General features: G+C 44.9%; 6 protein-coding genes and 1 long non-coding RNA gene across 22 annotated transcripts; 3 read left to right on the top strand and 4 right to left on the bottom strand.

Moving 5' to 3' along the window:
• Nucleotides 1–3604: 3604 nt before the first annotated feature.
• ATP2A3 (ATPase sarcoplasmic/endoplasmic reticulum Ca2+ transporting 3) lies at nt 3605–57571 on the bottom strand. 3 transcript variants are annotated; one of them, XM_053995470.1, is made up of 22 exons: nt 57396–57571; nt 37655–37672; nt 37148–37230; nt 35879–35983; nt 35025–35163; nt 32297–32377; nt 31830–31915; nt 30834–31298; nt 23915–24003; nt 21263–21365; nt 20917–21048; nt 19991–20116; nt 18678–18896; nt 17893–18228; nt 17584–17804; nt 16733–16935; nt 16547–16632; nt 15996–16129; nt 15457–15574; nt 14722–14839; nt 12719–12791; nt 3605–8351 (listed from the first exon to the last, which is right to left on the bottom strand). In XM_053995470.1, exons 1-22 carry the CDS (start codon nt 57511–57513, stop codon nt 8306–8308), a joined length of 3099 nt encoding a protein of 1032 aa, XP_053851445.1. In that variant the 5' UTR covers nt 57514–57571; the 3' UTR covers nt 3605–8305. The 3 variants fall into 3 exon arrangements, with proteins under 3 accessions (XP_053851445.1, XP_053851447.1, XP_053851446.1); XM_053995472.1 differs by having other exon boundaries at nt 57430–57570; XM_053995471.1 differs by lacking the exon at nt 12719–12791.
• Nucleotides 57572–84508: 26937 nt separating this feature from the next.
• On the bottom strand, nt 84509–141192 carry ZZEF1 (zinc finger ZZ-type and EF-hand domain containing 1). The gene is made up of 55 exons (XM_053995334.1): nt 140857–141192; nt 136618–136762; nt 135429–135623; nt 134368–134539; nt 132709–132908; nt 131480–131690; nt 129881–129997; nt 129491–129669; nt 128344–128442; nt 127172–127263; nt 126026–126174; nt 125354–125465; nt 124064–124279; nt 123471–123571; nt 122975–123144; nt 122078–122211; nt 121705–121775; nt 121145–121259; nt 120372–120531; nt 119314–119435; nt 119118–119228; nt 118301–118467; nt 117657–117738; nt 116851–117052; nt 115354–115502; nt 114747–114987; nt 113138–113217; nt 112171–112264; nt 111095–111611; nt 110299–110463; nt 109533–109652; nt 108475–108636; nt 107701–107830; nt 107313–107451; nt 106258–106423; nt 105528–105790; nt 104369–104541; nt 103669–103816; nt 102975–103114; nt 102270–102547; nt 101051–101225; nt 100387–100519; nt 99186–99382; nt 98501–98620; nt 97424–97612; nt 97243–97343; nt 96606–96741; nt 95279–95638; nt 93264–93407; nt 92235–92403; nt 90272–90370; nt 89356–89521; nt 88561–88711; nt 88019–88090; nt 84509–87539 (listed from the first exon to the last, which is right to left on the bottom strand). The coding sequence occupies exons 1-55, from the start codon at nt 141190–141192 to the stop codon at nt 87465–87467; spliced, it is 8910 nt and encodes a 2969-aa protein (XP_053851309.1). The 3' UTR covers nt 84509–87464.
• A 1003-nt stretch (nt 141193–142195) lies between these two features.
• Nucleotides 142196–148219, top strand: LOC128817105 (neuferricin). Its single transcript, XM_053995261.1, has 4 exons — nt 142196–142418; nt 142743–142883; nt 143430–143616; nt 145345–148219. Exons 1-4 carry the CDS (start codon nt 142196–142198, stop codon nt 145559–145561), a joined length of 768 nt encoding a protein of 255 aa, XP_053851236.1. The 3' UTR covers nt 145562–148219.
• ANKFY1 (ankyrin repeat and FYVE domain containing 1) lies at nt 147808–179867 on the bottom strand. Of its 3 annotated transcripts, XM_053995259.1 has the most exons (25): nt 179848–179867; nt 175017–175209; nt 173401–173519; nt 170923–171058; nt 169335–169458; nt 168004–168153; nt 167346–167511; nt 165111–165315; nt 164301–164369; nt 163366–163565; nt 162857–162954; nt 162246–162471; nt 161339–161437; nt 160817–160970; nt 159744–159912; nt 158459–158577; nt 157959–158115; nt 156812–157012; nt 155399–155575; nt 154841–154988; nt 154486–154576; nt 153978–154102; nt 153584–153730; nt 153006–153096; nt 147808–152046 (listed from the first exon to the last, which is right to left on the bottom strand). In XM_053995259.1, the coding sequence occupies exons 1-25, from the start codon at nt 179855–179857 to the stop codon at nt 151914–151916; spliced, it is 3507 nt and encodes a 1168-aa protein (XP_053851234.1). In that variant the 5' UTR covers nt 179858–179867; the 3' UTR covers nt 147808–151913. The 3 variants fall into 3 exon arrangements, 2 of the variants coding, with proteins under 2 accessions (XP_053851234.1, XP_053851235.1); XM_053995260.1 differs by lacking the exons at nt 173401–173519; nt 175017–175209; nt 179848–179867 and adding an exon at nt 173055–173095; XR_008440109.1 differs by lacking the exons at nt 147808–152046; nt 153006–153096; nt 153584–153730; nt 153978–154102; nt 154486–154576 and having other exon boundaries at nt 154951–154988; nt 155085–155575.
• Nucleotides 179868–183478: 3611 nt separating this feature from the next.
• Nucleotides 183479–209103, bottom strand: UBE2G1 (ubiquitin conjugating enzyme E2 G1). 3 transcript variants are annotated; one of them, XM_053995495.1, is made up of 6 exons: nt 208836–209103; nt 194091–194193; nt 191322–191419; nt 190081–190259; nt 186769–186892; nt 183479–184691 (listed from the first exon to the last, which is right to left on the bottom strand). In XM_053995495.1, exons 1-5 carry the CDS (start codon nt 208879–208881, stop codon nt 186806–186808), a joined length of 513 nt encoding a protein of 170 aa, XP_053851470.1. In that variant the 5' UTR covers nt 208882–209103; the 3' UTR covers nt 183479–184691; nt 186769–186805. The 3 variants fall into 3 exon arrangements, with proteins under 3 accessions (XP_053851470.1, XP_053851468.1, XP_053851469.1); XM_053995493.1 differs by lacking the exon at nt 208836–209103 and adding an exon at nt 207629–207817; XM_053995494.1 differs by lacking the exons at nt 186769–186892; nt 208836–209103 and adding an exon at nt 207629–207851.
• Nucleotides 207386–242386, top strand: SPNS3 (SPNS lysolipid transporter 3, sphingosine-1-phosphate (putative)). Of its 10 annotated transcripts, none has more exons than XM_053995486.1 (13): nt 207461–207571; nt 218759–218914; nt 220100–220154; nt 226654–226719; nt 227198–227334; nt 227877–228028; nt 228899–228965; nt 229725–229915; nt 231788–231940; nt 235026–235215; nt 237765–237830; nt 239020–239118; nt 241719–242386. In XM_053995486.1, exons 5-13 carry the CDS (start codon nt 227215–227217, stop codon nt 241884–241886), a joined length of 1206 nt encoding a protein of 401 aa, XP_053851461.1. In that variant the 5' UTR covers nt 207461–207571; nt 218759–218914; nt 220100–220154; nt 226654–226719; nt 227198–227214; the 3' UTR covers nt 241887–242386. The 10 variants fall into 10 exon arrangements, with proteins under 10 accessions (XP_053851459.1, XP_053851458.1, XP_053851460.1 ...); XM_053995487.1 differs by having other exon boundaries at nt 207461–207624; XM_053995488.1 differs by having other exon boundaries at nt 207469–207542.
• Nucleotides 242387–249054: 6668 nt separating this feature from the next.
• LOC128817424 (uncharacterized) lies at nt 249055–251100 on the top strand. The gene is made up of 3 exons (XR_008440189.1): nt 249055–250097; nt 250223–250339; nt 251031–251100. It is a non-coding gene; the product is annotated as an uncharacterized LOC128817424 (long non-coding RNA).
• Nucleotides 251101–255473: the final 4373 nt, after the last annotated feature.

Genomic DNA, 255473 nt, shown 5'->3' with positions numbered 1-255473 from the left:
TTTAGGGAAGGCTGCTCACCCTTGCCAAGGCCATGGGGATAATGAAAATAGGACAGCTAAATTTAACAGCAAAATGACTTGTAAAAGAGTCACTTCTAACCTCCTCTCTGGTACTTGGAGTCAATAAAATGGCTATAGCATGGATTTAGCTAAAATTCTTTCCATTGGGAGATAATAGGCATCTGCCATTTTATAATCTCTTGGAGCCATGTTGCAGCTGGAGAGTGGGGCCAGAACTCGTCTGGAGTGATGTGGAGAGCAGAAAACCCCAGCCTGGAGCACCAACAGAGCCTGATTCTTTTCCTGGGCTGATACCAGCACCCAGCTTGGGCACCCACTTGGCCACAGCATCCAAATGCTTGAAAAAACCACAGCCTAAGCACTTGTGGGCTCACACCTCTCCCACACCCACGCCATCCCTGGGATTGCCACTCCTTAGATTACTTTATCACAGGGAATTTAGTAGGTTTGCACAGGGATTGCTCACCTGTGTGGCCCTGCAGTGGTGCCAAGATGGTGCCAACACACCTTCCTGCCTCTGCAGGTGGTTATCAAGGGACAGTGCCCTGCTTGGGCTGTTCGGTTGTTGACTGACCTGCCCAGACAGGGCAGCCACTGGCCAGAGATGCTGAGATCATGGGGCTGTGATGCTTCCAGCTGTGGTGCAGGCACTGGGCTGTCCTGAAGCCAGGTTGGGATGTGTTTGCTGTGATAATAAATGCATTACTCTAACACCCAAATGAAAAATAAAGATAGAATTAAGAGGAAGAGGGTTTTATCAGCCTGCTGTGTAAGGTGCAGCCTGGGGAGTGTCCCATGACCCTCTGCACCAATTCCCACACATAGCTGGGACCTTGGGGATGGTTTTATCTGAGGTTCCCACAGACACCAACTGGCATGGTGCTGTCAATACACTCACAGCCATCTCCTCTGAATAATTTTTGTATCTCTTGGCTGCTTCCAAGCAGAGCAGGAAGGAGGTGTTGGGGGTTCTCTGCCTGGACGAGGAGCAGGGGCTGCTGGAGGAGGAGCGGCAGCTTGAGTTCATCTGCAGCAGGTCCTGGGCACTGAGGATGGGTTTGCCCAGGGCACAGAAAGTGCTGAACTGGACTTGACCTGAGCAGCATGAAAACAAAGGACCAAGTGGGACAACACAGGGACACAGCAAGTAGAACTGGAAGTGTTCGAGGCCAGGTTGGATGAGACCTTGAGCAACCTGGTCTAGTGGAAGGTGTCCCTGACTATGGGAGGGGGTTTGAACAAGATGATCTTTAAGGCCCCTTCCAACCCAAACCATTCTGTGATTCTATGACTCTAAAACCAAGCTGAAATAAGAAAAATGAGCTGATCTAGCTCCACTGCTCACGGGAGGGGAAAATGGAAGCAGAAAGAGCAAATGAGGCTCTAAAGCCCCTGTGTTAGTGTCTGAGATTGCAAAGACCTGGGGCCAGATTTCCCAAACACTTTCCTGGGTCAGCTGGCATTGACAGGTCCCCAGCACCAGGCTTTGGCCTCATCCAACATCTCCAGCTCCAGCTGGGCCAGATGCCGAGGGCATTGAGGGCTGGTGACCCTGCAAGGGTACCCCTGGCAGTGTTGTGCAGGGTTAGCAGAGGAGTCCATCCATGGCTGTGAAAGGAACTCCTTCTCCCTGCCCATGAAACACACTCAGCCTGTGCTTGGGGCTGAGAGAAAAATGAAAAATCTGGTATTTTTAAGGGAGACATTTGGAAATGCAAGTGCATCCTTGCTTTGAGCTGGGACAGGAACCCACAAAGAGGGTTCTGACAACCTCTGCATGAGCCTCAAGCTTTCCCAGCCAGGGAAGCACCACAGTGGAAGGCATAAAAGCTACCAGGTATTTCCAGGCTCTCAGACATTGACAGGGGGGAAAGAAAATAGAAAAATAATAGATGAAGCTCATTACACAACCCAGATTCATGCTTGGCAGCGTCTAGCACGGAGCTCTGAATTTCAGCACAAAACTGGGCAGCACGCTGCAGATCCATGGATGGGGAGGAGTAACACAGAGGCAAGATTTAAAATATGATGGTGGGTGCAGAGGGGACCTGCTGTGGTCGAGGTTGCCAAGAAGAGTCCCTGAGAGCTGGTGGCTTTTCCCAGTAATTTTGGCTTGCCCTCACCAGTTGCAGGAGGTGCTTACACTACACCACTGGCAATGGGAAGGGGAGGGTGGAAAAAAATTGGCAGATGAGAGCAAGCAAGGTCCTACAAAACAGCATGTTCAGTTTTCTTTCCAATTTTAACTTGTCCTTGACCTCTCTTCGCTCCTTCCCAGCAGGGCTGGCTCGGCTCTGTACTTGTCCCGTGCTGCAACGCCCCGGCACAAGATGTTTTTGGTGGTATTCACCCCTCAGAAGTGGCATTTGCACCCCCAGTTGCTGTGACAGCACATCTCCCTGGAAATACTTCAGTTTAGCTGATGCCAAAGCAAACATGAACCTGAGGTGCTGAGGGTACCAAAAGGTGTCAGTGGCCCTGTGGCCATTGTGGCCTCCAGAAATGTGGATGCACATCCAGTGTGGAGGCTGGACCTATGCCATGGGATACAGGGACCCCTGGGATTTTTTTGGTAGGATAACGCCTGTTTTCTGAATCGTGCCTTCAAAAGACAAGCATAGTCCCAGGTGATGGTACCCAGGGGTCCAGGGACTGACACAACATCAGGTGGGGAATTTGGGGTGGTTATGCCTTCAGCGCTGTGTCCTGAGACAGCATTTCTGGTATGGGGGACTGGCTTGAGGGTCACCTCCAGCCATGACAGTGGTGCTCCTCTTGCTCTGACATCAGTCTGCACCTGCAAAGAGGAGGCCAAGCAATGGCCCTTTCCCAAAAACAACATGTGCCAGGGTATGTCCCTCTTTGTAACCCCCTGTGGGTTATAAAGCTTTTGGCTTACCTTGTGCTCCACCTTTGTCCTGCTCACAGCATTGGGGAGGAACATGTGGGGCCACATCCCAGTAAAAAAGCACCAAGGCTAGATGTTGCCATGAACACAGGTTTGCTCCAAAACAGGACCTGCATCTGGATCAGGATTTTCTGCTTCAAACATCACCATGGGCAGGGCTTCGGTGATGCAGAGATGGAAATGCACGGCCCCAAGCCCTATGCCATCCCTCCAGAGGAGGCCAAGTTATTTAATTAGTATTTATTTCATAAATTATTTCTTGTAGAGGTTATGGCAGGGCTTATTTAAACCTCCCCTCCCAGCTGGGGGAGATAAGGTGATGACTATTCTGGATACAGTCAAAATTAGCACTGTTATTTGTATTCTTGTGCCCCAAGAGTGAATGTAAAAATTCCCAACAGTCGTATTATGCCACTCTGCTCATTTTGCCTTTGTCATCCCATGCCAGGCACAAGCTCAGCTCCATTTCTAGTTTGGCTCCTCTGAAAACCCACAAGAAATCCTGATCTGGTGAGCACAACTCCTTTTACGGCTGAAGAATGCCCTCAGGCACTCCCGTATGGCTCCATGGGCTCCCAAATGTCCCCCAAATCAGCCACAAATTGGACAAGAAAAGAAAAAAAAAAAAAAAAGGTAAAACAACAACAGTGAAATAGACAAAAAAAACCCCAGTCATCCAGTAAAATTGCTTTTATTTCTGTAATTTTCTAAGTATAAAACAAATCAGCCCAATATTGTGTGAACAGAGTGGATTGTATGGATGTGACCACAAGGAGCCTTCCCACGTCTTCCCAGCACACCTGGCTATTTACAGTCAGACAAAGGACACGGTTTAGGAAGCAGTAATTTAGTGGAAAAATATCTCTCATATAATAAAATAGGAAACCTCATTTCTTGCAGTTCTATCCCTCAGATAACACCCTCCCACCCCCCCAAGATATAACAATTTACGTTTTACTATGAAGCACAATCTCAGAGATTTCTACATTTGCTGTTCAGGCATCTCATATAAAAAAATCAGCATATTCCCAGACTGAAGCCACTGAGGGCACCTGCTGGCAGTTCAGTGGTTGCCCTCCTCTTGGTCCCAAGTGCCCATCACTCCAGGCACACACAGATTTTGGCTCATTTAATGCCCCACTCACACCAAAAGCTGAATGGCACCACAAGAACAGGTCCAGGGAGCACAATTTACCCTGTGTCTCCTCTGCAGCCCTGCAAATCCTAACCCCAGCTGTGCCACACAAAATCTGTATGGGGTAAAGCCCTCTCCTTGGTTGGTACTCCCAGGCTGTCTCACCTGACAGAAAATGCCACTGCAGAAGTGGGAGGAAAAAGAGCCCAGATGGGACTGAATCGCTGGCATCATTTATACAAAGTGATGGCCATGCCAGGTATGGTGCAAAAATCACAGTAAGTCTTAGGAGTTGGTAGTGGGGACTTGGGTGTGTTTGAGTTTCAGGAGTGATGCAATGCCAAGGTCACTGAACATCATGAACATCTCCCAGCCAGGGCCCCTGCACAGCTCAAATCATTATTTGTTGAGTTTTGGTGGAGCAGGACCCTGACTGGGAAGCAGTATTATCAACCTGATGTACGAAAGAAGGACCAAAAATTAATGCTGAGTTTTCCTCTTGCTCCTCCTTCTGCCATCCACACCATGAGCAGAAACTCCAACTCAATCCCAGATCTGATGCTCCTACAAGAACGAATTCCCCCAGCCCCTCCCCAGAGCCTGTCCCTCCTACTGCCCTCCCCAGTGCCTGGTGGTGCCATCCAGCCTTGGCTGAGCAGAGCATCACCAGAAACACACCCACACAGAATGTTCACAGTGCCAAAACCCCAAACACACAAACACAAACCTCATCCAGACCTGGGCCACACGACACAAATAAAATGCAGGATGCAGCACTTTGCTCTTTTTCCTTTTCCAACATGGGATCCCCATGGGGTCACCACCACAGGGGGAAAAGCTCATCCAGCAATGGCACAACGCCCCAAAACAGTACAAAAGACTTTCCACAGCTGATCCCCCTGGTGCTTGCCTCAGGAACACAGGACCTTTCCCTCCCACCTTGGCTGTACCCCAGCATGGTGCTTTGCCCCTGAGGAAGGAATATAAAGTGCTCATGGATAATCATAATCCCATGCTGCCATCCAGCCCTGCATCTTGTGGAGGATCTGTCACAGCAGCCCACCAATGCTAAAGGTCTTGCTGGAAAGACCTGAGTTTTATTTATAGACTTAGAATATGCCAGGCAGCACCATCAAAATAAAACTAAAAAGGAAATAATTTCTAACCTCTGTTGCCAAGAAAAGCAAGGATCCCAGAGGTTTTCCCCTAAGCTGCTTTTTAAAAAAAGCTTTAGGGCAAAACAGCCACCCAGTGTCCATCTCCCTTGTATTGCACAGTCAGATGCCTTGGTAAGACACAAGAGCCTATCCCAAAGTGATGGTCTTGGCTCTGGGATCTCCAAGTTTACATAAGAACATGTTCCAGCCTGTAAAAGCTCCCAGCATGCTGCTGCTGGCACACATGCAATAAATAACTACTCTGTGATTTATCCTGACCTTTCACTGAAGAATAAAGGAAAAAATACTTACATCTATGGATATTTTTCTACTTCATTAAGATGTTTGAAGTATAAGCCTTTGTAATAAAAAATATGAAGTGAAACCTGTACTCCAAGTAATTAAAGGATGTGTGGAGAGACAAGAGACATGGTCAACTATTCAGAAGGGGAAATGGGGACGTGTCAAAATGGTCCCTCCTAGCAAGAGGGCCACCTGCTCCAGGCAGCTCTAGTGCAGATTACCTGGGCTATTTTCTAGATAGACCTGAAACTCACAATAGAAATAAAATGCAATTTGCTGCTGCTGGAAAGAACAAGCTGGGACAAAGCTCTGGTTTCTTGCCCATGATGGCTCAGGCTTTGGTAACTCAAAATTGTGACTCAATGATTGCATGAACAGACTGACACTGCCTGGGCTTTTACACAAGAAACTTCTCCATACCACACACATTTGGGTTAAATTCATAATCCTCCACCAGACATTAAGTCCAGGGAAAACAGTGTAACTCAGGTGGTGGATGGACCAAGCAGGTTCCTGTAGGCACAAGGGACCAGGGAGATGCCATTGGGCAGCTGCAGGCCCTGCTGGACTCTCTGAACAGGGCTGGGATGCTCTGAATCCAGTCCAGCCTCTGAATCCAGCCCAGCTTCTCCCAAACTTGTTGTTAGCCTCAGAGAAACAGAGAAGAGAGAAGCTCCTTCCTCTGATGACATTGAGCTGGAACTGGACTAAATTCCCACTGGTTGTTTTTCTGCACAGAGCAGTGGAGATGGACTCAATCATCTTGGATATCTTTCCCAACTTAAACAATTCTTTAGTTCTGTGACCTGTACTAAAATAAGGTGAAATCCTCCCTTTTGAGGAAGGGCAAATCACATGTCTACAGCATTAGTCTTACTGAAGCCTTTTTTGAAGGCTTATACAGTACCTGGGTCATGTCCTGGTCCTCTACACCAGGGTGGGTCTCATCCATGGTGAAAATCTTTGAAGAGGAATTGGTTATCCCGTGGGATCAACTGATTAAATCATTTAGACAGAACACATTTGAAAAATAAAACTTCTTCAAGACAAAGTATAGTAAGATTTTAAAAAATCAGCAACAATCTTCTAACCACAGAGTATCTATAAAGATCTTTTTAAAGAGCTCCATATTAAAATTCCTTGAATACATTATATATTAAATACAGTAACAACATTTCATGCAAGGTTTTCTGTACAATAAATCAGCTCAGTAGTATAACAATTCTGTACATTCCCATTGGTCTGGGGGCTCTGCTCATCTTCAATGCTGGTGATGGAGAAAAGAAAGGAGGGATGATATTTGGCACCTACTGTATGGAAGGAGAGATGCTCTTGCCCAGATGATATAGAAAAACACTTTTAAGAGGCAAAAAGTAGAAGAGAAAACCCAACAACAAAGGAGCAAATGCTATCCCAGACCCTGGCTCTAGTGCTGTTGCTGGAATGTAAGAGAAAGGAAAGATACAGGCTCTGGCTAACTAAATATCATCAGGATGGATCCTAGGAGACCGTGAGGAAAACAGGAGGGAGGATTTGGAGAGCTGGAGAAGAAACCAACCAGTATCAGCTTCTCAGCTGATGCAGCTCAACGGAGAAAGATAAATTTAATGGATCCCAAAATCCGCTCCTGGTCTACAAATCCTCACTGAAGACTGCCTTATTCCTGCTGTGGAAAAAATCCCCAGAGGGCAAGATAAAGTTGGTGCCTCACAAAAAGGGATGCCACAACAAACACCACTCATGGAGAAAGACCATGTTATGTAAAGCATACATTCATTCCCATCGTGATCCCTTGGCAGGGATGCCCTGGGCAAGTCAGTGATGTTCTCCAAAGCAGAGCACATCAAGTCATGGATGTGCTCCTAAACACTTAATCTCTACTACTCCTAGGGAAATAGTTAAAAATTCACTGAGAAAAGGAAGTGTGACCAGGAAGGAGTGGTGGACATGAGGAATGCAAGGTGGGCATCCCCTTGGTTTTCTTCACATGGCTGCCCCTACAAGGAGAAGGACTGCCTTATATAGTGCAGATGGGATCTAGCAAGATGCCAGATGGAGAACAGACAAGGCTTCATCGTGCTTTGGTGCTGGATGAGCCTGAGAAGGTGCTGGGCTTTCTATAATGCAGGGATCAAACAGGACAGCGTGATAAATAGGGAGAACTTCGCCTTCCACCACATGCACCTGACCTCGATGTATAAACACATGTCCATGAGATTCACACCAATGTTGGACACACTCTGAAGCTACGCCCAGCTGCTGCAGCCACTGGAGCAGAGCACAGCAGCAGCAACACTATGGACGTCATCAAGGCTCAACAACCCCAACACACAGCCCCCTCTCCTCTCTCCGTGCCCTCACTCACTGCCAAGCCCTTCCCAGCCCCTGAAGCTGCCTTGTGCGTTCCATCCCACTGGGGGATGTGGCCTCAAATCCCAACTTCCTGCCTTAATCTCTCATGAAGGCCACCTTGCCTGTGCTCACTCAGTCAGGGTGAAAATTGGAAAGAGGGTCTCAAATTTGGCAAGAACAAATCCCAAGGAACCACATTACAATGATTCAGATCCACACAGCTCCATCCCCAAACTCTACGCCAGCTGTCCAGTAATTGCACTCATATGTACAGGAAAAAGAAAGCTACAGAACAAAACGAAAATCAGTATTTTTTCTTTTCGACGATTCACCCGCATTTGTCTGATAGTCGGACACATGCATGTCCTGCTGGCTTTAGCGATGGTCACGCATGCAAGACTTCAGTCCGAGTTACAGCTTAGGGATCCTCTAGTTCAGAGTCGCCCTCGCGTTGTTCATTTCTTGTCCTCCTCTCCTGAAACGAAGGGCAAAAAAGAGAAATAAAAGTATTGGTGAGGGTTCAAAAGCAAACCAGCTCCATGTTTTTGTTACCAAGAGTGGTTGCTCCTGGGTTGATCCCAGAAGGAGCCTGGGATCGTGTCTGCACAGAGCTGGCCTGACTGCGGCTGTGGCAGCTCAGGCTGTGTGAGGAGGAGGAGGAAGATGCTGATCCCTGAATGAGGAAGGTCTCTGCAAGAGTTAGGAAAAGGGATGAGTTTTCAGAATTCACAGCATGACTGGATTGGAAGAGACCTTCAAGATCATCAAGTCCAACCCATGCCCCAACACCTCAACTAAACCCTGGCACCCAGTGCCACATTCAGTCTTTTTGTAAACACACCCAGGGATGGTGACTCCACCACCTGGGCAGGCCATTCCAGAACTTTATCACTCTTTCCATGAAAAACTTTTTCCTTATATCCAACCTGAGGTGGAGCCATGAGGGAAGGCAAATAGGCAGGATCCGTCCTTACTGCTCCTAATGAGGCATGATGCAGGGAAAAGCAGTGGCTCAGAGAGGAGGAAGCTCACTGCATCCTCCCACCCACCCCAGAGCCCCAGCCCTGCTGCAGCCAGAGACACGGATTCTGCTCCATGGGCTGAAAACACACACACTACCCATGTACCCATAAATACCTTCAAAACAATGAGCAAGGACCAACCTACTCATCACAGCCACTGTCCCAGGGCTGCCCTCCTACCTTCTCCCTCCCTCCAGATGCACAGGGTTGGACAGGGAAGATAACAGGCAACACATAGGCTGTAGGAAAGTGATGGCATCCAGCTTGAACTCCATATAAGCAGCCTCAAAATCCCTGCCAGAATTTGACCTACAGCAACTAGATCCCCAATTTTCAAGAAGTTGACAGGAGTGTCCCTGATCCCTGAGGCAGCAGCTGCCCTCCAGCCTGAGGTAGCTTGGTTTATCCAAAACACATCTTTTTCCTTAAAAAAAAACCCACCAGAAGCAGCACTTGCTAAGGAGAGTTAGAAAAATCCCTTATCGTGAATCTTTTGACTGTATTTCTCTATCTTTCATCACTGCACACATCACGAAACACATCTCGCTGGGGACTGCTGTTCCTGTGCTCTTGATAAATAAGGGTCCTGCCCGGGGTTACCCGCGAGGCTCCGCGCCTGCTGCCAACCCTGGTGCCGACAGCTTTCAGGGGAATTAATAAATAACAGGCAAGACAGAGGCAAAAGGCTTTTTTGCAACTTCTGCCAAATTTTTTTTCCAGTGTTGGCTGCAGAGCCCAGCCCTTGTGTCCTGGGATAAAATGGTTTGCTGTGATGGCAGCATTCCTCTGGATGACACTGCAGGCTTTGGTGTAAGGCAGGGATGCTGGTAACTGCACTGTACTAAATATCATTGCAATAATCAAATTAATGTCCTCCCCACTGCAGCAGCCTCTCTTCCCTCTCCTCCAGCAGCTGAACAGAACCCACCAGGTGACACACCAGTGGTAATTTGCCAACCATGGCACTTCCCCTAAACACATCACCCCGTGGTTGTGCAAACAGGGAGGAGGATGCCATAGCACGTGGCAGGCAGGGACAGGAAGGGGACATGGCTGCAGTGTTTAACCACAGTGGGTGCTCTTCAAAAAGTTGCTCTCAGGTCTCTAAAGTAACACAGTCCTGGCATGGAGTGAGTCAGGTGTTTCCAAGAGCCCTGCAACCAGCCAAGGGTCCAGCTGCCACATATGCAGATCCCTGCATGTCACTGTCCGTCTGTTCTTCCCTCACACTGGTGAGAGGAACAGGGGGGATGTAGGACCTGTTTGCAGGGATGATGAGATGGTCACAGTCCCTCTGGATGCTGCCCCACACCAGGGGTGTCACAGCCCTTCAGCACTTGCAAACCAGCAACTGAACAATGTGAGCTCAGCTCCTCCAAGGTCTGCTCCCCCTCGGACAGCTGAGGCTTTTGGGGAGGTTTTTCCTTACTGCTTTTGACTTTCCTTAACAGGCTCCTGTAAAAGGTGCTGCTGGAGGGATGCAGGCTCCCACTGCCAACTCAGCTCACCTCCTTCACCAAGGGAAACGCTGCAGCCCTTGTAGCTCTGAAAACTGCACATCTCCCCCATCACACCAGGGCACCCTGAGCTTCAGCCAAGACCCCGGGCCCCAGGAGAAAACCAAAAGGGAAATTGTCCCCCCATCCCTTTGCAATACCAGGGCAGCAACACTGGCAGCTTCCCTCTGCTCTTCCATTTCTAAAGCACAATACACGGACACGTATGAAAAACAGGAGAGAGGGGGAAACAAAAACAAAAAGCGAGGCAGAACTGTAAAATCCCGTGTGGATATTCCAGCACTGGAAGGTGCAGCACTGCTCTCCTGCAGAGCATCCCACAGCTCAAGGGAATACTTGGCCCACGGGGACACATTCCTCTGCCAGCACCCAGCCAAGGTAGCTCCACGCACAGATTACCCTACAAGGGCAGGCCACGGCCGCAGGCGCTCGCTCCCCGCTCTGCCGTGCCAGGGAGAGGGATGCCTGCCTCCTCTGCAGGGAACACGGGCAGCTGCAGCAGCTCCTGTGCTCCTGGGGGACTTTCAGGAGCTTCCCTCGTACCCAGGTGCAGGTGCATGGGGTAAAATGAGGATGAACAACTCCTTTTTGCTATATGCTGGAGGGTTTTTTCTGATGGGACATGGAGATTTTGGTCCCTGCGAATTTCGGGCTGTCTCAGATGGAGAGCTCCATCTGTCCCTGGCAGGGAGTGTGATGCACTTGTCACTGCACTGCCACCTCTGCCAGCCACTCTCCTCTGGGAGGATGCTGAAGCCTAAAGCTGATGCCAGCTTTGCAGAGAAGGGGCCAAAGCTCCCTTGGTGGTGGAGATGCTCACCCCAGGGAGCAACCTCACATGGACATCAGCTGCAGTGGCAGGAGACTGCAGGGCACTGTGCTGCCCATGGGAGAGGGAACAGGAACAAGGTGGGGTGGCCACCATCTTGCACCTCCTGCAAAATGACCCCGGGGGCTGCTGTCCTCACTGGGCACAAGGACAAACAGCTGCCTAAATGCTAATCTGCCACAAAAGACACCAAGTCAATTCCTGTGCATCCAAACTCCTGATTTTCAGTGTCCCTGCTGCTGTCAGGGCAGGCATGTAGTTGTGTTGCAGAAAACACCTGCTTTGTGATCTTGCCCCTGCTTTTACCACAGCACAGGTGAGAGATGGTGATGCTCAGCACCCAGACAGGGCCTGCTGCTCAACGTGCTGAGAACAAGCACAGCAGCAACTCCAACACCTGTGAGGGGTTTGCTTTGAGATGGTGGACATGAGGAGGTGCAGGGACAGTGCAGGAGGGGAGCAGGGTGGCCTCAGCAGTAGGCTGATGGTGCACAGAGGAACATGAGCACTGGGGTTATCTCAGTGTCCTCCCTATATTTGATACTTCTTGAGAACCACTTAGAAAAGAGACAGAGACTTTTGCAAGGCCTTGGCACAGATGCCTGGAAACCTTCCTCCTGCATGCCACAGGATTCTGAGAGAACAAACACTTGAATGCACAGAGCATGGAAAATATTAAAGATATTACAGCAAGAGATACCTGAGGGTGGTGAGCCCTTGTGAGCCTGCCCACATGTGACAGACCCCTGAGAGCATCTCGATGTTCCTAACCAGAACATCTGCAGCTCACACAAAGCCAACCTCAGCCATGCACATTTTCTTGCTCTCACATTCACATCACCTCCCAAAACTGAGACAGCAGAAACCTCAGAGGGGCCAGAGAGGAATGAAGACAGCCAGATATGTAAAGGATGTGAGATGAAAGGCTGGATGTGAGCAGAGTGATGGGGAGAGGAATGTAAAGCACTGAGACCACAGTGAGAACTGAAGAGTCTCAGCTTTCTGCCACTTCAAGGACAAGGAAAATCCAGCGTAATGGAAACACAACTTATCCTAAATTTCATCAAAGGAGAAACTTTTCCATGCAATTCCTGAATCAGCAGAACTCGCAGCTATACATTTGCATTCCTCAGATGCACACCCTTGGCCATCCCTTGGAAGGTCCCATGCTGGAGATCATTCCCAAGCACTGTCTTGCAGAGACCAACTGCTAGCCTGGCCCCTGGCCAAAACTGCCATCAGACAGCTACTTCACAGGCTTGTTAGGCCTTATTTTGAAGCAAAACACAGACACCACTGTGGGAAAGGAGATCCTGTCTGGGTAGAGTCTCTAGGCTCTATTATTGTATCTCTATTCTATATCTAAGCCATGTTCACCCAGACACATTCCAAGCAGGTGTCCACCACACACAGTCAAGACTGCAGGAAGCACAGGGATACAGCATTCAGGGATGAGACACGTAAGGAAGCCAACCCTTGCTCTGGAGTCTTGCAGGTATTCAACTGGTGCTTCCCGCTCCACTTGGGTCTTTCTGTCCTGAGAATGCCTGGTAAAAAAATCACAAGACCACACATAAAAGTGGCTTTTGGAGGTTTTTTCTTTGCTTTTCAAAGGCCAGAGGAATCAGGAAGATGAAGAGTTTCAATTACTTCTTTCAAGTCTGATGATTTAAGCGTGGTGATTTTGCCACAGAGCCGAGACAGAAGAGCTTCATGGGAAACCCTGGATCCATGAGACAGAGCAACCCGTGAGCATCAGCAGCATCATGACTGTGGGGATGAGGGAAGCTCAGAGGACCTGAAACATTGGGAGTATGCCATGGGAGGAGAAAACTGAGCTGCTGTGTTGCTGTGATGGCACTTGAGAGGATGGTGTGCCTACCAGAAACCTTGCTGTGCTTGGAGCTGTGCAGGCAGAGCCAAAGAAAAGTGCTTCCTCCAACAGTGCTGAGATTTTATAGAGAAATACAAAGTGTGGGAGAAAGACAGACTCAGCCCCAGACCACAGATGGTGAAGTGAAGACCGAGGGCATGCATGGGATGCAACATTAACCAGCTCTCCTACACCCCAGCCCAGTGCCACGCTGTAGAATTGTTGCTACAGGCTTATAATTGTGGGATAAAATAGACCTGGGTGTCTGATGAGAGATGAAACAATTCAATAAAAACAGGCTAGAAACAATTTCTATCTGGTTTGTAAAAACAGGAGCCCTGCACCTCTGTTTCTCTGAGCAATTGCTGAGTTTCTGCATCAGCTCAACACAGGAAGAAAGGCTGACATGAGCACCACCTGCACACCAGGACACACTGATGGGGAGGGAGATCTGTTTGTGATCATTTCCTGCCTGCAATACTTTCCCATCCCATATTTCCAGGTACTTGCAAAGCCCTGCTCCATGAAAACCAAACACAGCTGTTACAATGCCCCAGAGCCTTCCTTGACAAGCTGGCCGGACCTGCCTTCAACCCTGGAAAGGTAAGAGTGGCTTTGCAGAGATTTTTGGGTCGTTATTATAGGGTGAAGGGAAAAAGGAGTTTGCTATGACACAGGTGGCCTAAGGGGTGAAAAGATGGTTTGAGCAAGGTGATGGTGTGGAAGGAAATCCAGTCCTCACACTCAGATTGTCCATCAGCCCACAGAGCTTCTCTGCCCTTCTTCTCCCTGCTATCACTGTCAGGGCAAGCTCACCCCAAAAAATGAATAAATCCTGTTTTCTGGAGAGGGGCCACCCCTGTGGCAGGCACAGCACTGCTCGGCAGCCCTGGGCCTGCAGCCACTGCTGGGAAAACCCGTGGGCTTAACTCAGTGCTGAGATATCCCCCACAGCAACATCTTTTGCAAGAAATGAAAGAAAAGATGATATCATCTCTTTGGAGGGCTGCCCAAAGGCATGCTGTGATTTACAGCATGGAGCCCAGGAGCACACGGGAACTGCTGCTCCAGTGTCACAGGAGCTGCTTCTCCTCCGCTTGTGCCAAGGGCTGCATCCTGAGAGGGGCTGGCCAAGGGCAGCCCTGTTAAAACCAGTTTATAAGGTGTTCAGCTCTCAATTGATCTCAGCATAGAGGCTGCCAACACAAAATAAGGATGCACAGAGAGGGGTGGAAATCTGAGAGGAAAAAAGAAAGGGTTCCTGTTACAAATCAGTGTTTGATTTGTTTTGCTTCATAAGCAAAGGGATCCAGTTCCTGGAGGTTCGAGAGGAGTTGAATTAATAACCTGTGGCAGATTTATCTAATGCTCCAACTCCAAAGGGAGCATTTCAAGCAGATGTAACTACCAGCTGCTCTGCCAGGCGTGGCACCAGGAAGGAAGGGAGCAGGAGAAGCCCCTTTGCACAACAAAAGTGGGTGAACATGCAGGTGCAGACATCACACAAGCAGAGGAGGAGAGCGAGGGGTCCACAAAGCCACCAGGAGCCCCAAGCAAGGTGCCACGGAGCCACCCTAACCCAGGGGGGTGCAGACCATGCTCACCATCCAGGTGGTTGCGGGAAAGGTACTTGAGTCCTTCGTCCAGCAGGATCACAGGCAGGGAGATCTTCATCACAACCACCCACTGCGGCCAGCTCAGGGGGGTCACCTGGAAGATGAGCTGCAGGGTGGAAAGGATGTCACTAGGGAAGTAGGTGGGATATTTTGTTGTTTTAAGGATCACATTGTTGTATGGCAATGGTTGAAAGAGGGTCATCCCTGGTATAAAGAGGGACAGCCCAAACAGGAGGATTTCTTCAAGGTCTGTCATGATCCAAGGAGGGTCTTGGCCAAGATGAGTAAAAAATTATGGTCTTCACCTCTCCTGCTGATGGGGAAAGTGAGGCACAAGGTGGGACTGTGTGTTTATGTGGTCACAGGTGCTTAGCAGGTAACAAGGGACAATGCAACGTCCTGGCTACAGAAACATACTTCATCTTAAGCACATTTGGGCATCAACCAAGGCATCCCCAACCTTGCAAAGAAAGGAGACAATTCCTAAAGGACTGAACCACCTTCTGGAGATATCTAGAGCCTTTGCATTGCCCATAGGGAGAACTTTTGACTCTTGGCTCATGGGGAAGAATGACTCCTATTTTCCATGCTGGGTTGAGCCATGGGACCTGGCCCTGAGGGCACCTTCTGGGAACAGCCATTCCAGAAGTTTCCCAACCCAAAGATTGCTCCAAGGATGTCCTTGTCCATAGAAGGCACAGGGAGGTCACAGAGGGCACTCACAGGCATGGGCTTGACATAGAGGATGAGGAAGTGCAGAGCCATGGACATGATGATGGCCCCCAGCAGCCAGATGTTGAGCCACGGTGGCATCCGCAGCAGCGACTGGTTCTCAGAGACACTGTGAAAGTGAGGGGACAATGTTAGCCCCAGAAACCTCCCCGCATCTGCCCATGCTGGGAATTCCATTTCCCTCTAACATGCAAGGCCATATGCTATATCCTTCCTTTGCCAGGCTGTTCATCTTCAGGCTTTGCTGCAAACTGGATGTGGATGTGGATACAACCAGCAATGCATGGATTAGGGCTGATCATTAATGACCAAATCACTAATGAAAGCAGATCCAGTTCTTCCTTCACTGCTCTCAGCCACAGCACACTGCCTTGGAGGAGTTTCTCTTTGGAAAACCCTGTGGTCCCCTGTGAGGATGCTCTGAACGGCTCTGCTGAGCCAAAGCAAAGCCCTCAGCCCACCCACAGACACTCAAAGAGACAAAATCAGTCACACACAGAGCAAAGAGAGCAGCCCTGTGGCCAGCACACCTGTTCAGAGCATTGCACATTTCGATTGTCACCAGCACAGACAGAGCCATCGTCGTTGGGTATCGCGACTCAAAGATCTCACAGTCAATTCCTTCGAAGATGGGGTTGTCCTCGGTGCACCTCATGAAGTTCCTCTGTCAGCACAGGAAACTGCTGGTAAATACATGGCAGAGCAGCAGGAAAGGCAGGAGAGAGGAGGAAGAATCGACTGGTTGGGGGGCACGGGATGAAATGGGTTGCTGTTAAATAATCCACATTTCAGAGCAACCAATAAACTGCCTACAGTGACCCAGCTTCTCTTGGGGTTGGGCCTTAGGTATGGCTGGACAGTGGCTTGGAGGGTCTCAGGTGCAGTTAGGAAGGAGTTTGAGCACACATGTGTCTCCATCAGAGATGCAAATTGAGCAGAACTTATAAAAGTGAGAAACTCCACTAGGAATCTGAGACTGCTACAACCAACACAGAGGAAAGATGGATGAAAGACCCCAACACGTGAATGCACAGCCTCACCCATCTGCTCCAGCTGTCAGCCTGTTCCCCTCCTGACTCACCAGCTGATGGAAGGAGACCTGCGGTCCCTCAGCGTCGTACAGGAACCACCAGGTCGCTGCGCCCACTGTGGCCAGGCCCACGTACACTGCGGCCAAGAGAGACACCCTTACCCCAGCACCCAGAGAGGGACCCCGCCAGGACACCCCAGGCACACCCTAAGAGTGCCCACCCACCCCAGCACTCACCTCCAACGGCCAGGTAGCGGAAGAAGAGCCAGCCACTGATGAGGGGCTCCTTGGGGTTGCGGGGCTGCTTGTCCATGATGTCCAGGTCGGGGGGGTTGAAGCCCAGCGCGGTGGCCGGCAGCCCGTCTGTCACCAGGTTCACCCACAGCAGCTGCACAGGGATGAGGGCCTCGGGCAAGCCCAGGATGGCTGTCAGGAAGATACTGCAGGGAAAAAACAGGAGATAGGAAATTAGACAAGCTCTGGGCAGCCAAGGTTCTGTGTCATGCAAGGAGCAGAGAGCATCTTGATCCAAAGCCCCGAACTGAATATCCACCCAAGTCCTGCAGACAAACCCACAGCCTCTGATAAGGAACCCGAAGCCTAGCACTGAATTTTGCAGCTAAAATTTGTTTCTGTTGCTATTAAAATTTGTTTTGCAGTTGCAACCCAACTATTGATGTCCACAAAGGTTCCCATTCCCATTCCCAGCACAAACACCCATGTTGAAATGCAAGGGCAAAGGATGCTCAAGTGATCCCAAGGTTGTGCTAATGTTGCTGAGGACTGGGAGGAATGGGCATGGGCAGGGATAGCTGTGACTGGGTGCCAGCAGCCTATGCACAAATATCTGCACCCAGACCAGGCACTCACATGAGCTTATGGGTAATACTTTGACAGAACAGGTCCTGCAGGATGGCAGGATTGTAAAACTACCAAAAAAAAAAAAAAAAATCTCCTTGCCCTTGAGGAATGAAACGTGGTGCCTGGGATTACCAGTTTGGGCACTACATGCTGCTGACTGCTGGTCACCTGTCCCAGGGGATGTGTCCCCCCACTGCAGCATGGTGCCTGGTGTGGGAGGCTCTCACCAAACAACCTCCCCGACGTTGGAGGAGATGAGATAGCGGATGAACTGCTTCATGTTGCTGTAGATGGCTCTGCCCTCCTCCACGGCTGACACGATGGTGGAGAAGTTGTCGTCGGAGAGCACCATCTCAGCTGCTGACTTGGCAACGGCCGTGCCTGACCCCATGGCAATGCCAATCTCTGCCTTCTTCAGGGCCGGAGCGTCATTGACGCCATCACCTGTCTGCACAAAGCCGTGGTTAGGTGTGCGAGGGATTGAGCAGGGTGGGGAGGAGGGGACAGGGGGTGGCAGGGTGTCCCCGAGGGCTCACCATGGCCGTGATCTCATTGAAGGACTGGAGGTACTCGACGATGCGGGACTTGTGCGCCGGCTCCACGCGGGCGAAGCACCGGGCCTCGCGGCACGCCTGGCGCTGCGCCTCAGGGGGCAGCTCATCGAACTCCCGGCCTGTGTAGGCCTTGCCAGACACGTCCTCGGTCTCGGAGAAGATGCTGATCCGGCGGCAGATGGCCACTGCCGTGCCCTTGTTGTCACCAGTGATCATGATGACGCGGATGCCGGCCTTGCGGCACATCTCGATGGAGGAGGTGACCTCTTTGCGGGGAGGGTCCAGCATCCCCACACAGCCCACAAAGGTCAGGTTGTTCTGGGCAGGAGGAACACACCCCAGACCCACATTAACCCCTTGGGACGCATCCACTTCCCCCCTGCTGCTGTGACCACCCTGGGCTTCACAGGGATTTCCCCTGGGAAGAAACTTCCAAGAGGTTTCCTACCAACTGCCCCATGGATGCACTCTACAGACCCAATCCAATGGGATGTTCCCATCCCCTCTGCTCCTCCTCACACGCTTTTTCTTTCCTCCCCTCCTCCCCATCCCTCACAATGGTCTCCAAGGCCCTCTCAGCAGTCAATCCACAGGAAAACGTGCTCAGTGAGATGGGGCTTGTTATCCTTCAGATCGGCCCCTGAGTTTTGCAGAGGAGACGAGCCACAGAGAACCCAGAGGGCAAATACTGCTGGGACAGCTGGGAGTATGTGGGGAAACCCTGGGAACGAGGCAGACAGCTGCTGGCCAAAGGTGCGGTGCCGTACCTCGTAGTGCACGAAGGCGGCGGAGTCGTGCAGCTGCATGCTCTCCCTGCGGACGGGCGAGTCGTGGGTGGCCAGGGCCAGGCAGCGCAGGGTGTCGATGCCCATGCCCCAGTCCCGGATCCTGCCCAGGATCTTGTCCCGCACCGTGGCGGTGAGCGGCACCTTGGCAGTGCCCACGCGGACGTGGGTGCAGCGCTCGATGACGCTTTCCGGGGCACCCTGCGGAGGAGAGGAGGGCTCAGAGGCTGGAGTGAAGCTGGAGGATCGCAGGAAGCGCCAGAGCGAGGGAAGGCGCCAAGCTTGGGCAAAGGCAGAGGAAATCTCCCCAAAATTCCAGCGCGCATCCCGGCCCTGTGGCTCAGGGCACTAGATGGCAGCCTCCAACCGAGCACACCGGGATCGCACCCCGGAGCACGAACCCACGCCAGGTCACCAAGAACAGGATCTGCTGGAGAGCCAGCTGACTCCTGAAAAACCTACATATCCTCTCGAAATACTCCTGCCCCACAGATCCCTGCTCTGACCTGCAAGGGATGAGGGCTGTAAATCTGTGAGGGAAAAAATGTGGGATACTCAGCAGATGCTTGTGATGCCTTTGCAATTCAGGAAAACATGTCCTTCAGCATCCCAGCCTCTCACCTCAGCCCTTCTGACCTTACAAATGACCCTGATATTACTCCTTAATATAAAACTTGCAATCCTTCTATTGCACCTCTTAAAAAGCTCAGCCAGGGCCACAGATCAGAGGCTTCAGAGGGTCCCAGCCTGACCTGGAGGGCAGAGTTCACCTACCCAGATAATCTCCCAGTGGGAACAACAATATCTAAATCTTCTCAGAGTCAGCGGGGAGAAATTCCACTGCATGTCTTCTCTTGGGAAGAAAATGCCCTATGAAACACTATTTTATTTCTGGCTACAGTGGAAAACTGGACATCATCCTTTGGGCATTACTGGCATCCGGAGGGTCCAAGCCTTTAATAAAGGCAAGTGCCCAAATTCTGCATGAGGTCAGCTCTCCCTTGCCCCAGCACCAGCACATTCAGCACCTTTTCCCCCCTCTAAAGCATCTCACCCCCTTTCTTCCCTAATCAATATGGCAAAGACTCCCCCTGACCCCACCAGCCTACCTGCTGGATCCTGGATCCCCAGGCAGCTCAGACTTTCCTCCAGAACTGCAGGGAATGATCTGCAGTTCCTCTCACATTGCCCAGAGTGTGAGAGGAACTGCAGAGCATCACCACCACCCTGTGCAGCAAGGGCCAGGTGCTGCTGGCTGTGAGGGGGAGGTGGGCCCTGCAGCTGCCCACCCCTACCTTGACAAACATCCTGCTGCCAGCAGAGTTGTTGCCAGGCCCGGTGGGAGTGCAGTACACAGACATGGACTTGCGGTCCCGGGAGAACTCCAGGGTGCACTCCTTCCTCATCAGTTGCTTGATCACCTGCAGGAACAGCACTGGGCTGAGCAGGGCATGCCAGGGACACTGGTGCTCTCTGCCTTGGCTGACAACCCTGCTGAGCCCCGGGGTGGGAGGAGAAAGGCAGCCACAAGAGCCAGGAAGGATGGGACAGGGCTAAAGCTTACAAGATTTCCTTATCAGAAAAGAGTCAGGAGATTTATTACAACCTGCATAGATCTATCTGGGGAAAAATGCTGGAACAGAAAGCCCTTTGAGCAAGGAAAGACATTGTAAGATCTAAAGCAGAGGAAATACAGACCCAAAATAAAGTATGTTTTCACCCAGGAGGACAGGGAGACACTGGAGTAGGGGAATAGCTAGCTAAAGATATTTTCATGTCAAAAATAAATGTTTCCAAGGAGCAAATGTCACTGGGGCAGGCAAATCTCTGGGGAATAGGGTTTGGCTCATGCTGGAGGGTGACTGTTCAGTGCAAACTGGGCACCTAAAGATAACTCCAAACTTCCTCATCTGCAGCCAGAGCTGAGGCTATCATTTAGAGGGTCTCTCCTGCGTGAGCAGGAACTGGACTGAGTTGGAGCCTCAGGAATCACCTGCTCCAAGGTTCAGTGTTGGTTGGTCCTCAAGGCCCTGGCATCAACCCCCCAGGGCCACTGTTCCAAAAACAGCTCACCATGAGATCCCGGAAATTGCATCCTTGTGCCAAATCAGTCCCTTAGATTATTGCAAGTGTTTATTTGCCCAAATATCAGACATCCTAAACCCCTCCTCTCCCTCCCGTCCCCCAGTGCTATAGCTCACAGGGGCTCCTCCTCACTCACTGAGTTGCAGGCGTTGGCTCTCTCCACCTTGGAGAGTTTGCTGAGGTCTGTGTTGAAGACATTCATCTTCTCCACCAGGCACGTCAGGGCTGTTTCAGTGGCTTCCCCCACCTTCTCATAGACTTTTTTGGACTAGAGGGCAGGAAAAGAAGAGCTTAAGCTTTAGAGCACATCCTCTACATGCTGCTGCTGCCCCCAAGGATGCTGTCAGCCACCACACCAGAGCATCCCCTTGGGATGAGCTGAAGCCAGGGAAGGGGATCCCAAGGGACAAACTCTACTGGCTTTGCCCTGAAGCACAGCAAGAGCATCTCCCCACCCTGTCCTGGCCCTGGTGCCCCCACACCTCATTGTAGTCCAGCGAGGAGTCATTGCAGAGGGCACAGATGGTGGCCAGCTCCACCAGCCCGTCGTACTGCCCGCACTGCACCGGCTGCTCGTCCTTCAGGCTGCGGGCAGAAAACAACCCCATCAGCCTCACACCAGCTCACACCTTCAAATACACTTAGCTTGTCCTAAACATCCCTTCTAGGGGGATAGATAGCCTACATATCACTCTTGCAAAAGTGGAAGCAAAAGCCCAGTTAAAGCACCAGTGCTGGCAATAAATCCTTGGGTTCACATTTTGTACTTTATTAAATGGGGCAGCACCAAATTGCAAATAAAATATCACAGGAGGCAAATAAATTCTGGAAGTGGTCCAGAATAGGGGGCTGCAGAGGAGTTCAAAGGAGCAAGCAGGGGCTACTCACAGGCTGATGATGAAGGTGATGGACCAGAAAAGGGGCAAAGAAATTCATGTTAACATCCACCCCCTCAGGGGTTTCCATTTGCTTTGAATCCAGAGGAGCTGTGGAACCAACAGCAAGTCCCTTCTCCTCCCTGTGATGCTGTTTCACACTCCAGAGGGAACCCAAGGGAGCATTTAGGAGCAGCAGAGAGCTTTAACAGCTGCACTGCTGTGACTGCTTCCAAGCAAGTGCTGAACTGTGATCTTTGCTTCCTAAATAGCAGCTCTTTGCTATGGAAAGGAGCAGCCCTGAACACTCCAGGCAAGCCAGATGCTTCTCCTCGCCTGGTGGTAGGAATGGTAGCAGTGCTTTTAAAGGAAATAAAAAAATTATCCTGGTTCCAGCAGAGGTAACTGCAGGTTAGAGCTGTGTAAACCCAGCCGGTCATCTGCTGGCTGGAAAAATAATTTGTCAGGCATTTACTAGGATCAGCTTATTCCACTGTTGGTTCCCAATGGAAAGAACATTTCGGAGCCCTTGTTACAGCTCGGGAGCGGAAAACACAGAGCAGCCAAGAAAATCTGAAAAATCTGTTTGCTGAGGGAGACGAAGCCGCACTGGGCTGTGAGCGGGAAGGGAGATCCACTGCTCCTGCCCAGAGATGCTGCCTGGCCCTGGGCTCACAGGAAGGGACAGTGGGTGGAGGAGGGAGCTGCAGACACAGCAAGCATGGCTTTTGCAGCATGGGATCCCCTGGATATTGCTGGGAAGGGATGGGAGGTTACAGCCCCATCGTCAGCAGTCCCTGCAGGGTCAGACCCATGTGCTGGGAAAAACATCAGCAAAGGTGCTGCTGGCTGGGTGCTGTGTGAGCAAACCCAGGGTCCTGCAGGAAATATCCCCCTGCCAAGGCCAGCTTAAAGCAAACAAGCCCTTCAGTGCCACCAGCCCTGGGGGAAAGAGGGTTCTCTTGGCAAGCCCACACATCCCTCTTAATACACAATACAGGGACAGGGCTAAAGCAAAACTCAAGAGCAACAAGAGCTCTTAACTCAAGAGCTAAAACTCAAGAGCAACACAAATTGTTGCAGACCAACAGAGTGGCCCTGAATGCAGCCCCCAGAGGACAGGGGACTGAGCTTCTGAGGTTGGCAGGCAGAAGTTCAGCCCCCGGGTCCTCATCAATTTTAACTGAAATGCACTGATTGACACCAGCTTATGACTTGGCTCAGTTTCTAATGGAGATTCCTAGCCAAGGATCAAATTGGCTCTATAAATATTCATGAAATTAAGTCTGTGGCTGAGATGAATTACAGCTGCTCCACGGATGAGCAGAAGGGACCAGGCTGACAAATGTGTCTGGGATCACTGAGCAAAGCAAAGGGGAGCAGAGAGTGCTCCCACCACCAGCTGAGCTTCTCATGTGCCTTCGTCCCAGAATCTGCCACACTGGGGGACACCACCTCCTTCCAAAAGAACAGGAATAAACAAAAACAACAGCAGAAAACCCCATGTGTGTGATAACACTTCAGAGAAAAGCCCCCAGTTTCCACTCCTTGCCCTCAGCTGCAGCTCTGCAAAGCCCATGACTGCCCTGAGACACGCCCTGCCATCAGCAGGATCGTGCCCTGGGCACACCAGCCATGGGAGCCATCCCTGCTGTGGGCACAGGGCTCAGGGAGCATTTTCCTTGTGGGGTTTGAGCCATTTGCAAGTTCCCTTGAGCATTGCTGGTGGCTCCCAGACAAGCTGCCTGCCCTGCATCCTGCAGGGGTAACAGTCGCTAGTCAACAGCAAAACTGTGCAGGCTCCAGAAACATGGAGAGTCATCTTCTGCTGCAAAAAGCCTTGTTCATCACCACTCCCACATTTGTCATCTTTTCTGGTTCACAGGTGGCCTTGTTTTATTGGGATTGCTAACCAAGGGAGAGCCAAGTGTGTGGAAGCCCCTCTGCTGAGCAGTGGGAAGGCAGAGCCAGGGTGACCAGCACCCAAATCAAGTGGGACAGGAGCTGGATGTGAGGGACAGGGAAACAACTGCCCTGCTCCCCATGAGCAGCACAGTACAGTCAATCACCCAACACTCACAAGCCCAGTGGGTATCCCCATAGAGAGGACTGCAAATCACCATGGAAACCCCTCCTTTCTCCCCAGCTCATGGGGACCCCCAGCCGTGGCCATGGACCTCACCCACCCATCTTCCCCCAGCTCTGCTGCCAGCCCAGGGCCACCCTGTGTCCCTGGGAAGGGGAGGGGACCTCACTCACATCTGTCCCTCGGGGGCGTAGGTGGAGCCGGTGATGCTGAACTCGTGGAGGCTGCACTGGGTGCCCTCCACCTTCTCCATGATGAACATCTGCCAGGGGGAGAGGTGGAAACAGAGCATTAGGCAGCGAATTTTTGGTACAACCCTCGTGCACGGCCTGGAAACCCACCAGCTGGTACTGTCCCAGTTATTGCTGGCACCAGGCTCAGGCCCATCCCTGGTCAGCCACTACTCCTGGCTGTCCCCAAATCCTTCCAGCTCTCCTCTGCCTTTTCCATGTTTGCCTCCTCCAGCTCTTTCTTTCCCTAGGAGACGAGAGATGCTGAGCTTGTTCCTAAGAAGGTAACTGTGTTTTTCTTGGAGCAGAGAAGGAGCTGGGTCAAGGCTTCCACTCCTGCCCTGGAAAGCCTCTGCAGGGCAGGATCCAAGCAGGGGTGGCTGTCCCTGCCACCCCTTCCCAGCCAGCTCTCAGCCACCAGCCTTGTGCCTTACTGGGATCACAGCTCAGCTCAGTAATAAAACCCCAGTGAGCCATAGAAGTCCCCCACACTCTATTTTTAGTGATTTTTTGCCTTTCAAAATCCTTCCAGTTTCTCTTTTGCTGCTATAATGAGACAGATCCCCCAAACTCTGAAATAAAATTAAAATTCCCCTCTCCCCAAGCTCTCCCAGTCCCCCCTTGTCCCCTCCCAGCACAGCCCACCTTTGAGGGCAGCATCCCTGGGAACAAGAGCAGGGCCTGACCCCAGCCAAGGAGAGAGCTCAGAGATGCTTGTTTCTGCTTCTCGTTATTTATGACCCACACTGAAGCCAAAAAGCAACATAATAAAAAAGTAAATAAGTAAGTAAATAAATAAAACTGTTTGGCAAATGCATTTCCCTGGCTGCAGGGAGAAGCCAGGATTTAATTTGGATGCAGAGAAGTGCTGCTCTCCTCAGCTCCACGAACTTGCTGAGTGCCCCCAGAAAGCAGGTGCAGGGAAAACTGTTCCACTCCAACCTGTCTCAAAATAATTGTTTTTTCTCTATTTATTTTCCTCTGGTTATTTGTGTTGTTCCCCAGGAGAGGGAAGCAACAGATGCTGGAGGAATTAGCAGGCATCACTCAGCACCAGAGATGCAACAGCTCCACTTACCACCCACTTCTCTGCCTTCCACGTTTCCTCTGGCAACAAACAGAGGTTAGCTTGCTATTATTATTAATTATTGCCAATAATACAAGGACACCTCATCAATGAAGCCATGTTGCCAGGTGTAAGCCTCCCCCACACAGGAGGTGTCCCCAGGTATGAGCTTAGGACCAAGCCAAGCAATAAAGGGCAGGTTCAGGGGAGCACAGTCCCAGCACGTTCAGCACCAGGACACCCCAGTGGGTTTTCTCACCTCCCTGTTTTACAGGATTAGGTAAATCAAAGGAGCAGGTTCGAAGCATACATCTCCAGTGTGAGTAACTCTGAGCCCAAAACAACCTCACCATGGCCTCCCAGCTATTTGCAGATATCCATTAGCCCTATCCTGGGCTAATGCCGATGCCTCAGGTTTGAGCTTTTCTATTTTTCAGATTCTGTGCTGCTTTATTGTGTAGTTCTGAGCTTCATATGAGGGGATGGTGAGCTCTCTTCACAGAGCAGGGAGACAAAACAATTCCTGCTCCAGCTGGGGACCAAGGACAAATGATCCAGATCTCAGGCCCAAGAGCACAAACAACGTGGGCTGAAGAGCGAAAAACAAGCAGGATGGGACTGCATGGCCTGGTGCTGTAGTTGGACAATTAACTCCAATATGCAAATTGAGCAGAACTTATAAAAGTGAGAGACCCCATGACCATTTATCCATTTTGTGACCATTTTGGTTCATGTTGGGTGTAGTCCTGGCTGGGCTCTTGTGCTGCCCAGCGTGGATCCATTGAGGCCTTTTAATAAATAAACTTTATTCTTTAACTCTGTCTAGTCTCTGTTCTAGCAGCCTTCACAAGAAATCAGTGCACTCAGCTCCTTTCCCAGGGCCCACCATGAAGGCCCATCAGCATCCCTGAAATGTTCTGAAGAAAATAATGAGCCAAAGTGCTGCAGAAGAGGTGTCCCAGGTCCCCTGGAGGCACTGGGCTCCTCTGGCAGTTGGGTGTAAACCCAATAAAGAAAACAAATCCTATTTCCTTTGGTAACACCCCCCCCAGAGATGAGAGACCCAGAACCTGAGGTAAGGCACCCAGTCCAAGACAACATCAAAAGGAACATTCAAAGGCTCAACAAACCCATCAGGAACATTCAGGAACCCATCAAGGAACATTCAAACCCATCATCTTTTTTTGAGACATCCAACGCTATCAGCCTTCAAGAGAGCCAAAATCTCCTGGCCTCTTCAGAAAATGGACTCCTGAAACACCAACCAGACTTATTTATTAAAGAGCTGAAAGCACCCACCCCAGCCACTGATGGCTTTGCCTGATATGGGCCTGTTTGTTTTCAAATGCCCATGGCTACAAAACAATTATTACTTTCACAATAGTGTCTTTCTTATTAAAAAAGGGAAAAGGGAAATAAAAAAACCCACAACATTCCAAGTTCTTTATTTTTCCATGCCTTTTTAAAAAAGGTGCTATGTAACCCACAGCAACCAGAGGTTATATCAAATTTCCTGCTGCTCCCAGCTTGCGTGACTGGCCAGGCACGGGGGCAGCCAGGCCACTGCAGAGGTGTTTGCAGGGTTACAGTGTGATCAGAGGATCACAGAATGATTTGGGGTGAAAGGGACATTAAAGCTCATCTCATCCCACCCTCCTGCCACAGGCAGGGACACCTTCCACTGTCCCAGGCTGCTACAAGCCCCATCCAACCTGACCCTGGACACTGCCAGGGATCCAGGGGCAGCCACAGCTGCTCTGGGCATCCTGTGCCAGGGCCTCACCACCCTGCCAGGGAAGAATTCCTTTCTCAAATCTAATCTAAATCTCTCCTCCTTCAGCTTAAAGCCATTTCCCCTTGTCCTGTCACTCCAGGTCCTTGTCCAAAGTCCCTCTCCAGCTCTCCTGGAGCCCCTTTAGACACTGGACAGGCTCTGGGGTCCCCCTGGAGCCTTCTCTTCTCCAGGCTGAGCAGCCCAGCTCTCTCAGCCTGTTGATGTTTTGTCAGATTTCCAGGCTAAGAAGTGGGCAGGTTTGTGGGCAGTGGAAACAGTCCAGAGGAAATAGCTGCTTCTTAAGCAGTTAAGAGCAGAACTAAAGTTTCCATCACAAAAATAATATAAATAATATTAGGAGGAATAGAAGGAGGTGGAAATGCTGCAGCTCAGCTGGGGCCTGCTGACAAGTCAGGCTCACAGAGGGGCTGCCCAGCCTCTTGTACTGCCCAAAGAGCAGCAGCTCCAGCCAGGGAACACAGCCAGCAGCACCCCAGGGCTTCCCCCTGCCCTCAACCTTTTAAAGCCATGCCAGTGATTTGGGGTTTTAGTGCAGCAGAGAGGCTGGAAGGAAGATGTAACTACATGCTCAAAAAGAGTGCACCCTTCTCCCAGAGGGTTCCAGCATCACTCTTCCTCTCCTGTCCCGTGGATTCTGCCCAGCCTGGTGCTGTATCACACAGCTGGATGCTGCTGGTGGGTATTTCTAGGAAGCAAAGGGCATTTGTGGATGCACCATCCCCAGAGCAGCACATGGCAGCAGCTGTGGGCTTGTGGGGGAGACAGGTGTGAAGGATTTATCTGCACTACTCTGTATTTTCTGTAGTGTCTTTAAAAGAGCTACTCATTGAGACAAGGCAGGATTGTTGTCTGGGATTGTAAGAGCTGTAACCATCAGTCACTATTCCATCAACCAAGCCACGGATCAGCAACATTTTCCTCCTGCACTGGAAGCAGCCTCAGCCAACAGGCACCCACTGGCAACTGGCACAGCCCCTGGGGACGCCCAGCCAGGTCCCCCAGTAATTAGTGACAGGTTTAGACAGACCACAGTGCTGAGCCAAGGCACAGTGCCCTGGAGATTGCACAGCAAACAGTGCCCACACAGCTCCTGGGCAGCTGCACCAGGGATGGGAGTTTGCATGTCCAGACTCTGCTACAAGCTTTGTGGAAAATAAACCCCTTTCTGCTCCTGCTCCCCAGAACACCAGCAGCCATCTCAGACAGCCAAAGATCACTAATCACCTCCTTCCAGACATGGGGTACCAGTATCATTCCCCCCATCCCCAAGCCCACATCCCCACTTTGGGTCCTGATTTTCAAATGCCACCTTCCTGTAAAATTAAGGTAGCATGCATAAAGGCTGCTGCACGTTTTAGGAGAGTGATTTAAACATGTGAGAGCAGAGAGAGCTGTGATGCTTCTATGTCCCTTCTCCTCCTGCCAGGCTCCCACTGCTCCCAGCTCCATGGTTATTTAATGGTTGGGAGGAGGCTGTTCCTGGCTCCTCCCTGCCCTGGGCTGGGGGAGATGGTGATCTCAGAGACCCCAGCTGTGACACAAACCACGTAAGTGGGTTTGTGGCTTTGTCACTGTAACCTTGGGTGGACTTGAGGTGAGAGCAAAACCACCAAAGTCTCGGCCATCCTGGCAGGACAGGATCACAAAGTCCCCAGGAAGTCCCCAGCACAAAGCCCCTCATTTTGGTTGGCTTTGGGGGACACAGATTCACCCCTGCTGACCACTGGGTGTGTCCTGGCTCAGACAGCACCCTGGCCACGAGACCCCAGCACTGGAAGGGACCCAGAGACATGGCACAGCTCTCGAAACCCAGCTGAGGGTTTGCCACCAGAGCTGAAGCCTCCCCAGAGTCACTGCAGAGCTCACAGAGCTGATGCCAGCAGCGAGACAGTGAGCAGGCCCCCCTCAGCAGCACGCCCTGCAGCCCAGCAGCTGCCCTCACCCTGTTAATGGGCAACTTAATGAAATCACACTCAATTAATACATTTTCCCAGGTTATTGATAGGGTTTTCTGGCTGCTCAGCCCCATGGCAGAGCTGGCTGTTTGGCACAGGAGTGTGTCCCGGACACGCCAACGGCTGCCCAGCACAAATATTTACCCACCTGCCACTCACAGGGCCCAGCAGGCAGCCCTGTCCTGCCCACGTCAGCACGGGAATCCCTGTCCATTAAACATTAACAGCCCTGCCTCTGTGTGCTGGGGCCAGCCCTTCTCCCAGAACTGTGCCCTGGGAGCCAGGATCCAGCCAAGTGAATAAACAGACATTGGAACAGGATTTTGGGGAGATGGGCTGGAGCAGACTTTGACTTTTTAATTGCCTTTTTTTTTTTTTTTTTTTTTTGCAAAGTTGCTGGGCTCATTCTGCAAATGACAATTGATGCCAAAACCCTTGTATGCCATTGCCCCACTCTGTCCCTCTCCCTGCCTCAGTACCACCATCCTGATTCTCCTGACTGTGCCACACTACAGGGGATGGTGGCACTTCCTCCCAAGCTCAAAGAGCAGACCCTCTGGTAGGAAGTGGTTTGGGTCACTCCTCCTTCTCCTCCTGCAGTGGGCAGAGCTCAGGAGACCCTCAGCACTGGGGTCACCCTGCCCTTGCTTTGCTGCATCACTGACTCTGAAAATGGGGCTGGTGGGAACCCCCTCCTCGTGCAAGACATGGGCAGTTTGGTCCCTACTTTGTTCCAGCCCTGTCTTGTTCTGTGTCATTCACAGGGCAGAAATACCAGACATTTCCACTCATCTGCAGTTTGTGCTGAGCTAACCAGTGGCCAAAGCCTGTGGCTAGTTTGCAACACTGTCACAGCTTCCCACCACACTATCTGCGTGTCAGAGAGGAGGGATGTTGGCCAGGTCCTTTTTTTCCCACAGCAACACATTTTCCAAGGTTCTCCTATAAAAACGACACGCCAAAGGCATGTAAAAAGCTTTCCTGACACTCATGGATTAATGGGAAAACTGAGAAGTACTCAGATGGTACAGGCTTTCCTAACAAGTCACCTCTCCACACGGCCAGTTATGGGGGAGCAAAACTCTCTGGTAGATGAGGAGCCTTCAAACTCTTCACCAAACCACGCCAGGGCTCACTCCATCAGAAATGGTTTTCATAGGTCCAGGATTTGTAATTTTGCATGGTCCAGAATTTCTCACTGGTTAGGTTAAAAACAAGGGGGAAAGAGCAAGAGGGCAGAGGAGGCTGATTGCATCAGCATCTGCAGGAGCTCTGTCTCAGCGCCACATCCCAGCAGGAAGAAACATTCCCTGGAAAGTGACCCCTGAAATGAGACTGCAACACAGCACCTCCACAATGGTGTGCTGGTAAAAGTGAGTTTTCTAATTACACCCAAGCCAAGAGAAGCCCTGATCCTCACTGACCCTGGCCAGGGGAACCTCAGGGCTTCCTGTAAGCCAAGCCCTCTTCCCTGCTCAGTCCCACATTGCTACCATGACACAGCTCTGGTGAGGATACAGAGCCCATCACCACAGGATGGGGTGCTCTTAAGTGTGGGAAATGGATTTGTAGAGAGTTCTCAGGGACTGACAGGAGGCTCACACAGTGTGCATCTGTATGCAAACCTTGAGATGAGAAATGCTGGCTTAGAAATGCCATGGAATAGGCCAGATATTGTTGAGAGAGAAATGGAACTAGAAAGAAGTTTCAAAGGATGGCCTTGCAAAAAAGACTGGATACTTTAGAGAAATAGAACTATGAAAAATGCATTGTAGTAGTTTTAGATTATTAGCTTTAAGGCATCTACAGCATGGTGTGGCAAAAAGCTGACAGGCCCAGAAATGCTTGTAATTAGGAAATAATTGGCTTCTGATTGTGATGGCATGAATTATAACATCTGTATTGCCTTGCCCTTCTCACGAGACTGAAAATGGAATAGAAGTTTTTAAAAGGCCTCTCAGTTGCCCCATCTCTGGGCCAGAAAAGGGCTTGGTCTGACACTGAAGCATCTCCCCTGCACCTCGTGGCCCCGAGCCCCGCTCTCACCCGGCACACGGACATCTGGTTGGTGGTGAGGGTGCCGGTCTTGTCGGAGCAGATGACGGAGGTGCAGCCCAGGGTCTCCACCGAGGGCAGGCTCCTGACGATGGCGTTTTTCCTGGCCATGCGGCGCGTGCCCAGCGCCAGGCAGGTGGTGATGACGGCCGGGAGGCCCTCGGGGATGGCGGCCACCGCCAGCGCCACTGAAATCTTGAAATAGTAAATGGCCCCCCGAAACCAGGAGCCGCCGTGCACGGGGTCGCTGAAGTGGCTGATGTTGATGACCCAGACGGCGATGCACACCAGGAAGATCACTTTGGAGAGCTGCTGGCTGAACTCATCCAGCTTCTGCTGCAAGGGTGTCTTCTCAGGCTCGGTCTCCACCATCTGGTTTCGGATCTTCCCGATCTCGGTGTACACCCCTGTGGCAATAACGATCCCTACGGCCTTCCCAGCTGCAATGTTGGTGCCCTGGGCGGGGAGGAAAGGAGAGGAGTGGATATGTGGGCATGAAACCTTTTGGTTTGAGCAGGTAAAAGGGTTGCTCTTTGTGAAAGGAAAACATGAGATCTTGGTTAAGGGGAAAATGGGACATCTTGGGTTTTTATATAAACCCGCCCTAAGGAGCAGGAGAGCCCTTCCTGAGAGTTGTAACCCCTCGAGGACTTGATTTCTGCCTGAGAAGAACATGAGAAAGGAAGAAACCCAAATTTGCAATAGCTCCAGGCTCAACCACAAACCTCTTCCCCATCCATAATGCATCCTACTTGACAGAAAAAAAAAGTGCTCTGAGATTGCCCAAGGTACTTAAAGGCCTTATGTGCCACAGCCCAAATGGAATCCAAATGAAGCAGGTTCTTATTTTTATGGATTTGGGGCTCTTTTTATGGATTCAGGTCTTATGCATGCACTCCCTTTCTCTGCTCAGAGATCTCCCACATTCACCAGCCTCTGCACTTTGGAAAACCACAGGAGAGGTGGAGAAAGGTGTAAGGGACTTACAGAGAAAAGCATGTTCTTCTTGTCCTGGTTGACAGCCCGGGGATCAGGGATGGGGTCAGCATGTTTGATCACCGACACAGACTCCCCTGCCAAGACAAGAGGGGAGAGATGGACCACCCTTGTTCCCTCTCCAGCCTCAGCTCATCCCTGTTCCAAGCCTGTATCACACACCCCACAGCTACTAGAGCAGCACTTTGCCACCAAACTACCCAAACATCCACCACGGGGATGCCCAACCCCACAAGTCATACAGGAAAGCCCCAGGCTTTGGGCTCTGCAGGAAGGAAACCCAAGCACCAGACACATCTCACCTATGCTGTGACTCTGAGGACCTGGGAAGGCCCAAGCATCATCTAAATCTTGCTCTCCCACCCCAGCAAAGCACTTATCCCAGCAGCAGTTCCAGAATTGGCCTCCAGGAAGACAGCAGAAGGAAGCTGCCTCTGCTCCACGAGGCCCACGCGCACCTGTGAGGATGGACTGGTCGACGCGTAGAGTGGTGGAGCGGATCTCGATGATCCGGATGTCTGCTGGCACCTTGTCACCAACTGCAAGAACAAGAGCACAGCAGCTCTGTCAGGTGGCACTGGCAGCACCCAACACCCCGGGAATGGGGACAGCAAACCCTCAATTGAGACCAACCATGTGCAGGTGCACAGCACCACCCAGCCTGGAGCAATGAGGGCTGCAGCCCCTGGCAAAGGGTCCTGCACTGGGATACCTCATTTCTGCATTTACAGCTTTGTTAAAGCTTAATTTTGTCAGTCTGTAATTTACAAGTCTGTCCCAGCCAAACCCTGGTGGTGCCCTGCCTGCTGTGCTGCATCCCCTTCCCCACCATGTCCCTGTCTCTCCTCTTCCCTGCAAACTCCCCCTGCACCCCCATCTTGCCTCTTTCCTGCAAAAAAAAAACCCAGAACATCCCCATGTTGAAGCAATCTGAGCTTCCTAATACCAGTCTTAACCCTGCTTCAGGTTTCTCTGAGCTGACTGGAAGCTGTTAACAGTGGAAAATCTTCTGTGTCCAAGACAAACAACCATCCCTGGCTCTCCTGGCATGGCACAGTGGGCACAGATGAAAGCTGCCCCATCTATTGCCACCCAACACCACCCTCCAAGGCACTTATGCTTCCTTAAAAAAAAACATTTTAAGCTGCTTTTCCCGCTGGGTTTCTTCCCCCTGGCTCTTCCTCCTGCTCCCTTATCGGCTGGACACAGCCAGGCTCCGACGCTTTGGAAATACTGAGGCCGAGGGAGCCCTGGCTCCCAGCCCCTCCCATCCCTTACACAACACTGCTGGCTTGGCTGCTATCGATGCTCTCAAATCCCAGACTTTAACGAGGGCTTCCTCCCGGGGCTCGTAAACCCCCCCCGAGCAGCAGGAGGGGGCTGGCACCACTCCACCACCCAGCCAGTTCTTCCAACTGCAGATCCCAACGCTCCAGGAACATCAGCCAGACACCCCCTGCTCCCTGTCACACCTGTCTGGGGGACACTGAGATGGGGGTGCCAGCACAGACCTCCCCAAAACATCATGCACAGACTCAGACTCTGCCTCTGTTCAAGGGGGCTGGAGCATCTGAGAGGAAGCAAAGAGCTCCTCTTCCCCTGGGAAAGGCAGGAGCACTTGCAAACATGAGCTAAACCTGCAGAGGAAGACTCCTGCAACATCCAGGGACAGAGAGAGTTCTGGTGCCACAGAGGTGGCACTTGCTCCAGGGTGCACAGTGCCTTCTTATCCCACGGCACAGAACAGACCTGGCCTGGCCATTAGCCACGTACTGAACGTGTGCTGATCCCCCCAGCACCACAAGCCTCCCCTGAGAAAGAGAGGAAAACAGGAGGCCACTGCCTGGCCGTGGCCACTGGCCCTGCCTGAGCACCACAGAAGTCACAGCAACTGATGGAGCTCCCAAAGAGATGCTCTGCCTGTGCTTCTTGGGAAAGGCAAAAGCTGCCTGCACCAGGACTCACCTCCATGGCCTTGTCACAAAAGGGCAAAACTCAGCTGGGTTTGAGCAATCTGCCAAACTCCAACCACCCCCTCCTTGTCTCAGCATAACAGGTTTCCTGCTCCCTGCTGCCAAATTCATTGCATTTGCACATGCAAACAGCAGCCAGCCCCTCCTGCCTGTGTTGTCACACGTCCAGGCCATCACCTGGGTGTCCACGGCAGGTTCAAAGCTTTTCCTCCTGGTGTGCTTCCCCATCAGGCACCTGACAGCACCCTCACCACTTTCCATAACCTCCTAAACCCACAATTTGCTAATAATTTGCAAAAGCCCTCCAGAGAGCCCAGCTCTTTCCATTCCAGTTGCAATGCTGATTGTGCCATTAAAAAGTAAGACTGGGCTGCTGATGGGCAGGCAGTATGCATTTGATTTGGGGAAAGATGGCAGAATTTTATTAATAATTCATTTATTTAATTAAAGGCCAGGTCAGCAGCTGGACTACATTGTCAGACCTGGCTTGGGAGTGCTGCCAGCTCATCCAGCTGAGGATCTGGCCGGCTTGATCTTCCCTCCATTATTTTTTTATTCATCTTCCAGCTGAAGCCCAACTAGGAGACATAAATAACAGCAAGCTGGCTGGGCACGGGAGAGATTGCAGCATGTTTCCACCAGCAGGGCCACGAGGAGGAAAGGAGAGGATTAGTTTTGTGGCTCTTGGGGTTTACGACATCATTTTAGGAACAAACAAAACAGAATAATCGGAATGAATCCTCCTCAGCTCTGCTGGGGCAGGCAGCAGACCCCCAGGCAAGCTCTGCTGAATGCACAGCTCCAACAGAAGGGCTGGGGAGTACAACCCACCCAGAGGAAAAAGCACCCTGCAGCTCGTCCCCTTTGCCTGTCACCCTCCCAAGGAACCTCCCCACACAGGTGCCTGCAGCAGCACCCAGCACTGGCCCTTCACCCACGCCTTGTCCAGGGATGTGCGTGGGAGAGCTGCTTCCAGAAACACGGAATCTTGGCGGAAAATTAAGAGTTCTCCTAGTTCTTCCAGAAAAAGGGGAAGCCCTCCTGAGATACAAAACCTGCATCAGAAATGGATATTTTTTCTCTTTTCTGCTGTTCTCTACTGCCTGATGCAAAGGCAAAGCTTTGGCAGGCTGAAGAGCCTCAGCTTTGGGGTCCCCTCTGGCCAGTACCACCTCCCCATCCGACCCCACGCCCTGGGGGGGTGGCACCCTACCTGCCACCTCCACGATGTCCCCAGGGACGATGTCGCGGGCGCGGATCCGCTGCACCCCGCTGCGGTCGGCACGGATCACCTTCCCCATCTCAGGCTCGTACTCCTTCAAGGCCTCGATGGCACTCTCAGCATTCCTCTCCTGCAAGCAGAGAGGAGCAGAGCTGTTGGTGTTAGAGCTGGTGCCAGCAGGCTCCTTACCCATCCTCTGCAAAGACAGGAAACCCCAAACCCCATCCCTGGCTTTGGAATCCATTTACACCATGGATGGGACAAGCACCTTCAGCCTCTGCAGAATGATTCCTGCTGATCCTGGACCTTTTGGGGTTGATCATCTCATTCGTGGTTTGAGAAGCAGTGTATCCCAACCAACTGTATTTTTCCCCATGCAGCAACCTCACCTCAGATCAAGCTGCAGATAAATAAATGGCCTTATAATGAATAGGTAGAAAAGAGGAACATCACTGGCTGAAGTGTTTGCTCATCCCCCAGGAGGGACACAGTGAGGTGAGGGGCAGCAGCCACTGTGGCTTTCTGGTGGACAGAGCAAAGACCTTCCCTTGGAAAAATGCGTTTGGTCCTGGGCAGGAGACAAACAGTTTTTTTGCCTGGATAAGTGCAAGATAAGCTCCAACCTACAAGAACTGCCGAAGAAAGACTGAAAGAACGAGCCAAGAGGCAGCCAGCAACTGAGCATGTGTGCAGGGGCATGGGGAAGCATGGCCAACATTGAACCTTGAACCTTTGGAAATTGAACCTTTGGAAAATTAATTTCCAGGGGCATGAAGCAGCCAGACCTTTAGATGAAGGATCTGAGCCACGTGGAGCAGAGACCCCGAGGGCAGGCTGTGCCTTACCTGCCACACACCCACCACAGCGTTGGCAATCAGGATCATGATGATGACAATGGGCTCCACAAACGCCGTCGTGGTCTCCTCTCCTTCTTCAAACCAGGCCAGGATCTGGTGGCAAGAGAAAAGAAGGAGCACAGTGTGGTTCAAACAAGAGCAGCAACATTTTAAGAAGGATGATGGAAAGAAGAGCCAAACAAGGTGGTTATTTGCTGCAGAGGAAACAACCTGGAGGTGGCCAGACCCACACGGCTTGGTCAGAGTGGAATTGCCATATCCCACTGCTGGAGCCTCCACTCCTCTGCTGGGATAAGCTGAAGCATTGAACAAGTGGGGCTGGAGCAAGCAGCCATGCAATGCCTGAATGAGTGTCTGCACCAGGAAAGCCTCTCTCTGTGTTTAGTGCTCCCATGGGGAGCCCATGGCCATGAGCTGATGAATGGAGAGACCAGGCAGCACTGCAGCCCCTCCTGGGCAGAAGGTCAGTGATGCAACACAAATAATCAGTGCAGTAAGAGCAGCTCTGCAGAGCAGGGACTGACCTTGTGGCTCCTACCACCCTGAGCCCCCCTCTCCATCCCACAAAGGCCTCATACCATAGTACAAATGAAGCACACACACAAATATTTCCACTCCATTTAACTGCTCATCAACCTGCACTGTGTCAACACAGCAACACCTCTCTGCTCTGTCACAGAGGCACTGGCACAAGGACCTGCCCTCTGGCACAGGGCTTCACAGCTGCTTTACCTGCATTCACTTCACTGCATGTTGTTTTGGGAATGTATTAAACCCCACAAGGGACCAGCCTTCCCCCTTATCTACCCATGGGTCACATCCTAAAGGAAGAGACAGGAGTCTCAGCTTTGCCATCCTGCTGCCAAATATACAAAAAAAAAAAAAAAATCCCAGTTGTTCTCTAGCACCTTGGTGGGAAACATCTTCTCATGCAGAAATGCTCCCAAAGTAGATTGTGGGCAAAACTGAACTGACAGTTCAGTGCTGTGCACAGCAAACCAGGCTCAAATCATCAGCCTGGAACAGAAGGCAGCCAAGGGAGCAATTTGATATCACTTTTGGTGCTTTTTGATCAGCATTACTGAAAAATCCTCCAGCCCCATCTTTAGGCAGATGCAGTGATATTGCCACTAAGCCCTAGGAACTCTGCTGCTGCATCTCCTTCATGCCACAGGCACCTGCCCTCCATTCCTCCTTGGATGTCACCTGAGGCTGTGTGTGCCCCAGAAGGTGCCACCCCAAGCTCTGGGTACTCACAAAGGACAGAAAAGCTGCCATCAAAAGGATGCGGACGAGTAGGTCTTCAAACTGCTCCAGTACCAGCTCCCAGAGGGACTTTCCTGGTGGGAAAACATGAAGCCAAGCACAATCAGTGCTCAAAAAAATCCCCAGAAGACAGGTACTCCACCGAGGCCCTAAGAACACAGAACCACATCCCTGCTTGCTTCAGGGCTGTGGTGTGATGAGGGCATGGGCAGTGGTGAGGACACGCAGCGTTGCAGTGGGGCTTCTCTCTAAAATGCAATGCTTCCATTTCTGGCACTGCCCTGCTTTTACTGGGCCTATTTTTAACTACCAAAACCAAATCCTCTGTGTTTTTATTCACAGAGGTAGCCTCATCACCACAGGGAAGTTCTACTGTCGGCCCAGCTTTCTCTGGGATAAAAACCAAGATTAAAAGACCCCAAAGATTCCCTCTTCCCTGTCCCCAGCACACTCCACCCAGACTCAAGGCATGTACTGCCACCCCAGCCCACGACTTACCTTCTTCTGCAGGGAGCTCTGTGGGTTTTCATCAACAGCCCAAGGAGCACAATACAGCAACAAATGATAAAAATAGAAAGATCATTAGTGATTTGGACCCAGACTAGCAATCCCTTCCCTCATGCCCAGCAGTTCACTCAGTACCCCAGAATGCAAATTCTTCTGCACAAATTCCCACGTCAAGGCAGCTTGTCCTCAAACTTCTCAGTCCAACACCAAGTAAGCAGCACTGGAAACATCATTTCCCTGCTGCAAGTGGCTCCAGCAGCATTTATTCCTACACTCAGCCTGCCTAAAAAAATATTCTTCAGGAGCTGCCCTCTCCAAATCCAAGACACAGAAGTCCAACCATCCCATAAAATGCCCTGCCAGAAACCCAATACAGCCCCACTGGGGACTGTAACTTTCAGACCATATTTCCTATTTAATCTGTTGTACTTTACAGCTTGCAACGCTCTAGGAAACAAATCCAAAGGCGATGCTCAGCTGCTCCAAGCTGTCCTCCTGAACCCACCCCAGTGGGTGCAGAGCCTCCATCCACACTGCTCCCAGCCAAACACAAGCCCAGACCCCTGCAGAACCTGAGAGAAACCCAGGGGCTCCCAAGCACCCATCACAGTTTGCCCAAGATTCCCACATGCCCCAGAGGTGATCGTGACTTTCGTATGCAGTGATGGGTCCCACAACCACTGGACAATATGATGCTCTAAGATTTTAGCTTTTGTATTTTCCATATATTTGTAATCCTGCAGTTCTTCAGTGTATAACTCTAAACTCCATACACAGTGTTAGCTACAGCTTTCCAATTTTGGTCAGACACAACAATTCCTCTCTGGGCCTGGCAATCAAGGACACCTCACTGCCTCAGGCCCCGAGAGATGTGAACAAAAGTGAGCTGGGGGAAGCAAACTTGGGGTAAATGACTTCATTACCTGAAGCTGAAATTGGAAGATTAACCCCCAATATGCAAATGCACCAAACCTACAAAAATATGAAAACCTGTGACCCACTGTCCATTTTGGGAGTAGCCCTTGGAGGGCTTCATCTGCCCTAAATGTACCTGAAGACCCTTCAATAAATATAAATAAACTGATTTTTATTATCTTAATTTTGTCTGGCCTCTGTTTTTAGGTAGTCTCAAAAAGGTATCAATACTCAAACCCTGGTACCCTCCAAGGGAATCCTCTTGCTCCTGGGCCACAAAGGGTGTGCTGGCCCTGCTGTGGGCAAGGTTGGGCCCAAGACTGTAAGGTCCTCACCCAGGGAGGGCTCAGGAGTGACCCCCCTGATTTTGGTGGCTCATGGGGTTTTGTCTCCATTTGCCCCCATTAGAATCCCAGAGTGGTTTGGGTTGGAAGGGACCTTAAAGCTCATCTCATGCCACCCCTGCCATGGGCTGGGACACCTTCCACTATCCCAGGTTGCTCCAAGCCCCATCCAGCCTGGTCTTGGACACTTGCAGAGATGGGGCAGCCAACAGCTTTTCAGGGTAACGTGTGCCAGGCCCTCCTCATCCTCACAGGGAAGAATTCCTTCCCAATGTCCCATCTAACCATACTCTCTGGCAGTGGGAAGCCATTCCCCTTGTCCTGCCACTCCATCCCTTTCCCAAAGCCCCTCTCCAGCTCTCTTGTAGCCCTTTTAGGCACTGGAAGGGGCTCTGAGGTCTCCCCACATCTCTCAGTGTACTTCTGCACCCCATGGGGGTGACAAGAAACAGGGGGCAGCTCTGGGTTAATGGTTAGACTCAATGAACTCAGAGGTCTTTTCCACCCTTAACAATTCTATGATAAAACAAGATGTTTCTCCAACTCCTTGTGTTTCTGGGAGGGAATAAGGGACCAGATGAGTCCAAGAGGAATCAGCCCCAGGCAGACACTGCTGCCCCACCACTGTGGCTGTCTCCAAACACCCCCAGCGTGGAGCCCTAAGTGAAAGCAGGAAGTGAAACCTGCTCATCTGTTTTCCATCACCTATTTTCATTCAGAGGAATTAAAAAAAAAACCCAAACCAAACCTACCTTCACTAAACCAACCAGTGAACACAAGAAGCCTTAATGTGTTCATGCTTCAAACTGTAGCAGGTCCTCAGTCCTCACAGACACACCCACTATGAGCTCTTTTAAACCCACATTCCCCCTGGGTCAGGCTGCTCTGATCCCCTGTCACTGTGAGACACAGACCAGTACACAATGCCTATAATTATTTTTATAGCAAAGAAAAAAATTAATCTTGGAGCACCTTTAGTGTTTCACCTCACTCTACAGAGCGTGTCAGAGCTCTTGTCCTCTCACAGCTAGCTCCTCTCCACCCCCAGCTTCCTCTCCCCAGCCCAGAGAGCCTCCAAAATTAAAAGTAGAAGAGATCTGCTGCTGCTATTTCCATCCAGACTCCACTTCAAAGGGTGCAAGCATGCAAGGTGAGAGGGCTGAGGGCAGGCAGGTGCCCTGGGGGAGGCAGCTGGGGGTCCCACAGGTCTTGGCTCAGCCGGGGTACCCCGGGGTGACTTTCCACCTGAGCAGCCACCTGAAACACCACAGGGCTCTCAGTGCTTCTCCCACAGTGTGTTTGCATGAAGACCGGCAGCAACACCGTTCACAGAGCCGGGGCTTTGCATGAGATCTTGATTAAAGCACGAAAAGGGGTTTCTGTGAACTCAGGAAACACGTGCACTGGGGCAGGCAGCTGAAACACTGCGGTGCCACAGTGACACTGCCATCGCTGTCACCAAACCTCAAACACAGCAACAGTGCTGCAGGCACCTCCCAAACCCCCAAGTTTGAGTACAGTGATAACCAGGCAGCTCTCTGTTGTCAGTGACTCCTTCCACCACTCTTCAAGTGGCAGCTCAGCACCGAACACCCAGAGAAAAAGGGCAGGAAATCACAATAAGCCCACAGTTTTGGGTGTGAACTGATAAAACCACACTGGAAAACAGGAATGTTTGGGGCTGGAGCTTCTTCCTGACACATCCAAAGTCCCAGTAGAAATAAGAGGGTTTGCTACCCCCCAAACCCCAAGTTCTGTGTCAGTCAGCCCCGTGGCTGTGCTGCCATGCCCCATCCTGCTGGGAAACCCACCACAGGCAGGGAACCAGCAAAATCCCAAATCTGTCATTCCCTTGGGACAACATGGTGAGTGCAAACAGGCTGAAATGGAAACTCCTGGCTGGCACCTGAATAGCCCCTTTCTTTGAATGGTGGCTCAGCACAGAAATCCAGCCCTGGGCACAAGCTCCCTGACACAGCCAGAACACAAATGCAGTGACACCATCGAGAGTGGAAAGTGGTAATGGTGGCTCAGAGAATCCCAAAATGGGTCACCCACATGCACCACAAGTATCCAGCTTCCCCAGCTGAGCAGTCCCATCACAGGACCTGCAGCCTGTGGACACATCTGTGGCTCCTCTGCTCCTGCTCTTCTGCATGGCAGCTTTGGAGAGCAGAGCCAAGAAAGGGGTGCTATCCCAAGGGATAGCTTGGGAGCCAAGAAAGGGGAGCTATCCCATATCCCAAGGGGTGGTGGGAGCCTGGATGTCACAGGGCCATTCCCACCAGCAAAAGAGCACTGTCCCCTCTGGGTTAAGGCACCCCCAGCCCCACCACCTCAGAAGGCTTTGCCTTGCAGGGACACATCCACAGCTCCAGGGACTGCTGGGCATTTACAACTTGCCCTGAGCTTGTCACATCATGACATCTCTCCTCGCTGTGCCATCACATCATGTGGTGACGTTTGGCCCATACCAGGCAGCAGAATATCCAGACAAGATGCTCTAAGGGCGTGCAAGGAGCCCGGCCACCCTGGGCAGACGTGGGGCTGGCGTCGGGCTATTTTAGCAGGAGCTGAATCTCCAGCTCCTGCCAACTCAAACAGGGCTGGCAGCCCACGGGCTGGCGCCTGCAGCATGGCAGGGCACGGGAATCAGGTGATGAAAAGGTAAATAAACACCGGTGCCACCCAGGAGCACAAGCACAGGCGGCTGCCCCGGGGCTCTGTGACAGCCCCCGTGTCCCCGGGGGACCGGCCCCGCTCTCCCAGCCAAAGCAAACACAGACTAGGACAGGGTGGCACTGAGGGAGCTTCAGGGAAATGTTTGAGTTTCTCCTGCTGTAACAGGAGCAAAAATCCCTGGAGCACATCCCTACAGCACCTGGTTTCTCCATCCTGCCCTGAGGTGCTGCATCCCACTCTGCTTTGGGGGAAAGCGAGGAAGAAGGTGACAATCTCAGAGGCCAGGACGTGGCAAAGCAACCCCCGGTGCACATTTGAGACCAGGATGCAATCCGTAACAGCAAACATCCTGCAGGGTGAACACTGAAATTCCATTTTTCCTCACCATTTCAGGAGCTTCCTTGGATAAAATCAGATTTCCCTCATGGGAAACACTTCTGCCCCCAAATGATGTGGGAAGAGCATGATGCCCTCTGGGAGAATAATGATGAGCACCACATCCAGGCCCAGCTTTCTGTTCTAAATAACTTAATTCAAGCTATATTTCTATGTTGTAATCACTTTTTTTTTTCCTGCCTTTAATATCTTTTCCCTTATGCAGGGAAGGGGAAATAGATGCACAAAATAAAGGATGCATCCAATTCCTTTGGATTTTGCTGACAGGCAGTAAAATAGTAGTGACAAGGGCAAGAAAACCTTAAAGTAACCCCAGTTGGGAGAGCAGCTCCTGTCCTGTGACATAAAGCAGGAGCCCAGGCAGGGCTGCTCTGGGATCCTTCCACCATCCCACAAGACAGCAGGCAGGATAAACTGTTATTTTAACTGGCTGCCTTTCCCAGGGCCGGCTGCATGGGAAGGATCCCATCCTGCAGGGATGTCTGCTCTGCCTCATCCCCACTGACAGCCAGCACTGCACACCTCCACTCCCCAGAACTGCTGGACTGCACGGCAGGACAGGCTTTGCCAGGGTGTTTTAACACACACTCAGCCCATAAATCCCACCCGAGGATGGAGAGTGGGGCTGCTGCTCATCCTCGAGGTGAGAAGTGGGAAAAGCAGCGTTTGGGAGCTGTGTGCCTGGGTGTTTCAGCGTTATCTGGGATGCAAACAATCAAAGCCTAATGGTGCTAATGCTCCCAGAGGACAAAACGCAGTGATCCAAGTGCCAAGACTTCAGCTCGGCTTCCCTTTCTGCACAGCTCCCGAGCACCGCAGCAGCCCTGAGCCGGCCCTGCACTCCCGCCTTGCCCATGTGCCAGGGCAGGGGATGGCTCTGCTCGGGCACAGTGGCACCCTCAGGGTGCAGCTAAAGGGACCGTGCCTGCTTCAGCTTCTGCCCGGCCTCTGCACCCACATCCCCACATGCTACTGCACCAACGTGGGGCAAACACCCCCCAAAGCTCGCTTAGCCTCTCACCAGAAAAGCCCCAAACGTTAAACCCCATCAGCCAAGCAGCCAAGCGAGACCCAGCAGGGCGAGGGGCTGTCCCGGGGCACGCCCTTGGCACGGGGGTCACTGAGCCCACCCACCCACGCATGGAAACCACAGCCCACAGCTGCAGTGAGAGCGTGTGAGCCCCCAGGCCTGCAGCAGGCAGCAATTCCAGCTGTGCTGAGCATCTGCCACCCAAGGAGCACAGGAAATAACCCTGCATTAAAAACCACCTCAGGGGTGCAGGCACAGCACTGGGGGCACAGAATCACAGAATGGTTTGGGTTGGAAGGGACCTTAAAGATCATCCTGTTCCAACCCCCTGCTTTGGGCAGGGACACCTTCCACTATCCCAGGTTGCTCCAAGCCCTGTCCAAGCTGGCTTGAACACTTCCAGGGATGGGGGGTCATCCATCCCCATCCCTGAGGGATGCCACAGCCAAGCCAAGCTCTGCTTTGTACCATGGCCTGGTACAATCCCAGAGGATTCAGCCCTTCCCCTGTCCTTCACCACCCCCAAGGAGCTGGTCCCAAAGCCACATGTGGTTTCCTCCTGTGCTTTCCCCTGCAGAGCAAAGGCAGTGGTGGCTCTGGGTGTGCCGTGGGTGGGGAGGCCCTCCAGCCCCAGCACCTTATTTGCCTATCGCCTCACAGCTGCTTTTTCCGGTGTGCCAAGAGAGGTCAGCTTACACCAGCGACAGCCACTCGTTCAGGGCTGCTTCAAAAGGCATCAGAAAGATAAAATAAACAAGATACAACCCCCCACTCCCATGGCAAACACCACTGGTTTGCTGTTTCTGTAATTCCCCAATGTTCATCCCTGCTCCAGCCGTGCCCTGCACTTTGCAAAAGCCCAGAACCCTTCTGGCTGGGGGATCCACTGCCCCAAAAATAAGCAAATTCAGGCCAGCTAGGGATGGCAGCAGCTGGGGGTGGGTGAGTAGCACATGAGGATGGATAGCACAGGTTTAAGGGCCAGAAACATCCTTGCTGTTTTCCAGGCAATGCTTTAGGGTAAAATGATCCAACCGCTTTCCTCACTTGCACCTGGATGCTGTCAATGGCTGGCAAAAAATTCAGCCCCAAAAATTTCTGGTTTGGGTCACAAGGCTTCCTGGGGCAGAGAGAGCTCCAGACCAGCTGCTCATCCCACCCTCAAACTCACAGGTTCTGAACCCAGCCCAGCACCATCAATCCCTCCTGGACAGTGATGGGGTCCCAGTGGAGAACTGGGGGTACCAGGCACCCACTGCTCAGTCGGAGGGGGAAAGCTGAAAGGCTCATTTGTTCCTTTTTTGGCCAGCTGAGCTGATCTCAGCAGGTCAGGGACTAGGAAATGCAGTTATCCTGAATGTGCCCCCCAAGAGCAGCAAAGTACCAGCAAACCCAGCCCAGTGCTATCTCCTTCTCCCCAGAAAATCAGAAGTGACATTCCTGTGCTGAAGGAGAAGCCACCACCACCATGCCCCACTGTCCAGGGAGAGGGAAACAGGAACGGAGGAGGGAGCGTGGCATCTGAACAACAGTCCAAGAAGCAGTGTGAAATAAATAAGGAAAGCCTCACCCATCCCACTTTAAACTTCCCTTCCTTTATTCTTGGAAATGGCTCATCCCCAAGATGTTGGGCACAAGCTTCCCCTCACTGCAGTTCAGGGGGTCCTGGCACAGGGCCTTAAACCCTGAGCATCCTCATCCCATGCCACAGTGAAAAACAAATTGGTTCCCTGCCAATATCCCACCTATCCCAGAAGATTTTGCCCATTTTGCTCTGAAAAATGAAGCTGCCACTTGGGCTTGCCGCTCCAGTGCCCACGTGGCGTTTGCAAGAATGAAGTCTTGGAGACATTTAAAGGAAAAACCTTAGGGAAATGGGACTTGAAGCAATGTCCCCTCACCCCTGTCCCCATCAGCACCGCAGCAGATCCCGGGATCGCTCTGGGAGTGGGAGGGAGTGGGAAGGAGGAAACCCATGGCTCCAGCCAGGGATGGATTATTTGAGCAAACTAAAAGCAGTGTTTTGTTCCCTCCTGCACCAACGCAGTGGAAAGAATTTCCAGCTCCGGCTCCCGGGTGGAAAAGCTAAAAATCTGCATTTAAATAGTAACGGTTTTGGAAAAAGAAGAAAACAAACCAAAAACCCCACAACCACTACAGGAGCTTGAAGAAAATAAAGCTAAAAGTTCCATGAATTTTTTTAGTTTTGGGGTCGTGTTGGGTATTTTTTGCTTCTTCCTACCTCTGCTTCAAGCAGACCCTTTCAATAACTGCAGGGAAAGGCAAGGAAGTGACTCTGGCTCATCTGGGAACCTTCTGCCAAAACTACCACAACCCCAAACAAAGGACATGCTGCAACTTCAATATATTCTCTTCTTCCACCCTAGAAATATCTTTTTATTTCCTCCTTTATCACCCTAAACCTAATTTTTCAGTTAAGTGTTAATTAAATTGGGAATTTTTGTCCAGTAATGTTGTCTCATTATTCTGGGCTCTGCTGCAGCCCTTGGCTGCTCCCCACGTCCCTGAGATGCTCAGCTGCCACCCAGAGCATCAGACCCAGCACAGTGAGCAGAAAGCCCCAGCCAGGCCAGGGGCAGTGCAGTGGGGGATCTGTGTCCCCTCCAGGCACACTGGACAAACCTTGGCCACTTGCAATGACTCCAACACCCAGTGAGAAAACTTAATAACATTTTCCTGGCAGTGCTGGGAAGCAGTTTAGGAAAGCAAGCACAGGGAGCTGCAGAGGTGGCAGTGCCAGGAGCCCAGTGATGCCCTCGCTGCCAGGTCAGCTCAGAGAGTGCCCAGCCCCAGGAAGATTCAAACACCCCAGGGGAGGAACCAAAATTGGGCTGAGCCTTTCAGATGAATTCTGCAGGAATTGGGAAACAAAAAGGTGGAACTGTGTTTGGGATTTTTTTTTCTAAAAATCTCAATGGATTTAAGAAAAATCTTATTTTTCCAAAAAATATTTGAACTGAAAAGAATCCAGGTAAGAAAATGAGACTAGGATGCGTTTTTCCAAAGGGATGCATTTGATTCTGGAGGAGAGATGCTGCTCAGAACACAGCAAATACTGCTGTGCTCAGTGGGGGAACAGCAAAACTGCCTCCCCAAGGACCAATATCCCTTTACACTGAGACAAGCAAGTTCCATGAGGCTGTAAGCAACCATTAAGGATATCACATTTGCATGTCCTGGAAAATAAACCAATAAATAATAAGTAAGAAACAGAAATAATAAATTACATTACAAATGTAACTAAAGTTACTGAAACAGAGCCCCAAACCTGCAGTGTCAATTAAAAAAAAAAAAAAAAAAAAAAAAAAAAACCAACAAGAAGAACTACAGGATATTGCTTTTAAATCCAAACTGCATCTTTTCCCCTTCCCTGCCAAGATGAGGAACCTGCTCACCCTGACCCCTCCAAAAGCTGATGTTTGTTTTAATTGCTATCTTTTAATCCATATGTTTTAATCAATCCTGCTGCTGCCTGCAGCCAAGCCCCAGGGCACAAACTGTGCATTTATGGATCATGAACACCCAGACTGTGAACACTGGGCTGGAAATGTTCCCTGCCCCAAGCTCGAGGCTGAATGAATTCAACTCCATCCTCAGTGTGCTGTGGTCTGGAGGGAGTTGAGTTGGAGTATTTTTTCCATTTGTTTGTTTTCTGGAGGAAATGTTTCTGTCATGGCAAACCTGTGGGGAATATTGAAGTTTGAACACGGCATCCCAACCCATCTCCCATGATAAATAAAACCAGGATGATAAAATACATCCAGTGCATCTGCAGGGTGATGTATCCCTTAATCCACATGGGTGCTAATGAGCTGCTTTTAACTCAAACTGAGATTATCAATCATTAATTTATTTTGCAGAACTCCTTGCCCCAGATGACCTGCCTCCACCCCTCCCTTTGCTTTTTCTGGTATCTGTTCTCAGAGAACAGTCTATTTTCAGCAATCCTCTTGGATGGGTTTTCATGGAAAATGAAGTCTATCCAGCCCTCAGTTTGGATTATATCACAAGAAAAAAATTTCTGTAGGATAGAAAGGATCTGTTTTTCTGGATGGGAAAAAGGGGCAAGTTGGACAATTCATGCTTTTCATGGATGAGCTCTCTGAGGATCACACATTTCTGTGTAGTTGAAGGAGTTCCTTTCCTGGAATGAGATACTTGGAGATCCCTGGAAATATGAGTCCCTTCTAGGGTTTTTTCATAGTCACCTTCCAAATATACATAGTATCTGTGTGTGTGACTATAAAGTTGAAATATGATACATATATCTATATATACATGATACCAACATATATTCGTGCATAAGGAAAAAATATCATATATATCTATATATAGATACATAGATATATATACAGGGAAATCTAAATATATTTGTGTGGAAAAGGAAAGAATAATTTGAATTAGGTTTTATAAACAGAAGAGGAACCCCAGAACGTGCCTGAGCCAGCACTGCAGAGCAGCCCCTCCTCCTGGGTCACTGCAGGAACTCCCTCCGGAGGGGAGCAGAGAAGATCTCTGGCTCTCAAAGCGTGGAAAAGCCCAGAAAAACTGCAAAACCCCAAAGGACACCCCAAAGACGAGCCGAGGGGAACCCTCTGTGACGGACCAGGAGCAGAGCTCCATCACTTCCCCTCTCCCGCCCTGCGCTGCTGAGCCAGCCTTTTTCATTTTTACTTTTCCACTCACTCCCCACAGATTCCTTAATTTAGCCCTTCTGTTGACTTGGGAGGTTGCAGAATGGAAAAAGGAAAGTGCAAGCAGGCAGGTGAGGGGAGGGTTATCCCGACCTCGGCTGCCCGGCTCCCGGGAGCAGGCGGTTCCTGCTGGGCAAGCTCCAGCTGAGCTGGATCCCCGCGGATTCGGGCACTGCCGGAGCCCGGGCTCACCGCTCAGCCCAGCCCAGCTCAGCTCAGCCCAGCCCAGCCCAGCCCAGCCCAGCCCAGCTCAGCTCAGCCCAGCCCAGCCCAGCTCAGCCCAGCTCAGCCCAGCTCAGCTCAGCCCAGCTCAGCCCAGCTCAGCTCAGCCCAGCCCAGCCCAGCTCAGCTCAGCCCAGCCCAGCCCAGCTCAGCTCAGCCCAGCCCAGCCCAGCTCAGCTCAGCCCAGCCCAGCCCAGCTCAGCCCAGCCCAGCCCAGCCCAGCCCAGCCCAGCTCAGCCCAGCCCAGCTCAGCCCAGCCCAGCCCAGCTCAGCTCAGCCCAGCCCAGCCCAGCTCAGCTCAGCCCAGCCCAGCCCAGCTCAGCCCAGCCCAGCCCAGCCCAGCCCAGCTCAGCTCAGCCCAGCCCAGCCCAGCTCAGCTCAGCCCAGCCCAGCTCAGCTCAGCCCAGCTCAGCTCAGCCCAGCTCAGCCCAGCCCAGCTCAGCCCTTCCTCGAGCATCTCTGAGCTTTCACTCCCCGTGGCGAAACAGAAGAGGAGAGAATCTCCCCCACCCACAAAGCCTTCCCAAAAAAACAACTGAATTTTATCACCGACCGGTGCAAGGAAAACTGTTTCCAAACCAGAAGCAGAAATATCTTTAAAATAATAATACTATTAATACTACTGCTAATAATAATGATAAATTTTAAGTGATAATTTTAGAAAACCCACCCTGCATAATAAAGCACATATCTAACACAAAAAACCTTGCGTTTGCTTTGAGGACAGCTCTGCAAGCGCTCCAGGGGGTTTCTCCAGAAAGACAAGGAAAAAACAAAACAAAACAAAACAAGCAGAAAAAAAAAAAAAAAAAAAAAAAAAAAAAAAAGGAAAAAATGCGTTTTGGCCATTCATCACCCCAGCAGGACACGGAGCAGCTGTGGGGACTGGCCCCAGCACAGGGGCCACCTTTTCCAGGCAGCCCCAGCAGAGCCGCTGGCTCTGGGGACCCGCGGCTGAGCGGAGCGCTTTGAGGGACGGAGAGGAGCCAGCGCAGCCCTCGGGCCGGGTTCACTCACATCCCCTCCCCCGCCGCTTTAAAACACTCGGAGTGCCTCAACAGCAGGAAACACCCGAAGCAAAAATACCGCGGGCAGGAACCCAGGGGCACAGGGGACACGCAAGAGCAAGGAGCGGATTTCCTCCCCAAAACATCGCACCCCTGACAGGGACCGTGACCCTGCCGCGGGCTGGCCCTGCCACTCGTCCTCGAGTGCCGTCACCCTTCTGCGGGGACCTGCCAGCTCCCGAGAGGGACAAACAGCTTTTTATTGCCTCTGGCTTGTTTTCCCTCCATAAAGGGGTTTTTTGTTCAAAGGTGTCCCGTAGTTACTTGCAAATGTTACTGTGGGTGGGACATTTATATATATATATATATATATGTGTGTGTGTGTGTGTGTACATGTATATATGCATATATATATGTATATATATATAAATTAAAATACTGTCTACATATTACACATATACACATATATTTACTATACATATACTATATATATGATATATATAAGCTATCAGTGGGTGAATAAGTTATATTAGTTGGTTATCAAATGAGACATACATCTATAATCTCAAATGGGAAATTATATACATATATAAAATCTCAAATGGGACATATATATGTATAGATATCAAAATCTCAGATTGGACATATGTTGCTCTCAAATGGAGCACATGTAATCTCAAATGGGACATACATATACAATCTCAAATGAAGAACATGTAAATAGAATCTCAAATGGGATATATAAGTGTATATTTAATCTCAAGTGGGTTCATGTAGGACCAGAGGGTACCAAGCCAGGACCTGCATCAGCACATCCCACAGATTTCTGAGCATTTAAATGTTAGGAGGATTCTGATGATCAGAGCAGTGACACTTAGGTTTAGGACCACTATAGATCTAGATTTTAACAAGAGGTATAACATTTCAGCTTTCAGCCATCACAGGTCACAAACTGATGCCACCACATGTCCTGAATGTCCAGGGATGTGTTGGACCAGGCAGCACACGGACAGATGGGATCACCACCAAACCACAGCCTGGCCACAGACTCACCACCTCTGCGGGTGAGAAAGAGAAAAGGTTTTTATAGAGTGATAACGAGCAGCCAAACCTCAAAAACCGGGAGCAGCAAACCAGCAAATGCTCGTTACAAACACGAGGTTAATCGCTGGCAAGGATTAATTCAACATCTCTCTGGACTCAGATGTGACCCTGCTTGCACGAGATGACTGGCTCGACTCACCCACCCAGCGTGGAGAGGACCATCAGCATTAATCCTGAGGGGAATTAGGAGCCTCCTGTGCAGCTCTTCCTCACAGGCAGCGCTGGGATGAGGGGGGAGCAGGCAGCCCTGCCTGCCAGGGGTTAACCGCCCACGGAGGAGCCTCCGGTGCACGCTCACGTCATGGAAACACTGGAGTAACCACAATTTTCTCTGCTGCTTGCTCCGGTTTTTTCAACATTTCTACACTTCCAGCCCAGATCTCTGCTACCTGTTTTCCAGCAAGGTAACTGGTACCAACAGCAGCTCCACTGAGCACTGGGGGATTTTTTTTTTAAATATAGGTTATTGATAAACTTTCTACTTCCAGTGCTACCAACACTGAAGAAAAAAAAAAAAAAAAAAAAAAAAAAAAAAAAAAAAAAGAGTAACAATAACACCCCCAAAAAATTATCCTATGCAGAATAATAAATGGGCTGTGGGGTTGGTGCTTTCTGAGTTTTCTGCATGTTAATCTTGCACTGGGTTGGACTGAACCAGACAGCTCTCTCCTGCTGCCACCCAGAGTGGGCAGAGGCCCCTTCTCCTCCATCCATCCCTCCCACCTATCCCAGTGCCCTCAGCACCAGCTGTTTCTCCTGCCCAAGGTGCTCCAGCTGAGCAGGAGGAGCTGCCTGCATTGCCTTCACCCCATCTGAGATGCCATGGGAAGTCATCCATGTGTGCTACGTGAGAACCAGGGGAAGGGGAAGGGAAAAAAAGGAGGGTGAAAAGCGAAAAAATGAAAGAAATATAAAAAAGTAAGCAGAAAACCCCAACATTCTTCTGATAATCATGTATTTTGACCTTGTAACTGAGACCATGAGTGCCAGCAGTGCCAGAAAACATCACCATGCTCAGCTCCTGGTCCACATCCCAGTGCCTCCCCTCTGGAACACTTTTCCAGCCCATTACTGCACTAACCCACATCCCAGCAGGCAGCCCAGCAGAAAACAGCCTCATGTCTGCTTCCCACTGCTCGTGACCAGCAGAGAGAAGCAAGGGACTGGGCAGGGAGCACTGCCTAAGTGCCCTGATGGGCTTCTCCCATCGAAAATAGTGAGTAGGAATTCAAGAGCACCCATGTGCAATGTCAGCACCCACATGTCCAGCATTACCTGCCCAAAGAGGTTTGTTATTCTGCTTTTAATGCCCTATTCCTCCATGGAATACAGCCCAGGTGTTGCTCTTAACTTCTCAGTCCTTCTTTCAACAGCCCTGAAAACATTAACAGGGATGGATCATCCACTGGCCCCCAGGTGAACTTGATGGACCAAGAGAAGGGTTTTGAGGCTGGTCCAGCCTCAGCAATGCCTCACAGGGAGGAGCCCCTTCCCCAGGAGTGGGGCAGCACCAGCTGGTTAAAAGGCACAGGATGCAAACCCTCAACATCTGGCTCTTAGCTTACAAAAAATAACCCTAAAAAAAAACCCCAACAATATTTTGGAGGGATCTCAGCATCCCAACTGACTCTGCAAGCACTGTGTGTGGGAGAAAAATCAAAGCTGGCTCCTCCAGAGGTTTGAGCATACAAAACAGCATCAAACCACTTCATTTTTCAGGACTATGAAAACAGAAGCACCTCAGGGCTGCCAGCAGCCCTGTGAGGCTCCTGATGCCCTTTGCTGGCCAGTTCAGATCCCTGATGCAAATCACAGGACAGCCCTGGGAACGCTGCTCTCCGGGGAGCTTTTGTGCATAGAGGATCAACCATGGCCTTGAGTGCTGCACAGGGCAGCTGCCACCACCAGAAACAACAACCACCTGCTTTAAGTCACTTGAAGTGTCCCTTCCTCAGCCCTGAGCCTTGCTCAGCCCTGCTTTGTGAGAGCATTTGCACCCCTGGCCCGTGTTCAGGGATGTACCATGGGGTCCGTGCCAGAGGCATCACCTGGGCTGTGGCTGTGCCAGGACAGAGCCAACCCACAGCCAGGAGCTTCCTGTTCTCACACCAACCCTTCTGCAGGAGCAGATCAAACGCAGAGTGAAAAGGCAGCAGCTTGGATGCTTCTCAAAAATTAAAATTCTCCTTGGGAGAAAGAAAGCAACAGCAACAGCAGGCATGGAGTGAGGCTTTTTACTCAAGAAAAATGGGTTTGAGAGAAGCTTTAGAAAGGGAAACTCGCTTGCAACATAATTATCAGTAGGATTTTTCAGGGATTTACCCTGGGGGGAGATGACCACAGAAATGGAACACTTCAAATCAGATCTGGAGGTAAGAGAAGGCTTAAAACATGCAGAAAGACCAGTGGTGCTGAAATGGCAAAGAGCGGAGGTGTGACTTTATGGTGATGGCAAGTATGGCTCTAGGATGGCCATACACTCTTGGCTGGAGTAGAGACTTCAAAAGAGCCACCTGAATTACTGGGGAAAAGGATTATCCTGGGAGAAGGGGGGGATCCTGCTGCTAAAGGTGTTTTTGGAGGACATGTTCCAGCCCCTTCCTGGAAGCAGCACATCCCAAGCCAGCATCTGGGCATCCACAGTGCATCCAGCTCCTCTTAAATCAGTGTTTTGTAGCACCAGCTCTACCACCCCCAGCTTTAAAACCAGCAATGAATTAAAAATATTCATGAAATAACACTTGTGCCACAAGGCAGACCAACCCCAGGGGTAAACATGAGACCTGCAGGCACAATCCCTTCTCCCACAGCAGAGTTTCTGTGTCTTCCTGCCCTGCAAATCTTCCTTCCCTGGTTCCTGCAGCATTTAGACAGCAGATGTCAGTTTTTCTGAACATTGCTCTTGATTCACAGTTTTTTTTAAAGGTAGGTGTGAATGCAGGTAACCTCAGAGGATGGCACGGAGATGAAAATCTCAAGTTTCCCTGTCAATTATGAAAACTTTGTGTAGTCTCTCCCCAAATTTGAAGGCACTCGCAAGGTTTGAATGCCTCAGCATGTCTCCTCAGGGAAAGGATTTGGAGGAGGAGAAAAAAAAAACCCCACAACCCGTAGCATGTTTATGAATCAGACTGTTCAGCGTGTGTTTTGGGGGTGGAAAAGGTGGGCGATGCACAGAGGAACAGAGCGCAGAGTTTGATGACTCAGAAAATGCTGCTTTTCCTCTTCTTGCTGCCACCTCAAATACTTCAGCGTGAAATAGAAATTTTATTTCTTTTCGTTTTTTTTTTTCTTTTTATTATTGTCAGGAGAGAGCTGGAGCATAACCTTGGCTCGTTAGCAACCGCCAGCAGCTAATTCAACGTCAGGCCCCGCACCGCAGGCGGAGTGCGCGCAGACACACGCGTGTGCCGACGGATGCACACACACATCCTGGGGAAAGGATGCAAATAAATCAGAGATCGGTGGTGTTTCTAGCAAAACAGGGGCTCAGATGTGAGGATGAGCCTTGGTGGGTTTGAGGAGAGGAGGAGCGCAGCTCAGGCTGGATTTGGGCTTGGGGATGTCTCCTCCTCCTGCCCAGGCAGGCTGGGCATGCACATGGGAGAATATACACAAAGATTTGGGGATCCTGAGTGAGGCTTGCAGAGACACAGGGAGGTGTGGTGGAAAAAACAAGCAGATTTTCTGGTGGGCTTTGAGTTGAAGCTGGTTTGAGTAACACTTAGACACAGCTACATTGCACCTTCAGCAAGGCATGGGATGTACAGAGCACAGGGTACCCGTGGGGTCACCCCCGGAGCAGGGCGGGTGAAGAACAGGATGGGTGAGCCCCCAAGGAGGGCGGATGGGCAGGATGGTCCTGCCCAGCTGAGTTTCCAACCACAGCAGGGCTTCTGCTTCAGAGTCAGAGGAGATGAGACACCAGATGAGATAAACACCCCTATGCTGAAGCCTCGAGTTTGACTCTGCTGACATTCACAGCCCATTTAGGTTACCGATGGAGCAAATAAAATTATGCATACACATTAATGGCAGCAATATCCTGCCTGAAATGTACGCTCATTTACACTCAGAAATCCATTTAGAAGAGATAAATCAGAGCTATATTTAAAACAGAAAAATCACTTGTCTGTCCACAAAGCAACTCCTGTTTACATCTGTCATTCCTTGGCAAAAATCAAATCATTTCAAGGGAAATCGTGCCCCTGGTTTTACATTCAGGAAGGGTGCATGCCTGTACCCTCCTGCTCAGTCTGTTATAAAATAACAGATGTGCATTTGGTTATTTTTGTTTGTTTGCGGCTTTTTTTAAAGTTTTGTGGTCTAAAAGCAACCTGTGGAGCTTGGGATGGGAAGAGGTATAGGGAACCACCTGCCAGGCACATGTGAGACATCCAAAGCATTTATTAATTAAAATTGACTTGGGAGATTCAGAATTGCCATGGTGAGACCTAAATGTTCTGCGGCTTCTCCAGTTTCCTTGGCAAATGAAAGGCCATGCTGACAGCACTGATGACAGAGCTGAAACGAGAACACAAGCTCTTCCTAATGGAGAAATATCTTCTTCCACTCCAGTAATCTGTACTGCACTGCTTGGCTCCCCAGCCACGAGCTGGAGATACCAAATAATCAGTATTGGTCTCTGCTTCCTTCTGAAAATGTGTTTGTGAGCACTGGATCTGAAAAAAAACAATTTTAAGCTCCAAAAGAATACCGCCCCCCAAAAATAAAATTATTTTGTATCAGTCACACCAATGATGGCTGCTTCTCACTTAACGTCAGAGCTCATTGCAGCTCATATTTTTTTTAAATGCAATAAAAAAGCAGCAGCCAGCAGCTCTATGAAGCATGTCAGGAGGCAGTTTTTCAGAAAGATGATGTATTTTAGATTGTGATTCACGACCACACTGCCAGTTTAGAGTTCAAGATTAGAAGGAAATGAATGAATGTGAGACAGGAGGGTGCGAAAATGAAAGTAGCTGGAGCTGAAGGCCTGCTCTGCACTTCAAGCCACACAAGATTTTTCTTCCCCTTCTGTGCAAGCTCAAACGAGTCACCAAACTGCCCCACACTTCTGCTGCTAGAGCTGAATTTAAACCTAAATTGAAATGCAATTTAATACAGCCCATCTCCAAGCCCAGCTAGTTGTCCCAAGCTGCTCCCAGACAGGACACTCAAGGGTATCCCAGCAGAGCCAAGAGGTTGGTGCCTGCTGCCACAACACAGCCAGCAAGTTCTCACCATGCTGGAAAGAAACCCCACTTTTTGCTTAAAATCAAGGTTTTAAACCAAGCAAACCGCACAGGTCCCTATCTGCATGGTTTTAAGCTGTTCTAAACTGTCTATGTCTCATTTGCACCATGAAAAAAATATAAATACTGCTCAGAAATTGCAAAAGTTCAGAATTCTTAAAAACCTTTGACCACATTTCACTGAGGGTTGCACTGCCCACATCACTGCTCTCAACATTCAGGCACATCACTGCGAGCTGTGCAGTACAGGAGCTGCAGAGCTGTGCTTGGAAGGTGAAAGACACAGGACACCCCAAAGTCAGCAGCTCTTGTGAACCAACAGCCTGTGAGAAACCCAATGCTGGAGGGCATGAGAAACAAAACTGCCAAGCGAGGAGAGTACAGAGACACTGCTTGCAAGAGGAGGAAGCAAAAAGAAAAAAAATTGAAGGCAAACTAATTGCCACCACTAACCCTTGGCTCTGCACCTACGTCACAGCTTTGAGCTCCCTTTTTCAAGGCAGAGCCCGGTGGCACTGAGCAGCCAACGTGCCTGACTCAGTGATGATGATTCACTTGGGCAAACAGAGGGACAAAGCCACCAGGAGCCCCACAGTGGTGATGCCCATCGGTGACACCCTGCTGCACAGCACACACACCCCTCTGCCACATGCTCCTGTGGGGCCAGGGCATGGCACAGAAACTGGCTGCAATTATACCCTGAAATCAGACCAGCCACCTGTTTGATAAGGATGTATTTTGCCTTCAGCCCCCAAAGCAGAGGGGCTCCTCCCAGTTAACCAGACAGGTCCCCAGCTGCCCTTCTCCAAAATCAAGCCTAACAGGAGCAGATGTGATGCTCCATTGCTTGCAGCTGGTGCAGGTGCTCCATGGCAAGAGCTCCCAAGTGCAGCCCTGACCATGCTGGCTCAGGGAACAGAGCTGAAGCTGCCTGGCACAGGGAGCACTGGTGGGATGGGGGGCCCTGAGCACAGCTCAGCACAGGACAGCTGCCCACAGGGCTGGAGGAGTCACAGCCCTCTGATCCCACCTAACACAGCCCTCCCAACAAACAGAAATGCAGACAGCAATCTTGCCAGCATCTACTCAGGCTTTCCTTAGAATCATCCGTGAGGATCAAGCAAAAAGCAGATGCAACAAGCTCCAACCCAGGAGAGAGTTTACACACGGATCTCCTTGCAGAAGTTTGAGAAGGGACTCACTGCTCCAAAGCACTGGAGCAAACCACCCTAACCTCTCTTGGCTCCTATGCAGATGTAACCACCTCGGTCACAGCTTGAACAAAGCCACCCTAAAATCACCTGCATAGGTCCAGACACCCCAGCCAGCCCCTCCTGGGCACACTGAACGCTTTCAAAACCCACGTTTACAAATTCCCCTTCTCAGTCCCGTGAAGATGCCCAGCTGCTCGCAGAGGGTCCCCCGGGTCAGTGTGACACCGGCAGGGCCGGGACACGGACCGTGCCCTCCCCACCGCTCCCTGTCCCACAGCAGCACCCGCAGCCAGGGTGCTGGGAGGGGTGAGCGAGACCCAACCCCACCAGGACACCTCTCACGGCTCTTTTGGGGCTTCCCTCTGTCAGCCGCAGGCAATGAGACCTTCCCCTCTTTCCTTCCTGGTAACAAGATATCGCTGTCCCTCCCCGCTCTCTGTCACTCCGCCAGCGGAATTAACACCCCGTTAATTGCCGACGTTCCTGGCCGCTCGAACCCTCAGTAATTAGCCTTTAATTAAAGCCGATAAATATTGCCCTAATCAACAGGTGTCCCGCGGCACATCCCCCCCGATCCTCCGCACAGCCGGGCCGGGAGGATGCTCCGGGGGGATCCATGGCAGCACCCCTTCGGTACCGGCGGGGAGGATCCCGGTCCACATCTCCATCCCGGCGGGGAGGGTCCGGGTCCACATCCCGATCCCGCTAGGGAGGATCCCGGTCCACATGCCGGTCCCGGTCCCGGTCCCGATAGGGAGGATGCCAGCCGGGATGCCGGTGTCCCGTTAGCGCTGCCCCATCCCACCCCCGCCCCGCATCCCACGGCGATCCCGCGGCGCCGCACTGACCATTGGGGCCGTACTTCTCCCGGTTGCGACGGACCTGCTCCGGGCTGAGCCCGCAGCTCTCGCTGACCCCAAAGCGGCGGAGCACGTCGAGCACGGGGATGCTGTGCGCCGCCTCCATGCCCCGGCCCGGGGGTGCTGGCCGGGGGCGCAGGAGGCACACGGGGCGCCGCTCGCACGGCGATGCCTCGGCACCTCTCCGCCCGCCCGGCGCCGGGCCCGCCCCGGCACCGCCCCGGCACCGGCCCGGCACCGCCCCGCGCCGCTCCCCGCCTCCCCCGGGGCCCAGCGCCGCCCCTCGGCAGCGCCGGCACCGCGGGACCCCCGGGCTGCGGCACCGGCCCCGCGCCCGCCGGGGGCAGGGGTCGGAAGGGACATTACAGCTCATCTCGTCCCACCCCTGCCGTGGCAGGGACACCTCCCGCTGTCCCAGGCTGCTCCAAGCCCTGTCCAGCCTGGCCTTGGGCACTGCCAGGGATCCAGGGGCAGCCACAGCTGCTCTGGGCATCCTGTGCCAGGGCCTGCCCACCCTGCCAGGGAACAATTTCCTCCTCATGTCTAATCTAAATCTTTCCTCCTTCAGCTTAAAGCCATTTCCCCTTGTCCTGTCACTCCAGGTCTTTGTCCAAAGTCCCTCTCCAGCTCTCCTGGAGCCCCTTTAGACACTGGACAGGCTCTGGGGTCTCCCTGGAGCCTTCTCTTCTCCAGGCTGAGCAGCCCAGCTCTCTCAGCCTGTTGATGTTTTGTCAGATTTCCAGGCTGAGAAGTAGGCAGGTTTGTGGGCAGTGGAAACAGTCCAGAGGAAATAGCTGTTTCTTAAGCAGTTAAGAGGAGAGGTAAAATTTCCATCACAAAAAAAGAATATTAAAAATATCAGGAGGAATAGAAGGAGGTGGGAATGCTGCATGGGTGCAGCTCAGCTGTGGGGTCTAAGGGGACTGCCTAAGAGTGATGCTCTCTGGGTCCCCTCCAGCACTCTACTTCCAGATGGAAACTGAGCATTCCCCAACCCTGCTCCTACTCTTCTGGAAGCACAGCAGTTCCATGTCCACTGACTTTGGTGGGATCAGGATTATCACTGTATGATAGCAGCAGGAGCCCTGGGATTACAAATCCCTGCCTGACACTTGTGGAAACCACTGACGCTGCTCCCATCAATGCACAGTATGCAGAGAGAGGCAGTTGTGCTGGGCTGCCTTTGTCTTTGGAAATGTGAGATGTAAATTGTCACTGCAGGGAGACAGAGGAAGGATCCAAGGGACCTCCTGTGTGGTACACCCTGAGCACCAGCCTCACTGTGCTTGTCCCAGACATCCTGGGACACCCCACACTTCACACTCCTCAGTGCTCCTTGTCCCCACACAGAAGGAAGAGCATCCATGTTTGAGGAATGGGCTTGTCCTGGAGGCTCTTATGTTTTTGCAAGGATTTTTCAACCTCACTCCCCTGTTTAGCCAGGTTCCCTGTCCCTGTCCTGCCCAGCTCCAGATGGGCCAGAGCTCCAGTTACACCACACAAGGGCTTTACATCCCTCTTTGTGACAGGCTGCTTAAATGACTTCTTCAGCAGCAAAATGACTGTTTTTAGCAGCTCCCCCAGGCATCAGAGACCACCAGCAGCACCATGACAGCTACCCTGATCTGGAAAAGGAGGCTTGCCCCAAAATCCACGGTACAATCCAGCTAAGGGTCACCACCACCACCACACCTGTGGGATTTTCGATGTAGTGCACCTGGCCCGGCTCCCTCGCTCCAGCAGCTCTTCCATGACCCGGCTCAAACCTGCTCCCAGTGACTCTCCCCATGTGAACACCAACTTCTGACTTTTCAGGTACTTCCAGTTTTCCCACTGTTGCTGGAAGAAGCCTGTAGCTGATGGTGACTGGCAGTGCTCTGAGAGGGTGACAAACCCAACTTCTACAGAAACATACCCAAGGCAGAACCAGAGACAGTGGCCACTGCAAGGAAGTGACAGCAGATATCTCAGGGAGGAGCTCTGGCTTATTTATTTCTATGTAAATTCATTTATAGAAAATGCCTTGCAGCTTCCACTGGAGTGAAGGTCCTGAAGCAATGCAGGTTCCATTTCCAAGTTTGATAAATGCATTTTTTTTGGTTCACTGCAGCTGAGGCATGGGAGGCAGAGGGTGCTCCAGAGCTCAGCCCAGCATGTCACAGATCCTCCTGCAAGGAGCACAGCTCCCAGCCCTGTGGGCTGGCCTTGCTTCAAGCTCTGTCATTGCATTCCTCTGCCTCTCATGAGTGTTTTGGGAGGAAAAGTGCTGTTTCTGCTGCTGAGCCTCCCAGGCAATAGTGCTGCCCTTGGCCAGTCTGCCCCAGAGCTCCCTGGCTTGTGAGGCTGAGTGGTTCACAGAATCCCAGGATGGATCAGGCTGGAAAAGACCACAGTAACTCATCTGGTCCAACCTTCCTGCTCCAGCAGGGTCATCCCAGAGCACATGGCACAGTGTGTGTCCAGAGGGTTCTGGAATATCTCCAGTGAGGGAGACTCCACACCCTCTCTGGGCAGATAGTTCAGTGCTTGGTCAATGTAAATGAAAGAAGTTCTTCCTCATGTTGAGGTAGAACTTCCTGGACATCAATTTCTGCCCATTATCTCTTGTACTGTTTCTGGGCACTGCTGGGAAGAGCCTGGTCCATTTTCTTGACATCTCCCCTTCAGATACTGACAGACATGGATGAGGCCCCCTCTCAGTCATCTCTTCTTGAGGCTGAATGGGCTCAGTTCTCTCAGCCTGTCCTCATTGGAGAGATTTCCACCCGGTTCCTGGGAAGAACTGATGTGATGTGAAAACATTAACACATAACGTGCTCTTGACCAGGGGCACAAAGGACCTGATGCAGTAGATCACCCCCAAAACGTGGGGGCTGCTCTCAAAGCAGTGACTCTGGCAGGGGTGGGATGGGACTGCTCGTCCCCCAGCCTGCAGCCCGTGTGGGTGCTCCTGACAGGTAGCTGCCCTGGCCTTGTTAGCCTATTTCAGGGCAAACATGCTGCCCTGAGAGCAAAGCCTTTGGAAAGAGGGTTCTTGGTGTCCTGCAGGGCGTGATTTAGATGAGGCCCTACACCACAAACTGCATCACCTGCACGCCAGAGGGTGAAGGTCTGGTTTAATGCTCATTGTGCAGACCAAGAACAGGGACAAGACACAGCTCAAGCTATGTGAATGTGCATGTACCACCTGGAGACCCTCACTGATCTCCCTAACATCTCCTGACCCTTTTGTGATATTCTCCCAGCCCAGCAGTGTCCCACCTCACACCTGAGTCCAGCCCAGGTGCAGGCTGTTGTTCCTGCTTCTCCCCGTTTCATGGGATGATGCCAGTCCTTGTCCTGGAAAAGAGCACAAAGATGATGTCCCAGCTGCAAAGGTGAAAGTTTGACAAGGTTGGGAGCGACTGAGATGAGAGTTACAAAGGGAACATCTGGCAGCCCTGCTAACAAGGCAGCACCATCCACCCCGCCTATAATTAAGCAATCCATGAAAACCATTAGCGACAGGAAGCTGTAAATTAGTCCGTGAGGGGGAAACGGACTGAAAACACTCAATACTGCAAGGGAAGGGTCCACAGACATCCCGGGCTGTGGAGGGAGCTGGGCTCCATCCCTGGCAGCCCCCTCGAGTGTGGGGGATTCCCTTCTGTACTGGGCTTGCCCTGAAACAAAGGGCAAACCTCCTTGTTTATCTTGGCTTCCCCCACAGTAAAAACTTTTGGAGGTAAACACGCTTAAGAGAGCCATAAAAAGAAGAAAATAATGTATTTAACACCTCCCAGGCTACTGAGGAGGTTTTTTTGTGGGCTTTTTTTTTTTTCCGTGGCTGTGGTGTGGGAGGAAGAGCAGGACCCAGCCAGGGCTGACAGCGCTGTACAAGACATGGAAGTCTACAGGCAGTTTTGATTTTAATCTTGCTTCTCCACAAGGAAATCAGGAGTAACTCTCCCCGAAGGCGTGGATTTGCGCTGCTCCGCTCCCTGGCTGGGGGTGAGGGCGCTGGGATGGCTGGAGCCGCCTGTGTGCTGGGGAGCAGCCCCAGGCTCGGGCAATGACAGAAAATACAGGGCTTTTAGCGGACTCTTCCATCCTCGCTGCTTCTACACCAGCGTGGTTTAGCGTCCACATCTCCCCAGCTCTCTCAGGTCGAGCTCATCCCGGTGCAGAGGGCGTTAGGAGCGGGTGGCAGCTGCAGGAGCCAGCCCTTGGATGCGCCCTACACACCTTTCCAGGGATGTCACTGCCACCCCCCGAGGTCACCACAGCTGCACATCCGCGGTGGTGGCTCCCAGGAGAGCAGCTGAGAGCCCGAGGAGAGCAAATTCAGGGCTCACCACCCCAAACCCAGCAGCTGATGCGGCACCAGGAGGTGCGAATCTCTTCTCTCAGCAGCTCTCACCTTCCTCGGTCAGCCCGGGTGAGGTGCTGCTGCCCCAGGTCCTGCTCCCACACCCTCCCTGGCCCCAGGGCTGTCACACACAGGGATATTAATTAATTAATTGGAGGCGACAGTGCCACTGCCATTTGCCATTCTGCTCCAGGCTTCCTCTCACTGCATACCCCAGTTCACAGACAGCAAATCCCCATCCACAAGGGAGAGTCAGGAACAGCTTTTTTTTTTTTTTTTCCTGCAGCAGCTCAGATATTTGCTTTTCCTATGGAGAAAAAAAAGATAATACTCCTTGAAATAACAGTTTGAGGCTTTTCTAAATGTTACATGCCAGCCGACCTTTCAGAGGCAGGCTTAGGGGTTTATTTCTAATCCCCTGGCCAGGACTTGCAGCAGCTTGGGTCAATCCTGCTCCCTGAGGACTCAAACATCAATCCTCACCACCACGATGCTCAGGGCTGGAGCTCTGGTGTTCCCACCCTTCCTGGAAATATATTCCCTTGGCTGTGCATCCTGTGCTGCCCTGTGCACCTTGAGGTGGTGTGGGGGTGTGGTTACCAGCAGGATTTGGCTTCTTGGAGCACCAGTGCAGCCACTGAAGGTGGCAGGGAAGCACCAGGCCTGCCATGCATGCCAGCAGGGTGCAGGGGATGGTGTGGATTTGCAGCACAGGGTGCAGCAGTGCCAGCTCTGCAGAGCCCACCTCAGGCCATGCACGACAGGGAGGGGTATCCTGGGAACACCTGGCCAGCACAGGGTGTCACATCTAGGGACAATGAGGAGGAACAGTCTGTCTGGGCGTGGATTTTCTGTGGGAGGCCGTGGCTGCACAGGGCAGTCACCCTGTTTTCCAGCTCTGATCCCACTGCAGATGGCTCTGAAAATTAGGATTCACTGAAGTGCCAGACTTTTACAACAGCAGCTTTTAAGCACATGTTCTTAGCTTATCTTCCATGGCCCTGTCCACAATTAAGCTGGAAGTGAGGCTTTCCCAAGTGCAATGCCCCATCTGGGGCATGTCTGGAATGGCTGCCCAAACTAGACTTGAGCTCCTGTGGCGTTTCCAAACTCGCTGGCATTTTCCCCCAGCAGCACACTTAGGAGCCTCTGTTTATGAATCCAGGCTGGTATTGGCCTATTATTTTATTTTTTTTAAAAACTGTATTCCAATTCCTTTCAAAGGCAGGAAAATACATTAATATCCATTAAAGAGGGAACACCACAACACTCGCTCTGACACTCAAATGGGTTTTTCCCTGATGCAAAATGCCTCCTGGAAAAAAACGTGCCTTTGTGGTGTGTCATTCCTGGGATTTTACTGGAGTTTAGGAAACAGAGAAAACAACACACCAGGAGGCTCCCAGGCAGCACCAGGGGTCCCTCACATACCTGGGGCTGGGTTCATGGCTGAGGTGGTTAATTCAGCCCTCTCCCTGTGGGCGGAATTTCACTCCATGTTTCCTTCCAGCAAAAGCAGAAGCCAGAAATGGAAAAAGGTCTGGTTTTCAGCAAGCAGAAGGAATAATTCCTGCTCTCCATGGAGATGTGATGTTCACCAAGGGGAGGGTGAGGGCTGGAGACTTGCTTGGCCTTGGACCAGCATCACCAGGGTTTGCCTCTCTCTTTCATATCCTCAGCACTCTCCCCTCCCCTGCCAAGCAGGAATTGCAGGATATCACAGCCAGGATATCCCTGGCCCCCTCTGACTGCTCCTGTCCGTTGGCCAGGGACAAACATCACAATGGCTTTGAAGCCAAAAATGCCCAGGGGATGTGGGGATGTAACCAGGGGAGCAAACCAACCTCACCCCTCCTCACCCATGGAGGTGCCAGGAGGGAGCTCACCCCAGCATGGAGCTGTGGAATCCAAGGGGATCAGCACCTGACACACTGCATGGGATAATGGGCTGGGTTTTTACCACATTATTTCTTTTTAATACTGAAGAGAGGGAAAAGGAGAAACAGGGGGGTTCTGATGGCGTGAGTCCTTCCTGCAGTTTCCCAGGGGATTGGCTGCCCACATCGAGCCACGCTGAGGACAGGAGAGGAGCTTGTCCCATGGCCTGCACTCATCTCCTGCTCCCCTGCAGGTCACCAGGGTCACCCTGCTGAGACCTGGGGCTGCCCTGATCTCAGCCAGCGGCTGACCCGCACAGTGTAAGAATAATAACAAAGGAAAATTTTAAAATATTTAATTAAAAAAAAAAAAAACTTTAAAACATTTTAAAAGAAAAATGAAAACAACAAGATTTTAAAAATAACAGTTTAAAAAGTAATTTGAAATAAAAGAAAAATATATTAAAAATAAAAATTAAAAGCCACTGCAGGGCCAGGCCCCATGCACCAGCCAGCATGGGAGAAAGGGAGTCAGGATGTCCCAGCTTCACCTCTGCAGCTGCAGAGATCCCACCAGGGCTGTCACACCCTGACAGTGAGGAGGGAACCCTGGATATGTCACTAGGATGGAAAATAAACTCTGTGCACAGTCTGGAGCCAAGCTGGGCGATGAGCATCCTGTCTTCCTCCAGGCTCTTTGCTGCCTCTGAACCATCAGAAATGTGTCCAAACGGGTCATTAGTGCCATGTGTGCAGCAGTGGGGCTCAGGGAAGTGACCTTCAGCCAGGCTGGGAGCCCCAGCCCTGCTATTTTTAACGGAGCAGCAGGCAGGCAGCAGCGCCTTTCCTTCCTCTTTTCCTTAGTGAGTGCTGAACAAAGGCAAGCCAGATAAACCTGCAGCAGCCCTCAGCTTCGAGGCAGGGAAGCCCTCGAGAGACAAAAAAGGCAACCCAGCACATTTCTGTGCTGTGTTAGGATGGATGGTTCGGGCGGAGAATTGGGGAAACACGGCAGTGACTGTACGGATGCGTTTGTAGCCAAAAAAATGCAACTGGGCGGAAAAGGGACTGGTTTGACTGAGAAATCAAGCCGGAAAAAGCAGGGAGAAATAAAAGGCAGCAGCATTTTTTTTCCCCCCAAAAGTCCCAGGATCTTGTTCCAGCACTTCTTAAGGAAAAAAAAAGGGAATTCTTCCCTTTAAAGATTTCACTCTATATAAGAAGGGGAGGGATCCCAAATGATAAAAATCATAGGACTGTTTGGGGTGAAGGGACCAAAACAAAGGGTTTTTTTTTTTTAATGTAGCTCCCTTTACCGAAAGTTTTACTGTATTTTTCATCTTGAAAAGAGAAGCCAAGTCACCACCACCCCAATTTACACCCACATCAAGAAAATTTCTCAACCATCTGAAAATTTTCCATGAATTATCTAACACACTGCTACAGCTCCAGGGTACCTTATTGTTCTGGGTGCATTGATCCCCCAAAACACAGGGGCCATATCCCTGCACCATTCCCCAGAAAACACAAAGGTGTTTTGCATCAAAACTTTGGAGAATGAGCTGTCAGTCAGTGTAGTGGCTGTATTTACAGCTTCAGAGGGAGTCTGTGTTTTGCAGGTAGTCTGCAAAAGAAACAATATGTGGAGGGAGGTATGTAAGTATGGGGCTATTTATAGCTTGCAAATATATCGAGCGCTACCTACACGCAACACAGAAGACACTCTTTGCCAAACACCTCACATGCTGCTGTCAGCTTCTCCATCTCTCTTCCCTGAAAAAAAAAAAAAATCTCCTATATTAATCAGAGAGCAAATATATAGCCTGACAGGAACTGCTTTTGGCTCCACAAGGAAAAAAAATGTGTGTGATTGCTCAGTTTCGGTTTGGATTCTGAGCCTGGAATCGCTGTGGACTGCTGTTCACACCAAGGCTTTTGTGGGAGATTTAAAGCTTTTTTTTCCACATTTTTTCCTTCTAGATTGAGGAATTGGTGGTGGTTTCCCAGCTCCAAGCATCGCTCATGAGCATCCCTCCAAATCAAGTTGCTTTAGTTGTTCTTGCTGGGCTTGGGCCAAGCAGGTTCAAGCTGTGCCTGTGGCCAGAAACCAGGGACCAAGTAGGCAAAAATAAAGAAACCAACCCAGAAAAACCAACCTTTTGAAATCCTCCTCTTTACATTGCTCCGGGCACTGAGGCTTTGGGGGAAAACACATTCCCAAGATCAGAGAATCATGGAATGGTTTGGGTTAGAAGGGACCTTAAAGACCATCTATTTCCAATCCCCGTGCCACAGGCAGGGACACCTTCCACTATCCCAGGTTGCTCCAAACCCCATCAAACCTGTCCATGGACACTTCCAGGGATGGGGCAGCCGCAGCTGCTCTAGGGGGGAATGCCCCATCTCACCCTTCTGAAACCAAGGACCACTTACTTGCTTTTATTTATTTTGTGTGTTCTTTTATAAAGGCACAGCTCACCTTGCTCTCCCCACCTGCGTGCAGAGGCTCCATCCCAGCAGGCTCCTCCTATCCCCAGGTTTTCCCAAAGCAGTGTTCTCACTTGCACACCATTCCCTGCCATGGCAGGTGGCTCCAAGGGGCCCCTGAGGTGTGCATGGGTGAAAGGGAAGAGCTGGCAGCCAAGGAGAGGATGTGCCCACCTTCCCCTGGGTGATCAAGGGGCTGAAAAGCAAATTCACTGCTGAACTATGCCCCCAGTGCTCAGCTTGTGGGGCAGGGATGAGGGGAGCCCTGGGAAGGATGGGATGGGATGGGATGGAGCCAGGCTTTGCTCACCACCCCCAGCACCAGCGTGCCAGGGCTGCCCTCGGCATGGCGTCGCTGCGGTCGGGACGCCGGGAACAACCTTCCCACAAAAATTGAAGCCAGGAATCTGGAAATAAAAATATCACAGATGATTTCAGGCTTGCTGAAAGCATGATTGACTGTCTAATTCCCCTCCACACACACACACACTCTCCTTTCCTCACGACCAGGGTGACTCAGCCCTGGCATGGACACGGAGGCTTCTCGGCTCCTGCCCTTATGAAAATGTCCCCTCTCGGAAACGCCGCTCGGGGCCGAGCGGGCACTGCCAGTGCACACAGAGCCAGCCAGGGCTTTCTGCCACGCTCAGCAGAAACACCCACTGCCAACAGCACCTTCTCCATCGCCCTGGCATGCCCCTGCTCCCACTCAACCCCAAATCACCACGGGACTGAGGCTGCTGAGCGCCTCCACTGCTGGGCACGGGTCGTGGTGCGTTGGGAAAGCCAAACACAACAGCATTTGGAAAGTCACTAGTGCCATGGGATGGCCTCTAATTCCAGTGGTGGTTGTGGAAAATGCTGCCCATAAACCCATGGCTGTGCTGGGCTCAGCAGGTCCAGGCACGTGGAGGAAAATAAACCCCACGGCTCAAGGGAAACAGATGAGCCCCTTGGGATAACTCATCTCCCAAAGATGAGTTATTCCTGGACAAAGCTGTGAAGAGGAATGGTAGGAAAAGCAGTGCAGTGGGTATGACCTGGATTGTTCCTGCATTGGGGAATGAGAAAAGACACTGTCAAAGGAAAACAGGCTCCTTTAGGGCTGGCTTTTTATAGGGCTGCCTGCTCAAGGGCCATCAGGCCCGGCATGGTTTTGGTCTACATGGATTATTTTTAGTATGTGCAAGTCTTCACCATGCACTACGTACGAGCAGCCCTACTAGAGGCAGGGAAATCCTCCCTTGGCTGGCCCAGCTTCCCTTCCTGGCAGCAGGGATCAGTCAGCAATTTTCAGGCTCACCTTATGCCAGTGGTGCTGCAGCGGCCGAGTGTGACCCCAGCGATTAAACACAGCTCTCCTCATCCCAGCCTCCTCTCTCTCTGCTTCATTCACCCCTCCCAGCTGGTTTTTGCTGTTTCTGTCCCTTTATCCTCAGCCCCCAGTGCAGGATCCTCACGGCACCGGCAGCCCCACAGCACTTCAGGGCACTCCGGCCCCTGTGTGGGGACAAGTGGTTCCATGTGAGCTGGCATGTGCTCTGCCTGCCTCTTCTCCTGGAGTCTCTCACACCAATCTTGGCTTTCATGCTATTTTTACACTCCAAGTTTCAAGCTGTAGACATGCAGCAAGTGCTCTCCAAATGTAAACCCCAGGATGCATATATTTAGAATCTAGCATTTCTTTAAAAACAAGGTTTGGCTGAGTTTTTGTTTAAGGTCTAAATTCACAGCTCTGGAGGAAGGACCACGCAGGGCATCTCCTGGTACTGGTGGGATGCAATGTAGGACTTGGCTTCCTTCCTCTCCCCCTGTGAAATTACACGTGCCTGTTTTCCAGCTTCCCTGTGAAACCAGAAGATCTCTCCCCTCAGTCAACCTGATCACATAAGCTCATGAGTCCCCAAATGCACTTTAAGTATAATACAAAGAGCCAAACTGACATTTAAAACACAAGAATCCCCAGGTGCATAAAGACTAAGAGGGTTTACAAGTCACCCAGCTGCATCTCTCTGAAGATGGGGCAGAGCTGAGCCCTTGTCTCCTACATCAGAAACAGCCTGGGATAAAAAAGATTTCTTAAAAAATCAAATCAAATAAGAAAAATCACAAGAACATTCGCTGCTGGAACTGGTGATGGGGAGGGCGGGATGTCTGGAAGGAGCCTGTGCACACAACATGTGCCAAGGAAAGGGACGAGATGTGACAGCTCTGCACCCGTGCTCAGAGAGATGCAAAGAGCATCCCCCTGTGTGGGGCCACCCCAGGCTCCTGGCCAGGCACTGTGGAGCCCACCACAAGCCCCCTGAGTGCTGCCCTGGGGAAGCACAAAGCAGAGAGCTCAGAGAATGTGATTTGGAGCCAGTGTGGAGGCGGCTCTCTGCAGATGGCATCAACAGCAGCTCCAGTGCCAGCTCCACCGTGTGTCATCGGCTCTGCTCAGCCTGGAGTGATGCAAATAGAGCAAACAATGTCATTGTTGCTAGGATTTTTGGGCTCAGACTGCCTGGCCAGGCTGAGAGCCCACAGCAGGGATGGGGAAGGATGGCCACCAGGAGTGGTGTGATTTCAGCTGAAGAGGAAAGTGGGTAACTTTTCCAAAGGTTGAGTCCTTTCAGTGCACAAATGAATTTTTTTAATGGCTCAGATTATCAATAACACTTTTGGCTCCTGTAGGTCTCCAGGACATCAAAGTGTCCCCTGAGGGGCTTGGGATGGTGCAAGAGTCCCCTCAAGTGACCCAGTGCCCTGGGTTTGCTCAGCCCTGGGCTCTGAACTCATGGAAACATCTCAACCTCAATGCAAAAAAACTGACCAGAAACTGGCATTTATAAAACACCAGACATTTGCCTCTGAAACTCTCCCCCAGTGCCACATTGAGCACAATTCCAGGGCAGCAATGAGAGGTGAAGCCCAGTTAAACCCTTCTACACCTTCCCACTGCATCCCACCACGTGGCCAAGTCATGGCACAAGGCAGACGTTCCAGGAGCAGTGACTCCATCTCAGCTTCTCTGCTCTGGCAGCAGCAAGGACATGGGACAGTGGCTTTGCCATCTTCTGCCCATGGGGCTGGCCCAGTGGTGCCTCTTGTCCCTGTTTTTCATGGGGAGTTGTGGGCAATACATTCACTCCACTCAAAACCAAGATTTTTTTCTTTTGAAAGCTCTGTGCCCAATGCATTTGTGTGCCCAGGAAGGACAGTGGAGCTGGAGAAGAGTCTGGAGCACAAGTCTGATGAGGAGCAGTTGAAGGAGAAAAGGAGGCTCAGGGAGGACCTCCTCACTCCCCACAGCTCCCTGACAGGAGGGTGCAGCCAGGTGAGGCCAGGCTCTGCTCCCAGGGAACAGGGACAGGACAAGAGAAAACAACCTGTAGTTGTGCCTGGGGAGGTTTAAGTTGGGTATTAGGGAAAATATCTTCACCCAAAGGGTTGTCCAGCCCTGGCACAGCTGCCCAGGGCAGTGGTGGAGTCACCAGCCCTGGAGGGGTTTAAAAGCCTTGGAGATGTGGCACTTGGAGAGATGGGTCAGTAGTGGCCTTGGAAGTGCTGGGGGAACAGTTGGACTCTGTGATTTCAGAGAGCTTTTCCAACCTACATAAATCCAGGAATCTATGATTCTATGACCTCCTGCTCCAGAACCCCTCAGGGAGGCACGCAGCTCCCAAGGCTGATGCACCCTCCTTACTCAGCTCATGCTGCCTGCAGCAGAGTCCTGCTGCAGGGACATGCCAGGAAAATCCATTTCCACCCCATTAAAATCCACCCCATTAAAATCCACCCCATTAAAATCCATTTCCACCCCATGCTGACCTTCTGTGCAGCCAGAGGCTGCTTCAGCTGGGACCTTCCAACCCTCTGGTTCCACCAGCAGCAGCAGGACACAGGGTGTCCCTGGCACAGGGCCGAGGGACAGGGATGGGGAAGGAGAGGGGAACAGCCTCACACAGGAAAGCCTGGGGTGCTCCATCATCCAAACATCTGACATCCAGCCTCAGCCTGAGCAGCTCCTCCTCCCTGCAAGCACACAGCCCTGACCTATTTCCAGGGAACGCGAGCGCCCTTTAAAACAAATCCCTGACAAATGAAGGCAAGAAACCATTTCCTCCCTATTTCCTTCCATTAGAAATGAAACACTGCCATTAATCACCAATAAAAAAATAAAACTCCTAAATGATCTGCTAGTGACTGGTTGAGTCAGGTCCCTCTCCTCAAGCTCACCACAGACCCAATCCCAGGCACAACTGGAATCATTCTGGCTGTGCTGAGCCAAACCATTTCTCTCTCCCATATTCACTGCATTAAAAAACAATAGAGGATACAGAGCTGCTGCTGGGTTTGCTGATGCTCAGCCCTATGTGCACCCCCATTTTATTACTCCAGTTATTTTCTTTTTTACTCTGATTATTTTTTTCCCTCCCTCCAGGAAAAGCTTGTGTGCAAGAACCCTTTAGGAAAAAATCACACCCTGCACTGGGTACAAGTTATTCCTGGGGAGATTCCAGTTGGACACAAGACGTAAATTTTTCACAGTGAGAACAATCAGCCATTGGAATAATTTCCCCAGGGAAGTGGTGGTTTCCCCAACGTTGGACTCTCAAGATTTGGCTGGATGTGGTGCTGGGCCATCTCGTCTAGACTGTGCTTTTGCCAAGAAAGGTTGGACCAGATGATCCTTAAGGTTCCTTCCAGCCTGGGATTCTAGGATTCTCTAAAATATCTGGGTCTCTTAGCAAGAGCTGTTTTGCAAACCCTCCAGCCCCGGTGACTGATCCCACTGCTCCAAAGGTAAATCCCAGGAGGCAGCAGGCAGCAAACACCTGGTGGCTGTGGCAGCACCCACAGCCCCAGGGAAGCAGCCAGTCCCTGGAACACTGTGTCCCACCCAAGCTCTGCCAGGAGCAGCCTGCTGGTAGATGGAGCAATTATCCCCAGCACGGAGGAGGGCAGACAGTTGGCAGAGGGGAATTCTTCCTGCATTTCCAGGCTTGGTTTGTGAAGATAACTTCGGGTTGATCTGCTTTTTTGGAGCCAGATTGGAATCCTCCTTATGCACCATGGGCAGGGCTGTTTACTAATTGCTGTTGGCAAAGCACAGCCCACCACAAACCTCAGTGGCTGTGCTGGATGTAGCTCCCAGCCCTGGCTCAGGGGAGGGTGCAGCACCCTGCTCTGACATAATCACTGGGGCAGAGGGGTTTTCTATGCCCCACATTTGGCAGATCCCCGAATACTTGTGCACAGCGTGTAAAGAGCTCCCTTTCCTCAGGCAGATTGGCTCTCACAGTGATGCTGTGGATGCTGAGCACATGGAGGTGTCCTTATTTCTGTGCCTGGTCAGTGATGCTGCATTCCCCTGGGAATGATACAGTCATGGAATGATCTGGGTTGGAATGCACCTTAAAGATCAGCTCATTCCAGCTCTCCTTTCCAAGTGCAGGACACCTTCCACTGTCCCAGGCTGCTCCAAGTCCCATGCAGTCTGCCCTTGGACACTTCCGGGGCAGCCACAGCTTCCCTGGGCACCCTGTGCTGGGGCTTCAGCACACTCACAGGGAAGAATTTATTCCTAATATCCAGTCTAAATCTCTCCTCTTCCAGTTTGAATTCATTCACCCTTATCACCTCCAACTTGCCTTTCTGGGGTGAGTGTGGACCCAGCCCTGGGGTGCTTGTGCCACAGCACTTTTGTCACCTGCAGGGTCCCAGCCAGGATGGTTACATGGCTGCAGGATGGGGATGTGCTGCCCCACCTCCTGCTGCACCCTCCAATCCCCCATAGCCACACTAGGACTGTTCCTAGCAGAGAGCCTCACAGGAAAGCATTAAACAAACCCCATGGCTATCCCCACCACGGCTGGGGGACTCAGGTGCTGCCCCTCAGCTCCCAGCCCGAGCCAGAGCTCCTCCATCCCAGCATGGAGTGAGACACTTCCTGCTCCACGCTTATCTCCGTGGCCAGGCAGCTTGAGGAAGCCCAACACCCTCGTGCTGCTGCTTGGTGGCTGCTGGCCAAGGGTGCTGGCCACTTGTGTTCCACAGGAGCACGGCAGGGCTGGTCCCTCCCGCCCCGCAGAGTTCAGCTGCCAGCAGCCGAGGGTGGCAGCGTGTCCTGCAACCAGCACAGACTGAAAATAAACATTTCTGACCTGATTTGACTCTTACATCACTCAACCCCTCGTGGACACATTCTTGCCATAAATCCCAGCCCTGTGAATGGGATGGGATACTTGAAGTCCCAGGATAGAGCGATGCACCCCAAGGTGCTGCTGCAAAACCTTCAGCAACCAACCATCAGCTGCAAATCAGCTCAAGCCCCTCAGCAAACCTTGGCTGACAACTCATGAATGGAACAGCAGGGAATTTACTAAATAAATTGTGCTGGGAGTAATTGATCTTCATTAAAATACCCTCACACAGGCAAAGCATCCCTCCAAGGGGCTGGAGGAACCTCAGGGTGAGGTGCCCGGTGCCTTCAGTGTTTTGCACCCTGCAAGAGCATGAAGAAATGCCAAAAACATGCAGAACCTCGATAAGGTCAGCGGGGAGGAAATGTAGCTGAAATCCTTGAGTTTCATAAGGGGCCGTGACAATGGGCTGGAGAGCTGCCAACTTTCCTTTCATGCACCGAGTGACAAGTGTGCTTGGAAACTTCAGGCTCTCTGCAAAGAAAAGGGCTGGAAGGAAAAGAAATGTTGGAGGAGAGAGTTTTGGAATGGTTTTGCTGTAAGATGGTGAGAAAGGTCCCTTCTAGCACGGCCAAGCTGAGGCAGCCTTTGCTGATGCCCAGCCCAGGACGGAGCAAAGGAAATAAATATGAAATTCAAGAGCAGAGGAAAACCACAATGTTTCTAAATAAATATTTAGGCTTTTCTGTAAACTCCCTGCTGCAATTGCTTCCATCACATCACTTTTTGCATTTCAAAGTTGAGATTTTCAATGCAAATACTGCTGAGCAGCCAAGCAGGGCCTCTGGTATGTTCCAGGGCATGGTAGGGGTAAGAGCACCCTCTGCTCTGCTGGGACCTGCCACAGGTTTGGCTTCTGGGGAAATCCTCAGTCCAGCTGGAGGGTTGGATGGAGGTGAAAATCCTCTGAGGAATTTGCTCAAGGAAGTGTTCAGATGAAGCTGTGTCCCATCCCTAGTGGAGATGGGGAGCTGTGAGGGCTACAGAGGTGATCACACCACTACAAAAGGCAGAAAAAGTAGCATATTTGGGAGCTGAGCTCTGCAGTGGGTTTGTGCCCTAACTGGGGCTGCAGAGACCCAGCTTCAAAGCCCCAGTGAAGCATTTGGGCCCTGGGGGGATGCACAGATCACAAAATCCTCCCTGAGCTCCCCCACTGGGGACCCTGGGTGTCCCCAAAGGTGAGCACAGCCAGGAATGGCCATGGGGCCACCCCTCCCCACCACTCCCAGCAGGGTTAGGGAGTCCTTCCCAGGGCAGCAAATAGCATCCCCAGCCAGAGCAATTGACATCTGCACAGGTCACCAGCTTTGCAAAGCGTTCAAGATTTGCATTTCATTAAAATTGAGTGTTAGGAAAATCAAGGCAGCCAGTTCCTTACTGCAGCTGGGCCAGGGCGAGGTCCAGTGGTGGGACCTGTGTGAGGGAAAGAGCAGGGATAGGGAGGACAAAACCCCCACATTTTGTCTAGAAGGGGCTGGAGAAGGGCTGGGACCTGGGGATGCTGAACGTGGCCAAAGCAAACACCCCGGACACCTCACAGAGAGAGTTGGGAATTGTCACCTCCGCTCTGACACAGAATTTGTATATGGAAAAAACATGCCAGGCCCATGACACCAGAGCTGCTCCATCTGGATAAATAGTTAACTGAGTAGTCAAAATAGCCAGTGCTATAAAACAGCTGCTGGGACAGGAGACAGCAGCAGAAGCACTGCTGGAAAAACGGGATGGGAGGAAGGAAGTGATTGAGTGAGAGGATGTGCCAAAGGAGAACAGGGAGCAGGCAGCACCATGGAGCCCTGGGTGAGCCAAGAGCCTCCAGCACTGCCAAGGCACAGCAGTGACCCCCACCAGCCTCCCCCAGGCTTTGCTGAGCCTCTTCCCTGGAGCATCCCAAAAAAACAGTGCTGGAGAGGGTGCCCATTCTCCCGGCCCAAGCACTGGTACCCAGCTCATGCCTGGGTGTCTCACAGCAGTCAAGGGGGGCACAGCAGAAAGTCTGGACCAGGGGTCCTGCAAACCTGCTCACAAGGAGAGCTGAAAGCAGGAGAATGAATGCAGAGAGCTGAATGCAGGGTGGGAGGTGATTCTGGACCTGCTGGAAACAGAGGAAGATCTCACACAGGAAACGCTGCACATCCCACCCTGGGCAGGATGTCACACATCACAGGGCATGGGTGCCCTGCAAAGGGCTTTAAAGGAGGCACTGGCCCTTTTGCATCCTGGCTGACTAGGCAGAGCCTAGTCCTGTTGACACACCTGAACCACCTGACACACCTGAACCAGCTCCCTACACCTGCAAGCCTGGCCTAATTTCCTCCACCGCTGCACAGGGCATGGTGGCACAAAAAGGGAAGGTTTCCAGCAGAAAGCTCATGGATACTGAGGTGTTTGTCCCACAGTCCACCCTCTGCACCCCATGCAATCCCCCCAGCCCTGGGTGAGGGATGACCTGGGAGCCAGGGATGCCATCAGGAGCAGTTTCCCCATGGCTGGGACAGAGGACACCCCTGGCCAGTGCTCCCAGCTGTGCTCATTGCTCACTGTGCCATGGGCCCAGCACCTCAACATCAGCTGTTCCCAGCACATCCCCAGGGGAGGCTCGTGCTGCTGGGGAGGGGCTGGAGCTCACCCCCAGAGCCCTGCAGCAAAGCTCCTGATGGGAATAACTCTGCAGGGTGAAAGGGATGGAACCTCTCCAGGATGCATCACAGCAGGCTCTGACAGCAGCAGCAGAGTGGCTGGGGTTGGGGTTGGGGTTGGGGGGGGGGTTGACTCTGCAGGAGTCAAAGGAGATTTTGGGAAGGAAAGGGATGACAAGCACTGTGGCTCTGGAGCCACTGCCCTGGGGATACGTGTGGTGGCACCAACTTTGGGAAGCAAAGTGCTTGTGTCCACCTTGCTGCAACCCACAGAAGACCTATGGGGACAGCAGTGCTTCAATGAGTCCTTAATCCCAAAGGAAAACCCCAAGAGAAGGCTGGATGTGGCCATGATATGGTGCCACATGATTGATGAAGAGCAACTCCTGAGCCCGCAGCCTTCCCAGGACCTCTCCCATCCCTCCCCTCTTGCCTGTTTCTCCCACCATGGGCAGGGATGTGAACCATCCCCTCCAGGGCAGGGAGAACACCTGGAGCCATTCACACACCTGGAGGGATGTTACAGGGGAAAACACACCTGTGTTCACCCAGCCAGAGATGGGTTGGCAAAGGGAGAAGATTTTCTTTTCAAATGCTATTTGCACGATCTCAAGGTGTGACCTGCAGCACTCTGTGTTAATTATCTCTAATTGCTTTACTCAATCCCAGCAGTGCCTCTGCTGGGAGCAGCAGATGCTCCGGGTGGGTTTGAGCACGGCAATAGGAAGTGGCAGATGGCTCCAGTCCCCAGAACCAGGCAGTACAGGATGGATTAAAAAATTATTATAAGATTTATTAACCCTTCAAGAATTATTATTCTATGATACAGCTGGAGAAACAGGGACGAGGACTCGCTCTGAAATTTCCCAGCTGGTAAAGGCCCAAAATGTCAATGTTCCCAGGAAAAATTAGGGAATAAACCCAGTTGTTCTTCTTTGGCCAAAACATCATATTTCTGCAAAGTCACTTTGTTTTCTTTGTGATTTGTCAAAGCTGGTAACAGAGTGCAAAATAAAACAAATTATTTCCAAACAAGAGTAACTTTACAATAAAAAAAATGTAAATATTTGTACTGACAGAGTGAAAAGAGCTGCTCCAACACTTTCAAGATCTTCCCTAACCCCAATTTCCCCACCCAGCATGTTTTGCTTTAGTTTTTACAAGGAATCAACAGTTGGAGAAAGCTTTTGGATTTTCCAGTGGAAAAGAGCTGGAGGGACACTCTTCCTACAAGTTCCGCCAATTAGCGCCTGGCTCCCCAGCCCGTGGCTGCTGTGAATTTTCCACTGCTGGAAATCTTAAATATCAAAACTGGATGTTTTCCTCCAAGACAAATGGGACCGTGCACAGGGCAGCTGACACCACCCGCTGCTCCCTGCAGCCCTCAGGCTCACAGGAACGTCCAGCTGCGCGTGACCCATTTCTCCTGGAAAAGCCCATTTTCCACCCAACAGCAGCTTGGTTTTGTCTGGCTGTGGGACAGTGAGCAGGGGGAGAGCCAGGACATCTCTGAAATCCTCCATCTGTTCTCCTGCCCTTCCTGCCTGTGCACGCCAGCTCTGCTCCGTCCCTCCCGGAGCAGCTGCCCAGATGTGCCTGTGCTCCAGATGTGCAGCAGCATTGCAAACCTGCAGCAGCGCGTCCCCACAGAGCTGGAATTTGGGGCATGACTCATGTTATAGCTGGAATTCCAGGCAAGACCTGGCAGCTGGAACACTGTGGCAGGGTCAGAACGTGCACGGGGAGTGCCCAGCACAGGGGCAGATGAGGTGCAAGGCCACAGCGGTGTTGCCAAACCCAGTCTTGTTTTATTAAGAGCATTGAAGGCCATTTTTTCCCCTTTTAAAACTATAACCCACGCACCACACACCAAATACCTCCCATTAATCAGAAATACAATTTCCAACACATTAAATATTTAGAAGCCATGCCAAAGCAGCAGGACAATAAAGAGCAATAACATTCAGGGGAAGTAAAGAGGTCTCATTTAATTGTTCTGTTGCACAAAGGCAGGGCCAAATCCTGGGAACTGCCCCTTGCCCCAGCCTCTCCTTTTCACCAGCACCATCAGGTGTCTGTGCCCAGCTGGAGTTGTGCATCCCGAGATGTCTCCCTGCTCTTTGCCAGCATCACTTTGGGTGCCAGGAGGAAGCGTTGGGGCTCTGCCCCAGGGGGTTAAGAAGCCTTGCAGCCCGGGGCTGGCTGGCTCTGCCTGGCTCTGGAGCGTTCCCGGAGGTGTCCCAGGATCCTGCTGATCCTGGTGAGTCAGCAGCAGCGAGTGTTACTCAGCCATGGCGAGGACCAGAGAGGGAGGCAAAGATCTTGTGGTGTTAGAGATGGGATCAAACCTCAGCTACATCTGGAAGGGGAAGAAATGAAACGTGGGAAGACAAAAGCAGGATTCATGTGGTCAACTCACCCTGAAAAGGTCACAATGAACGCTCTTTGCTCACAGAATTGCCCTTGAAACCCATCGCCATCCAAACCTGGTGCAGCAAAAACACCTTGCAAATGAAGGCCAACTTCCCCTGGGTAGTCTCCATCTCTGGGTGTTTTCTTCTGGGAACACAACAACCACAACTCATGAATGTGGAATATTTTCCTTTTTCTAGTGTCTCTAAAAGGCAGTGCAAACCCTTGGGAAGGCTCCTGGTGCCAGGGAAAGCAAATTCCTTTGGGGGAAAAGCCTTTCTCCCCACTGTGCTGAACCCAGGGTCTCAGGCACTCGGGCACTTTCCAGCTGCCCAAGTGGACACATGAGGTTGATATCCCAAAAGCACTGATTTGGGGGAGTTTTATGCATGAGGAGAGAAGAATTCAATGAGAAAACCTCATTATGTATCTGCAAAATCTCTGCTGAGGGGCCATGGGGACATCACCATTCCTGACCCTTTCCAAGGAAACTGCTCCACCTGGGGACCTGGCTGCAAACACCATCCCCAGCCCTGCTCCACACAGTAATTTTAAGGGTAATAACCAGAAAACAAATCCATACCAAGGGGCTGAGCAGGCTGCTTTGAGCCCAGTGCCTGCAGAAAACTGATCCCAGGGGAGCAAAGAGTTTCCTTAATCAGCAAGGGTGAGGAGGGCACAGGACCAGGGCAGGGCTTTTCTCAGGATTTTTATTTAAGTGGCAGAGAAATCTGACCGCAACAGAAAGGAGCTGGAAAAACAAACAGGTGTGTCCGGCAGCAAAGGGGCCGTAGCTATAGCAATGGGACAGGCCCTGTTGACAAAAGGCTGCACAAAGGACCTTCTTGAGAGATTAAAAATGGTTTATGAGCTGGCAGGGTTTCCAGGGAAGGCGCCGGGGCTGGATCACTGCCGTGGAAAAATCAGAACGGGGCACATGCACTGAGCACAAATCTGCCTCCTGCAGCATCCCCCGGGGCCAGAGCCAGGCTGGGGTTTCTCAGCAGCTCATGGAAATGTGTGGCTGTGCACAGGGCTGCTCCATCGCTCCCAGCAGCACTGCAGGGTCCCAGCTCTGCAGCAGGCACGCCAAAGGGATGGTTTATTATGGTTTATTTTGGGCATCACCCAGCTCTGCTTGTCAGATGCTGCTTTTCCTGCTACCCTCTGCAGCTGCAGCCTGGGGCTGCTGCTCTCCGGCCTGTAGAGGTGCCCAAGGTTTGGGTGGGGAGCACAGATGCCCTGCCCAGTGCTTTAGCTGGACACCACCCTCAAGCCTCCCTTGCTCCCATCCCAGGCACCTGCAGTGGGAGAGGTGAAATGCTGCTGCTGGGTTCTGCAGCTGTTGCAAGAGCCCTGGTGGCAGCACCTAAAGCAAAACCATAAACAACAGCAGGTCAGCCCAACACCCATCACACGGTGTCCAGAGGTGCAGCACGCTTAAACAGCCCCAGGCTCCTGTCTTGCCTTGTTTCTTCTGCAGCCCCTGCAGAAAGTGAGGCTCTGGTGCAGCAAAAACCTCCTGGGAGATCCAGCAGCCAGAAGAGACATGTCTGAGGCAGGAGTTTGGCTGTGCCACCAAAGAGGAGCTCAGAGGGTCAAACTGCAGAGCCAGGCTTTGGAGCCAGGAGCTGTTGGGGGTGACTGGTGGGACACCACGAGCAGCTTTTGCCCGGAGAGATTCACACTCAGGTTGAGTTCTGACACAGACAGGGGGTCCTGAATGGCCAAGTGGAACAACTGCTCACTGGCTGGGGCTGAGCTGCAATTTAATTTTTTCTGGCTTAATTTATCTGAAGCTTTCCAAAGGACTAGTTTGTAATTAAAGCCAAGGATCAATTGCACTGACAACTTTGTGACCTCATGTACAGCCACTCCACTCCACAGCAAAGAGGAAAAGTCTTAAAAGGAAAAAGTCAGAGATTGCCTTGGGCAGATGATGGACCACTGGCACTGCCCATGGTGGCATCGTTGCTGTGCCCATCAGGGTTATAAAGGGCTGATGGGTCACTTGTGTGCCACGAGCCACATTCTGAGGAGGCAACAAGCTGCCACAAACCAGGGAGGCCAGGGCTGCCACAGAGAGCTGGTCCCGGGGTAAGGTGAGGGATAGGGTGCTGCTTTCTGGGGGAAATCTGGAACTCCCCCAGGGAATGCAAACTCCTCTTTCGCAGGAGCCCAGGAATGAAAGACGTGTTGCAAAAGGCAGAGCCGTCCCCGCAGTGTCGCACACGGGGATTGCGGCTCGGAGAAGCCTCAGAGCTGCTTTCAGCCAGGGAAGTTGGTGCATCTACGGCTACCCCGGCCTGCAGAGCCCGGCAGGACCCCGCAGAGCCCGGCAGGACCCCGCAGAACCCGGCAGGACCCTGCAGAGCCCGGCAGGACCCCGCAGAGCCCGGCAGGACCCCGCAGAGCCCGGCAGGACCCCGCAGAGCCCGGCAGGATCCCGCTCCCAGCGGGCAGCGCCGGCAGCCGCTGCGGGCCGGGCAGCCCCGGTCAGTGCGCGGCTGTCCCTGTACAGAACAGGCGCTCCCAGCCCCGGTCCCGGTCTGTGTGCGGCTGTCCCTGTACAGAACAGGCGCTCCCGGTCCCGGTCCCGGTCTGTGTGCGGCTGTCCCTGTACGGACCAGGCGCTCCCAGCCCCGGTCCCGGTCTGTGTGCGGCTGTCCCCGAACAGAACAGGCGCTCCCGGCCCCGGTCCCGGTCTGTGTGCGGCTGTCCCTGTACAGAACAGGCGCTCCCGGTCCCGGTCTGTGCGCGGCTGTCCCTGTACAGAACAGCGCTCCCAGTCCCGGTCCCGGTCTGTGTGCGGCTGTCCCTGTACAGAACAGGCGCTCCCGGCCCCGGTCCCGGTCTGTGTGCGGCTGTCCCTGTACAGAACAGGCGCTCCCGGCCCCGGTCCCGGTCTGTGTGCGGCTGTCCCTGTACAGAACAGGCGCTCCCAGCCCCGGTCCCGGTCTGTGTGCGGCTGTCCCTGTACAGAACAGGCGCTCCCGGTCCCGGTCTGTGTGCGGCTGTCCCTGTACAGAACAGGCGCTCCCGGCCCCGGTCCCGGTCTGTGTGCGGCTGTCCCTGTACAGAACAGGCGCTCCCGGCCCCGGTCCCGGTCTGTGTGCGGCTGTCCCTGTACAGAACAGGCGCTCCCGGCCCCGGTCCCGGTCTGTGTGCGGCTGTCCCCGTACGGACCAGGCGCTCCCGGCCCCGCACGGCACACGCTGTTCCCAGCTGGCGAAGCTCCGCGCTCGGCTGCCTGGCGAGGGCTCGGGGTGCGCTTGAGGCATCGAGATGGGAGGAAACGCGATTTTAGTGCAGGAAAAAGTCTCCAAGCGCAGCAGCCACTCAGCCTGGAGAGCGCCGGCACCACGGCTGTCCTGAACCTTCGCTGCACCCCATAAAGGGACATCGAGCGTTGGAAAAAAGCAGGGGAAAAACCCCAAGGATCTGGAGGGATCTTTCTTGTGCCCGTCTAACGCTGGTTTTGGCTGTGAGGAAGCCTCGTGGAGCAGAGAATTGCTATAGTGCAGGGCAAGCACAAGCACAGGGGACAGGCACTGGACATCAGGCCTCGCTCCTCATCGTGGATATTCCCCCCAATTCTATTAATTAAAGACAAGCTATTACTGCCCAGCAGCAGCTCTGCTGGCACTAAGCATTGTTAGTGCAAAAGTGAGGAGAGACTTGCTTTACTGTCAGAGAGGCTTTGAGTTTCTGGTAAATAAAGCAACTCTTTTCAGCTCCCCAGGTCCTGCCCCACAGGATTGCCTTCCTAAGGAGCAGGCAGGAGCCGGAGCAGCGAGCACGGAGCACACCCTCCCAGATGCCATCACCTCTGAAGGGGCCGAGCCATCTTCTGCAGAAAAATAAGGTGGCAAAAGATCAAACACATCACGGTGTATTTTGAAACTGAGAATTGAGTGGGGGGAAAAAATGATGCTGTTTAAAATCCAGTACTGTATCCAACACTGACCCCACACAGGATGAAATTTTCCTTTTAAATATTAAGTCACAGTAGGAAGGAACAAAACCAAAAACCAAAACAAGTAAACAAGCAACCTCCCTCTTCACCCCCACCACAAGAAAAAAACATTGGTGGGGAGAAAAGAGCCCAACCTGCTGCTCAGGGGAATAAAAATCCCAAGGTGGGAGTGGGGAGATTTCTGGGAAACCATTGACATTTTTGATGAATGAGCTTTCTGTGGGTGGTTGATGTAGAGGAGAAGGGTAAGAAACACAGACATGATTTATTCTTGAGCAAAATGATGAGACTAAAGGTCTCCTGACTCAACACTTCTCCTGACTCAAGAATTCATCTTTTTGTTTTCTGCCTTTGCAGATTCTGCTGGATGCCAGGGAAAGCCACGCGATTTGCGCACTTCCCATCAACAGCACGGTCTGTTTAGGCTCCAAGGCAACAAACCCAATTTAAAGCCTACCTTTAAAAGCTGAACTAGATGTGCCTAAGATTACACCTTAATTCCATATTTAACTTGATCCAAGATAAGCACAGTGATGAACTGAAGCCCCAGTAAATGTCTACCTACATACGCACATTGAAGCGTTATCATAGATGACTTATTGGAGAGGAAAATCTGCACAGGACACTTTTGCTGATTAGAAAGTATAAAATCCTAAGTGGGAGCATTTCCTGTGATTCCTTAGGTGTTTTGTTGGTTCTTAGTGGTTGAGGAAGTTAAAACCTGTGGGTGTCTGAAAGGTGGTGAGGTCAGAAGTCCAGCCCACAACACAAAGGTGTGTAAAAGATGAGAGAATCATGGAATAGGATTGGAAAGGACCTTAAAGCCAATCCCATCCCACGCCCTGCCATGGCAGGGCCACCTTCCACTATCCCAGGGTGCTCCAAGCCCTGTCCAACCTGGCCTTGGACACTTGCAGGGATGGGGCAGCCACCACTGCTCTGGGCAGCCTGAGCCAGTGTAAGGGGAATGACTCATTATACAGAGCTAAAAAGAATTTAGTGTGGCCTTACCAACACCTACTGGATGTGATGATCCACCTGGGAGGAGATGCCAACAAAGTGTTTTGGAAATGAGCCTGTAAGAGAAGCTACCACTGACATTTGCGGGCATTTCAATTCACATTTCCTTAGGTTTCACAAAACTGACTTTTCCCATGCAACGCAAGTTTAAATATTTGTTATTTGCACTGCAAATGTTAAGAAAAAAACCCTCCAAAATGCAATAAGATTTATGCAGTAAGATTATGGAAAGTCAGACAGTAAAGTGGGGAATGGAAAGAAGAAACCAGCTGAAAAAAAATTCATTGCTGTTGTCAGAAAAGGATTAGAAGGAAAAAGTCCCCAGCCAACTGCTCAGCGCTTGTGAGGAAAGACCCCATCTTTGACACAGACCAGTTATCTCTTCTCCCATGCTCCCTAAATCCAAATATTGATTCTTTTTATATTCAAGGAATGGGAAATTCTAAATGCTAAGTACCACTACAAAACTGCCCAAGATTCCCATCTATTTATCAGGAATGCTTGTGGATGTTTCCAGCTGGAGGAAAAAAAGAGTTTGGATTTTTTTTCCCAAGTGTTTATTCCTGCATACCCATGTGTGAGGCCCACTGCTGTGTGGGCTGGAGCTGGGTACCAGGTTTTTATTATTTATTCTTTCTTAGGTAAAAATCAGGAAAGATTTTACTGCAGAATAGACCTGATTACATTAGCCCTGACCGTCATGGAAAGAATGAGCTTTAATCTCACTTCCTTCACCTCTTATTCACAGTGGATTTCTCTCTTATTCACTTGAATCAGGGTTGACTACTTTGCTTTAAAAGCAGAGGTGAGGTAGTTCAGCTCCCCCCTACAAAACCCTGGATTTTCCCTCTTTTTCCAGGCTATGTTACCAACAGCTATTCTTTGTTCCAGTTATTATCCAGCCTGGCCTCCTGGTCCAGTGCTGAAAACCAACCTCTTTACATATACTAATAGGTTTTCCAACATTCTAGAGCTTTCCCTAAAGGCCAGCTCATGCTTTTCAAGGCTCCCGTGGTTGTGGTTTTGTCCCCTGGAATCAGGAATTATGCTTGTCCTGGTGCTTCCCCAGCAGACTCAACATAATTCACTTCAGGGGGATTCACCATTGAAAAGGGGAAGGAGTAAATCAGATTATTGTGAGTTTTTCTGCCCCAGATTTTATAGCAGGGTATTCCAGGGAGTTGCAGTCATTCCAGGTTTAAAATTGTATAAACAGGCAGGTGTTTGTGAAGGTACAAAACCCACTGGAAACACCAGACCTGAGCTGGGCTGTGAAAACAGAGAGATTGGCCCAGTTCTGTTTTAAACACAGCTCAGCCTTCTCCTAAAAGCAGATTTTTTAAAAGTCACCCACCTCTAAGCTAACTTGCAGCCTACTTTTGATCTCTTGGAAGAAAAACAGTCCTAATGAAGCTGACCTGAAAAGCAGATCCAAAGTGCTATGGATGTGCCCTCTGTGACATTCCAATGCCTGGCTTCATGCTACATTTCAGAGCAATTACACTGAGTTTTTTCAGGTTTATCAGCTGAAATCTCAAAGCTCAGGGAACAGTCCTCGCTCTCCCACACCCTCACAATCCTATTATTTATTTGTGTTTAATAAAATTTCCTAATTAGACCATTCTCCAAGGAAACAACTTGCAGCTTTAGGCAAATACAGGAAGATGTTGACTTGACACAGCCCTTTCCTCGAGCCAAACCCAAGGCAAACAACCTTTTCAATTAAACCCACTGGAGCAGGTAGGCACAAGCACCTCTGCTGATAAACATCACTAATTAGAATCAACACCTATTAATACAAATCTCAGCTTTGCAGGAGACATCTGAGGCCTCCAGATGTGTGTTTCAGGTCTCAAAGTAAATATACACAGGCACTGAAACCAATGGATATCCACGGGAAAACTGAATTTTTAGGGTAAGGCCACTGGAATGTAAACAGCAGGGCTGGAATTTAAGAGATGACTCCAGAAGTCTGGTTCCTGCATAGCTTGATGCAATATCAGATATTTGCCAACCACATGAGGACAAGCAGGTTTGCTTACAGGCATGGAAAATGAGGATTCCTAAGAAAAACCCTGGATCTCACTACAAACTCCAACATTAAACATTCAGTGAGGAGAGGAGAAAAATAAACAAAAAACAGACACCGTGTTGTACTTTTTTTGATTTTATAGAATTTTTACAATATATTTCTCTTCATTTGCATATTTTACCCACATCTGTAGCTTTCTTTTTACATGTTGAACTGAACTGGAATAAATCTAAAGGTCTGATATATTTTAAACAACTGATAAAAATTGCAAAGTAGTAAACCCGTAAGAAAAGAAATTATAAAACTCTCGTTTTTAAGTGTTTAATGAAAGCAAGTCAAATGTATCATTAGGAACAATATGATTTGTTTTAAACACATCATAGGTGATTCAGGCAGGACAATTTTTTTAGTCTTTCTTATATTAGGCACATTTTTTTCAGCATACCTGTTTTCCAGACAGTTTTATACAATTCAATAGCATCATTCACATCCACTTGGAACTTCTGCATAATTTTCAAAATGTGATTGATCATGAATATTCATTATTGGTATTCTATTCCTCTTTCTTTAGAGCTACCAGAAGGAAAAAAAATAATCAGTGTTTCTTGTCTGTTAAAAAATCCATAATTAATGATTTGAGTTATAAGGCAGCAACAGATTCAGTGTCAACTCAGGTCACAGTCCTTCAGTTCCATCTAGTGGGTAGAAATTATATTTAGTGGACACTGTTCCTAGACAGTCCTTCAGGGCAAGACTGACTCACGGGGCCAGTCACTGCTGGTAGAGTAAGTCGAGTGGTAATGCCTAGCAAGGAATTCTGGCCACTCCTGTGTCATCCTTGCAGCCTCATGTCTTCATCCAGGAAGCAAAAAGGACAGTCCAACAGAAAAAAACATGACTGTGACAGAGCTGTGACAGGTTCTATGAATGGTTTATTTACAGTCTTCATCCCTGATGTGAGAAAAGAAAAATCCTTCTTTGACTGACGGGGCAGATGTCAGCAGCTGCAGAGCTCAGCACAGCAGCCCAGTGCAGATCCATGATTCCTCAGCCATGGATGCCCACGGAGGCAGTGAAGAGGAAGTCCTCCTGCTCCAGAGAAGCAATTTCCAAGGGCTCACCTGCCCCATCCACATGACTCCCTAACATCAGCTTAGGAACATCTCCTTTTGGTGGAGCAACTCCCCGTGCCCAGGATCTGTTCCAGCAAGGACAAGTTGTGAAGCAGCTGGTTCCCCAGGGATCTCTGACAGCCCTGCAGGGAGGCTGCAAACTCAAACACCTTGTGTGGGAACAGAATGATCTGTGCATTAAAGGTACACCACAATCTTGATAATTCCCTTCCCATCCTGATGTCTTTAAGGAAATCAACTCATGATGCTCAAGGAGGGCTTTCAGAGCAGCATCTCTGCTTCCTTTCAGTCTTTCACAAATACTACACTTTTTCTGAATCCTGGCATTCTCATTTGCTAAGAGAGCCACTCCACTCCTGAAAGCATGGTGCTTCTTGGTCTTCAGTTTTAAGTCTTTCAAGCAGAATAATCCCATTCTGATTCAAGCACTCGCTGTGCACTCACTTGGCCGAAGAGAAGTCAAAACAAAACTCTACAGCACAAGAGGCCATAAAAGAAATCCAAGGGATGTATTACTGCATGTTTCCCTCTCAGAGGGAGATTGGGCCACCCTTAAACTCCAGCCCCAGCTGAGAAGACCATCAGTTCAGAGCACACTCCCCAGAGCAGGGCCCCTGTGCACTGGTGGTATTTGGGCACCACTCACATTTTGGACAAGCAGGGTCAATAAATACATTTCCTTCTGACAGAGCCACTGCTTTATACAACTTGCATTCAATTACTATTAGAGCTTTTGGCTGCCTTTTTTTTCCTTTCTCCAGTGTTGGGGTGAAGAAGCAAAGAAGAAATTATTTAGAAGTAATCTGAATTTATAATTGACAACACCAGCTCTAAAAACTGTGCAATTGTGCACAAAATACACCCCCAAATCTTTCTGTATTCTTTTTAACTCTTTGGAAAGGGAATAACCAATACAGGTGTGCAGGAAGAAAGCCAATTTATTGCAGCATAGAAGGTCTGCAATTCATTCCATGTGCATTAAGAGAAATGTGGTTATTGCTCTGTAAGATAAGAGTGGATTGATCATTAACCCCACCCTGAGTGCTGGGAGTCTGGGTTCCCAACATTGCCAAGGACCTCCTAAGCCAATAATACCAAAGTAACTGAAGGAAAAAAATTTCTTCTCATAATTTCTTGTAAAGATGTGATTTTTCAGAAACAGGTTAAGTTCTTCAAGTCTTCATATCACCACTGCCTTGTGACTGAAGGCCAGCCTTTGCTCTCTGCACTATAATAATGGACTATTTGGAATAATACATTGGAGATAAAGCAAGGAAAGAACAGGTGACCCAAAAAACAGGAGAAACATAAAGCTCTTGCACGAGGATGCTGTGAAACTGGAATCCTTCAACTGCTTTGCAAATCACCCACAATTTGTTTTACAGCCTGTAGTTTAGTAAGAATTGAAATCCTTTTCCTTGGGAAGTAGCCTTCCAAGCAAAAATGACAGGATTCAAGCATGGACCATTGCTGCAGCAGCCACCAGATTGTGGTTTGCCTGTTTCACTCTGAAGATGTACAACAGATGCTGCTGATGGCATCACCCCAAGTTCAGCACTATTTTTTGAAGCTGACACATTTCATAGATCAAGTTTCCTCAGGAGCAGATGATACAAACATGGGGGCCCTTCCATTCTCATACTTCAGCTACCTTCTTTACTTTGCTTCCTCTGAATAAAAAACAATATTGTTCTGTTTACTCTAACATGCTACAATATGTGCATACATAACTGTAGGCGACGCATGAGTTACTTCAGGATGTGCTTTTTCGTTGAAGTGCGCTGTTACTTTTACAAATTCTACATCAAGGTGGAAGGAAGGAAGGCTGCAGAGTGCTCATACACTGAAGCTGAAGGAACTCCTCCTGAATGGAGTTAAGATGTTTGTTCCCATGTCCTATGGACAAACTACTCTATCCCATGCACTCCGGCCTGAGCCAGTATTAAACATTCCAGAAACTTGTTGATTTGTTTGGATAATTAATGGCAAGGCTGATAGCAGCAATGTTTTTCAGGGCCTAGAAGAGAAAAGGAAAAACAAAGTCACACCAAATATTCTCCTCAAGGCCAAAGTGTAAAGAAATCATATGAAACTAAACAGAAAGAGCAACCTAGAATCATGGACTGGTTTGGGTTGGGAGGGACCTTAAAGGTAATTTCATTCCACCCCCTGCCATGGCAGGGACACCTTCCACTATCCCAGGGTGCTCCAAGCCCTGTCCAACCTGGCCTTGGACACTTGCAGGGATGGGGCAGCCACAGCTGCTTTGGGAAGCCTGTGCCAGGGCCTCACCACCCTCATAGAAGAATTTATTCCCAATATCAGAGAAAAGCATTTGTGCAGAGTTCACTCACAACTTTCAGAGGCCTATCAAGGTACTGTAATAGCCAAGTATATTAATATCTCTTTTATAAACTCCACTGGGCAATGAGAAATCATCCAGTGTCTGCCACAAAGATCCCAGACCCACCCAGCCCTGGGGCTGTGCAATCCTACCTGTGCTGTGCAGCGATGAAGATGATCTTCAGTATTTAAGGCAAGCAAATACTCCTGTAGAGATCCAAGCTCCTGTGGCCAGAAAACATGCAATGAACACCAATGTTTCTACCAAAGGTGATATTCTACTAATTGACATTAAAATGCTGATCATTAGAGTCTCCAAGAACTGCACACCAGACTCTCCCAAACTAGAGCACAGTTTGTGATCAAAGAAATGAGCTCATGACACTATTAATATTTAAAGTTCAAAACGACCTCTATGAAAACCACATGAAAATACCTTTAAATTAATTATTAAATCAGAATTGCTCTCAGAATAAACAGTGGCTTTAGGGCCTTAACAGCCACGACTATCACTTAAAGCCCAAGGTAACAGAATTCCCCTCTAATTAGAACTTGCTGCCACACTCCATGAGTGAAAGTTGTTAATGTTTCTGTAGCTCTGAGGGATAAAGGAAAACTGCATTTAGTGTAACACTGAATTCTCTGTCATTCCCAGCACTGAGGAAAGGAGGGATAGAAACAGAGGAACTGCTTACAGTAACTCTGTTTTCTGTCACGAAGAAGAGTTCTGCCAGTGCACGATGGAGAGGAAGGAGAATACCAGGCTTGGCTGAGTCGTGACATGAGTTGTTTTCCATGTGGGTGAAGAGCTGCCAAAGTGGCTTCAATAAGGTGAGGTCACAGTCCCTGAGAAAAAAAGTAATTTAAATGAAATTGTGATGCAATAGTGTGCAGCCACCATGCCCATTTCTGGGATTGGGAGGGGGAACCAAACCAAATCAAATTTAAGAGAACAAAACAATAAATTTGTGACAGTTAACAATTAAAAAAACCCACTTTGCTAAATGCCCTTGCATCTAGAAATACTCATGCCATACACACATAGGCTTAAAGACACATATCCCTTCTAAAATCCAATTACAGGCTTAGTGGTACAACTAAAAATAATAATTTAGAACTTATTTACTTTACAGAGAATCAGATAATCACTTCAGGTTATTATTTCATCCTTACCTTAATTCTGCAGTATAACTAATACAAAGAGAATAAATTTCTAGAAGATTACTTGAAATCTACCTTTGTTCTGTTTTCTGATGATTTTTGTTTTCTTTAAAATGACATTTGGATTCATTAGACTTCTTTAAAGGCCAGCAAAGAAGAGAGAGCAAAACATTCCTGCTATCAAAGCACTGTAAATTGCATCTGACAGTCAAATTAAGAAAACCTGCTTCAAATCACAGGGGTTTTTTTGCTTCAAAATAGTATCAGTTTAGTGCCTTTTTGTTGCCTTGCCCTTTGCCCAGGTGCAGGATGTGGAGCAGTGCACTCACCCCTGGCTGCTGCACTGCACTATCTTCAGGAGCAGGTGGATGGCCTTGAGGCGCTGGTGACCCGTCTGGCGACACGCCACCCCCACCTGCCACTCCCAGATCCTGGCCAGAGGAAGGTGAGGAATTACCCTTTCCTCAGACAGCATCTGCTTTAGAATTTCAAACCCTGGGAAAAAAAGAAAATTCAAACAGCTGTTCAGTTCTGTAGGGACACATTCTGTTCGTATAGTCAGTTTTCTCCATGCACCAAATACTGCAAGCCAGAAATACTGAATTAAAATACCAAACAAAAATCTGAGATAACCCTAGATTACATCCTGATGTGGTAACTCTTTTCTGAGGCAAAATGTATATAAAAATTAGAAAGAACCATATCCAAAATTAATTTTTTGCCCAAACAAGGCAAACAAAAAAGGGCCCTCCCTATTATATGACATGCAGTAGAGTTTTGTTGATAGCAGATAATCCACCAGCCTCAATTTCATTAAAAATATTTAAACTCTGAAATAAACTAACAAAACCTCTTATGCTAAAAATTAGACCCTGAATCATCCTATTTTAATGGATAACCACTTTTGAAAAATGCAATTACCATTATTTCTGTTTCCAATTACAGCATCCTGGAGTGTTTACTAAATACTCTGTGTACTTACTATCATATAATGAGATTTTGGATGCAAATTACATTATTATAATTGTAATCTCCAAGTCTCTGTGAAGATTATGTGTTTCTACACCAAAGTCACAGGAAGTAAGAGACATCATTTGAGTTTCAACTTTAACAAAACTGATCACGTTATTTCTAAGACACTGAATGCAAATTGTAAGTCAAGGAACAGGGACAACCACAGGTCTCTCAAAGCTCAGCAAAATTACTAAAAAAGGCCCTTTTCAATACATTCTGAGCATCTCTTACCTGTCTGAAACCTTCCCAGATGACCTGCTGTCACTGTAAACTTATAGCCCCACTCAGTGTTGCTCATGTCAGAAGTGAATCGGTAGTAGAGCGTGTCTCCTGTGTGCAGGGAAGGAAGAAAGCCCACATTACTATCTTCTGAGTTAGCTTTGCCATCTCAAATACAATTTAAATGAAAAGTCTGAAATTAATTAATCCTAGATGTCTTTGTTCAAGAGAGGTGGTCTTTTATTTTTTGGTAACTATGAAACACAAAGAACAGGTGACAAAGAGGAGGCTGAAGCAAAACCCACAATAGTTTTCCCTGTCTAAAGATACTGGATAGGAAGGACAATGTCTTTTACATTTTTGACAACTAAATAGAAGAAATTAAAGAAACTCCATATTCTGCACACATAACTTCACTTTTCCAACTGTGTGACTAGATCAGTTATGGTTTATGAAACAAGAGCCCCTATACAGGCAGCCAAGTTCTTTATAACAACACCTGAATTCACTGGACAAAAGGTTCAAAATATATGAAATTAAAATTTTTACATGTCAGAAAATTAAATTGAACATTTTTACTCCAAGGAAGAGAACTGTTAAACTTAATCACTTTAAATAGAAGGACTATCAAAACATTTGACCACTTTACAATCAGGCAAAAAACATTCAAAAGGTTTTTGCCATTGTGGCATCTACACCTTCAGAGATAAATCCTTGTAGTTGGCTGTAACACTACACAAAACATCTATTTACCTGCTGTGCTCTATAATACCAGAGCTGTTAAAATAACTTTCTGCCCTATGAAAAAGTCTGTTGCCCTGGGACAAGCAGGCCAGATTTCATTGGGAAGCAGAATTTTTGAAGTTTCATGAACAAGAAAATTTTTGAAAATATTTTTTAAGATTTAAAATGAAATATCTATAAAAAAATTTCCCTTTTTATCATGAAATGGAGAGAGTGTTCTCTCCTACTCATAGGAGAAAGCCCTTCAATCAAATGAAAAGCCCAGAAGCCTTCAAATGTCTGGTTTCAGCTAAAACCTGCTGGAACCAAGAACCTTAATCCAGACAGCCTTGGTTGGAAATGAATTTCCACAAGGTGAAAGTCAAGTTTCACAGCCAAGGCTGCTCTAAACAATGAGCTTCAAAGCTCAGCTCCTTGGCAAACCTTGGCAACTATTAGGGATGAAAAAGAAGACAGATAGAATTTCAAAAAAAACTAAAATATTTCTACAGAACACACATCTGCTCTTACCAAGTACTTTGCAACCCAAAAGCAGCACCTTGTAACCCAAACTGCTTTGCTAAGAAAGTTCCTAAGTCTCTTTACAGGTGCTGTCAGTCCTTGAAGTCAAGAGCTTCCTGCAGTGCCCCAGTGCTCAGTGAATTAAACCAGTTTAAAATCAGAAGCAGGGGACTGTGCAGTCCTTGAGCACTCTGGCATTTGCTCCTCGCTGTGCTCTTACAAATGTGCTGTGAGATTCCAGAGAGCAGCTGGCAGTCAAACCCTGGGTTCTTTCCAGCTGTGCTCTGTGGCACCAGCTGGAGCCAAGGTGCTGGCACTGGCTCTCTTTGCTCAGAGCAGCAGCAGAGCACGGAGACAGAGATAAGCATATCTTTTATTTTTTTAAACAAAAAACATGCTTCCTGTGGAAAGTAAGACAAGGCATAAACAATGTAAGTGAATACCGTGCAGAACAAGGACTGTGTTGGAACAGAATCAAGATCAAATTTGTTTCCAGTAGCTGAGTGCATGCTTTGACTGAGCGGTGGAAAGAAAAGGTCACAGCACAACAACAGATAAGCCACTTTGCAGAAACAAATGCAAGAGCAGCACGTCAGAGCAAACAGAGTGGGACAAGGAAAGGACTGGCTTTTTCCCTGCACATCTCAGGAACATGCACATTTAACTCATCAGGAGTTTCTCTGAGGAGTCCCAGCCATATCCTATATACCCTTGAATCAGTCATACTCACCTGGAAGCTCGAAGTCAGTCCATTTCTGTGGAGACCCACTGAAGCTGTGCCGGTCCTGCTGGAAGTCACTGCTGCTGGACATGAGCAGCTCATCACAGCCCTCCTCTGTGTTGCACTGGGAGTCAAACTTGATGGAGAGGTAGATAGCACCAGGAATGTGAACTTTATCCTGAGAAATAAACACAGCAGCTTTGTGTCCTGTCACACTGTACTGCCCACAACCCACTTAACTTTCACTATACAAACAAGGGAGATATAAAAAATATTACAGCATCTCTGTGAGTTTTTTACTTTGATATTTTTACCCTCAGTTAATTTAACAAATGTAAAGCATGGCCTATTGTTCACATTAGCTGTTAAGCATGTCAAATGAATTGTCAGCAATGCTTTCCTTTTTCAAAAGCAGTAATTGTTGCCGATATTGATCTCACTGCCAGAACCTAAGGGGTTATATGCATTTTAGAAATAAAAATCAGAAGAGTCAAGCAGCAGGGAAATTAAAAATCCCAAGACCCAGAGGCAATAATTACTTACCAAACTATATCAGAAAAATGCTATCAAACAGTATCAAGAGAAGAAAATCAGAAACTGTTTGTGTCAGGGAAAGAGTCTAAAATGAGAAATACAAGAAAAAAGACACCACTCCTACTTTCATCTAAGGGAGGAACAGGCCAACTGAAACAAATCTTTGGAAGGAAGGGTAGAAACATTTCTTCATTAAGGCTTTGAAACCATTAACAAATCTGATCTGCCTCAAATACATGCACAGTAAAACCAAGTAAGTTATGCACTTTTCATATGATTGAATTAGAATTACATTCAAGTGCCCAACTGAACACATTGCTTTGCAGGGCAAGGCCTGAGCTATCTGACATCAGCCTTTTCCAAGCAAGACTGAACAGACTTCACAGGTGCTTCAAGCACAGAAGTCAGTCCCACAGATACCCACGTGGAACTCTGAGAGGCTTCTGCTCCAAGCCCTGGGTGATTCCTGCTTCAAGTCATGCCTCTAATCTATGCCTGCCCTACCTCGAAGTTGGTGTTGTTGTTGTAAGGGTGCTGAGATTCCCGCATCTGCACGGCCATCCCTGGCTCCTCCATGAACTGACAGGCTGTCAGGGCCATGGTTCCCAGCATGCTCTCCTTGCACCCATGCAGCACTTTCTGCAGAATCTGGGGAGAGAAATGTCATGGAAATATAATCTGCTGTCAAAAGAACATTTACAACTGTACATTCTGATGGCTGACATGAGTCATGTGTAGCCACACAGTATTTTGGAAGAGGGACTCAAGGAAGCAGCAAGAAACAAGATAAATTCAGAAATTATGCCTGCAAGTGTCATCTCCATAAGCACAAAAGATTTCACTCTGTCTTCTGTTCTAGACCTTTCATTCTTTATTTGATAAAAACATGACAGATATTGGCCATGTCTCTTCACACAACTGCTAGAATCAAGGCTAATCCATAAAGTAATTAACAAGAAACTAAAGCTGTAATCAAGTGAGATAAACAACTTTGTTAACATACTAAACAGGCTCCTTTACCTTCTATACACACAGGTACTGATTTGAATAGAATATGTCATATATTTCAGCCTTCAAAAAAAAAATACAACTCTGCATAAGAAATGATAAAGTATCAATTAGATGGCTGAAATTTTGAAAGCAGCAGATACAAGTTCAGTACATTTAAAACTACCTAAAAATGTCCTTTAATCAATAAGGACACACTAAAAATAATTCAGAACCACCTGAGTCTCCTTTTTTCTTATTTTTGTAACAGTGCATAAAAGCCCTGAATCCAGGAATTATGTTACTTGAGCTCTTTCAGGTCATCAGAGCAACTCATTAAGGCCATGTCTTCACCTGTCATCTCCTAACTCCTCCTATAAAATGTAATACACCAGCTCAGGCCAGCAGGTTCATCTCCAGATCTGCCAAAAACTGATTTCTTGGGAAAAGGGGTTTAAAAAGCAAAGGCAGCATGTAGCAGTTCCCTGAATGCCCTCTTTGCCTTGCACTTGCAGAACAGTCTAAGACAAAGGCTAGGTTTTTGCATTTAATATGCCTTAATAGATTTTATTCTATCAGTTCATCCTGCCCTTTTCTGAACCCATTAAAATACGCTGGGGCAACAATTTCCATGACTTACTGTGTCAAGAGCCTGTTCTTTTGGTTTGTTTTGGACCTGCCACTTATTACCTTAATCTGACACTCCTTTGTTTTCTTACTGGGAGGGCCAGTGAATAATACTTGCTCTTAACTTTTGCATGCTATTTACTGCTTTAAATCTACAGAGAAAAAGGAACAGACTTTTCCATTACTCCTTCTCCCTCGATGTCCCACAGGGGAAAGATCCAGAATGAAGAAAACCAGTTGGTTCCTCATACTGAAGTTATTCTGTGGCTGTAATAATCCCTGCCATTCTTTTCTAGGCCTCATCCAGTGGTACTGCATTTATTTTAATTTTTTTTATGAGATGAGGGAGTCACTGCAGTCCAAAAGAGTGCATAGTATTGGTTCAGTGGCATATCAATGCCTTCTGCTTTATTTTTCATTCCCTTTTTGAAGATTCCCAGCACCTGATTTGCTTTGACTGCTGTGCAGCCTTGAGCTGACACTTTCATTACAACATTCTATTGTAGTTCCAAGATCACTTCCACCACCAGCTCATCAATGGAGTAGCAGGTATTACAATATACACATTGAGATCTAAGAACAAGCAGCTTTTAAAAGGCACTGCCTATTTTACCAGTTTCTCTAGATTACCAGCTATATTGTCTATTTTCAAACCAGACTGCCTATTTTACCAGTTTCTCTTTCATAACTGAAAGAGCTCTCTCTACACAGTTAGTTTTTTCATTTTCTGTTAACAAGACCAGCACATCAAGACACTGACAGATTCCAACCATTTTTTCAGAACTAATTTAAATTTTGGAGTTTCAATTTAGTTGAAAAAAGGAACTGCAAGTATTTCTGTTACTCAGAGTCTCATGGCATGTGGGCACAGGTTTTGTTCACATGTCTAAGTGAAATCCACTTACTTTTTCCCATAGCTGCTTCTCCTCTAGCTGCATCAGCATGTCCAGGATGTATGTCATATGGGCTGGGCCACTGAGATCTAGGATTTCCTCATTTATTGCCACATCATCAGGCCACTCAGCTAACAAGGATGCCAGCACATGCCTGGCATACAGAACTGCAATTGCCTCATTGACACGATACAGGTAGTCCCTGACAGCCTTTTTACTCCTGGAGTCCAGCTCCTTGTGCAGGAGAATGGAGCTCTTGGTGCGTCGCTGCTTGGCATAGCTGAGCTGCAGGTCACTCTCTGTGTTGGTGATGAGTTTCTGGGCAACAGGATTGGTTTCTTCTGTTGCTTTATCACAGAGTACAGGCTTTGACTGCAAGAAGAGAAATGCAAGTTGGAAAACAGGCTGTCAATAATTTACTGCCTTATGTTTGGATATGTGACCAGTCAAACTGCAAGCTGAATTTACAAATGAATTTGTCAAAAACCTCACAAAAGTGAGATCTCTCACACAGCTACAGACTTCCTGAGAAACATCGTTTATGTCTACACACCTCACTATACACTGATGCATTTGTGGAAACAGCAGTTAGAACTCTTAACCAGAAGTGTCAACTGAAGCTCACCTACAGAGGTAAAGCTACCAAGTACCCTGAAATGGTGCAAATTGGGAGGGACTTTTGGAGATCACTTGATCCAAATTTGACTTAAGGCTGAGATAACTTCAAAATCAGGGCTTTGTCCAGTTAGGTTTGGACAATTTCCAGGCGTGGGTATTTCACAGCCTCTGTATAAGCTGTTGAAAGGCCTATTTTCTTTCTTATAATTATGTGAAACTGCTTCAGAAAGCTCCTTCCCCTTTCCTATGCAACTGTTAAACAACTGTGCTGGTGACACCACACAGCCAGGAGTGAGCCCTCAAAATAAAGCAGAGCTGTGGGACCCTGTTATTGAATGCCAAACCCAAAGCTTGCAAGTGCAGTGTCTACAAGGTAGATTCATTGCTTCCTTGTTCTGCTGAACTTACTGTAAGGTAACAATGATATGCTAAAGCAGTAGCGTGGCATAAGCTTACAGCAATGAGATACAATCTCTCTTGTGTCAGGGGAGGAAATTACAGCCTGCAATCACAATTTGTTCTCCTGATCTGGGAATCAAGTTCTTTCACTTCCTTAAGGAAGGAATAACAAGGAAGAAATACTTGCTTCTTGTATCTGCTCATTCATTTTGACATAAAACATTGATAACAGATTATTTCATATGTATAAAAAAAAATTCTCAGGCTTGAATGCCAAAATTCATTATTTTCCAACTGTTCCTTTTTGTAGAGGTGTCCATACCAAACAGGGTAAGATGATCATATCTGTATCCACTGCCTTGGAGCTCTGCTCCTCCAGCCTCAGGCGTTTGCTGGGCTGCCACTTCTGAGCCAGCGTCCGGATCCTCTCATCCGTTGTGATCACATCCCCATCAAACCTTCACAGAGGCAAAAGAAAATCAAAAATACACAAGTGTGTTTCCAAAGTAATGCAAACTCCATTAGGGCAATTAAATGCAAATTAAATTGTCCCACCTTCTGTTTTGGAAAGATTAAACTCTGCCTATTTTTATCATGTTAACTGTTCCCCTGTTTTAACAAGCCAAAGGATTTAAATGTTCCAAAAGCACTCATTTCTGTGAGAACATGGTGTCTCTCTGAGATGCTGTGAGTACCAGAAGCCACATGTGAGCTCTTGACTCTTCCTCAGTTCACAGAATTCAGAGCTTAATATGGGAGCTACCACATAGAAAAGAGCATGTGATGTGTTTCAGAAGATGGTGACTTTCTTCCATAAATACTACTTAGGAGGAGTTTATTTCTTTACTTTTTCACACATGAAAACCAAATCTTATCCTTGTAAGAATTTCTATCCAGCACTGAGAGGATTTTAGATTTTCACCCACCACTTTCTCTGCTGGACCCAGAATTTCACATACCTCTTTTGAACTTCCAAGAAAAAAGATTCTGTTCTTTTCATCTGCAGCTCATACATGGCTCGAAGAATGTGGAGAGGTGCATTAAGTGCATCGTGGGTCATCTGAGCAAGGAGCAAAAAGAAATTTAAAAATCCCCAAAAACACATTAGAGGGGGAAAAGAAAGTAACCTAATTTAAATACCAGGAAGCATATTTTGGTGGCTTCATCCAGGCCCTCCAGAGGATCAAGTTTGTTCTGCTCTAATTCAACAGGACCAACAACAGGCTGCTCCACATCTTGATCTTGTTCCCTGTCTTCCAGTTCAGTATCCTCCTGTTCAGCCAGGGAACTGATATCTTGCTTTGAGGAATACAGCATTATTGACAAAATCTACGCAGAAAAAAGAATATGGTGTGGCAGCTGTAGGTATTATTAGTTTATTTGCAATCAGCATCTTAGAGGAACATTATCAGACCGGGACAGTGCTTAACACATGCTATTTTACAACGAAGCACACCTAAAAATAAAAAGACAACCCCAAAACACAAAATGAAACCATTTCCCACTTCATTAATGAGTTACACCTTCCACGCTGCTGCAAAGACAACTTCAGTGATTGGCTGAAAGTGCAAAGAAGTTGAGAAAGTAATTATTTAACCATTTCAGTGCACCAAAGATTTGAAGATTCCAAGACAAGAACAGAGCAAAGGTGGCCATCACCAGAATGCCAGTGATGCCCCTACACACCCTTGTCCTTTGGAAACAGCCCATCATAGTCCTAAAAATGAATTAACACAACTCCTGCCTATGATAAAAGATAACTAACATCTGAACCACACTTATCTTCCAGCAATTAATAACCACTGTGAAAGAATATGCCCATGTATGCATTGATCTCCCCACCTGCACTGCAGCAAAACCTTGTGCAAGTCATGCTTTTTTTTGAGATTATTTTCTGAATCAATGAATGGAATTTTCCAGAACACTCTAAATAAAATCCATAAAAGAATCTGAGTAGGTGAGTAATGTCTCATTCTGCAATTTTTTTTTCCAAATAAAATCAGATTAGTGAAAATCAGCTCCTGCTTTAAAGAATTTAGTCTATTATCCACAGGATTATGATGGGCAGAAGGAGGCAGATTCAGGAATATAGGTAAGTGAACATTTTTTCATAGACTAATAACAGATAATCTTGAGTCCCCAGGAGGGCAGTGTACTGCCATAACCTTTCATGCCACTGTGTGAAGCCTGACTTTTTACAAATGTCACTTTTCTTACCTCTAGGTCTCGGAGAAGCCAAGTCTTACTGAAGCCAGTTCCTTTGCTACACTTCTTCACTAGAAGTTTGAGTAAACCAGACTGAAGAAAGGCAGACTGGATCTCCTTAAAGCCATGAATCTGCACACACAGACACACACACACATAAATAACTAAAAAAGGAGCAATGCATCACAGTGATTGTGAGGTCTTGTCACACAGCCTTGGGTGAATTTCCTGCCCAGATGAACTACACTGGGAATCCTTTCCTCTAATTTCCTTAAAATAAAAATCTCCACTTCAAATCCCTTAAGGGTATCATTTATGACGTGCACAGAGCAGTAACTGAGATTCTGTTTTGATCTGACACTCAAAAAAAAAAAAAAAAATTCCTCTTCAAAGACTTCAGGAGTGAGAAAAGTGAGCTTCAATCCATAAAATGTTATCTCTAGGAATTTCTTCCTGAGCTCTCCTGAATGGCTGATCCCCACAGAGGAGAAGCAAAACAACTTCCAACTCAGACTCACAAAAGCTATTTAAAGCCCAGCAGCATTTCCAATCCCCTACAGACTGGGAAGAAAGGGATCCAGCTGTGAAAGAAATGCCCTTGTGGTAATTCCCCAGTGTGCTCAGTCAATACCCAAATTCCTGCAGCACAGGGTAAAACATGAATTTTTATTTCTCTATCATATTTTGTGTCAGGTACCTTCAGAGTTCTGTAAAGCCCCTTCAGAGCCAGTGACAAGACCCAAGTTGTTTCCACTGCCTCAGCATAGCTACTGTCCATGCTGGTCTGCAGGAGGTGGGTGGAGATGAGGACAAAGTGCTGCAGGTACTGTCTCAGCTGGGTGTGGGAATCACTGCCTTCTTGCCCACATTTCTGAACCAACTGATAGTCTTTCACTACAAGAGAGAAAAAACACAATTCACTTGGTTCACATCAAAATGTTGTAGAGTCATCTCTTAGTAGACATGAGGAGGTTCAGACATGAGACATCCTTACATCAATCATGTTGTAATAAAGGTCTTATACAAAAATTATCTCAGATTCCCTGAACAGTCAAGAAAGTATTTCATTTTTCAGTACAAGTTAAAAATCCCCAGGTCACTTTTGGCAACAGCACATATTTGCACTTTAGCAGTACAGCATGCAAAGTAGCTCATGTTGTATTTTACAATTAAAATGGGGAAAATTCTGACCTGCAATTGATATGATGAAATAAATACTGCTGATCTTACTGTTTAAAATGTCAACAGTTAAACAAAAAGAAAAGCTTTTATATTCAAATCTTCCTTGAATATCAAAAAGTGGTTTAGTCTGTTGATTTTTCCAAATGTCTTTTACATAACTTCAGTAGTCAAATCTTAGGACAACTGTTGTTTTATTAACTTCACTATATTAGGTCATATAAAGAGAAAAGCCCTTGCTCCTAAAAACCCATTTGTTATATATAGTAAATGTTTCACTTGGTCTCAAATTTTAGGGATATCCAAACTGTTTTTAAATTAGCAATTGTTCTAAAACATTAAGCACAGGCTCGTAAAGAGTAAGACAAGCACTACACAAATCTTGAAACAACAAATCTTGAAACAGAAACAACTGTTTCATCTTCATCAAAAGCCTATTTCTGAGATTTCCCAATTAATGGAAAGGTCTCAACAGCTTTCTAAATCCTTTTCTGAATAAAGATAATTGAAGTAATTACTGCAGAAGCTTCACAATTTGGCAGTGACCTGCAAGCAGAATTTGGAAACCTACGAGCAGAAAGTCAGGCAACTTACTAATAATGGAATTCAAAGTCTGCAGACCTGCACAGTGGTCTAGTTAACATTTGCTTTTGGGTATCTGTAACAAACTGTAAGGAAATACTCTGTGATTCTCTGATAAAACAAAAATGTCACAGAACCTGTTTTTCTCTTTCGGGTTTTGATGTCTACAACCACTGCCCTGTTTTTCTCAGTGAAGTGCTTCAGGATGATCACATTATGAGGCTCATTAGCATTGTCCATGTACACAGAACGAGTGCCCATACACAGCACCTGAAATGGCAGCAGAACTTCAGTTAGGATTTGGAATACTTATTTACAAATATACAGCCATGTCTTATATTGGTTACGTTTGCTTACTCTTGTTATTGTATTTTTTAGCTGAACCACTGCTTGATGCCTGGTATTTGCTGGTCTTTAGAAAATGGAAGTTCAAGTCTATGAAAGAAATGTCTACAACAACCAACTTAATGTTACATAGGCAATGTATCAGGTATGAACATCAAGATGGAGAATGGATTGTTTTGCTTGTACAAAAGTCCTTTAGATACTGAAACAAATGAAACTGGTTTGCTTGTAGCAGTTATAAGCAGGATCCAAAGAAATGCCAGGCAAAACCAGCTCATTATTCTTCATCAGATCAACATTAATTGTGCACAAGTAGAAAGATGTGAACTCTAACATACAACAGGTTTTGAGAGTTTATAAAGGTTGTCTCCCATTGATGGAATCTGTAGTATTTAGAAAGAGATACCTAAAAGCTTTAATCAGTTCTGTTTCCTATAGGACTGACAGGCCACTTACCTCAGGAAAGCCAACCAGCACCAACAAAGTGAAGATGTTGGTGTGCTTTAGCTGGAAGGGCAGCTGCTTAATGCAGTGGTCAGTGAAAGCAGCAATCACATCGTGCCACTGCGCAGAGGAGTTCAGGGAGCGAAGGATGTCTGCCATGGAGCTTGCCCAGTCCAGCCCCACACGGCTGCAAAGCAAGAGCAGGCTGCATCAGGAGGGCTCACTGCAGACTCACCTGAAGCCATTCCTCCTCAAGACAGCATATCACTGGTAATCTGTCACAGCTGCAGCTTTCAAATTACTGCAGAACTGTTTTTCCAAATACTTAAAGCTTTCATGCTGGCTGACAAATGAATTCTGCTTTGTTTTCCATAAAGCATAAATGTTATTCTGTTTTCTGAGAGTGTCTACAGTCCCAAATCAAAGTGTGCTTGAACATTGCTACTGTTAACTCTGAATTTTAGTTTAGAACTCAGAAGTTTCTGTTTGCATGGCAGCAAGAGGTTTATTTCCCATGTATGTGACCACCTGCTCACTCTCTGGATCACACAGGGACTGGTCTCTTACACTAAAGTTAGTTTTTGAGAAAATCCTTTCCCTCACCTTATGCTCTGGATATTCTACCTTTAAATTTCATAAGCTTTTCTATTTGTTTATGAACCCTCCCTGTAAAATACAGCTACAATAAAAAATAAGTCACATTTAACAGGCATGACATGAATCTCAGAATGCTTGAGAACTTTCTCAGGATCTTCAAAATCTGTCCCTCCCTGCTGTTTCCAGTGCAATTTTACTGTAAAAAAACCTCTCTCTCAAATACTCTTACATAGAAGGGCCAGATCCAGAACTCAGCACTGGTGATAGTGATGTGACACACCCTCCTCCTTCCCCAAGTTACACAAGAGATTTGTAACAATGTAAGAGAATGCATGTCACACAAAAAGTAAAGGACTGTATTTTTGGTTTTCCTCAGTTTCCAAGCCTCACTTCCTCCTCCATGATATGGTGTGTAGGTAAACACAGGAAATTAGGCCACTCTTCAGCAGCCAGCCTTCTTGTGGAACGAAATTAGGATTCCCACTGCAACAAAGGCTGCAGATGCTAAGCCCCTTCTATGACCAGAGTACAGTTTTAATTACCTTTCTATTAAAAAGCCTCTATGCACAAGGCATACATGAAAGAAAATTACTGTTCAGCAGAGTTTAACTAATTAGGTTAAGGTAAGAAGCACCTGTCTAAACACACAGCTCCCAGACTGAACAGAAGATGAGTTGTCTTCCATCCTTCTGGCACTGTAGACCCATCTCCTGGTACAAACAAATTATGTTTGGCTGAAAGGATTTTAGTCACAGCAGCATCCACTTCTGCAGGCATAAGCCTGAGGATTAACTGGCCCAGGAGTCCCAAGGTTAAATGATAAGTTTCATTCAGGTGGCCAGCATTTGAGATTACAACATGAAACATCAGTGGAAGTATTTGCTCCAGGTTGATCAGAGACATTGTGAAGCCCTGCAGAGAGAGAAAAATCTCAGTGAAGCAGGGAAAGAAAACAAAATTTTAGTCAAAGTCAGCACATGCAAAAAGCTTCTGTTCTGAAGGTCTTTCAAATGGGACAGAAGGAATGAGAAACTACATTCCTGCTTTTGTTATTGGCCTGTTAGTGTGACCTGACATGTGAAGCTAAACTGAAGATTTAAACTCTGCTAAACAGTTAAGACTCTATTTCACAGATACATTAAAATCCCCTTCCCTCTCCCCCCACCCAGGAACAAGCTCTTATATTCCTTAGTGATATCAATGTCTGAAGACATTCTAATTCACATTTCATAACATGTAAACAACATGGGCCCATATCCCACATTTAATTCCTATGAATTTTATTCATGTTATTTGTGCACATAGGAAAAAAACCCAGATGGAAGTAAAAAGAACTAACTGATTTGAAAGGTGGCAACATAGCTGCCAGCAACCCCAAAATCCTCTTCTGAGAGCATTCAGCAAAAACTTGTTCCTGGCTAGGTATTAAAACCTTCTCTGTTGGTTTTTGGGTTGAATCCTCTGAGACGGAGTCACCTGCTTTGTAAATACAAACAAAATAAGGAAATCCCCTAAATGACATTAAAAATAAATAAGTGATAGCTTAATTTTTATAATCCAAATCTAAAAATAAATAGAAATTATAAAAAAGAATTATTACATTTCAAAAATAAAGTCTTTATAAAAAAGTGTATGGAAACAGAAGGTAAAGAAATTTATACCATCTAGTAAAACATATATAGGACAGTGCTAGACAGATCCATTTAACTTTCAAAATTCTTACAGTCCCAGTCTTTAACAGGATAAGACATTTATTTTCTGGTTCCAAGTGCATCAGAATACACTAGTGTTGTGTTAGACCAACAGGGACTGTTACCTCCATACATGGATAAATACTTGTGGAAATCTACTCTGATTTCCAGACTCCTTTAAACAGACTGCAAGACACTTTTTTGAAGCAATGTCTGGCAGGTTTTCACAAAGCAGACACAGACATTTGAAAATATGCAAAACTGGATTAGGAATAAAAAGGACAGCTGTTTGCAGATGAGTAGATAGTTCTGTGACAGGGAAAATGAGACATTATTTTTTACCTGTTGCAGGAACATTCCCATCCACAGACAAGTCTGACTCTTGTCTCACAACAGCTTCCTTTGCAGAGACAGCTTTGATTTCAATTTCTTGTTTTCCTGCTTTATCTTCTGCAGGAGACTGGATTTCCTTGTGAGTATCTCCTTTCCCCTAAAAATAAAACAGAAGTACTAAAAGATTAAAACAAAATGTAATACCTGCAGGAACATGCATGGAAAGAATTCAGTCATCTGCACTTGACAAACATTTTTCTTTGAGTATCAAAACCTTCTGCTGAAGAATTTCTTGATGTATACACATCTTAAGCTTCCATACAATTAAATTATGTTATTTTATTTTGCTCATATCTCCCTGCATAAAATTATTACACTATAATAGTTTTAAACACTGTATAAAATTGTAGGAAACTCACACTAGTACTCAACACTGCTAACAACCAGGGGAAATGACAGCTCTTTCACAAAGAACAAGACATGCCCCTCTCCTGCAACACTTTTGTGAAAATCAGTTCAGAACAAGAAGCTTTTGATCAGCCAGACCTAATGAAAAAAACAACTCCTTTCCCCCCCAGTTTCTACCTACAAATGAAATCATTACTATCCCTTATCTCAGTCCCACATTCAGAATAGGGTGTTTAATGAAGATGTTTAATATCAGATCACATGTCTGGTGCCAGGGGTTCTGGAGATAACAGGTACTTACACTACGATGCACCAAAGAGCCTGTGCTGCGTTTCTCATCTCTTCCCTTCCCTGCTCTGTCACCAGGATGACTTTTTGGAGCACTGTCTGTGGGAGGACTGCCTGAAACAGTGTCATTCTCTGAGATGGACTCATCTTCTGGTAACATGCAGAGGAGAGCTAAATTTTTCAGTCCTGGGAGCAAAAAAGTTATGGAAGTTATTTAGCTGTTGAGTGGCAAGACAGACAAAAAGCAGAACTGAAACACTATAAAAGAGAACTGCAAACTTCTTACACAATTCTTTTGAACATTAAATTCATCAAAAACATGTTTTCTATCAAGCTTATAAATTATGTAGTTCCATTAAATACTAGTGATGGACAGATGGTGACATCTTTATCTTTTACCTCAAAGATGTCACTGGGGTAGAGGTTTTAATTGAAGAAAACAGTAGAGTGTAAATTATGAAGAGCAAATGACATTTGTCTTATTTTTCAATCTTTTGACTACCTGCACAATAGAATTGTATAACAAGATTGTAAACAGGTTGTAAACAGATTAATTAATGAGTAAGTATTTGGGGGTGGTGGTGGTATTTCAGTTGTATTAGAGCTGCTCACAAAAACTACCAGCAAACTTATTTGAATTTTAGTCTAAAATTTTTGACATGTTCAAAATGGGTCCCTATTGTATAACCCTATTTTCTGTAGTAGGTCTTTGTTCACAGAAACCCCCATTTCCAGACAAATGAACACCACTGCCAGAAATTTATACCACAAACACAGCTAAAAATCTCTTCCCATGAGATGCAGAACAAAAAAGTTTTTCCACCAAGTTACTTGCTGTCCTTCAGCTGTCAGTGATACATTAGTGAAAGAACATGAAGCTATATTGACTGATCCCTTTACAACAGCTAAGATGGAAAAAAAAACAACCAGAGACTTGCCAAGCTGTGTCCAATGTTTATGTAAGCATAAAATTAGTTTTCTCAAGCACTCTATTTTCCATGTTCCAACGACCCTGAACGACACTTGTTCTACATTTACTTTCTACATAAACAGTTATTCTCAGTCAAGTACACAGTAGCTTCCCCTTTCCTTTGGAAACTTTCAAGTCAGTAACCACAGACATTTCTGACACTTGTAGAAAGCATTGTTCAGAGCAGGAGGAGCTGACTCACCTTTTCCGTGCTGTGCTTTCATCAGGCAGTCCCCAATGAGCTGAATGCACTGATGCTGCAGAACTCTGGCATGACTGAGGACCTGGGGATCCAGTTTCTCTCCTTCTACTTCCTCCCCGTTTGCCAGATCTGCACTGTAGAGGGTCAAGGCAGCAAAGAGCAGCCAGGAGTAGTTGTGGACATAGGGCTGGATGAGGCGCTGGCGGTCACTGATGCGGATGGTCACCATGGGATACACCGTGATGCTGTGGGTGGGCAGGTGGCTGAAGGACAAGGGACATCGTTTAGGAATGCAGCTTTTGGTTTTTTGCTAACCTACATAATCAGTCAACACAAAATGCCTTCACAGGGAACCACTTAAAGCCCAACACATTCCAGAGGTTCAAACTGTGGACCTGGTTTTTATGACCTCTGCTGTCAAGCACTGAAAACTGTTGTTTTCCACAGTAGGGAGTGTTTCTCCTATCCTGTCATACAGGACTGGTAACTCCTTCTGCAGCTTTCCTAGCCACATCCAGAAAACAATTGCTGCCAAGTGACTTCAGAGGTTGAGGCAGGTTTCCAGACATTTTTGCCAAACTGGTCCTGTCTTTGTTTCCCCAAAGCACACCAAGGAGATGTTCTGATGTCAGACACAGCTTTATAGGAAGTACCATGACTGATTGTATTTAGCTACTAAATACTGTCTTTCTGCCACATGGGGGAAAGTAAAATCACATTTTTAATATACCTGTCAGAGTATTTCTTTGCATGATAGCATCCATAGCAAAGGTCAAAGTCATCACAAACATTGCAGTTCATTCTCCGACCTATGATAACTCCTTGGCAGTGATCACAGGCATATTCCATATTCACCATTTCATGGTCATCCTCATGCCCTTCAGGTTTAACTCCACCTGTAAAGAAAGACTTCCCTGTAAATCTTTCTTCTACAGGACCTTTCCTAATTTCAAGTTCACATTCATACTAGGGAAAGAACAGTTAAACATTTCCAAAGAACCAAGAAGAAAAGTGTTTGACTTTATTTTGTGTATAATAGTCCTGGGTTGCAAGATATGGCTGGGGGTGTGGATTCTATTGCCATCTGTTAGAGGTGGGGCAGTTATCTTCTGTTCATTAGGCAGTTCATCTCTCCCACAGCCAATCCTCCCTCCAGAAGATCTCTTCTGTTCATGAGTGTCCCTGCATGGCTGAGAAAATTCCAGCATCCCATGGGGAGAGGCTCCACCCAGGGGAGCAGCCAAGCATTCCTACCTGGATCCAATCTGCCCTTGGAACAGCACAGCAGCCTTTGCCCACTGCATTCCCAGAGGAGCAGCTTTCTTCCCCACTGCATTCCCAGAGGGAGCCCAGGCCCATCCACAGCAGCCCTGGAGCTTCAGAGGAAAACTCCAGCCTTGTCCAGGATCCTGCTCCAGCAGAAGCACAGCTGGCACTGCAGGAGGGCTGAGCCCCCATGGAATGGCACTGCTGCCACCACTCTGACCCACAGCCTGCCAGGGCCTGCTCTCACTCTGGCAGTGTTGTTTTGTATTACTGCATTTTTCTATTTTTATTTTCTTCCCTAATAAAGAACTGTTATTCCTACTCACATATCTTTGCCCAAGAGCCCCTTAATTTCAAAAATTGTAATAATTCAGAGGGAGGGGATTTACATTTTCTATTTCAAGGAAGGCTCCTGCCTTCCTTAGCAAACACGTGTCTTTTCAAACCAAGACAATAATTTACGAGCTACTGTTTTGGCTTCAAATACAGGGTTTTGAGGGGTTATTTAATGGTTCTTACCAAGGAAACAAGTTTTACACAGATCCATGTCATTGCACTGCAGACAGCGGTAGCGATGCCACGGCGCGATCTCATCACAGCCATCACAGGAAATGTCTACGTTTAACAGGTCACAGTAACGAGCAACAAACATGTGCATCTACAGCAATAAACCAACACAATTTACTTGAGTATTATTTTCTGACTTTGAGAAAGCTTCAGACAGGAGGCAGAACATTTCCCTTGCCAAAAATGAATGGCGCTATTTTAATAATTTCGGACTCTTGAAAGTCTACAGAGATCCAACTAATAGAAATGAATTATAAACCAGACTTCTTTCTGCCCTTTAGGCTTTTAAAGATCTCTTATTTACCCTTTCTGCAGGTAAATAAACAAAACATGAGGTCACCTTTCTCTGCTTCTCTGGGTCAGCTTGAGCTATCTTTTCATACCAGGTCTCAAACATTACATCCTGACATTCATCCATCCATTCACAATTTTGCTTGTAGTCTGCAATTTCATCTTCTTCACTCCACTGACTAAAAGAAAAGCAAGCTTAAAATTAAGTTTGAATGCTATCAGGCTTCCCTTTAATAAAGCTTTACTTTTTAATGAAGAACAATATGCTGTAAGATGCTAATAAAAACAGAATTGTGAGAATCCCATTCACTTTTCTAATAAATGACCATACAGACACCTGCTTCTTGCTTCTGTGACATGTTCTTAAATACATATGGGGACCATAATGCAAAAATCAGGAAAATCTACTCTTACTAAACAGCTTTTGGAATGCTGGCAAATCAGATGTTTTAAATTTTTAAAGTTTTTTTGACCTTCACATTTGCTCATGTGCAAGTACAACTACTATAAAATTGCCATATGAAGGTGTTAAAAACATTTGACATTCATCAAGGCAAAACACAGTATTATATACCTCCTGCTACACTGCTAAACAAGCAAAGTGTTCCAGTAGTAATCAGGTTAAACTTAAAATTCCAATAGTTTTTGTACCAGCAAAAAAAATTGCAATACTTCAGATAAGCCCTTGGATACTGATCAGAATTATGCCAAACTTGTTTATAGCACCCTTACTGCTTGGTCCAGCTCGAAGTTCAGGAACCTTTGTGGGTCAAATGGAATCAGCATTTAGCAGCATGTGAAAGCTGCATTCCTCCTGACTCACCAAATGACACTGTCATGGGTACTGATGTTCTCCTGTGATGTTGTCATGAGAAGATGTGGCAGCTGGATCTCAACAAAGAAGGAAAGATCACTGGGCTCCCAGCTCATATCCAAGAGGTGCAGGAGAGCTGTCTGCACACAGGATAAGGCAGGAAGCAACGACCTAAATAAAAACAAAAGCCATTAAAACGTGACAGCTCTAAAGCTGACCTAAAGTTGAAAGATCTAGAGTTGAAACTGTGTGTGGAGAGGAAGGGTAGAAAAACCCCTGCACACTGCTTTTCAGGCTTTACTATGCATTAAAGTAACTCTGTGGCAGGAACTCAGGTTTATCAAAGGATTCAACTTAGACAATTTAGCAAGTACAGACTATGGAATTTGAAAGAAAGACAGTTTTCCTTCTGGATTCAGTTAAGATCAAGCTAATGGTGTTGCCTGAGCATTAGTAAGAGGATTTGTCTCTTCTCTACAGTACAGCATTTTCTTGGTATTTGCAGGAATTTATTCTGTTTGAAACCTTTTTGACATTTTCACCTGAAACTGAACAAAGGACTTGAAAGTTATTGTCAGAGAGACTGACATTATAGCCACAGAATTCTCATTTCTCTTGGACAACTGGCTATAAATCCTCCAAATTCTAACCAGAATGTTGCCAAAAAAAGAGTTTTAACATGAAAGCATGGCTGCAGAATTGCCATGTTTCTTGTGGCACTACCCTTGCCCAAGTATTCCATGATAAATTTGCTGTTTCTAGTATTTTACTACTGCACTTCAGAGACACACTGCAGAATTGTAACTACAAAATGCAGTAAGTCAAGTTTTTAACACTAATAAGTTTTTGTGCTTTTCTTTATTCCTTTAATAATAAAAAGCCAACTTGGCATTTTTGATCACAAGATCAAGGCTCTTAATTTAGTTCTGTAAATAATGGAAAGTACAGACAAAATTAATTAAGATATTAAATGGCAAATAAAAAATTACAAGGGAGGAGTTGTGGAGGAATGCAAAACAAACAAATAAAAAAAAAATCACATAAATAAAGCAAGCAATGTACTGTACCTGTCATTAATTGTACTAAATCCTTTCACAGAATTTACCAGGAACAGAACAAGCTGATAGTAAGACTCTCGAATCTCTTTGTGTAGCTCAGCACCACAGCCTTCCAAGTTTCCAAAGTAGCTGCAAATTAAAGAGTCATTTTAGTAGCCTAGAATTCACTGTGATGTTTCAGGTAGCATGATTTGTGCAAATTTTACAAACAGGCTCTTTTTGACTCCTCTTCACAAGTGTGAAGGGTGTTAGTTTTATTTAAAAATGCAGTCTAGAATTTTCAAACAAAATGAAAGAATCCTTTACCAGGAATCAGAAAGAGAAAAGGCAAAGAGAATATTCTCACAGCATTAAGAAGAGAAAATTCCTTTAAATTAAAAAGTTGCTTTATGAAAATTTAATCAAGATCTTAAAGGAAAACAGTGCATTGCAAGATGACCACAGAAAGCTCCTGACAAGTGAGAAGCCAAGAAACAGAGTTGTGACAGCACTGGCCAGACATAACATAGAAATCAGAGCTAAACATATTCATGATATTCATGGCATGAACAGCTGTGCAACTAAGTCCCACTTGAAAATAATTTTTTTTTTTTTTTTAATGAAGAACACCAGATATGCCTACTAGCCTGAAAACTAACCTCAAGTCATTCATATTTTTATTATCCACATCCACGAAAAAGCAGAACTTTCTACTCTTGTCAATATACATGCTGGAGGAACACAAGAACTAAGACAGCAAATCACATGGCTGAGATTTGCCTAAATAATTACTTACTTTGTAAAATCTTTCTGACAGGCTAGAAGTTCTAGGAGAAAAAGTACACAGGGTGGGTGAAAGCAGTGTGGCTGCCCAAGCGAGTCCAGGCACTGGCGGATGGTCTTGAGCACTTCCATAATACTCTGCCCTTGGGATTTTCTCAAAGCAAGAACCTTTAAAACACTGAAAGCAAAAAATATCAGTGAAAACTTCAAAACACTGTGCTTAAAGCAACACAAATAAAAGTATAATTCAAGAAGTGTTTGACTGGTTACAAACTGCTTTGTATCTGAATTTCCAGCTGTATTTCAGTGTATTAGTTGGAGTGAGTGATAAAGCTTCGAACAGAATTCAGCTCTTCCTGCACCATTCCATGTTCTAGAGTTCAACACAGACAAGCTGAGAATTGGAAATCTCTCTTTTGATTTATATTTTCAGAATACCAGGTAATTTAATGAGAGATGCAACTTATCTCTATTTGGTACCAAGGATTGGAAATAGTGATACACCATGGCTTTACTTTTGTAGATAAAAAGCAAAATGCCTCTACAAACACATCTGAGGAAGCAAGACAATAGATGCCAAGTGACTGTTTTTTACATTCTGTTCTATGTGACAGAAGCAAATGAAATGAAATAGTGCTCTCTGAGTCCTTACATTCTTGTGAATAACTGAGGCTTGATACATAAGTCTGACAACTCTAAACAAAATATTCTGCCATATTATCTTGCTGCTAAAATATTTTATTCTACCTGAAGAGGTGTGAAGACAAGCTTCTGTATATTATAACTGACAACATTTTCAATTTGCTTACCTTTCATGTGAAAGTGATTGATCCTTAATAAAGTCTAATATGCTCTTCAAAATAGGATATTTTTCCTTCACAGTAGGCAGAGCTCTTGGCTCTTCCATTGACCTGAAGGACAGCAGCCTCAGTCTTCCACGGCCCAGCTGGGACTTCCGGGTAGGAGTGGAAGGAGGGGATGACACATCTTCTTGCTGTGAAGCTGTATTCTCAACAGGCTTACTGTGAAATGCAGCTGCAGCTTCTGCTTGGTGGAGGTCTGGAATTTGTTTAACTTTCAGATCAGACTGTGATGCTTGACTACCTTCTTTTGAAACAGGGTGAATTCCTGCACTGGACGACACCGATGGTGCTGCCTGGAAGTCCATGTCCACAGCTGATCCTTGTCTTTGGCTTTGATCACTCATATACTGCTGGGGATCATCCATGTCTTGGGCTTCCACACTGTCTGAGGCAGAATCTTTTGTCTCTGCTCTTATGGGCAAAAAATTCAGCAACAAAAGACTCTTCTGCACACAGAGTTTTGCTGCAGAATAAAAATTGGAAGACTTAAAATCACGACAATAGAACAACAAATTTGCTGTCTTAGGCTTAAGAAGAAAGTGATTTATCTTATTTCTTCTCAGTCAAGACAGCTAAAAATACTGGTTTTTCTTGTTATATTGATCATGATGCTACCGGTTGCTTAAGTTCAGATTTCCAAATGCTAAATCTGAATAATCACACTGAACCATATGAAGTACAGAATAGTCAGTAAGAACACATTTTGTTCTAATAACAATCAGCTGCTGCTCTAACATCACTTAAATGTGGTAAGAAGTACCTACAAAAACAGATGAACTTAAGTTCAGAACCAGGTGACCTGAGTGAAAGGTCACTCCCTGCAGAACTTTATTACTGTTTTCTGCAAAGAACAGCAGAACATAATCCCAGATAATTAATCCAATGTACACTAGGCTATCTCTTAAGGTATGAAAAACTAACCCCAGTTGCTAACTTACCTTTCACAGCAAAAATAATGCCTTCAGGTTTACAATGCTTTCCTAAGCTACCTGGAATGCTCAAACATACAAGGCAACACTCACCGAGAGTTTCTGGGTTCACCTCACTTGCTTCTGTGTTCTGCTTCTCCTCAGCATCATTTCCCCTCCCCATCAGGAATTTCTGCTTCATTTCCAACTGCAGACAGGATGTTAATATAGTTAAAATATGATTCTCTCTGTACCTCCATACAGCAAGGCAGGATGAAGACTATAATGACTGAAAGGAATTTAATGTCAGGAATAGATGACTGTAGTTACTATTCCCAACTGCAGAGCAAAGCACCCAGGAGCCTAAAGGAGCAGCACCTGAACTGTCAGAGCAGTAACAGCCTCACCCCGAGCTGCTTGAGCTTTGTAGGCTGAGGCCATTCCCTGTCTTGTGATTTGATGTGCACCAATCCTCCAAGGAAAAGAAGGTTTCTCATTTACCCTCAGCACTCAGGAAAATGTAGACATCTAGTTGTGAGATAAAGTTCTCCAAAAATATGTTACCCCCTAGCAAATTCTGTCAGATGCAAACATCACCTGTCATGCAATGGGTAAAGGCAATTAATCATCTTAACATGCATCTGCATCCATTGTAACTCCAGTACATCAACCTGCCAGGAATTCTTAGGCAGAAAAGAGGAGGGAGAAAGTCACAAGACAATGGAATGATGTTTTAAGACACACTTCTTTCTATGATATACCTCAAAAGAAGTCCAACTGCAGTGTAAGAATCTAATTTACAACATAAGTTCTTGCTAAAATATAACACAAATTCAATTGATTTTCAGTCAGATTCAGTCCTAACTACTCATGATGATACATCTGGGGCTGAAGGAAGGAGAGGAGTGTAAGGATGCAATTAAACATTCAAGTCCAAAGTTTCAAAGTTAACCTATGTTCTAAGTGAATACAGTTGATGGAGAATAACTGAAGGAAAAACTGTTCCACCCTGCTCCTTAACATTGCACTGTAAAGTACTGAAGTAAATGACATTAATAGAGATCCTCCTGAGTGTTCTTACCATCCATATTCTAATGGAATCAGCCAGGGAATATACTTGTGCAAACTCATCACTCAAAGGCACCTTGCCTCCACTGTTGACTGGAAATGAGAGAAAGAAGAGAGTTCTGTTTATTTACAGCTCCATTTCATACAACTGCTTAACTAAAATTATGCTACAGCCCTCCCTTCATCTCTTAGTCAATACTTGGAATTATACCTGTAATAAAAATAGAGAATAAACCTGCCAACTTTCATATGTCATAAATATACAAACTGCACCTTGACTGATTTATTTACAAAGTTAATTTAATGAGTATCTTTCTCATCTCTTCCCAAAATTGCTGCCTGAAGCCATGGAAAATAAAATCCTCCCCTATGCATGCAATAACACTGATGCAGACTTATCAGAATAATCAACAAATATGTAGTAGTAACTTAAAGCTCTGTAGATGTATTTGTTTTCTCTACTGTTTTACACTATGAATTTTTAGAAAGGACTTTCAAGACCAATTTGCAAAAATTAAAAACCTGACAAATCAGTTTCTATTCAAACTGCCCTGACAATGACTATGGAGAAAAAGATATTCTTATTCAGTCTTCCCTCTTTCATTCTCCCTTTCTAATTTTTGTCCTGTATTCTTTTCAGCATCTCTTCTCCAAACTTCCCATACTGCAGGTGAACACAGGTCCTGAAACACTGAAATTACTCTGCCCCAGCAGGACCAGCAGATGAAGATACTGACAGAACAGTGGGATGGATTTCTCAAACACTCATTAATATTTGCCCAGTTCTCAATGTCACTCAGAAAATTAGCTCAATTATCAGACATAGACAAAATGACTAAAGGCAGCAACCACATTAGTCATCATATCAGCCTTTGTGTCAGTCATTTTTCACTCATAACTTCACAGCTCAAAAAATAGCTCAATCATTCTAACAAAAATGTAAAATGTTTAGTGTCAAAATTATGACAAAAAGTGAAAACCTAAAATGAAATCCTTCAAAACCAAGTAACATCTTATTCTCCAATACTTCAAATATATCAATGAACTTAATGGAAAGATGCTGTAAGTCAAAAAGTTGTTCATTTTACCTATTGAAAAATACATAAATTATAATACAATGGCCAGTAAGTTAAAAGCAAAATATTATCTTCTATTGGAAAAAAAAAATTCTGAGGATGGCAGGGCTGATTTCCACAGAATGGTATTTTTGGAGACAATTCACACCTCCTCCAACCCCAACAGTTAATAACAGAAGTTGCTGCTGGCTTTTTAGAAAAGGTACAATGTAGAAAATGATCCGAGAACCTCTAATAACTGGAGCCACACTGTTCTGAAGTAAAGCCCCAGAGGACATTTCTATCCTCTTTAGGTATAGCTTTACAGAATAAGAGCTTCTGATTATTATTATTATTTTACCAGTGCCATGAAGACAAAAATGTATGTTAATAAAAAATAAACACTCTAGAGAGAAAGCTTACCTAATCTGCCTAAATGATACCTTTCTACAGAACATCATCTTTAAATTGCCCCACTAAACTGATTTTTAAATGTTATAAACTAAGAGAGCCTTTTACAAACTGTAAGTCTTCATTATTAAGATAATCTAATAATATTAGAGTTACCATATTTTTGAAGCTTCTCAAATAAATCTGGAGTGAGATACACCAAAGCAGCAAATGTTGAGTTCACAGCTTGATCAACAGTAGGACCAGCAACTATATCTGTCTTTGGGGTCTGTTTTTTACATGCCTGTATAAGTCCTTTGAAAAGTTCAGATTTTTGCCCACTGAAGTCCTGGGCAGGATCTGATTTTGCAAAGTCGATAAGAAAGTTACGGCAGACGTCGTGGGGAGAGCTCCGAGCCTGCAGAGAAGGGGACAACACATCAATACTGGCTGAGAGAAAACAAAGGGCTGCAAAGTCAACTTGCAGTTTATCCACTGCAGCTGAGCAAACTGATCAATAAAAGACATCCCTGCACAAGATGGGGAGTGAATTAGATGATCTTTGAAGGTCTCTCCAAACCATTTGATGATTCCATGAAAATGGAAACTAATAAAGGGCACAGAACAACAGTTTCTTTCCTCCTTGGTATTTGAATCCAACAGCACAAATATTTAGTTTAGCACAGCAGCATGAGCTTAAGGGCGTTCCAACTCCATAAAGCCAATGAAGCTGTGTGATCCACAGGGACTCCATGCCAAGGGAACACAAGCAGTGGGTGAGTACCTCATTTTTGTCTTGGTGCTTGGTGTTGTTTTGCCTGGCTCCCGGGAGTGCCTCAGGACACAGCTGATGCCTGAAGACAGGTTTCCACAGAGGAGAATTGAGAACCGAGGTTACTTTCAAAGGAGGCAAGTCTGCTTCACTACCTAATTCTGCAAGAAATTCAGAACAGATCTTTCAGTTACTAAGTAATTTTCTTCATTTTTACAGATTACTGAAAATAATAAACATTAAACAGCCAGTAGGGAAAAAAACTGACAACAAACTCACAACAAAACGTTAATGCAAATAGACTGAACAAGTAATTTAGCAATGTTCTCTATTTTTCTAACATGGTACAGAAAACTGATGTACCCTTTCATTAATGGCAGCATCAATATCTTACTTTATAGTGACAACGTTACAATATGGAAGGACTTTAAATCAAACATTTTCACTGTATTATAATTACAGCAATTTTCTGATTTAAAAGAGTTTAAAAGCTTTCTCTCCTACTAAGCACCTAATTTGTTATATGCAAGCATGCTTATATTAAAAAAGGAAGAAAATATTCTCAAGCACTTCAATTAGTTCCCTGAATTCACATGTAAATAGCTGTCTAATTTTCCAAGGTAAATATGGACCACTTGATTGGAGGAAGAACTCTTAGCCTTATTTAATTTCTCCTAAGTGGTGGATGGATTCAGATTTAGGAAGCTAGAGAGAAGTGTTCTTGCTTACAAATTAATATTTTTTTTGTTTATTAAAATTTAATGTACTTATCTTCAAGGTCAAAATCCTAACTGTACTTAACTAATGTAATTAACCAAACTTAATTTGTGACTTCAAATTTCATTCAACACAAAACGCTCATGTGAAACTTAGAATCCTTTGTGTCCTAAGCTCTGTAATTTTTTCAGTTTGTTGGCTCCATATTCACACTCCCAATGTGGGCTGGATGACAGCACCAGGGAACAATCTTAAATGGAAAAAAAAAAAAAGAATATACTACTTCATAAATGTAATTTAGCTTAGTAGGATTACTTCCACGTGTCCATGTCTTCCATGGACTTGGAACACAGCAAGTCTTCCATGGATTTGGAACACAGCAAGTCTTCCATGGATTTGGAACACAGCAAGTCTTCCATGGACTTGCAACACAGCAAGTCTTCCATGGATTTGGAACAGAGCAAGTCTTCCATGGATTTGGAACACAGCAAGTCTTCCATGGACTTGCAACACAGCAAGTCTTCCATGGATTTGGAACACAGCAAGTCTTCCATGGACTTGCAACACAGCAAGTCTTCCATGGATTTGGAACAGAGCAAGTCTTCCATGGATTTGGAACACAGCAAGTCTTCCATGGACTTGCAACACAGCAAGTCTTCCATGGACTTGCAACACAGCAAGTCTTCCACGTTCACATGAGGGAAATACACAAGGAACTCCATTTCCACAGGGGTTTCTCAACACCAAGCCCTTGCTCCTCTCTGCAGGGATGGAGCTGTGGGAGGCACTCACCTCGCAGGGATTTGAGGGCCATGCTCCGGGAAGCCAAGCGCCCCATCAGCCGGGAGACAAGCAGCTGTAAATCCAAGCCCCAAGACACGGCAACGTCTGGGAGGCCGTAAGCAGTGACGGAAAACTTGTAGCCCCACTCATTATTGCTGCTGTCAGAGTGAAAGAGAAACTGCAGCCGTGGGCCAGCCTTAAAGGTCACTTTCTACAGAGCAACAAAACAGTCATTTTGCCAAATGTACATGACAGGAAAACGTTTCAGGGTAATGAATTCCCTTCAGCAACTCTGGGGTTTCAGTATTATGTTCTGGCCATAATAGAGCTAATTTCCCCCACCATCTCAATGAGAAACCCACAGTGCTAAGCAGGTAAAATTTCTATTCAAGAGCTTAATGAGCAATTTTATATATGATTGAGCTTTAAAAGTCAAGAGCCACAAAAACAGAAGAGCAGCATCCCATTTGAGGACAGAGCACAGCCTCAGGAAGGGCCAAAACTTGTTTTATGATATAAAAACTTGCAAGGGCAGAGCAAGTTTTACCCGTGTATTATTGGCAGTTAAACATGATTATTCCTTTTCACTTTAACTGACTGCTCTTTTGGTAACAGGAGCAAAGAGGGATTCTTTACTCATTCACTGCTTTTATTTCCAGCATTGCAGACTTTCTTCCCCATCTCCTGTCCCCCACCTAAGAAACACACCCATGCACAAAATCACACATCCTTTTATATAACAGGTTTCCACAGGAATCATAAGGACTTCCTAAGACTGGATAAATAATTTGGTTCATAATTTTAAAGGTGCTCACCTTAGGCCATTTCTCAGTGCCAACCTTTGTATCGTAACGAGTTTTTGCCCCTCTGGCATCAGTAAACTCCAGGTAATCATACCTGTGAAAATTGCAATTCATTACTTCCAAATTTACTTTTTAAGTTTTGAGGGAGAATGGTTTTGTTTCTGGATTTTCACAAGTGCTGTATCTAACTGCACACTGTCACTTCTTTCTGAACCACACCTTCATGTAACTGCTAAGGAGTTTATTTCATATTTCAATGCAGAAGTCCCAGCAAACACAGATCTGCCATCCTGCAGGACTCTGGAACTGGTAATGGATGCCATATCTAACATCTGGCAAATGCTTTAACTAAGCAGTAGCCTGATGCGTTACCAAGAGAAAGAGGGCAAAATAAATACCACAAGCACAAACTGTGGTGGTCACAGCATTATTATCAAACAGATCAAGGCCAAAGGAAGCAAAATTCATATGAACAGTATGTCTGTAAATTTGCCAGGAGAGGTAGCTTTCAGCACAAGGTCATTCAAAAATATACATTGTGTACTGCTCTGGACAATGAAAAAATTGAAATGGCATGTGTGGAGTGCACATTGAAACATGAATTGTCCCCTCTGCAAACAGACACTGGAATTTAACACAGCACAAGATTAAATTACCTTCTTTCAGTTTCACATTTTTCATCAAATTCCACCTCAAAGTAAGTTGCCCCATGACACAGGAAGACTGAGACCTCGTGGCAATTATTTTCATAGTTATGAGGTGATTCCATTGTCCAGGTTCTCAATACTACAGGCTGCTCCTGCTGCCAGCTTTCCATGTCTGTCTGTACAACAAAAATGCATTCTTAGATACAAAGGTAAGAAAAAAAAATAAATGACCACACTAGATTTTTGTGTCTGTACTTTCAAGTTGCCAGATGTGCACACAAATGGCATTTAAAAGGCTACAGCATTGATTTACACAGAAATTAGCTCTGAAGACATCCTTGGTAATCATAATAAGGAAGCACTTCTAAAACAAAACCCAGCCAGTCCACTGGAGGAGGAGACTCGGGAGGAGACTGTCTCACCCACAGGTGAGTACAAGTCTCCAGTCATGACAAAGAAACACTGGATGACTAATGCAGATTTCAACATCTATGCTACAGACACACAGATTTTATTTACATCACCACAAGCAGTGAAGCTAAAAATGTTAAGCATATACTATTTTTGTTTTCCTCTTCACCCACAGAATCCCCTCTTTCCTATCCACCTTCCAGGCTGCTCATTCCAGTTGCACTTTCTGACCACTTTTCCTTATCAGCAGATATGTTTGTCATTCTTCATTCAACATTTCATTACACATCCTACACTTTTAGAAGCTTCTTAGCTCTTTTCCAATGCTCACCAATAGAATCACCTCAGTTTTCTGTCTTCCTTGCAATTTTGCTTTTGTTTCAGAATGTTTAATAGTGCCCATGTCCTTAATTACCTTATGAGGTTCACTACAAAGGCTTTTCAGTGGTTCTATCAAAGTGCTGAATCCCTGTAGCAGAGTACAGTACGGAATGTCTAAAGTGCAAAAATCCAACAAGAAGATGACCTAGGAGCAAAGACAGGTGTCAGGAAAATGCCAGATCCACACCCATGCCTCCCAGGAACAGGATAAAATCCCATAGGTCACTTACCAGCTGACGAGTTGCCATAGCAAAGACAGAGCTACTTATTTTTTCAACTATTGTTTTGCCACTATATTGAGATAAGAGTGACTGCAAAATTGTTCTGATATTTGTCAGGAATTGGCCCACATCTAAAGAGAAAAAAAAAATAATCTTTTGTAGCTACCTTAAGGATTTGCTCCCACAATTCACTTTATCAAATATTAGGTGCATGGTGATGAGCACAAGGACAAATACAGCAGGAAAGGATCTGCTGCCCCAAGGCTGCAACACCCAACACTTCAGAGAAGTTTTCTGTGATATTTCTATTGTGGAAACAAGTCATGCTTATCAACAATATCACTGAAAAAATAAGGGATGAGTAATTCTCCAAGATTGTTTCAACAAGCTCCATGCATCCAGTAGTCTCAATACACTGCTAAGAAATGCAGCTGAAGTAAAAAGTGAGAGTAGGAATTTTTACCTACAGCCTTACTCCATTTTTAAATGTAATACAGGAACACAGCAAATTTATTTATAAACAAATAACATAAATATTGTGTAATTTTACATAAAATTACACCTTTGTTAAGTATTTGGCCCAATTAACTCAACACTGAGCTGCTGCATTATAAAAATGTAACAATCCCCCCCACAAAAAAAAACCCAACAAAACCCCTTAGATGTACCCAGTTTCTTAACCAACTTCTTGCTATCACAAACATCCAAGAATGCACATATCACCATGCAGGAGTTTACCAAAATATGAGATGCTGTTAAATTAAAATGTTAAATGAAAGCCTGTAACTATTTGTTGTTTGGAGGTTTTTTTTCAGTATTTGGCCCCCAAAACTTACTGAAATGCTTTCTGAAGATTCTCCCAACGTAAGATTATCAGTACAGCTAAAACTCCAGGTTGCTAAATATGCCTACTAATTATTTCCTAGAGAGATTAAAAATGCTATGACAGTTATGAGTATGCTTCAGGCAACCTTTGGTGATCCCTAATTATACTGCAATTTACAAAATCACATTTTAAAGTCCTGTATTGCCCCATATTTAATTCTGTATGCAATCCCAGCACTTACAATTTTTAAGTATTTCTACTGCAAGATCCTTGGCTGAATTATCAGTGCCTTTAAGCTGCAGATAGCACCAGGAAAGGAGGCTGCCCTGAACAGACCAGAATAAGGAAGACAAGACTGTGCCACTCTCTTGCTGTGCAACATCCAGCATCATCATTTCACACTGAAAAATAAGGAACATCCATGAATGTAATGGAGCCTCCTCTGCTGCAGCATGACACACAGTATGCACCAAGTAAGCTGGGATGGACACCAATCATCCCACTCACCCCAGAAAAAGATGAAATGCAAATGACAAGCAGCATGTAACACCCTGTAGCAAGTGATGGGCTTTGTTTTGATATATCACAACTTTAAATAGAAACAACTATATATGAGTCACTTGACGTTCTCAGCACAGTTTTTCTGCATATGTAAATAACTCTCCTTCATTTCCACCTCCCTTAGTGACATGCTCAATCCTAGCCTCTCAAAATGGAATGATTCCTTCAGTATCCCAGTGTCTCTCCATAGAGTCTTTTCAATGCTATGGAAAAACACCACATCTTACATATTTCATATTGGAAAAATATAATTCATTTCCTACTCTACTATTATGAAATGTCAGTGCTTAAAGGAAAACACTCAACTGACTGGAAAAGCTAATCCTACTGACTTGCACAGCCATGAACAGTGGCATCCAGGACAGGGAAGCTGTTCCTTAGTATCCATGGAAGCAGCTTGTGTTTGAGTGCCTCCAAAACTCATGACACAGAAGCAGGAGCAAAGACAGTTACCTCTCTTGCTGCCACAAGCAGAAGGGTGTCCATGACTGATAATACTTCACTTATGTCAAAATTTGCAGAAACTCCTTTCTCTGGTAATAATAAGAGTCCACCTGGATCTTGATCACTAGAAAACAAAAATACTCTTACTAACCAACAACAAGGAGTTCCAAACAGTTCCAAACCAGAAATCTAGCATTTTTTGTGTCAAATCTGTAGAGATCCTTCTGTGTAATTACAGTGTAAATCAAAAGTTTGTGTTTTGATGACTCCAGACTAATTAAATCAATCCCAACCATCAGCACTGACGATTACTTTAAAAACTGGAAGACAGCCTAGGAGATGCCTAAGAGCAATATACTGGGATTTGAGCACCAATCTTGCCCAGTGTTTTATAGAGCTATTCAGTTAGTAAATATATTGGGTAGTAGCATGTCCTTTCTAAACAACATTAGTTGATTACTTCACAGGATTATTGTTCAGGAGAGTAACATTTCTAAAAAGGACTAAATACAAACTTATTAACAAATGTGGGGTCTCACACAAATATGCTCAATTTCAGGACCCCTTACCTGAAGTGGGTACACAACGATCTGAAGGCAAGATGTACAGATTGCTTATGTTCTTGCTCTGTGATGTTTTTCTAGAAAAGGAAAAATATTTATATTTATGATACATTCTGTTTTCGTCCTCTGTGACAAAGAATTCTAATTTCTGTGTTCTATTATTCATTTTTGTAAGAAAGGCAGGGTTAGCTCCTCTTTCTTTGGATAAGCTGCAGAGAGAAAAGGGGAAGGGTAAAAAGAGGCAAAGACAAAAAAAAAAAAAGGTTTTTACTTGAATGGGACAAAGTATGTATTATTTGAGAATAACAAGTCAGATTTGTCCTCTTTTCTGCATAAAGAAAGCAGGCACTAAACAAACAATTTCTCATTCAATGTTTACCATCATGGTGAAGAGCTGGTGTCGCCTGGTCTGTCTATCTGGGAAAAAAACTGCTGCTCCACTGAGTAAGGTGTTCTTAACTTCCTCTTTCAGCATTTTCATTGGCTTGAAGTTACTGTCCCCCATATCCACTACTGCTCATACAAAAAGGAAACAAAATTACAAGTTCTAATTAATACCTCATCTAATATATTAGAGGCATAACTGAATTAAATGTTAGTCTACACAGCTTCAAGCCCTTGCAATCCCATTATACACACAGAAAAGGAGGGGAAACTTTTTAACTTACAGCAAGAAAGATTTATATTAAGAAAGAATGTATCTCTTCACCAAGTAAATGAATTCTAGGAAGATTATAACTTGACACTCATCAAAGCTAATACAATTTTCAAGATGTGACAGATTCTATATAAAGTGTTTTCCCTCTAGCTCGCTTCTACAGGAGACTCTTCAAATTACACTTGAATAGAGAGGGTGACACCCTACTCCAGTGAAATCTAATGTGTAATTCCCCTTCTCTTCACTGGCTCTAGAATCTTCTCTGTGTTCCTGTAAACCTCACAGTCCACTCATGAGCTCATTTGTACTGATATGCAATATCAGAAATAAATAAACCCCAGTAATGTCATAGTCAAAGGGTCACATTCCCTGGTGGTACAAGCAGGTGACACATTCAAAAGGAATTTTCTATTGCAGCTGTTTCCAGACCATGTTGTCAGAAAGTCTACAAAACCATTTCTTTGGGCCAAGGAAAAGTTTCTAGTGACAGACTAATTAGCACACACACTGACCTGAAGGAGAAACAAAGGAACAGGACCTGACTTGGCCTCTAGGAATGAGTATCTTTTCCCAAAATTTAATAGACAAAACAGTCAATATATATTGAATAAAAATTACCTTCACACAAATGTCTATAAAGTTCTTCTGCAGCTTCTGTGTGACCAGTTGTTTTGCTCTGAGGAGTTTCTTGAGGTTTAGCAGTTTTATTATCTCCAGTAAGTACAGAGAAGCAGCTCTGGAGAAGCTGCAACAGCAGTGTTTGAGCAAAGATACATTCTTCCCTTGGGCTGTAAGATACATAACAAATAGAAGCAAAAATTAGAAAAGCAGCTCCTTTGCACCAAATAAGTATTGCTATGAAAGTTCAGATAGATAAAAACCACTGAGTGGAGAGACATAGCCAAAGGAAGTGTAGCTACCAGCTCATCTGATCTACAGCTTGAGCTTCTACATAACTTCATAGTTAGAAGTCCATATGGCAGCAGCAGGGAAATGTTATTTATGTAAATGATGTAGTTTAGGAAGAACGAACTGCAGTAACTAAACAAAGCATATTTTATTTATACACACGCACTGATTAGTGCTTCAGCAGACACTAAAAGAAGAAACTTACTTTCGGTGGAGTTTATTGTAAAAATTCCAGAACAGCTGCAAATCAAGGCCTGTGAAATCTAAAAATGACTTGTATTTTAATCCACTCTCCTTCTGCTGAACCTTAAAAAGGCAAAGAAAATGCAGGATTGGAAAGTTTTATCTATACAGAAACACTTATAAAACATAAATCTCTGAGCACTGGGCTTAAAGGAAAGCACAGCCATCTTTCCTATAAATTTGCAGCTAACGTGAATTCCAGTTTAAGTTTTTTCATGGACAATCTGGTGCCTAAATGTGACAGTTCATGCTGAAACCTTCTTATTCACAGAAACCTCCCCTTCTTCTGGATTTCTAGGATCCCATCCCTTTTCTCCACCACCAGAACACTTTATAACCTCTACCTCTCCATCTAATTTAATTGGAAGTAATAAACCTTCAGCAAACATACACAGAATTCTATTTTTCATAAATAAATTTTTCCACAACATGCTTTTTAACCTTGGTTCAGAATACCCCAACTTTTCTTTGCCCATTCACAACTGTTGTTTGCACAGCCTTATTCCTTTTAGCCTGGCAAACAGAAGCTTAAAAAACCTTAAGAAGTAAAAATACCAGGTCCTGTGCCAGCTGCTGGATGAAGTGAAGTGTCTTCAGGAGCAGAGTTGTGCCACAAACTGTGTCCTCCTCAGTCTTCCTGCACTGCAGGCAGCTCATGGTCCTGCAGGGCTCGTCCCGCAGGGGCCGCAGGTAGCCCAGAACACTCAGCCCTTGGACCCCGAGCCGTTCTGCTGAGTCTTGTCTTGTGCACAAGAACTTTATCATCAAGTACTAGATGGATATAAAAATAGCACAAGATTTGGGTTTAAAAGCTGGTACAAATTGGGCTTTTAAAAGGCATGAGTGCACGTTGGTGAGGACTGAGGGGGGAAGCCTTAGTCCTTTGTCTATCACTTCCAGAGGATTAAAATACTGAGCCTCAGATTCAGGCTAAGTTTGATCTCTCCCTGCTTCCAAAAAGTCACAGGGATGGTTCTATGACCTCTACAAGTTCCTGCTAAGTTTGTTAATTCATTATCAGCTCATTCATTGTGCACACACTGCTCCTCACTGCCACAGCTGCAGTATTCTTGCAGGTTAAAGAATTATTAGCTGTTTTCAAAAGCAAGCAGAAGATCAGTATGTAATATTTAGAACATACTTTGATCAGTCTGCTCTCAGTGAGGTGCAGAGCACAAACCTGAAGGAACAGCAAGTCCTGCCATCCACATGCACTGGTTACCCTGCAGCAGCAATGACTTAGCAAGCAGCAACAGAGTCAGAAAAAATCCCAATTGACACAACAATGCCACCAATTATCTTAATTCCCACAGTGCAGGACTGGGGAACTACAACAGCTGATTCCAGAACCATGATCTGAAATGTAACATTCCCTCCAAATGCACCAAGCACTTAAAATCAAAACCATCTTTTGCCATTCTCGAAATGAAAGTCTCCATTCCCCAGGGACAGCAGCCTAACTGATGGAAATGCTTCGTAATTGTTTGCCCACTGAAACAAGGACTGAAGAACCGGGCTCTGAAAGAATAAATGCTATGACTCCACAGGAGTTAAATGGTCTAGATACTAGAATAAAGCAACAATCTTATTAAAACCAGTAATTTGCACATTATCACATAACTTAGCATTAGTACCACTTAACTACAGATATATATCTATGTGCATACAGAGAAAAAGAATAAAATTCAGAGGACAAAAGTTGAATTATTCATTTAACTAGAAGCCTATTAAATTTTTTCTCCATTCAGTAGAGTTCTCCCTCACAAAACAGAATTTATTTCAGTTGACATAGAAAAGAGCCCCTGTTTGTTGTGACTGGGCCAAGGGGTTTTTGTGGGTTCTTACTTTGGAAACTCTGCATTGCTGCATTTTGACATCAACTTCATCCCATTCTTCTTCTACTTCAAACCAGCCAATAGGATCATCATCTCCTAAATCATCACATGAGCAACTGCTTCTGTGTATAAAAGAATGTAACACACTTTGTAAAGAAAACGTTTAGAGACATTGCAAAGCTGTTGATACTCTACCAAAATACTTAGAGCATGTTACAGCTATAAAGATGAAGAAAGACAGCAGAAAGTTTCACAAACCCAAAACTCAATCACATGCAAGGTTAAAAACAAAAAAAAACAAACAAACAACAAAAAAAAAAAAAAATCAAGAAAATCCTTTTTGTCTTAGCCCCTTAAGTCCCCTTACTCCTAAGCAACAGTTCTGAAAACTGATTTAATAGAACTTAATTTTAAAATTTCTGTTATCATTGATCTGCACCGCAAGTAGAAGGTTTGTTTTGCTATATCCCTTTTATAATAGGCCTTTAAAACAAGTGGTATATATAATATATACATATTTTGTTCAACACATCAAACTGAGGCTCATTAAAATCAAACAACAATTAAATGATGCACCATTTTTAAGTCACTTGGAACAACATGCAGTAGTTCGAGCGGCATTACAAAACGATCAAATACAACATTCTTTTTCCATGTATGCATTGCAAAAATCCATTTATACCTGGTTTTTAAAAACTGTTTGAATTCCCTCAGCTTCCATTTGTCGTAGCTCTCAAACCTTTTGAAGTGCTCCTCAGCATGGAACTTTTCTGAGGCACCATTGTATGCAAACACCAGCCCGCACTGCGCTCCAATGGCACCTCGCCGGACCTGAAGGGCAAAGCCACACAATGCAGTAAGGAAAATAAAGAACTTATGACAAGCAACCAAATCCTGACAATCCTGGTCTCTGGAATTGCATAGGAAGATGAAACACATTTAGAGAAATGTTATGAAAACTTCTGTAACACACTGAATTGAGGTCATGTACATGGTTATTATTTAGCCTATTTATCACCCTGCCACCACCCTTACATTAACTACAATTCCACATATTAATTAGATATACTTCCACATATTAATTCCCATTTTGTTTTCCTTTTACATTAAAAAAATAAACAAAACTAAAATTATGTTTCCCTATTAATATCACTACACTGCAAAACAACACAGCTGCCTCTCCAGCTCCAGTTAAAATTTTCTTGCCAGAAGTCCATGTTTAAGACATAGAAATATGCATTGTTGCTCTGGGAATGAAATAATACTATTGCTTTGCCTTAAGTAAATAAGTCAATTCAGCTGCAGAAACCTCACTGAAGTTTTGTCATGGCCATGAGATTTAATCACAAGACCTTCCTTTGAAACCAGGTAACAGTCACACCAAATTCAAATTACACTGGTGTCTCTAACCAGAATTTGAAATACCTTCATTTACTCTGAACTCACATGCTTTGTATATTGATATACACCTGCTATTCACAGAGTCAAAAAGTTATTTTAAACATAAGATAAAAGACCTAGCATATAAATCCACACACTTCAGAGAGAAACCATAAACCAAAGAGTCTCTGACTTGAGATAGATATTACAAGATATAGATAAAATCAATATAAAATACATGTCTTTACTACATGTTTTTGGCTCCCTGGAACAATTTAAGACCTCCTTTTCCTGAAGTTCCCTCATGTACACTGAAGGAAAATTCTAAAATAGCAGTATTTCATAATGAATTTAAATTTCAGTTCATATTAAAAATATCCAAATTCAATTCCACCAATAGGGGAAAAAAGTAAGTCTTCTACTTCAAAAGCTCACAGCAATTACATACCTTTAATCTAATTTGTGTCACTTGAAATGAAGATTCAGTTCCAGTAGAAAGAATGATACTTGCTCTGGTTTTCCCAGTTTCAGTAAGAAAACCTAAAGCAGCAGTGGAACAGAATGAGTCTGAATGAGTGCTAGTGCAAGGTGTTTGAAAGAGAATACTGGGATTGTGGGCTAAGGGGGGAAACAAAACCACAAAGCTTTTCCAGTGAAATGCCCATTAGCAAATGTTTCCAAATAAAAGGGACTACTTAAAAGATCGTATTTTACACAGAACTCTCCAGGCAGTATCTCTCAGGGCACTGCAACATCTGCAGCAGTTTCAAGAATATTTCCTTATTAAAGCTTATTAGTAATTCTCCAATATTACTTTGGCTCACGGCTCTATTCACTGAACTCAGTGAACAGTCCCCCAAACTGTGACCCACAAAACAACAGTAGACAAGCCATAAAATCACTAAAGAATAAACTCAAATTATGCACATGAACTAACAGAGGTGTAAAACAAGCATTTAGAAAGTGCCTGATTTTCTGTTACAATGGCTTTCATTTACCAGTAGCACTGCACAAGACAATAACCTATTAAAAAAAAAAAAGATTAGGTGGCATTTCACTTAAAAAGGAGATCAAGAAACACAAATCACTTTGTTTAGGTTGTATTCAATACATAAAAGCATTGCATTAACAGAGGCTTTAAGAGAGAATTAATAGGTACATGCAGTGAGAATTTCATTGATTTCTACAAACTCTCTCCCATCAATATTTGGGAAAGTAACAGAGATTCATGACTTCAACCCACAAAGTGTGCTCTAGGAGAATATTCCCTGTGGCAGCTCACTGCTGACTTCCACGTAGAATATTAATAACTCTCTCCAAAATCCAATCTTTTTGTTTGGTTGGCTTGTTTTGACAATAAACTGGATTATGAGAATTCCATAGTGCTGCAAAATTGAATTGATATATTGTTTTCGTTTGGGTTTTTGTTTGTTAGTTTACCTATTTTTAATTACAGAACTTCCATAGCATAAAACCATAAAGATATATATATATATATATATATATATATATAGTAAATATGAAACTCCAACACAGCATTGTTAACAATTAAGTTTGGTGGAATCATCTAAATTAAATTTTATGATTCTAATGTTATGGATTTTAAGTCCAGGCTCTTACCATCCCCAGTCCATGGTTCTACAAGGAGGTTTTCAGGCCCTGATTTATCTTCTTTTCCCTTTACATCACATGCTTGCAGAGTGAGTCGTAAAGGCTTTCCTAAGTCAAAAAACCAACAGGGTTATCAAATTCATTTTAAATGGTAAAATATATTTTCCATAGTTCTTCATTCAGAAAAAAAAATGGGAAAAAAATTACAATACTATGAGATTTTTACCACTGTCAGACTCAAAAAGGGGAGGAAAACTGGAATATGAGAGATACATTAATCTAAGGTAGTTGGAGTTTTGGATATAGACAGAAGGACAAAGAAATTCATGACAATTAATGTTCTTTCAACTGTTGTCACACTTTGGAATTCACAATCCATGAAATACCACTTGTCTTACAAAAGGCTTTAGCTACTCTGGGGAAAACGAATCAATTTTCAAAATTTTTGAAAGTAAACATTGATAATTATAAAATAATCCATGTATTCTTTGGCACAAGACAAGAAATACTGAAAAAACATATTAAAAGGCAAATAAAGGGCAGAATTCTTCATGAGAGACCAATGAGAATCTCAGAAGCTGATACCTGAGAAAACACAGATTTATCAAACAAGTACAGCAAATACAGCAAAATCAGCACCTGATGCCAGACCATGAACAGCTCTACACTCATGACATACGCAGATTATAAAAACTTAATTTTAATTCATCTTACAAAAGTGGAAAAAAGAAAGAGCCATAAAGGGATGCTAATGGCATTACATTTAAAATGCATCTTAAATTTGTACATGCCTGCAGGAGAGAGCATTCACAGAGGCTCACTCACTCAAACAAATGTCTTACTGGAAGAAGAGAAATACTTCCTGCCAATTGCCTTTTAAGCAACACAAACACCATCTATGACCATGATGATACAGGGGCCATGATCTAGAAAGTTCATGTTTTCTCTCTTGAGAAGATTCTACTTGGTTTAACTCTTTAATCACAAGAAGCTGATCAACCACCAACTTTTTGGGCAGTTCAGCTGCTAGGTTGTGATTTCAATAAGTTTTTAATTAAGAAGATTTGGGTAATTTTAAAACCCACCAAGGGGAACAACTCAAAGCTGTATATTTTCTTAAGCCTGCAGAGTAAAGGATCCAGGATTGTTCCATTACCATATTTATAGAGCAGGTTCTGTCTGACTGCTGCCATGGAAGAGATAAGGGAGGAAGCCTTGTAAGGAGTGTCCAGATGATCAGTGATGGCACAAAGGGAACTCAGCACTTTGGCAACACTCCCCCGGGCTAAGGCAAAGGCCAGGAGTGTCAGCTCCACCTCTGGAGTAGTACAACAACTGTGAGGGAAAACACAACAATGTGAAAAGAAAATCTGGGACATTCTGGTTTTCAATAAAGACAAGCTGCCACAGAATCTCTCAGGTGCCTGTTTCTTGATGTATTTGTATTTTCTAGATACTTAAAAAAGAGCATGTGAGCAAAGATGTAAAAATTTGATTTGTAGACTCTTCCAAACCACTTCCCACTGCACCAACCACACAAGCTCACCTTGTTATTCTGATAAGGAAGCTATCTACTTCTTCCAGAACATTTGGTGATAAGAAGCTTGAAAAATCTGTGGAGCCTGGTGTTAGGGATAGAGGTGGCATGTGCTGCAGTGCTTTCCTAGGAAAAAGTGAAACATAGTGTCAGGAAACCAGGCAGAATTGGAAAAAAGAGCCTCCTAATGTGAATTAGAGGCTTGAATCTTTATGCTTTGAGTGGGCAGGTCTCTACAAATTGCTTCTGAGTGCACAAAATCTATTTACACAGAGATTCTCTTCAAAAGGGAACAACAGCATTGCATTCTAGGCAGGGAAAGTTCAATGACTGCTGGGTAATCTTGAATCTAGTCTCAATCTCAGATTTAATGAGACAAACACATCAAGTAGTTTTACATTAAATCTGTGACAGCATTAGAAATAGCTTAGTGTCCAAGCACTGCTTTATTTTAAATTGGTCTAGAATTGAGCAAGAGCCTGTGAATAAAGTGAAAATTGATTTGAAATTCCCTCAGAAGAATAAGAAAAACTAAGAGAGATACTTGTTAGCTCAAATCAGATTTTTCTGAATTCCCAAAGATATTGTGATAATCCCTGAGACCGAATTCTCAAGCGGTTTCACCAACATTATTCTATCCAATACTGAAGTTTTCAGTATTACAGTTATTCCTCCCAATTCTAAAGTTTGGGGTTTTTGCTTTATAATTCTAAACAATGAATCTCATTCCTGAAAGCATGATTTTATCAGGATTTCTCCATTATAATTTGTCAGTGCTTTATTAGCTCAGTGTTCATGTTATATTTCTAAAAAATATCTAAACTTCACCAAAACTGAAGGCCCTCAGTTTCAGCAAAGCCTGCAACTATGGGCCTAAGGCGTGAGCACGTATGGAGTTATCTAAACTTTGAAGAGATTTCACAGATGACATAAATTAAAAGATAGGCTTAGTGGACTTTAGCCTACAGGATTCATTAACCTAATGACAGCCCTGCTCTTCAGTGTGGTGACATCGTGCTCTGTACAAGCTCATGTGGGTGTGGAGAGGTTTTATTAGGATTCCAATCCTTCAAGTCATCCAGCAGAAGTGTTTGGCAATCTAACAAGGAAACGTTACACAGAAAATGGTCAACCACCACAAGCAAACATTTGCATGGAGATGGTGCATATACTCAACTATATCTCCATAAAATGCATGACAAGGCATTACCTAAGTAGAAATCTGCTGAAAATTAAGCTAAATTAGGCTTCAGTCCTAAGGGGAAGATGTTGATTTTATTGATTATTAATACTAGACAAGAAAAATTACTTAATTTTAGGCTGCTCAAAGTCATTACAAGTAAATGGATCAGTGAAAAATCTTTTTTTCAGTGTCCACTAAGTCATGGTTTAACAACTAGATGAAACAGCCAGGAGAATCACACTTGTTCTAGTATGTGCAAAACATCAAAAATCTGACCAATGAGACAGAAAAAGATGTTTAAACACCTTAATGGAGGGAATGTAAACCAGTCACATACAACAGATTGCTTCCTAAAGCCAGAAGTATTTTTTTTTTTTTAAATAAGAAGTAGATAAAATCACACCCTGTGTAAGTTTGGTACTTACTGAGTATTCTGTAAAATGGTGTGAACAAATGCTGGGTTGGTTTCCATGGAAGCTGTCACCAGAGAGGTCAGCAGGGACCAGTACCAGATGGCCGAGGCGTCGCACACAGACACTCCCACCTTCTTCACTCGCTGGTAGCCCACGGCCCGCAGCCCGTGGATCCTGGTGTCACATCCATCACTAAGGCAACGCTTGATGTTTATCTGTACATCTGTCAAAACACAAGTTAGAATTTTTTTCCCATTTCTTCTGCTAGATTAGAGTTAGAAGAATCCAGCTATTCCAAATATTAAATTAGTGCGGGACCTCTTGGAAAAGTAATGGCAGATACGGAACAGCACAACCACACACACTGTGCACCCTCTGGTCTGGAAAATTTAGCCTTGGCATTCCATTACAGATGCTATGGCTAGAAACTGGAAAAAATTATAATAAAATATCCTCAAAGTGGAAAATGGATTGTAGATTATTTCACCAGTACCTTCCTACCTACATACATAGGAAGTGTCTTGGAAGCAAGTGGTTGTGGAGATAACAGGGAGAAGGAGCAAAGCCCAAAGGCAAAGTTTAAAGTTACATAAAAATTTTCACACAAGTTCTTGACCATTTTGCACAGATGGCATTGTCCTGATTACTTTTGAGGAAAAACATCCTTGCTGCCCACTTCTGTGGCAGTGAAAGCTCCTCTCAGGGAAAAGCATCTTTTGGGACTGAAGGGACAAAATTCCTGAAGCTGCAGAAATCATCTTAGGAAGGAGCAGCTTTTCTTGATTGATTCCAATATAGCACCCACAGAGCTAGCAGAATCAAAAATAACACTATTTAAAAGCAAAAAACCTGCCTTACACTGGACCAACCTCAGTTTCAGTACCAAAAAGGAGCAGATTTTTTGCTAGATACTATCAGCCAACATATGCTTTCACTCTGCAAGCAAGGATATTTTAAAACAGCCCCATGTCTTCACATTGAAAGGCTAAAACTGCATCTTTAGAGTCATTTTTCTCTTCAACCCTTAACCCACGTTGCAGAGGCCACAAGAAAGGCTCAGAAGACTCTCTTACAGGCTAGAAATTGAACTAGAATTAAAACAATTCCTCTGACCCAAGGACACGGCCCGAAGTGTCACCCCTAGTGACTGACACCTCAACACATCTCTCCATGATCTACCCAACCTTTCACTTTCCACAAAGCAGCAAAGCAGTATCCCAATGGTATCTTTATTGACTCACACATCTGACTAATGTTAGCGTTTTCCAACAGTGTTACGTAGCCAGTGATATTGCTTGGAATGTGAACATCTCGGACCTCCTGGAGACTGCTGGCATTCCTTCCCACTGCCACTGTGACTTGCTGTGGCATGTAACTCTGGTCATTAGCTGCCACTGCAATGGACAGGTGTCTCAAAACCACATCTGGTTTCATCTTTAAACTGCAAGGCAAAGAAGAGAAAACGGTTCTTGCGAAGAGAAGGTAAGTCAAGCACCGTGCTTTTATTATTATATACCATAATATTATACGTGTATATATAATAGGTATTATATTGTTATTAACTTTCCTCATTATTATTATATGTTTTCCTCCTTATTACTCATTTCCTCCTCTACAAACACAAATACATCATCTGAAATTTACCTAATGCTTCACAGGTGTTCTTAACCTCACCATGGTGAACAAGTTAAAAATTTTTGATTTAGAAAACAGTTGCCTCTGAGAGACTGTAGAATTTTATATTTATATTTTAAACTGAGAATTCACTCCTCAGGAATAAAAATGCAATGTTAATAATGACTAAAATGAGATGTTTTTTCCTTTGAAACATACTTAGATCTACCACTGAAAAAAAACTACTGAACATTTCTGTTTCATTGAGCATTTCTGTTTCATGGAACATCCTGGACAGTGACAAAGTGTTTCTATTCAAGTACCAACCACTGCATCTGTATTACAGCTTGGAAAGCTTCACTATACAACAAGGCTTTTTGCTGCATTGTTGCAGCTTTTTGTCACCACAGCAGATACAGGCTTTTTACAGGTAACCTTTTATTTGGCAGTCAGGCTTTTAAATTTTATGCAGAGATTAATGACTTCTGCTTTTATCTGTATTCACCTGTCATTAATTTCAGCTGTTTTCAATTACATCTGTATTGGGTTTGTGTGACAAGGTTTTAGCAGTGGGAGGCTACAGGGTGTGAGATGCTGCTGGAGGCTGGACCTTTGTCCCCATGGGGAGAGCAGTGTGCACTGGAAGAGGTTTGCTGGCAGGATTTGTGATCCTGTGGGGGACCCATGCTGCAGCAGCCTCTTCCTGAAGAACTGGTCTCCATAGGGGCTATTCACTTAACATCTGGACTTGATGATCCTTGGGGGTCCCTTCCAACTCAGTATTCTGTGGTTCTGTAACTGCATCCCACTGGAAGGACCCACACTGGAGCACTTTGCAGGAGCACCATGGAAGGGACCCTACACTGGTGCAGGGAAGCATGTGAGGAGTTCTGTCCCTGAGGAGGAAGGAGTGGCAGAGCCAGCATGTGATGAACTGAGTGCAGCCCACACTCCCCATCCCCCCGTGCCTCTGGAGGGGAGGAGATAATTTCTCTTCCGTTTTTTTCTAAGCCTGGGAAGAAAGGGGGGGGAAGATTTGGTTTTGTTTCTCCTAACCCCACCCTGATTTAAAAAACTGAACTAAATTCCCTGAATCAAGTCTGTTTTGTCTGTGATGGCAGCTGGTGAGAGAGCTCTCCCTGCCCTTGACCCAAGAGCCTTTTGTTACATTTTCTCTCCCCTGCCCACTGAGGAGGGGAGTCATGGAGCAGCCTTGGAGGTACCTGGCATCCAGCCAGGATCAATGCTGTCAGCCTGAGGACTCAGAGCCCCAGCCCCAAGCTCACCGGATCCAGTGGGATCGAGCACTCCCGTCCGACTGCCAGAAGGAGGACGTTTCTCCGTTCGTCATCTTGTCGATATCGGCGGAATTGGAGGAGGTTTCGATGTGGGTGTAGCACTTTGTGACAGACTTCAGCTTGTCTGACTCCTGATTACCATTCAGATCACTGGGGTATTCTGCAAAAAAAACACTCAATGTTTTTCTTTGGCCTGTTTGGAGCATTGTTATGCCTTTGTAAGAACTATCTCACACAAATTAACTTCTTGGCACAGAACACAGCCCCTGAAGGACTGTTTCTAACAGAAACTAGAAGAGAGCAAAGTTTCATTTCAGATGAAATTGCAATAATCTCCATCTACCACTCTCAGTATGAAAACACCTCCATTCCCTGGAGTTCAATAGCCTTTATCTACCCCTTTCATTACTGGCCTCAACAGTGCTTTATTATTTTTGTGCCCAAATACAAACAGATGAAAGGCAAAAGTAAATTACAATGAAGAAAACTTCAATTCATGTATTTTAGGGAAAGGACAAAGCACTCTCTTTCCCATGTAACTTGATCTATTTCAATAGAAGTGCAGAAATCTGAAAATATCTAGTCAAGCTGTAAAGAAAAGGAGCCCTCCCTGTAGGGACCAGGCCAGTCCAATCAGAGATACAGTATAAGATTCATCACCTCCAGTCCAAAATAATAGTGTCTTTTAATGCTGAACAGTTAACTTCACAAAACATCCACCTTCACATGGAAACTAAGTTTCTAGCAACTAGTAAAGATACTTGACTGAATACAGAATATCACAAATGAGTAACCATCAATTCTGAAACAGGCCCAGAGAAAGATAAGAACATTCCAGAGTGTTACTCATATTGCTGAGTAGTTCAGAAATTAATTTATGTGCTTCAAAAAAACAAGAAAAATCCACAGAAGCATGCAGATCAACTTCATAAAACATGAAGCCTGTTAGAGGTGACATAGTAAAGAAAGCTTTTCATTTTATCTGTAGTCTCTTTTTCAAAGCCATGGTCACACCATCATCCTGAAAGAGAAGGGAGGACATTGCACACCTCTCTCTTTGAGGAGAAGTCGATCCAAAGAGTCCTTCAGCACGGAGGAGCGCATGGTGCAGATGTTGTTGAAGTACTCCAGCACTGGGTAAGGGATGGCAGTGCTGGAGATGCGGTTCCGGTGCAAGAATCTCAGGATCATCGAGGCGTGAAGGCCCAGGCGCTCTTTCGACTCAGAAAATATATCAATAAACCCTGGAAGGAGACATCATTTCCTTAGGCACCACAATGTAAGAAGGATGTAGAACTATATTAGAGTATGGAGCTCAAGTCTTCAATCTCTACAGCAGGGAAAAGTGCAGGAAAATGTTTTTGCCAGTGACTTGAAATGCCTGAAGGAGTTCAAAACAATTACCAAAAAATCTTATGTTTATTTTGCTTCCCCAAACCCTTACCTTCAAAATCTAAGTGAAGCAGCTGCTACTTGGTTAACAATCACTCACCCTGAGCTACACTGAGCTCTTCTCTTTGGAATTGTGGATTATTCCTAATGCTTTCCACCAACTTGGTGAGAAATGTGAGCTCCTGAGCAGTGGTACCTGAAACCCAGTGCATATACATGCATAGAACAGTACTCTCTAAGTCATCTCCTCTGAATTCTCTGCAGCAAATTCTAGTGTTTCTTGTCTGATCCTTTAAGGCAAATCCCCTTTAGCCACTTATCATCAAATGCTTGGAAGGAAAGCCAGTAACTGACACTTACCCCAGAAATCAAATTCTGTAAACTGACACTTTCTGAACTATAAACCATAAAACCTGAATTATGTTTTATCAGGATTTCAAATGCTGAATAACAATATAATAATAACAATAAAATATGTGACTCATCCCCTGGAACAGATTCCATGGAGGATTTATTCCTCCAGTTACCAAGTACAAGACTGCATCAGCTGGGCACTCACCAAAATTCTGCAAGGTACATTTTCTGTCTGTGAGATAAACCAAACAGGGGTAAGACACTCCTCAGTCACACAGAGAAGGAAACAGTGGTTATTTGTGAAAGGAAGTTCTGCATGCAATTCTGGGAAATGTTTAATTTACAACAACTCCACTTGCTTGACACTAAAGAACCAAGAACCTTCTGGAGAATGGCTTTGATAAGATTAGGACAAGCAATGCTATTGAAGCAGCTTCTCTTCTACGGGGCAGGGCTTGGGAAACCTTTTCTTCCAACACTCTGCTCTCATACCTGGCACCAGTGAACAAGCTTGCAGTTGCCTGATTACATGGCTCAGCTCCCCCTGAAGATTTGCTCCACTAGAATTCTTGAGAGCCTCCAGCATATTCTCCACATCTACAGTGCCATCTCCTTCAGCATCAAATTGTGCAAAGGCCTGAAGGGTAACAAAAAAAAATTATTTCAGCCTATTTCCTTAAAGCAAGGCATTTCATAGAAACCATAGCAACAAATGTTGTAACACTTTTACAACAAAATCAAAAGAATTCATTCCCCAAAGTATTGAATTCACGGTAACAGGAAGCAGGCTGGCTGGAAATCTGCAGTGTTTAGCAAGTTTGAAGGTATTTGCACTGCCTTCCCATAAAAGTCAGTGGAGTCATGCTTAGGTGGAGACAGCCCATCATATCCACCAGTGAATCAGCAGGATCCATCCATGGCTAGCTGGGACTGTAAGGAAGGAGCTTAGCAAAAAGCTCCTCAGCTGAAGGGTGGTTTGGTTCCAAAAGCCACACCTTTGATTACTCATCACTGCTGCATCCCTCTCTCACTGCATCCACTCAAATTCCTTCAGGGTTTACATATTGTCTTTATTTAAGAAATTGTCCTAAGAACAGTAATATTTTTTTATTTGATTTTTCCTTCCATAAACTGTCTTCCTACACCAAAAATCAGTTTAATATAGTTTTTCTAAGTATTTTTGAAAACAGTAAAGAGAGTTAGAAAAGGATTGGGATTTTTTTTTATTGAAGAGAATGACTGGCAGCTTTATTAACTTTGACCTTAATAAAATTTTTAATATAAAAAGTTGTGTTGAGCATGTACAAAAAGTAACTCACACAGCATTTCACAACTTTGAAGTAACAAATGTACAAGGTATTGTTATTCAGTTGAGCCTATAAATCAGAACTAAGCTCATAAATGTAATTTACTTTAACTAGCTATTTCAGAGAACTCATGATTCAGTGACACACTACTATTAAAAATCTGGCCATATTTTCACAATCAGATTTAATTTTGAAACAAATTTCTGTGTAATTGCTAAAAATGGAACTTGTTCCAAAAGAGAAATGCAGTATTTCAGGAGCATCCATCTTTTTCATATAAATTGGGAATGAAATTACGAAAGATATTTCTTTACAAGCAAGACTTGAGTCTCACTGCCCTGAACTTTTATTCCAAGCTGAGCCACACAAGCCAAGCAAATCTGGTCTCTGAGAAGAGATGATCTCACAGGTGTCTGAGGCAGGGGATCACTGCTGCTCAGGAGGAAGCTCCTGCTTCACTCTCTGGGTTTGTTACCTGATTACCAGACTTGATGTACCATTAAGAGTGCTATCCTAGAGAGTAGTAACCTGAAATAATTAGCTCAAAATAACCTGCCAATTAACCATGACATAATTACACCAGCAAAATGAGAGCAAAGTCCTCAGAAGACAACAGAATTGAAACCCAGTCTTTTAGCTGACTAAAGTTCTCATGGCACTTCTGTGGCACAGAGCTGGATTTGAGCTTGGGAACTTTACAGTGTCTTATTACACAGACAGCTGAACCCGAGCTAATAATGATCACCTTTAAAAAATTATTTTGAGCAGCAAAGCTGGTGCTGAGCATCCAGCAGGCACCAGGGCCAGTCTAGCCCAGGCACTGGGCAGATCCCAAAACAAAAACCCAACACCTTTGATTGAGGACAACAAGCCAGAGGGAATTAATTCTAACAGACATAACTCAGTTGCCAAAACAATTCAGTGTACAGTTTCACACCATTCTCACCATTTTTCCTCATACCTGAAGTGAAAATGCACAATTACTAAATGACAAATCGAACAAGTTTTGTGATGTTACTGGTGACAATAAAACACAAGGCATCAAGACTGAATCTGCTGACAACTACTTTAAACAAAATTTTTATAGTCTCACATAAGGAGGGATTACTACATATATACTTTTTCTGACACCTTAATGTAGTATTTTGTTATTTTATTTTTAAACTCTTCCTCTGATCTCAGGAGATTACCAAACCTAGAACTCTAAAATTATTTTTTGACTGCTCAGTATAAATTAAACTCTGTATTTGACAAAAACCATACATAATTTCCACTGCTGTCCTGTGTAATGGGGGAAAAAATGAGTGTCAACCTGTACTCAAAGAATTTTTGAGCTGTGTGCAGGACTGGGACATGATACAATTCAACAGCAGCCTTACACAACCCAGCTCATCCTACTCCTAAATAAATGCAGTAACTCCACACAGTTCAAGCCTGACCATGAAGAAGCATGTGAGAAACATCGTTCATAGGAAATGATGGGTGAGAGGGTTGCTTGGAAATATGGCACATGGAAAAATCAGCCCCTCATCTCACAGCTCAGGAGGTGGATGGCACAACAAGGTATCTGAAAGGTGACCTGGGAGAACTTCCTATTTCACCCTCTGCTCTCAGTAGAACTGCAGCATAATTGTTGCCAGCCAAATCTGGATACATGACATGACAACTGCTGAAGCAGTACTAAAAAGGATTCAGAGGTTCAGTTTACATAGAAAACAGATTTTGCATTTAAACATTGTTCATAAAACATCTGAAGTCTGTGCTCAAAGCCCTGCACTGAGACAGAGAAACTGAAAGGGCAGATCAAACCTGGGCTGTGCCAGACAGGACTCCACAGACATTAAAAAGTGAAACCCATTGACCTGCCACCCCTAAACTGGCTTCTCCTCAGTGTAAAAGGAAAGCTCAAACACCACAGCTCATGGGTTAGTGCCAGAAATGATGACATCAAGTTCCACAGAACTCTCAACATCTCGACTTTGCAGGGCAGACCAGATGTGACCACACATCCGCGCCACGCGAAATCCTGTGACAAGCTTTCTCCCCCCTCCCTGGAGCAGGAAATGAAACCAAAACAAATAGATTCCTCATGCAGAGGAGGACATGAAATACAGACAATCCTCAAAATATTTCTGCAGCCCACAAAGCTCAGCCGTTTGTGCCAACAGGAAGAACCCCAATGGACTCATTTCACCCTTGGCTGCTGTTACAAATGAAGATGTGCTCGTTACTGGCTCTTCTTGTGAAGGAACTGGAAGTGGAGGCAGCATTTCACCAAGCTACTTAAACCAGTCTGGTAAAAACACATCTATCTGGGCATGAAAATGAATCTCCTTCCAGTTTCCAGGAGCCTTGTTCACCTGTCAGCACTGATTTGAGGTGTGTGTGTGTGATTTAACAGTTTACACAGTTGTTCTGCTACTCGGGAGCAAAACAAAGACAGCAGGAAGTGACTGCTGAGCCTCAGGAACCGCTTGCACTAAGGAATTCAGACACAGCCACTTTCTCGAGTGAGTGTGGAATTCCCAACAGGGTGTTCTGCTGCATTTTGGATTTCTACAGAGCAAAGCTAAAGCTTAAGTGTTCTAGACATTAAATTCTCCATATCCTTTCCCACAGAAGGGGAAAACTGGAAATCCCAGCAGAAAGGAAATTACTCTCTTTAAACCATTAAAAGCTGCCCATACCACCTTCTGGCTGTGGAGGGGGATCTCTGTTACACTACTTCCTTACAAGTTTTCCAAAAGTCCTACTCTGCAATAAAAGAAATGCTTGACAATTTCACTGCTGGTTTTAAAAAGCTACAATAAAATCCAGCGTGGTAAACTTTGACTTGCTGATAACACTAGTAAGTATCAAGAGGAATTACTCAGGCAGGATTTCCTACCTGTGTTCTCACCACACCTGTGCTCTCAGCTGCACCAGCAGCAGCAACAGCAGAAATACTGCTGTAAACACCCATTTTCTTCTTAAGTGGCTGCTGAGCATGATCACTGATAACTGACTTTTTTTTATTTTTTTAAGGGATATCTGGAGCTGACAGGCTGTGTATCAACAGCAGCAGCCGCTGTTCCAACCCTGCAGAACCCTCTGGCCCGGTCTCTCCCCACGTACCAGGACGCCTGTCCGGGCTCTCCAGGGTCGTGTGGATGGCCACGGACCCGCCAGTACCCACAGCGAGGGCTCGGGGACACCGACCCCCAGCAGCACCGCGGAGCTTCCCCCGCCTCCCTTCCCCCGGCCCGGACAGGGCACCCCATCCCTGGCAGTGTCCAAGGCCAGGCTGGACGGCGCTCTGAGCAACCCGGTCTGCTGGAAGGTGTCCCTGCCCGTGGCAGGGGCTGCGACGAGATGGTCTCCACGGTTCCTCCCCGCCCGAGCTATTCCACGATCGTTGCGGACGGCGCTTCCCGCCGGCTCTCACCTCCTCGCTCTCCCCGCGGGACCCGGCCGCCAGCCGGGACACGCTCTCCAGCACCTCGCAGAACTGCTCCAGGCTCACGGCCTCGTCGCCGCGGCTCAGCCGCTCCTCCAGCCATCGCACCAGCGCGCTGTGGTGCCGCGACACGAGCGGCTCGGGCAGGGCCGCCTCCCGCAGCCGCGCCGTGGCCTCCCGCAGCCGGGCCTGCTCCAGCAGCACCTCGGCCGGCGGCAGCGCCGGCGCGGCCGCGCCGGGTTGGGGCGCGCCGGTCGCCCCCTCCATGCCCTCTTCGGCGCCCTCCTCCTCCTCCTCGCTGCTGTGGCTCGCCGCCGTCCCCATGAGCCGCTCGGGAGCCGCTCGGGAGCCCCTCGCAGCCGCCGCCGGTGCCGCCGCTCCCGCCGGTCCCCGCCCGGCCCGGCCCGGCCCGCCTTAGTCAGCAACTTCCCGCCCGCCGCACCTGTCAGCGCGGGGCCGCCACACCGCCGCAAAGCGCCGCGCCGCCGCAAAGCGCTGCCGCAAAGCGCCGCGCCGCCGCAAAGCGGCTCCGGGGGCGGCTCCGGGGGCGGAGCCGGGGGCGGAGCCGGGGCGGAGCCGGGACGGAGCGGGGGCGGGGCCGGGGGCGGAGCCGGGCGCAGCGGGGGCGGCTCGCCCGTGGGGAGTCCCTGGGCACCTGGGCCGGGCTCGTGTGGAGAAGACTGAGGCGGGGATCTTAATTAAGGGGTGCCAGCAGGGCGATGCCAGACTCTCTTCCGTGGTGCCCAGTGACGGGATAAAGAGTAATGGCCCTGGACAAAAACACGACAAATTTCACCTCAACACGAGAAAAACTCCTTGGCGTGAGCGTGGCAGAGCACTGGGACAGACTTGTCCAGGGAGGGTGTGGAGTCTCCCTCTCTGGAGAAATGCCAAACTCACCTGGACCTTGCTGTGTCACCTGCTGCAGGTGACCCTGCCTTGGCAGGGTTACACTGGCTGATCTCCAGAGGGCCCTAACAGCAAGAGGTTCTGTGAATGTCCTTATGAACAACGCCATTAGGAGGAGGGTGCTGAGGCGCTGGCACAGGGTGCCCAGAGAAGCGGTGGCCGCCCCATCGCTGGCAGTGTTGGAGGCCGGGTTGGCCGGGGCTTGCAGCAGCCCGGGGCAGTGGAAGCCGTCGCTCCCCAGCAGGGCTGGGAGATGTTTTTTACGCTCCATGACTGCGGGGCCGCGCTCCGCTGCCACGCTGCCGTAAAGCGCGCCCTCGGCCCGGCCGTCCCGCGCACGCGGCGCCAGACGTGGTTGGCCTCCGCGCTGCCGTGCGGCGAGGAAGCCGTCGTGCAAGCGGCGCGGTGTCGCGGCGCGATGTGGCGGGGCGCGGCCGCGGCGCTGCTGGGCCTGGCCGCCGCCTGCCTCCTGCGCCGCGGGTTCGAGCCCCGCGCCCGCCTGCTCAGCGCCGCCGAGCTGCGCCGCTACCGGGGGGCGCCGGGCGAGCCCGGGCTCTACCTCGCCCTGCTGGGACGGGTCTTCGATGTGGAGCGGGGCCGCAAGCACTATGGGCCCGGCGGCGCGTACAGCGGGTTCGCAGGTACCGCCGGCGGAGCGGGGAGGGGGGGCTGGGTGAGGGTCTGGCGCGGCCTGGCGGGGGCGGGGGTCAGCCCCGGGGGTGGGTGTGTGTGTCACCGCCTGTCACCGCCTGTCACCCCCTGTCACCGCTGGCCGGGGAACGCACTCCGTGCCTGGGCCGTTCATTCCCCCGGGCTGGGAGGAGGGAGAGCGCAGCCCCTGTTCGGGGAACACTCTCCGTGGCTGGGGTCGCACCCCTGGCCGGGGGGTTCACCCCTGGCTGAGGAATTCACGCTGTGGCTGGGGGGTCTCACCCTGCCGGGGTCTCGCCCCCGCTGCCCCGCAGGCAGAGATGCCACCAGAGCGTTTGCCAGCGGCGACTTCACCGCGGCGGGGCTGGTGGACACCGTGTCGGGGCTGTCACCCGCGGAGCTGCTCTCCATCCACAGCTGGCTGAGCTTCTACAGCGACAACTACGAGCCCGTGGGTAGGTGTGGGTGGCTGTGGGTGTGGGTGGGGGCTCACACAGCGGGTGGGTGTGCACGTCCCGACCCCTGCGAGGGACCAGCTGGAGCTGCAGCCCAGCCAGGTCTCCGGGGTCTGCTCCCCTCCAAGGGAAAGCTGAGTCGTGGTCCTGCTTGGATTGTCTCTGCCGAGCACAAAGCATGGAGCCAGCCTGAAATCACCAGGATTCAGGAGAATGTAGGGGCAGCAGCACAGGGAAACTGTTTTGGGGAATGGCTTCTGGGTTGTGCAGCTGAAACTGGCTTTGGTTTTCAGCTCTGTAATGAGTCTGGGCCTAAGCTTATCCTGCATGGATTTATTAATACGGGTAAATTGCTGTGTGATCCAAGGGTTGAAGGGATGTAAGCTCAGTTGGGTTCTAAAATTGGGCCATGGTGACATCTCCTTTTATTTTTGTCTTTAAATAGCAAATTAAAAATAAAACCCCAGCAGAACTATGTATTTTCCTTGCCTGGAAACAGGTCTGTGGTCTGGAAACACTGTGGTCTTAATTGATCTCCTCTCCCAGGGAAGCTGGTGGGCAGATTCTATGATGAAAATGGGGCACCGACAGAAGCCCTGAGGGAGGTGGAGGCTGCCATTGAGGAAGCTCTCAAACTGCAAGCACAAAGTGATCAGAAGAAGCAGCAGTTCCCACCCTGCAACTCTGAATGGAGCTCTGCTAAAGGCACACGGTTCTGGTGCTCCAGACAGAGGTAAGCTTGTCCCCTCTGGAGCAGAGGCTTTTTTTGGGTACCCTGTGCTTTGTTCCTGCCTCTCCTGGCAGGAGGGGTGTGGGAAGATGTCCTGCAGCCACCACACTCCATGGGCAGCTGAGCTCTGGGACCTGGCACAGGCTGTGTGTGCAGTGGTGCTGCCAGGGCTGGAATAAGCCAGGCATGGCCTCTGTCCCTGCCTGAATTCCCAGGGTTGTTCAGGTGGGAAAAGCCCTGTGAGACCACTGAGTCCAACCATTCCCCCAGCACTAACCTGTGCCCCCAGGTGTCACATCCACACAGCTTTTAAATCCCTGCAGGGATGGGGCCTCCACCACTGCCCTGGGCAGCTGTGCCAATACCTGGCCACCCTTTCCATAAAGAAATTTTCCAACCTCAACACCCTTTCCATAAAGAAAGTATCCAACCTAAACATCCCCTGGCACAGCTTGAGGCTGTTTCTTCTTACCCCGGCCCTGTTCCCTGTTAGCAGAGCCTGACCTTCACCTGGCTGCACCCTCCTGTCAGGGAGTTGTAGAGAGTGAGAAGGTCCCCCCTGAGCCCCCCTTTCTCCAGGCTGAGCCTCTTCTGTCACCCTGGAATCAAAGAATTTACCACACATGCATGTGATCTCCTGTTCTCAGCAAAACAGGACAGAAATCCCGGTAGGACTGGGATTCAAACAGGTTCTGTCACCTATCAGGAATACAAGCATTAACCTGTGCTTTTCAGACAGTTTCACAGCCTGACACCACAACATTTTCACTTAAACTGCATAAAAATGAGGTGAAGCTTTGAATAATCATTTCCTACTTTCCTGTTAGTAGCTATCTCTCAGCTTAGGGACTACTTTGTCTGAAGATGAAATCATTTCACAGGCCACACTGCAAAATGCTTGGGCTTCATGTCAGCCCAGCAGCAGCACTGTGTGCCCCAGGGCTCTGCTTCTGTGTGTGCCTGAGCTTGGGGACAGCCTTGGGACCAGGTGTGTTGTGGCAGTGACTTGTGTAAGAGGCTTAAAAGCTGCAGTGGTTGGGGAACAGGCAGGACTTGGCCCATAGAGAGACACTTAGACATAAAGAGACATGATGAGTTAGCTGGGGAAGTACTTCTTCTTCTGCCCCAGTTCTCCAAATCACTGTTTAGTCAAGGCTCAGAAGGCCTACAAGAACCTGCTCTATTGGAAGGTGGCCCTGCCTATGGCAGGGGCTGGACTGGATGATCTTTAAAGTCCCTTCCAACCCAAGCCACTGTGATTCTGTGGAGATGTGTGGTCACCTGTGAACATTTAGGTACCTCCAGAAAAGGCATTTTGCTGTGCTCCAGAAAGCTGTGCTCCCTCTAGCAATGGAAGCATGGAATACAGGAGTTGGTCACTCTGAGGAGGGTAGAGCCTGCAGCAGCAGTGATGAAACCAGCTCCAGGCTACAGGTTTCTGCAGCACAGTCAATAAAAAGATAAAGGCTGTGGGATGGTGGCTGTTTAAACAAAGCCTGGATGTGGCACTGGGTGCCAGGCTTTAGTTGAGGTGCTGGGGCTGGGTTGGACTCGATGATCTTTAAGGTCTCTTCCAACCCAGTCAGTCTGTGAATTCTGTGGAAGCAAAGCCTGTCTCACTGTTAGTTCTAGTTTCCCCAGATGGTCTCAGTTTTTTTCCTAAGTATTCTCTATTGACTGGAAGCAATAGGTGGGTTTGAATTGTAATTGACTTTCACTTTCCGTTCCTAGCGGGGGAGTGCAGCGAGCCTGGGCCGGGGTCCCGCGGAAGCTGCACCGCCCCGGCTCGCAGGGCACGCAGTGCGTGTGTGTCAGGAGCTCCGGGCCGCCCTGGGGCCAGCCTGGCTCCTCCCAGCACAGCGACAGAGGCGACCTGGATCACCCTCAGCTGCAGCAGTACGAGGGCTGCCATCCCCTGGCCGAGCAGTGTGTCCTCCTCACGGGCTGACTGCAGTGAACCCTTGCACTGTGGCTGGGCAGCTCCAGCTCCATCCCTCCCACCTGCCCATGCAAAGGCAGCAGTAACAATCTCATGTTATTTGTGATGCTTTGTAACATGTGGAGATGGAGGAAACGCTTCAGCAACATTAGTGGCTAAAAAATCAAGTAACAGGATGCTTTCTTTATTTCTATGGGAAGCATTTCTGCACCTGGGAACAAATTGTTAGATGCACAGCCTGAATTGTATTTTAGAACTGCTTCTTGTGCAGTCAGGAACTGGATGTTTGTGTGCACAGTGGTGGGACAGTGTGCTGTGGTTTAAGGCATGAGGTCAGTGAGCACAGGAACTGCTGCAGCATCACTGCCCACAGTCCATGCAGTCCTCAGGCCCTGCTGCAGGCAATGCTGATGCTCCTTCCCAGGCACCTGACTCACTCCCAAGAGTTTAAAGGTAGCAGGGAGAACCCTGAATTTCTTCTGCAATTAAGGTCCACAGTATCAGGAACTTGCACAGTTTAGTTACACACAAGCTTTATCAAATTCTTGGAGTAGAGAAGGCAAAGGCCAGAGCTGTATTTCCTCACTCAGTGTTTGCATTAGATACTGTACCCAGATATTGAAGGCACCTGTGAGGATTGTTGTTTGATATTAACCTCACTGTCCTGGTCTGTGATTCACCACTTTCAAACTGTTCTGATCAGGAAAGAGTAGTTTTAAATAGCTTTCTTTTTGTGACTTGGGTGGCAACAGAACCATCCTACTGTAATCTGCCTCCTGTTTCCATTCTGGTACAAGACTTCCTCCCATCTGGTCTGTGCCTATCAGACTATAACCTGAGCTGGATGTGCCCTTACAAGACCCAGCACTCTAAAAATCCATATTTAGTGTGTCACAGCTGGCAGAATTCAGCAGTGTGACTCCCAGAAATGCAGAGCAGGTCATTACCCTCTCTGGGTGGGTCTAAAAGGGAGGAAGGAATACCTGCACTACAAACCTCAAGCTCCTGGGAAGCAGTTGCTGGTTTTAATGGAATCTGCTGTTAAAATCAGTTTTGGTGGAGCAGAACTTTGAGAGAGACACCCAGTTTAGGGTCCAGTGGTGGCACAGGTCCCTGCTGAGTTGTGGTCAGTTCTTAAGGCAGCTGCCACCTATGTATAAGCAGCTGGAAAGCGTTTATAAACTGATTTTTAGCTATCACCACCTCTAAAGAGAGGCCCAAAATCTAAGTGATGAGTTAGTTAATTAGCAAGTTTACAGGAGGCACCATTCACTCCCTTGCAGCAGGACACATTACAGCACTTCTCACTGATAACAGCTCAGAGGATGCTACAGCTGCCAGGGATGGAGCCACACAAATTTAAACATGCACATGCTTGTAACAGTGGTGGGGCATGGGGGTTGTGGTTTTATTTTGGGGGTTTTTAACCTACCATCATCCTGAAGAGAAGCTCTTGCAGGCATTGCCCTGCTGTGCCAGCTCATGTCACTCGGGGGAGCAGGATGTGTGGCAGAACCAAACCTCAGCCCTGGGCTTGAGCCATCTCTGGGGGTGGAATGAGCAACTCATTTCACACAGTGCTGAGGATCAAGCTTTGTAAAAGGTGCAGGAAAGAGCTGCAAAGCAGCACTTCACTGCCTCCACAACTTTGTCCTTTGCCACATTTAAAAAGACACCACCACTTTAAAAAGAAATTGCATTTAAAGTAGTGAAACCATCCCCCCAAATGATTGGCAGGTGCCTTTAAAAGAGCTTTTTAAAGCTATTTAAAAGTTGCAGCAAATTCCAGACTATTAAATGCTGTAAGTAGTTTGTGAGGGCAAACCAATCCCAGTGAAGGTGGACCAGCTTGACCTTCTAAGCAAGTTTCATCTTGCTGTAACACTCAATTGCTATGCAAAAAGTGCTGAGGGGATGGTTTTGATTGCAAGAGCTACACAAAAATCAAATAAACTGCTGCAAAAAGGCAGGGCAGGAAGGTGTTAGTTCAAGTTAAAGTTGGTTGAAAACCAGTTCACAGCTTATTCCAGTTTAGGGTTTGGAAACACTAGGGAGGGTTTGCCTTGCACTAGGAATAAACAATCTATTAAGGCAAACAAGGAGACACTCTTCACTGACCTGAAGTGCTGTCATGTTTGTAACTCCAACTGAGCAGCTCAGCTGGATTCTCCCATGGTGGAAAAGGGTGGGAAAAAAACAGTGATAGTTACAGAGGGCTCAAGTTACCACAGACAGTGCTCTAATAAAGCTCACCATTCATCTGTACTTCAGAAAGTTTTATTAATAAAAGACTAATGCATCACAATCTCACCCAGAAGTCTTGGCTGGGTTTGCTATTGCACTGAAGTTTTCCTTCTGAAGTGAAGCTGCAGCAGCTCTCTGCTCTCCCAGGGGACTGAGCTGCCTCCAGTACACAGCTGAGTGCACCCAGTGTTAGGAACTTGAACTGATGAACTCCATGAAGCAGCTCTGGCCCGTGGGGAGCTCGATTTGTTTCACAAGACTGATTATAGGTAAGTCTAGTATAAGGCATTCAAGATGACTGCGTGGTACAAACTAGAACACCAGACCTTGACAGCCAAAACAACATGTAGCAGTTCCACAACATGAAAATGAATACCTGGACTAATTTCAGAACAAAGAATAAAGTTGTTGTGCCCAATTGAATGTTGTATCCGTGGTTTGCTTCGTGGTTTGTAAAGATAGGCTTGTAGAGGGGCAGCTGTGTCTACAGGAGCAGCAGATACTTCCTTAGCAAGGTTTCACCTCACAATGCATCATCTAATTCTGCATTTTATTACAAGTAGAATCATTACACAACAAAGTAATGCATATTGGAAAAATACATTTTTACAACAACTCCAGACAAATATTGCAGATAAAATGCTATTGTTCTAAGACTTCCTTTTCTATTTCACAGAGGGTATTAGAAGGTTCAGTTATTTCTGTCACTCATACAAGCTTTGATTTTTCTAGAGACGAGTTTGCTGCAGTACTGCCTCTGCTGGTTACAGAAAAAAGAGGACTTGCTATTAACATTTGATCTACAAAACCATCCAGCCTTGGCCTCCCATACTGTTACAGGTTAGTTTATAAGCATTACATGAGCAGCTGGACAAGCTGTTATCTCCAGCACGGGAAGTCATTAAGGCATCTGTCAGCTTTTAGCCAGCAACTTACTCTGCTCTGTTAGTGCCTTCAGCAGCAACATTCTCACTCCACTCAGTGGTGTGAAACAGTGACTGCACCTTTTACAGACAAAAAGTTTCAGCCAGACCGTGGTTTGTGCTTGTGTAAGAGTGCTGGACCATGGTATTTGCTTGTGTAAGAGTGCTGCATGACTGCAATCAGAAGGAATCCAGTCTCAGAACAAAAAGCTACAGCATGAACCATCCGACTTCCCACACAACCCTGCTGAAGTGCCCGAAGCCTCGTGTGACAGCAGCACTTCCAGGGACACAAACTGATTTTCTATCTAACCTTTTGTTCAATGCTTGGCAGACTTGAGTTAATACACACCACTAAAAGCAGGGGTAAGAGGGGTGGGGGGTCTGGTAACAACTGTATTATGCTACAAATAGGGAAGAGCAGTTGTTTAGAGTTAGAAATGTGTTGACCACCACTACATAACCAAGTGCCTCATTCACATTTGTACCTTGTAGTGGAGCATTGCCAGCAAAACTCCCCAAAAAAAATCTCAGTGGTCTGAGAGCTCAGACCAACACTAGGCAGAGTGGGTGAGGGATTGAGCCCCACGAGTTGTCCGGTGGGGTCAATCCTCAGCTGAACTAGAAAAGAACTAATGTGGGTTTTGGTTCAAGTTGTGAGCTTTCCCTCTTTAGCTCTGGCAGAAAGCTGTCTAGAGTTGGCTGGAAGGAAACTATCTCAAAGGCACTTTAAAAAGATCAAATTTGCTGAATTTAGTTGCTTTAAATTAAATGAACATCTCAGGCTGTATATTTAACAATAACCTTAGCCTTCCTTTCAGACTTCAGTAAGCCTGGGACAGTTCTGGCTGTAAACAGCAAACCAGGAGCACTACAGGTGGTTTCCCAGATCTTTCCCACAGTTTTACAGTTATAATCAATACCCTATTTTTTAAAATAGCAGTTACCCAGCCTTAATTTGCCATTCAGTTAAGCTGAATTTTCACCAGATCCACATTTTCCATCATTAAAAAGCTTGCTTCCCTGTTTTCTTGCCCTTACATGAGAGAAGCCACTGAAAAAGTGATGTTTAAATGCTTTGGCAATCACATGCTGTGCAGTTTTCCAATTAGGCTGAAGCCTACAGGCTGTGGCCTTGGAAAACCCCTCCTCTGCACTGTCTTGCAGGATTCTGAGCACACTCTTACCCCTCCACATCACTTCAGCTACAAACCAAGAAGGAAAACAACGTTATCATGGGATTACACTCAATACTTCTTTCACCAAATGCACTTTCTCTCCATCATTCTTTCACTGCTAGAGATCTGCAACCAGTGATACCTTGAAAGATCAGAAATACAATGTTTTCCATCACCTCTTTCACTCAAAAAACCCCAAACAGTAGATCGTAGTTAACTGACACCAACAATTACTGTAGCTAACATTAACTGACACCACTATTTTCCCTCATTCACCTACAATATTATGCCAGAGGTGCACCATTTGCATTAGTAACTGTTAGAGAACAGCTTGTGTTACCCAGGGCATTCTGTTGGAACATGTCAGCAGCAGACATCAAAGAGTGAGGCATTTGTACTGTCATCCATTGTTCTTCCCGAGTGGTACAGGGGTGATTCCAGTTACAATATAGGCATATTGGAAGATCAAAGTGCAGATCAAGTGAGACTTGATGTGAAATTAATCATACAAATATCAGCAGTTACACCCTCTCCTATCCTCTCCTTGTACAAGCTTGAGAAAAACTGAGCAAGTTTCCTGTAACAGGAGCAGCCTTTTTCATCATCTCATCTTACTCTTTAAGAGCAACAAGTCAAACTCCAAACAGGGCAACACATCATCACCTGTCCATACTGTTCACTGGAGATAACAGTCATTTAAAAATGCACACCAACTCATGGAATAAAGATGAGGAATGCTGAATTGAGTCTACACTAGCTTTATCTCTTGAAATAAAAACAGCCTTAATGTGGCATGTAGTTTTGCTTAAGTACCCATTTTTTCTAACTGAAGCCTTTGCCTACCAAATCACAAGCTGGTCTACCAGTCAAGTACTTTCCTGTTTACCTAGACAATGTGGTGGTAGGTTTCCACAGATTCAGCATGTTTAAGAGAGTACAACCAGCCTAGGTTAAAATACTGCAGCTTACTCCTAATAGGAAGCCTCCACATACACTCCCACTCACCAGCAATCCTGCTGACAATGGACCCAGGTTTAGTGTCTAGAGGTGCAGCACATTCTACACTTGGTAGGGTTACTGACTCTCCCACAGCACTTTCCAGGCCCCTTAAGCCCCAGGAAAGTGTTTCTCTCCCTCCTGGGATTCCTAATGCACTTCAGCATTTATTGCTGTACTGTGAGCTAGACTTCACCGGTTTTAGTGTTTCTCCTTTAGCACATGCTCAGGCCTTTCAGCAAACTCATGGTCATTTATACAAGTGCCATGGACTGGAAGGACCAACATAAATATGAAAGTGCAACAAAGACTGACAGTTCCAGCAGGTATGATGAGCAAGAGCATTTTCCTAAAACAATCTTGCACTTCTCTTGAACATGCTAAAGCTAACGAGTCATTTGCTGAGGAGGTATCAAGATGTGGATCTGCAATTCTGACTGCTTTGCATCAGATGTTGTAAAGCTTTCTGTTGTAAGGCCACAAATCTTAAGCTATACTTAGAACTACCCCTGGGTCTGAAGAGTTTCTTGAACAGTGGTTGCAACAGCTCAGTTTAGCTTCACAAAAAGTCTTCTCTAGAGAAGGGGAACGTTTATCTTTAAGACAAAGCAAAGAAGGATACCTGGTTACCCTGAAACTTAATACCATCTCTACTAAGCAGCCTGAAAGCCACAGGACTTAATATATTGAGTTGCACCATGTTGAGGACAGACCTGTTTTATGCCGATTCAATCAGTATAAATTTCAGCTTCCATACCCAACTGCAACTAGAAGAGGGTCTAAATTCTTTTGTCCCTTGGTTTCAACAATCCATTCTGATTCCTAGTGAAGTCTATCGCCGCCCGATACATTTACAGTCATACAAAATCATTTATACCAGAGTATATCATAACAGGGTCCTTAATTAGTTCAGTCTATTGCAGAAGACATGTGTAAGCCTCCTCTTCCCTATCCAGAGGGCTTGTAAGCAGAGCTGCTGTCAGGAGCACTGACTGGGAATCCCTTTACTTCCACAGCATACTAGGAGACTCCTCCCAGAGTCAGGACATCAAAGCAGATGTTGCAAACTCGAACTGGCTTGTTCAGATCAAATTTTATGATAGGAATCTCCTTTGTTGAGCACTTATGGCAGAGCAGGCGTCCACAGTGTCGGCTGTTGATAGAAGAGAGGTGGGAGAAAAGTGAATTCCCTCCTAGTGAACACCAGGATGTTACTGCTTGACATTCTTTATCAATGACAGCATCATTAAATACACAATAGCAGTTGAAAAGCTGTGATTATCTTCTGGTATTTCTCATGGAGTAATTGACTAATGCCAACAGCACGTGCTGGTGCTGGCTCTACTGTGGGTCACATGGTACTGCTTCAACTGATGCACGTGTAGTTTCTCTAGCACACTGAGCTAAGAAAAATCTTAGGTTAACACCCTTCCAACCCAGCATGTTTTGTACAAGTTCAGACTATTTTAAAAAGGGAACTCCTATCTACACAAGTACAGCTCATGTTCATCTTCAGCCATTTCCACACTGCAAACAGGATCCCAAACCCAAGCTGTCAACGCCTGTCCAAATCTGCCACCTTTTTTGGAGGAGATCATCCTATCACTGTGGTGGCTCCCTCCTGTCTTTCCTGTGTTAAGCCAGAGCCCCAGTGGCTGTTCTCTCTGAACCTCATGCCTCCACAGGAGGCTCTCCCTGACCCAACTTCTATGCAGGAAATAATCAAATCCTGCTAAACCACTGCCACATTTACCATTGAACTTCTATTAACTCACTCTTAATAAAATATATTGTTGCTCCTCTGTGGAGTGAAATGCATCACACACTTTCTCTGACAACTGGGTATTTAAATCTTGTTTCACTACTGGAACATAATTTCTCATTTACAGAAATTTCTCATTTCTCATTACAATATTAAATGCACAAGCTGCTTAAAACATTATTTCAGTCAGACTACGTATTTCTGATCTAAGACAGGATGGAATGTTTCAGCTGGATTAGTGGTTATACACCTATGTTAACATGGAGGTTTCCTAAGCTACCAGAAGGAGCAAGCCTACATTTGGGGAGGAATCCATTTCCTTGTAAGCACAGCAAGGGGGCTCATATTACCAGTGATGCTTTCTTGTTGTGACTCCAAATTTGGCAGCACATTCATAGCAGTTGGAGCCATCACACCAGGGAGGTTCTTTTGTCAGCATATCTGTTAAGAGATAGAAATGTGAAGGCAAAATGGGCTCAGACACCTTCTAAGTACACTAAACCTAAAGGCTTTTTCCTGTTCTAGGCTGCATTCCAGTATAATGGCTTTAACTACTCTTGCAGGAGCTGGAGTCCCATTTGTAGATAATCTATAGTTGCTTCCCATCACATTGTCCACAGCAACTGTACAGCACCAGTTAAAAAGCAGTGTCTGTGTTTTAAGCTACAGTGGACTACACAACCAGCCAAGGGTTTCCATGTGTATCCTTCCAGAAAAAGTAGTATTTAACAGTCTGCACTGTACAACTTTTCAGCTAATCACCAGAAAAACTAGTATTTCTACTCTGTACTGTTAGTAGTATAAAAATCACAAGTTCTACCTCTCTGGAATTACTGTCATCTAAGTCAAAATTCCAGAGTTTTTGCCTTCGAAGTATCCTGGAAGAATAAGCCAGAAATATTTTCCCACCATAGCAAGTGGTACTTACCCAGCAATCTAAAGAGAAGCTGTTTTGTAGCAACTTGATAGTTGAAGATATTGACTCCTTGGTTATTGTTAACTCCCAGCCGAGCCCCAGCTCTCACTATTGCACGACACAAGTTAGCATTTCCCTTCATGTAAGCCAAGAGGAGCACTGAAAAATAAAAGCCAGACAGATCATGTAAGCCAAGAGGAGCACTGAAAAATAAAAGCCAGCTAACAGAGTGGTAGATTGTGATACATTCAATCCAGACAGGATCTTTAGTTTTTAAGTTTCCATGTATTGTGTGCCTCCTACTGTATTTAACATACTACTGCCAACTATTCCAGCTGTAAAAGTGGCATACCACAAATACAACTCAAGTGACTTTCAAGTTTAATAGTTGTTGAGTCTCACCTACCTGTGTTTCCTTCAGCATCAGGTTTGTCTAGAGGGTATTCTGGCATACACTCCAAGAAGAGGTCACAGATGGCTGCTGCATTATCTTTCCCATATTGTCCCAAAATATGCATTGGTGACTGGCCTCTGGGGAAAAGAGTTATTCTGATCAAAGTCTGCTTGCTACTGCAGCTACTCATCCAACTCTCATTGATTTCAAGTTTGGTTCAGACTTGAAAAATGCTACATCTCAGTAACTCAGTAAGTCACATACAACTCCCTACTTAACTTTCCTTCCTTGGTGTATACATATAATTTGCACAGAATTTATACATAGCATCATCTGCACACTTCCAAATTCATGTATAAATAATATAATACTAGCCAAATATATATTTTTAAGCAGCATATCAGCACATATTTTAAAATACAAAGTGATTCTTTTAGTCTGTTACCTGATATTATTATAATACAAATAATTACCTGATATTAAAGGCTTTAATTACCTGATATTTTTACAATATAATTACCTGATATTAAAGGCTTCTGCATCTACATTGCACTCTGTGAGGAGGACCCGGATGTTGTTCAGACGGCCGTGCATCACTGCCAGATGCAGAGCTGAACAGTAAAAGAAAACCAAAGAAAAACTGAAAAAGAAGGTTCAAGACACTGAGTACCAGCCATAATTACAGCCTAATAACTAAATGAAACACCTCCTTCCACCTTCCCAAGCCCCCTTCTCAAACAACTGCTTTGATTTCCTGGACTTTCATTCTTTCACCTTTGCAATGCAAGCCCACACAGTGAGCTCTCCACCACTAGGAGACATCGTTAACAGACCTACTGAACTGTTTTGCATTTATTTGTATAACTTAAGTTTACCATTATTTCCATTTTCATCTACAGCTGCAAAGTCTACTCCATTCTCCAGAAGGACTGAACAAATGGTGGGCAGGTCTTGCTGGGCTGCTAAGTGAAGAGCAGTCTGACGGTGCTTGGTCAGTTCATTCACCTGGGCACCTGCAAGAAGCTGTCAGGATGCAAGAAGGAATATGTTCAAAGATGGTTTCAGGGCTATTTTAGCCAACAGTTTATTTCTGTGAATGAAGCACACAACACTACTTACTGTACAGAAATACTTCTAGGCCTCCAGAGTGTATACAATAGTATCATTGCTGAGTTGCTACAACTTGTGTTTGTGTTCAAATGTGCAGAAAGGGCAAGGAAAGATTCTTTAAAAAGAACCAAACCTAGTGACTGCTGCAAATCCAGCATGCTCATGTGAAGGCTACTGCGGCAGCTCAGCTAACAGTACAAGCTAAGGGGACTTTCTGTTTCAGGAAAGTGGTGTCACTTTGATGTGTGGATCACAGGTAGGCACCGTGCAGTAAGCAGAGTGCACATTTTTAAGCAGAGGAATGGTGACTCCCCAGCACACACCAGATTGCGCACGATGATCTCGGAGCCAGCCTGCACTGCCAGGTGCAGAGGGGTCAGTTTGGAGGCGTCCTGGACCCGCGAGTTGACGTTGGCCTGCACGCTGATCAGGAACAGCACGCTCTCGATGTCCGAGTTCTGAACAGCCACGTGGAGGAAATTCCGACCTTTATTATCAACCTGTGGCAGAAAGGGCACGTCCAGTTAGTTTGTTACTCCTGTAGAACAAGGTGGTTTATGTAGCAGGACATGTTTTCACTAAGAGACACTTGCTCCCTCTGCTTGAACTGTAGAATCTTGTTCCTTTCACTGGTTGACATGAGACTTACCTGTGATAGATGTGACTATCGAGTAACTGAACTGAGAAATTACCTGCTGCAACCTGCTGCTCAGTCCAGTCTGCCTCACACTGCTTTATTTCTATTTTATAACCTTGTCCTTTCTTGACTGCACACTGGATAGTATTTTTAGACAGACAAAAAGTTAACAGCTGTTGTGGTTAAGTATTGAGCAGCAGTTAATGATAAACTGAGTTAAATGAAACAAGCTTGAGTCTATCTGGCAATTAATCCAGGAGAAGGAAGCAACATGGGATCCTGCCACAATTGTGTAAAGTGTATTGACAGAACCATAGATTGGTTTGGGTTGGAAGGGACCTTCCAAGGTGATCCAGTCCACTCTCTGCCATGGACAGGGACACCTCCCACTACCCCAGGTTACTCCAAGCCCCGTCCAACCTGGCCTTGGACACTTGCAGGGATGGGGCAGCCACAGCTGCTCTGGGCAACCTGAGAACTCATTTTTTTGGCTTAATACCAAGTACATGTTGTTCAACTTTGCCTTGCAGCTGATGTTAAAGCATATTTAAACTGGCTGTATTTGTAACCATGTTTTAGATATAATACAAGAGCTCACTAAGCAGTCAAATATTTGACTAGTAATTAAACTTACACAGGATAGGAAGAATCTCCTGAACAGCTGCCTAAAGTGTCACACCAGAAGCCTGAAGATACAGCTGGAGGTTTTATAGTTCAGCAGGGCAGCACAGCATCTATCATTCAGTTATTTTATGTCAGGTTTTCTGTTGTGAATAGCTTTAGGAGAGCTGGGTAATAGATTATTTCTGTACTAGTCCAGCATAAAACAAGAGTGGAGTTAGAATTTTCTCCTTATACACATACATGCCTGTTTCTCAGTTTAGTATTGACAAGACACTAACCCTTAATGTTCTTACTCACACATATCACATACACATCCTACAGTTTCCTAATAAATCCTGCTTAAGAGAACTGGCATCTGGCAAATGGATTGCACGTAAAGCCACAAAAGAATAAAACAGAACTGGCTTGTGGAACAGCTGTTACCACAAACTAGTGCAGTAACAAATCCAGCATGGTTTGAACTCTCCCAGCTTACCTGTTCTGCAGCTCCTGGTTCCCTCTTCAAAATTGCTTCAGCTGCTTTATTGTTTTTATATGTCATAGCACAAGCAAAGGGAGTCATTCCTTGCCTGTCACGTACATTCAGCTTAATATCTGGATGTGAAATCATCAGCTGAATGATAACATTATGTTGGTTGCTAATGGCAACATGGATTGGAGTTCTTCCTTCTGCATCCTAGAAGGAAACCAGAAAGTTTGTTATATATAGACTCAGTAGTACATAAATCCTTCTCTAAATCTGGAGGGTCAAGGAAACTTAGTAGTTTAGTCCTGTGACCTACCCAGCATCCTTCAGCAAGGACACCAAACAGCTGCAGGGCAAGCTCAAACCCACAGTGTAAGAAAAGCAAATTGAGATTTGTTTCTCCCAACAGCCTGACTTCAATCCTGTGCAATACAGCCTTTTAAATAGCTCACCATAACATCTCCCATTTAGTCAGTCATTCTGGGGGGCAAAGATTAGCATTCAAATTTAATAGCAAAGTCAGCTGAGGTGTTTAAACATTTGTTTGCATCAAGCAGCAGTTTACAGCCAAGGCTGCTTTGTGACTGTGCTCTGTGATTCATTTTAATGTCACTTTCAACAGCATCAGGACCGAAAAATGTTATCCATTCATTTCTTTTGTTGTTATTTATAACGCTTCTGTTTAAGGATTACTGTGTAATCAAAAATGAAGTGCAACTCATACTTACATCACCTCAGTTTACTCAATAACAGAAGACATTTCCCAAACCTACTAACAAAGCAGAGTATACTGGAGTTTTACACTGTAGCTGGTTAATAATTAATTGGAGCTGTGCTCCTGCCTTTAATTCACACTAGGGACAGGATACACTGTATCCCACTGTTACCTGAGAAAACTAACATTGCAGTAAGTTTTCTGTATCATTTTCCTTCAGCATAGCTTCCTGAATTAACCACCATAAGGGCAGAGAAGCACCAGGTGTGGAAAAAGGGACAGGAGAGAAAGCAGAGCTGCATCCAGTCATTGCACTGACTCATCTCTAAGGGCAAGATTTTCTTTTCTCTATCATGCAAAATACACAGGTGAAAGTTTGTTTTCAGTATGTTGGAGGAAAAGATTTTACTTTTAAAAACTGTGCATGATTTGTCCACATACCTGAGCATTGACATTGGCACCAAACTCCAGAAGGCACTGGATCACCTCCTCCAGACCCCAGCAGGCTGCCAAGTGTAGGGGAGTCTGTCCATCATGGGCTTCCTCTTCTCCTTCTCCATTCGGGCCTGGCTTTCTGGGACTATTCACATCACACCCACTACAACAAACACAGTGCAGTCAATTTATTATGTTTAATCCAGATTTAAACTTCAATAAAGGTCACAGAAAAGATTATAAGAGCTGACACAGCAACTGCTGACACATTCTACAAAATCACAAGTTCCTGGTTTTGGTTTGACTCTTGTCATCAAGAACATGATGCTATTATAGGTAACAGAATGTGTCTTTAGGATTGGTCAGAATTCCCTAAGTGTCACCCATCCAGCAAAAGCCTAAGGAAGCACATAGTTGTTACTGACTTAAGATAGCACTCAATTAATTTATGCCAGGGACAGCCCTACCTGCATGTTAGAAGGTTTGTATTTTGGAAGGGGTCTGACCTGCGGATAAGGAAGCAAGCAATCTGTTCACTGTTCTCATCAATAGCTCTGTGGAGAAGGGTTTGAGAGCAGCCACTTGGTCCTGACCCCCAACACGTTGCATCACAGCCATGCCTAACCTGGAAAGAGAAGCCAAATGACACAATGAAGGTTTTTTTTTCCAACAGGCTCCTACTATAGCCCCTGACCAATGTTTCTGGAACGTCATCCCCTCGAGGTAAAACTTGAGATGCCTTCCTTGTCTATTCTTGTGACAGTCCCTGAATTTCAGGAAGCTACTCTAAAGTCTTCCAGATCAATACATTATAAGTTTACTGTATAATCCTTAATTAGGTGGTATTTATTAACAATTCAAATATTTGTCCATATACTTTGATAGACAGATCTAAAGCAGGTTGGAGTAGTTACCTCACTTTCAGCAATGACAAGCACCTACAGTAAATCAAGCAGCATCAGCAGACGTTGCCTTTGAAGGTCTGGCCCATTTACCTGCTTTCTTAGACATTCAGCTGAACAGAGAGAGTTTTTCCCAGGAACTGTATTGCTAATATTTGTATTCTTTAACTAAAGAACTACATACTTGAGCAATGTGGCACTTAAGACTTGTTCTACTCCACTTGACAAACTATTGACAAGGTTTAAAGATGTGTAGTTAAGAGTGTTGACTCCATAAAAAAGAGTGTTGACCAGAACAGTCAAGAACATTTACAAAACATATTTCTCATGTCACTAGCAGAGTTTTTAAATAGCTGTCTCTAGCAGACAATTGGACAAAGCTTTCAAGTAACTTCCTTATGAAAAAGACACAAGGAGGTCTACTTATGTCTTGTAGGAAATCTCCTGCTGTATCACCCATGCCTGAAAGTAAACAGTCTTTAAAGTAAATGTAAGCCTTTAAAGGCCTTCTTGGCTCAGTTTTAAGATGCAATAAAAAGCAGCACATACACTAAATGAGTATTCAGTTTTATTCAGAAAGCTGATCATTACACAAGTTGTGTATGCTACAGACTGATCTAAGCAGATCCTTACTTCTTCCAAATCAAGAATCCAGACAGTAGAATATATATTTTTATTTAAGTGGCTACAAGACATTTGGTTATGCAGACTATAGTATTTATAAGATTCCTGCAGTAAAGAGGAATTTCTGGTGAAGAAATGACCTCCAGAAATTAGTAATATTGGACTAGTCTGTTCTCTTCATGCATTGAGTTTGCTTTTGCTGATGAAGCCTTTTGCTGCTAGCAAGATGAATGGAACTGAGACTAAAGCCAACTGACAGTTTTACCAGAGTTGATGCAATGTCTTCCAGGTTGTTTTCCAAGGCGAGCCATAAGGGAGGATTTCCCTTCTCATCCGGCACAGACATGTCCGCTCCCCTGGTACAAATGGCATCCACCACGAGTGGGAGCTGGTTTTGGATGGCCAGCTGTAGGGCTGTCTGTCCATCCTGGGTCCTGCAGCAGGGACACTTCCAAGTGTTACAGACGCATTATAAAGTTCAGTGACAGCACTTTATTGGCAAAGCCAAAAATTAACCCCTATGTATTTTTGCTGTGGTAAGACCATCACAAACACACCACGTATTTCATCACAGCTTTCTAGTCTATCCTTCTTCTCCCCTTCCCCTTTAACCAAATGATTGATTTCTACAGTTGGAAAAACAAATTTGTGTTCTTAGCTCAGAAACATTCAATTCCTTCAGTGCAGCCATTATTTGAACAGAGTTCCTTCTGAGCCAGCCTGCTGCCACAGAAGCAAACAACTTTGTCTCCAACGTGGCAACAATTCAAGCAACAGTCAAATACCAACTGTTAAAAACTTGAAGTTAGAATAGAACAGCAGCATTAGGCAGTTTGTACTCATGACATTCATTACAGTACAGCTTTGCCAAATTTAACAGATAGCCTGTCAGTCACGTAAGCAGACAAATGTTCTGTTAAGTCTAATGTAAGTTGTCTAGGAGATACTGAGGAGGCAAGATTATCAGACTCCTGTTGCTGCATCTGTATCTAATTATTTTAGATGGTAGCAAACATGCAGTTCTAACAAGCTGGCAAATGGATGAGACAATAGAAGTTCAGTGTGTCTAGGACTTTAGTCTACTAGAGAGGAAGCTGTTTTACCTAGAATTAAGTGGCACCTCCTTCTGCAGCCTCAAGAGGAGGTACTAATGAATGGAGCCATACCTAGGTTCAAGTTAACAAATGTAATCCCTCAGCCATAACTAGTGCCACAAACCAGTGCCAAACACAGGTGTAAACCACAATCTGAAACAAATCTCAAGCTGTTAGACAAAGGCAATCACCACCTGCTCCTAGATACATATACAGGTGAGAGTTGTATCAGTTAGGATCTTACCTGACATTTATATCTGCCTGATGTTCCAGCAGGAAGAGGGCACTCTTACTGTCCTGTCTCTGGATTGCCATGTGTAGGAGAGTCTGTCCGTCTGACATGGTATCATTGATGGATGCCCCAGATCCAAGCAGCTGAGCTGCTATTGTGTGCATGCCTGAACAGATCAAGCTCATTAGTATTTTACCTTCAGTTCTATAAACAGACACACTGAGACTAATAGAACAAAGTTAACGTGCACAGACAATATGATTATTAGTTTTCATCTGATATGAAAACTACCAGGGAGTTCACAGAGGAAGAATTCCACTAAAGTGCAAGTACAGTTCTGGGCAGAAGCTGTAGGACTAGAAATCTTTCACTAAGTCATATGTGAACACTAATTTTAAAATATGAAGAACCATCTAAAGCTCTCCTTGACAACTCCTCCCCAGCAGCACAAGCCAGAACATGAACACACACCAGCTGTTTTATCTTTAAGAAAATCTTGTTCACATCATAGCTTCCCATCCTGAAGGCACATACCTGTCCAAAGAGCCAATCCCAGCACAGTCTGGTCTCTCGAGTCTTTTAGACTAAAGTCAGGAATAATTTGCAAGTTGTTGGTAGCGTGAAGAGCATTAGCTACAAGAAAGCATAAGGAATTAGGGAATTCTTGTACTTGACCTGCAGTCACACACTGAAAGCTGCAGCAGCAATGTCACATTTTGTGCTAGGCTGGTCCTTTAGCAGTCAGTTTGTAAGATCTGAGCAAAGTACCTTCAGCTTCCCTGATGTGACACCGCCTAGGATTCACACCATATTGCCCCTACTGACTGGTCTTAATATATATACCAAGAAAAAAATCAATTTTCTAGCTAAGAGGCTTAACCTGTTTTTATATACCTGGGATGGGCAATATTTACCCCAGTTTACCAACTTCCTTCTAAATCCCACTTATGGTAGAAGAAGAAAATTGACCCTGCTTCACCTGTCAAATTCCCTTCCTGCTGCTAGAAAGAAGCTGACTAGTAGCATTTAATGAACTCATCTGCACTCAAGTCTCAACTCTACTATAATACCAGCATTGCTCTGTATGAAGTCCTCTTACTAAGGAGTTGAGGGAGGCAGAAGTCTCACCACAGAAAAATGCCTTTATCCAAAATTGACTCCAGCATTCGCCTGAACAAAATGCTTTGAAGCTATCTCAGTTGTAACAGAACCCAAGACTAACTGTTCAAGTCCATTATCTACAGTGGAGAATTTACAAACAGACAAAATAATTTTCTTGTTTTAACAAGATTTGAGTTTAAGACTAGTTAGCCAGTCTTGTTAATTGCTATACTTAAACACTGTTTACAGGAAGATATGCTTTCTTAGTAGTTTGTCAAAACAGCTTGGATGCCATCCTGACATAGCAATTCACTGCAGCATCAACAGTCTGGACACCTACCTTTTTGTTCTAGGATGACTGACACCACATCTGGGTGATTGTAAGCAATAGCCATGTGAAGGGGAGTTTGCAGATGAACGTTCTCTGCTGATGGTGGAGCAGGTGCATCCTTCTGCCCAAGCACTGCTTCTGCTGTCTGGATGTTGGGATTGGCTCCTTGCTGCAGCAATTCTGCTGTCAGGTTTGCTAGGCCATGCCTGCAGGCTGTGTGCAGTGGGGTTTCTCCCTTTAATAAACAAGGTGCTGGGTTAACAGCTTGGGACATGAAGAGAAGCAGCTTTTAAACTATTAAAACTACAAGAGCTAGTGTGAAGAGTTTCACTCCTAGTAGCTGAAGCTCCTTAGGAGTTCCAAACTACTTAAGTTAGCTTTTACTAAGGATTTTATTACACCAGGCACTGAGCTAAGTGCTAAAAGAATGTTAGCAACTGGTGATTCTGCAAAAACAGTGCCACAAGAATGCAAGTGGTCACTAGTAAATACCTGAATATATGCAAAGGTTCACAAAGTGCTCCAACTCGCTTTAAGCTATGCTTTAGCTATAAGAGATCTCTGCTATTTTATTTTTGAAGAGAAGCAAGGAAACTTTCAGACTAAGTTTCTGCTTTTACCCATTTGTTTTGGTGGTTGACTTTTGCTCCATGAGTTGCTAGGAAGAGAGAAGCTGCCTCATTTCCTGCACCAGCTGCTCTCTGAAGCAAGCAGTTTCCTAAAGAAAAACCAAGAACGCTGTTATTCCAACCACACTCTGATACTAACAAGTGTGCTAACACCTTCCCCACTACCTTACATTACACTTTGAAGTCAGCAGGAAAACCCTTGGTACTAAGATTACTAGTAGCCCCCTTCCAACTGTCACATGCACTCCATTTAGTGATTACACATCTTGAAATTGTAAAAAGGGTATTAGAACCTGGCACTGAGTCCAGATTTTCTGTCATTTCCTGAAAGTCCATTTCAGCTTGTCAATGCACCAGCTCTGGGTAAAGCAACTACCACCTAGCATTCATTATGGAGCAATTGCTGCTGAAACCTCATGCAGCTCTTCCAAGTGCAGTCAGCATTAAGCAATTAACACACAAGCCTTCTGCCTACAATGAAATACAAACCTCTGGTTTACCTGTTACTGTGTCTGGAGCATCTGTATTGCTGCCTCGCTGGATCAACCTTGCTGCAAAACTGTTCTCATCAAATGAGGTTCCATTCACAACAGGGGCATCCTCAAAAGGGTTCACAGACTGATCAGACGATACAGTGATGTACTGGACTGCAAGCCACAGAGCTGTGCTTCCTTCATGATCCTTCAGCTCCAAGTCTAGTCTAAAAATAAAAATTAGTGTCCCCCAATTTATACCTTAAAAAGTGGGTCCCCAACTCAGCTGAAGTTCCAAGTGTCTGAACAGCTGTACTAGTTCATCTCATACATCTCTGATAACTTTTGCTTGCCAAGAAGCCTACTGTAGCTCCACTTACTTCAGAGAATTTGTGAATACTCTGCAACAAGCACAGCACCTTTTAGTGACTACTAGATTCAAACTCATTGCTCCTAGGGAAGTGTAGAATCCCTGGTAGATTTGGACTCCCACTAAGTGTAACAAAGAGGCAAATTCCCTTGAGTAAGCCATGTATAAGAACTGCAAATTCAGCTGCAATGAAACTGAGGCAAATGAAGTCTTCTGCTTCACCACCCTAAGAAGTCACCTCTAGTCAGAACCCAAACTGAACTCAAGAATGTATTGAGATATTTCGAGAGTGTTATTACTCCTTTTAGCTCCACTACAAATCAACCTTCACCTCTGGAATTATTTCAGCCTCTTTGAAAAATACACAGATGCAGTTCGCTGCTTCTTTACAGCAGGGCAAAAACTTACATGGCTTCTGATATGGTTTTAGCATCTTCACTTATGCAAAGCCTTTACACTTTACACTTTTGCATCCCAAGTCATTACTAATCTTATTATAAGGCAAAAAGGCACAGAAGAGTTGTTAAGCCAGTTTTCACATCTTCACTGTACAAGGTAACCTTAGTGCATTTTACATTCATGTGAGACTTACTGCTTGCACTGCAGGAGCTGACTGAACACGGGCTCATTCCTGACCACAATGGACACATGTAACGGGGTCCTGTAATTGGAGCAAAGAACAGTTACAGCAGGAATAAGTGAGACACTTCAGACTTTGGCCCCAGTCACCAACATGCCCCTAGAGAACTACAGGCTTTCATTTGTGCTTAAAGGAGAAGGGCACAAGCACTTCTTAAAAGAAAGAGAAATATAAACTTTTAGTGAACATGACTCCAATTAATTTGGTAGTAAGGAACTCATTAATGTAAGAAGTAACTTTAAAGGAAGAACCACAATAGCTTCACCTGTCAGAACTGTGCAGCTGATACATTCCATGTCTTCTATATTATTTTATGAACTTGCTTGCCAGCCTAACCTAGCCTGTGAGAAAGCTTACAGGCCCTACACTTCAGATAAACACACAGCAAAAACTGGCATTTTTGGAGAACATTTTGGTTTCCCTGACAGCTTCAGGTATACTATTTGTCATCTTAGTTAGCTTTTACCATTCAGTGATTCAATAAAGGCAATTTAACTGCTTGCCATGTGTTCTAACACTACCAACTCACCCCAGCTTTCTGTAGCTGGGCTATGTTTAATTGGCCATGACAGGGTACCATTCAGCCTGCACAGCTTTCTACTTCAAGTGCTACCAACAGGTCTCAAATTGGTTAAATGAATTCCTGCTTCCAGCATCAGCTGTACTTTGCTGAAAGACCTCAACAAGTTCTTAGGAGGTTGCATCTGATCACCACAGCATTGTCTGTTACACTGGGAGCACTTTACTTCCCTCAGTATTTACCTGCCTTTGTTGTCTTGCATGTTTGGATTGGCTCCTGCCTGCAGGAGGGACTGTGCAATCTGTGCCATCTCTGCCATGACATCTGGCGAGTGCTTCTTGGGGCTGTAGGATGCCACGAGGTGCAGAGGAGTCTCCTGCTCTCCCAGTGTAGCAGCATTCACACGGGCACCATTTTTAATGAGAAAGTTTGCAGCAAATTTATCTCCTTTTGTGAAACAAAACAAGGTTATTAATGGATATATGTAGCCTATATATTTTATACTCCAGAAGATGGGTACACATGACTTCACTCTGTACCATACATTCATTCCAACACAAGTATCTGCTCCTAGAATGCCTCAGCAACAGGCAACTTCAACAATGCTTCACAGCAGAGTCAGGATTAAAATATTTCGCAACAAGCCCTTGGAAAAAGTGTTTTGCCCACAGGTTACCTGTGACTCAAGTTCTCACACCAGCTTATTGTTATAGAGATACTGACTTTGCTCATTCCTCTATCAAGATAAATCCATTGTTGCTTTAATAAAACATTGGACAAACTGTGATACTAAACATACAAGTATTTTTTGAACAAAAGGTACTATTGCAAGGCACTAGTCAAAAGTTTCCAGTTCAAGTCAGTCTGTTGAGTCTTACTACATAAACAGGTAATAACACTGCCTTTGCTCTTGGAAATTCAGGCCTTTGTATATATACAGGGTAAGGACTTTAGCAGTGCAGACCCACCATGCACAGCATTCCCAAGAACTTCTTGAGAGCTTCTCAGGAGTCCAAACCTAGACCCACTTCAACAGATGAAACCTTGAACTTGAAATAACAATGCAAAGAATAACTTCAGGAAAATACTAGCTGCCCTTCTAGCTTCAGAGGCTACTTTGCAGAGACACATCCACATTTTGCTTGGCCTGAATGCAAGACTGGAGAACAAAGAACAGTGTTTCAATCTATATTGCTGGATTATATCTGCCAACAAAAACAGAAGTCCCATTTTCTGATTTCCATATCAGACACTCCCCCACTTTTCAGTGATCATAAGTAGTAAGGATAATGTGGCAAATGCAGACAATTAGCTTTAGCTCCATTTCCAGAACATGTGATTGTTAACTGGGATTAATTCACTGAAGCTGTGGTTACTGAAAAGCAAGCGTTCATTCTTAGAGCTCTAGCTCAGACTGAAAGCAGACATTAGAACTAGAGACAAATGCCAGTATTAAGAATGTAGAGCAGCCTGCTGAAAATCCAGTGTTTTATAGGGCTGCAGCCATCACTCACTGACCTATGCCTACAATGTCTCCTACTCCTGCAGCTGAAGTCTCACTCACAGGATCAGACGCCAGTATTACCCTGTTTAGACATGCAGGAGATTAATTCAAATTTTGTGAGCTTAAAATACAGCTCCCAACTTCTTCCTTTACTTCTAGGGGTCCAAGACAGTTTGGTGCTAGAAATAAACTTTCTGGAACAGAGCTGCCAAAGACATTGCAGAAATAACGAGCAGCACAAGGTGTTTGCTGCAGATTTTTACCACACTTTGACCACAGGCCAAGATGCTGCTGATCCAAAGGCTTCAGAGTACTGTGGCCATGGCAACCAGAACCTCCTGTGCTCCAATTCTCTAAGATGCATTTTCCACTCTAAGGTGGAGAACAGCTCAATATAATCATGTAGTTGTACCAGACTCCAGTCTGATAACTGCACTGGAGCTTTGAAAATATTTAGGCTGGACAGAGGTACCTCCACTTGCTACTCATCTTTCAGTCAGATTTTCCTCTTCTGAAACTGCTGTGCAGTAGAGAAGACCCTTACTGTTAACCATATCTCAAAGAAGCATATGCTGCATTCAACCCAAGTCTAGGAAAAGACTTCATCTTTGTGACCCTTATGTTGTGCTGCTCAATTCAACTATTTGTGAGAAAGAATACTGTCAAACTAGAATATTCCCAGTGTCTCCCTGTATTTCTTCTTTTAGCAGGCAATGTAATACTAGACTGCACCTGGATATCACACAGCATAAGTTTCCCCAGCCAGCAGATTGGCTCTCAGATCTCAAATGGTCTGATTGCTTTTATGTCTAAAAAACAACCAAGAAAAAGAAAACAGGACAAAGTTCATACTTCACTACAATTTTCTAACTGCAACATCAGCTACAACATGACACAGTAACAGACCTTGAAATATGTATTCCACACTGGGAACAACTGGAAGTTAACAAAGCTTCATATCCCATCTACTTACCTCTCTGGATAGCTTTATGGAGCAGACTCCAGCCTCTCTTGTCTGCCCTGTCTACGTCAGCCTTGTAGTTGACCAGTGTAGTTGCAATACTCTCCAATCTTTGGGCCAGGGCTAGATCCAGAGCAAGATCTCCATTGTGATCCAATTCATTGAGCTTCCCAGGAAGCTACAACACAAACACAGCCAACTGACATTAAAAGTATTTGAATAATTATTCCCTCCCCTTTGTTGGGGGACAATTTATTTGCTATTTGTTTGGAGTTCTAATCCAAGCAGAACAGCCACCTGTTACTACAGTTTTCAACAGAAAAGCTGTTCAAGGAAATTATTTTTACTGAACTATCATGAAGCAGGAAAGTTGTCTATTATAACCACCCAGCTTTAAATGGGCATAGCAATATCAGGTAATGGATTTTATTAGATATATTCTGTTGCATGCAAGATGTTTTAAGCATTATGAATCACTTCTAAATTATGTCCTCATGTAGCTACTGCTAGATTCATCTCCATTACAGACACAGAAGTAGCTGTGGCAATGCTAAACATGCAAATAAGAATTAGTGACAAAAATCACTAACAAGGTTCAGACTGGTACTTAGGAACTAATTATTTGAAACATCAAATTCTAGATAGAAGATAGAAGTCAGTCTCACTATACCTGAGAATCCATTTCAATAAGATACAAAAAGACTACATCTTCTCTCTCAACTTTAATGGCCTTATGCAAGGGATATTCTGTCTTTGACTTGAACATTTTATACAATAGCTGAGCACTCATGCTGCTGAAGTCTTCTTTACGCAAGTCATCCTAGGAGCAATTAAAAAAGAGAAGGGTCAGCAACACTCCTGTTTTATTTATGGACAAAGCATTGCACAATGTAATTCTGAAGTTCACAAAACAAGCTCAGTTAAAAGTTCAATTTTGGTAACATTTTGGCAAGAACAATCCCAGATAGTCTTTTAAGATTAGGAAGAAACAATCAGGAAGTTTTAAATCTTTCATTTTAGTTTCAAGATGAGTTAGTGAAATTTTTATGCCTTTTTGTCTACAGACATGGAAAAGTAGCATTTTAATGCTACTATGGTGGATTAACATCTAGTCTTTAAAATAATCCTCTACTAACTTCATCTTAACACTGACAAAAAGTCCTACAACTACTGAAGACTGATTTATAAAATTATGAATAAAAGTAAACAGAAGCTTAGAAATATAAAGATCTTAGGTCTGAGCTAGTGCTCATTTGACTAAACAGAAGCAACTTCATTTCCAGGCAGAGGTAAGCATCAAAAGTTAGGAATCAAGAAGAAAGTCAAGATTTAAAACTGCTGACCCACAGGTTCACATATAATAATCTTTTTTATGTATTAACATATCAAAACACTTCCCTCTGCCTTAGAATTAGCCAAGGAATGAAACCTCCACATTTAAAGTATGCATTTTAGATTTAGAATAACCTAAAGCCCCCCTCAAGTCTACTGTTGACGAGTCTTATTTTAAAGGCTAACTCGCTACTCAGTTAATCAAACATTCTTCAAAATAAGAGATCAGAGCAAGTGAAACTTCCAAGTTGGTTGCAAGACTGGCTGCCTCCCTCTCCATTACAGAAGATAAACTGCCCTGGCTTCCATGAACTATTTTTAGAAGTAAAAGCAGGCCTGGGATTTGTGGTCTGTATAGACAGAGACCAACTATAGATGAACATCTAAACACTTTGGAGGTCAGATTTGATAAACAACCCTCTTGTTTATTAGGAGACAGTCCCTTCTATCTTGCTCATGTTTAGGAAACTAAGACACTTTGTACAGTGAAGTATTTCCAATGAACAGAACAAGTTTTTGGGTAGAAGTGACTCCCCCCACCAAGACATTCTCAAGACAATTGACCAACTAACAGAGGTTAGCCAGTGTGGTAAGGTAAGCAAAATTCTACCACTGAGTTTCTATAATGTGCAAACATTTCTCATCTTGCTTCCTTGTGCCAGGACTCACCCAGTGGCTAGCAATGATCTCAGCACAGTAGTTGAGGAGCGTGCTGGCACTGAGCTCCTCGGCAGTCTGATAGAAACGGATGCAGTTCCTGACATTAACGAGTGACATCACTCCTTTTTCACATCTGTCAAAACAGAAAAGCCAGTAGTCAGTAATCAAAAAGCCTTACTTAATTACTCTTCCATGCTGTAACAGAGTCCTAACACACTTTTTCATAGATGCTGGTAGAATATGGCATGGACTTGCTTTACTAAAGGCTGAACTGCATAAACATACCTCCATCAGCAGCCCTAGAAGACACCTCCCCTAAGAGCAGACTTCTATCAGAATCCACCTAGCCAAGGTCCCACGATAACCCCACACTGCAGGAGTCTGCAACTAGAGATCCATCCCAGTTCTCCCAAGGGCACAAAGTGCAGTTCATTCACTGCTATGAAGTAGGGAAGATGTACTACAGTGATCACAAGTAGGGGCTCTTGAGGTTGGATAGTAGGAAAAATGTCCCCACTGATAGGGTAGTCAGGCACTGGCACAGGCTGCCTAGGGCAGGGGTGGAGTCACCATCCCTGCAGGGATTTAACAGATGTGTAGATGTGGCACCTGGGGATATGGTTAATGATGGACTTGGTAGTGCTGGGCTGTTGGCCACTCTACCTTAGTGGTCTTCTCCAGCCTAAACAATGCCATTATTCAGTGATTCTATACCTACAAAAGCATCTCATAATTATGAATGGCATCCTACACATGGACCTGTCACTGGACTACTGTTACCAGACAATTGCTAAGTTCACAGTACAACATTAGGGCAGCTTTCAGGCTGGTACAAGGCTTGAAGCAGTTTTAGCCTTGGCCTTACAGATTTCAACTTCTCTGGTCAGAACACTTGACAGCAATTTAGTTGCTTCACATGGAAGTAATACAAACCACAGCTTATGAATGTCATGTACTGCTACAGACATCCCTTGGGCACAGGATTGTTCTATCAAAGGGTACTTTGACTAAATTGAAGGCTTTGAAGTTGTACAAAACTTGATGAGATTTCAATTTGTACATTCAGGCTTCTCACTAACTCTAAATGGTTTAGAAGACTCTAAAGAGTTCAAGATAACAATCTAACCCCTAGTGCCAGTGTAATCATAGTCTCAGAATGGGAAAGCATCGTACTGTTACATTAACCTTATGTCTGAAGAAAGGTTGCACAAGATACACAGAAGTTACAAACATTTCACCTGTGCCACTTTAACACTGCAAACTAATTGCCATGGATTCTTCCTAGCATTCTCTAACAATTCCCTTCTCACAACTCTCCTGAACCTGATACCATCCTATTGATCTCCTCTCAACACCAGATTAGGGTTATTAGTTTGGTTGGGAGAAGAACTGAAGAGTAAACATAAAACCTATGAGAAGTCTCCTACAGTTTAAGTCTAGAGCAATGCTTCATTTCCCCTGATAAACTAAATGACATGCTGTATTATTAAAAGCTCAAGACTTGGAAAAAGCATAATTTTATCCTATTGCCAGCAGCTATCATCTTATTTCTGCTCAAACAAGGTTTAAGAGTTCAAGTATATTTACCAAGACTCACCTTTCCCTAAGCAGCTGGAGCTGAAATTTATTAGCTAATTTCATGAGCTCTGTCAAGAAGATATCATCTTCTCTTAGCTCAAGTTCATCTGTGTAGATCCACCGCAGCATTGCCATGGTTACCTCTGGGTCAGCATCTGGTACGGGGAGCAACAGCATTAATAAAATACTTAAAAACAATCACCTATCCTAGTAGTTGCTATTCCTTTGACTTCTTAAAGTCACAGCTATCATAAAAAGAAATAGTTTTGTTTTGAAACTGTACTTTGTTCAAAATGTCAAAATTGGTAAAATTGGTGAGAAGTTGAAAGGAGTAACAGTGCTGGCACCAAGAAGGAAAACCTTCTTACACTGTGACACTGTGCAGAATGCAGGGAGCCCTGTAACATCTATCTGCTCCACCAATGTTGCATATTTAGGGGCCCTTATAAAGTCCTTGGTCCCTCACATATGGCCTAATGCACATCCACACCTGACAAGAACAAAGCCCCTTTTTAATTAACAGCCATATGTTATGAACTGCTGCATTCCAACAAAGGTACTTAAACCCTGTTACACTCAGGTAATAATTACAAAGCACTTCAAACTGCTGGTAGCCATTTCTAGGGGAAGTGCAAAAAAAGCCAGTTTAAGAAGCTGGTTAGATTTCAGGTCTTTACAAGACTGATCACAAACTGATGTTTTTACACAGTGGGAAAAACAGAAAATCACACCATGGGACACTACACAAGCCCAGTGGCCAAGGATCATTGTCACTCACTCACAATTAAAATGACAATCCATCTTACAAGGATGTGGATAAGAAAAACTTCAGAAGATCAGATCAACTACAATAGAAATACCATTCATTTAAAAAATTAACCTTAGTCCATTGAGCTGTTTTGTTCTTTTAAAAAACATTTTGAATTAAAAACCTTAAAGACACCAAAATACCCATTCTAAAACATCTCCTTTAGATGGAGGGTTGGCCCAGATTATCTGCAGAGTAGTAGAAGTACTTGGCATGCAGACTGCCTCTAAGGAATCACAAGGTTTTAGGAAGACAAGTATTTTTTGCCAAACTCAAAGCAATCAGAAAACCTACTTGAGATGTACTATCAGCTCTGCCTTGGCAGAGGTAAGAGAGCATTTTCTCCCTCTCAATAACAGAACATGTGTTCATCTCTTTCTACTCTTTTAAAGGTTAGAAAATTCTACAGATTACAAGAACTCTAAAAGCACTCAATCTCAAATGCTGCCTGCATTCTGAAGATAAGATTCAGGCAATCCTAGCTTGCAAATTCTTAAGAGAACCCCTTAAGAAAACAATCTGCAGGGAACAGCTTGTATCTTGCTCCAGCTACTTCATAAGCTAATCCTTGTGTCATTTATCAATTTTTTTAAAAAATCAATAATGCAATTTTACAGTGGAAAGTATCATTTACTAGCATGTATTTAAGCAGTGTTTGCATTGTTAAACATGTAAGACTGCAGTTACATTTGAGATTCTCAGACTAGCTTAGATGTGGAGATAAAAATGCTTTGGACTGCCACTTGCAACAACACTACAATTAACATAAGAGCATTTTAGTAATAATTTTTGTTAGCACAGCACGCAGTTTCAAAAGTCCTTGGCATCTGTTTTCTTGTGGCTGCAGAAAGATCCACCAATCGTGTTGCAAGGAAGCCCATGCTGTCCCATAAAACCAGCTTGCTGTGACTTGCTACTTTCCAGATTGTCTGCACTTGGAATTCACTATAAGATTAAGTGCAGAATGTGAAGCCAATGCTTAATATTCAACATGCCAGTCAGCAAGCCTGCTTAACTTCATACCTGGTTTTATTGCTCATAAATTAATTCTATAAGGTTCTCCTACACTGTTAAGTACAGAAAAGCCTTTTGAGAGGTTCAAGCTGCAGAAGCACTGCCCAGTGTAAGTACATGCAAGAAACAGCTACAACAGAACAAAACACTCATGTAGAAGATGGTCTTTTAGAAAACTTCTCTTCCTCACCTGTTTTACAAAGGTATTAAAGTGCCAAAGCAAACAATTTCAATAATACATCAGTGCTTGCATTCACTTCCCACACACACTATGTTAACAAGCAGCAAGGTATTTCCATGACACGCTTCAGAGAAATTATGCACACTACCTCAAAAAGCCCTGTCCTTCCTCAAAAAGGAAGAAGTCAAGCTCCTCCATATAGATTTGTTTTTCATTATGTTTAGTTGACTCTAGAAAAGACAAACAGGCCACCAATCTCAACCCCTGTTTGTTAAAGAGAAAGAAGGCAGGTTATTGATTTAACTACCACTAGCACCCAGTTCACAAGCTCACTACCACTCTTCAGAGAGAGAGCTCAGTCATCAACAGATTAAGCACCACTTTTAGTGGACAGCAGGAGACTGAGAGGCATTTAAGTAACCTTCTCCCAACAGGCCCTTTCACAAGTCACCCTAAAGACAACTGAGGCATCACATTACTCAGCAGTGACTGACCTGACAGATCCAGCTCCTCTGTTGAGGCAAGGTTGGCAAGACTCCACGTATCGCTGCGTGCCGCCAAGACAAATTTGTGAGCACGGATGTGCTTGTCCCCAACCTTTATCTTCAGGTCACTGAGAGGAGAAAAAAGCACAAACATGTATTACGCAGACTTCTCCTGCACGTAGGTATGTCTAGATTCAGCATCTCCACAGTATCTATGTCCGGGTATCCACATTCAGGTTCAAGTTGTTTGAGACATTAAAACACAATTGGTTCAGTAGAACATGTTGTCAAATGACAGTTGTATTTTTCTAGGGAGAAATGCAATGAATCATTCATATTTCAAGTGCGTGGTTGGGTTTGTTTTTTTAAACCATTTCAGAATAAACAGCAAGAGAATTATTGTAGAAGTTAGGAAAAGCCAACAATCTTGAAGTTAAATATTTATGTCACAGTGTCCATACTAATACTGTCAGCTGAGCACCAATGCTTTGAGGCAAGACCAGCAAGAGAACAATGCTGCTTGACAGTAGTCTGAGTGCAAGGCAGAATCCCCAGTTCCCAGGAGACCGGCTGTCAAGAACACCCATTTCATCCTGACCCTTTATACCAGCTTATCCATTTGCCCTGCTCATTCTGAAATCCCATGTCTTGCAAATGTTCTGTGTAGGTGTGCTTTCCAGACTATTTTCCAAATCAAAGCACTGCTATAAACTACAGCACAACACAGAGATGTTACTTAAGGAAACCTGCAATGGGACCTGCTACCTTTTTCATTCTGTGATATGAAGGCCCTTTTAGACAACTATTCAATGCCTTTAAGGCTAAGAAGCTGAACAGAAATAAAGTGCTCCACTTCTTCTGACATATACTACCTGACAAATCTTTTACCCACCAGGCTACAGTAAGTTCTTGCAAGCACAGAGCCTTTTCTCAGGGAGACTCATGAAGAGATGCTGGTGCAAGGAAATTTTAACTAAAATAGATTTTCCCTTACATGACTAAACTCCTTTACTATGCTGGCATTGCTTTCAGTAACAGCAATTAAATTGATAAATATCATAGTAGTCTCAGAACTTAATCAGCTTAGGGATCTAGAATATGGAAGGGATCCTTAGTGTGCCTATGGAAAAGAAACTATTAACCATAATTCTGTGCTGAGATTCAAAAATGCAGTGTATCACTAAGTTACATATATCATCAATACAACCAGACAAGCAAAATTATTCAGGCATCCTCACACACAACAGGAATACAGAACTGCAAATGTTTTAGGACTAAGCCTTTCAAGAAAGGAACAGTTTTTCCAGACACATTGTGCAATTAATCTATCAACTAAGCATGGTTCAGTTCAAAACTTCTCTTCAAAGTGAGCTTTGCTGCTGACAGTGATCGTGGTTAGCGTTCTCTGAACTTGTCTGAGAGACAAACTTCTGCTTAGAGCTCTCAATTCAAGAACTGGATTCAGTATGCCACAACCTTAGCATGCTCTTCCATCTACAACTGCAACTCGGGACTCTATTCATAACTGGCAGCAAAGAATTTTCCTTGTCTAAGACCAGGACTTAGTGCAGTCAATAAAACCAAAGGTTCCTGTAATTCCCCTTTCCCAGAGGGGAATTCCTTACCTGTACTGCTCCTGCTGGTAGAGTTCAGCTACAATGGCGAGAAGCCGACTGATGAAGGTGTCGCTGGCATTGTCCTGGTTGGCCTCGACAGCCAGAAGGTTGCACCTCCTTTCTGTATCAACAAGTTTCTTCTGCAGCTTCACATACTCCTGGCGGAGGAGCATCAGGTGCTTTTCCAGCTTGGCCACCTCCTCTGCAAGGCACACAGTGTTACTACAAGCTTGAGATATGCACACCTCTGTTTGACATCTGAAGGTAACTTCACCCTCAGACTGCGCACGTTGTTTAACTACAACACTCCAAAGAGACTCTCTCCACTTCCAAATACCTGAGCATCTCACCCCCCAGTATTAAACCTTCTATTTCGTATCATCTTCATGAACACATTGAAAAATCATAACACAGTGATAAAAGAAACTTAGAAAGTTAGTTCTGAATTCTGTTTGGTCAGGAATGCTGCGAAGTTCCGAAAGCTATGGGAGTCCATTTCTGTGGGAATTATGGTGGGCAGAGGACTAAGTCTTTGGTTCTTACCCTTTTTTTTTCAGCCTAGTTAAGATGCTGTTTGACTTTTCAGCTGATGCTTAAACCACAAGTGAGCATTAGAACAGATGCTAAAGCACTGTATCTACCTCAGAGTATTTAACTGACCTGTTTAGAACTCCTCAACCTGTCAGCTAAGAAACTCCCCAAAAATGACCAGAGTGGAAAACAGATTGTCCCCAGAATCTACATGCTAAAGGCCAGTCAAAAGTATATAAAACTACTTCCTGCTGGCACACTCCTCCATTGGAGGCACTCCACTGGTAAGGCATCACAAACAGAGTCAAGTCCATATTGGCTATTTCAGTTCAGGATCAGCAAAGCAACAGCACATGGGAATCTGATCCTTGAACAGGTATTTCCATCCTATTGCAGAAGCCACTTTTCCAAGACACTTAACTGGTCACTCCACAACATGCTGGGGTAAATCAACCCAGGCCACCTCTATGAAAAACCTCTACACTTCACTGCTAGAAGGAAACACCTGTACAGGTATTTAAAACCAATCTAACTTAGGAGTGCTTATTTAGGGATTAGTTGCAAAAACTGTATGTTTGCTATGAATCACAGTGCTTCATTATCTTCCCCCTATCATTAAGTTGATTTTTCAAGTAAGGCCAAATCCCAAACCAGTCCAAAAATAAGAGGGGGCAGGGAGGATACATTCGGACGCTAACCAGTGATTTTAGGTGGGAAAGTTCCTACAAGATTACTCCCTACTAGCCAGGAATTCATATTTCAATGACTTTTCCAAAATATTTACTAAACATGACTAGCACAAACAATGAGAAACTGAGCTCTGTTGATCAGTGTTTTCTTCCTGCTCCTGTAGAGAAGTTCAACAGTGCAGCTGACCTTAGCCTTGCTCTGACACAGGTCTCCAGGACAGAGCATCAGTCTCTGGCTCTGCTGCAGACAGAACACCTTGTTTAGCCTGTCCTCTACAGACCCTGCAGCAAATGCTTCTTCATAACTCTCTTAACAACTATTGAAATGGATAAACAAAAGACAACATATCCCATTTTATTTTTCAGTTAATACTACATAAACAGGCTTGGCAGGTACTTCCTTCAAAGCCTTTTCATTAGCTTCATCCTTCAAAATTTCAGAGATACCATCTCCTTTGGGATAACTTTCTCTTTGTACTGAAACATACTCTGATTTCAGAACTGAGCCATCAGCACCACACCGAGCCTCAAGGAGGGTTTGAAATCCTGCTGTGGTCAGTCTTCCTATGTGAAGATGAATGCAGTTTTGGTGTTCCCAGAACTAGAAGGACATGTCCCTTAAGCAATTACTCCTTCCTCACTTCTCCACAACGATAGTGTTGGGGCACAAAGCAAGTCCTACCGTTAGAGCAGGGAGGGCAGGAGTCTGACAGGAGCCCAGAGTAAAAGACACTGAGAACTGCACCAAAACTTAGTGTATGAACAGCACCACTGTTTACCCAGTAAGATTTTTAGATGGCATACAAATTCAAATGCTAGGAATAAGAAGCTGCCAAGTGAAGCTCATTGCATGTACCACCTTACAGAAATACTGCACCTTCCAGTCAAACCATGGGAGTGCAAAGGTGGGAATAAAGAATCCATACCATGCTAAATACTGTCAGTCAGCTCACTAGCTCCAAATTAGCCTGAAATCACTAGGATACAATGCAGAACTACCTTAAACCCTCAAACAGCAGTAGCTGAAACTTTGTGCAGGACCAACAATCCAGCTTGTTACTGCTGATTTCAGGGCAATCCCAGACAATCCCTACTAGCAGTGAAAGGACCTCAAAGAACCAAAGCTTTGAGAACTCTTGTTTTCAGTCTGACACCACATGCTTCTTGCAAACTCAGTGAGAAGGGCTGATAGGTATTTGCTTACTGTACCAATTACAAGAATTCTAAAATAAAGAGTTTCTCTTATTCTACATGACAACCTGCACACATGTGTAGTAGCTACACTTGAGGACAGTATTTAATATTACAGCACATTTCAAATGCACATTCAAGAGTGTTCTAAATGTCTAGTTAATCAACATTTACAGCACAAGAGCAAAGGCTCAGTCTTCCTATAAATTGCTCGCTTAAAGAGTGAACAAATAAAAAGCACAATTACTGCAGGCACACACACTTAATGATGGTCCTTGCCTCAAGACACTGAAAGGACAGGCTTAGTCAGATACCAGTAAGCCTCTAGCTAAACAGCAATCCCAATGCCTCAGTGAGGACGATGCCTCTTCTTCTGAGCTAAAAAAGAGCAGCTTTGGTTAACAGCTTTCTGGCAGACTGATCAGCAACTCATGAACTGGCAGAAGTTTATGTTCCATATTAAAGACTTTGAAGAGGATTTCAGGAAAGGCTACTGTCATTTTTTAATAGGAGAATGCACAGAAGTTCTAAGGAGCAAATAGATAGCTGAATCAAGTAGGGAGGCGAAAGGCAATGAGGAGACAGCACATATCAAAAATTAGAGAGAGGCTCTAGTGGAACCCATCACACAGCCCATTCCACCCATCAAAAGCACTCCCAGAAGCCATACAGACAAACTTTGTTTCTTTACAAAGTGGACCTGAATGAAGTATTTTAGAAAACCAAATTATTTCCTTACCCCCTCCACTGCTCCACACTCTGACCTTTATCTCCCCAAGAATGTACAAGTCACTGCTTTCTTATTCCTCCTCACTTTTGCATACTTTTGATCTCTACCACCCCAAAGCTCTACAGCTGCTGCTTCTTTACACTCAAACATTAATCCAACAATTCTTACCCATGCCTGCATGTAAACCTCTGGTATTAGCAGTACAGAACCCAGAAATTACAAACTAAAATGTTCAATCTGCAGGTAGCAATTGCAACAAAACTGATGCAGGATTATTCTAGACAGAGGCAACACTTCTTTATGAGAAAAAGCACTTGGCTTCTGAGCTAATAACCACAATTTGACAAGTTCCCTTCCTTAACAGGCTTTCACTTTTCAGCTGACTCAACGGTAGCTCTTAACTAGAAAAGTGTGCCTGCAGGTAGGTACCTCGTTTGCAGGGACAAAATGAGCCCCTCTTCCAACACAACCTAAGGAATGAGATGGGTGACAGCTCCAGCTTGTTATTCCAGTTCACACAGGATCATTCATTGGCCATGGGCTTTTTTCAGCCAAAAGATCAGAGAATTACTTAAGGCAGGGAAGAATCTCTGAGAAGTACAGATTATCTGAAATAGGGCATGCTTGTATCAGCTGCAGGTTAATTCTGCAAAGGAGGATTCTGAGCCAGAGCCTCACACCCTTGAGAGTCTCTTTGGGGAAAGTTTCACTACTTGAAGCCAACTTGGACATCTAAAGCCCTCCAGAACTGGGTCACCAAGGCTTAAAAGCAAGCACAAGAGGCTGGTCAGCTAAATATGAAGCAGTGGTATTTCAGCACACAATAAGTTAGGCATTCCTCTAAGGACATATCAAACCAGCTTGACTACAGCATCCTCTCAGCTGATGCATGCCAGTCCAGCAGCATCTGCTCCATCTTGGTCAATATTCTACAAGTGTTCTAGAACTTCACCACTGTCCAAGAGCTGCACTTCAAGAGTTGAAGGCTCTGCTTTCATGTCTCTAACTTCATTTCCTTTGTAACTTGGAGCATTTTAGCTCCGTTTGCACACTCCGTTTCCTCCAAGAAAAAGAGGAAGCTTGTCTTGCAGAAACGAGTAGAACTGTAAAAATCCAAGCGGTTTTTTTTTTTTTTTTTCAAATCCCGGAAGGTTAAATTAATTTGAATGGTGCGAGTGCCAGTCTTCAAGCAAAACAGCAGCACTCCAGGAGCACCGCAAACCTCACCTGAGCCTGACAAAAGGACTCCGGCACAAGCGACCGGGAGGCTGCAGCACAGGCAGCCCGCCCTGCACCGGGGAAAGCCGCCGCCCGCGGCGCCTCGGGCCGGGCACGGCGGGATGAGCCCGGACGGCCCCGGGATGAGCCCCCTGCAGCCCCGCCTGACCCACCGCCTGCGGGCTGGGGTCGGCGGGACGTCCTGGCCGGCTCCCAGCGCCCACAGCCACCCCAAGCGCCCTCCTGGGAGGCAAAGCCGCCCGCGCCAAGCCGGCCCCGCCCGGGGCTGTCCGCCCGCGGCCCCCGCCATCTCCCGCTCACCTGGGGGGCGGCCCGCCCCACCCGCCGCGGGCGGGGCCGAGCCCGTCCCGCACAGGAGAGCGGCGGGAGCCTCACGCTGCAGTGCCCCGGGAGCGGCGGAGCCCCCGGCCACCGCGGTCCCCGGCCCCGCCCGGCCCCTCACCCGGGCTCCCCCCCTCACCTTCCGCCATGTTGGCTCCGGCGCCGCAGCTCTCGCGAGAGCCGCCGCCCGCCCCAGCGCCAGAGCACGGCCGTCTCGCGAGAGCAGCGCAACAGCGCCGCCACTGGCCGCGCCTCTGGGACGGACCGGGTCGCTCCGCGTTATCCCGCCTATCTCCCAATTATCCCGCCTATCCGAGTTATCCCGCCTATCTCCGAGTTATCCCGCCTTCTCCCGCGTTATCCCGCCTATCCGAGTTATCCCGCCTATCCGAGTTATCCCGCCTTCTCCCGCGTTATCCCGCCTATTCGAGTTATCCCGCCTTCTCCCGCGTTATCCCGCCTTCTCCCGCGTTATCCCGCCTATCTCCGAGTTATCCCGCCTTCTCCCGCGTTATCCCGCCCTCTCCCGCGTTATCCCGCCTTACCCTGCCTTCTCTCGAGTTAGCCCGCCTTCCCCGAGCTGTCCCGCCTTCTCCCGCTCTCTCGCCGCCCTTCCGCCGGCAGCGGCAGCCGGTTTGCGGCACGGCAGCCCCGGCGGGAGGCGGTGTCCGGCCGGCTGGAGCCGCCCCGGCATGCGCTCCCCAAGTGCAGGAGGCGCCCGGTGATCCCGGCCGGAGCGCTGGGCTGGCGGGGAACAGCGAGGCAGCGACTGGCACGGCTGGGGAACACTGGAAAAAACCGGCCAGCAGCGGGAGAAACGCAGCCGTGCATCGCCTCCGTTCACCTGCCCCAGGAGCGCCGAAGCGAGCCCGGGAAGCGCGTTCTGCCCGGCCGGTGCCCGCGCGGCTGCAGGAGCCACAGCCAGGCTCGGGCGTGCGGGCTCCTCCCCACTTCAGTTCCTGCTTTTCTTCCAGAGCCAGCAGTCCCGGGCACTGAATGCATGTCCCCTGCACACTGGATTGGTGCCCGGTGGGTGAATGGTTGCAAGCAGACAGGCAGTGACCGAGTACCAATAACGGGATCATTTTCCCAGCCACGTGTACAACATAGCTCGGCTGTTGCTGTTGTTCATCATCGCTCCTGCTCAGATACAACTGAAATGCCAAATACTCCATGCTAGTCCAACAGCAAAGTTGTTGCTTGCTTTGAGGAGCAGCTTTCAGTTAAACGTTTGAAGACTTTATGCACAGTATTGTTTTACAGACACAATTTTTTTCTGGGCGCCAGCATGAAGTGACCTTTGAAAAGTTGCTCTACATCATATTTATTTTGGTGTTGGATAAAGCAGCAAATCCAGAGCTGGGCCCAGGAGGGCCACAGACTGTAGTTTTCTAGACATACCATGAAACAACCTGTCTCATTTTGCACAGCTTGATGACAGCTGTGTATAGCAAATTACCCCACTGCTCATGGTGCTACTATTGATCCTCTTGAGGAACTGTGAGGAAGCAAGTTGTTGCTCCCTGATCAGATTTAGTTTAATTTCACAGTAACAACAGGGATCAGATTTCAAACCACTGCTATGTTTTGCATCAAGGGAATTGTAATCTCATCTGGGGATTTGCCTGGGCAGGAAGCTGTAGTATGACAGTGTCTCTAAACCCCAACCAGCTTCTGATTTGGTTTAGATTCACTCATGCTGCTTCTGAAGGGACTCGTGTTGCTGATCTGTGTGCAGTGATGGCACTGCACCAAGAGCAGTGCACCAGATGGTACAGACACAGTGGAGTCCACCCTACGTCGGCCTACCAAAGCCCAAAATACATTTCTAATCAGTTCAGAATTCATGTGCTCCGCTTATTGATCATTTAGTTCCAGTAAGTGTTTTAAGGCATTGCAGCAGAAGGAATTTTAGAGTGATAGTTGACAGTACTTCTGAGTTTTAGGGATCTTCTCTGGTGCAGCATGGAGAAATAGGAAAAGGGAATTAAGATGGCCACACTAGTTAGACATTCATTAGTATTTGATGCTTTCTCTTTTCCCCCAGTGATGCAGTGATACCTGGCATGCAGGGCAAATGCCCTGTGTTGGGGCAAAAATCAGCTCAAACCCTCAGCCAGGATAACAAACCCCTGGAGAACCTACAGTGATAACTGAGCAGCCTGCAGGAACCAAACCAGATACAAAGTCTTGCTACAAGAAAAACTGAGGAATGCTGGTTCACTTCCTTGTTCACCAAGAATCCTCATACATGTCAATCCTGCAGCTCCTCAGTGGTGTTCCCATCTGGTTTTATCACTAACAGCTTTCCACCAGTGCCCCTTTGAGTGTGGGGCAGGAACAAAGAGCCAACTGTGATCACAGAAGAATGAAATAGGCCATTTCCTTGCCTGCCAGAGGCTTCCTACAACCTGGACACTTGGCACCAGACCCTGAGCTGCCTCTTTCAGTCAGTCACTGGGCATTAGCCATACCTGCAGCTTGTAGATCTTAGCAGTATCCCACAGTAATGCTCCTCCCTGGGTTGTATCTGGGTCAGGTGGGATCACAAACCATCTGGGTAAGCCAAATATATATTTGAAATGAGCAGTGCTGTGGAATTCACAGTTCTTCCATACCATTGAAGCAAGACAAACATTTCCAGGCCTACCCCCTAAAGAACAAACAAGCAGCAATTCTGGAGAGCATAGACATAAAGCTTTGAACCATTTTGTGGATTTACAGGTGAGTCTGTGGTGAACTGTGAGTGGTACTTTGGAAGACAAAACAGAGACCTTGCTGAAAGCAGCAAATACCTGGAATTGCCTCAGTTCTAGATACATTGTGGAAATTGAAAAGGGTCAGCCTGTAGGGGAGTTAAGTCCAGTGGTAGGTTTAATAAGATCAGCTGGTTTTTTTCCAGACTTTTTTTTTAATGGAGAGAATGACACCATGCCACTGAAATTCTGCACAGTCCCAACTTTAAGTGGAAAAGGGTAGTCAGCTGGTGGGAAAGAAACCTGTTCTGAAGACCTTTCAGACAAGTGCTCCAACAGGAACACAAATCAGCTGTGGTGTCTGGGGGATTAAGTACTACACCTGCCTGGCTGCAGTAGCAGCCTAGCCACCTAAAAGCAAATTTAACTAATGATTTCACAACAAAAATAATTTCCAAATATGTAAATATAGATATCAAACATACCTGTTTATCTAAAGCACCCATAGGAGGAAGTAGTACCTTTCCCTGTAAGTCTTCTTACACTAAATGCCTTTTTGTCCCCAAGGGCTGCCTTGCCTCTAACAACTGTCACCTCCTTCCACCCCAGCCCCCCTCACAACACCTGCAATATGTGCCTTTCACCATATGCATGTTGCACAGCAACATAAAAGCAACATTAAATGAAGTCCAGCCAGTAAATTAAGACTGAAGGCTTCTTAAAAGCTGACTCTGACACTGGAACTCCTGATTTATAAGTGGGTTATGCTGTGCTGTGGAAAGAAAATAAGTTGAGTAGTTTCAAGGTCTTCTATAAAGTTTCTTTAGTCAAAGGCTTGACAACTGATGTGAGCAGATACTCTGAGATTAGTATTTGCTCACTAGATGGCCAAAGATGGTTACAATAAGGATAAAGGTGTGTGTCTGCTCTTTCTTTACTCAAGATGAAGCACAGCATGTCCAATTGCTCAAGTGTTTGCTAGTGTTGTGTTGTTGATGTTCAGGTAAGTTGTGGCTCCAGCTACAACTGTACCCTTCCTATTGTGAAACTCAAGACAGCCAGTTTGACACATCATTATTGGAAAAAATTATATTTTGGAAGAACTCACTACCAGAAGGTGACAGAATTCCAAAAATCAAATTACATGAAAATATACATCGCCATTTTCTTTGTACATTAGGTGAGGAAAACTCTGGAGTAGAAGGCAAAGCAGATGAAGGGCCACAGAAAAGAGTAAAGGAGGGAAACTATTTTTGATACCAAACCCAGAAGTTAGTCATTTGAAAGCCTACAGATGTGCATGCTTGAACTCAACCTTGAGAAAAAACAAGCCACCCCCCCCACACACCCCACCCCACAAACAGGCAATGAAAAAGGCAAACCAAAAATTTCACCCATAAAAAGCAGCTCATTCCTATCTTGGACTAACTTAGTCAACCAAACTTCCAAGTGAAAGAACTCAAGTCCTTGGAAGTTAAAAATCCATCAGGCTGCTCAAGGGTGCTCCATGGCCAGTTTTATTGCTATACCAAATTCAAGAAAGATGAGTAATTGAGTTTAAAAAAGGGGTGGGAAGAAAAAAAGCACCTTTGAGACTACAAAGGTCATCATAAAAGAAGACACAAGTAATTGATAGCAAATCCTTTCAGGGTTTAATTAGGAAAATTGTAAGTTCTGGTGGAGGAAATAAAAGGGAACCACGTTTCCAAAAACAAAAGCCGAAAAAAACCAAAAAAAAAAAAAAAAAAAAAAAAAGATACTAAACTTGAATAAGCAAGAAATTTTAATTAAGCCTCAGTGGGTCAAAGGAAAATTAAAGTGGGAGGAAAAAAAACCCAAAACCAAAAAAACCAACTTAGTATCCTAATTGGTTTTGACATGCTTCACAAGTTGCTGTTTTTTTAAACTCAGGAAACAATGAATAGGGAGAGAAAAAACCTGCTAAAATCTTTAGAATTTACACAATTCTATCCCTAACTACAGACAGCATTATTTGGTACAATGTGTATTTGTGGATGTACATGAACAGTATATATATTATCCGGATCATGTTGTGCTATGTACACATCTTTACAATTCTTCCTGAAGGTTAAAGCAGTTCATTAGATTTCAAAATGCGTAATCATCTTGTGTTGGCACTTGTTAGGCTCTTGTCAGCATTGATAACTGGCATGTTTTATTGCAGCCCAGTTCCAGCCAGTGTTTGCCAACTTGTAACAACAGAAGTCCAGCAATAGGTGGGTAGAGTGCAGGAAAAAAAACAGTGCCATGTTTTTCAATTGGAGACCTGCAAAGAAATCACAGGTATTAAAATAAAACCCCTCCTCACCCTCAATTATTTTCAAGATGTTAATTAGTTTTTCAAACTCAAGACGGTAACTATTACTTGTTCAAGAGCTTCACATACCTCTGAACAGAAGATGGATAAATCCAAACTCATCACCTGAGAAAGACTGGAGTTAGTTCAGCACACTGTATATCCAAGCTCAATTATCAGACTTTCTGGCTCCTGTAACTCGTGTTGCTTGTCGAGTGCGCAGCGTGTAAAGCTTTGATTATTCACACACAGGGCTAAACACGGCACATTTATCACTGAAAAGGCTGTGCATTACTTACTGGGAAAGGTGGGTACAAATGGCACAGCAGTGCTCAGCAAGCACTGACACCACAGCCCCCAGTCACACTGGGCTGGTTTGAAACCAGCTGTGGCCCCTTCTCATTCAATTCCCTGCCCATCGCTCGCTTGGGAGGAGTCACCAGACTTAGAAAAAGCTTTTGCCTTCCAGAAAAGCAACACAGCCAATTACTTAAAATATTTGTCAAGAGCATTGTTTCACTATAGCTAAGTTCAACATGGCAACAGAGCTGAGGTTAGTTAAGGATACTCTGGAGTGTTACTCACAGTTATTCCCCTTCTCCGAGACAGGAAAAAAAAAGTCAGCAGCATTAACAATTCTTGCACTCCAGTTATAGGCAATTGTACAAGACTTTCTGTTCCTTTGGTTGGTCTTTTGATCAATATTAAGCATTTTTCATGCTTAATCCATACTGGAGAAAGTTCCTTTCAGTCAAAGCATTTCTGCAAAGAGGGACTGCAGAACTAATTTGTCACAGATGGAGCCTTCCCTCAACCCCCCCCTCCGTGTTTACAAAAGGGTAAGAAAGGAACTCTCTCCTATACAACTGTATTAAAAAAAACCTACCCAGCAGAAGAATGTAGTAAGCTGCTCTGGTTCAGTCTGAACTACATACAGTGCCATATTTCTGTCCCTGTGAATTATGTATGCTATAGGTAACCAGTAAATATGGATTTGGGGTTTGCCAGCCAAATGGGTCAGAGCAGTTTATTTGCCAAACCAACCATTAAGAAAAGGCAGCTTCAACATGAAGTTCTGTTTTGCTTTGAAAAGTAAGAGTGGGAAATTATTAGCTCATGAAGGAAGTTTTTCCTTGGCATACCCAAGATAAAGTGACCAAAGGCCAGGGATCTAAGGGCCATGCCTTAATACAGAGCTTTCTACGAGAGGTTATTAAAAAAAAAAAGTCCCATTAAAACTGAGATGGGATTGTGTAAATTAGAGTAAGTATCTTGAGTCAGAAGCTCTTTAACAGGGTGGCAAAAAATGCAAATATCACATCAGCTACTCTCAGGTCAAAACTTGTCCAAGCTCTCAGATATGCCACAGTTCAGTTTCCAAGCAGAACACAGCTGTTTTTATGAAGCTATTCCCAAGCCCTCTTCACTAAAGATGTTCTCTTCAGCAGCCCAAAAAACATCACCTTTCTTGATATTACTGACTGGTAATATCTCAATTTCTGCTATGCCAGGAGACCTTCTGTTAAAACTCCCATGGATACCTGAAACAAACCTCTCTCAGTGGCTCCTGACAACCTCACTGAAGTTTCATTTAACTCCTATGTACAACATACCACCAACATCTGCAAGATAATCCAAAACTCCTGAGATAATAAGACTTTCAAGATGCTTTTAAGATTCTAGTGTTCTTCACAATAAAGAATATCAAGGAATTGTCACCCCCTTCTATTACAGCTCCAGTAACCACTAAGTGCCATTAATAAAGCAGGATGAATTCTGATAAAGAGAAGTTCAACTTCTGAACAGCATAAAATACAAGAATACAAGAGAAGCTCCCCAGTTTTGGCAGAACAGGCTGTCAAGTGCACTTAAGTTCTTTTAGTCTTTAGTACTGCATACAGGCAAAGAGCTCCACTGAGATCATGCAGCTGAGAAGAAAAGTTTGGGGGTTTCTTTTTGCTTTTGAGGGGGAGAAAAATAGTTCAGCAACACTTAAGCAGGAAATCCTCAACTCACATAACTGACTTGTCTGGAGAAGGATACTTACCCTGAAAAAAGTGAAGCTACTAGCTGCTGAATAAGTGTCACTCAAAAGCAGTTTCTTGGCTTTTTCTTACACAGCGGGCAACTTTTCTTTTAAATTCTCCATTTCTGTCTTCTCTCCATTCTTTCTGTAATTGAATAGACAGCTTTCAGATGTCAGTCCTACAACAAGGAGTTGGTACAAGCTCTAGGAAGACTCTTGTTGTTTATGTTTTCAGACATTAGCCATCTAGTCAACACCTAAATTTGCTTACAATCATTGAGCTCCTCACTGAAAACCTGCGATATTCAGGACTTTCTAAAGTTTGCTCTGGGTTTCTGTGCCAGCTGCTTACAAGACAGTGAGGATGTAATTTTCCCCTAGGATTTTAGGCACACTCCAAAACTAACCTGGTGGCTTACCAGTATTTCACACTGTCTGTGTTAAAATCTATTTGCTTCAGCCTGCAAAGTAGCAGCAAACTCAAACTGTAGACCACAAGCTGTTGTTATGTGTTAGAGACAGTGTCTTTAACTGCAGTGGTGAAAAAGGTACACAGGTACTGTGGAGCCAGCAGTTACTCTGAGATTTTTTTAAAGACAGTTTCAGTTCCCTTCAATCTAGCCAGGACACTCAGGACAAAAATACAGAAGTAACAGTATCTAGAAGAGGCACAGCAGTGTCCTTGGAAAGCAAACACCTCCTGGTTAGATATGGCTGTAAGATACTGGCTCTGTGAGAAAGACCTTAGGAGAATAATCAGCTCACCTACAGGCTGCTCTCTGTGAAAGGGACCTGATTTCAGAACTGCAGAGATGAAGAGCCAAGATAAAGATGAGCAGGAAGATAGGTAAGAGGGAAGTCTGAACCCAGAGATGCACACATCAAGGTATCATAAAAAACCTACACGAGAAAGTGCAGCCAGGTTTGTTTTGTGCCAGGCTCACAAGGAGCTCAGATGAAAGCACAGGAGCATCAGGTGTGGTTAAGATTGATGTGCTGGGTACTGCCTTCCAGTCAGAAGTGGTGGGGGAATATAAAGAACCCCTTATTTCATGAAGTTCTACAGTTCTTAGTTTCTGATGCAAGCAATATATTCTTACTGCAGGGGTGAGGGAAGGGGTTAAAAACCCCCACATTGTTTCACCTGATGCAATCTAGCACACAACACCCTTTCACTCCCACTTGTAGTGAAGGTTGTAGTACATTTTAGTGATAAATGGCATACCCTAACATTCATCACCTCCAAGCTCACTTAAAAAATCAGCACACTGGAGAGCCCAGCATCTCTTAACTTCCCTATGAAAGCACAAATAAGGCTACAAATTAGTTTGTTCTTTTTCAGCAATTCATGCAGCAAACATTCGGTTCCTTGGACTGGGACATAGGACAGCTTACACAAGATGGCTTAAAGCCAAGAAAAGCCTTCAATTTGTGCCCTCTGAGCTTCAGAGCCTTAGTTTTTGTTTCTACTTTTTCTATTTGTAGTTCTATGAATTGTTCAGATTTGAATAGCAAGCAAAGTTTCCAATCTGACAACTGAATTTCCAAAAATGTAATTTTAGGTCATTAACTGTTCTATTTGTTTTTCAAAATTCTATTCAGGTTCCTGATCCTCATTTTCTCCCACTCCAAGAGACAGTACTCCAACATGCACAGTTCATTTTTCCCGAAGGTAAATATATCCCCTGCTCCCATAATCTTGTGAATTGCCTGTAACACCTTATTCACTAGACTCACTTAAAAGCAGAAACTACTGACAGCAGACAAAAAGTATCTTATAGTAACTGCCAAATTTTATTGCTGTGGTTAACACAGGAGCTGCTGGTTCTTCATTACCCTGAGTATGTTTCTTGCTAATATGAAGAGATCTACAGTCCATCAGGAGAAGCCAACTGCTCCAGCAGCACTTCAGAAGTTCCTTGAAACATGTAATGCCACAGTCAAAAATAGTTTCTAGGATCCAAAGTGATGCCTCACTCCTGTCTTCACAGTCAAATCCGGATTTTTTTGTTCTTTCATGCTGGGCTAGAAAAACCTGTTTTCATTTTTGACCTTTACCCCAAGGTAAATTCATTTTGTGTCTAATTTTCCTAAGGAAAAAAAAAACCCAAAAATTTAAAAACCCACTCCTGAAGTAGTTGTCAGAGTGGGGCACAATACAGAAAGTCTGATGTCAGGAAGGTGACAAGCACAGCTAAAAGCATGTGCTTTCTCCAGGGCTAGGCCAGCTACATTCAACATTATGAGTTTGTGAACTGTGGAATTCTAACTGCACTATTAGCATTTTATTAATAACTTGCTCCTCCCAGTGCTCTCAGCAGGAAATGTCCATATTTCCTGGGTGTCTGTTTCCACCAGAAACATGACACAAAAAGGGGAGGTCCAACATTTAAAAAGGTTAAATGAGGAAATTGTTCACTGCAACTTTTTGTTTGTTTTCTGCTTTCTTCCCATTAAATATGTTCCACATGAGTCTGTTCCTAAAATGATTTTTCAGAGAGCTCAACCACCTTCGAAAATACTCACAACACAGCAGATCAAAGGCTCCAGGAAACTACTAAACTCCCACCCACTTTGGGAAGGTATAGCTTGGGCTGACAGAAGATGTTAACAATCCTTTACAAAACTCTGCATCTCACAATTCCCATCTCCTTCTTCCTCACTCCCACAGTTAAAAGAGCTAGAACTTCCCTTTTGTGAGAAGACAACACTCACTGCTGAACTGCAATTCAGGAGCCTATCAGTGTTATGTCAGATACGTGGGGCCTGAAGTCTGTTCCCCTATGCCCTTCCAGAACTGAGACTTTTTTCTCTCCCCACTACAAACATTTCTCAGCCTCACTCTTATATTCTGCTCTAAACACAGCTCTTCTGGAGAGCTGATAGCTGTGTTTATACACACACATGGTCCAGAACACTGTGCTGCATCAAACACTTGCATCTCACACCTGGAGATTCACCCTGGTCTTTGGCTGTCAATCAGACCATTTTTCCTCACTCCTGAGCCAGTCAGTCTAGTTTGGGACAACCCTCCCTGTTGAGTTGAAGGTCAGATGCCCAGTAAAGCCTCTGAGTACCTTCTCAGAGCACAGACCTACACAGTCAAACCTACTGCTCTAATCCATGGGACAGGAAGACTGCTCTAGAGAAGTGAAAGAAACTTCCCAAGGCTAATTAGTAGTTTTGTCTGACAACATCACTGCTTTTCCCAACACAATGGTTGCCTTAGCTCAGGATAGAAAAGGTTCTTCCCAAAGTTACTGTTTGCTAAACCAGAAGCAGACTGCAAGATTTCTACATTGAAGACAATTGGCAGACCAAGGAAAGCCTTACCGCTGCATCAACATTAGCAGGAGAATCACCATTGGGATCTGCCAGCATAGAAATAACACTAATCATTATAGTTTCCACTGTGTGAATGGGAAGCCAGCGTTCCTCAGGTTTTTCATAGCCATATTTGTCTTCTCCAGGCTCATGAAGAATTGAAATGCAGACATCGCCGTTCTTGTCAACTACAAAATAGAACAAGGCATATTTCAGTCATGAACAACATGCTGGCAGTTCTTCAGGACAGTCATGAACTGTTCATTCTAGCTAGTCTGAAACAGGTTAGTGAGGACACTTTATAAAGAGGGAAAGTAATTAACTATTGCAGAACTTAAACTGTAACAAACAGTGCTTGGTGGAAGCCTGAATGTGCCTGGACTCCTGACAGAGAGGGCACATGGGGAGGAAGGACTCAGTCTGACATCATGCTGCAACTCTCAAGAATATTTATTTAGAGAGGCTTCCACTACAGCCTTTTCTGTTAAGTTCAGCAAACTCAAGAGTGACTTTTTTCCACAGCAACAGCATCAGCTGGATATTACTGGAACATATTGAAATATGATTTAAACTGCTGAAATTAGAAATTGTCTGACAAGTACTCTAGTATTCCCAGAGCTGAAACTGACACAGCATTAAAATACTCCCTTGTCCTTTTGATGGGAGCACTGTCTCCTCCCACCTTTCAACATCTACAGTTTCTGAAGTTGCAGAACATTTCTCTTTCCCAGTAAAACCAGCTTCCATTTTATTTTACCTTCCCATCCAATCTCCATCAGTCCATAAGTAAATGAGACATTAGGAGAAGTCTCCTTTAGAGAGACTAAAAGATTTCTTTTCATGCTTCACTAGATGAGGATAACCTTGGGCTTTCTACACTGAACTGCCAAGTCAGTAACAGGAAGATGAAATAATTGAAGGTATAACAAAAGGCAGCTATAGAAGTCAAGCTTTTCCTCGGACTAGAGTTTTGCATTTTGGGAAAAAAAAATTAAGAAAAAGATCCCTGAACAATTACCAAGAATGCAAGAACCTACTCAGAATAGCTTCTGAAAATACTTAAAGAGTATTTTATGCTGTCAGAGTAGCACTATTAAAAACTCTGCCATTGTTATTACTTCTCTATTAAGTGAGGATGGCAAAGTAAAAGCAGAGTTTCATATTTCTAACAGGAATGTGTCTATTTGTCTTCACTTTCTGCATTTTAGGTCTGAACTGCAAAAAGAAATTGAAACTTTGACATTTCTTACCATTCGGATGCCAGATTTCTGTGATGAATTTCATTTTTGGCGGCCTCAGTGGGTAGTCTTTTGGAAAAGTAAGATGAGCCTTGAAAACACCACCTTCACTGGGGAATCAAAAATATCTTAGTAGAGTTTCTTGTAAGCTTCAGCCGAAGATCGGAACTTACTGATGTTCTAAGTTTACAGCTCACACATTTTAACATCATGTTGGTAATTAGCAGTATCAACACTTCCATATGCAATGTAAAGAGTTTCTACATTCAGAAGATCCTTTCACAAGATACTGCCAGTTCCCCAATATGATCTTTTTTAGAACTAGGAAGATGTTCCAGAGGGGAAAATCCATGGGGGTGGGGAAAAAAAAAAAAATTCAAAAAACTGCCAAGGAATTTACCATCTGGAATCACAGCTTACATTTTTTCCTCCCAGTACATTTATTAACAGGGAAAAAAAAAAGGTATTGCCAATAACTGCCTTTCTCAAGTCCAGCCCAGCAGACACCCATTTTCTTCTGCTAAGAGGCCTCAGTCTGCAGTAGTGAGCCCCAGGGAAAAACTGCAGAAAGCTCTGGCTGTGTTTAGAGCATTAAATGTAAAAAGACTTCCAATGCCACCTTGTCAACACTAAGCTAAAGTGACTCAGGCATGACAGTGAGGTGTTCTGCATTAGTTACCCACTCAACTGCAAAACAATAATAAACAAGGGACATCCAGGTTTTATGTGGAGTTACAGGCCAGGAATAGTCCCTTTTGAAAAAATGTGAAGGCCTGTATTTGATGGAAAGGTTTACAGATGGAATACTTTGCTAATGTCAATAATGTTTGTCCTGCTACTGTCATTTCTTCTAACTGAAGGTTGTAACAAAATTTGGAATTGCAAAGGCAGAACAACAAGTGGAACATAAACCTCCAAAGATAGCATGAGATGCACGGTGTGACAAGCTACTCCTCAACAGCCACACAGACAAAACAACTGGTGAAGAAAACTGTTCAGTGCAATTTTTTTCCTGTATTTGTAAAGGAGTAGGAGTTGCTAAAGTGCACTGGCTACTGAGAAAAATAACATGTTTTACCACCATTAACCAAAGGGGTGCAGTTCTAGCAAGTGTCTCAAAAAAAAAAAAAAAAAACCAAAACAAAACCAACCCAAAGAAACAAACAAAAAAACAACCCCAAAAAGCACTGCCTTTAAGTAACTTGGCTCTTTGAAGCAGCTGAGGGGATCTGAACCCACAGCATTCGTTTTTCACAAGTTTTAAAAACTGCAGGCAGTTTCCAAAGAATCCTTCATCCCAGCAGAGGTAAGAATTCCAGAAATACTATTTCAACATCCATAATGTCAAGACAAAGGAGAGCTAGACTGCATTTGTTGATAGCCCCAAACCAGTTCAACCGTTTCTTTCAAACTGAGAAAGTCCTTTCTTTTTTTCAAGAAGCAGATCCTAAAGCTACTAGGCTGTAGGGTATCCCTGGTTGCCCTATATCAACTGCATATAAATACAGGTTTTAAAGCAGATATACATTAGATATCAGTTAATGAAATACAGCTGTCAATTAAGGGAGATCAATTCCATTTTTAGCAATATTCCTGATAAAAATTTCTGTCAGTAGAGTAATGCACTAAGAATAAATGAAGTGGGATCAGGAATGAGACTGATGTTTGAAAATTATATATGACTATTAATAGTCATATTATATATGACTATTATATATGACTATCCTTATCAAACAGCCCAGGGAAGAAAGGTTCAGTGTAATACTACCCTGAAAAACAGCAACCAAGGACTGGAACAGAAGAGAACTTCTTACCTAAAAGCCTCAAAAAAACTTCAGGACCCAAAAAAAGTGGAGTTAAAAAACACTATTGCAACTTCTAACACCTAAGATGACAATCAATTAGAAGCAGCATTTCTTTCTTGACAGTATTTATAAAATAGCCATGAGAATATAACTGAACCACAGGACTGTTCAGAAAAGGTCAACAGAAGTTGGAGAAACCATCTCATGCAAGACATGAAAACCACAGTGCAGTGAGCTTGAGGAAAAGCCAAGCAATTTGATTACTGGGTTTAAATACCTATTTGAAGTCTGCTGACAGACATACAGAACTTCATGCTGCAACCAAAACTGACCTCAAGTAAACGTCCCAAGGCTTTTTGTACCAGTAATTTACCACTGCAACAGCTTAATGAAGAGAACAGAGGTCATCTTCAGGAGTAGCCTTTAAACTGACCTCTCCTGGGCAGAGAACCTTTTCCCAAAACTGGAGTAGATGATCACCCCAAAGTACTCCAGGTCACACTTGGAAGTTCTCCCATCTCAATCTGACAGGATTTGAAGCTAATTCTGTGGACTGCTGTGGTTTCCTCCAACTACATCCCACTTCAATTGAGTATTTTCCTACCATCACACACACGAAATTGTAATGGCTTAACACAGCACTATGAACTGAACTACAGCCTCCCAGCAGCAACAGCAAATAGTGGATTTTATCTGCCTTACTTACATGTGAAAGAAAACAGAAGCTGCCGCTAAGTGCACCTATTGTCTTTCTTTTCCATAAAGTACAAAGAGATCAGTGTTGCCTTTTCCCAGGGGAGCAAAGCAGTTTAGAACTTCTACATAGCAAATCCAGCTATTTATATGTATTCTGCTAGCAACAGAAGAGCATTACCTGATTTAGCACAAAGTTTTGGTTAGCTTCTATTCACTAGGAGCAAACTAGAACTAGTAAATCCGAGTTCATTCAAGTTTCTGTATAAGTATCAGTACTTACTATAGTGTATCTGGAGGACCAATAATAAGGACTTCCCATCGATAAAGATCATTGTCATCTATTAAGCCCGCTGAAAAGCCTTCCACTGGATTTTTGTTGAGCTCTGTGTAGGAAAAAGAATTTAAGAGAACTTTAGGTGTCTATAATACATATTTGCTGGTTTTGCTCCTGTGTCCATACATGACCAAAAACCTCCGTGACATTTGGTGCTTTCTCATGGCCTGAGTGAGTGCCCTCAGCCCCCACACCACAAACACTTCTGCCAGAGCTGGGGCCATGTCCGACCCTAAAACTCTGAGTGTAATGTGAGCACAAGGGCCAGAACAACACACAACTATGGGACATGGTCTCCTAAACTGGATACCAACCAGTGTTTTAAGTCAGGAAACAGGTTAGTAATGCAAGAGCTTTACAAGAGCCCCAAGGAGCCAGCTTAACTAAAGTCTGTCTTTAACTCCAGAAAATGTTAACGGAAGACTAAAGTCACATTATGCTTTTATTTAAAAGCAACATTCTACTTTGTTTAAATGATTTTTCTTTCAGACTCTGAAAGCATTTGAGACCTGTGCCAGTGAATTCTGGAGATAATGATTTACTATATTCTGAACTAGTAGAAGAGAACATTGAAGATAAGCTGCTATGCTGTTCAGATATGGAGCTGTGTGTTTTTATTTCTTCCTTTTGCTTCACAGTTTTTTTTCATCAGTGACAAGCTACAGAGCATTCTAAGTGTATAGGCTACCTCATACAGTTACTGCCAGACAGAGGCTTCTCTGGAAATAGCTACACACAAGTAAGTCACAGCTAGGTCTAGACTCCACTGAACTTGTGTTTTCAGCCTGCTCCAGGAAAAAAACCCCTAAGATCTGGAATTAAACACTTCAAATAAGTTTCTCCTATAATCCAGTGGTGGGGGTAGGAAAGTGAGAACATCTATTAACTGACAGCTTCAGGTCAGAAATTACATTCAATGCCATATTTATACCAAATTCTTCATCCAGCATTTCCAACACTACATACAGGTCTTGGTTACTTAGGAAGGGGGAAGTTATTCCTTCAACTGGTCAGTAACTTCCAGATTAAATTAAGAATGGTTATTGTGGGGAAAAAAAAAAACAAAACAAAACCAATCAACCATACTTATTTTATAACCTGTCAGACTCTATGCAGTCCTCCTTATTCTGCTCCACAGCACAGTCTACATATTCACATTTTGTAAAACTAAAAGCCATAAGACTTAAGTTCAGAGGGCCTTATAATGCCCTCAGACACATGCAGAGGAACTTCAAGTGAGAACCTTGTACCTTTCTGGAGAAAAAGCTGCTATTAAGTCCAAACTGATTTGCCCATAAGACTGCAATCACTGGTGGCCAGTTAAATTCTGAACTATTTGAAGTATGGCTGAAAAAGGCAAGAGGAATCAATTCAAGCCCTACACAGAGGAGTCTAAGTCCACAGGGTTTGGAAAACTAAGTGCTCAGCTCACCTGAAGGACACCAAGGCCCTGAAGAAGGAGACAGCAGGAACATCAACTTTAATAATTACTAATTTAGTCAAAGTTATCCACAAAGAGGACTCAATTCTAAAATCCCGAGGAACATATTAAAAGGGGTTTTCCTAGGAGTTACTCAGAAGGGTGTAATCAGGAGGTAAGGTCAGCCATCCAGCCCCCAAGGTGCAAGACAAAAGATGTCAGTACTGAGCCCAATCATGTTTTTTCCAGACGATGCCTGGAAGAAAAGGCAACATCACAGGCTCTCTAACCAAGATGCAAACCTCAAACCCAAAAGCTAAAGCATGGTCATGCCTCCTCTAAGCAAATCCGTTTTCAGACTCTGGCATCTATGAAACTTTGTGGAAACAGCTGCACAAGCTTGAGTAACTATTTAATCTTAGCCTAGGTGAGCATCTCACATTAAAAGAGTTGCATCAGTCTCTTACAACCTCCTTAATACAAACATTTCTTCAACATGGTCTATTAAACGTTCCACCACCTCAGCAATTGAATATAACCTGCTTTTTCAGGCAAGATCTCATTTAAAAAATTGCCTATTGCTTGTGAAAAAAGCCGTCTCTGCTCAGGACATTTACATCATCCTTTCAGATATTATTAATACAGTAATACAGAATACCTACTGTAGTAACTACAGAAGTCAGAATTCAAATAACAGGTTTTACTGTCTCACCTAAAACTTTCAAACTTGAATTTAAGCCTGTGAAATACAAGTCCCATCATTTCTGCATTTCCAGAGAAAAAAGGATTTGTGCAGAGTTCTGTGTGAACTGCTGTAACTCAAACTGCTCACATTTAGCTTCTTTATTGTTTGCAAGTTATCACTGCTCACTGATAAGACTTTAAAGACTGCCAGAACTTAAGATTGAAAAACTTCAGAATGTTTCCCTATAAAAATATGCCACATTATATCCAAAGCCAATATACACAATTTCTTCTCTATTTCTTAATGTGTGCTATTTCAATTTCTTTCTACATCTGTCTCAGCCTCAAACAACTTTACCCCTAAGTAGTTCAAAACAATTTTTGTGTATTTATTCCCAAAGAGAGACAGCTCTTACACTCTGACTCTCACCTAGGACCATGTAGCACTAGATTGGAAGAGAACTTGGGAGAAAGAGTAAGATTCCTGTATGCCAACTCCTTTAATGCAAAACATTTGTAAACGGTATGAAAGCCACAATCATTAACAAAAATCTTCAGTTAAAGCAGTTAAAGAAGACTGCTTAGTGGATGTTGCCTATGAAGCAAATCACTTCTTCTAGAGGAGGTGCCATCAGTCTCAGCTTGTGAAAAGGTTATTTTCCTTCCATGGCAGCAGTATTGAAGCACAGCTCAAAGAGCTGCTGACTGCAGAAACACTCTTAGGAAAAACAATTAATATAAGCTCATACACCTTCTCCTCAAGAGGTATGCAGAGTTACCAACAGCAATTTAAAAATCAGCTTTTCCATCCAGATTATTTATGTTAAACTAAACAACATGGCTGGCAGGCAGACAAAAAAGGAAGTGTCGGGAAAGTTCTGCACTGAGACATGAAAAGCATCATCCTTGGCTGCTTTACCATGGACAGCCAGTAGCTGCTACTCATTAAAACCTGCAAACGCCAAGGGCCCAAGGTTTGTTTGGCTTTGTTTTTTTTCCCTGGATATAATGAGTGTTGTGTACCAGAAAAGTTAACCAGTAGTACCACCTGTCTCTTGCCTCTCCCTTCACTAATTGAGCCTCACAGAGTAGTGAAATCCATGGACCTAAACCCCAAAGGAACAGCAATGCAGGCAGGCACGAAAGGACCACACACACAAGGCTCAGTGACACAGGGCTGCTGCCAGGCCGGTGTCACTGCCCACCAAGCAAGTGACACTGACGCTGCACCCAGGGCAGGGGACACCTGCTCCCTGTGCCTGCCAGTCCCCACCAGCCACAGCATTAACTGCTTGCAGCCTGAACAGGAGCTTCCCTAGACAAACATGTGGCTAAAGCAAAGGATTCAGCTCCCTTCTCCAGGCAGGGAGAGGGGAACAAGCTCTTAGTGCAGGTCCTCTACAAAGCTCTGCTGAAGAACTGCCCTAGAAGTCCTGGAAAAGCAGAGAAGCCAGACACCTATGAAGAACTGGATCCTTCCACTTTATTTTTCCAACAGCTTTACTTTGAGATTTCTTGTTCAGCTAAAGATATGCTGTACTTTTTAAACATAAATGAGTACATTACCATATTTCCATCATGTCCATGCCTAACTAAATGCCATTTACTTGCAACTACTATATATTACAGTCTGTCGTTTTGACAGACTGTAATATATAGTAGTTGCAAGCATTTCTGACAATATTTTTTGCATTTCTGATAATTTAATACAATAGGCATTTTTCTACCCAGCAAAAGAAAACAAAAATCCAAAACATACTCACACTCAGAAGCAGTTTCAGGTAGAGCCCTTTGCAGACCAAGCAGCAGCTGACAGCCAAAGAAGCACACACCTGGACAACTGCCAAGCAGCAACATACTTGGAACAGAATCCAATGTCTGCTTATAAATTAGACATTCAGTTCCTTTAATCCCAGTCCTGAACCTGGGATTAAATCCAATACCTGATTTGGGAGGTGAGGAAGACTAAAGGCCCATAATCCAACACAGTTGTTTAAATCCAGAACAGATTTCAAAACCCTATGGCTCCCTTTCTACATGATCTGCCACACGACACACTGTCTTGTCCCTTTAGCTCTTACTAAAGCAGAACTTAGTTACCATTGCCTTAAACTTGAGCCAACACAGTACCATGGGCTGCACTTCCAGTTTCAGGGTTTAGTTTACATCAAGCTACTGATGTTCCCACACTCACTGAAACTGCCTTTATATAAGCCAAGAGACTTCACCAATCCCAGAGCAAAACAGCATCAACAGAAATGACTAAGCAGAACGAGGCCCATAGCTCCCTAGAACAGCTATGCATGGCATCCAAACTTTTCAGCCTGACGTCTCATCCGGACAGCCACTGCATATGAACTCTTCCAGTATTTTAAGCTACATTACAGTACAAAGCTTTCAAAAAGATGATCTCCTGTATTTTTTTAATAGCAGCCTCTTTAGTAAGTTACACAGTGTTTGAGTTTTGTGCAGCCAGTGAATAGAGTACAACACAAAACCAGAGGAACCAGGAAGCCCAAGTCCTGGCTAAGGCTTCTGGATAAACCATCCAGTTGGCTTACACAGCTCTCAGAGCAAGCAGGCCATACCAGCACTTTATATCTGCTGCACCTTAGACTTGTGTTGTCTCAGCACCAGTCCAGGAGCTTCTAACAACTGTTCACACTGAAAATCATCATTATAGACTCTTCTTCTCTGTACCCCACACTGTGACTTCCATATAGTCCTATTACTTCACTGAGGTCAGTTACAAAAACTTTCCTCCATGCAAGACCCAGCTGTACATCTCGGATTCTAGAGAACCAGGGCTGAGATTATGATAAAGTAACATGATCTCTATGTGGAGATGTATTCCCCAAGCTCTCCATTTTATCTGCTTTCATCATGTTCTGTCTTGCTCCACAAGCTCATCCAAGAAGCTCAGACCAAATGTAGCACCAAATATGCACACACTCCTGATAGCCACTGTGGGAGTGACAAATAGACAACACTTAAAATGGAACAGATTACGTCTCTGAAGGACATTGAAATTATTTTGAAGGGAGACTAAAGTAGTAAAGACAAACCTGTCTTTAGCAGAGTCCACCAATCATTTCAGTAGAAGCTTTAGGTTTGACTTTAGCCTGGCAACTAATTTCCAGGGCTCACACATCACTTCTTAAGGGCAGCATTTCAGACTTCTACGAATCAAATTCTCTGAGCTCAGAAAATTTGTAAGAAGGGTTGCACAATAACAGGCAAACTACAGCTCAGTGCAGTGCTACACACCTTTGTGTACTGCTTCACTTGCCATCTCCTCAGCTATACCTGTGAAGTCTTCCCTAGATTTGTACCAGGAAGCAGATTTTGAAAGGACAGAAGACAAGGCTGGAGGTTTCTTGTTTGATTTTTGGTTTTATTCCCAGTCAAATTCCTAGCCATGGCCATAGTTCAGCTTTGCAAAAAAATGGAGAGCAGCACTAGCCCAAAGTTCCTAAAAGTGCCACTACAGGTATGAGGATTAAGGTACCAGAGAAACTTGAGTAAATAGAGATTAGAATTATTTTATGAGTAAGGTATCCCATTATTCTAGAATTAAGCTAAAAACTGAGTTTGTTGATTCTGTATATTCTGTAGCTCCACAGTCATAGGAGTCATGGCATGCCTGGAGACAGACAATTAGAAGTTCAGGTTAGTTATTTAGTGGAAAACTGAGTCTTAACACACCAACCAGGAGCTTGCAGGACTTTGGTATTGCCTTGGTTCTTAAGGAGCTCCCCATAATCCTTTAAGCCCATGGAGGTGGACATCAGTAGACACTGCCAATGCTGCTTTAGATTTCTCTCTCACAGGTCTCAAAACCAGCTCATCGATAGTCTCAACTAGAACACAGACACCCAGCAACTGATCTAACCTGGCAACCCAGTTTACCCAGCCCACGGTCTGTTCCCATGCACCATTTCACCTGAAAAACCTAAAGATAGGCAAGAACAATCACAACCTATTTTGAGGCATTTCCTTTCTGCAGCACTCTTCACACATGGACCCTTCTGTGTACACACACTCAAACCAGTCCTTTTCCAACATCCCACACTATAGAAGGAGGGTCTGCTTTCCCCTCCCTCAATGCATTTGCCATTAAGCAAATATCTAAACTTAAGTTTCTGTAAACCAGAAATCTTTTTTTTCAAAACAAATGTGGTGTTCAAATTACCTTCCTGTCCAAATCACTGGAAATACAAAACATACTCATCCAATGAAAACCTTTGAATGCGATAGTATTGTTTGAAGTTTTGAGAGCTATGCTTCTGGAATTAAGGTTCTCAACAGTAAGTTCAGAATATATGTTCAAATTGCCATCAGCCATGTAATTTTGTTAGAAATAAAGGTAAAATGTTTCCTGAAGAGCCTTCTTTGACTAGACTGCTAGAAGCATGCTGTGTATCACATCAGACCAGAAACCAGCAGTTACACTACCCCAGTTAAAATGGAGGTTGAATAAGGTCTGTTAAACGACCATAGCAAAACCATTCCCAGTAAGTTCTGAATTTTGAGGGGAAGTGTTATGAGGAAGGGAAAAACAAGGATAGTAAAAAGAATTGGAAGAACCCTGATTCACAAACCTACATGTAAAAGGAAGCAATTATGTCATCATTATGTCCAGCGCTTTGCCTAGAGCCACATTCATCTGTCACACTCAGTGTAACAGAAATGCCACCTCCACTTTGTTCTCCATGCTTGATGCTTGTTTCCACTCCTAAGAGGTAGACAAGTATTCAATGGGTATCTGCATCTGTCTGCATTGGAGAGGGTCACCCTCAGCAGCACTGAAGAGATCTTATCAGAGTAAGTAGTTTGAGACACCATGATTATCTCATCCTGAATCAGGTGTCAAAAACAGGTCAGATGAATCACACTCTACACACACTTATTTCTCTTACCTGCAAAGAGACTTCAAGTTTCAGATGCCTACTGTACACAACTGCTGGAATCTGAAAAGACAGGTGTCATCCTAGGTACCATTAATGTAGCTGAATTTACCATGGACAGGAGAAGTTGATTAACTTCTTAAGAGCTAATTACCATTAGACTAAAGCTAAGAAAAAAAAAATCCACACAAGTATATTCTGAGCAGTCACATACACATTAATCATGAAACAGCACTACTGCACAGAGCCAAGGGTTCTAGGATGTGTATGGTTCATAGACAAAAACAGAATAACATTAGAAATCCACTGAAAAGGCTCTATGTCATGTCTATGCCACAGGGAGATATTAACATCTGAGGGAGATGTTAACATCTAAGTTGTTGTGCAAGTCAAGGACAATTTTCCAGCTTGTTTTCTCTCCTGCTTATAATATGAATTGCATATCCTAACTTGAGCCACATTGTTATTTAGAATTGTTTTAAGACATTCCTTTAAATGACTCCTGACAGCACCATCTTCTACATCAGCAGCAAATGCCAGCCAGCTAAAAAAACAGCCAGCTTGACCTATGAGGTATATGATGACAACACAGAAATACATTTCCCTTAACAATCCACACACAGAGAGACTGTATGTGAAAACATTTACAGAGGGTTTCTGTCAAAAAGTCTTTATTATTACTCTAAACCTGTGCAAAAACTGCTAACATTTCTGTCCAGGAGAGCAGATATTTTTATGGAACCCCATTTCAATTAGATTGCTATACTTAGTGTTCTTACAAGGTCTGGATATTTGATCTCTGCTCCAGCTGATATGCCTTGGACTTGAGAGCAGGAAAGAAAAGCAAGTATGAACATTTACACTTGCAGGGTGGCCTAAAGCTCAAGCCTACTAGAGACTGTAAGTGAAAGATCTCATCAAGACCAGACACTGTAAGATGGGCACACACCACTGAAAACTGAAGCACAGAGCAGGTGCAGCTGGGTGAGAGCAAAGGCCTGCACGTGAAGTGCTGCCCTGATTCTACTCCCATACACTGGAACAAAAAGTATACAGGAGAGTTTCAGGAGTCACGCGCCCTCTTCCTCACACAAGCCACCTGCTCTCCTTTCTCTAGGCACCCAAGTCTGCACGCTCATTTTAGTATTTTGTTAGTTCTTGCCTTCAGAATAGCAGCCACCCTTCAGATCAGTTCCATTAGAACTAACTTCCATTAGTTCATTAGAACCCCATCTCTATGCTAGGAACAAACTGTTGTATTTTACATCAAAACAGAAGTTGCTTAAGCACACTACAGGAAGAAAATTTAGCAGAATGCCTACTTGAGGCAAGCAAGTATCACCTACAAAGGTCACTTATTTTCAAACTCTTTAACATAGGGCTTTGGTGGACCTAAAAACCAACTTGTACCGACTACAGAAGGGACCAAGTAATCCTACATTAGTTGAATATGCACATATTGTTCCAAGTCTGTCTTGCACAAAAAAAAAAAAATTTCAACAATATACAGAAAAGTCAAGGCAGAATCATCTATAATTACATGTGGTTTAATCTGAAGACCATTCACTCTACTTGATTTATCCTTATCAGTTTCTCTTAAACAAATACATATATATAGCAAATCAATAAATCCTTAGTTTGCAGTTCTGCAGCAAATAACTAAAATACTGAAGTTGGAATCAGTATCAATCACACAAGTCAAGACATTTTAGTTGGTTTTGCACGATTTAACATCTCCAAATGAAGCTCTTACCAACAAAGCAGAAATTCTGATTAAAGTATTTTCTCAAATGGTATTAATTTTGCTCCTTACTTCAGAGGATCTCTGGCAACATTCTCCCATTCCACTGTTCTCAAACAAAACAGGAATAAATCACTCTACTGCCAGATCCAGATATGCCCTTACTTTGGTGTAACTTACAATACCTTGTTTGGGGGGAACAGAGAAGGAAAGAACTCAGAGCTCATGGTAAGTTTGGCTCTTTCCCTGAAAGATTAGTAAGCTGACCTAGGCAGAGCCAAGGCAGTGCCTCCTTGATGAAGCAGGTTATTGCTTCATCCTGTTTAAGCAAGTGGTTGAGTCATTAAGCCCTTCCATTCTGTAGTTTACTAAACCTCACTTTCCAAAACTGCCAGCACCCCTGAAATTTTGCTGGTGGTGCTGTTATAAATATTCTTTCCTTTGAAGATGCAAAGTTCAGATTATTTCTACAAGAGAACCATTTGGAAAACTCACACATAGCAGGCAAAGTTCACCATTAGTCACATTTATCATGTTATTTACAGCGCAACTGAAATTCAGGCTGCTTGTGCTGTTGTAGTGATTGGAGTCTGAGCAAGGCCTATGTTTTGGCAATGATACTGTCTATAAAGTCAGCTTGAGAAAGGCAGCTTTGATAATTCTGTCAGCACAACCTCACAGAATCAGGATTATCTCATCTGCTGTAACAGGGCCCTGCACTGTCAGGGGGATAAGGTGACTGCTATACACATGCTGTACCTAAGTACCCCAAAAAGCATCAGGCCAAAAAAATTGATGGTTATCTAAAAACATGAAAGAGTCTTTTAAAAGCAATATGCAGCAGTGTTTATAATTTCAGGACCAATTAAAACACTACATTTTACATGTGCAGGACCTTGGAGTCCTAGTTATTTGGGATAATACAGAGTATTAGTGTCCATATGAACAGACCTTCACAAAGGAGATAAAAGGCAATCTAGTACCAAAGTAATACTTCACATCAGTGCCACTCAAATAACTATCTTATAGACAAACTTACTGTAACCCAATGCTTAACTGTAAACAAAGGTGTCTTATACACCAGCCACCCCAGAAACGTGCATCTCAGCTTTGATGTATAAAGTGATCTTCACTCTAAAAAATCTATTTGAGTAGTGAATGGAGAGGGAATTGTAAAGTCCTATCTAATTGCCAAAAATTCAACTAGCTCAACATTACCCAATAAGACTCTTCCGCAGAAGTAAAAATTGTTCAACTGTCACATTAAGTATTTAATACAGTTTTCCAGCTTGCTAGTTTTTAATTAGACATTTCTGCTTTGAAATAGAAGCTGTATACACTTTAAATATAATATATAATGCCATATTTCTTATGTTTAAGAAAAGCATTAGAGTGGCTTTTTCTGTATCCTAAGTTGGAGATTATTTACAATCCAGCTCAACTTCAGCCAACAAAGGCATGGTTATTCCCATTTCCAATGCTCCGTGTTTATGTTACAGAGAACTTGCACTTCTAGTTCCACTGTGTGCTACTGATTTAACTGCGTCCGCCCGATGTGATTTTGCTGGTTGAACTAGACAAGTCTGCCTACTCTAAAGTCTCTGTGTCAGCAAGAATTTGGCAGAAAGATGAAATAAAAGTACTCAGAGACATACCTCAGTCTGTAAAACCTTTGGGCTCAACAGCTCTGGAGACTGGAAGAGAAGCTTTACACCCTGTTGTCTGCATCTCTTTTTAAAGAACAAAGTTTTGGGGCTGTAAAAAGAACAGTTTATCCTCCATCAGCTCCCCTGAGGGGTGAACTCCGCTAACCCAGTGCTACACCAATCTACATACTTGCCATAGACTTTTTTTAAGTTCAGGGCACTTTTTTTTTCTTGTAGTTTTTCCTGCACTTTGCCTGGAAGAAATGGACAGATCATAGCTTCTATTTCACATTATTATCAAGCCATAAAGTGCCCCTCTCCTCCACAAAAAAAACCCCAAAATAAACAAAAGTCCCCCAAATGAAAAACAAACCCGCAAAACAAAAAAAATCCAAAAACAAAACAAAAAAAAAAAAAACCAAACACCACCAACCAAAAATGTAAGAATAAATATGTTTGAATTTTAAGCTATTTCCAGAAGCTGCTACTGCTTACAATTAAGTTGATTTGGGAGGGAACCGCATTTAATTTGACAAATATCCATAGATATCTGATCCTCCAGCTCTAGTTAGACCACCCTTTTAAAATGGTTTTGATATTAAGAGATCCTAACTCATCACTTCCTTAAGGCTTAAAAAAAAAAAAAAAACAAAAAAAAAAAACAAACCCATAAAAACTACCCAAAGTTCTTACTACTTTGAATTGTTCTTGTGCCTAAATGGGGGCAAGCACATGTCAATATAAAAACAGCTAGCTACTACACTTAGGCCCTGGGGGATCCAGCTCAGTATTTCATTAGCAAAGGCACTGTGAAGCCACACAGAATTTTGGAGATTAAAAAATAACCCACATGTAACTTGAAGTTATATTTTGTGACTGTCATTGAATGTCCCTTCTCTCTGAACATTATCAGCATCCAGAACATGCCACTGAAGCATACAAACATGTTGTTCATGGTGCTGTGGTACCAGCTCCCTGCTCAAGTTACAAGCCAGCTTGCTTTTAAAAAAAAAAAAATAGAAGTCTGTCTTCATACACTCACTGGAGCAACTTCATGTTGTGTTGTCAAGTTTTGCTCTGTTTGGTAAGGCCCATTGTTTTACATCTCACTGACAGCCAGCAGCCTCATCAGTTGACCTATACTTTGACAAAGTACTCAGGAATTAAAACAGCTCATTAAAGTGCTCCATGCCAGACACCTTCTTTCCTCATAATTAAGAACCAAAGCATATTGGGGACCAACAGGTAGCCACTCTGAGAACTACTATTTAACATTCCTCTCTCCTCCTGACATCATTTTTTTTCTTCTGGGCATTGAAAAGACATATCCAGGGTCTCACCATTAAAAAATTTTTATACTCCTCTACTGCTCCACTACTGTATAGGTTTCAGATCCTCACTACAACCTCCCTTCATTTCTGGATGTCTTCAAATCTGTCATTATTGAAGCACAACTGAATGACCTAGAGCAATTTAAACTAGCTTAGGGCACATAACTTGTATCAACTGTCTGTTTACTGTTCTCCAAAACCCAACCACCAGGTACAACTCCATGACTCACCACACCTGATATAGGCAAAAGCTGCATGGAGCAGAGAGACTGAATATTAGTCCCACCAGGGCAAATACCACCATAGTGGTGACTTTTGGTTTGAGGTAGAAGAAACAATTTGGGTATTAACAAAGGGACACGTTGGAGCAGGCAAGACTTGGAAGACAGTCAGCAGTGGGGAAGGAAAATCATAAAGCTCAGTCTCTACACTAAGACTTCAAGCAGCCTGACACCAGAAAAACCTGTGTCAGTCCATTGCCAGCTCAATTCAGATGTCACATAGAAAATAGTTTCTTCCATACATGGTAACTTTCTCAGGTCAGTTATTCCACATAAGACTTCTGAAGAGTTCAAGACTCTTCTTCAGCGCTCACCATACTTCATGCACACTCCAAGTCACTTTTAATACAGTTTCAGTTTCTTTTAGTACATGTAAAGGGATACCAAAGGTATTGATATTACTTAAAACACAAAACCCCCAGAATAGCTGCATGATGCAAGAAAATGGCTGCAGTCAATACAGCTGAATCAGTAATAGGGGCAACTAGAAAAGCTCACCAATTTTTAGCAGTACACATAAAGCCTTCAGATAAGAGTGACCAGAAAGTTAAACAGAAGTTAACCCCTAGATTTAGTAGTGTACAAATATACTTACATATGCAACCAGTCTGTGCTTACACAAGGCCTTAAGACCTCACAAGACAAAAAATACAAACAAACAAAAAAAACACCACAGAAGCTGAATACTTACTATCAAGAGACTTCAACCAAATGTCCAACTTTCTTTTGTGGAGCACAATTACTAGATTAAAAAAGAAATTCCAGACAGCTGAACAACTACTCTAGGTTACCAAATGCTTTTTTTATCAAGTTAGAAAGCAACTATTCTACACTGTTTCCCTTTAGGGATCATATATAGGAGAAAGAAGCTTCACATCAGAGCCAGTCTGGAGCTCCTGCAGTAAGCCCATACCGAGGCATTATTAGCTTATCTGAACGTGCAGACACCTCACTGAGTGTCACTAATAACTTCAGCAGTTACCAGGGCATTAACAGGTGCATGCTGATGTTCAGGACTAAGGCCATAGTATGCGATTTTTAGCCACAGTACAAGATTTTTTTTTTTTTTTTAAGACCTTCACCTTAAAGGGGTAAAAGGTTCTGTGCCTAGTAGTTAACGATATTGAAGTTTCTCAAACTGATCATCAACCGAACCCAGAAAACAGTGCAGGAGATACACAAACATCATCCAGCTCGCTATAATCGGTTATGCAACCTCATCTCCTTACTGCTAATAATGCTGCTTTCCACCCTTAGGCTTCCAACGACATTAACTGAAGTTTCGGGCCAAAATCCTCCTCCGGGAATTCCTGTGCCACCCAGTGACCCTGTCCCTTTGTATGGCTACTCGGCTAACTCCAGCCAGCATTGCAATTGCCTGAGTTTAGGTACACCTGGCACACATTTCTTTAACTGGGTACGAAGCAATTTTTACGTAAGAGACGAAAAAGGCGACCCCATTCTCCCAAGGTACCGTGCAGGCCCATACGCTTCCTCGAGTGGATCGCCGTATCCCGGCCCAGCAGGCAGAGGATGCGGCGAACATGTGCAAGTGGGGGAGGGAGGAAGGGAGCGCAGCCGGCTCGTTTCCCTTTAAGTGTGGCAGCGCACACATGGAGCCGCATTGTGCGGCCCCGCGCATGCGGGGCCCCTCGGCGGGGCCGGGCCGGGCCAGCTCGGCCGCCCGCCCGGGGACAAAGGGAGGGGGCGCGGCGACACCGAGCCCGTCTGACACCCCGCTCCCCTCCGCCGCCGGCCCGGCCGCAGCACCCAGGCCGTGTCCGTCCCCCGGCCCGGTCCTCAACTCCTCCTCCCCCGCGCCCGTCCCGCCCTCTCGCCCCCGGCGGACCCCCCCGGCCCTCCCCGCGGGTCCCCCCGCAGCGGTCCCACCCGCTCCCCCGCCCGCAGCCGCTGCTGCCCGGTCATGTCCCCCCCCGCCGGTGCCTGCGGAGCCCCCGCCGCTTCTCCTGACAACAAAGGGGCCAGCGGCCTCCCCCTCCCGGGCACGGGAGGAGAGGGGGAACCGGCGAGGGGAGGCGGGACGAGGGTACCGCAGGTCTCCGCGGAAAGGGGTACGAGTGCGGGGAGTCAGCCTGGTCCCGGAGTGCCTCGCTCCGGGGGTGGGGGAACAATCCTTCTTCCTCCGCTCCTTTCCGGCCCCTCAGAAACACCCCGAAACATCAGCCTGCACGCATCCCCCGCGCTGCGGGACGAGCTCCGGCTCGGCTCTCCCCCCGCCTCAGGGAGACGGGACCGCAAGGGGAGGGGACGAGGAGTCCTCCAGGCTTGGTACCGGGGGACTGGGGGGTGCCGACAAGCGCGGCCGGTGCCACCCCGCGCTCCCCCGGCAGGACGGGGACAGCCGAGGGGACGCTCCCCCACCGTGCCGGCCCCGCTCCCCTCCCCCGGCTCCCCTGGCAGCAGTCGTCGGTCGGGCTCCCCCTCCCCCGCTCGGCCTAGTTCCCTCGGCTCCCGGCTGGGCACAGCACGGCGAGGGGGGGCCGTAATCTCCCCTTCCCCCTCACACACACACACGCACTCCCGCCCACCCCCTCCCCGAGCTGGCGCCCCTTCCTTCCCCCGCTGCGGGCCGCGGCCCCTCCGAGGCCGCCCGGCCGCTGCTCCCTCGCGGCAGATCACCCGCCGCCCTCCCTTCCTTCCTCCGCCGCCGGCCCAGGTACCTGCTAGTTGTCTCCGCAGTAGCAAGGCGGACTGGAGCTCCGTCATTCTCCCCCGCTCTGCCCGGGGAGGGAGTCCCAGCGGCGGCGGGGACGGCGCGGCTCCTGGCGCTGCGAGAGGTGGCGGCGAGCGTCCCTCAGCCCGTCCGCTCCGCGCCCGCCGGGAGTCTGGCTCGGCGCCGGCCGCCACAGCACGCAGGGTCCCGGGCAGGGCAGCGCGGCCGTGGCTCCGAGCCGCCCTCCGCCTCCTGCTCCGAGCCCTCAGCGCCGCCACCTCCCGCTCCCCCCGCCAGGAATTTCACCGCACTCGGGCCCGCGCAGGCGCACTCGGGCCGGCCGCCGGGCTTCCGCGCCGCCATCTTGAGAGCGGCTGAGGGGCGGGGAGCCGTGCTCGGCTGCCATGTTGGGAAGGTCCCTGCCTGCCCTTTCTGAGTCAAGCCTGAATTAGCGGGGAGGAAGGGAGAGCGCTCCATGAGGGGAATCTCCTCACGAAGGACATTTAGGGACATAAACTAAAGCACAGCAAGTTCCACCTCAACTTGAGGAAGAACTTCTTTATGCGAGCGTGGAAGAGCACTGGGACAGACTTGTCCAGAGAGGGTGTGGAGTCTCCCTCTCTGGAGAAATGCCAAACTCACCTAGACCTTCCTGTGTCACCTGCTCCAGCTGACCCTGCCTTGGCAAGGGGCTAGACTGGGTGATCTCCAGAGAGCCCTTCCAACCCTAACGATTCTGGGATCTGCAAAGGCCCTCACGAAGGCCATTATTAGTAAGAAATGCTTCCTTTTGAGGGTGGTGCTGCCCTGCCACAAGTTGCCCTAAGAAGCTGTGGCTCCCCCTGGATCCCTGGAAGTGTCCAAGGCCAAGCTGGACACGGTTTGGAGCAAACTGGGATAGTGAAAGGTGTCCCTGCCCGTGACAGGGTGTGGAACGAGATTCTGCTGAGGTACAGCAGCCCCTGAGACACATCTGCCCTCGTCACCAGCTGCACAGGACTGTCAGATACAGGAGCAAGTAACAGCAGGGTCTGTGCTCAGAGCCCTGCTGGCCCTCAGGCTGCTGCCATCTTCCAACCCACTAAATACAAGAGATGCAGTGAAACAGGACAGGTTAAAAAGGTTACCAGCTGCCAGGTAAAAGTTGCTCAATCAGGATTGCTGCAAAATGTACATTTTTGTCTGTGCCTGTGGTGGGGATGCTTGAAGCACCGTGCCACTGCACTGAGGATGCGCCCAGGGAAGAAAAAGAGAGATAAAAGGCCTAAATCAGCCCTTACACTTATGAGGCAAAGGGGCTTTCCTGCATTAGTGTATCCCTGAAGGGCAACCTAGGATTGGATGTCCAGCAAAAACCTTTAGAAAAAAAGCTTTTGAAGGATGACTACAAGTCTGAGGACAGGCACTGGAGAGGGAAAGAGCTAAAAATTAAGATAGTTTCTTCCAAGGAACTAAGTAAATTGCCAGGAGAAGCCTGATAAAAATACAAATTGTCTGTAGGCTCACGTGTTGACTGTGAAAAAGATAGTGTGATAAATAGGTGTGTGTAATTATAAAATGAAACATATGGGTTGCTCTGCTCCTCTGGCTTTAAGCATTTCATTGGATTCCCTAATTTTATGTTTCAGTTCTCAAGTATATGCAGTTTCTGGCTAACTGGATGAAGCATTATTACCAGTGCTAGAAAGCAGGAAACCCTGCTCTATTGCAGAAAGAAATTACTACAAAGAGATTTATCTTGTATCAGTTTGCCAAAATGTTTAAATCCTTTCTAAAAAGGAAATTTTAAAATTTCTTTTTCTACTACAAGGGCTTTATTTTCTGAACACCAAAATTGGCTTTCAACAAAAGGAAAGAGAATGAGCAATGGTAACGTCATTTCCTGTGCTCCAATTTGGAAGGCCCAGTACAGTCTGAGAGTTTCATTACTGTGCTAGTACAATTAATCAGAATACTATTCCCAGATAGTCTTGCAGTTCTGATTAAATCTGTGCCCTTTTCAATGATTAAATCGGGCTGACAAAGGACATCCCATAGTGTATGAAACCTTACTGAAATTCATCTCATAAGGGTGTCCTTAGCCAAAAAGAAAGTCTCTGTGCAAGCCTTTCTCCTTTGTAGGTTGACTCTAATTCCTAAATGTAGTTTGTATTTGTATTTTGTATTGCTTCAGTCAGGTTCATTCAATCTTAAAAAACAATCTTTCCATAGGAGGCTATCATGTGCAAGTGCATTTTGTAAACTTATTATGCTAAGAGACAGTTACCCAGATTGGAATTCAGGCATGTTGATGGGAAGTGACACTATTGTGGATGGTATTTCTCTTTCAGGAATAAAAAGTAGGCTTTGTTCACAATGTCAGTTAAGCCAGCACTAGATTCACTCACTCAACTTTCTGTACCTGATGTCAGTTCAGGCATGAGTACACTTTCTGACAGTTCTATTAATAGAGCACCTAACTACAGCACTGAAGACTGAAAGGTTATATGAAACAACTCTATTTCTATTACATTCTGTTAATCAAAATCATTCTGGATTGTTCACCATTAGGTCACTTGGTGGCAATTACCTGACTTAAGAAAGGAAGTTTTCTGTGGTCTCCTATACTTTGTGTATTATTTTCCTTGTAAGGAACATAGGAGACTGTATGTTGGTAAAGAAAGGATTTGGTTTATGCTGGCACAAATTACCTGGATTCCTTTATTCTGGCAACAAATTCAAACCTAGTTTATAAAAGTAGTATGTGTCATTATGGAAAACATTGACAGTTTGAAGTGCTCTACCAGTGCCCTGTGAAATCACCTTGTGTGCAGCTGCAAAGTGTCCAACATGGCCACAGTGGTGAGGGCAGGTGTGTGACTGAGGCATAAACTAGTTTAGTGTTTCCTTGCAGCAGTAAAGACTCTGTGGAATCCCATCATGGAAATGGAGCTGTCGTGCCACAGCAGAGGGGAACTCTGTTGGCTAGCATCTCATGTTGCCTGTCCTTAAACACACCAGGCTGTTTGAAAAGAGGGAGAAGCCTTTCCCTGCTAGATGAAGTGATCTTTTATTCTGTTAATACCTACCTTCTGTATTGCCTATGCATATACATCTTGTTCTACTGTTTGTTGAGGCAACTTGCACCACATTTGAGGAAAAGATCTCAAGATAGGTGAGACTGGTTTTTTTTGAAATTGTTTTACTGTCCCTGGCATGCAGCCTCTCTGCAGCCATTTCTCCCATCTGCATTGAGTGGAAGGGCAATAAGAATTTAGATTACTTTCTCTTTTCTGGGATCATTTCTGGTATAATGACTGTTCAGCTCTGACAGCCATTTGCTGTGGTCCTTACTGCATTAATCTTTCCCTTGGCAAGGGTATATTATCATAATAATTCATCTCATGATTAGAATAGGAAATCCTGGCACTTTTTCTGTTACCTTAAAAAGGATCAAAGCTTCACATTTAGCATCTTACTTTTCTTGTATAAGATGTCATTTGTTTAGCTTTCTCCCCAGTCCCTCCTTCACAACACAAATCACAGAATACACTAGTAGATAGTTTCTGTTCTGTACAGTCTTCCAGGTAGATTCACACTGTTAACATCATCTCCCTTCAGCTCCCCTTCAGCTTCTTGGCAAACTCAAAAAGCTGATGGTAAGATAGACACAGCTCCCTGTAACATGTTCTTCAAGGCTTTTCTAATTTTACAAGCTAGAGTCAGTGAGGAGACATTTTAAATGGTAGCATTGTGAAGTATCAGGTTTTAGGCTTAAAAAACAGTTCCTGTTAGGCAAAAAGGGACCATTTATTGTCCTTTTTTAACATTTGCAGGCTTGGGTTTCTTGCAGTTTATATCTAGCAAATAGTAAAGGCTAAGTGTTTTAAAGGCTTATGTTCCAGATCCAAGTTGTCACCAGGAAATAATATCAGTTTGCTGAGCAGTTCCTGTCTACCCCCTAGCACTTGGTTTTGCTGTGCTTTTATTGATACATAAGTAGTTTCCTCTAAGGAATCTCTTTTTTGAATAAGCCTTGACTGAGTTTACTTGTGAGTAGTAAAATCAAAGTTATTCCTTCATATATTGTATGTAGAGGTTGGTCATTACCGTGGATATGCATCATAAAGAAAAATGCTCTGAAAACTCCTTGTGAAGACAGAAATTGGGAAAAAGGAGGTAGCAATCCATTGCAATTTTTGTTTGATTCACAGCTCCTTGCTAGCTTGAATAAGAGCATAACAAAGACTAAATGCTGTTTTGTTCCCACTCCAGTGTAACCTATAAATAAAGTGGGACTAAACTTGGACTGAACACATCAGTCTGGGCTCAAGTATTTGTGCTGAGTTCAAGGCTACTCCTACAGAACAGGTTCAAAAGTTTAACTGTTACTCAAATGTTGCTTGGGCTCACGTTTCACTGGAAGTAGGTGTGTGTGTGAAGTGTGATTTCCTGGAAAAATATGGACCAGTGAATCTGTAGCATGGCAGACAGAGAGAAGCCTGGTACAGGAATTGCTGCAGGTGCTGTAATGCATCTCTTCACAACTTTCCTCTGTGCAGGGCATGATGAAAATATTGACAATGACTTGTATGATAGCAGTGCTCAGCTTCTCCAGCTCAGATCAGGGTCCTGCTGCATTAACACTTATCCTTAATGATCTCCTGTAGTAGAGGTAAGAACCTCCACTCTTCCCTACCAGCCCAAATAGTCAGGATGGACACCCATGGCAGTCCATGGTGCTACATTTTCTTGCCCAAGATACCAGAGCAAGCCCTGGAGCCAGAAATAGGACCTAGTCCTGACTTACATTCCCTGATAAATGAAACCACAATGACCCTAATGTTCAAACCTCACCATGTGTCTGGCTGTCATTTCTTAATAAATCCAGCAGTATTCCCTCTAGGTCACTGACCACAGATAAAGGCTTAAGTTGTGGCATGAAGCATGGACAATGATTGCTTGAGCCAAGGAGAGCAGATGTAGATTAGACTGAGTTGTTCCTTGGAGGGTGACACCTAAACAAAGTGTTTTGACCTGACTTTGGGTAAGTTTTCTGGTATGAATCAGGCTTGACAGGAATGGTTGTGGTAAAACAGTCTCTGGAACAGCAGGAAATCCTGATGGATTCTTATGGTGGTGTTGGTTCAGGCTTTTGGCAGAAAGGTGCTGTTTAAGAGCTGGGTAAACCAGAATGACCTTGTTCTGAACTTTATTTGTATAAGCTTAAACTGTTACTTAAACTGACAGCATTCTCAGCTGAGAAACAGAGACATGCCTGGTCATTAGTGGTAGGAGAGGGTAAAATGACCCCTGAGAGGTGTTCACTTTACACAACATGGACATAATTTCCTCAGAATTAGATTTATTTCCTTATTATTAGTAAAAAACAACATCAAAATAAATCTGCAAACAAAAGCAGCAGATATTAATGATGAAAGACTAAATCCAACATAGTTATGGGGAAGGTTAAACTAAAATGAAAGTTGCAATTTTCTAACTCATATTTCTAAAGAATTGAGTGTAAGAAAGCTTTGTTCTGCAATCTGAAAGCCTGACCTAATTGACAATCAGTTTAATATACCTGATGGAAAGCAGTCATGAGATCCACTGCTGTGTCAGTGCTCAGTCCTTGGAACAAACACAGGGATTGAAATATGAGGCAGGTCATAATTGATTTGCCTTTTCTGAAATGCTGGCATGTTACTGGAAGAAAATAAACATCAGCATTCTTTCTTGAAGAAACAGGGCCATATACTTGAGAATGGTTATTTGTATGTAAATTTGATGCCAGAAGTTAAAATACTGTTTTCAATACTTCCTTTTTCTATTGTTGGCTTAAACAAGAATTAAATACTTGATTTGTGATTAAAAATGGCAAGCTGGAAATACAAATTTACATAATTTATTTTATATTTATAATTTTAATTACGTTTCTTAAATAGCAGATTCCATGTGCTTGGCATGATATTACTTTTTGACAGTCAGTAGGACTGGAGTAATTGATTTAAGATATGTGAATCTATATCTTTTCAAACTTCTGATTTTGTTCTTTAATTCATCAAGTACTATTTTGTTTATTAGATGCTGTGAGCTTTTAACTGATTCTTTCTGTTAGGTTACATTTGATGGGATTCGGTTAAAATGCACAAAGGAATCATTAAAAATGAGGAATGAAAATTTGGTTTTAGCTCCCCCCGCTTCCAAGATATTCATACCATCAGATCTCATCCTCCCACAAGTTAGAGCTAAGCATCCCACACCTTGATTTTGCACAAAGTTTGGAAAAGGAAAAATCAAACTGGCTTCTTTTTCCAAATTTGGTTTCCATCTCTTAATGAACCAGGCATCAAAATGAACTTGTTGAATAAACTCAGATGAAGAAATTTCTTTCTGCACCTGCAGATGAAGCTCTGCTGTAAGGAGCTGGTTCAGCACTCCACACGCTATTTCCAGCCACTTACTCAGTTACACCCACCAGTTCGGTGTTTTGACTTTCTCTGAAATTTCTGCTGCAAGCCTGAACTACTGGTATATTCTGTACTTTGTGATGCTGGATTTCATGGCGTGTGGGCTGCCCTTATTTCACATTTTATTTTAGATAGGGCTGTTTTTAAAAGAACATACAAGAACATACATACTTAGTTTAAAATAAAGAATTACATTTTAAAAGTTGTTTTTCCTTTTAACTTGCTAAATCCTTTACTTTTGCTCACATTTTACAAAATACATCCCAAAAATTCATTTTGCAAAATGTATCCCACTTGATGCCACTTACCTCAAATTGTGGCTGGAAATTGTTGATTATGAGATATATAAAGGGCTTGGCAAGAAAGTTAAATTTTTCCTGGAACAGTAAATTTGCAGTTCTTTGAGATATGCTCATATTTGTACCTGACACATTCTGGTGCCTTTGCAAGTACAAAATTAGTGCAGAGCACAAAAGGGAAGGAAATATGTCTGCAGCCAGGGAGGTATTGGATAGAACCTGCCCAGAGATGAAGGGAGCACTGAATACAAATGTAACCTGCACAAGGGCTCCATGAGAGCACGAGCAACACGACCTGCACTGCTCAGCTCAAGGGCCAAATCCCTTAATGTGGATGCACTTAGAGATGTTACGTGAGGATTAGTCCCCTCAAGGAAGCAAAATAGGTTAAGATAGTGTAAGTCCAGCCATCAGTGGGCTATAGTGTTATCATATAATAAAATATTTGCCTCTACTAGAAAAATACACAAGCACAATTCTTATATTATACATGGGAACTCTGGAACGGAATTGAATTCCACCTGAAACCCAGGGGAAAAGCTGGGCTTTGGAGCACCAAGCAGGTCTGCTGTGGAAACAGGTGGGTGGACAAAAGCAATGAACAGCTCGGACCTGTGGAGTCTGGTGATCTCAGTGTGGGGCTGTGTAGGACTGCTTTGGTTTTCTGTCAGGACTAAGAACTTGTTGGAGGAGGAGAAAAGGGGGAGGGGGAATGGAGGCAGTGAAAACACAGGTGGCATCAGTTATATTTGGCTTTTTGAACAGATTAATCATTTTGTTGATTTACACTGTCCTTATTCTGTACTTTTAAATCATTTCTTTAGGAAGCATTTTAATGAACTAAGTCAGAACATATTCTATTGACATAAGGCTTTTTGGAAGGTAAAGATCTTTGGGTTTTTTGATAGTTTGGAAAATTGAGTTATTGCAGTTCTTCCATGACTACTGGTTAATTCCTGCAACCATTCTGGACTTTGAAACAAAGCTGCTTCTTAGCTTCATTTAACTTCAGGATTTACAATAATAAATCTAATAACACTTTTTTTTTTCAAGCAAATGTATCAGCTGAAGTTGATATTAATGCTCATTGTGAACAGTATATATATTACTTTATATATTATATATAATAGATATTATTACATTTTATATATATTATGATTATATATTATAATGCTCTATTATGAACAGTATCCAAAAAGTTACTTTGAAGTATGGAAAGGAGACTTGCTGGCTCATAGGAATAAAGAGATAATAGTTCTTCCACTGGTACTGAACTTGTCTTAAGCAAAAGTAGCTCCTAAAATCATGAGAATAAAATTCTTTTATTAGCAGCCTGAGATTCTGTGTTGTTGTGCTTTATCAAAAATGTGTAATGCATGCAAATGCCAACATGACTCCAGGAAAGAGAAGCCAGAATTTATTCATATACCTTATCATTTTACATGTAAGACATCCTGAGACCATCTTGAGGGCAGGAAAAATTTCTGGTATAATGAGTGAATGGAAGGAGATTGTGAATGAAATGAATAGAAACAAGTTTAATTGCTATCTTTTTTACTTTAATATTGCTAAGTAATTAATAAATTATTAATATAGTAATTTTATTACTGTGGTTTTACATTTTGTAAAGAACATTGTATTCAAACCAGAGCTTTAAGAACCAAGTGCTGAAGCCTAAAAACATCTTGTACATTAGTTAACATGAATCAGACATTAAGTAAAACTGTGCGAGTGTTTCAAAGTTTTAATGTCTATTGTTTTCTTTCTCCTTTTAAATTATTTATGGTACCATTTGCCTTAGGACTGCAGGCTTGAGGTCCCTTTGCTTTAGCAAAGGAAGTTACTAGCAGAGAAAGGAGTTCTTCCCAACTCTTTTCTCCCAGGTTACCAATATAACTGATAGAAAATCCTTTACACGCTTTCTTTGCTCCATGTTCTTTTTTTTTTCTTTTTTCTTTTTTTATTTTTTTTTAATTTTGCTTCATTAAAAGTAGATGCTTGACTGGTAAAGATTTTCACAGACTTTTTTATCTCTGCTGGATTAAAATCAAACAGAAGATGCCCAGGAAAAGACTGACTCTAGCTACTTTCTCCATTTGTTCTCTTGTTGAGCTGGGAGCTGCCCTCTGCCTAAGGTGGCTACCTATCAGTGATAATATAGATATATTTTAATCCCAAGTCCCTATCTAAATTGCATTATAATTTTAAGAACTTCCAAATATTTGCATAATAACTGTCATAAAAATCAGCATCCTGGGGTTAGTGCTTAAAAATGAAGACGTTTTCTTTTGTTGCTGGCAGAATTTGTTTCACAGTGCTTCAATGAAGCACGGCTATTATGAGTTCATGTACCTACCCTTCCCAAAAGGGTGAATACAGCCTCACTTTGCCTTGCTGGAAGCACAACAGTAAATCTCTTTGTGCAGGATTTACTTCTGGGAAATAAAGACATTCTCAATACTTTAATTAGACTGGTTTTAATTTAAATCAATGTTTATTCAAATTTTTAGTTAACCCTGGCCTTAACATTCTCTGTAGTGATTAAAATATTGTGTTCACTGCAGTTCTTCCCTTTCAGTCTGGAGGTAGTGAGGCTGGAAAGAGAGAGGCCTCATAGGGAAAGGCCTCCATTTTTGTTTTGTCAATGCCTGTCTGATTGTCATTTCTCATAATAAATGGCTCCTATCTCCTTTGCTGTTGTCTTAATGAAGAGGACTCTGGTGTATCACAGTGAAGACTGCAGTGGTCAACTAATGATTCTTCTGGGGATGAATGCTTCACTGTGGTAGAAAGGTCAAAACATAGGTTAAATAGGCATTTAATTCCACTGTTTTCTTCCAGAATCCAAGCAGATGTCACAGCCCTTTCCTGCTATAATTGTGTCAGGAGCATCCAGAATCCCAAAATGCAAGAAATTCACTTATCAGCTATACCAATAAAGATAAGCTTGAGCTAAAAAAATGGTAAAGGCCAAAGCAGATAAACTGGTTGGTGAAATAGTATCTTTGGTGCACAGTTACTATAATTCCTCACTTCTCTTGACCTCCATGAGCTGCTGTGTGCTTGACTAAATCTCAGCTAGAAGAGGCAGCTCTGTTCCAGCGATGCTCTCTTTGTCTGATATTAATGCAAAATGTTCTCATTTGCAAAGGAGGTCTTTGCTTTTCTTTTTGTTTTCCCAGAGAAGAAGAAGGGAGCAGTTAATAGAATTGAAGTGTGTTCATCTTTTTCTGCTCTGTGATTATGTGCTGGAACTGTAATTTCTTCTGCTATACATTTGGGACAGAACTTTAGGAATACAACCAAGGAGAATGTCACCTGTGAGATAAGTTATCTAGGTAAGCGCCCCAAGAACTTTTTTGTAAAGCTGCAGTTTGTTTCCTAATTTAAAAGATGAAGGAGAAGAGTCTGAACTAGCTTCCCTGCCCAACCAAAAGCATCATCTGCATTCCAGGAAGTAGGAAGTTATATAGAGCTTATTTGTCAGTAATAATGAAATAGTAGGTTTTATACTTTAGTGTGTGTAAATTTTATTTGCTACTATCACAACACTAGAATATGCTCCAGTGAATCCACCATGGGTTTTGTGTTATTACTCAGGCAACAAAAAAGAGAGCATTTTAGATGGAAATTCAGGGTGAGGAAGTTAAAAGGATGTGGTGACTAAACCCAGCATTTATTGAAACTCACAGAATGAGAATCTTCCTAGCAGACATTTTCCAATTAAGTGTATAGTGGACCAGGTGGTTTTCTTGAAGTTTTTGGTAGTAGTGGACTACTATAAAGATTGTTAGTCTGGAAGATATAGACAGACACTCAAATTAAATAATGGCTCACACATGTAGTTCTGCCTGCAAAGGTGAGGAAAAACTGTCAGCAGTCTAGTTTTGATTTTCAGGTACTAAATTTCATGCTAAAATACTAAATATTTTCTAACAGCTTTTGACATCATTAGCAGTTGCTACCTGAGTGTTAATCATGGCTAATGTAGCTGCAAGCACCACACAGAGATAGAGCAGATTCAACCAAGTACAGGTGCAGAATTTCTCAAACTTCCCTTGGAAGGGGAGTGCTCAGGCTCCCTCCCTCTCAGCTCTGTATTGCAAGGCAATAACAGCTTGGCAAATGTGCATCAGTCTGGAGGGCTGAAAGGCAAGAAAAATATACACATTAGTTGATGAGTCATCTCTGGAGTTTTGTAATATAGCCTTTTATGAGAACAGGATCAAGTGTTGATTCTGTAATAAATCTGTAACTGAAAATTATGCTACTTTTATATACATGATTACATTTCTTGAGTCACCTGCTCTCCTGTCAGGCTGGTCACTGCTTGGTTTGCACTGTCAAACTGCTGCCCCTCCAGACATGCAGCCCTGGTGTTCATGGCTCACTCCAAGTCTGTCTTTATGTTTTAGCACTGCAGACTGGGTTCAAAACCAAAGTGAGTTACTGTGCAGCCTTTGTACAAGTAGTGACAAACCTTAAACCCCCACAGCCTCTTGCCTTAATGTCTCACTCTGCAGCTCTTTTGCAGTCTCTAGAATTGTTGTTGAATCTCCTTGCAGTGGAATATTTCAGGTGGGTCTGGACATGCATTTATTGAGCTATCTACCAGAATGATGTTAAATGTCACTTTTTTGATCTTGTCAGACACTAAAATGATTAAGTTGTGCACCAGTCCAAATGTCAACTATTTGCAGAAGCTCATGATTTATGAATTTGCTTCCATCACAACAGGCTTAAAATACATACACCTTAAAATGCAGGCTAGTCTTATATGTTCTGCATTAAATGCATGCTTGTTGGTTCTAACTATATTGCAGCTATTAAATATATACTTGCAAATACACACAAGTATGTATTTTCTTTTGGTTACTTTATGTTCTCTCTCTGGGTCATGCATGAGAGAGATACCAAAAGCAGCTTATTTCTTTCTTCCTAAAATCAGTATTGTTAGCTGTAGTCAACAATGAATATTATTTTCATATTTAGTTTTTCACAGATTTTGTTGCTGTTTGCTATTCAGTGGCTTAATAAGCTTCTTTTGTTTACATGTATGGAAATGGTTTGGAGTGAATCCGGATAACAACATATTTTCAATTTATATCTTTCTGACATCTTGGTTCACTATTAATGCCCCTTCTGATGCAGCTTTCTGGGAAAGCTCTGGCAAACCTCCAAAGCTGTTCACGGATGTGGCAGCATCCACCATTAGAGGATATTTGGAGAAATAAATACATTCAAAGGCATTTTGTAGTAAATACTTGGAAATCCTTTCAGGGAAAGCTGGAAGCTCTCACATCAGTTGAGTGTAAGCTGTTCTAGCGGGATTCAGGCATGGCACATTTTTTGGCCTGCTGAGGATCAGCCAACCACTTTAACTATCACCAAACATCTCTATTCCTCTGGGGGGTCTCAGTTGCCTCTGTCAGGTTCAGTCATCAAAACAACTTTTGGTACCACAGCCAGATTCCAAATGGTGTAAGAAAATATGTTGCTCTATGGCAGGACTAGTGCCAAACATGAGAATAACAAGGTTCTGACTTGCTGCTCTCTTGGGAGGGTTTAACTGCATGGCACAGCTATGACACCTCGTGCTCAAATGAACCACCAAGAGCTTCTGAAGGAGTATGACAGGCATAAAAAGCTGCTTTTTATATTGCACGGGCACCTGGCACCGACAGGGTAAGCAGTGGAGGCAAACACTGCACTTTGTTCCAGGAAAGGAACTGCCTGACTGACAGAACAAATAAGGAAAAATTTTAATTGGCTATAATGAAGTGAGCTGTGATCTTGCCTGACAAAAGTCGACTTGTATTGCATAGTGGCATTCTCTATGCCCACAATGGGGATTGTCACAAACTTTTGGTGGAAGATTTTGGTGCAGTGTGGTCTGGGCAAACATGAAAATTGTGGTTGGAGAACAGGACAAGCATGCAGTTAAGGCAGGGTGGCTACCAAGGAATGATGGCTATAGGGGCTGAGGAAGGCAAAGTCACAGGGGCCCTTCTAAAAACAGCTGCAGATTTGTACCCAGCAGTGAAACCAAGAGTGGGTGGAATGAGGTGGCTTGTGACATTGAGGGAAGGGAGAAGGGGGATGTCTAGACAGATGGCACCAGTGGCCAGGTAGTACAGCAACAAAAAGCATGAAGTGGTATCTGGAAACTTTAATGAAGGGCAAAGAGGGAATCAAAAGAAGTGTTTAGAACTGATGGTTTTGTGTTTGTGAGGAACATTTTGTTTAATCTGACTCTGTCTTTGGAAAATTTGGAATTTGGAAATTCTGCTCTATAAAAGCAGAATCGTGTTCTTGCCACAGCAATTATAGTTAGAAACCTACTTTTTTGGCCATGTCAAAACATCGGCTCTAGCAGTAAATCTCAGTTGAGAGCAATACAGGATATGCCCTGGATACTCCGGCGACGCTTGGATCAAGAGACATTTAAACTATCCAAAGTGAGAGTTAAACCCTGATGAGCTGCCCCGTGAGGCCTTCCTTACAAGGTCTGAGCTGTGCCTGGGCATCAAACATGGAAAATATTCCCGGGAAAGGATTCGGAGGCCGGACGGGAGCGGGCGGGGCGGCGGCGCCGCGCCGGCCTTGGGGCGCCACCCAGCGGCGCAGCGGGGCAGCGCCGCGGCACTGCCGCAGCCCGCTCCAAACTCCTCACAGGCCTTATTGATAATGAAATAGGTGCTTCTGATTTCCCTTTGTCCACGGCTGGGGTTGGAGATAAAACTCTTACTTTCTACAAAATCGTGTTGGTTCTGGAAGTTCTGAGAACTTCCAAGGAGCTCTTGACTTCACTGGGTTAGTTAAGCACTGGGATAGTATGGATAAGGTGACATTGCTGAGAGAACATCCTGTGGTCTATAGCAGAGAAAAGGGGAGATAAAAGAAACAGAAGATAGAATTAAATACTCGTGTTGAGCACGTGGAAGCAAAGAAGTCTGCATTTTGCAAAAGGGCCAAGAATGGTAGGTGCTATTTTGTTTTTCAGTTAGTCTAAAGTGTGAAATACCCAGTTCTTAAAAAAAGCCCAACCACAGACCTGTGTCTTCATGCATGAGTCATAAACCATAGCAGTCCTTTTCCTTAACACTCATAAACTCTTAGAGTTTGCTGGTAATTTTCACTTTAAATTTTCTTTTCAGAGTGCAAAAAATAAATTAGCTTCTGAAGTTGGTAATCCATAAAGTTGCTCAAAAGACATGTGACTGAATACTTCTAAAAATGTGAATGGACAGAAGAAAGAAGGCAGATAAAGGGGTCTACATGCGCCAAAAAAGCCAAAATGCCTTCCTGTGCCCTCTCCTCCTCCCCTTTTGCACCTGTTTCTTGGGGTACAAAGGGGAAGACACAGCCCTGTTTTAAAGGCTGATTGTGTTCCTTCCTTCCTTCCTTCCTTCCTTCCTTCCTTCCTTCCTTCCTTCCTTCCTTCCTTCCTTCCCCTTAGCTCTGACAATTCACTGACAACAAAGAATACTGTTATTTTTGCATTTGTAGTTTCTATGTGGTCACTGTGGAGTTCTTTTATTTCTTGGGTGCACAATGGATTACTTTGCTTTTGTTTACATTTACTTTGCCTTGTCTTCAAGGCCATGGTCTGCAGCACTTTTACAAAACACAGCACTGCAGCTTTTTTCTTTGTAAGTTCTTCTGACTGCAAGGAACATTTCAGTTCTTAGTGGCTGTGCTTCAGTCCGGAAATGACCGTAGTGATTGAAGTTCCTCATAGCCCCAACACATCAATTTTGTGTGAGGAAATGCTTCATCATCTCTGCTGAGTGTCTGCACTGAAAACATGCAACCCCCCTGTGAACATGAAGACACAAGCTTGCTGCTCCAGCCACTGTTTGAGGGACAGAATTATGGAGCTGCTGCAGAAGATGGGACACAATGTCCATCAGTGTCTGTGTCAAGGAACAATCCAGCAAAGAGGGATTGCCTGGTAGTTGCCGTGCTGTGCTTTGGGAATTTAGTAAATTTCATTGATTGGTTCATTGTGCCAGGTGAGAACCCATTTTCCTCTTCTAAAGAAAAAGAAATTTAAGTTCTTAACAGCTCTACAAATGTTTCTAAACTCTACAAATGTTTCTAAAGTAAGGATATGCTTTATGTCTTCTTACTTTTTCTCATTTATCTGCTTTAGCCTCTTGATCATACTCTTAATGAAACTTCCAATTATAAATCTGGAAATACCTAGGAGGGATTTATTAGATATTAATAGTAGAATGCTTATAAAAATAAGATAATAGTTTAAAATCTAGGTCTCTTATGAACAGACTTTAGCATACAGGGCAACTGGTCTATTTTTGTGGCTGGATTCTACAGAGGTGTGACTAAGGAGCTTCTCTTTTCTGTACACAGCGATTTACAAGGCCTTCTTTGCATCTAGTAGATTCTGTGTATTATTCCTTTATCTGAAAAATACTGATGCTATTCCCTCCATTACAAGTTCAAAAACTATGTGATCTTTGTGATAACTTTGTTATCCATGTTAGTTTGCTTAGGGGAGGCTTCACTTCCTTGTGGGCTGCTGGCAGTTGTGTGATTTCTGCAATTAAGAGTGGAACATGATTGTGGAAAAAGAATAGAGACCCACTTCCTTAAGCCTTCCCCCACCCAAGTTAGGAGTTCTTGTCTAATAAATAATATCCTTCCTCCAAAATATTTTTAAACTATTTTTTTCCCCTAGCTGAAAACAACCAAGAGTTGCTTATAGTAAACTGGAGGGAAACTGTGGGGGTTTTCTCCCATAGAAATTGTGGTCTGTGTAAATTCTTCTATTTAGTACTACTCCTAAGCATCTCCCATGCTTCCAGGGATCTGATTTAGAAAATAGGGGAAACACTTGTTATGAGCTCGCTATATTTTACTTCTGAGTGGCTTGGGAAACAGAAATGTTTTAAACCTTGAAAAAAATCCAAAAGATAGATTATTGAATTTGGAATTAATACCTAGTTACAGTACACAAAGTAATTATTTTGCTACTTTGACCATTCAGAAATGTAGGACATTCAGTCAATATCTTTAAAAATGGAGAGTGTAGTGGGTTTAAGAGTTTGAGCTTGGTTTTTTGAGTACTTTTTAACAACACAAGAGGGAAGGAAGCAAAATAGGAGTGCATGCAAGGCTGTGAGTGAAAACCTTCTGTGTAAGCGTTCTGTTGTCAAGTAACTTTCCTTGGAGAAGGGCAGGGAACAGAAGGGGATGAAAATATCTTCAAGGAAGAACTTGGATGCAGAAGGGTATCCCCTTGGAGGGTTAAGATCAAGAAGCCATTTGGCTCATTCCAGGATTTGAACTATTCAGGGGCTCCTGAACCAGCTAAGAGCTTAAAATTCTCCCAACATGCTCTTGTGAGTGAGGTACCTTCAGGGACATGCAAGAATTCAAGAGCAGAGGTGGGGATAGTGCCCATGCCTTTGAAACACCTCCTTTAATTACACTATATGACTAAACCACTTTTTACTTGGTTCTATGACTCCTGGGCCATGGGGAAGTCTGTAAGCTGCAGTTTATACCACACCAATATACTGACTGTTCACCTGCTAGAATTCAGTGCCACTGCAGAATTCTTGCAACAGTGCATTTGAGTTTGGCTGTCCAAGTGTATGACCATGTTGTTAGATATTAGCTGACAGGAAAGGGAGGAAGGGGTGGTTTGAGTATCTGCTTAGAAGTAAACTGGCAGCAGTTACAAAGCTGTGGTTTCCGGATAGTTTTGCTCTCAGGCTTTGACAGTATTTGCATCACAGAAAACAAGCTCTTCCCCTTAATTGTCTGCTGGCTTCAGTTTGTTGAAACTAGTGACCATGCAGACCTTTCCTCTCTTTTCTGTCCACCAAACTGTTCAAATCAATGCTTTTTAATTTCCCAGGAACTGGCAGGGTCAGTTATTTTAGTTATCTGGAGGAGATGACATTTTAATGGTGCTCAGTATGAATGCTAGTTCGAGATGAAGTTGTGGTTCTGTTCAAGTCTTGTTAGCTGTGATTTGTTCTAAATACTCCACAAGACCAAACCTGAATTCTTCTAATACAGTATTTCTTTGCATTGATCACTGGCTGCCAGAAAGGAAGGATATAATTGATTGTCCTGTTTTAGTGATGCAAAATATTTGAATGAAATCTTGTTTAAACTTTTGAAACCATTAAGAAACCCCCAAATGTAAAATATGTTCAAGAGTCACTGAGAAACAGCTGTAAACCACTGGAGCTACTGTTAGGCTGGACCTTGATCTACAGTGACTTGAAGTGACATCAGTAAATAGTGATGACTGATGCTGCAGCCATGGGGACTGTGGGAGAACATGGATTTATCTTTAAATTAGCTGGTCCCACACTGCTTTTAAGTGGCTGGAACAGTGTAGTTCATGGCACAACATGTAAAACACAGTGTGGGAGAAGGGTTGCCTCTTGCTGACCTCACCCACTCCCTTCTGCTGCAGATGAGCTCTTGTGAGCACAGCAGGCAAATTACACAGAACTTGTTCTCTTAAGTGGTGGTGGTTTCATCCTCTTAACAATGTTATGACTATCTATTTTGACAAAATTGAAGTAGCATGAGAAGTGAATGTCTTTTTAAATTGATATCTTTCAAAACTGGAGTACAGGTATACTTTTTCAAAGCACTATCTTCTATTTTCAGTTGGTTTTCAGTGGTGTAAATCGGAAATACAAGATAGGTGAGATGGAAGTTCTGCAGCTCTGGCATGGTATAGAGAAGAAAACAACCTTTTTGTCTGAACATCCACTATTTTGTTCTACATCGTGTCCATCAAACTCTAATTTTTTTATGTTCTTAGGTGCAAAAGAAGCAGAACAGGAATGGTTGAAACAGTGGGTAAACTGACTCTCCTAAGACCCATATAGTGGAAGATCATTAATTTTATCTGTAGTGATAAGAATTTTTAATTCTCTGTGCATCTTGTGCTTGTGGTAGAGTAATGGCTTACATCTAAGCTAAAATCTAAATGTGCTGCAGTTCTTGCAAGCCCTGTTTTTGGGTTGGCAGTTACCAGGATTGAGTAGGGTGCTTTGCTGTCATTCAATGTCTGCCTCTGTTGCAGGGATCTTGTTGGATATACAGAAATACTTTGGGCTCAGCGATGGGAAGACAGGTCTACTGCAGACAGGTAATAAAATCTCCTCAGTTCAGAGAGCTGACTCTGCCTTACTCCTCTATGGTCTGCTCCTAAAACACAGTCCAGTTGCTTAGCTCTTCTAGTTCCTCCTTGTGTGTGGTATTGCTCACTTCCACTTGTGGGCAGGCTGACTATAATGCAAAACTGAAAGTCCTTCAAAAATCCTACAGTATGTGAACCACAAAAGATGAAGGGTTTCTCAAGAAATACAGAAGTTGAGTTATTCACATACATTCACATGGTTTAATTCAATTCACATCAATTCAATTCACATACATTTTATTGTTGTATAGGTATTTTGAGTATGCATTTGTCTTTTTCCAAATATCAATCCTCCTTCTAGTCCTAGAAACTCAATCTGCCTTTAAGCCCTGTCCTAAAAATAACCTGAGTTTATCTGAGGGCTGAGTAGTACATATGACAAAAATAATTAGATAAATATTGTCTTTGTTCATTGTTGGATTTTCAGTCTTCACCTTGTGTTACATGCTGGCTGCCCCCATCTTTGGATACCTCGGAGATCGCTACAACAGGAAGATCATCCTTGGAGCTGGTATTTTCTTCTGGTCTGGTGTGACCTTGGGGAGCTCATTCATCACTGAGTTGGTATGCTGCTTTTTTAGAAGGTGCTTTGAAAATAACCTGCATACATCTTGCAGGATTTGATAGAATCCTTCTCTAATCATGTTTGGAAAAGCATCAGTGACCACTCATTTCCCAAGCCTTAAGCCAGGACTAAATATCCTCCATGCAGGAATGCCTTATAGGACTCTGGAGTCCAGTCTAGGCAATAGAGAACCCAGATCCCACATTATTGTTGGGATTGATGGGGTTTTATTTTTGTCCAGAATGTTTTTTGTTTATGACCTTACAGTGTCGCAGTTTGTTGGTTACATGTGCTCTATCCACCCTGCCCTGAAATTCTCTCTGGGTGTCTCTCTGAGAAGTCACTGCTGTGCCAAAAGAGAAAGCCAAGCAGTGAGATGTGAGGGGAGCAGGTGTGAGTGGAGGGAATACAGACACAGACAAAAGGCAGTTGAGTTCTGATTTCCTCTGGTAGATTTCATCCACTAAAATGCCCCTTTTTAACAGTAAGCTTTCTTTCTTGCATGGACTTTTTTTGACTATAATATGTCTTTTCCCTGCAGCATTATAGGATATTTGTTCTTTCAAGAGGATTGGTTGGCATTGGCTCTGCCAGTTACTCCACTATAGCACCTACCATCATTGCAGACCTGTTTGAGGAAGGAAAAAGGACCACAGTGTTATCTATCTTCTACATCTTCATTCCAGTGGGAAGGTTGGTTTTCTTGCAGTGGCCTTTTGAAATTCTGTCTGACCACACCTGCAATTCAATATCCCCTGAGCCCTAATCAGATGTATTTTATGTATTTCTTCATTGGCTCTTACAAAGGGATTTGTCACTTCCTTAGCAAGTTTGAATAGAGCTGATTAGGTATATTTCTCTACTTGAGAAAAATTCGCTTTTTCCCCCTAACATTTTTAGGGAGAGTCTAGACTGGAAAATCTGGCTTTGAATAAAATATTGAATCAATTCTAAAAGAAGTATGTGCATGAGAGTATGTAATTTATTTCTGTGTTTTGGAAGACAAAAGCTTTTAGATATTAGTTTATTTGACAGATTTTCCAAGAACCCTCTATTAAATGTCTCCCAAGGAAGAACTGGTACTTCCCTCTCTTCTTTTAGTTAAATTGATATTGTATCTGAAGAAAAGATGGAGAAGGGCTTTTCAAATGGTTTAGAGGCATACTCTGTATCAGAGCAGGCAGCCAAGGCAGGGCCCAGAAGGCAGATTAAAACTGAAGAAATTCCTGCAGGGCGTAATTCCTTTGGCTAGCACAGAAGAGAGTAGGTAATAAAATGTTTTATGGGCTCTTTGATCTGAGTTTGCAGTGTCATTCTACAGAATATGTTTTCCAAGGGGAATCTGGGACATTACTGTCATCATCTCAAGTCTGCTCTGAGGAGGTTAGATACTCTTTTTAATACTGGCTGGCAAGCAGACTAGCACAGACCACCAGGTTATTTCTGTTTATCCCATTGGAAAACTATGACAGACTGTGTGTTCTCCTTAGCTGGCAAGACATGTCATTTCAGCCATCCAAAATTCATTGGTGCTTACTGACCCTTCCTTTCTGTTGTTTGCAGTGGCTGTGGTTATATGCTGGCAGCTGGCGTGGCAAAAAGCACAGGTGACTGGCACTGGGCATTCAGGGTGAGTCACTCACTTTCATTCACCATAACATCAAAATCATCACCAGGGTTTGGATTCTTTATGTTCATTGTGTTAAAGTGAGCAGTGGGAGGACTTCCTACCCTCTGACAGGTCAGGAACATGGTGTTTAGGAGAAGTTTTCCTGCAGGTCAAGTAGCAAATTTCTGCCTAGCTCTGATCTCTGATAGGTGTAGGTGAAATTGTACAGCAGCTAGGGCAGGTGCTGATGTTCCTCTTACCTGAGGGCACATTTGGAATGGTTGTTACTGTATCAAGACCTCCTCAAATAGAGGAATTTGAAGGTAAAATGATTATTATACTGGTAGCACCAGTTTTCTGGAATGCTGTTGGGAACAACTTCTTTATATACAAAATCAGCTGGCGCATGCAGGTGAGTGGGGCAGAGGATTTACTGGAGTAACACTGATGTTATTCAGGTAACATTGGTGACTGCATGAGTGATTCTTGTGTTTGTGGCTAGAATACTACAGTACAGTTTTGTTTCTTCACATTTTTTTTTTTAAATCAGAGGGAGGAGTGATCATGTATCTGTATGATGGGGAGGGAGGATCTATTATCTTTTCTTCAAAGTCACCAAAGTCACTCTTTTTCTTTACAAATATGGCCTAAACCAGCACACATCTATTTCTGAACATATCTGCAATTTTCTGATAGTCGTTCTAATGCAATTGGAATTGCTGTGGAGTTCTCATTATAAGAAAACATGTATCTTTGATCTAACCAACCTTGTGTCTACAGGTAACTCCTTGCATGGGAGGACTGGCACTGCTTCTCCTGATTCTGCTGGTCCCTCACAAGATCCAGAGAAAGACAGCAGCACACAGAGCACTGAGCATCTCTGGCATGATAGGAAGAGCAGATGAGAAGCCAGATGTACACAGAACTGCCAAGACTACTTGGTGTCAAGATGTGGGATCACTTATCAAGAAGTAAGTGGTTTGAGCTACAAAGGCTCCCTCTGCTGAGGAGTCACCATTACATTATAAGCAATATGTCCATGGAGTCCCACTTTGCTCCTTTGAGCCACGTGCTATGTGCAAGAGGATGGAAGCACCATTAGTAAAAATCTCTCTTCCACTTTTTTACAGAAATGCTGCAAAAGAGATAAAAAATTTCTTTGCTTCTTCTGTCCTCTCATTTTGAGGAGGGGGAAGGGGGCAAAGTTATGATGGCAGTTTGCTCCTTTTTTAATCCAAAGCTCGACTTTATACTAAATTTTCCCTTCCCTAAAGAAGCTAGATTGGTAAAAGTGCATAATTTATTTATAATTCTTAGCACCTGAGGAAGGTTGAATTAGCACGTCTCAGGCACTCTGTGGTATTTGGGAGCCTGCTGTGCATGAGGTCAGAGTTTGTGGGACCCCAACATGGTTTATAAAGTAATTGTCCATGTGTTTTGGTGGCCTGAGCTGTGGCTGGCAGATGACATCTTCCTTTTAACCACACAAAAATGAAGGATGCAGCTGACCTGCAGGGCGGAGTAAAAGCCGGCCTGGAACAGGTTCCCCGCTCCTGTGAGCCCGCAGTCAGGCGGTGCCAGAGCGTGCCGGGCCGGACGAGGCGCTGGAGCGGCTTTGGGAACAGCAGGTGCCGCTGTGCAGCTGCGCCAGACGCGGCTCCGCGCTGCCGCTGCCGCAGGCTGCTTTCCCGATCCAAGACTTGCTTTCCTGGGACATCGTTTGTCTTTGGAGTGCTCTTCTAGACGATCCACTTTTCTAACTGCCCACTAAATCTGCATCCTCTTTGCATCCTGAACAGCGGGTACACTAGTGATTGGTTTTGTAGGATCACAGTTTGTAGGCACTACATCCTGAAGTGAATAAAAAAAAAAAATTCCTGAATCAAAAATGAATCTTTCTGACATTTCAACAACTAGACTATCTCCAAAGTTGCTTTCCTACAGAGATGTTCCAGTGTAAAAAAATATATTTTAATTTTCTTTTCCTTTAGCAATTGATTCCCATTTTCTTTTCCTTGGGCAATTGATTTCCAAAGCATAAAGACATACCACCAAAAAACTATGTGGTTCCACTTTTAATGAAGTCCAAGAGCACTTTATCTGTGGGAAATGGAGAATTAGGTTCATAACGAATCCTCTAGTTTGGTGGTCACCTGATCATTTGCAGCAGTCTTTAGATTTCATACATCCCTATTGACCTCAAAGGGGGTTTTCTCCTGAACGATTAATGACAAAGAGACCAGCAAAAATTTAATTTTCTCCTAGAATAGGGCAGGAAGGAGACAAGGTTTGGACAGTTTTCAAAAATGCTTCTCCTTTTGTCTGAAACTTGCTGTGGAGATTGAGTCTATTTTTACTCACTCAGGTAGAGTTGAGGAGTGCTTCAGCCCAGCCCAGACCCAGCCATTGCTCTCATACTGGTTACAGAAATAGCTTAAAACCTGAGGCATTTAGACTTGAACATAGAACCCTTTCCTTTAGGTACTAAGCCATTAAATTCTTGCTCACTCTCTATTGTTATACATCTGCTATCAAAAAATTCACAGCAATTGTTTTGGCAGAAGTTGGCATGAAATCTGCAAGAGACCAGGATTTAACATTAAACCAGTAGGTCATACCCTTTGCTCTAATTAGTACATTATTGTTGAATTTCATAATGAAGTCTGATCAGAGTTCAGATATTCAAGGGAGTGGATTTTGATTACAAGATGTCTGTATTGTTTTGTTATTGCTTGAAATCCTGGGTGTTGCGGGTAGGTTTTCCCTTTTTCCTCACACACCATTCTTTCTAATATCTCTTAGGTTTTTTGTGGGTTTTTTTTGTTTTTTTTTTTTACTTTCAGCTGTAGTTTTGTCTGTTCCTCACTGGGTCTGACTGCCATGGCCTTTGTCACTGGAGCTCTGGGAATGTGGATGCCACTGTTTCTGTACAGAGCTCAGGTTGTCCAAGGCCTTGTCCCACCATGTCTCCAAGACTCGTGCAATTCCTCTAACAGGTGAGCTGTGCCTGTGGGAGCATACCTGGAAACACTGCACAGTGCTCAATCCCAGCTGGTTTCTAAAGGGGAAGGGAGGATGTGACTGAGCACTTGTGAAGGCAATGGGGTGTGAATATTAAATTACCTCCAGGTATCTGAGACACTCCCCTTTGTTTGTTTGTTTATAATCACTCGGTTAACTGGAAAGATGCTGCCAGCCCTATTTAAGTAAAGTGGGAAGAAGCAGTAATAGTAACAGTTGTGGGGAAAAGGAGCAGCTTTAGAAAGGAGTTTCGAGTTGACAAATGACTGTGCACCTTAAATTACTTAAATACCCATTTAAGTATATTTAAATCCTGTGTTTTAGTAACTTGCCTATTATCTTCTTATTCTGTTTTTATAATCTGTGCCATGTTGGTGAGTTCATTGTGGCTCCCAGCTTGAAGAAAGCTTGATGATTTTGATGTAGTATCATATCATCACAGGATATTGTGAATAGCTGCCAGCAGAGCTCTGCTTACAGAGCATGTCCAGGCCAATGAAGATTCATGAACAGTATCAAATATTGTATAAGAAGGGGAATTTACACTAGTAGAACACTTTGAAGTAGTCATAACACACCTTTTTGCAGATCCTTTTTCCCCACTAAGGAAGAGAAGTTTTTTTTCACAGTGTGTTTTCCAGAACACAAATATGTATTCAGTGTTCCTCTTGAGTCTTCACAGCTTCCCTCAGTAACAGTGGGCACTGGGACTGACTCCTGGCAGTGGTCTCCATACAAGTCTCCCTTTCTCCCAGAGGTATCCCAAGTCTTGTTTCAGTCTCTGCTTTTGTAATGGATTTCAGAGAACTAAGTGCTTACTGCGTGGCCTTCCCAGGTAAAGACAATTAAAGGGAAAAGCAACAATCACACCTTGAATGTATCCTCTGCTAATGGGATTTTTCTGTTTTTTCTGCAATGGAATAACTGAGTCAACTCAGAAGTGATTTCTGAGTTGTACCAAAACCAGATGGATTGAAGAGTCATCCCAAAATCCTTCAATGGGAAATGAATTGTCCTTCCGTGGATGTCACCAGTGGCACATTACTTATCAATGAACAGTACTGGGAAGGGAGTGAAACACAGGAGTCTGGCTCAGGATAGGCAGATGAGGGAAGCTGAACAGTTTAAGATGTTTGGCTGTATCTGTTCAGAGATGCAGTTTAAGGACTTCCTTTGTTAAGTTGAAGGTGTTGGCCTCTGGTTTGTTTTCTAATCCACTTCTGAATTATTATTCCACAGTAGTTGTTAGAGCAGACATGGTCTTCAGGGAAGTGAAACAGAGCATCTGATAGTTTAACCTCATGTACTACTTCTTATAGGATGCTTTAAAGATAACCTTGGCATAAGCTCATGCCAGAAGCAGCATAAGGCTGGTTTTGGACTGTTATTCCAAGGGCATGTAAAGAAACAATATAAACTACTATGTCAGACCTGATGGTGCTGGAGGAACTGAGCTGCACATTACCAGACCTGCCCAGGGATACTTTAAAGACATTTTTCCCTCTGGCTGTTCAGCAGTTTTACACTTTGTTTAAGGATCAGGACTGTGTCACTTAGACTCCTTGGAAACACAGACTCAAATGGCACCACAACTGATTCAAGTCTCAATCCTTTCAAGGTAGATAAATAGACAGTGTGAAGTTTTTGTTCAGGTTTTTGTGCAAACACTTTCAAACAGATCAGAGAGATAAGTGAGCATTCTCAGACCCTAAAGGATCCCGCAGGAGCCTTTCCCCAATACTAGGCTTCTGTACTTTCCTACTCCCTGTCAACTGAACTGTGCTTGGATTTAGTTTTGGCCATTCTCTTTTATTCCAGCTGCAGGTTTATTTCAACTACAGTTTACAGTACATGAATATTCTAAACACAATCCCATGAATGATTCAATCAACTAATGTCACCTTGGAACTTGCCTCTCTTGAACAACAGTGTGAGATTATTCTGTCAAGTGACAATCTATAATGTCACTATCAAGCTATAGTCAGTGATGGATCAGAATCCTGAAGAACTTGCAGGGAGAGTACAAATTTTCTTCAAGTTTGTTATCTTGCATAGCAATACCTTTTTTTTCCTTGTAGAATTATTGAGTTCTTCCTAATCAGCCAGAAAGAAATTAAGAAGCGGATGTTCTGTAGTTTAAAGGAACAGATCATGTCCCAGCTGGTTACTTTGCGTTGCAGTTAGAAAAAGCTCAGGAAAATGTACAGAACTTACCATGTAGCACTCTAAAATATTCAGAAGCACTTGTGCTCAGAATACATTGATCCTGTCCCTGCTTGCCTTCAGAGAATTACAATGCAGTAGCTGATCTTGTGCAAGAGACTTGCTTTTTCATTGTGGGGAGTCTCACTGGGACAGAGACAAAAGCACACATGCAAGTCCCTTTGGAAGCTGAATCTTCTAAACTATTCAGACATGAACTTGTGGTTCCTGAAGAACACATTTGCATTTGCAGACACACAAAGCTGAATGGTATTGGAAACTCTGTGTCCAGAAAACGCTATGTGGACCTGGCAGTAGTTACCTATTCAGTATTCTTTGAACTCTTCTGGAAGTGGTAGGTGTTTCCCATAGTCAGAGAAGTGACTCATCTCAGCTGTGCTAACCAGAGGGTTGTAATTTATATGTGTATCATTCCACGTGCTAGGATCTCTTCCAAGGCAGCAGATTGTGATACAGGGTTACTCCATCTGTGTTTCAGGGATGACTGGGTAGATTGATTCACAGGGTAACCACCATGACTGTGTCTCCTCTAAATCACAGCATGTCCAAGCCAGATTGTTCTGAGCAGAGCCCTCCCTGAGCCTGGGTGCATAACACCTGTTCTGTAAATGGGAAAATATCTTCTCCAGGGGATACAGCCACGATCACAAGGCGATAGCTTCAGCTGGGGCTTGGGATCACATCCATTTAGAAGGAGTGGGAGAGTCACATCAAGTGGAATAAAAGTCAACTTTCCTATTAATGATTCCTCTGAAACTACAGGTACAAGCTAACACCATTTATTTTTTCACAGTTCAGTTTTACTATGCTCAGCTGAATCCTTTGCTTTGTCACCAGCCTAATATTTGGAGGCATCACCATTGGGGCAGGAATCGTGGGTATTATTGCTGGGGCAGAAGCTGCAAGACGTTTAAGGAAGATAAACAACAAAGCTGATCCTCTGATCTGTGCCTCAAGCATGTTCATTTCTGCCCTGTGCCTCTACATAGCTCTGATGGTGGCCCAGACAAACATCCTTTCCACTTTTGTAAGTGACAATTTGCAGAATGTCTTTTGGCATCCTAGGGAGAATGGGAAGGGGGAGGAGGAGGCGAGGGGTGGCTTTTTGCAGAATTCTCTGCAGTCTTCTAGACCATTAAGAGGTTTCAGTGACTTGTGACAAGGTATCCAGGTAAGCTGTGGGCTTTCATGCTCCCATAGCTGAGATCTGTCCTGTGAGAGCCACACTGGGCAGACAGAGCACAAAAACTGGGCCTGAGGTCCTGCAGAGTGCCCACACTGAAGAGAATAGTAACTATGCATTTAGCTCTGTTGGAACATGTCCCTTTTGCAAAAATGTAGTTAAAGCAAGTCTCAATCTTATGTTAATTTTTAATGCTTTGTGCCTAATTTAGTATTCTTATTTATTTTTGCTCTCTGAATACTTAAAGGTTGGTGTAGTTGGGACTGTAAAATACACACTGTTCTTCCTAAGAATAATTTAGCCTTCACCTTCAAAGCCCCAGATCACTAGCTGATCTTCAAAGTCAAGCTTTTGGCAATACAAACTGAAGTATAAATCACTTAAATTCCATTCTCAGTAAAAGGGAAAACAGAAGCTTACTAGGAATGACAAAAAATCCCTGTAAGAGGAAAATGAATGTAAACCCTATTTCAACTATCATCTGGTAACAGCTGGGGAAAGACTCCTGTGCATTTTTTCTGTGACTCCACAGCCAAAATCACCATGATTAACGTGTAAAGTAAATTACAGTAATCAACGGTTCTCTGCAAAAGGGCACTTTTGCATGTTTTTGGCTTCTAAGAATAATGCTTGTTCAAAGAGGTTTTCCTTCTGACTCCTCAGAAATGTGTATTCCTGTGGAAAAAAACACCTTTACACCAAGAGAAAACACAAGTGAATTGACCTGTCTGAGTGTGTGCACACAAAGTAAAATGTGAAATGTAAAGATTATTTTTGGATCCAGGAGTGGGGATCTGAGTGCCCAGAAGAATTAGCCATTGTCTTTTTCTCCTTCTCAGAGTCCCACATAGCTCCACTCATAGTGTGTTCCTCAGGGGATTTTTTGTCATTAAAGGTAGAGAACAACAGTTTAATTTGCCAGTCTGTGTTAGATGAGTCAATCAATATATTTGGTTGGACCTACCAAAACATACCTTTTATCGGAATCTTAGAATCACAGAATCATAGAATTAGGGTTTGGGGTTGGAAAGGACCTAAAAGCTCATCCAGTTCCACTCCCCTGACATGGGCAGGGACACCTTCCAGTAGAGCAGATTGCTCCAAGCCCTGTCTAACCTTGCCTCTAACACTTGCAGGGATGGGGCAGCCACAGCTGCTCTGGGCACCCTGTGCCACAGCCTCACCACCCTCAGAGGGAAGAATTTCTTCCTTATATCTAATCTAAAGCATTGTGAAGGAAAAGATGTCTGGATAATGGTCTAAACTAAGTATATCAGTGCTTCAAGGAACTTTTTCCCCCAAACTGGCTTGGAGAAGTAAAGAAATGAACAGAACAGACAAGAACCACAGGATGTATGAATATCCTAAGTCTATTATCTATATCTATTACCTGTAGATATCCTAAGTCTAGGATTTTAGGTACTAGGTCTGGCTCTCCTTAGGAGAATGTAAGCAACCCCTCCAAAAACATCTAAGTTTGTCACTGTGCCTTTCCTAGGCTGTGTTTTCATTAACCAGGGACAACATCTTAACCAAGACCTTACCAAACACAGTGCTGGCACCTGTTGTAACAATGTGCCATCAGTCTGATTAGTAGATAAAAATATTGTGCCAGATGCCATGTGACTTTGTGGCCTGTGTTTCTGAAGAGATTCTGCTTTCTAGCACTGCTTCACCTCAGTGGTGTAACTTCAATGCTTTCCTCAAGTCTTGCTTACTGGCTGCTCCAGTATGTGTCCAGGGCTGGCTGAAAGGGTTAACATTTTCTGAGGCCTCAGCTATAAGAACTCTTCGAGTGCCCTATCCCTTTTCCTCATGGCTGGGTCTCCATCTGTGATGGATTAGGGATTTCCCACAGGACACCAAGGTTTTGAGACTGCCTGTCTTGGAGTCCATTCCATTTTGGAAGTTCTCTCTCTGAAGGAGCCCTTAGAGCACTTGTACTGGCCCAGAGGTGTTCACTTGGCTTCATTTACATCCCTGTGCACTTTGTAAACCTGTGCTGAATGTTTCTCTTCCATGGATCTTGCTTGTCTCTTCTTGGGTTCAGTAGTTCATAGCAGTTAATTTGGGGGAGTGGTATATGTTTCCTATTTTGGCTCTTCTGCTGAGGATTTGTGACTCAAACACCTTCTTTGATTCTTTTCCCCACATTTAAGATGAAGTTAGTGTTTGTAAGCATAGACAGAGGTGTTTAATTTAGAAGTAATGGGTATGTAGGACAACTCTTACATAGATAAGCACAGTCAGTGAGCTTATCTTCAGTGTGCCTCATCTTCACAATATAGAAGGACAATGCAGAGTATAGTACAGTATAGTATAGTATAGTATAGTATAGTATAGTATAGTATAGTATAGTATAGTATAGTCACTGCTTTTTTTCTGTTTTGCAGATATTTATTGCATTTGGAGAATTGTTTTTGTCTGTAAACTGGGCTGTTGTGACAGACATACTGCTGGTAAGTGCTCATGAAACTATTTCCTTATTTCAAGGTTTTGACAACATAATATTGTTCCCAAGCCTGCTTCTTGGTGGCTTTCTGGGGACAGATGAACAAACTCCTACAGAGAATCCCCTTGTTGGCATTTTGCTTGGAATCACTGCCACAATGTACTGCTGGGCAAGGATGCCAGTGGCAATAAGGGTGTGGTGGTGCAGTAGTCCAAGTTATTATAATCCCAGGAAGATGTTCTGATTTGGATGGAACTCATGCACGTGGTACTCTCTAGTGCTGCCTGTACCCATAGTATTTTGGGCTTCTGTACAGCTCTATGTTGTCAGATATCTGTTAGAAAATGGTCAGCACCAGAAACAAGGTCATTTTGTGTCTATAATCAAGTTTTCTGTTTGTTTTCCAGAGGTTTGAAAGGATGATCCCAATGAGGCAACATTGATAGTCCATGAACTATTAGCAAGTTCCCTTAGTTCAGAATACAGTGCAGATGAATTCCAGCTCTTGCAAGCCCAATTCATAAGTAGTGCTACACTGCCAGAGCATCAGGCCAGCAGTGATGCTTAAGGGGCTCTTGGGAATTCCAGGACTGACATCACAAGCCAGGGAATAGCAGTGCATTATTTCATTTGGATTCTGTCATCAGTAATTTCTTTAGAAAGGAGTGATGTGAAAAGCACACATCTTGTAGCACAGTTTGTCTAGACTGTGAAGAGCAGCTTCTTTTTATAATTTCAAAGGTCTTTAGAGTTAGTAATTTTACTTGAGCTTTCACTGTAAATAAAAATTAGGCAACCTTTCATTTAGGTTGTAGATCCACAGTCACTAATAGATGTCTGTGTAAACCCTGGGGCAGATACTATGATTGCTGAACTACACAGATCATCATAGTCTTACCAAGTAGTTTATATGACTTTTTTTTTTTAATAATCCATAATATGAACAAGTTGAATATGCTTTTTTTCCTCAGCAAAACATGCAGTGTACTCTTTTGTTCAGAATAACTTTTCTGTCTCCAAACTTGTAAACAGTATTTGACTATGAAATTTTTCTTACAAAGTTGCAAACAGTGTTTGAATATGAAATACATCAAAGTTGCTCTGTCCATGTCTCTGGGATATTCTGGAAGCAGCTGGGCACTCCTGAAGTTCTGTGTGTTGATGTTCCCTCTCCTGTGGGCTGTGCTTTGTTTCAGTACGTGGTGACGCCGAGGCGACAGTCCACAGCCATCGCCCTGCAGATTTTGGTGAGCCATTTGCTGGGAGATGCAGGCAGCCCATACCTCATCGGGGTTGTAAGTGAACTCTCTCCTTATTGAATTTTCCTTAGGGTAAAACATCTAGAAACTGACAGACAGACACTCACAGAATTATAGGCACTGCTTGGTCCAAAACCAGAAATTACTCAAATTACTGGCCCTGAGTCCAGGACACAGAGACATGTTTCTAAACATTTTTACTTGCATGAAGCACTTGGTCCTGTGACACTGCTTGTAGGCATGAGTAGTTCTATGCAGTGTATAGAAATTTACCGACTCATAAATTTTTAGAGGCATACATTTTTTGCAGAGACAGTGTCATAGGATGTAAGCACTTTCTGCTAAGTTTGTGAGGAGTTTCATGGAAATTAATTCAATGTGTTAAAACCCAAGACTTAGTTAAAATCTTGAAGTTTGAAGTCTTGCAATTAGTCAATGGTGTCTTGAAAATCAGAACAAAAGTGGTGCAATGGTTGTCTTTAGATACTACTCGACCTTTAAATCTCTGGTCTCAAATCACCTGGACCCTGAATTCCCACATTCCTTGAGACCTGATTTCTCTGCTCTTCCTACATTTACTTGATCTTAGGTGCTTCTGTGCAAATCAGCCTCGTACTGCTTTCTCTGTGCAGTTCATTAATTTTAGTTCCAGTGAACTGTATCTGTCAGTCTCACTTCCTTCCTTCATTTATTTTAAAACACAGTAGCTAACAAAGCACCCATTTTGAGTTTTCTGTTTACTTGACATGGGAGATTGAGTCTTTGTTGGTGATTTAAAGTGTAGTTTGTATGAAAGTTTATTTAAAGAAGTTCACCCCCTGTTAACAGTGTCAGGGTTAGACAGGGCCAGCAATGCCCAAGTAAACTATACCTGTGCAGCTGCTGCTGGCCCAGCGACACAGGAGGTTCCCCTTGTCCTCAGCTGGATGAAACCCATGGTCTCAGCTGTATCATCTGTCTGGCAGAGAAGAGAGCCTCTCTCCCTGAGGGATTACCCCTGCTGACTTCCTTATTTTTTTGCAAATGAAGAAACCACTTTGCTGCTTGGTGTTAGGAAACTCCTGCTCTCACACATGTCTGACTGTACGTGTGTGGGAGCACAACCACCAACATCCCTGTGGAAAATGGCTGAGATGGGATGCAAAAATGGGAGGTACTCCAAAAGCTGAAATACTTCTTCTTCATTCTCACTGTGACCAATCTATTGATTTAAGCTTTCTACCTGAAAGATTAAACTGTTTGTGCCTCTTGCCCTCTGTCCTTTGCCCTCTTTGGGGCACGGGCAGAACTGAGACTTTGTGCTGCATCCTGCCTGTCACTGTGTGCAGGACCTGCAGAAGTCACCTTAAAGAGCAGTTCTTGAGAGAGTGAAGACCAAAAAAGCTTATCCAGATGAGATTAATCTCAGGTAACCTTGTAACTTCACTCAGAACAGAGGCAATAAACCCAGGAATAAAACTACTGTGTGTCCAAGTGGGTTCCTGTGTACTGAGCACCCACATTGTCCTCTGGAATGTTCTGTGAGCCCATACACCAACACTTCCCATGACTGCTGTTGGTTAAACACCAAATCTTCTGCTTTCATGTCCTGATAGTGTTTCCTAACCTGCTTCAGCCAAACCTTTAGTTTAAAATCTGGCTGAAGAATCAGGGAATTTTCTTTTTCAGAGCCTATTTTTCTTCCCTCTGCACTCCAGAGATTTTTTCACTAAGCATTTTAAAATTAAATGCATTAGGTTTGTATCATGGCTATTATGCTTGCTGTAGTCCCTAGGTACCCATTTAGAGTTGATCTTCCTCTTATCTTCCTAAACTGTCATAAATAATCATAGAAACCCAGCAAAGGTTGAAGAGTCTTGTATTTATGCATTTCAAGTCACACAGTATATTCTAACATTCAAGAACAAATGTGGGAATAAAAATGACTGCTTTCACCATTTAACTTTTTGTTTATGTTAAGAAGAGATTTCAAGATCCTGGGTTAAGTGTTGAATCTTACTGAGTTTCTGGAAATCAGATTTTCCTTCTGTCTACAAAAATAAAATTCATGTGTATCATTTATAGCCTTTACATCCTCATTCTCCCACCAGTGCAAAAAGCACCTGCCTGGTATTTTCTTCCTCCCACTTACTCACAATGTCACTCTGTAACTCCTCAAATGCCTTTTGGCTCAAAAGCAGACCCCAGTCTTGTCTTAGATTAATTTCCACCTTTTCCCTGTCTTAATGAGTGTTGTTGCTTGTGCCTGTATTGCTGCTTGACTCCCTGTTTCTATACATTGGATGCCAATAAGGGAGGCAGAAGGTTACCAAATAGGATCAAGAAATGCCAAAGTTCACTGCCAAATGCCCATCCTGTGCTGGCAATCTGGAGATGGGCTAGGAAATGGTAAAATATGTTTCCTGCTGGAGGCACTGAAGGTGTAAAACAACATGAGATTTCTTGACCCTTTGGAAGCTGGAGAGCAGTGCAGTACAGGTGTGTTGGGTACTGAGTTTGCCAAACTTTGGGAGCAGACTCTCATCCCTGTCTGCCTCTTTTATTCTTTTCAAGGCCCACACTGTAAAGAGTGTGTTTAAAGCAGGAGAGTTTGGAGGTGTTATTCCAGATTAATGGCAGCCTTGTTCCCTCCCCAGATCTCCAACGCTATCCAGGCCAGGAACATCCCATCGCTGCAGTGGAGTTTCCGGAGCATGCAGTACAGCTTTGTCACCTGTGCTTTTGTTGGGGTCTTTGGAGGAGGCTTTTTCCTCCTGACATCTTTCTACGTCGAGGAAGATCGGAAAGAAGCACAGAGGCTCTGAGGTGTCTGTGTGTCTTTATAATTTTGAAACTCAGATGTGGTGACCTGCTGGACACCAGCCATGGTATTGTCTCTGTAACATTAAACCATGTTAATGTCTGCCTTATGGTAATGCCACGTCAGTCTCTATTAAAAAGAGAAGGGCAAAATCCCAGTGAAGTCTCAGATTAAACAAACCTTCCACATTGACCAAAACAGACCACACAGCTCACAAGCAAAATTGCTGTTAGTGCAAAATGCTGCAGTACATGGAAGTAACATCCTTTACTGTAATGCACCCCTGCACACTTCATGGAACATGAGGTTCTTTCTCTACTCTGATCTTTCTCAGCCCTGTAGAACCAGTCCTGTTTCTCTGTAGCACTTCTCCCTCTTCCCTAAAAGAAATCATGTTCAAAGTATAAAAGATTTAGAAAAAACTTTTGAATTGGACAGAGCCCTGTCCTCAAGCACCTGGATTCTTACAGCCCTCTTCTGCTCGGACTTGGTTTTCCAGGTACCAGCAATGAACTGTCCCTCAAAGGAAGATGAACTCTGGGGAGAGATTTGCACAGAAGCAAAGAATGTCCTCCCTTTTTTCTTTCCTTTTTTGCTTAATGAGATACAGCTGGGGAAAAGGCCAAATCACAATTCCTCCATATGGCATAAAATCCTGTGTACTGAATTTTTGGATGCTTTTGACTGCGAATCAAAAATTGCTCACGCATTGGCATATGGCAACTCTCCTCCCCCATCCATAACCAGGCCCTTGTCCTCTGTGGGCTGGGGAGCTCCAGAGGGTGTTTTACAGAGCTGTCACCAGCATGACTGCTGACCTCAACAGGGCAGGAGCTTTTGAGGCACATCATCTCCTGGAGATTAGGGAGGCCTGTAAGTTCTCAGCAGGATGAGATTTGCCTGTAGAATTTGGAAAATGTAGGTAGTAAAAAGAGTGTTTTAAGTTGTCTAAAATGACCAAGAGAAGCAAAACCGATCAAAGTCATGTCAGATTCAAGACCAGAGGGTTGTGATAATTTTATATATAACATCTTAATGGCATGCCTCTTCCTAATACTTGGAGGCTCTTCACTGTATCTTTAGGCCTTGGGTAAGTATCTCCTCTCATGAGCGAGCAGTAGTACCTGTAAAACTACTTAACTATAACTGTCCATTTGAGCTCTTATCTCCAAAGTGAAGGGGATTTGGGATGTGCTATCTGCTGTCACAATATCATGCCAGGTACCAAACAAAACATGACCAGTGTGGCCAAGTTCCATTGTTTGTCCTGGCTTAGCTCCCAGTAGCACCTTAAAGCCTAAGCTCGAGGAAGATATTGGCCAGTGAATTGTAAAATGTTGTGAATCTTGCATGGTTCTCCCAGTAAATCATAAGGATCATAAAGCACAATATTCCTGTAATGACTGTGAATGTCTAATGTCACTGTAAATAGCATAATTCAGCTACTGCAGGTTTTTGTTCTTGCCTCTGTCTACCTAATGTTTAAACAATCTGTTCTGAAATCTGACTTAAACCTAGGGAGTGAAATGTGACCATTGTGGGAAATAATAGAGAAATTTGGGGATATTCAGTGAGAGTGTAATAACTGTCTTTAAAATAAAAGTTTGTATTCTGAAAGATTGAGCAACTTTTTCTGGTTGTAAAAACTAGCTAGGGCCATTATACCACTGACCTTTTGGAAACCCCTGTGCTGCCAGAGAGCTCATATCCAATAAGGGATTTTTGCTATTGGTTATGAATGCTTGCAAAGGTCCTAAGTGCTTCAGCCATTGCAGGATTTCAGCAGCTCCACTTGCTTCTCTATCAGTACATTCTGGATTTACCCTACAAACTGTTGAGCAATTTTTCACTTTTGTTATGTCAGCATTAAATTCCTCCTTAAAAAATTAATCAGGAGAGCTGCATCTGGCACACTGTGCAGGCACGTATTTGACATATGAGCAAGAAATGCCAAATGCTGATCTGTAATGGTACAAGCAGTCCATGGCAAACTCCTCCCTCCTCCTACTCCAATCTCCTCTGTGAAAGTCAGTGCCTAGAAATGAGCAGGATCACACTGACTAGTCATCCCATCTTTTTGAATGCCTCTCTCTTTTGAGTTCAATTTATGGGCAAAGGATGTGTATTTTTGTTATTTTTTTTTTCTGCATTTAGCAGGACTAACAACTGGATAATCTGAGCTGTGCCTGGGCCTCCCTGGAGTGGCCCTGTCCTGTCTCACTGAGATCTGCTGGCAGAGGCCATGGAGAGATGCAGCACCTGTGTGGAACAGCCCAGGGAGCCTCTGCCTCCATGGCAGGGAAGCTGTTTCCATCAGCTGCTTGGTCCTGTCTATTAAAGATAGAACTTCATCACTAGGATTTGTATGAGGAGTAGAATTTCTTAACATTTTCTACATATCTTGATTTTGCTTCTTAGTGGGTGTCACCAAATTCTGCATGGAGGGGTTCCCTTAGTGCTGGAGGGGGCTGTGCTGCACTGTAGCTATTTTAGACATTACAGTCTTTTCATGCCACCAACAGCCTGTGTTAGGGAAAGTCACAGAGTCCTAGCACATGGCCAGTGGAAGAACTGAGATTTTCAGGCCTCAACTGAAATACCAGTTATTTTCTATGGTTCTAATTAAGTACGAGAAAAAAGGAGGGCTTTAAATACAGTTACTAAATCAGCTGCTCTGTCTACATTGGAAAGAGCTGCTGCTGGTTATTGAGATTGCTTGTTTTGCAACATTCTTGCTGCAGGGAATCTGTCCCTAGCAGTAACTGAATGACAATCAAACAAGTTGTCAAGATGTATATTTTCTCTAATTGTTTGTGTATTCTCCTCCTACCCTTAATACTTGTTCTTTGCTCTTTCCAGTCAAGACAGTGATTAAGAGGCACTTTGAAACAGCTCCAAAAGGTGGGATTTTTTAAGTCCATTCAGGTAATCCTTGTGATCTTTTCCTCCCCTTCCCTCATTCCCAAAGCAGGGACAGATGATCTTTATTGCTGTTTGTGTGGATATTTTTTTAGCAAGTTTTAGAGCTCTGCTTTGCATAAAAATTGCCTTCAGAACTGTGATTATTTCTAGGTTCTGCCAAATGCCAAATGCCTGTAAAGTGGACAGGACATATCTAAGTCACAATATCAGGCTGTGTAACCACTTTTCCAGAGGGTTCACTTCTTCCACTAGTGATGTGGTGTGACATTGCTGTCAGCAGATTTTTAATTGCCAAAGATGTTTCATGTAACTTTTTCTCTCCTTTCTACACCAGTAGCCCTGTGCTCTGCTCTGGAAGGGATTTCACAGCACCTCAGGAACTCCCCGTGCCACAGCTGAAGGTGCAGATGGGAGAGCTTGGCCTCCCAGGCAACAGATTTGGAGATCCTGTCTGGGCTGCTCTCCTAAGAACATCTTGTGGTTTATTCCTCTTTGCCCTCATTACTTCTGCAGCTGAAATGTCTTCTGCAAACTATTTTCCAGAACAGCTGTGAACTTTATAATGCTGCTGATGTAGCTATGGGTGTCAAAAGTGGGGAACAAAGCTCAGGGGATGGTTCAGAAGGGCCTGTGCTGAGCCTGGGTCAGTTATGACTACTCAGAGTTGTACCAACCCTCATGTCTGGTTTTTTACTAACTCATTCCTAACTTCCACTGAAAAATTCAGCAGCTGCACACGTGCCCTGGGTCAGTACTCCAGCAGTGAAAATTGGTGTTTCCCCCCATATTCTATTTCAGAATAGATGGCTGAATTCTGTCTTGTTCTTCTCCCCTGCACTTGTCTCCCCTTGCAGCCCTGCACTGCCCAGTGACTGGAGCTCACCTGGTGCCTTTACCATTAGGTACATGTGTCCTCTTGGCTCAGAATCTATAGAATTTCTGTATGGAAAGTAAGCTAAAGGAGATAGACACTCTCCACCTGAGAACAGCATTATAGGAGTGCAGAAAGGCCCAATCAGCCATATTTATGCTGTAGCTGATTTTAATTTTTCTTAGCAGTAGATCCATCACCTTTGCTTTTTCTTTCCCTTCCCCACAATACAATGCATGTGCAGTGTCTGTTGAAATAAATTATGAAATAACTAAGAAAGCTAAAAGTCCTCCATTATCCCCAAACTTTCATGGCAAAAGTTTTCTTGAGAGAGCCTTCTGCTGGTTTGCAAACACAGTTCATTCTTCAGGCCTTCTTTGAGCACTGGGTTCTCTCATTCTGCCTGTGAGGGTGCCTGGAACTGGGGAGCAGTCACCTCATCCCTTGGAATAGGCAAAAAAAAACGTGAAAGAAGAGTGTCTGTGGGGCCCTGCCAAGTCAGGCTGGCATTCAAATAGCTGGAACTGGCTGTATTCCATTACAAGAGAGCCACTGGATTCATCTCAGTGCTATAATTGCCCTCATTGTAATCCAATAAAGCCTTGGAAAGGTTCTTAGAAAGCTTTTGGCTTATAAGGGAAACAAAGGTTAATATGAGGAGGCTCTTGATCCTGATGCTGTGTAGCTGATCAAAATTGTGTGGGTCTCACTTTGTGTAATTTCATGTTTCCCAACAGTTTTGTTATTAGTATGTAAATTGCCTACATACCCTGCAAGAGTCAAATGGCTGTAATTGGAGAGATTAATATACATTCTGTCAAATCCCATTGTGGGAAGGTGCTTTGTAAATGCCCTGTTGGAAGTGCCCAGGTTTGGAATGTGTCTGTATCCCAGCAGGCCCGACCCTGCCAAGGGAGCTGGAGCAGGCTTGGGAAACACACTCTGTCTCCCCAAAACCAGGAGTCTGTGCAATGAACAAACCCAGCCTGCCCAGGACTCAGCCCACACTGTGGCACCAAGGTCTGACTTTATCTGCTCTGGTGGGTCTTTTCCTACAGTTAATATTTTTCTTTATTATTGTGAAAAATTCTTTTACATTTAATTCAGAGGTAAATTTACGCATTCATTTATGCAGGTATAATTTGCTTTTCAGTATCAAATGTGTTGGGCAGTAAGCTTGAAACTGATGTAAAAGGATGGAGAGAATAATTTTTGAAAGTGCTGATTTCAAGCTACCTGTTTAATTCTACCAGCATGTACCCTAGGAAGGGGCCTGACTTCTTTCTTTTTTCATTTTTCTTTTTTCATTTCTGTTTTCCCAAGAGCCCGGCATCCCTCAGTTCCTAAGGAAGGTGGGTTAAGTCACTGTGTGATCAACACTGAAGATCAGGCCATTTGCTTAAAGATTTAATTATTGGTTTAGGAGCCTAATCTTAGTTACATGCATTTGAAATCTTAGTTGTAGGCATTTTCTTTAGAAAAAGAAAGGAAAATACCCTGCTTCTGTTTCAACAGGAAAATACCTGTTGCTTCTTGAGGCAAACCTGCCTTAAACCCAAGTTGAGCTTCCTACTCCTTCCCCATTTTATTTCCTGATGTGACAAACGTCTGCCCTCCAGTGATGCTGGGGAGGTGCAAGAAAAAAATCCAAATGCATCCTCCTGCTCCTCCTGCTCCTCCTCACCTCTGGACTTTATTTCTAATGACCCTGGAAAGCCAGTGTTAAAACTCATTTGTTCAGAGGGGCTGTGACACCTGAGCTGCAGCAAGGACCTGTGTATGTCAGACAGGCACATGCTGAAGGCAGTGGAGGTTGCCAGAGGGACAATCTGAGCTGTTTTTTGCTGCCCAGTCAGGCTTTGCTCCACCCTGTTCTCCACTAGCCAAAGGCTGAGCCCAGGGGTGAGGATGGATAATGTTATTCTGTATCTTCAGGCTTCTTTCCAGTGGGAGCTGCCCCACTCTTCTGGTGTCAGCTGTGGACAGGACAAGGTGTTTGACAGGAGCAGGCAGGGCCATCAGCCCTGTAAGGATGGCCCTTTGCTGCTGCTCTCCCTTCTCTCTGGGAGTCCTGGCTGTGGGAAACATGTCACAGCAGGCAGGGAGAGCTGAGGGCCCCAGGGGAAGCAGTCACTTGTCCCTGCAGAGGGACAGGAAGGAGCACTCACAGGGGTGTGAGCCAGAGCAGAGAGGGCTGGCAGGTGTGCCCAGCACGCAGCCAGATGGGAGGCAGGGAGCAGCTGGAAGTGCAGGGAGAAGTGAGCAGTAATAGGAACAAATGGGAGGAATGTCCTTGTTCGTGCACTGACATCCAGCATCCAATTCAGCAACAATCTTGTTAGGATTTCAAAGAAATGTCCAAATAAATTTGTTCTTTTAAGGGATTTGTTTTAATTCTTTATCAAAATAGGAATTATATGTGCATTTCCCCCTCAGCCCACTGTTTTAATAGGATTACCTTTAGCATCAACCCCATGGACTCTTTAATTTTTCATTCCAGACCTTCTATGTGCAGCTGTCTCAGCAGATCCAATCAGGTGCATTTCATTGCTCAACAGTACAGAGGAAATTAATTTTTCTGGTGAGGGGAAAACACAGTGAATAGCTGGATTCCCCTCCTCAAATACCATCTGCAATCAGTTTTGTGTTGCAAATGAAGTCAATGTTTTCCTGGGTCAGAGGTGCCTGATTATTCATAGCACTTTCATTTCCAGCAGCAGAGTCATCCCATCCCTGCCAATCATCCTTCTGTTTTGTGTTGGGTTTATTCTACAGTGCTCTGAGGTTTGCAAATCTAGCTGCTCTCCAAACTCCTCCTGTTCTTTGTTGCTTTTCCTGGGCTAGTGCCAGCAGTTCTCAGCTTCTGAAGAGACCAACAGGAGGACTTTGGCACCAGTATTGCAGTTTTCTCCCATCTTTTGAAATTATGTCTCTTGAAAAAAGAATTAAATGGGAGGGAAGAAAGAGAATAATACTTAATTCACTTGTAAGTAACCAAAAAAAAAAAAAAAAAACCCAACTGAGCAGTATTTTACTGAGAGGGAACAGTGTCATCTGTAGAGTTGCTTTTAATGGTAGTAAAGCCCAGAGAAGTGTCTAGGTCAGGTAGAGCTGGGATTTGAACCTGACTGAACTCTCAGGGTGTTTGTTCCCTGCTCAGTGCTTCCCTCTGAGGAGTGTCCAGAGCTGACACTGTGGCAACAGCCACAGGCAGGTTCAGGGTGTCCCTTATGCTTGTCCCTGGCAGTGGTGCCCTTGGATTTCCAGCACTTTTCCTAACATAGATTAGAGGAGCAATGGAGTTTTAGTGCCATTCAGCAAACTGCCCATGCCTTGTAGGGAGGGGAACTCATGGAACTGTGATCCAGCCTTGCACCCTCAAGTACTTTTAAGGTGCTCTGCACAGATCTGTTTAGAAAGGTTTTAAGAGAGTTCCAGTGTAGATGCTGATAATTAAAATGCTAATTAAAAATATTCCCAATGGTATTCACTGACAGTGTTGCCAGAACAGGTGAGATTTCAATTCTCTTGCTATTCCTTTTAGAACTAGAGGAGTGTTCTGCACTGAGTTGAGATGAACTGAGCCATGAATATTTCAAGGCATTTACTTGCTGACTTTTCTCCAGATTTCTTTAGTTTCACTTTTTCATCTCCTCAAGACTGTTCTGAAAGGCCTTGAGGTAACAGCCACGAGTGCAAGGACGTGTCAGTGAGGGGCCCCAGACAGTGCCATCTCCAAAGTCAGACCTTCATGGACACCAAAGTAAAGATTTCAAATACTCAATTCTTGCAGCCTAAAGTAGCACAAAACAGGTGAGTGTTCTCAGGAGAGCCCCCTGCTCTGCAGGTTTGATTGGCAGGAATTCAAAATGCTTTGAGTGCTATAACCTGAAAGTAGGAAATAGCACAGGAAGTTGGGACTGTAACGAGAAGAAAGCTGAAGATGGGAAAATCAAAGGAGTGGAATTTGGATTAGAGGGATCCTCAGAAAGCAGAAAAGGGGCTGCCACTTGTCTGAGTAAAAGTTGCACTCTAGTGAGGTGGGCAGCTGTTGGCTTTCACACAGGGATGCCAGGACAAAGGTTTGATGGCTTCTGTCCCTGGAGTGTGGGATCTCTGGGACTGCAGGACATGCAGGTTTCACATATTTTTCTTGACTAGATCCTGTGTCATGAGGGATATGGACGGGAACTCTCTTCAAAATGGCAAGTTAATGTAAACTTTAGAAAAATCAATTTTCTGTAGCCAAGAGGAATGCTGCTTTCAGCCTTCCCTTGGAAGTGCCAGCTGAAGTATTTCCAGAATCAGCAGGTCTTACTGGAGCAGTGTGCAGGAGTGGTGGTGAAAGGAACCATCTGACAGAGGAGGAAGGAGTGCAAAAGTGGAAGAAGGTGAACATACACTAAACCAGAATGTCTGAAGGTAATGAAATGTAAAATAATTCAGGTTAATGAAGCTTTCAATGAAATAAATTTATGCTAAACTCTGGAATCCTGCACTGCCTCTTCCTTAGATCAAAGAATTTTGTATTCCTCTGATGCTTACAGGTAACAATGAAGAATATAATTGCTGCCCAAACATTGCTTTCCTTCACACCTTGTGATAACCATGGGCTGGGCTTAGTTGTAAAAACTGATGTCTGTGACACTGCTTTTTGAAGTGAGGTAGGAGGTTTGGAAACAATTTAGGTCTGTTTATAAAATCAGGATGTTGTTCAATGTCTGTTTCTGGTTGCATTATAATTTTATGGATACAGAAAACACTGCAGTCTGATGTTTAACATGTACACACACAAAATACAGTCCTGAGGAGATATTGGGACTCCAGCTTGACTTGAGCCAGTGGAACAGCTGTAAAATACATCTGTAACTGCTGTACCCACAGGGCACCTTCCTACAGCCCAGCAGTGCTGTGTTCACTGCAAGAAAACATTTCCAAAGGTTTTTGGTGGGCAAGAAGAAAAAAAAATCCCTGACATGAATGAAAGTTACTTTAAAGATCCTCAGGGAAGTGTTTTAATCTAAAATTAGGCAGTAGCTTTAAACCCTGTACAGTTTCTTTCATTTTTTCTTGAAGTAACTCCAGCTGGTCCCTGATTGAAGCAAGAGACTACTTTTTCTCTGATCTGATAAAACTACTCCTTCATCTCCCCTGATTGAAGATGTTGCAAAATTTCAGTGAAAACAGGATTTTTGGTTAATATCTTCAAAAACTGCTTATACACAGCAATGATGACTAACTTTGAGTTATCTTATATTGTCATGGTCTGGTTGAACAAGGTGCAAGGTTTCACTTTGAATTACTCTGACACATGAAAGAAAAATATGGATTTAACCACTGGAAAATTAATTGCAGAATCCCCAGGAGCTGCCTAAAGACATCCTGAGTGTTCCAGAATAATTTGCCTCTTCAGAGGAAGGGAAGGCCAGCATTCCTACAGGATGGAGGTACTGTGTAGAGGAGCTGGGAAAATCTGATCCCATTAACGGGGGGGAGGTAGATGGAACTGACTCTTGACTGTTGCTTCCAAACAGTTGGAGCTGGAGCAAAGCAAACTCTTACTTCTTGGTGGTGCTCAGATGGGCCATCTGTCCCTCTGTGACAGCAGCAGGGACACAGGGAACACAGAGAAGGGTCTATTGGCCCGGCACAGCTCCTGCTCCTAAAATGTCTCATCTGGTGAAAATCAGCTTTAGGAGTATTTTGTAGAGCAGCTTCAGTGGCAACAAGCCCATTTTCTGAATTACAGGATAAAATACACAATAAAGGACATGTGTTGATTAATTTTAGAAATACATGTAATGATCTGAAGGAGAAAGTGAATTACCTAATTGGAAACAGGAATGAAGAGCCTTTTCCACAGGTGCTGGAGTGTGTCTGAGTCTGTCAAGAGTAAACAACCCTTGTCTGCTGGAAGACTGGCCAAGCCCAGTGCCACTCAGCACCCTGCTTTAAAAAAATAAAGGGTCTTGCTCTATTCTGTGATTAAAAGGCTTGAAATGACACAAGGCAAATCTATCCACCTGCTTTTAAAGACACTGACCTGGCTGTAAGGGAGGGAAAGAGCTGCACACTCCCAGCCAACCAAGGGGAGGGATATTTTAACATCTCTGTGTGAGACTGTCTGGGGCTCTCCAGGGTCAGAATTCCTCACCTCGGTGACAAAGGCCTGGTTTAACCCTTGGTTTCCCTGGCTGGAGTGGCAGCTCTGGATTCTCCGTGTCACTGAGAAACTCCAACTGAGAGACTCACTGTGTTTATTACAGAGCATTTAGTACAGGACCTTCTCCTTAAAATGGTTTCTCAGTGCTGCCAGACAACAAAGTCCTTCCACTGGCACACTGGAAATTTGAATATGAGCTCCTAAGGGACAGAACTAAATGCTGTCTCTGAGGACACAAGTCCTAATAGCCCATGAGAAATTATGATGTCAGTGCTGAACTGGGAGACCTAAAAATGTAGTACCCAAGTAAGTGTGGGGATGACAAAGCAGGATTGTGTGTGTCTGTATTGGATCCGTGGTTTGCAGTGCATCCTTTGTGAGACTTACTCAAGAAATGTATAGTGGACCAATTTATTCTTTGCTGATGCCAGGCGGTTTCCTATAATCTTTTTTCCTTAAATGCCATGTCAGCTTATAGCTTTTAATTATCTTAGTTAAGTGTATCAGGAGCATTAGTAAACAGCCTTGTGGATTTCCCCATAAATTTATTCTTTGTCTGATACTCATCCCTCCTAATACAAATCCCATGTGTTAGCCTAAATATTTCCACATATACCTTTCTCATTCTCCTTCCTAACCAATCCCTCCAGTCCTTTTAATTACATTTACAGTTTGCATATTTAGTTTGTCTCTACTCTATAGAACTGTTGGAGCATTCAGTGGCAATCTTCCTTGGACTGCAGCTATCCTAACAACCTGCCAGCTTCCCATCTGCTCAAGAGCTTTCCTGTCACATGTAAATCACTGTCAATAGACTGTTTTTGGGAATTAAGATATTGCTTGAAATCCTTGTTTGGCTGACAGGCCCATTTTTTGTAACATATTTAAGTTGTGCTGTAAGTGAGAGCACTGCACGTGCTGCAGCCTTTGTTTAGCTCTGTCTTCTCCCCAGACTAGCTGTTGAATAATTGCAGGGCTGGCTGGGGTGCTTTGGGAATCTCTTCTCCTGCAGATATTTTTTTTTCTATGTGGTTTACCACAGACTTGCTCTGAGCATGATTTTCTGTAATGAAGCACACACACATCAAAATGCTTTCGTTTCTGAATGGCAGAAAGGTCCTTGAAGTGTGTGCAGGGCATGCACTGGGTAACATAAAAAGAAAATAGGATTTTTCCCAGTCCCGTAAGCTCTGGGTCCCCTGTGCACCTGGGCAAGAAACTGGGATGTGCTTTGGCATTGTGGAGCACCATGAAGGGGCTGGTGCATGTGCTGGGCTCTGCTGACTGCACTGAGAGTCAAGCCTGTCAGTTCTGTTATATCTGACTGTGTAAGTGATCACTGAGAGGCTCTTCTTTCTCTAATAAGGAATAATAACAGATAACTGGAGATTACACAGCATTCTACTTCAGATTGAAACCACCCTTAAAAAAGCTTTTCCAAATAATTTCCCTGTGCACTGGCTGATGGACACTGCTCTGTGTGTGCTGTCACTGAACAGCAGGAGGGAAGATGCTGCTGGCTGGGGAAATGTGCTAGAATCCAGCATTCCTGGATTTTTTCTAAAAAAAGCTGCCAAGTTTATTGTGTTTTTCTTGCTTAGTGGAGATAGACAATGTTCCCTGTTCAAATCACTGCACTTGTCTAGAGTTTGCAAAGAGGACTGATACTGCTTTCGTAGAAAGGGCTTCAGCTGTGGAGTCTCCTATGGCTTGTGTGAGGCAGATCCTCTCCAGATAGAATCACCAGGAATGAATTTTCAGTTTTGGTTCTGTATGGACAACCTATGTGAATATTCTACAATTGCTCAGGCTATTGAAGGGAAAGATTGTTCCAAGTCCACCAGGAGCCCAGAGCACTGTGGGGCTCTGACTCTGCAGCTTTAATCAGCTGGTTGGGTAAAACACCCCAAACTTCTCCTAAAATGTATGTCAGATAATTGCTGAAAAGTGAATTTTAACGACTGTGTAGATTAAAACAGAAGGCTGAAAGCTGCTGCTGTTATCAGGCAGTGGATACAGGCAGCAGGGCTGTTCCGAGCAGGGAGCTGAGATTACAAACTGTCACTGCACCCATGCTCACCTCATTTGCGTTCCTAGCGATAATCCCTGCAGTGAATGCCATCAGGGTGAACAAAAAGATTCCCTCTGGCATTCATGTGGCTTTTGCAACTTCAAAGTCTCTAATCATGCTGCTGAGGAGGGTCGCTCACACTCTGCATCCCGCAGGGACCATGCTGACGTCTTTCTGCGGCAGATTCAGGTGCCTGAGGCAGATGCGAGTAGGACCATTCCCCAATCATGTTTTTAATTACTTTGCCCTGGATCCAGCTTAATTTTGAGTCTTATCATAGTGCCCCAAATTAAATGTTGAAGGTTTGACAACTCCCTACTGGTCACATTTGCATTGGTTTCAAAAACGGGGCAAAGCAGGAGCTGATGGCTCCTGAAATGAGCTGGGTATCGTTCCCTCATGGCAGGCTGCTCTGGCACCTCCATGCGGGCTGGGGTGAAGGGCTGGTGCCCACCTGGCCGAGTTCCTGGCACGCTGATGGAGCTGCCAGTGCTGCTGCTCAGTGCCCGTGCTCTGAGCTCCAGGGAACAGCACCAGCCGTGCCGGCTGTGCCGGGAGCTCAGGCCCACGACAGTGCCCTGCTGGTGTGGCGTGTGTTCAGCTTTAGTGCTTGCTAAAAACTCCCTGCTGACACAAACCTGTGGCTGGGGAAGGGAGCTGGAAGGTCTCACAGTGACACGGGAAACAAACCGATGGCTCTGTGTGGGTGAAGTACTTGGGCAGCAGAGCAATTGCACCGTCCAGTTTATAGAGTGACCCCAGCACCTGGCAGGGAAGGGCATCGACCCAGGCTGGTGCCTCAGGAGACCACTAGTGACTTACAACCTGAAAGAATGACTTTTGCAGACTTCCTCTAAGGTTAGACCAAAGACAAAATAAAAATTGAATCTGCATTCCAGACTTTGGTTAAAAAGTAAAGAGTGTTCCACATCACACACGAGCTCTTGTTGACAAACAGTGAAATGAGAATTGGATTAATGTCAGTTTAATTTTGATGCAGTTGTATAATCTCCCTGAAAGATTGCAGGGCAGTTTTCTCTTTCTTTAATGGACTCATCCTCTCTGCAGCAGCTTTTCTTCACACAATCAGTGAGTGGTGCTGCTACAGGAGTGAGCCAACTGCACTGCTTGGTTAATTAAAGGGTTTGCTCATCAAGGGGATGAGATCACAGGAAAGAACTGATTTCTGAACTCTCATGCAATACCTGTTACTGCTGACTGCCAAAATACTGGACTCTGTTGCATGATGCTGTTTTGGAAGCAATGCAAGCAACTCCAGTGTCTGACATTAGCATTAAATGTTATTTCCTGGACAACATCTTAATAATTAAATTAATTAGATTTCAGGAATCTTCACTGTTCTGAAAAGCTCTGCTTGGGAAGGGAGGGGCTCATTTTACAGCACAGCTCAGCACATCATTCTTGTGGATTTGTCCGTTAGATTTAATCAAAATTTTTTCTTTAGTTTTTTGGTTTAGCTTTCTGAGATTAGCTTATGGGTTAAAGCTGGTCTCAGCCCCTGCATAAAGTGAATCTGGATTCACATCCATTACCCATGGACATT

This window comes from Vidua macroura, chromosome 20 (assembly GCF_024509145.1).
Source record: "Vidua macroura isolate BioBank_ID:100142 chromosome 20, ASM2450914v1, whole genome shotgun sequence".
Taxonomy (NCBI): Eukaryota; Metazoa; Chordata; class Aves; order Passeriformes; family Viduidae; genus Vidua; species Vidua macroura.
This window is presented reverse-complemented; position numbering and strand designations above follow the sequence as displayed.

Coding starts and splice junctions, on each gene's coding strand:
- SPNS3 (XM_053995482.1), top strand. CDS start 223,384: ATGCAACCCCCCTGTGAACATGAAGACACAAGCTTGCTGCTCCAGCCA. Junction 223,592..226,653: donor TGATTGGTTCATTGTGCCAG/GTGAGAACCCAT, acceptor CCTCTGTTGCAG/GGATCTTGTTGGATATACAG. Junction 227,335..227,876: donor GCTCATTCATCACTGAGTTG/GTATGCTGCTTT, acceptor TTTTCCCTGCAG/CATTATAGGATATTTGTTCT.
- ATP2A3 (XM_053995470.1), bottom strand. CDS start 57,513: ATGGAGGCGGCGCACAGCATCCCCGTGCTCGACGTGCTCCGCCGCTTT. Junction 31,299..31,829: donor AGAAGAACATGCTTTTCTCT/GTAAGTCCCTTA, acceptor CTCCCCGCCCAG/GGCACCAACATTGCAGCTGG. Junction 17,805..17,892: donor TCAATGAGATCACGGCCATG/GTGAGCCCTCGG, acceptor GGCTTTGTGCAG/ACAGGTGATGGCGTCAATGA.
- LOC128817105 (XM_053995261.1), top strand. CDS start 142,196: ATGTGGCGGGGCGCGGCCGCGGCGCTGCTGGGCCTGGCCGCCGCCTGC. Junction 142,419..142,742: donor CGCGTACAGCGGGTTCGCAG/GTACCGCCGGCG, acceptor GCTGCCCCGCAG/GCAGAGATGCCACCAGAGCG. Junction 143,617..145,344: donor TTCTGGTGCTCCAGACAGAG/GTAAGCTTGTCC, acceptor TTCCGTTCCTAG/CGGGGGAGTGCAGCGAGCCT.
- ANKFY1 (XM_053995259.1), bottom strand. Junction 171,059..173,400: donor AGAGGAGCTGGATCTGTCAG/GTCAGTCACTGC, acceptor TCCCCGTACCAG/ATGCTGACCCAGAGGTAACC. Junction 152,047..153,005: donor ACAACAAGAAAGCATCACTG/GTAATATGAGCC, acceptor TTCTATCAACAG/CCGACACTGTGGACGCCTGC.
- UBE2G1 (XM_053995493.1), bottom strand. CDS start 207,779: ATGCGGCTCCATGTGTGCGCTGCCACACTTAAAGGGAAACGAGCCGGC. Junction 191,420..194,090: donor GGTCCTCCAGATACACTATA/GTAAGTACTGAT, acceptor TTGATTCCCCAG/TGAAGGTGGTGTTTTCAAGG. Junction 190,260..191,321: donor AGAAATCTGGCATCCGAATG/GTAAGAAATGTC, acceptor TCTATTTTGTAG/TTGACAAGAACGGCGATGTC.
- ZZEF1 (XM_053995334.1), bottom strand. CDS start 141,192: ATGGGGACGGCGGCGAGCCACAGCAGCGAGGAGGAGGAGGAGGGCGCC. Junction 128,443..129,490: donor GAACCTGCTCTATAAATATG/GTAATGGAACAA, acceptor TTTTTGACTTAG/GAAAGCCTTTACGACTCACT. Junction 112,265..113,137: donor ATTCCATTAGAATATGGATG/GTAAGAACACTC, acceptor TCCTGTCTGCAG/TTGGAAATGAAGCAGAAATT.